This window comes from Mobula birostris, chromosome 5 (genome assembly GCF_030028105.1).
Source record: "Mobula birostris isolate sMobBir1 chromosome 5, sMobBir1.hap1, whole genome shotgun sequence".
Lineage (NCBI taxonomy): Eukaryota > Metazoa > Chordata > Chondrichthyes > Myliobatiformes > Myliobatidae > Mobula > Mobula birostris.
The window spans coordinates 186,941,690-187,230,047 of record NC_092374.1 but is presented as its reverse complement, the minus strand read 5'-3'; the positions used below and the strand labels follow the sequence as shown (position 1 = coordinate 187,230,047).

The following is a 288,358-nucleotide window of genomic DNA, read 5'->3' as shown; positions in this document are numbered from 1 at the left end:
TATTTCTTTAATTTCTTTTCACTAACTGCTTTCCACAAGCATCCCCCAGGATCCCTGACCCTCTTCCCCATCCATGTCTCAGAGTCGAGCAATTATCTTGATAAACGTTTGAGAAAATGATCCGAACCCCCTGAGTTCTTCTTGTCCTCTCTTTTTCCCATTTTATTGCCCTAACCTTGTGGGTGGTTCAGCTGGAAACTCAGGTGCCAGACCTCCATTGTTTTCGAGCACACCCCGAGATGCCAATATATGTTGACTGATCGTCAATGGAACTAGGTGAGGAAACTCACTACATGACTCGTCAGTGATGGAAGCTTCCACTTTAGGTCGTTTTGGGTTGACAAGCCATTATAAATTGTGTGCTTCATGAAAAATCCCTGCAACCTCAATTTTGTGTAACACTTTGTGATATCTTTTCCACCTTGTTGAGGAACCTGGTGAAAGCACCAAAGGTATGGTTGCTAAATGTGATGTAGACCAGAAGATATCGTAGCAGAATTAGGCCTTTCAGCGACCATTCTGCTCCACCATTCCATTATGGCTGATTTATGTTTCCTTTCAACCCCAGTCTCCTGCCTTCCATAACTGCTGACATCCTTACTAATCAAGAATCTGTCAACCTCTGTTTTAAATATACCCATTGACATAGCCTCGACAGCTGCCTGTAGCAATGAATTCTACAGATTCACTAATCTCTGTTTAAAAAAATTCTTCTCATCTCTGTTCTAAAGGGATGTTCCTCTACTCTGAGGCTGTGCCCTGTGGTTCTAGATTCCCCCACCACAGACAGCATCCTCTCCACATCCACTCTATGTAGAGGTAGATATTATTCTAACTTGAGGAGTACATGAGGATACAGAGGAAAAGAGAATGGACAAATATCTAGCAGATGGAGTATAAAGTAGGTGAATGTGTAATTTTCTTCTTTATCAGAGAGCAGAAAAATAGCATATTTTCTATTTTGTAGGAGATTGCACTGAACTAAGGGACAGTGTGCAAATAGTAAATTGGATGTTGAAGGATCGATCCTCAGGGAGTTTCAGTTCTCATTGGGAAGGAATGGGAGCAGAAGACACTGAAGATGATTTTCCATCAATTATATAAAAAATAGAATGGAACCCAGCAAGGGCAGACATATCCAGCTGGAGAACAAAGAAAATCCTAATTAAAGCATTCAATAAGGTTAAAGATACAAGTTTATCAATGAGGAAAGCACAATCGATGTAGCGTACGTGGATCTTAGTAAGGAATGAAATTTGAACTCCTGATGTGGTCTGATACTGTCGTGTGGCCGTGTTGGAATGTGACAGATTTGAAAATCAGATTGAGAGAAAACTGAAAAACAATAAGGATTTGGAATAGAAAGAGAATGATGATGGGAGCAGGAATTTGCAAAGACAGGGGTTATCTTAGGGCTTGATTTCATACAATGAGGTGACAATGGAGATTTAATAGCAGGTATGACAATAACTGAAGAAACTATTCAAAATGTCAGTAAACATTGAGACTGAAAGGGAAATAGGTAGAATCAAATGAGTAGAGAGGATAGCGGTAGGTGTGTTTTGTGTTTATAAATGATGCACAGAGGCTTTACTGATGTTGCGCTTGGAAAGGAGGTTAGACAGAACCCCCACTATTGAGCACATTGACACAGAGCGCTGTCACAGGAAAGCAGCACACATCATCTAGGACTTGCACCACCCAGGCCATGCTCTCCTCTCGCTGCTGTCATCAGGTACAAGGTACCGGAGCTTCAGGACCCAACCTACCAGGTTCAGGAACAGTTATTACCCTTCAACTATCGGACTCTTAAACCAGAGGGGACAACTCAACATGAAAAAAATCTGCAGATGCTGGAAATTCAAGGCAACACACAAAATGGTGGAGGAACTCAGCAGGTCAGTGCCTTTTGCACCCACGCTGAGCTCATCGACTTCATCAACTTTGCCTGCAACCTCCACTCTGTCCTATTTCCAACATCTCTCTCCCCTTTCTCAATCTCTCTGTCTCTATCCCTGGAGAGAGTCTATCCATCAAGGTCATTTGTAAGTGGTGGATACGTGGAATGCACTGCCAGTGACAGTGGTGGAGGTGAATACGATAGGGTCTTTTAAGAGACTCTTAGATAGGTACATGGAACTTAGAAAAGTAGAGGGCTATGCGGTAGGGTAATTCTAGGCAATTTCTAGAGTAGGTTACATGGTCAGCACAACATTGTGGGCCAAGCGGCCTGTAATGTGCTGTAAATTTTGTTCTATGATCTCACTGATACACACAGCTACCTGCACTATAGCGATTTCCACTCGGTCACATAAAAATTGCCATACACTTCTCTCAGTTCTTCCATCTCCACAGCGTCTGCTCTCAGGATGAAGCTTTTCATTTCAGAACTAATGAGATGTCCTCCTTCTTCAAAGAAAGGGGCTTTCCTTCCTCCACCATCAATGTTGCCCTGACCCACATCACTTTCATTTTGTGCATGTCTGCCCTCACCCCGTCCTCCCACTGCAATACCAGAGATAGGGTTCCTGTTGTCCTCTCCTACTCCCCATTAGCCTCTGCATCCAGCACATAATTGTCTGTAACTCCCATCATCTCCAATGGCACCCCACCCCCAGGCACATCTTCACCCCCCACCTCCACTTTCCGCTTTCTGCAAGGATAGCTTCCTGTGCGACTCCCTTGTCCACTCATCCTTTCTCACTGATCTCCCTCCTGGTAATAATCCTTGCAAGCAGAACAAGTGCCACACCTGCCCCTACACCTCCTCATTCCCTGTATTCCATCATCTTCTGCCCTGTCCCATCAAATTCCCCCTCCCCAGCCCTTTATCTCTTTCACGCATCAACTTCCCAGTTCGTAACTTCACTTCGTCCCTTTCTCACCTTGTCCCTCTTCCTCCTGTCCCCCCATCTCTTTCAAGTGTAAAGTCCTGGTTCACATCTTTACTGTTATGTTGTAGGTATTTCATTCAACAGCTCTGCTTTCAGCCTGGTTAGGTTATTGCTGAAGATAAGGGATGATGTGGAACGTGTGCCATCCAATTATCAGGAGGGTTTCTTGATGAGGGTCAATGAGGTTGCATTTGGGTTTTTTTTGTTTGAGAGGAGACTAAGAGAGAAGATTCTGGGAGAACCAGCATACGATCTGGAGGGAGACCGGTTTGTTCAAGATGAACTGTGAGCCAAGTTCAGAAGGTGTGTGTCCTTTCACGTTGACCGAGGGCCCAGCGCGGGAGTGACAGAGAAGTTCAATATGAGCTCCAACTTGTGCACATTTGACTGTTTAATTAGAATGGGCCCTTTTCTTTTTGTTATTCTTTACTAACACTTTAGTTAAGATTGATAAATGTTTTGTAGCCTGGGGAAAAGTACACACTCAGGACAACAAATACTTTTGCGGGTTTTAATTCCTTTATCGGCTTTCGATATTTAAGTGCCAGAAGAGGGTTGCAAAACAAAACGAATGAATTTACAACCAGTTCTCGCCATTACAATCTCAGCTTAACTTTCAATCCACACCCTTGTGTACGAACAGAATTGCGTAAACAGTATAAAAATACCAGAACTAATACAGTACTAATACGGTACAAATATGGTAGTGGCAATCCTGAAGGAACACAATACAAACAACATTAGAATCCCTCCCACCCTGCACCTTATACATAACAGCGAAAAATGTAAGCGAATATATCTCATCTAAGACGTACACACGTACTGAACTTCCGAACAGAGACTAAACTTTCACGTTAGGTGTTTGCATGCAGGACCAGTCCTGATTCAATAAAGTTAGACAAAAGGTTCACTTTGGCACAACTTTTACAAGCTATTGCCTGGTAGTTAAATTACAGGAAGACTGACCTACTTGGATGGTGAGGAACTTGGTACAAGCCACACTACCCAGCGCTGATTTCTTCACTAGTGGAAATCTAAAGCATCCACATGTAAAACATGTCAAATTACCGATACTCTCAATCCGCCAACAAGCATAAACAAATTCACATGGATATTGTCAATTAATGCTCACCTTTCCTCACCATGCCCAGCACCCTCTGGGAAGAACCCAATTCCAACGCCTTACCACGTCTTCAGCAGAAAGCAAAATGGTCTCCCCAATATCCCGCGCGTGTGTAATGACATCATCATCTCCCTTAAAGGCACAGACAGCTATTCTAGCATTACCTGGATGGATGCCTAAGTACACTTTTAACGATACTGAATTAGATCCGACGGTCACCCGGTTACATTCTCTCCTGCATTCAAGTAATCATCCTCGATTACTCGCTCACTACAAGGGTAGTTTTAACCTCCTTAACTGCTTCTCTAAAGAGAACTGAACTGAACAGAGACTAGCCAGTATCTCAGACACTGCTGCCGGACTTATGGAAACCTCATCAAAGCCTGACCTTGGTTCGCGATGTGGGTTGGGGTGCTGTCCAGCATTTACTCGTTTACTCCTGCGGGGTGCTGCTACAAGAGGGCTTTCAACCTCTGCCCCTGCATTAGCCATCATCGGCTCCCCCGTCTCAGTTCCAGAAGGTGTCATATTTTCAGAAGATATGCTGTTTAGGCTAGGGTCAAGAGTCTGTACCCCCTGTTCTGACATGTCTTCTGCCACTATCACACCATTCTCTGAATCCTCAGAATCCGATTCTTGCCCCAGAGGTGAGCCGGCCTGGATTACTGGAGTTTGCTGTCTCCTTCGGGTAGCTGGAGGGGGATGGTTCTCACAGGGCCTGATGTCTACGCTGTTCACCCTCTTGCTAGGCCCAGCCTCCCAAGGTTCCACCGTGTAGGTGTTGCCCAGTACCTCTACCAACCTGTAGACCATTGAGTTTCAAGCATCCTGGATCTTATTATGGCCTAATGGTCTGTTCCTCAAGTAAACCAGTGCATCCACATCAACTTTGTGACAGTACACTTTGTCCTCCTGCCAGGCAATGCGCTCTGCCGCCTTCTGTTCAGAGTATTCTTTTGCTCTGGCATGCGCATCCCTCAGTCAGCTCTGGTGTACAGCTAGCCAGTCATGTTTCCGGTCCACCGTCTGTTCTTGCCCCAGCAGAGCATCCACGGGCAAGTGGGGATCCATCCCAAACAACAGACAGTAAGGTGAATACCCGGTGGTGGCGTGAGGTGTCGCATTATATGCAAACACCAACTCGGGTAGATGTTCTGGCCACCTGCGTTTCTTTTCTGGAGACAGCGTACGTAACAAGTCATGCATCGCCCTGCTGAAACGCTCACGCTGCGCGTTTCCAGTGGGATGATGGGGTGTAGTACGGCTTTTCTTTACCCCGTACAGTTTGCAGAGCTCAGCTATGACCTCACTTTCGAAGTTACGGCCATGGTCAGAATGCAACCTCTCAGGGACACCGTACTTCATAAACCATCCCCTCAAGAGCACCCTTGCTGTGGGATCCGCTATTTGATCCTGAGTCGGAAATGCTTGGGTACATTCAGTGAAAACTTCCGTGACCACTAAGACATTCTCTCGCCCATCACTTGCCGGCTCCAACACAGTGAAATCTACCGCTACAACTTCAAGCGGCCTAGCCAGAAATGACTTCATGGGGGGTGGGAGGGGGGCGCAGATCGTAGGCTGCAGCATCTTAGAACACAACGTGGACAATTTTTGACCCACTGTGCCACATCCTCGTGTATGCCCACCCAAAAACATCAGCTTCTCAACAACTGCAGAGTACGTTCTATGCCTTGATGGCCCATAGAGTCATGCACATACTCCAACACTTTGCTCCTCAAGCTGTTAGATACCAGAAGCTGGTAACACTCCCCAAGCTTCTCATCCTCAACTGCCCTATACAGTAACCCTTTACGCTCCCTGATACTGTCCCAGTGCCTAAACAGAGACAAAACGGGTCTAGGCAGAGTTTTACGCTCCTGGCCACTCAGCTTTCTTTTCTGATCCCATAAGTCTCTTAGGACACCTAACACAGGGTCTTGCTGCTGAAAAGTATGCAAGTCCCCATTAGTGTAACCTGGGAGGGTTGGAGTGTTCCCTTGCGTCGGACCACTTACCTCACTAGTACCAGCTTCCCAGGCTCGAATTTGCTTAACCCTACAGCTGTTAAGACCAGCGGTAACCAGTGCCGGGTTACAGTGCAGTGCCATGATTGATCAAACTACAGATCGCCACAGCCCCATCAAACTCCGCATCCTCTGAGGCAGGCTCAGGCTCCCCTGCAAATGGCTACCTAGAGAGTGCGTCAGCCACGGTATCACTCTGACCCGGACGATACTGGACATCGAAGTCAAATACTGCATAGACAAGTTGCTAACACTGGCTGATAATGTTCATGCCTACAATACATGGGATAGGTGGTTCGGTGCTAAGAGGATCCCTGACTACTTGAAAGCCACAATTTGGTATCTTCATGCCCACTGCTTGAACCTCTAGCTCTAGATACCCAAGGTAAGGAATATCAAGATCATTTGTAGCTGCTAGCCTAAGCCAGCCAGCAGTGGACAACATACCCTCATCCTCTCCATTCAAGTGTTCGCGAAAGAACTGCTCAGTCAGGGTGCTTACCTGACTACCCGTATCCAACAGACAACAGACAGCGACACCTGATTCTTCAAGCCCCACAACTGGACATGTCCCTATAGCGCGTTGCAGCAACTGGTCGCAGGGTAGCTGTACATCATCTGTATCTATGAGGTTCTGCCGAATTGCCCAACTCCCAACCTCTTGAGGGCAGGAGGATACAGAATCCACTTCCCTTGCACCCTGCTTCTGTGAGCAATTCTTGGCCAAATGCCCTCCCACCTTACACTTGAAACATATTGATTACCCATCTTCTATGAACCTAGGCCGTAAATTACGTCTGCCACTAATAGGGCATGTAAAATCCCTCTGCGGTGAGATCTTTCACTGCTTGAGTCAATTCACAAAGGGCTTTGCCCTGCTCTGCGACCACTTTAAGGACGTAATCGAGTGTGACAGACTCAGATTCCCGAGCTGTAAGAATCGAGCACTGTGTCTGGCCACTGCTACATTTTGACTTTCCAGACCTCATATTTCCCAGGGGCTCTTCTACGAGCCACCTCCCTCACTTCTATCATTGAGGGCTCAGGGTGGCCCTGCACAAATCTGTGGAGCTCCCTTCTGAGGGAAGGATCCCGGATCCCCTCTATAAATTCATCTCTTAGCACCACCCTCTTATCAGTCACGACATCGGGGAAGCGCTTCAGTATCAAGAGCTTGGGCTAGGGGATGTGAAAATTCTCTTACTTCTTCACCCTCACGCTGTTTGCGACTGTAGAAGCTATGCCACAGCTGGTGTACACTGCGCTCATCTCTAAAAGCTTCCCTGAGATAGGAGAACAAGTCACCAGCGCGGTCTTCCTGAGTCTGGTTCTTATTTGTGGACACTGAACTGGGGAGGGGTTCAGCTCCTCGTGAAAATGAAAGCCAGATAGATTCATTTTGTTGAAGTGAACCGTGTATTTAGAAAGAAGGGTAGGTTACACCACTCGAACCTGCTCTGTCATTCCATGAGATTGATCACAACCAAGGACTCTGCCCCGGGGTCTGCACTCCCTCACAGGCAGTCTGGGGAACGGGTTCCACAATCACACTTGGTGCAGACAATTAGTGTTTCATGGCAGCAGTAGTTAACTCCCTTCCTCTTGTTTCAGTCTTGTTGAGACTTGATCAAAACCAGAGCAACATCAATGTTCCCAACTGGTTCTGGAAACGAAAACAACCATTTAGACTGACACTGTTAGAGGTGATACTTACTTAGCATTAAACTACTACTGCTGAGCCACTGTATCCATATTGACTTTAGTTTGGAAGTTCTAGTCAACGGCCCGGTTGGCCAAGCATTTATTTTATTTCCCTTAATTCTGCACATTTCCTGTTAAAAGTCAGTGAGCTGTTTAAGAAGATTCAAGTCCTAGGCCTCAATACCTCCTTGTGCAATTGGATCCACGATTTCCTCACTTGCAGACCCCAGTCAGTCCGAATTGGCAACAAAATCTCCTCCACAATCTCCACCAATCCAGGTGTACCAGCAGGCTGTGTGATTAGCCCCCTGGTCTACTTGCTTTACACTTGTATCCCTTGTGCAGAAAAGCCTAGAAAAAGTGGTGGATACAGTTTATCACCAGTATAGCGCTCCCCACCACTGAGCACATCGACATGGAGCACCGTCACAGGAAAGCAGCATCCATTATCAAGGATCCCCATCATCTCAGCCATGCTCTTTTCTCACTGCTGACATCTGGAAGAAGATTCAGGAGCCTCAAGACCCCCCCAAACATCAGGCTATTGAACCAGAGGGGATAACCTCACTTGCCCCAGCACTGAACTGTTCCCACTCAACTGGACTCTCTTTCAATGACTCTTCCATCTGATGTTCATGATATTTGTCGCTTATTTATTTGGTAGTATTATTATTGTTTCTTTTTGTATTTACACAGATCTGCCTTTGTTTTTTTGCAATTGGTCGATGTCCATCGTGTTAGGTTGTGGTCTTTCACTGATTTCCTGTATTTACTGTGAACACCTGCAAGAGGGCAAATATCAGGGTTGTATCTGGTGGCAAGTATTTACTTTGATAATAAACTTACTTTGAACTTTGATCAGCTTCAGCGTGTCTCTCGCTGTACTTGGGTCATAATTGCACATCACTGAAAAGACCATAGCTGATGTTCACAGCATCTCATGCAACAAATAACCAGGACAGAGCATTCCAATGTTCTTCCAGCAACAAAAATTTCCACTTTTGTATTAAGCGACCTTTTCCGTTTTAGTGGACTGAGAGGTACTTGACAAATTGTGAAACCCTTTTTACTGAGTGTCTCTGGAAATGCAGCTTGTTAACCCTTCGCTAACAGCCATGGGACTCCATGGTGAGAAAGCAGGTTTGTGTGAATTAATGTCCTCGACAAGAAATAATAAATCGTACACTGCATACAATTATAAAGAAGTACATTTAAGAATGTTAACTTAAGCAAACATTTATTGAGGGAAAGAAAGAAAAAAAACGAAAAGGGCCCATTATACTTAAACAGTCAAACATGCACACAAGTGGAGCTCATCTGTAACTCACGCACTGGACCCTTGGTCTGCACGAAAGCACACACCACCTTCCGAATGTCATTCAAAATCCATATTGAACAAATGGGTCTCCCACGAGAGTACTGGTCCCTGCTCCTTGAAGCCATTCATCCACACAAAGCACCTTGTGCCACAGGGACAGCATCCTCAGTCATCTTCCCTCCTGTCTTCTCCCAGTTCCCGATAAAAAACGACCTCGACCCACACTAGTGTCCCTCACAAAACTCTCTGCCCAGCGTTCTCCAGAACCTTCTCCCAGTTCCACTATCCCGATTGGCTAAAATAACATTCCTAAGTTGAACAACAAAGCCTCTTATATCAGCTCAAACCCAAACAGGCTGAAAGTAGAGCAGACTGCTCTTACAGAACTGCTAAAGTGAAATACCTACAGCATTGGAGTATAAATCTGAACGAGAGCATTACATTCTCCTCCCACCAAAAACAGTCATGTCCTCATGACTTGAAACTTATCAACCGATCATTAATAACACAGTTTTCAAAAGAATTTCGTGATGTCAGGACCTCCAATCCATTTAACATAGAAACATAGAAAATAGGTGCAGGAGTAGGCCATTCGGCCCTTCCAGCCTGCACCGCCATTTATTATGATCATGGCTGATCATAAAACTCAGAACCCGGCACCAGCCTTCCCTCCATACCCCCTGATCCCCATAGCCACAAGGGCCATATCTAACTCCCTCTTAAATATAGCCAATGAACTGGCCTCAACTGTTTCCTGTGGCAGAGAATTCCACAGATTCACCACTCTCTGTGTGAAGAAGTTTTTCCTAATCTCAGTCCTAAAAGGCTTCCCCTTTATCCTCAAACTGTGGCCCCTCGTTCTGGACTTCCCCAACATCGGGAACAATCTTCCTGCATCTAGCCTGTCCAATTCCTTTAGGATTTTATATGTTTCAATCAGATCCCCCCTCAATCTTCTAAATGCCAATGAGTACAAGCCTAGTTCATCCACTCTTTCTTCATATGAAAGTCCTGCCATCCCAGGAATCAATCTGGTGAACCTTCTTTGTACTCCCTCTATGGCAAGGATGTCTTTCCTCAGATTAGGGGACCAAAACTGCACACAATACTCCAGGTGTGGTCTCACCAAGGCCTTGTACAACTGCAGTAGTACCTACCTGCTCCTGTACTCAAATCCTCTTGTTATAAATGCCAGCATACCATTTGCCTTTTTCACCGTCTGCTGTACCTGCATGCCCACTTTCAATGACTGGTGTATAATGACACCCAGGTCTTGTTGCACCTCCCCTTTTCCTAATCGGCCACCATTCAGATAATAATCTGTTTTCCTATTTTTGCCACCAAAGTGGATAACTTCACATTTATCCACATTAAATTGCATCTGCCATGAATTTGCCCACTCACCTAACCTATCCAAGTCACCCTGCATCCTCTTTGCATCCTCCTCACAGCTAACACTGCCGCCCAGCTTCGTGTCATCCGCAGACTTGGAGATGCTGCATTTAATTCCCTCATCCAAGTCATTAATATATATTGTAAACAACTGGGGTCCCAGCACTGAGCCTTGCGGTACCCCACTAGTCACTGCCTGCCACTCTGAGAAGGTCCCGTTTATTCCCACTCTTTGCTTCCTGTCTGCCAACCAATTCTCTATCCACATCAATATCTTACCCCCAATACCGTGTGCTTTAAGTTTGCACACTAATCTCCTGGGTGGGACCTTGTCAAAAGCCTTTTGAAAATCCAAATATACCACATCCACTGGTTCTCCCCTATCCACTCTACTAGTTACATCCTCAAAAAATTCTGTGAGATTCGTCAGACATGATTTTCCTTTCACAAATCCATGCTGACTTTGATGATTTCACCACTTTCCAAATGTTCTGATATCACATCTTTGATAACTGACTCTAGCAGTTTCCCCACCACTGACGTTAGGCTAACCGGTCTATAATTCCTTGGTTTCTCTCTCCCTCCTTTTTTAAAAAGTGGGGTTACATTAGCCACCCTCCAATCCTCAGGAACTAGTCCAGAATCTAAAGAGTTTTGAAAAATTATCACTAATGCATCCACTATTTCTTGGGCTACTTCCTTAAACACTCTGGGATGCAGACCATCGGGCCCTGGGGATTTACCTGCCTTTAATCCCTTCAATTTACCACTTCCCTACCACTTCCCTACTAACATGTATTTCGCTCAGCTCCTCCATCTCACTGGACCCTCTGTCCCCTACTATTTCCGGAAGATTATTTATGTCCTCCTTAGTGAAGACAGAACCAAAGTAATTATTCAATTGGTCTGCCGTGTCCTTGCTCCCCATAATTAATTCACCTGTTTCTGTCTGTAGGGGACCTACATTTGTCTTAACCAGTCTTTTTCTTTTCACATATCTATAAAAGCTTTTACAGTCAGTTTTTATGTTCCCTGCCAGTTTTCTCTCATAATCTTTTTTCCCCTTCCTAATTAAGCCCTTTGTCCTCCTCTGCTGAACTCTGAATTTCTCCCATTTGTGAATGGTACTGAAATATTTCACCAAGAGGAGAGCCGCAAGCCTCTTTTCCCCTGGTGCATTATAGACCAGACTATCTGGAGGTTTCCCGACTCCGAGACTTCCTTATCACAACTTCAGCTCCTCCACCTTCAACCAGCCCTTGTGACACTTCCTGTCTGCTAGAGGCTGCCTCTCCCTGTCTATCACCCATGTCTTCAACCACCCCTTGTGACCCTTCCTGTTTGCTAGACGGTGCCTCTCCCTGTCTTCAACCACCCCTTGTGACCCTTCCTGTCTGCTAGAGGGTGCCTCTCCCTGTCTGTCACCTGTGTCTTCAACCACCCCTTGTGAAACTTCCTGTCTGCTAGAGGGTGCCTCTCCCTGTCTATCACCCGTGTCTTCTGGCGACACAGGTGCCCCTTCTCGATGACCGAATTTAGCTACCATCAGTATAAGCCAATGCAGTCAAACATCCTCACCCTCCGCTGGTGCTATCCAGTGAGACCCCTCTCGGAAAGAGGGATCCTCATTTACTCCAATAGTGTGGCAAGTACTCTTGGAGTAACCAACATCAGCCACGTCAGTAGAAAATGTATCTTCATGTCCCAACAGCTTCTCAGTTAATCTTCTTTTCCATTTTTTGGACATTCCGGCAAATTCTGGGGTTTCTTTCACTCTAGGTACTCTTCCAGGATGTAACATGACAGATTTAGACCGGGTGCATCGCACCGTCCCTTGTTTCAGCTCATCGCCCTGCTTAGCAGAAACCTGTACCTTCTCAAATGCAGCTCTGAACACAGGGTGAATGAACAAGGTTTTCAAAAAGTTCTCCCTATTTCTCTCCTTGCATGCTCCCAGGAGCCTTCTCACAATGGCAGTATTTGTCCCCACAAGAATGGAAGCAACACCCTTTTCGATTGGATCCCGGCAGACCAATACGGGTGTGTCAATCATCTCAGTTATTCCAACATCTGCTTCCGAAAACTTCAGTTTCAACAAGTAGTAGCCATCGTATGGGTATTCATCAGTACTAGGCCCCCGAATCTCTAGGGAACAGAGTGGTGTCAATGGTAAATGCATCAAATACCGGTTGTAAAAGGATCTATAAAGCAAAGTAACCCAAGAGCCTGTGTCAAGTATGGCTCTGGCATAAACACCTTCAATCAGTATGGATACATCAGAGCTTGGAGTTTCTAAACCTTCAGGAATAATGTTTGGTACTTTAGTATTTAACTTGATACACTGATAGTAACATATCGTCTCCAAAACATCAGTACGTTCCTTTACTGGGTCCCTCGGTAATTTTAATTCTTTTCTTCTCTTTCTGAATAACCACTAGTTTACTTTCTAAAGATCTTCCTGTCCTTCACACTCCCACTGGAAATGTCCATCTTCTCCACAGGTGCAACAGGACATTTCTCTTGTCAAGGCACCCCACTCAGTAGCCGCCCTCGCCTTGATAATCCCACCAGTGAGTCAAGCTTCCTATTGGCCGTGTCAGTACAGTATAAACATATAAGGACAGTATAAAAATAAAAGAGAAGAAGTATAACATAGCAAAGATGAGTGGGAAGCCAGAGGATTAGGAAACTTTTAAAGAGCAACAGAAGATAACTGAAAAGGTAATACGGGAAAAAAGATGAGATACCAAGGTAAGCTAGCCAAGAATATAAAGGAGGATAGTGAAAGCTTCTTTAGGTATGTGAAGAGGAAAAAATTAGTTAAGACCAAAGTTGGGCCCTTGAAGACAGAAATGGGTGAATTTATTATGGGGAACAAGGAAATGGCAGATGAGTTGAACAGGTACTTTGAGTTGAAGACAGGATCTGTCTTCATTAGGGAAGACACCAACAATCTCCCAGATGTAATAGTGGCCAGAAGACCTAGGATAACAAAGGAACTGAAAGAAATTCACATTAGGCAAAAAATGGAGTTGGGTAGACTGATGGAACTGAAGGCTGATAAATCCCCAGGGCCTGATGGTCTGCATCCCAGGGTACTCAAGGAGGTGGCTCTAGAAATCGTGGACTCATTGGTAATCATTTTCCAATGTTCTATAGATCAATGTTCCATAGGATCAGTTCCTGAGGACTGGAGGGTAGATAATGTTATCCCACTTTTTACGAAAGGAGGGAGAAAGAAAACGAAACTATAGACCAGTTAGCTTGACATCGGTGGTGGGGAAAATGCTGGAGTCAATTAAAAAGGATGAAATAGCGGCACATTTGGATAGCAGTAACAGGATCAGTCCGAGTCAACATGGATTTATGAAGGGGAAATCATGCTTGTCTAATCTTCTGGAATTTTTTGAGGATGTAACTATGAAAATGGACAAGGGAGAGCCAGTGGATGTAGTGTACCTGGACTTTCAGAAAGCCTTTGATAGGGTCCCACATAGGAGATTAGTGGGCAAAATTAGAGCAAATGGTATTGGGGGTAGGGTACTGACATGGATATAACATTGGTTGGCAGACAGGAAACAAAGAGTAGGGATTAACGTGTCCCTTTCAGAATGGCAGGCAGTGACTAATGGGGTACCACAAGGCTCGGTGCTGGGGCCACAGCTATTTACAATATAAGTTAATAATTTAGAAGAGATTAAAAGTAATATTAGCAAATTTACAGATGACGCAAAGCTGGGTGGCAGTGTGAAATGTAAGGAGGATGTAATGAGAATGCAGGGTGACTTGGACAGGTTGGGTGAGTGGGCAGATGCATGGCAGATGCAGTTTAATGTGGATGAATGTGAGGTTATCCACTTTGGTGGCAAGAACAGGAAGGCAGATTACTATCTGAATGGTGTCAAATTAGGAAAAGGGAAAGTACAACGAGATCTAGGTGTCCTTGTTCATCAGTCACTGAAAGTAAGCATGCAGGTACAGCAGGCAGTGAAGAAAGCTAATGGCATATTGGCCTTCATAACAAGGGGAGTTGAGTATAGGAGCAAAGAAGTCCTTCTGCAGTTGTACAGGGCCCTGGTGAGACCACGCCTGGAGTATTATGTGTAGTTTTGGTCTCCAAATTGGAGGAAGGACATTCTTGCTATTGAGGGATTGCAGCGTAGATTCACAAGGTTAATTCCCGGGATGGTGGGACTGTCATATGTTGAAAGATTGGAGCGACTGGGCTTGTATACACTGGAATTTAGAAGGATGAGAGGGGATCTGATTGAAACATATAAGATTATTAAGGGATTGGACACGCTAGAGGCAGGAAACATGTTCCCGATGTTGGGTGAGTCCAGAACCAGAGGCCACATTTTAAGAATAAGGGGTAGGCCATTTTGAATGGAGTTGAGGAAAAAGTTTTTCACCCAGAGAGTGGTGGATCTGTGGAATACTCTGTCTTAGAAGGCAGTGGAGGCCAATTCTCTGGATGTTTTCAAGAAAGAGTTAGATAGAGCTCTTAAAGATAGCGGAGTCAAGGAATATGGAGAGAAGGCAGGAACGGGGTACTGATTGTGGATGATCAGCCATGATCACAGTGAATGGTGGTGCTGGCTCGAAGGGCCAAATGGCCTACTCCTGCACCTATTGTCTATTGTCTATTGTCAAGCTTGGCGACAGCACCAACTGATATCATCCGAAATACTTCAGCCCTCAGATCTTTCCCAATTCCATGCAAAACCCCTGCTCCTGTGGTATCAGGTTTGCTTTTGCAACAGAGGCTACTACTGAGGTCTGTGCCCCACTGACGGAAGCCTCCAGCTCCTCCATTGCATTTTCCTCCTCTCTAACTTCTGTGAGCAACTCGGGAAAAGATGGCGGAGTCATTCGACTATGTAGAGCAATCACGTCATGTGACAACATGCCCTTCACAACCTGCTCCATCCTCAAACAATTTCTCCCGGACAAGTTGAATACCCTTTTGCGGCACAAACAGTGCAGCAACTTCTCCAACTTGAAAATGTAAACAGACGATTACCCTCCTTCCTCCTGAAATGTGCGCTTAAATTTCACCCAAAGGTCGGCTGCACTTCCAGCAGAGCCAAAAGCAACTTCTACAAAATGCTGGAGGAACTCAGCAGGTCAGTCAGCATCTATGGAAGATTACTGTTTGTGGCTGAAACTAAACCATTCACTGTGCTCTTTTCCATAGATGCTGCCTGGCCTGCTGAGTTCCTCCAGCATTTTCTGTGTGTTGCTCGGATTCCCAGCATCTGCAGATTTTCTTTTGTTTCCTAAAACATCCTCCAGAGCTTGTAGGTAATTGGCTGACGTGGCTAATGGATTTTCTTCCTTCAGGAACTTCACTATAAGAACATAAGAACATATGAAATAGGAGCAGGAGTAGGCCATCTGGCCCATCAAGCCTGTCCCGCCATTCGATAAGATCATGGCTGATCTGTCCGTAAACTCTGCTCCATCTACCTCCCTTTACCTCATAACACTTAATTCCCTTACGATGTAAAAACCTACCTAACTGTTTCTTAATGGAAACACGAGGAAACCTGTAGATGCTGGAATTTCAAGCAACACACATAAAAGTTGCTGGTGAATGCAGCAGGCCAGACAGCATCTCTAGGAAAAGATACAGTCGATGTTTCAGGCCGAGACGCTTCGTCAGGACTAACTGAAAAAAGAGCTAGTAAGAGATTTGAAAGTGGGAGGGGGAGGGGGAGATCCTCTACTGTCAAGGTGAAGCCACACTCAGGTTGGAGGAACAACACCTTATATTCCGTCTGGGTAGCCTCCAACCTGATGGCATGAACATTGACTTCTCTAACTTCTGCTAATGCCCCACCCACCCCCGTACCCCATCCGTTATTTATTTATTAATTATATATACACACACACATACACACACACACACACACACACACACACACACATATTCTTTTTCTCTCTCTCCCCTTTTTCTCCCGCTGTCCCTCTCACTATACCCCTACTCATACTCTGGGCTTCACCCCTCCCTTTCTTTCTCCCCAGACCTCCTGTCCCATGATCCTCTCATATCCCTTTTGCCAATCACCTGTCCAGCTCTTGGCTCCATCCCTCCCCCTCCTGTCTTCTCCTATCATTTTGGATCTCCCAACTCCCCCTCACACTTTCAAATCTCTGACTAGCTCTTCTTTCACTTAGTCCTGACGAAGGGTCTCAGCCCGAAACATCGACTGTACCTCTTCCTAGAGATGCTGCCTGGCCTGCTGCGTTCACCAGCAACTTTTATGTGTGTTACTTAACTGTTTTGTTAAATATATTTAGCGAGTAAGCATCAGCTGCTCCCCTGGGCAGAGAATTCCACAGATTCACCACTCTCTGGGAAAAACAGTTTCTCCTCATCTCCATCCTAAATCTTCTCCCCTGAATCTTGAGGCAATGTCCCCTAGTTCTTGTCCCACTTACCAATGGAAACAACTTTCCTACTTCTATCATGTCTATCCCTTTCAAAATTTTGTATGCTTCTATAAGATCCCCTCTCATTCTTCTGAACTCCAGAGAGTATTGTCCCAGGCAACTCAATCTCTCCTCATAGGTTCTCTCCTCTCTTCATCTCTGGAATCAACCTGGTGAACCTCCTCTGCACTGCCTCCAAAGCCAGTATATCCTTCCTCAAGTCATCATTCAGGTGCTTTACCGTTCGGCGTGGGCGATCATGTCTCTCCACCCATCACAGTCTCTGACCCTCCGGATTGTAGCTGTTGCCTCCCCTGTTTCTAACCATGATGTTATTCCATCTATCATTTTCATTCTCTGTCTGCCTCTGATTCTTTTCCCTTCCAGCTTTCCAGTTGTAACTAAATGTTCTAATGTCTCCCTTCGCATGATGTGTCCAAAGAATTCTGATTGCTGATCTCTGATATTTTAAAGTAATGTACGTTTTATTTTCGTTCTCTGTAGAACTTCTTTGTTGGTTATCCTGTCCGTATATGATATTGATAGCATTCTTCTGAGGAACCACATCTCTGGTGCATTGATTCTTTTTTCCGTTGCATTTGTGATGGTCCATGACTCGCAGCCATACATCAATATTGGAAGAATGTAACAGCTGAGGGTTCTAAGGCGGTTGTCAATTGCTAATATCTTGATCGTTAGGATGTTTCTCATTTCTGCAAATGCTGTTCTTGCCATTGTTATTCTTGCTTTTATGTCTGTTTCACATTTGCCATCAGATGTTACCCATGATCCAAGGTACTTGAAGTTGTGAACTTGTTTCAGGATTTTATTTCCCAATATGATCCTACAGTTTGGAATATAAGGTTTCTTTGATACTACTATTACTTCAGTTTTCTTTTTGTTTAAGGTTAGGCCAAGTCTTTCGCTCTCTATGTTGATGGAAGATACTAGTTTCTGTAAATTTACTTCACTGTTTCCTATCAGTACTGTTTCATCCGCATAGCGGAGGTTGTTGATATTGTATCCTCCTATACTTATTCACCAATCTCGTTGTCTACCCGTATGGCTGCATTTTATTGCCAGTAGAGATTCCTGGTTATTCTTAGATCTCTTCCATCGATATTAAAATCCTTAAGCATTTTCATGATGACTTGGTGTTTCACTGTGTCAATGGCTTTTGTGCAGTCCCTCTGCACAGAAGCAGGCTGCAATCTTTCACCATTTAAATAATAATCTGCTCTTCTATTATTCCTTCCAAAGTGGATGATCTCACATTTACCAACATTGTATTGCATCTGCCAGACCTTGGCCCACTCACTTAACCTATCTATATACCTCTGAAGAATCTCCACATCCTCCAGTGGCTAATGGATTTTCTTCTTTGAAGAACTTCACTATATCAGCCACTAGCCCCTTCAAGCACTCTACCAGTCACTGTTTTTTTCATATTATCTGAGCACTGCCGCTCATCCAGTAACTGGGATGTCTGCTCAGCCCAAGCCTCAAGTTTTTCTTCCCCATCGGATGTGGGCTTGGCTCCAGAGAACATTCCCAACCTACAATAACTTTGGCTCTCCACAGATATCCTTCTTCATTTATCAGCCAGTGATACAATAGCCAAAACGAGCTCAGGATTAAATCAACAGCTGAAGAAATCAGTAGACCTCTCACATCTCACATCAGACAACTCCTTCCCCTCACTCCACAGAAACAAGAACAACTTTTCTTTGAAGTCCTTGCTCTCAGCTATGAGAAACACAAATTCCAATTGGGCACCCTCACCTCCACTCCCCTCTTCTCTGAAAGTATGGACAGCCTCTCCCGGGACCCCAGTGGTAACAGGCAGATCCATTCCTGTTACGTCAGCGCTGGTCTGAACTAACACCACATCTTTCCCCTCTATTTGATCAAATTGCCACTCCATGATCGTAACTTTCCCTCATGCTCCAATAATACTTAAAACTCTAATCAACATTCATCTGGGCTGCCAAAGCACACACGACCTTTCTGAATGTCGCTCGAAATCCACCTCGAACAAACAGGTCTCCCACGAGAGTACCGGTCCTTCCTCCTTGAAGTCATTCATCTGCACAAAGCCCCTTGTGCAACAGGGATGGTATCCTCAGTCATCTTCACTCCTGTCTTCTCCCAGCTCCCACCAAAAAAGACATCGACCCTCACCAATGTTCTTCACAAAACTTCTCCACACAGCGTTCTCCAGAACCTTCTCCCAATTCCACCAAGCTGATTGGCTGACACCACATTCCTAAGTTGAACCACAAAGTCTCTTTACTCAGCTCAAAGCCAAACAGGCTGAAAGTAGAACAGACTGCTCTTACAGAGAAAATGAAATATTTACAGCATAGCAGCAAAAACCTTAACCAGCACATTACATTGAAAAGAAACAATATAATTTGTTAATTTTCTCTGATATAGCTTCCACTCAATTTCAAGTGTCACAATCTTGTTCACTCATCTATATGGGACTTTATAAACAACAGCACAATTTCCCGTTCACAAATCCCATATCAATTCTGCTTAATTTCTAAGCTTTTTAATATTGCATATTCCAATATTTTCCCCAAATACTGATTTCAGGTTAACAGGGTTAGTATTTTCTTACTACTTTCTTTCTTGCTCCTTTTGTAAATGGTTTGCTTCCATCCATCTGCAGGAGACATATTAGAATAAGTTAATTTTTAAATGATATGGAGAGGCTTCACTATCTTATTTCTCCAGCTCTTTCAAACACCTTGATTGTAGTTCATAGACTCATTGTGTTTTAATTTCAGACCCACTAACTTCTTCAGTATTTCTTTATTCACAGTTATCCCCCCGCCTCCCCGTGGATCCTATGCTTCCTACTTCTGGGACTTTGTTCAGGCGGGAGGAGAGAGAGCAGCACACCGCGCGTGCGCAGTCCTCTGGTGAAAAATGATATCATATCCGTTAAATAGGGGCCGTGGACAATTCTGATTTGATGGAGGTAGACGTGAAAGCACGGAGGAACATCTGGAGAAATTTCTGAAACACCAGTTCGCTGCTGTTGTTACTGCGCGGTTGGGAATCTTCCAGAGGGAAGACCTCAAAATCCTCGGCTTTGCCTGCTGCTGGTGACCGAGAAGGAGGTCGACTCGTTCGGACAGAGATGGCTCTCAGTACTCGGTGTTGGAGAGCTGATTGGATGCTCAAAGTTTTCGGATGACTCAGATTCGGACTGTGGTCAGGGATGGCAGGGAGAGTTTTTCTTCCTTCTCCTGCCTGCATGAGATGTGGGACATTTGAGAGACTTTGAACTTTTTACTGTGATCATGGACTTCTTCATCAATTTATGGTATTGTTGCACTGTTGTAACTATATGTTATAATTATGTGGTTTTGTTAGTTTTTCCAGTCTTGGTCTGTCCTGTGTTTTGTGATATCACACTGGAGGAAATATTGTATCATTTCTTAATGCATGCATTACTAAGTGACAATAAGAGAGGACTGCGTGTCCTTATAATCTAAATTATTCTATATTCACTTGCTGTGTTGCACCTGTGAACACATTTGCCCTCTAGTCTCTCCCCTCCAATCCCAACCTTACGATCAAACCTGCAGACAAAGGCAGTGCTGTTGTAGTGTGGTGCACTGACCTCTACTTTCCTGAGGCCAGGTGGCGGCTCTCAGACACTTCCTCATATCCACCCCTTGAAGAGGACCCCACACTGGACCATCAGAAAACTGTCTCCAACAACGTCACTGACCTCATCGACACTGGAGAATTCCCACCCACTGCCAGCATACCTCCCTCCCCATGGCTGGAGACAAAATGTCAACTGACATCTTTAATAAACCTACTGATTCCCACCGTTTTTAACTATACCTCTCCCCACCCTGTCTCCTGAGTGGGTGCGATGGTGGGCAAGAGACTTGTCTTGCTGTCGTCTTATTTTCTTCTGCTGTAGTTGCTGCTTGTGTTATTGTGTGTTGTGTTGTTGTGCTGAACATTGTAGACGTGCTCTGCTTGCGCTAGAATGTGTGGCAACACTTGCAGGCTGCCCTCAGCACATTCTTGGGTGTGCTGGGTGTTATTACATGTTTAACTATATCTTTTGATGTTTACGTGATAAATAAAATGAATCTGAATCTAATGTCACTATTGCAAGAGGCTGAAGTTATGTCACGAGAGATTACTGACACTAGAAATGTAGTGTAATGGCTATAGGCTTTACAGTATCAGCAACCCGGGTTCAATTCCCACCGCTGTATGTAAGGACTTAGCACGTTCTCTCCGTAACCACGTGGGTTTCCTCCAGGTGCTCTGGTTTCCTCCCAAAGTCCAAAGACGTACCGATTGGCAGGTTAGTTGGTCTTTGTAAATTGTCCAATGATTAGACTAGGGTTAAATTGGGGGTTGCAGGGCAGCACGTCTGGGCTAGAAAGGTCTGTTCCTTGCTCTATGCCAATAAATTTAAAAAATCTGGATCAACACACACAAAATGTTGGAGGAACTGAGCAGCCGGACAGCATCTGCGGAGAGAAATGCACAGTTGATGTGTTGGGCTAAGGCACTTCATCAGGACAGGAAAGGAAGGGGTAGCAGCCAGGATGAAAAGGGAGGGGGCTTGCAGGTGATGGGTGAATCAAGGTGAGAAGGGGAAGGCAGGACATCGGGACAATAAAGAGAGAGTAATGTGAGAAGCTGGGAGATGTCTACAAGACAATGAATCTCAGTGTAGTAAATAGTAACATAGAAAGCCATTGATAAATTTATATTGAATTTTGAACTTAGACAGGCAAAGGGCTGAACTAAAAGGAATCTGATAGGACAGTAGACCACGGAGGAATGGGAAGGGGAAGGAGGTGGGGAACCAAAGGGAGGAAGATGAAGTTAATAGACAGGTTGGGAGGGTGGGGAGAAGAAAGAGAGAGAGTAACGGGGCCACTGATAACCATGTTTTTGGATTTGTTTCTCCTTTTTCCGAATGTAAACATTTTATCACCTTTGTGTTTATTTGCATCCACTGCATCATCTTAAACAGCCTTCTCCTCAAACTCGTGTTATACCCATCTAATGTAATGCTGCAGCAAGAGGCTAAAGTTATGTGCTGATGATTTTGATTATGTTGTCTTCAGAAAACTGTTTTTCCGTTCTTTGTTAGCCTGAAGTTTTGTGCTAACTCTTTGGAACCATTAACTCAATCCACGCCCCCTCCCACTGTGATTTGGAATTATTTCTTTCCCTCACCTACTGCTGTCTCAATTGTCACCCATTCCCAATAGGCTCTGCTATCGGGGTGTGGGGCTGTCTAGAATAATCCCCATAGGGTGATTGCTCCATTCCTATTTCTGACACCGGAGACGATCCCACCAGGACGTCCACCAGCTGAGATACTCTCCCTGATTAGCAATGCCACTCCCCCATCTCTTTACCTCCTCCCTGTCTCCTTTTAAACATCTGACTCCTGGAATATCCAGTAGCCTTTCCTGCCCTTGTGACAGCCAAGTTGCACCATCATAGTTCCATGTACGAACCTATGATTTAAGTTCACCATCTTTGTTCCTAATACTTCTTGCATTAAAAAAGGTACACTTCATTTTTGCTCTGTCAACTGCCTGTCATTCCTCACCATTTCTCTATATCCTGTATCAACCTGTATACTAATTGCCCATCCTCTGACCCAGCCTTTCTCAACCTTTTTGCCCTGGAGGAACCCTTGAAATAATTTTCAGGTCTCAGGGAACCCCAGTATAAAAATCATTATATCTACAGCTCATGGTACGTTACCATGAACAGTAATTTGTAGATACTTATTTCCTTATTTATTGATTTGCTTATTTATTTATTATTATTATTTTACTTATTTTATTTATTTTTTCTTCTGTACAGTATTGTGTTTTGCATTGAACTGCTGCTGCTAAGTTAACAGATTTCACATCACATGCCTGTGATAATAAACCTGATTCTGATATAATAATCCAAAGATAATTGTCAATGCTCTTCTGAGTAGGGAATACATTTTTACTTTACATTTCTTGAAAGTAAACAAGAAAAAGCTTGCTCATACATGAATGGTAGGATACTCTTCTTTCTCAGAAATCCAGAACTTGTCCCGGGGCAGGTCAGTAAATCCCATCTTGAGTGCACAATCAGACTGCATCTCACAAAGTTCCTCCTCTTCTCTCAAAGTCAAGTTCTAAGAAGAGCAGAAGATTCAGAGAAAAGGTCCCTCACCCAGTCGTATACTTGTGTTGAAAGGGAGGAAAAATACTGTTCAATTTTGTTCTGCAGTTATTCCAGGTGATTTTCAGTAAGACTCGAGACTCTTTGGTGTCCATCCTCACTCTCAAGCCCAAGCAGCATTGGAAACATTTCAAGATTTCCTTTTGCAACATGATTTTTCCAAATACTCATAGAGCACTACAGCACAAAAACAGGCCCTTCAGCCCATCTAGTCTATGCTAAACTATTAATCTGCTAAGTCCATTGACCTGCACCAGACCATAGCCCTCCATACCCCTCTCATCCATGTACCTATCCAAATGTCTCACAGATGTTGAAATTGACGCTGCGTCCATCACTGGCAGCTCATTCCACACTCTCATCACCCTCTGAGTGAAGAAGCTTCCCATCATGAGCCTTTAAACATTTCACCTTTCACTCTTAACCCATGACCTCTAGTTGTTATCTCACTCAACCTCAGTGGAATAAGCAGCTTGCATTCACCCTATCTTGTACATTCTTCATAATTTTGTATATTGTTATCAAATCTCCCCTCAATCTTCTATGTTCTAGGGAATAAGTACCAACCTATTCAACCTTTCCCTATAACTCAGGTCCTCAAGATCCAGCAACATCCTTGTAAATCTCCTCGGCACGCTTTCAATCTTCTTTACATCTTTCCTGAAGGTAGGTGATGAAAACTGTACACAATCCTCCAAATTAGACCTCACCAACATCTTATACAATTTCAATATAATGTCCCAACTCCTCCATTCATTTATGAATGCCAATATGCCAAAGTGTTCTCTACAAACCTAAAACCCTGTCTACCTGTGATGTCACTTCCAAGGAACTATGGATCTGTAGACTGAGATCCCTCTGCTCTACCACACTGCCCTACTACTCACTGTGTAAGACCTAACCTGGTTGGTCCTTCCAAACTGCAACACCTTGTATTTGTCTGCATTAAATTCCATTTGCCATTTTCCAGATCCCACTGCAAACTTTGATAGTCTTCCTCGCAGTCCACTACAGCCCCAAATTCAGTAGGACCTGGAAAATGGCAAATACAGCAACTGAAACTTCTTGACCAACCTCCCATGCGGCACCTTGCCAAAGGCCTTGCTAACATCTATGAAAACGACATCCACTGCCTTGCTGTCATCAGCTTTCCTGGTAAATTACTCAAAAACTCTGTAGATCGGTTTGGCACAAGTTATACTTCATACAAATGTTTGTACTTTATTGTCGCCAAACAATTGATACTAGAACGTACAATCATCACAGCGATATTTGATTCTGCGCCTCCTGCTCCCTGGAGTACAAATCAGTAGTAAATATAAAAAACTTAAATTATAAATCATAAATAAGAAATAGAAAAGGGAAAGTAAGGTCATGCAAAAAAAAACTGAGAGGCAGGTCCGGATATTTGGAGAGTATGGCCCAGATCCGGGTCAGGATCCGTTCAGCAGTCTTATCACAGTTGGAAAGAAGCTGTTCCCAAATCTAGATGTATGAGTCCTCAAGATCCTGAGCCTTCTCCCGAGGGAAGAGGGACAAAAAGGGTGTTGGCTGGGTGGGTCATGTCCTTGATTATCCTGGCAACACTGCTGCGACAGCGTGCTGTGTAAAGTGAGTACAAGGACGGAAGATTAGTTTGTGTGATGTGCTGCGCTGTGTTCACGATCTTCTGCAGATTCTACTAGTCCTGGACAGGACAACTTCCATGCCAGGTTGTGATGCACCCAAGAAGAATGCTTTCTACAGTGCATCTATAAAAATTAGTGAGGGTTTTAGGGGACAGGCCAAATTTCTTTAGCTTTCTCAGGAAGTAAAGGCACTGGTGGGTCTTCTTGGCAGTGGGCTCTGCTTGGTTGGGCCAAGTCAGGTTATTTGTGATATTGACCCCAAGGAACTTAAAGCTTTTGACCTGTTCCACTTGTGCACCACTGATGTAAATGGGGTTGTGCAGTCCGCTACTCCTTCTGAAGTCAACAACCAATTCCTTCGTCTTGCCGACATTGAGGGATAGGTTATTGTCTTCGTACCATGCCACCAGGTTCTTAATTTCCTCTCGGTACGCAAACTCATCATTACCTGAGATACAGCCTACAATTGTTGTGTCATCAGCAAACTTGTATATTGAGTTGGATGGAAACTTGGCTACACACCAAGTTACCACACACAAGGTCATGTTGACTAGACCTAATCAGTCCCTGCGTGTCCAAATATATCTGGTCCCTTAGAATATCTTCCAATAATTTTCCCACTACTGATATCAGGCTCACCAACCTATAGTTTCCTGGCTTATTCGTAGAGCTTTTCTTAAAGAGCAGAACGACATTAGCTATTGTCCAATCCTCCAGCACCTAAGGATGTTCTAAATATCTCTGCTGAGGCCCTTGCAATTTCTGTACCAGCCTCTCACAGGGTCCGAGGAGTTTAACTCTGGGAGTTTATCCACCTTAGTTTACCTCAAGACAGCAAACACTTCCTCCTCTGTAATCTGTGTAGGGTCCATTAACTCACTGCTGCATTGTCTCACATGTATCGACTCTGTGTCTCTGTGTCCATCTCCGAATACAGATGGAAAAAAAATCCTTTTGAGATTTCCCCGATCTCTCTTGGCTCCTCAAACAGATGCCCACTCTGATATCTCAGAGGACCAACTTTGTGTCTTTCTATCCATTTGCTCTCAATATATCTGTAGAATCCCTTGGGATTCTCATTCATCATGTCTACTAGAGCAACCTCATGTCTTCTTTTAGCCCTGCTGATTATCTTCTTCAGTGTTCTCTTGCATTTCTTATACTGCTCAAGTACTTCATTTGTTCCTGGTCCTATACCTGCTATGCATCTCCTCCTTTTTCTTAACCAGGGGTTCAATATCTCTTGATATTACCAAGGTTCCTTTTCTTCTTACAGAAACATCTGCATGATGATAAGCTAGGGCACATCATCAGGGATGTTACCTGTGGTCGTCGGGTGTTTCAGGTCTTTATCATGCACCCTCGCCAAGGCGACCCGACCAGGGTTAATCAGACCCTGGCCTGTGATCTAGCAGCAACCCATGGATCTGCCCTTTTTATCCAGAGCCATCTCGATGCTTTCTCTGCTGCATCTATGGTGGTAGAAACGGCTCTCCTTCTTCTCTCTCCCGTGATTCCAAGTGCAGTGTATACTTTGGAGAGCGACTGGCCTGCAAAGCCACGGCAGCCGACCTCCACAGGCCAACATTTGCTCTCCAGCCTCTTCTTTGGCAGTCGTTCTTTAGAACTTCATACTTGGCTCTTTTCCGCTCGTAGGCCTCCTCCATGCATTCTTCCCACGGCACGGTAAGCTCAAGCATAAGAACGGGCTTCAATGAGTCAGAGCACAACACAATGTCAGGCTGCACTCCTAATCCTAAACCTGTTATCCTTGCCTTTTATTCTTATAGGAACATACAAATATTGTACTCTCAAAATTTCACTTTTGAAGGCCTCCTTCTTATCAAGTACACTTTTGCCAGAAAGCAACCTGTCCCAATTCACATTGGCCAGATCCTTTCTAACGCCATCAAAACTGGCCTTTCTCTAATTTAGAATCTCATCCCAAGGACCAGACCTATCCTTTTCGAAAGTTAGCTTGAACTAATGTCATTATGGTCACTAGATGTAATGTACTCCCCACACAAACTTCTGTCACCAGCCTTCTCTCAGTCCATAATAGTGCATCTAGTACCACATTCTCTCTAGCTGGGATTTCTATGTATTCATTAAGGAAACTTCCCTGAACATATTTGATAAACTCTTTCCCATCTAGTTCTTTCACAGTATGGGAATCCCAGTTAAAATGTGACAAGTTAAAATCACCTACTATCACAACCTTATGTTTCTCACAAAAGTCTGCGAATTCTCTACAAATCTGCTCCTGTAAACTGCTGGGTAGTCTGTAATATAATCCCATTATCGTGGTCATACATTTTTATTCCTCAATTCTACTCGCAGAGCCTCACTGGATGAGCTCTCCTGTCTAACCTGACTGAGCACTGTTGTGACATTTTCTCTCACGAGTAAAGCCACCCCTCCCACTTTAATCCCTCCTGCTCTATCACATCTAAAACAATGGAACCCCAGAACATTGAGCTTGTTCCTTCTGCAAACAAGTCTCACTAAAAGTTACAATGTCATAATCCCACATGCTGATCCGTGCCCTAAACTCATCTGCCTTTCTTACAATACTCCTGGTGTTGTAATATACACAGCTCAGAACATTAGTCACTCCATCATCAACATTTTGATTCCTGTAGGCTTAACAACATCTTTCTCCACAACCACTCCACTATCTGTTCTGGCGCTGCGGTTCCCATTCCCCCTGCACCTCCACTTTAACCCCTCCTGTGCAGCACTATCAACCTTCCTGTGAGAATATTAATCCCCCTCCAGTGCAGGGGAAAACCGTTCCTCTTGTACAGATCCAACCTTCCCCAGAAGAGAGCTCAATTTTCCAAAGGGGTCAACTCCTTAAAGGATCAGCAAACAATTGATAAAGAGAAAATAAAGTGTGTGTAAATCAGCATGAGGCAGAACGGCTGACTCAATATGTGAAAAGGAAACGAGTCGAAGGTAAAAATACATCCACCCCACACACACGCACACACCATCCCTTCACTCAATGGCCACTTTATTAAGTACAGCAGGGGAACCCGGTGGGGTATTCTGCTGCTGTCACCATCCACTTCAAGTTACGACGTGTTCTGCATTCAGAGAAGCTCTTCAGCTCAGTACTGTTGTAATGTGTGGTTATTCGAGTTACTGTCACCTTCCTGTCAGCTTGAACCAGTCTGGACATTCTCCTTTGACCTCTCTCATTACCAAGGCATTTCACCCAGAACCTCTGCTCACTGGATGTTTTATTTTTCCTGCCACCATTCTCAGTAAACACTAGAAACTTTGTAAGTGAAGATCCGAGGAGATCAACAGTTGCTGAGATACTCAAGCCAACCTATCTGGCACCATCAATCATTCCATGATGGAAGTCACTTTGATCATATTTTCTTCCCCTCTCTGATGTTTGAACTTTACGTGTTGACCATGTCTGCAAGCTTTTATGAATTGAGTTGCTGCCACAAGATTGGCTGATGATATATTCACATTAGTGAGCAGGTGTGCAGGTGTATCTAATGTTGCGGCCGCTGAGTGTATCATGAAGAAGCAGAAAAGGACACATGGATTCAAACAAAGGCTTGATGTCCATCTACATGAAAGAGAAAAGTCCCTGAAGTGGCAAACTGAGGATCGTCTGATGGAGAAATAGGTATCAATACACAAGAAGTTAATGAGACTGAAACTTGTCAAAGCCCATTGGGTACATGAACTACAATCAAAGGTTTGAAAGAGCTGGATAACTGAGATAGTGGATCCTCTGGGCATCATCCTAAAAAAAACATATTCTAATATGTCTTCTGTAGATGGATGCAGGCAAACGTGACCCATTTCAAAAAGGAGCAAGATAGAAAATATAGAAGTTCGAAATCTGTTAACCTGAAGTCAGTATTTGGGGAAAATCCTGGAATACTATACAATATTAGATTGCTTCGAAAACAGTCAGCATCGACATGGGATTCCTGAAAGGGAAACCATGCTGTGGTGTAAAATGTCCCACAATAGGTGAGGGAACAAGATTTAGCCACTTGTAATTGTGGGGTGGTCTATACCAGTGAAGGTTCAGAGATGAATGTCGTTACTTTTGTTTCTCAGAACCCTGTCAGTCCAGTAAAAATGAACAAACTATTTAACAGGTGAATGGAAATCTTCTTCACTCAGAGGACTGTAAACATTTGGAATTCTGTGTCTTGGTAATTTATTGCATTAGAAATTGTGAATACTGAAACATAAGATGTTTTATGAAAAGGTGGAATCTTGAACTCATAATCTACCTTGCTGTGACCTTTCACCTTACTCTCTATCTGCATTGCACTTTCTCTGTAACCCTTTATTCTGCAATGTTATTGTAACACCTCAGTGCACAATGTAATTAATTGATCTGTATGAACGGTATATGAGACAAATCCTTTACTTTATTTGTGACAGTAATAAACTCATTTACCAGTTTCATGTGAGGATGATCGGAACATCAGCTATGATCTTGTGGACTGACACAGCAGATTCCAATGACATAAACTCCCCTTATTTCTCAATACGTTGTTCAGTTCTGTAATCAGACTGAGTCTACCTTCCTTTCATTTTCACAGGTAGCTGAACCACTCCTTGGTTCAATGTTCAACGTTTATGACTGGAAGCTGTTGTTAATTTTACTCTCCACACATCCCCCAGTCTCAGTGCTCAGAGTCCAAAGTCCAGGAATCTGAGACGTTGGAAACTTCCCTGAATTGTCTGGAAACTTTGGCTCCCGCTCGGTGCTTGGATATGTTGTTGCTCGCTCTTCTGTTCACTCTGGGAGTTTTTCTCACGGAAGGTAAGGAGATGGTTTTACACTCAGTCAGGACACAGGAATGGTTTAGACAGACACCCAGATGGGACATCCCCACTCCGGCACTCAATACCACAGCACCACTCAGGTACAAAACGGCACCCGCCCGTCATCTCCTCAACAGGCTATCCAGGCAGCCTCCTCCTGTACTGCCATGTGGAGGCTAGACACAGATCAGAGGTACAGCACCTCTTATTATTAGAGCACCTCTCATTATTACAGCACCTCTCATTATGTTCTTATTATTAGAACATTTGGAAGTTTTTGGCAAGAATGGGTCAATCACCCCACTTACTTAATTCCTAGTTTATATTTGAAAGTCTCTGAGTCACTACTATCAACGACATAACTAGGCAGTTTGTTCAATGTGTCTGCAACTCGCTGTATAAAGAAATGCCTCCTGGTGTCAGTCTGAAATCTCCCTTTAACCAGTCTCCACCTAGTCCTCACTGAGGGATTAATTTTGAAGTAGCAGTTGGCATCCACCTTACTTACACCCTTAATGATCTTGAACACTTGTGTCATGTCTCCTCTCATTCTACATCTACTTAGGCTAAAAAGATTTAGCTCTTTCGTTCCTTCTTCATAGCTTATACCCTGCAGACCTGGAACGAGTCTCATTGCCCTTCTCTGAACTCTCTCCAATGCCTTCACATCCCTCACAAAATATGGAGACCAAAATTGCACACCACACCCAAGGTGTGGCCTCATAAGCACATTGCACAGCCAAAGGAGAACGTCTCTGGACTTGAACTCCACTGAGCGCATTATATAGGCCAACGTTCCAGAAGCCTTCCTAATCGCTTCTGTGCTTTGTCTGGACGTTGATAGTGATGAGTCTACCAGGATGCTCAAATCCTCTCATACAGTGCATGTTCTAACTCAAGACCACCATTGCACATTTATATCTAACATTTCCACTCCCTATATGTATTATTTTACATTTATTTACACTACATTTCATCTGCCATTTATCTGCCCACATCTGGATTTTGTTTAGATCCAACTGTATTGATTCTGCTGCCTGAATGTTATCATGTTGTTATGTTCTGAATGTTATTATGTCTTGGTAGTCTGCAGCCTGATAGCATGAATACTGATTTTTCTAACTTCAGGCCACTGACCCTCTACCTCACCTACCAGCCACCATCTGTCTATCACCCACACATTCCTCCCTCTGGTTTCCCTCTCCCCTCCTTCCATTGATTCTGTCCTGTCCAGTCAGGTTTTTCATCCCTTTGTCAGTTCCACTTATCACCTCCCTGCTTCTTACATCAGTGCCACTTTTCATAATTCCTCACCTGCCGATCACTCCCCTGGATCACATACCTGGATCTACCTCTCACCTACCAGATTTTGCTCCACCCCTCCCGCCCCACATTTTCTAGCTCACTCTCCCCACTTTCTTTCCACTCCTGAAGAAGGGTCTCAACCTGAAATGTCAACTGGCTGTTTCCCTCCAGAGATGTTGCCTGACTCCAGGTTATGGGTACATCACATCAAACCATGGGGACTTAGCAACCGTAATATTCTTCAAGAGATCCAGTACCATTTTTATCTTTATCTGAAAATGCCCTGGTATATTATCCCACTCCACACTGATCTTGCTGTCCTCCTCATCCTTCTCCTTGGTGCATGCTCCATCCTTCATCCTGACGGTGATGTTTTGCTGGCAGCTTACAAAACTAATAGATATTGCTTTTTATGAACTACCATTGCTGGTACTTACTACCTGTGATCTCTCTTTAAGAAATGTGCTTTTGAACTGTCTAAACAAACTAGCAATTTTATGATCTCCTGAAGGACTCTTAGTTGCTTAACTTAAGTCCATCACCCCTACTGGGGCATAGCTCACCAAAGTCCTCTGTCCTGGGTCAGGCATTTAAGTATTCCCCAGGTGTAGCCCATCATATGTCTCTGTGGCAAAGATGTTTCTCTCTCCCAGGGATAAGGTCTTTAGAGCTTTTGTTGCAGTTTCTGTAGCTCTGGGTTTTTTATGGGATTGGGCTGCTGGCCCCATGCCAAACTCCTCCTTTCTCAGCCCAAGCTTGGGACCATCCATGGAGATTGATTGATAGGTTGATTTATCTATTGGTCAATTCATCAATTGATTGATTGACTGATTGAATTTGCACCTTTTGTCTTCTTTTGCACATTGATTGTTTATCAGTGTTGGTATGTGTGTGGTTTTTCATTGATTCCATTGCTATTGCTTTGTTCTACTGTGAATGCCTGCAAGAAAATGAATCTAAGGGCACAAACCAGTTTCTGGGCTGACTTTGTTTTTTTCCCTATAATTTTCATGTTTGTTCTTGTAAAAACGATGTTTATGTTTAATATATTTTCTCCTTGTGAACACTGCTTATATCATGTATCAGTGCTGATGTTGCAAGTAAGTATTTCATTGCAGTCGTGCACAGAGGTACATGCACAGTTGACGGTCACATGGGTGGGAGCTCAGAGTGTGGGTGAAGATATGAAACAGCAAATGGCAGAAAGCATTGATAAGGACATGAGAAAACAGAAGCTGTTAAGGACAGGAAAAGAAAATAATAGGAACTGTAGTTGACCATCACCCTGTGAAACATACTGTCATTTAATCTGACTATGGCTGATAGGCCCCAGTCTTCATTTGATATTTAGCATATTCTTCAATTCCCTAATCATTCAGAAAATCATCTATTTCCTCTTTAAAAGGCAGGGTCTCCATTACCCTTTGGGGTTGAGTATTCCAGAGAGTCTCTGCCTTCTGTGAGAAGAAATTTCTGTGTACCTCAGTTTTAAATCAGTGGCCCCTAAACCGCCTGGCCTGCTGAGTTCCTCCAGCATTTTGTGTGTGTTGCTCGGATTTCTAGCACCGGCAGATTTTAAAAACGCAAACACAAGAAAATCTGCAGATGTTGGAAATTCAAGCAACACACACAAACTGCTGGTGGATCGCAGCAGGCCAGGCAGCATCTATAGGAAGAAGTACAATCGACTTATTGGGTCAAGACCCTTCATCAGGACTAACGGAAAAAAGAGATAGTAAGAGATTTGAATGTGGGAGGGGGAGTAATGAAGCCAAGAGCTGGGGAGTTGATTGGCAAAAGGGATATGAGGCTGGAGAAGGGAGGGTATCATGAGACGGAAGGCCTTGGAAGAAAGAAAGGTGCAGGGGAGCACCAGAGGAAGTTGGAGAACAGGCAAGGAGTTATTGTGAGAGGGAAAGAGAGAGAGAGAAAAAAAATTATATTTTTAAATTAGGGTTGGTGTAAGAAGGGGAGAAGGGGCATTAACGGAAGTTAGAGAATTCAATGTTCATACCATCAGGTTGGAGGCTACCCAGACGGAATATAAGGTGTTGTTCCTCCAACCTTAGTGTGGCTTCATCTCGACAGTAGAGGAGGCCATGGATTGACATATCAGAATGGGAATGGGATGGGGAATTAAAATGTGTGGCCACTGGGAGATCCTGCTTGCTCTGGTGGACAGAGTGTAGGTGTTCGCGAAGCGGTCTCCCAATCTGCAGATTTTCTCTTGTTTGTGATTTTAACAGTATCACTCTTTGAGATTCTGTCACTAGAGGAAATAACTGAACATTTTCATTGACATGCCCAATTCTTCTACCTCCAAAGAATACAAATGCTCTGTCCACAACTGGTACGATTTGGTGATAAGATAAGCATTTCCTATCAGGAATTAGCCTAGTGAATTCCTGTTGGAATACCTGCTATTCTGAAAATAGAGGCATAGTACATGTGAAGGTGTTATTACAGTGAAGTTGTGTCTTTTGATATAGAATGGGCAAATCAAATTAGTGATAATAATACGGATCAATTCTACCGAAGGCCATATACCTTGGGTCAGCACGGTAGTCTAGTGGTTTGCACAACGCTTTACAGTACAGACGACCCAGGTTCATTTCCTGCCACTGTCTGTAAGGAGTTTGTACATTCTACCCGTGACTACGTGGGTTTCTCTGGGTCCTCTGGTTTCCTCCCACAGTCCACAGATACACTGGTTGGTAGGTTAATTGGTCATTGTAAATTGTCCTGTGATTGGGTGAGGATTAAATCAGGGGATTGCTGGGATTGCTGGGCAGCGTATCTTGAAGGGCCAATTCCACACTGTATCTCAAGAAATAAATAAACCCTTTGGGTGTTGCAAGGACGTGGCTGCGGGGGGAATCCAAGTGCTGGACACAGGCACGGAGGCAGGATCGAGAGGTGTTAGCATAGTCGCGAGCGTGGAATAGGTATTCCATAGAGTCTTAACACGGAGACAATGTTCACGTAGAGAATCCAGGAAAATGATGCAGAACTTAGAAATGACAGTCCTAAAGAACCATGAAATGAGGTTACTCATACAAGAATCGACCAACGAACTGGCAGCTCCTTGTTGTGGTTGCAGGGTTGTTATCCTTTTTATCTGATGGAACTGTGATTAGTGGAACTGGGAATGATTGGGAGTAGATGAGGGGATTGAGGCCCAATTGCTGAGATAATAGCAAAGTGGGGGATTGCCAGACAGGACCATGACAGTTGGTATTGGTAACATGTATTAATTACATAGAATCCTGCAGGCCAGAAGCCTAGAGAGTTTTGTACTTCATCTTTGAGGAAGCCTGGATCACCTTTTTGGTTCAGAATGTTAGAAGTTTAAGGTTTATGGGCCAAACACAGGCAAATAGTATTAGCTTTAGATCAGCAACATCTGGAGATGGGCCAATCTGGAGGATGAATTTCTGGAATGTAGACAAAATTGTTTATGAGCATTTCTGTCAATCTTCACAGAGATTACAAGAAGCTAAGGGAGTGAATAATTGAAGGAAATTTGTATTAATAAATAAAAACAAACTGGACATGTACAAAATAGCAGTCACAGTGAAGAACTGGTGCTGGCAAAAGTAGTGGAATTGAAATGTGATAAATTCTAAGACTCGATGACCTAACTTCAATAGTTTGAGAAAGGTAATTATGAAAAAGGTGGATTGTGTTTCTGGTTTTCGAGACTTCCATGAATTCTGGATGGCTCCTGCAGAGTGGAGGGTGGGAAATGTGAACACTCAAAGAAAGAAGGGAGACATAAAGCAGGAAACGATGGAGGTGTTGACTACAGTAGAAGGAAAATGTTGGAATTTGTGACAAAGGATATGAACCATTTGGAAAGGAATAAAAACAGAGAATGTTGGTAACTTATGAGACTAAGTTTGTTAATGTGACAGTTCAAAGCAGATCATGCCTCTCTGTCTGTGTTATGTGTCACTAATCACAGGGCTAGTGCTTATCATGACCACCCGACCAAGCTGTCTTAATAGAGAGAAAAACAGAGCCAAATCATAGATGGATGACTGGTCGAAATGGCCAGTTCTGATACAGTCAGCAACAAGTTACCGAACGTTGGGGAATTCAATATTGAGTCCGGAAGGTTGCACTGTGTAACACTGTGCACTCATTGTAACAGGGCGGGAGGCTGTAGACATTGAGGTCAAAGTGGATGGAGTACTGAAGTAGTAGGCAATAGGGGGTCAGAATGGCTGCTCTCTGTGGATTGAAGACGGGTGATCCTAAAGGGATCACACAATGAGTTTTTGATTTTCCTAGTGTCCAGCACTGAATGCAGTCACTCAATTGGGGGAGGTACAAGTGAATCACTGATTCACCTGAAAGACTGCTTGTGCCTCTCAATGATGGGGATGGAAGTGGGGGAAATGTACACTGCATACCCTGAGGGTGCAGAAGAAAATGTCATAAGATAGCAAGTGGTTGGTGAGATAAAAAAGCAGAAAATGCTTGAAATACTTAGCAGGTCAGGCAGCATCTCCAAGAAGAGAACGTTTCAGTTTGAAGACTGACTATTTCAAGCATTTTTTAAAGATTTCCAGCTTCTGCGGCACTATAGTATTTAAATGGTTAGTGTGAACAGAGGTAAGACAAGGAGTCAGAAAGGGACCAATATTTCTGAACTGCTGAAAGGAGGAAGAGAGGATGTGCCTGATGGAATTTTGCTGGAGCTGGAGGGAATTGTGAAGGATGTGGAGACCAGTGGGGTGGAAGATGAGGAGCAGGATAGTTTCTGTAGTTCTGTCTTCATGGGTCAAGCAATATTGCACAGAGACCCAATTGTTTTCAGGCCAGAGGTGATTATAGGCAATTAGTTACTCCATTTTTGATGGCAGAGGGATTTTGTATAGGGAAATGCTTGCAGATTTTTCAAGGGTAGTGTAAGATCGTCCTTTACTGCTGCCAGTCCTGATAAAGGGGAGTAGTAATAGAAACACAGAAAACCTACAGGACAATACAGGCCCTTGGGCCCACAAAGTTGTGCCGAACATGTCCCTACCTTAGAAATAACTAGGCTTACCCATAGCCCTCTATTTTTCTAAGCTCCATGTACCTATCCAAAAGTCTCTTACTAGACCCTATCGTATCCACCTCCACCACCGTTGCCGGCAGCCCATTCCATGCACTCACCACTCTCTGCATAAAAAACTTACCCCTGACATCTCCTCTGTATCTACTCCCCAGCACCTTAAACCTGTGTCCTGTTGTGGCAACTATTTGAGCCCTGGGAAAAAGCCTCTGACTATCTGCACGATCAATGCCTCTCATCATCTTATACACCTCTATCAGGTCACCTTTCATCTCCGTCACTCCAAGGAGAAAAGGCCGAGTTCACTCAACCTGTTTTGATAAGGCACCTTCCCCAATCCAGGCAACATCCTTGTAAATCTCCTCTGTACCCTTTCTATGGCTTCCACATCCTTCCTGTAGTGAGGTGACCAGAACTGAGCACAGTACTCCAAATGGGGTCTGACCAGGGTCCTATATAGCTGCAACATTACCTCTGCTCCTAAATTCAATTCCACGATTAATGAAGGACAATACACCGTATGCCTTCTTAACCACAGAGTCAACCTGCACAGCTGCTTTGAGTGTCCTATGGACTCGGATCCCAAGATCCCGCTGATCCTCTACACTGCCAAGAGTCTTACCATTAATACTATATTCTGCCCCACTCCTCCCTGTCTGATAGTGATTGGAAGTTCAGGGTGGAGACAATGGTGCTGTTGGTAGCACAGGCTCTCCTTGGTGTTATGTCAGCGGGAAATCTTCGGAGGGAAGCTCCGCATCATAACCATATCCAGTCGACTTATCTGCTAAATCATTCCAATCCCTATCTCCATATCTATCCACCTCCCCTCCTTCAGATCCAAAAGCACATATTACTCCTCTCTGTGCAGCAAGTTGGTCCCGCAGATTTTGTATTTGCTTTAAACACTTTGCATGATCCCCGCTGTTGCTTTTCTTTTCATCTACTGATTTCTCTATCACATTTTTAGCTGCTTTTAAATCACTCCACTGTTTCTTTAATTCCTCCAGCTGGATGGCTTCCTCCTGTTTACTCTTTTCTTTACCCAGTTTCTCACACTTCACCTGAAACTGGTGCATACTCACCATCCATCCTTCTCTGCATCTCTACCTCAGCTTTTCTTTAACGTTTTCTACCTCCTCACAAAGCCTTTAGATTTCCTGTTCCAATATATCTCACGCGGCGTCAGATTTGTGTTGACTTTCTATCAAATCCTCAGTCAGACAGGCTACTGCTACTGGATTTTGTGATCGGTTAAATTCCTTGTTTGAAACTTTACCCTGAGCGACGCTGAAAAGTGCTTTGCCAGTGGTTTTCCCTTCAGCGCTGGTGTGACGAGCATTCTCCCTGGGTCTCTGGAGAGGGTTAGCACAGCCAGTGCACTTGAAGCGTCTGCTTTTCTATTCATTCCTTGACAACTCAAATGTTGCATTTCAGTGTTATTGGCTATGGGTCATCTGACTGACCTTCACCACCTTCTTACTGACTCTGGTCCAAGCTGGCATGCATTTGTTGCCCTTTTCTGTTTGGAAGAAAGGGTCCTGGCGAAGGGTTTCGGCCCAAAACGTCGACTGTACTCTTTTGCTAGATGCTGCCTGGCCTGCTGAGATGCTCCAGCATTTTGTGTGTGTTGCTGGGGTTTCCAGCATCTGCCAATGTTCTCTTGTTAGTGAAATGTGTTGGCTACGTTCACAACCAACACAACCTCAGGATGTTCTGGGGCCGCCCACAAGGGTCACCACACATTCCGGAGCCAACACAGCATGTCCACGATATCCAGCAGAACAACACAAACAACAACAACAGTAACAGCATCAAAACAAAACTACGACAACAAAACAAGCCCCTTTCCCCCTTCCCACCCACTCACACACACCGGACAGGCTGTGGCTGGGTCTCCAACCTCCAGTCCCTGTTCTGTACTTGCAGACACACAGACTATGAGTGTGTGAAAGAGAATAAACTGTGCAAATACAAAACAAAAGAAATAATAATAATAAATAAATAAAGTGTTGGCGCGTGGTGAAGTGGTTAAGGCGTTTGTCTAGTGATCTGAAGGTCGCTAGTTCGAGCTTTGGCTGAGGTAGCGTGTGTGTGCCTGAGCAAGGCACTTAACCACACATTGCTCTGCGACGACACCGGTGCCAAGCTGTATGGGTCCCAATGCCCTTCCCTTGGACAACATCGATGTCGTGGAGTTCTTAATTATTTATTATTATTATTATTTCTTTTGTTTTGTATTTGCACAGTTTATTCTTTTTCACACACTCATAGTCTGTGTGTCTGCGAGTACAGAACAGGGACTGGAGGTTGGAGACCCAGACCCAGCCACAGCCTGTCCGGTGTGTGTGAGTGGGTGGGAAGGGGGAAAGGGGCTTGTTTTGTTGTCGTAGTTTTGTTTTGATGCTGTTACTGTTGTTGTTGTTTGTGTTGTTCTGCTGGATATCGTGGACATGCTGTGTTGGCTCCGGAATGTGTGGTGACCCTTGTGGGCTCCCCCAGAACTTCCTGAGGTTGTGTTGGTTGTGAACACAGCCAACATATTTCACTAAGAAGAGAAAATTCAACAACACACACAAAATGCTGGACCAACTCAGCAGGCCAGGCAGCATCTAGGAAAAGAGTACAGTTGACGTTTCGGGCCAAAACCCTTCCGCAGGACCCTTTGGTCCGAACAGAGAAGGGCAATAAATGGATGCCAGCTTGGACCAGAGCCAATAAGAAGGTGGTGAAGGTCAGTCAGGTGACCCATAGCCAATAACACTGAAATGCAACATTTGAATTGTTAAGGAATGAATAGAAAAGCAGACACTTCAAGTGCACTGGCTGTGCTAACCCTCTCCAGAGACCCAGGGAGAATGCTCGTCACACCAGCGCTGAAGGGAAAACCACTGGCAAAGCACTTTTCAACATCGCTCAGGGTCAATTTTCAAACAAGGAATTTAGCCAAAAACAAAAGCCAGTAGCAGTAGCCTGTCTGACTGAGGATTTGATAGAAAGTCGACACAAATCTGACGCCGAGTGAGATATATTGGAACAGGAAATCTAAAGGCTTTGTGAGGAGGTAGAAAACGTTAAAGAAAAGCTGAGGTAGAGATGCAGAGAAGGATGGATGGTGAGTATGAACCAGTTTCTGATGAAGTGTGAGAAACTGGTTAAAGAAAAGAGTAAACAGGAGGAAGCCATCCAGGGAGCTACGAGCCAGGTGGAGGAATTAAGGAAACAGTGGAGTGATTCAAAAGCAGCTAAAAATGTGATAGAGAAATCAGTAGATGAAAAGAAAAGCAACAGCGGGGATCATGCAAAGTGTTTAAAGCAAATACAAAATCTGTGGGACCAACTTGCTGCACAGAGAGGAGTAATATGTGCTTTTGGATCTGAAAGAGGGGAGGTGGATGAATATGGAGATATGGATTAGAATGATTTAGCAGATAAGACGATTAGATATGGTTACGATGAGGAGCTTCCCTCTGAAGATTTCCCGCTGACATAACACCAAGAAGAGCCTGTGCTACCAATAGCACCATTGTCTCCACCCCACACTTCCAATCACTATCAGACAGGGAGGAGTGGGGCGGGAAATAAAAACAGGAATATAACATACACTACACCGCTTGGGGTTCAGCAGTTGAGGGATATTGCGAAAGATATCAGGACATATATCAGAATCAGAATCAGAATCAGGTTTATTATCATTGGCATGTGATGTGAAATTTGTAAACATGGCAGAAGCAGTTCAATGCAATACATAATCCAGCAGAGAGAGAAGAAATAAAACATAGTAATAAATAAATGAGTAAATTAATTATATATATTGAATAGATTATTTAAAAAATGTGCGAAATCAGAAATACTGTATATTAAAAAAGTGAGGTAGTGTCCAAAGCTTCAACGTCCATTTAGGAATCAGGTGGCAGAGGGGAAGAAGCTGTTCCTGAATCACTGAGTGTGTGCCTTCAGGTTTCTGTATCTCCTACCCGATGGTAACAGTCAGGAAAGGGCATGCCCTGGGTGCTGGAGGTCTTTAATAATGGACACTGCCTTTCTGAGACACTGCTCCTTGAAGATGTCCTGGGTAATTGGTAGGCTAGTGCCTAAGATAGAGCTGACTAGATTTACAACCTTCTGCAGCTTTTTCGGTCCTTACAGTAGCCCTTCCATACCAGACAGTGATGCAGCCTCACACATCAAAGTTACTGGTGAACGCAGCAGGCCAGGCAGCATCTCTAGGAAGAGGTACAGTCGACGTCTCAGGCCGAGACCCTTCGTCAGGACTAACTGAAGGAAGAGTTAGTAAGAGATTTGAAAGTGGGAGGGGGAGGGGGAGATCCAAAATGATAGGAGAAGACAGGAGTGGGAGGGATGGAGCCAAGAGCTGGACTGGTGATAGGCAAAAGGGATACGAGAGGATCATGGGACAGGAGGTCCGGGAAGAAAGACAAGGTGGAGGGGAACACAGAGGATGGGCAAGAGGTATATTCAGAGGGACAGAGGGAGAAAAAGGAGAGTGAGAGAAAGAATGTGTGTATAAAAGTAAATAACAGATGGGGTACGAGAGAGAGGTGGGGCATTAGTGGAAGTTAGAGAAGTCGATGTTCATGCCATCAGGTTGGAGGCTACCCAGACACAATATAAGGTGTTGTTCCTCCAACCTGAGTGTGGCTTCATCTTTACAGTAGAGGAGGCCGTGGATAGACATGTCAGAATGGGAATGGGATGTGGAATTAAAATGTGTGGCCACTGGGAGATCCTGCTTTCTCTGGCGGACAGAGCGTAGGTGTTCAGCAAAGCAGTCTCCCAGTCTGCGTCGGGTCTCGCCAATATATAAAAGGCCATATCGGGAGCACTGGACGCAGTATATCACCCCAGCCGACTCACAGGTGAAGTGTTGCCTCACCTGGAAGGACTGTTTGGGGCCCTGAATGGTGGTAAGGGCGGAAGTGTAAGGGCATGTGTAGCACTTGTTCCGCTTACACGGATAAGTGCCAGGAGGGAGATCAGTGGGGAGGGATGGGGGGGACGAATGGACAAGGGAGTCGCGTAGGGAGTGATCCCTGCAGAAAGCAGAGAGAGGGGGGAGGGAAAGATGTGCTTAGTGGTGGGATCCCATTGGAGGTGGCGGAAGTTACGGAGAATAATATGTTGGACCCGGAGGCTGGTGGGGTGGTAGGTGAGGACCAGGGGAACCCTATTCCTAGTGGGGTGGCAGGAGGATGGAGTGAGAGCAGATGTACGTGAAATGGGGGAGATGCGTTTAAGAGCAGAGTTGATAATGGAGGAGGGGAAGCCCCTTTCTTTAAAAAAGGAGGACATCTCTCTCGTCCTAGAATGAAAAGCCTCATCCTGAGAGCAGATGCGGTGGAGACGGAGGAACTGCGAGAAGAGGATGGCGTTTTTGCAAGAGACAGGGTGAGAAGAGGAATAGTCCAGATAGCTGTGAGAGTCAGTAGGCCTATAGTAGACATCAGTGGATAAGCTGTCTCCAGAGACAGAGACAGAAAGATCTAGAAAGGGGAGGGAGGTGTCGGAAATGGACCAGGTAAACTTGAGGGCAGGGTGAAAGTTGGAGGCAAAGTTAATAAAGTCAACGAGCTCTGCATGCGTGCAGGAAGCAGCGCCAATGCAGTCGTTGATGTAGCGAAGGAAAAGTGGGGGACAGGTACCAGAATAGGCACAGAACATAGATTGTTCCACAAAGCCAACAAAAAGGCAGGCATAGCTAGGACCCATACGGGTGCCCATAGCTACACCTTTAGTTTGGAGGAAGTGGGAGGAGCCAAAGGAGAAATTATTAAGAATAAGGACTAATTCCGCTAGACGGAGCAGAGTGGTGGTAGAGGGGAACTGATTAGGTCTGGAATCCAAAAAGAAGCGTAGAGCTTTGAGACCTTCCTGATGGGGGATGGAAGTATATAGGGACTGGACATCCATGGTGAAAATAAAGCGGTGGGGACAGGGAACTTAAGCCTGTCAGAATGCTCTCCGCGGTGCATCTATAGAAGTTTTTGAATGTATTTGTTAACATGCCAAATCTCTTCAAACTCCTAATAAAGTATAGCTGCTGTCTTGCCTTCTTTATAACTACATCAATATGTTGGGACCAGGTTAGATCCTCAGAGACCTTGACACCCAGGAACTTGAAGCTGCTCAATCTCTCGACTTCTGATCCCGCTATGATAATTGGTATGTGTTCCTTTGTCTTACCCTTACTGAAGTCCACAATCAGCTCTTTCGTCTTACTGATGTTGAATGCCAGGTTGTTGCTGTGGCACTATCCTACTAGCTGGCATATCTCACTCTTGTACGTCCTCTTGTCACCGTCTCAGATTCTACCAACAATGGTTGTATCATCCACAAATTTATAGATGGTATTTGAACTATGCCAAGCAAAACAGTCGTGTGTATACAGAGAGTAGAGCAGTGGGCTAAGCACACACCCCTGAGGTGCACCAGTGTTGATCGTCAGCGAAGAGGATATGCTATCACCAATCCCCACAGACTCTGGATCCCTGGGGATGATCTTAGGGAACTCTTCCATGAAGTTAGTTACCAGAAAGCAATACACGGTCTCAGTAATGCCAAGGAAAGGAGATTGATTACAATGTGCTTGTATCTGAACACTTTGTCAGAAAGACTGCGCCATGCTGGGGGAACAAATAAGGAGTTAAATAATGTGGTACTGACTGTTCTGGGTAATAACAACGGGGACCCAATATATGATTTGTGTAAATGTTACCAGAGGAAAGGTGAATTATGCATTTGCATCCTCTCTGTGGATGGTGTTTCAAGGGATGTATGGATCAACATTAGATCGAGATCATTTCGAACCAGAACCCTACAGACAGGTGGATAAGTACATTAGTGTCTCATATCACCAACAAATCTAGAAAGATGTTGGAACTGTTTGATCCCAGTGACCCTACACACACTGAGGCAAGGGTACTGAGGAAAATGAATGGAGCATGGCAGAAGGATGTACAGGAATAATTCAGAGGCAGCTAAAGTGTTTTCACTTCAAGAAAATACACAGGGTATCGTGTGGGGTAATGCAGTTCAGGGTAGAAGCCAGCAGAGAGATTGTAAAAGGGAAGCAACACAGTGCTGGATTTCCCCTGCACCCAACTGAGGAAGTTGCTGTTGGGGGCAGGGATATGCTGAAATCTGCTGTTTTAGATGTGGCAATGTGGGCCATTGTGCCCGGAACCCGACAGCGGACAGTTCATATGATCAGAATCCAAACAAAATCAGTCATTGGTGTTACTGATGGGTCAGAACATGTTGGAATTTTGGTTAATGTGGGGATTTCATGCTTTAAACTTGTTGAATGTTGTTTACTTGTGCATAATTTATAACTTCAACATTTCTTTGTTTACAGTCTTAGAGTAACACAGTTCCTCAATATTGTTGGATTATAACTGAATATATTTGGTAATGATTTAACCCTCAAGAAAATAAGATTTTCAGAAATGGTTTAAGCTGTCAATGGTTTGCATGTTTTAATTATGTGTAGTGTGGCCACATGTGAGTTCACTTGTGAGGGAGGGAGAGAGACTGAAAGAGAGTGAGTAAGTGTGTGTGTGTGTGTGTGTGTGTCTGTCTGTCTGTCTGTGAGAGAGAGAATGCAAAGGCTGTTTTGAAGAGGCTGTTCCTTTAAGAGGTTGCATCAATGTGTTATGTGACAGGGACACCCACCCAGCAGTTTTTCCCCCCTTTTCTCTTCGGTCCTTTGAAAAATGTGTGAAAACTTTTCATGGAGAGAATTAACTGCTTATTCTAAGATTTTCAATTTCTAGCAAAGATTCGGAGGGATGAACAGTTCAAACATGGATTCCGAATATGAGATGCCCATATTTCAGAGGGATATGGGCATTCAGGAAAACTGTTGACGAGCGGACAGTTAAATTTGGAATTAGAATTTAACACCTTGGAAAGATTGGAATACTTGAGGAGCAGCGATGTAAACAAGAGAGTATTTGCAAATGCCAGAAATCAAAGGAATACACACAAAATATTGGAAGAGCTTAGCAGGCCAGGCAGCATCTATGGAGAAGCGTACAGTCAATGTTTCAGGCAGAGACTCTAGTTCAGGACTGGAAAAAAGAGATGAGAAGTCAGGGTAAGAAGGTGAGGGAGGGGGATGAAGAAATACAAGGTACTGTAACAGGTGATGGGTGAAACAGGGAGAGGGGGAAGGGTGACGTAAAGAGCTGGAAAGTCGATTGGTGAAAGAGATAAAGGGCTGGAGAAGGGGGAATCTGGTGAGAGGATGGAAAACCAGGGAAGAAAGAAAAAGGGGGAGGAGCACCAGAGGAAGGTGATGGGGAGGTAAGGTGATAAGATGAGAGAGGAAAATGGGAATGGCAGACATGCCACTTCTCCCGGAAGTTCCAGGAGTCTCCCGCATATTGATGGCAGCTCCGTGACACCCGCAAATTATATACCATATCCTGGAAATTGATTTTTTTTGAGAGGGAGATCGAGAGCAAGAGCGAGAGCGAGCATCCTGATTGGTCTCTCTTTGTGCTAAGTAAACCTATCAGTTTTCTCTGTGGGCGGGCATTACAGTCGACCTCTGTCTCCCCATCAGTTCGGTTTCGTGTCCTGCACTGCCATGGCAGAGTGTTTCAAAAAAATATATAAAACACACTTCACCCCAGACTACACTAAAGTGTAGCCCTGCCTAATAGGGGTCAAAAATAATGACAGTGTTGCTCGCTGCACTGTTTGCAACAGTGACTTTTCTATTGCCCATGGTGGGTTAAAATGTAAAAGACATGTTGAGGTGAGTTTAACAGGTGTCATCCATTCACTAGCATGGCTAATGTTATTTAAACTAGCTGGCCAGCTGCTAAGGAGCTACTCTATTGATGTCCTACGTGATGACGCCAAACTCCCTGTAGACGTGCTTAAAGTTGTAACAGAATAAAAAAAACGACTCCATGATAAAGATAGCGGAGTCAAGGGATATGGGGAGAAGGCAGGAACAGGGCACTGATTGTGGATGATCAGGCATGATCACAGTGAATGGCAGTGCTGGCTCGAAGGGCCGAATGGCCTACTCCTGCACCTACTGTCTATTGATAATATAATATAATGTAAGTACAGAAATAGCAAAAAACTCTGCCTGCTCATCACCCAAGACAGCAGCTATCGTGAACACGGCACTGGAACCTGAATGTTCAGAGGATCTGTACAAGTTCGTCCGGACAGATAAAAGGCCAGACAGTATTTTGGTTGATGAAAGCAACGATATCATGTGTGAGAAGGAATGTGCCATTTTAGCCGGGTACTAGAATGAAACACAGGATTAGGTAACAGTTGGATTTGAAGACATGCAATGATACCAAAGCTGGAAACATATTCAACCTCATTGCATCATCCATGCATGACAAAGGCCTTGAATTGTCTACTTGTGTAGGATTTAGCAGTGACAACTGCAATGTGACGACTGGCAAAAACAACTCTGTCTTATCAAGAGTGAAAGCACAGGCCCCTCATATTTACAGAGTTGGCTGTCCAAGTCACCTGGTCAACAGCTGTGCCAAAACTGCTGCGAAGGAGTTCTCAATGCCACCTGAAGAACTGCTCGTTGACATCTACTACTACTTTGAGAAAGGTTCCAAACGAAGAGAAGACCTAAAACAGTTTCAAGAGTTCTGCAATGTTGCCCAGCAGAGAGTACAAAAGCATTGTCCTACACACTGGCTTTCTTTAGGAAAAGGTTTGGACCATCTGCTCCACCAATGGCCAGCCTTTCTTTCACATTTTGAGTCAAAGAGTGAGAATCAGAAGTCATCTCATATTCAGAAGAGGCTGAAAGACCCCCAAATGAAAATATACACATGCTTTCTCCATAATGTCACACAACGTTTTGACAAATTCAATTTGAGTTTTCAGAACAAGGCACCTATCCTCTTCAAGTTGGATCAGAGTGTGGAAGAGCTCCTGCAGGACATAGCAAGCAGATTTATTGAGCCAAAGGTATTGAGAGAACAGAACATTCAGGGGATAGATGTGAGCAACCCTGAAATTCACCGCCCAGATAAAGAGCTTTTTACTGGGTACCTGGCAAGGAGGCAGTTGCTAAGCGAGGAAGCACAAGAGATCCCCCCTTACAAGACAAAGCAGTTCTTCAAAGATGCCAGAGCATTCTATGTCAGGTGCTTTCAAAAAATCTTGGAGAAGTTCCCAATGAGAGACCAAATCTTGTGAAAAATCTGTCAGTGGTCAATACAGAGAGCCAAGATGAGGTGAAACCAGACCAAATTTTGACTTTGGCAGACAGATTTCCAAATGTGATCAAGGCAGATGCTAGAGAACAGCTCCACTTGGAAGTCCTGGATTATGGCTCAACTAACCTTGAAGGACTGGTGCCAAACTACAAAAGTTTGCCAGTTGATGAGTTCTGGGGGAAGCTGTCCAAAGTAAAACCTGTGAGCACAGGGCAGCTGAGATTCAAAGAGCTCTGCTAGTTGATGAAGCTGCTTTTGGTGCTGCCAAATTCTAACTGTGATGTGGAAAGGGCATTCAGCATGGTGCGTCACATTAAGACAGAATTCAGAAGTCAGCTGCCTCATAAAACACTTGCGAATCTGATGTCTTGCAAAATTAACAAATTAATTGACACAGACTGCTCTGAGGTTGAGACTTCTGGCAAAATGCTCAAATCTGCCAAGCAAGCCACATCACAGTACAAGGAAAGTTTCCAAAAGAAATAGAAAAGCTATTTGCATTAGCGTTTAGCTATTAGCATTGAGACTGCCAACAAAATACTCAACAAGGAATATATATATATGTGTGTGTGTGTGTGTGTGTGTGTGTGTGTGTGTGTGTGTGTGTGTGTGTGTGTTTGTGTGTGTGTGTAAATAGATTCAATATGTGATCAAATAAATTGTTGTGTTCTTTCATAATCAAATATCCTGTATACATGCACCCTTGGAGGTCGACCCAGGGGGGGTGCATATGGGGTTGTAGGGGGCGCGGTGCTACCTCCCTGAAATGGTGGTGATACCTCCCTGAAATGAGTTTTTGCAGGGTGGGATGTCTGGAATGGGGAATGGCGAATGGCGAAGGGGGGCAGCAGTTACCGTAAGCTCGGGAAATTGATGTTCATGCCATAAGGTGGGTGGCTACCCAGATGGAATATAAGTTGCTTCTCCAACCTGCGTGTCACCTCATCGCAGCAGTAGAGGAGGCCATGGATTGACATGTCAAAATGGGAATGGACAGTTGAACTGAAATGGGTGGCCACCGGGAGAAACCACTTTTTCTTGCATAGATGCTCAGCGAAGCAATCTCCCAATCTACGTCAGGTCTCACCGATATATAGGAGGCCATGCTGGGAGCACCAAATACAGTGGATGACCCCAGCAGACTCACGGGTGAAGTGTTGCCTCACCTGGAAGGACTGTTTGGGGCTCTGAATGGTTGTGATGGAGGAGGTGTAGGGGTAGCTGTAGCAATTGTTCCGCTTGCAAGGATAAGTGCCAGGAGGGAGTTCACTGGGGAGGGATGAATGGATGGAAAGCCCCTACCCATTCTGTGCTCTGTTACGGTATATACTTGCAGAAGAAAAGAGAAAAGAATATGGAGTTATAAAGGTGAAATCGAATAAATATAGAAATAATCATAAGATATTGATTACCGGTTATATTTTGGTCCATTTTGCTGAAAAGGAGGTGTTTAGTTGCTATTCTTAGACCAGGAAAAGAATAAAATAATTAAAATTCTTGTTTAGACCTTAAGAGCATAACACATAGGAGCAGAATTAGGCCATTTGGTCATCAAGTCTGCTCTGCCATTTCATCATGGCTGATCCATTTTGCTCTCAACCCCATTCTCCTGCCTTCTCCCCATAATCTTTTATGCCCTGAGAAATCAAGACCCGATCCATATCTGCTTTAAATACACCCAATGACCTAGCCTCCACAGCTCCCTATGGCAACAAGCTCCACAGATTCACCACCCTCGGGCTAAAGGAATTCCTCATCTCCATTCTAAATGTCTGTCTTTTTATTCTGAGTCTGTGCCCTCTGACTCCTAGATAGGAAACATCCTCTCCTCATCCACTCTATCTTTGCTTTATTAACCAAAGGGGAGTCATTTTTATTTATGGTTTTAACAACTGTATCTATGAAAGTTGCAGCAAGGCAAGGGTTAAAATGAGGTGCTGACAGAACAGTGTGCAGACATTGTAGAGTTACTGAGCTGAACGTGGTTCCCCAAGCAAAACTCAATCCTTGACAGCCCAGCTCCTCTTTGCTCAGTGTCTTTGCCACACTGGGAACCAAGGCCACCAGGTATACCAAGACAAGATACAGATAAAAACAAAGGCACACCAGCAATTGGACAGTGATTTTACTAATTCTAATGTATTATTGGCCTTTAACATGTACATTTTACTGGTTATTAGTACCTGAAATATGTATTATGATTGGAATTTAAATATGCAAATAACAGGATTCAGAAGAGTATTAGGTTATTATTGGATCAATATCTGTATAAAAATCATCAATTTTGAGCTGAGACTTCAGAACAGTTTAAAGACCCTGACTGAGCTCTTCTCCTTGTGCACAAGTAAATAAAGTGTGATTGTCAAACGAGTGCAATTGTAAAATACCTGTCCAACAGCCCATGTGTGGATGTCTGAATGAATTTGACATGGGATGTGTAATCATACAATTGTTCACTATTGTCTACTCCTCAATGTGAATATTACATGCTATTTGTAAATCAATGAGATATTTTGTCATTGTGTTTATTTCCCGTTTCACTGTCAGATATGAACATTTCATTGGAACTGATTTTTCTTTTTACCAAAATAAATGCAATGTTTCACACAGATCCAATCAAAACATTGCACAGTTGTAGCGAGACCACCTTACTTTTGTACTCCTTTTTTCTTACGTTAAAGGTCAAAATCATTTTGCTTTTTTTATTGTTGTATTTCAAAATTCACTTTGTGTTTTGTTTCTGAGGGTGTCTGATCTCCTTCATCCTGAATATTCATTAGCCTCACTCCATTTGAAATTCCAATGTGGCTATTCTTTTATCATATTCCAAACTCAAGCCAACTGTCGTAGTTTCACAACTGATTTTTAAAACTTAAAAATAAATATTCATAATACAACATAGATACAAAAAGATTTGTTGCACAAAGAGTACTGTAATTTATTTTTAAATTCTTAGTATCATCTATTCAATGTATTCAGTAGTTTTAACTTCTCTTAAACAATAGCACCACCACGACTGATGTGGCCCTCGGTGATATTCAATGTTCGAGGGGCTTCCTCACCCAACTCTGCCCCTCCACATGTGGTGGCAGAAGGAGTTTAGACTGTGATCTTTCCCCACAGAGCCTTTGCATTGTCTGCACTGATCCTCAGCACATACTCCCACAGCCTGGAATATATCAGTCAGAAGCATTCCCTTATGGAAGCATTGTTGAGGATCCTGACCACCCATCCCACAATCTCTTCGACCCACTACTGTCAGGAAGGAGGTACAGAAGCCTCGGGACTAGGACTGCCCGACTGGGTAACAGTTTTGTGGAGGACAATTAAGCTTGAGAACTAAGGGTTAACAGAATCATGAGGATGGCATAATAAGAAACAGAATGGGTTGAACTTCCTTGTACTAATTTACAATAGATCATTTCATCAATGAGACATCGATTGTATAGGTGCTAATCATCTGAGAGGCAACGTGATTACTGGTTCTTTTGGTACTCTGGTCAATGAGAAACCGATTGGATAGGTGCTAACTTTGTGTAATTTTGCTGTGCTGGACACCAACATATTTCTTGCAGACCAAAGACAAGGATCCTTGCATCTGACTCTATCTCGCAATCGTTAAAGAGGTGGAAGACCATCTCTTCCCACCACAGATGTCCTGAGGGCAGTGTACCATGGGGATTAGATACCATGTACCAGCCAAGCGGTGTCTCAGTACGTGGTGAGTTCTGGTGATGAGGCATTCTGTGAGATGGTGCATACAGTTTGCTTGGGAAACTGACCCACAAGTCTCTGCCCAGTAGTGTCTGTAGGACATTCCATACTGACCACCGCCTGATGGACTTGTGCTCAGAAGCGTTTCCTTGGAAGAACTCTTTCACAAAGGACAGGTCATGCGGCAACGTCCAGCTGACTGTGACATTGTACGTCAACAGGACCAGACCAGTTCTCTGCAGCATTATGGACAAATAAAACCTCAGCACAGGGTGACACTTGGTGTCCATATACTTTGCTTCTACACACACCCTGATGCAGCCACAGAAGGGAACAGGTTACACCTGTGCCAAGTACCACAGCACTGACAGAACATCAGACCCTGACGGCTAATTTCTTTCAAGTTACTGACAGAGAACGCCATTTCCACAAAGCCAGTTTTTCAAGTCAAGTCGCTTTTTATTGTCATTTCGACCATAAACTGCTGGTACAGTACACAGTAAAAACAAAACAACGTTCCTCCAGGACCATGGTGCTACATGAAACAATACAAAACTACACTAGACTACAGACCTGCACAGGACTACCTAAAGTGCACAAAACAGTGCAGGGCAGTACAATGAATTATAAACAAGACAATAGGCACAGTAAAGGACAAATTACGATATAATAATAAATGATGTAGATGTCAGTCTAGACTCTGGGTATTAAGGAATCTGATGGCTTGGAGGAAGAAACTGTTGCCCAGTCTGTTTGTGAGAGCCCGAATGCTTTGGTACCTTTTGCCAGATGGCAGGAGGGAGATGAGTTTGTATGAGGGGTGCGTGGGGTCCTTCATAATGCTGTTGGCTTTATGGGTGCAGCATGCGGTGTAAATGTCTGTAATGGCGGGAACAGAGACTCCGATGATCTTCTCAGCTGACCCCACCATCTGCTGCAGGGTCCTGCGATCCGAGATGGTGCAATTCCCAAACCAGGCAGTGATGCAGCTGCTCAGGATGCTCTCGATACATCCTCTGTAGAATGTGGTGAGGATGGGGGGGGTTGGAGATGGACTTTTTTCAGCCTTCGCAGAAAGTAGAGACACTGCTTGGCTTTCTTTGCTATGGAGCTGGTGTTGAGGGACCAGGTGAGATTCTCCGCCAGGTGAACACCAAGAAATTTGGTTCTTCTAATGATCTCTAAGGAGGAGCCGTCAATGTTCAGTGGAGAGTGGCCGCTCCGTGCTCTCCTGAAGTCAACAACCATCTCTTTTGTTTTGTTCACATTCAGAGACAGGTTGTTGGCTCTGCACCAGTCCGTTAGTCGCTGCACCTCCTCTCTATACTGACTCATCGTTCTTGCTGATGAGACCCACCATGGTTGTGTTATCGGCGAACTTGATGATGTGGTTCGAGCTGTGTATTGCTGCACAGTCGTGGGTCAGCACAGTGAACAGCAGTGGACTGAGCACACAGCCCTGGGGGGCTCCCGTGCTCAGTGTGATGGTGTTGGAGATGCTGCTTCCAATCCGGACTGACTGAGGTCTCCCAGTCAGGAAGTCTAGGATCCAGTTGCAGGGGGAGGTGTTCAGGCCCAGCAGTTTCAGCTTTCCGATCAGGTGCTGAGGAATGATTGTGTTGAACGCTGAACTGAAGTCTTTAAACAGCATTCGAACGTATGTGTCTTTTTTGTCCAGGTGGAGGGTGGTGGCGATGGCGTTGTCTATTGAGTGGTTGGGAAGATACACGAACTGCAGGGGATCCAGTGAGGGGGGCAGCAGGGTCTTGATGTGCCTCACAACAAGCCTCTTGAAACACTTCATGATGATGGATGTGAAAGCAATGGGACAGTAGTCATTGTGACAGGACACTGAAGACTTCTTCGGTACGGGGACGATGGTGACCTTGAAACACGTTGGAACGACGGCGCTTCTCAGGGAGATGTTGAAGATGTCAGTGAGAACATCTGCCAGCTGGTCTGCACAACCTCTGAGCACTCTGCCAGGAATATTGTCTGGTCCAGCAGCCTTCCATGGGTTGACCCTGCATAGAGTGTTCCTCACATCGGTCACGGTAAGACACAGCACCTGGTCATTGCAAGGAGAAGTGGTCTTCCTCGCCACCACGTTATTTTCCGCCTCGATCCGAGCATAGAAGTTGTTCAACGCATCTAGGAGGGAGGCATCACCAGCACAGGCAGGTGGTGTTGTCTTGTCCTTGGTGATGTCCTGAATGCCCTCCCACATGCGCTGCATATTGCCGCTGTCCTGGAAGTGGCTGTGGGTTCGCTAGGCGTCTGCACGCTTTGCCTCTCTGATGGCCCGAGACAGATTGGCCCTCACTGTTGTTAGGGCTGCCTTTTCGCCTGCTGTGAAGGTGGAGTCACGGGTCCTCAGCAGAGCACGCATCTCCGCGGTCATCCATGGCTTCCGGTTAGTGCGTGTAGTGATGGTCTCGGACACCATGACGTCATCAATGCACTTGCTGATGTAGCTAGTCACTGATGCCGTGTACTCCTCTAAGTTGGTGGAGTCGCCATCAGTTTCAGCCTCCCTGAACATGTGCTAGTCAGTGTGCTCAAAGCAGTCTTGAAGAGCAGAGATGGCTCCTGCTGGCCTGGTTTTCACCTGCTTCTGAATTGGTCTGGAGCGTCTGACGAGCGGTCTGTATGCTGGGATTAGCATAACTGAGTAACTGAGGTGGGGGCAGGGCTCTGCCTGGTACGCATTGGGAATGTTTGTGTAAACAAGGTCCAATGCGTTTGCCCCTCTCGTTGCAAAGTCCACATGCTGATGGAATTTGGGGAGCACTGACTTGAGATTCCCGTGGTTAAAATCTCCGGTGACAATAAACAGACCGTCAGGGTGTGCGTTCTGCAGTTCACTAATAGCTCCATACAGTTCACAGTTCGCCTCCTTAGCATTAGCGCTGGGGGGAATGTACACACCGACTATAAGGACAGTGGTGAATTCCCATGGTAAATAAAATGGTCTGCATCTAACACTAGCGACGAGCAGCAACTAAAACCAGCACAGAGTTCTTGCACCATTCCCTGTTGATGTAAACACACAAGCCACCACCGCGAGCCTTACCGCACAGAGCTGCATCTCTGTCGGCCTGAAACAAGGCGAGCCCGTCTAGCTGAATGGCAGCGTCTGGAACTCTGATGCTAAGCCATGTTTCCGTGAAATCAAAAGCACAGCAGACTCTGAACTCCCGCCGAGTAGTCCACTGGAGTCGGATGTAGTCCAATTTATTGTCCGGGCAGCAGACATTGGAGAGCAGAATGGACGGGAGAGCCGGCCGGCTAGGGTTTTTTTTTAGTCTAGCTCGGACCCCTGCCCACTTGCCACGCTTCTGCTTCCTCGCACACCGCTTACGACGTCTCCACTCCCAGCCACCGGCATCAGGCGACTCCGAGGACCGTAGGCCTGGTCCCTGAAGCAAGCCAAGGTCGCGTAGCTTCTCCAGCAGGTAACCATACCTCATGAAGGTTTGTTGTTGGGCAATTTCTGTACTGTAGCAGTGTCCGGCAATGGTAGATATGAACATCGGTTGCTCTGCTGTCCATGTGCAATTAAAAAATTATGCCCTAGTTTTAAACAAAAATTAAATTAAAGTGACCCCAGGTCCGGAGAGGCCGCTGCTGCCTCCCGCAACATCGCCTTTTGTTTTACCGTCCCAATCTGCTCCAGCCATGTTTCAGCAACTCCAAACAAGATGCCCGGCTCCTTCAGGCCGTCAGACCTGATGGTGATTGTGACATTCGATCGGTCCAGTGACCTCGCTCTGACCAATGATGGCGATTCAAATGGTCATAGATGCCGGTGAGTTTGTGAACTGACCATGGATCTGAGCACAATACAGTGACATCATGCATGTTGAATGAGGTTTAGACCGGGGTACCTCCATCGCCTGACAACAACACCTCTCTTCTCCCTTTGTTGTTCCTGATGGTTTGCCAAGGTTTCTATACAGCTCACAAACAGGGGAGAGTGAGCACCCATGCCTGACACCTGAATTGATGGGGAAGCTCTCTGTTTCCCACCGATTGATTTGGACGCACTACATATGTTTGTGTGGAGCAGTCTGATGCAAATCCCAACTACCCAACCCATTTTGGGGAGCCTTTCTATTATGATCCACCCCGCGTCAGCAGATGAAATCCTGAGTGATCGGCAACAGAGATCTCTGAGTTTTTGATCACGGTTTCTCCCCTTCCATTGTAAACACCTGGGCTATTCTCCAGTTCATCTGGATATGCAAGATGGAGTGAGTTTGACAGGTTGCATTGCATAATTCCCCAGAGAAAGTTGCACCAAACGTTGCCTTCATCCTGATGACCACCTTTGTGTGTGGCTGCATCAAGTTGTGGACACCGAGTGTCAATGTGCTGAGGTTCCAGCCGTCACTGGTGTTGTGGCGGATGGGTGTGCCCTGTTCTCCGGACACATACACACGCGAGCAGACATTCCACCCTGCAAAAACTCATTTCAGGGAGTTATCACCACCATTTCATGGAGGTAGCACCCCCCCCCCCGCGCAACACCATATCCCCCCCCACCCCCGTCAACCTCCAAGGGTGTATGTAATACTTTGTTTAGTGATTTTGTCTAATCTGTAAACCAAGTTGGGTATATGCAGCAAATGTGACATTAAAATATGTACTTATATTATATTGTCATGTTTACTCTATTACAACTTTAAGCAAGTCTACAGGGAGTTTGGCCTCATCACGTAGGACATCAATAGCGTAGCTCCTTAGCAGCTAGCCAGCTAGTTTAAATAACGTTAGCTATGCTGTAATGACACCTGTTAAGCTCACCTCAAAATGTCTTTTACATTTCAACCCACCATTGGCAATAGAAACGTCACTGTTGCAAACAGTGCAGCGAGCAACACTGTCATTATTTTTGAGGTCGACTGTAAAGCCCGCCCACAGAGAAAACTGATAGGTCTACTTAGCAGGGGTCCCCAACCTTTTTTGCTCCGCAGACCAGTTTAATATTGACGATATTCTTGCGGATCAGCCGACCCCGGGGGGAGGGGCGGTGGGGTTTAATCATGACCGGAATATAGATGATAAGTCAATAGCAACATATCATTTTAAGTAACGTTTGGATATTAGACATACAGTGCATATTTTCCCCGTATGAACATATAAAATCATTGCAACACACCAATCTCACTGAATCAGTGCGAGCTCTGGGCTTGTTTTCCTGCAACAAGACGGTCCCATCGAGGGGTGACGAGAGACAGCGATACTCGAACGGGGTTCCTTATGTCCAGTCTATTCCGCAATTTAGTTTTCGTTGCATTCATTGCAGAAAACTCCGCTTCGCAGAGATATGTTGGAAATGGAAGCAATGTTTTCAGTGCTTTCGTGGCTATCTCAGGGTACTTAGCCTTGACTTTGATCCAGAATGCTGGCAGAGATGTTATGTCAAACATACTTTTCAGCTTGCCGTCATTTGAAAGCTCCAGGAGTTGATCTTTATCCCGCGCTGACGTGGATGATGTGTGAGTAATGACCTCGTGTGCGTTCAAATTCAACAGTGCGTGATAGGGAACGAGGAAAGGTGCAAATGACTCATATCGTTTCATATCGCCAAATCATATTGTTTCCTCGCGGCCCGGTGGTTGGGGACCACTCTTAGCACGAAGAGAGACCAATCAGGATGCTCGCTCTCCCTCTCCCTCTCAAAAAAATCTATTTTCCAGGATATTGTATATAATTTCCGGGCGTCAGGGAGCCACTTTCGATATGCGGGAGACTCCCGGAACTTCCGGGAGAGGTGGGATGTCTGCGTGAGACAGATATCCGGTACTGCTCGATCAATTCGGTGAAAGACTCCCTTAGATGTGTCTGAGACCTGTTGCTCTTCCAGCACAGTGAGGCGCCTGTAAGGAACGCTGCCGGCACTCTCAGGCTGTGTGAGGATGTGCTGGGGACACACTGAAGCTCAGTGCAGCCAATGCAAAGGCTCGGTAGGGAACGACCACAGTCTGGGATCTTTCTGCTCCTGGACAGGCAGGGCCCGAATCGGCTCGGGTAGCCCCTCAAACAATGTCATAGTGTGTCATCTGAGAGAAACACATGGACGGCAATTGTTTTTTAACAGAGTTAACACTGCTGAGTATATTGACCATATGATGAATAGGATGTAAATATTTTCTTTTCTCTTTTTGTGTCTATTTTATTATGAACAAAGATCATTTATGAAATTAAAAAAGGAACTCCTAAAACAAACAAGGTTTACTTGTTCGTACAAACTCTTGCTCCTCCTCCTCGTCGATCACAAAGCCGGAAATTGAAACTGAAACGAGCGAAACAGAAACTTAAAATCATTAACAGACATTTTGACCGTTGCCGTGTTCAGCTTTACTGTTCACCATCGTTATGAGTTCACTCCACATCAGTCTCCTCCACTCCCCGCTGGGAAGCTCCGTGACCCGGTGTGCGGACCCTCCTCTGCTCTCTGTCCGCCAGCGAACGGGGTCAGTATCCCAGAGCAGGTCCGGCACCGATCGGTCGGGAAGAGGCGTGGATCGGTTGAGCGTCGGACCCAAGAATCGTCAACCCCGGGCGATGTCCCTTCTCAGTCTCCGGATATTTTCACTCGTTCACCTTTTCTCGCTTCTGCTCCAGCTTGGTGTGATCGGTGCCGAAGGTAAGGGAATGACTTCATGTGTGAATCCGAGAGCCACAGTCTCCATTTCCGTGCTCGGAGACTGTGGTGTCACAACAGATTGCTGACTGAACCAGCTTTTTCTCTTCGGGAACTGCAGCTTTGCAAGCTGAAGTCTGAAGTCTGTTGTCCGAGGCAAATGACACGGCCATTAGCTTTTGTAACAGCACAGTACATTACAAACATGACAAAGATCATTTGTTCACGTGACTGGAATTATATACAATTTACAGGAACAAATAAATACAACACATTGGTGCCAGCTGAGACAGAGAAAGAGGTAGTGTTCGGGGTTTTCAGTTCAACTCCAGAACCTGACTGTAATGGTAAATTGGAGGGACATGTAAAACTTCTTTTGCATGTCAGACAGAACTCCCGCGACATCAGTACATTGAGGTGGTACAAAGGTATATGTACAACAACAGAATGAGGTATGAAGTGTTACAGTACCCCCGAAAGCTCAGTGCAAGCAGACTGTGAGGTGAAAGGGCATGATGAGGTCAAGTCTCCATCTTATCCTACTAGGGGACCATTCGAGGATCTCGGAGGAAATCTAATCGCCATAAATATTGACCTGTGTTAGGAATTTGCTGTGAACACAAACGCGTCCTAATGAAGGGTGTCAGCCCGAAACGTTGACTGTTTATTCATTTCCACAGAGACTGCCTGACCTGCTGAGTTCCTCCATTGTTTTGTGTGTATTGCTAGGAACTTGCTGTTGGTGTGCTGGCGTGATATGCAATGAAATATTTAATAACTATAAAGAATTATATAAAATAGATTTAGAAGTTAAGGTACGGATACGGAAGAAAATGTGTATAAATACACAAATATCAGCATCTATTCACAATGTAAACAGCATTCAAAAACGTGGTTCAAAGTCTTTACAGTGCAGTATTGAGGTAATAGATGGAGGTGGGGCTAACTCATAATTAATCAGATAACTACCTGAGGAATAAACTTAAAATGGTGTGAAGTTTTTGTTTCAATCATCTCAAACCAGTAGGGAAATTGAATTGACTTTATTACTTACATCCTTCATATATATGAGGAGTAAAAATCTTTATGTTGCGTCTCCGTCTAAGTGTGCAATTTATAGTAACTTATAATAAACGGTATGTACAACAGGATAGTCAATATAACATAGAAATACAACTGTATCAGCATGAATTAATCAGACTGATAGCCTGGTGGAAGAAGCTGTCCCGGAGCCTGTTCTATAGATTCAGGATCAGTTCCTGAGGATTGGAGGGTAGCTAATGTTATCCCACTTTTTAAGAAAGGAGGGAGAGAGGAAACAGGGAATTATAGACCAGTTAGCCTGACATCAGTGGTGGGGAAGATGCTGGAGTCCATTATAAAAGATGAAATAGCGGCACATTTGGATAGCAGTAATTAGATGAGATTAGATTAGATTCAACTTTATTATCATTGTGCCGAGTACAGATACAAAGCCAATGAAATGCAGTTAGCATCTGACCAGAAATGCAAAGAATAGTGTTATTTACAAAATAACTGCGAATAAAAAGTAAGTGCTACAGCACACAAATATAAAAGTACTAAGACAGTACAATATGGGTGCAATACTGCTTAGCGCTGTGATGAGAGGTTCAGCAGTGTCACAGCCTCAGGGAAGAAGCTCTTCCTGTGCCTGCTGGTGCGGGAGCGGAGGCTCCTGTAGCACTTACCGGATGGGAGGAGAGTAAAAAGTCCATGGTTAGGGTGAAAAGCATCCTTGATAATGCTTTTCGCCCTGCCCAGACAGCGTTTATGGTAGATTCAAGATTCAAAAAACTTTATTGTCATTCTAACTGTACATCAGCTCTGCAGGGCAGAATGAGACAGCTTTTCCCAGGAGCAGTGCAATCATAACATAACAAACGCAACACTAAATAATAAACATAACAATAAATAGTAAAACACAATGGCCACATGTCAGTTAAAATCAAGTTATAAGTGTCCGGTACAAGTTAAAAGTGTCCAAAGCAGAGTCAGGTAGAGCAGCTATTTAGCAGTCTGATTACCTGTGGGAGGAAGCTGTTTAGTAGCCTTGTGGTTTTAGTTTTGATGCTCCTGTAACATTTGCTTGATGGCAGAAGAAGAAACAGTGCTCAGTGTGATGGAGTCAGAGATGTTCCTACCAGCACTGACTGACTGTGGTCTCTCTGTCGAGAAATCCAGAATCCAGCGACACATGGCAGTGTTAAGGCCAAGCAGCGACAGTTTCTCCACTAGTCTCTGCGGGATGATGGTATTGAACGCTGAACTGAAATCAATGTCCAGGATTCTGGCATAAGTGTCTTTGTTGTCCAAGTGAGAGAGAACTGTGTGCAGTGTGGTGGATATTGCATCCTCTGTAGAGCGATTTGGACGATAAGCAAACTGTAGAGGATGCAGCGATGAGGGGAGGCTGGCTGTGATACGAGGCTTGACAAGCCGTTCAAAACATTTCATCATTATGGGGGCCAGGGCAACGGGACAGTAATCATTCAGACAGGCTACAACTGATTTCTTTGCTACAGGGATGATTGTGGAGGTTTTGAAGCATCTGGGGACAATGGCTTGACTAAGGAAGATGTTGAAAATGTCTGTCAGGACATCTGCTAGTACATCAGCACATTCCTTGAGCACACGTCCAGGGATGTTGACGGGACCTCCCGCTTTTCGTGGGTTAACCCTGGCAAGGGTCCTCCGTGTTTGCGCTGGATCAATGATTGGAGCCGGCTGGTCAGATGGTAAAAAGGGACTGGCTCTCCCCCTTGCTGTAGCGTTTGATGCTTCGAAGCGGGCAAAGAAATTGTTAAGCCTGTCTGGTAGAGAGGCGTCGCTGTTATCAGTTTTCTGCCTGATCTTGTAGGCTGTCAGAGCTTTAATTCCCTGCCACATCCGTCTGGTGTCCCCTGTGTCACAGAAGTGTCCGTGTATTTTGCCCGCGTAGGCCCTTTTCGTTTTCCTGATCCCTAGTGAAAGCGCAGACCTGGTTGAGCGAAGCACACTCCTGTCCCCGATCTGTAGGCTGTGTCACGGGCCTTCAGTAGTGACTGCACCTCTGTTGTCATCCATGGCTTTTTATAACCATGTGCAGTGAAGGTTTTCATCACAGTGACATCCTCCGTGCATTTGGCTATGTAGCTGATTACTGCCTCCGCATACTCCTCAATGTCTGTATGGTCATCATAGGAGGCTGCTGTTCTGAATATGTCCCAGTCTGTGTGCAAAAAACAGTCTTGTAGTGCTGAGATGTTCTCAATAGTGGGCAATTGGGTGCTGATAATCCGCTGGGCCGTTTTCACCACACTCTAGAGTGCATTGCGGTCCAATATGGTACAATTGCCATACCGCACTGAGTTGCAATTGGTGAGTAAGTTCTCCATGGTACAGCGGTAAAAGTCCATCAGTATCCTGGGGTAGAGGTGAGCTTTCTTGATGCTCCGCAGGAAATAAAGGTGCTGTTGCGCCTTTTTGATCAGGATGGAGGAGTTTAGGGACCAGGTGAGATCCTCGGAAATGTGGACACCAAGGAATTTGAAGCTTGATACACGCTCTACTACAGCTTCGTTGATGTAGATGGGGACCAACAGGATAAGTCCGAGTCAGCATAGATTTACAAAGGGGAAATCATGCTTGACTAATCTTCTGGAATTTTTTGAGGAAGCAACTATGAAATTGGACAAGGGAGAGCCGGTGGATGTAGTGTACTTGGACTTTCAGAAAGCTTTTGATAACGTCCCACATAGGAGATGAGTGGGCAAAGTTAGAGCACATGGTATTGGGGGTAGGGTACTGACATGGATTGTAAATTGGTTGGCAGACAGAAAACAAAGAGTAGGGATTAACGGGTCCCTTTCAGAATGGCAGGCAGTGACTAGTGGGGTACTGCAAGGCTCGGTGCTGGGACCGCAGCTATTTACAATATACATTAATGATTTAGATGAAGGGATTAAAAATAACATCATCAAATTTGCAGATGACACAAAGCTGGGTGGCAGTGTGAAATGTGAGGAGGATGTTATGAGAATGCAAGGTGACTTGGACAGGTTGGGTGAGTGGGCAGATGCATGGCGGATGCAGTTTAATGTGGATAAATGTGATGTTATCCACTTTGGTGGCAAGAACAGGAAGGCAGATTACTATATGAATGGTGTCAAGTTAGGAAAAGGGGAAGTACAACAAGATCTTGGTGGCCTTGTTCATCAGTCACTGAAAGTAAGCATGCAGGTACAGCAGGCAGTGAAGAAAGCTAATGGCATGTTAGCCTTCATAACAAAGGGAGTTGAGTATAGGAGCAAAGAGGTCCTTCTGCAGTTGTACAAGGCCCTGGTGAGACCACACTTGGAATATTGTGTGCAGTTTTGGTCTCCAAATTTGAGGAAGGACATTCTTGCTATTGAGGGAGTACAGCGTAGGTTCACGAGGGTAATTCCCGGGATGGCGGAACTATGTTGAAAGATTGGAGTGACTGGGCTTGTGTACACTGGAATTTAGAAGGATGAGAGGGGATCTGATTGAAACATATAAGATTATTAAGGGATTGGACACACTAGAGGCAGGAAACATGTTTCCAATGTTGGGGGAGTCCAGAACCAGAGGCCACAGTTTAAAAATAAGGAGTAGGCCATTTAGAACGGAGTTGAGGAAAAACTTTTTCACCCAGCGAGTTGTAGATCTGTGGAATGCTCTGCCTCAGAAAGCAGTGGAGGCCAATTCTCTGGATGCTTTCAAGAAAGAGTTAGATAAAGCTCTTAAAGATAGCAGAGTCAAGGGATAGGGGAAGAAGGCAGGAACAGGGTACTGATTGTGGATGATCAGCCGAGATCACAGTGAATGGTGGTGCTGGCTCAAAGGGCCGAATGGCCTACTCCTGCACCCATTGTCTGTTGTCTTTTCGTCCTGGCTTTAATGCTGCGGTACCGTTTCCCGGGTGGTAGTAGCTGGAAAAGTTTGTGGTTGGGGTGACTTGGTCTCCAATGATCCCTCGGGCCCTTTTTACACACCTGTCTTTATAAATGTCCTGAATACTGGGATGTTCACATCTACAGATGCACTGGGCTGTCCACACCACTCTCTGCAGAGTCCTGCAACTGAGGGAAGTACAGTTCCCACACCAGGCAGTGATGCAGCCAGTCAGGATGCTCTCAATTGTGCCCCTATAGAAATTTCTTAGGATTTGGGGGACCATACCAAATTTCCTCAACCGTCTGAGGTGAAAGAGGCACTGTTGTCCTGACAAAGTGTCTCGGCCTGAAACGTTGACTGTTTGTTTCCACGGGTGCTGCCCGACCGGCTGAGTTCCTCCAGCGTGTTGTGCGTCTTGCTTTGACCCCAGCATCTGCAGAATATCTTGTGTTTGCTGTTGTGCTTTTTTTTACCACACAACCTGTATGTGTAGACCACGTGAGATCCTCAGTGATGTGGATGCCAAGAAACTTAAAGCTGTTCACCCTCTCAACCCCAGATCCATTGATGTCAATATGGGTTAGCCTATCTCCATTCCTACTGCCGTCCATAACCAGCTCCTTTGTTTTTGTGACATGGAGGGAGAGGTTTTTTTCTTGACAGCACTGTGTCAGGGTGATGACTTCCTCTCTGTCGGCTGCCTCATCATTACTTGAGATTAGGCCATTCAGTGTGGTATCGTCAGCAAATTTAGTTAGCAGATTGGAGCTGTGGGTGGTGGCATAGTCATGGGTATCCAGAGAGTAAAGAAGGGGGCTTAGTACACAGCCCTGAGGGCTCCTATGTTGAGTGTCAGAAGGGCACAGATGAGGGAGCCCACTCTGACCACCTGCTGGCCATCTGACAGGAAATCCAGGATCCAGCTACACAAGGCAGGGTGAAGGTAGAGGTCTGTGAGCTTCTTGTTGAGCCTGGAGGGAATCATGGTGTTGAATGCTGAACTGTAGTCCAAGAACAGCATACTCACATAAGCATCCTTCTTCTCCAGATGTGTGAGGACGGTGTGTAGAGCTGTGGCTATTGCGTTGTCTGTCGATTGGTTGTGTCGGTGGGTGAATTGTAGGGGATCCAGTGTGGGTGGTAGCATCCTGCAGATGTAGTCCTTGACCAGCCCCTCAAAGTATTTGCTTATTAATGAGGTTAGAGGTTTTTCTTGAGCCCAGTGGGATTGGCTTTCAGGCTTTTGTATCTACTGCCCAATGGGAGAGGAGAGAGTATCTGGGGTAGATGAGTCTTTGATTTTGCTGGCTGCTTTCCAGAGGCAGTGAGGAGGGTAAACAATGTTCAGAAACTGTTGTCGAACATCGAGGTGTAAGTCTCTGGGCTCCTGTACCTCCTCCCTGATGAGGGCTTGGCTGGGACTGTCGGTGTGCTTGATGATGGAATTGCCAGAAGTTTCATTTTGATTTTTATGTACAGTACTGTGCAAAAGCCTCAGGCATATTTATATCACGAGAATGCCTTTGACTTTTGCACAGTCCTGGAGTAATATGTATTGTTGTACTACTGCAGAAAACAAAAACTAATTTTGTGGCATTTGTGAGTGATGATAAACCTGATTCTGATATGGGTCTCTTTTGTTGACTGAGAGTGGGGTGGGGGCAGGGAGAGGGAAGAGAGTGGAAACCCCTGAGAGATATTCCGTAATGATCAGTGAACCAATTGTTTGGAATGAAATGCTCTTGACTGGTGTCTGAGGGCTGGGTACCTATGTAACTGTGCCATCCCTGCCCCTGGCAGGCCTTCTCTGCCACCTGTCCCATACCCTTCCTGTGGTGCTCTACCCTCGCCAGTCCCAACATCCTTTAATCCCACCAGATTTAAACACTCACTCTCTGCTCCTCGTTGACATTACAGTGCTGGGCAAAAGTCTGAGTCACCCTAGAATAGGTATGTGTCTGAGACTGTGGAACCGACATATTACAAGCAAATCTCATGGAAACTACAGAATGTAGTCCTAATTCATATATTTGTAGATCAATATATATTTAGTCTAAGAAAAAGACTCAACCCCTCCCCTATTGAATGGATCTGGGATTGAGGGGGTGAACAGCTACACGTCACCAAGGATCTCACGTGGTCTGTACATTCTGGCTGTGTGGTTAAAAAAGCACCTCAGACTGTCGAGGAAGTTTGGTATGGTCCCCAAATCCTAAAATCTTTCGACAGGGTCACAATTGAGAGCGTTCTGACTGGCTATATTACTGCCTGGTATGGGAACTGCACTTCCCTCAATCTCAGGTCTCTGCAGAGAGCGGTGCGGACAGCCCAGCGCATCTGTAGATGTAAACTTCCCAGTATTCAGGACATTTACAGAGACAGGTGTGTAAAAATGGCCCGAAGGATCTTTGGGGACCCGAGTCATCACAACCACAAACTGTTCCAGCTGCAACCATCCAGGAAACAGTACCACAGCATAAAAGCCAGGACCAACAGGCTCCAGGACAGCTTCTTCTAGCAGGCCATCAGACTGATTAATTCATGCTGATACAATTGTATTTCTATGTTATATTGACTGTTCTGTTGTACATACAATTTATTATTAATTGCACATTGCACATTTGGATGGAGACGTAACATAAAGATTTTTACTCCTGATGTAGGTGAAGGATGTAAGTAATAAAGTCAACTCAGTTCAATTCTATTCTATTCAGTTTTGTACGAGAGATGTCCAGTCAAACTCTGACAATCAGGCACACTCGGGACATTGGTGCTGGACTGTCAGAATCAGAATCAGGTTTAATATCACCGACATATGTGGTGCAATTTGTTGTTATGTGGCAGCAGTTCTTTGCAGAACATAGTGATAAATCTGATGGTGGAGTGAAGACTACCAGACCTTCAGGACTATTGGGTGTTATTCAGTGTTAATGCCCCAACAGACTTTTTGGTTGAGATGTTTCACGGTATTATACATTCTCCACAGAATCTGGTAAGTGTCAGGGGAGAGTGAAACCTGGAGAGCCTCGGGGATAGTGTGGGAATTGTTACCGGGTGAACCAGATCCCAAACCACTGGAATATCTGAATGGTTGATTGTGAATGATTGGATTTTTATTTTACCTTTAGTGACCATTAGGATGGAGACTGCACAACAGTGTGTGTGTCCTCTCCTGATTGGTCCTGACACGCAGTGGGGAATGGGTTCACTTTCCAGGTTTTGGTCCTTGGAACCTCCAGACCCTGGAATCTTTGCTCTTGGATCAGTAGGAGGCTTCACCTCCTGTTCAGTAACTGGATGTTGTCTGTCACTGGCCTTTTCCAGCTGCCATTCCCACCTCTGTGTTCAGTGCACAAGGTAAAGAATTGAGACAAAGAATTAATGGATTTCAAAAGAATTTAGAGAATAAAGTTAAATGCTCGAAGTACATTTATTATCAAAGTATTTATGCAGTATACAACCCTGAGATTCATCTTCCCACAGCCAACCAGGAAACAAAGAAACACCATGGAACCCATTCAAAGAAAACATCAAGCACCCAAACGGCAAAAAATGAGGGAACAACACACAGAACATTAAACATCAAACTACAGAGCTTTGAAACAGTCCAGGAATGTTCCGTTTGGTTCAGTTCAGTTCAGTTCAGTTCAGTGCAGTGTTGATCGTTGACTGCAGGCAGCAGAGCTGCTCCGATCAAGATGACAAAAATAGCAATAAAATGAGAGCAACCAGAAACCAGAAAGCTACATGACATGAACTGCAGATTGTAAACAAGTCCAGCCCACAAATTGTGCAGATCAAACCTTGCCCAAGGTCAAAGACTCCGGCACCTTCCTCCTGCAGCAAGGAAGGAGAGGAAGACCGGTCAAGCACGATCAGATGGATCTGAACACCTGCTCGCCTTTTGCTCTCATCTTCGTTGATTTCAATCTTATCAGATGCTTTCATCTTGGCCTCCAGGCTACACACTCCACTCCAAACCTCACCAACCTCCCTCAGAGACGGCAAAGTGCCAGATCACACAATTGGCCCAAAAACACACCATCAAAATGTAAATTACAGGTTCCAATCCCATGCAGTTTACTAGAATCATATTTGAAAGAAGGAGGTGTAAAAGAATTAGTTTTGTGAACCATCTGAAGGACGTTGCCGTTGGTCATGTTGTTTGCTAAAGCCATCTTATATGGTCAATCCAATGGCGAGAAACATAAAAAGGCAGAAAAAATAGCAAACCTGAGGATTGGGAGTGGTTTCAGCAACTGGGGGAAAAAATACAATGGGAAGGGAGAAATAGTACGAGATGGAGTTTGCAGTTTACATAAACTGAGTGTGAAAGCTCCAATAAACGTGAAGAGAAAAGGATGAGAGAAGGTAAATGTGCATCCCTTGTGGTCAGAAGCAGGGAAATGAAAAGTGAAGAACAAAGAAATGGTTGAATGAAATTTATTTTCAGTTCTGCCATTACAATGAAAGATACAGGTACTCACATCTCCCTGGTGATGATGGTGAACGAATGGAATGGTGAGAGGGATGATACGAGTACACTTGACTCCTGTGAATTGCCCCCAGTGTGTAGCTGAGTGCTGGAATTTGGGAGAGTTGATGGGAAATTGAGATGAATAATCAATGAGATGAATATACAATTGGTGTAAATGGGTGGTGGGTTGTTGGTGGAGATTTGCTGGGCTGAAGGTCAATGTTGTGTCTCTCTATGATGATGACAAACTGTAATCACATTGTGAACTCCGAATGCAGGACATGAATTTGCAGGAAGTGCAAGTTAGTCACTGCTTCATCTGGAAAGACAGTTTGGTTACGTGGGTGGTGGGAAGGCGAGAGGTTGAAGGACGGATGTTGCATTTGAAAACTGCAGATGCTGAAAATCTGAAAGATAAACAGGAAATTCCAGAAAAGCTGCAACAGTTCAGGCAGTATCTGAGGAAAGAGAAACAGTGACTGTTTTCTGTCGGCAAACCATCATCTGTAACTGTTCAGTGTTTCGGCATTTTCTGTGTTCCATTCTGGGCATTGCATCTCCTGTGGTTGTATGGGGAAGCACCTCATGATACGGAAGTGTTGATTGGAGTGGAAGAGTGGACTAGGGAATCACAAAGGGAGTGATCCCTTTGAAAAGCTGAAAGGAGATGGGATGGGAGTGTGGGTCTGCTGAAATCCTGGCATCAATTGTGAGGGATAAACTCATAAAGGCTGATGGAGGAGAAGGTGAGGACCGGGGACCTTTGTTCATGCTCTGTCCAGGAGGAGAACAGGGTGAAAACAGATGTCTGTGATTCAGTCAGGGGCCTTGCCTGCTGAGGGGAAGCCACTGTTTGGGAAGAAGGAAGACCTTTCTAAGGCAACTGCAGAATGGTCATCACTACAGCAAATGTAGCGACGTGGAGGAACTGGGAGAATGGAATGAAGTCACTCACAACAAGAAGCGGGGAGGGAAGTACAGACAAGATAGGTGTTAAAATCTTGGCTTTTAATGGTTAGCGGTGGTCAGCATATCCCCTGAACTATGATGGAGAGATCCAGGAAGGGAAGAGAATAGGCAGATGGACCAAGGGAAGATGAAGGGAAGGTGGAAATTGGCAACAAAATTGATGGAACTTCTGAGTTGACTTAGTGCAGGAAGCAGCACCAACAGATTTGTCAATGTACCAGAGGAGGTGTTGTAGGAGTGAGATACTGATGTTCCAAGCATCACACAAGAGGATGAGCAAAGTTTTGGCCCAAGTGAGTGTCCATAATGAGGCCTTTGATATGGAGAATGCAGCTGAAGGAGAAAGTGTTCAAAGTTAGGATGAATCTAATCTTCAGACCCTCCTGATATGAGACCAGTGCAGATGGATTGCATATCCATGGTGAAGATAAACTGACTGGGAACATGGAATTGTCAATATTCTTATAAAATCAAAAAGATCATTTTTACTTTGCTGATGCTCAGTTTATATTAACTTTCAAGCCGATTTATTTATTTCGTGATACAGTGCGGAGTAGGCCCTTCTGGCCCTTTGAGGTGCATCACCCCAGCAACCCCCAAAAACCCGATTAGTCCTAACTTAATCACAGGACAATTTACAATGACCAATTAAACTACTCAGTAGGTCTTTGGACTGTGGGAGGAAACTGGAGAACCTGGAGGAAATTCACGCATTCCACCGGGAGGACGTACAGAGACTCCTTACAGAACGGCGCAGGAATTGAACTCCAAATGCCGGAATGCCTCGAGCTGTAATGGCGTCATGCTGACCGCTACACCACTGTAGCGCTTACTGCATGCAACACCACAGGTAAAGTGGCTGCAGGGAAGATGTGTGAGAATTGTGTGCAAGATGTTATGTGAAAAGTTTGGAAAATTTCTGTTATTCCAGCAAGGGCTGAATTGTCATTGTCTTTGCATTGGCTTTCAGGAAGGCAGAGATTGGGGGTGTGAGACAGGGAGAGCAGGCAAAATTGAATGATGGGACAGGTGGTAAGACCAGTTTGTAACCAATGGCTTTTGGAAGTTGTATTTGCAAATGATGGGGAAATGCTCACTTTCTCCTTCATGAGACCATGGATTTTGAGTCCACATCACGGACAAACACCCAGTGATGGGGGTGGGGTGCAATGAGTGAAGTTGCACAAAGCAGCTTGCAAAAGAAAACCAGAAGTAAAGTATGATTAAGTCAGTGGACTAATGAGAGAGCGCGAGAGAGAGGAACGACCCATGATCAAACCAGTGGGCAGACAGATACAGACTTTTGGTGCTGATAGATAATCAAAGCAATACTGAAACTAGTTTTCAAACAAAAACTGACCAAACAAGATTCAAACTCATCAAGTGAGCAAATAACTCTCTGTGGTGGATGTGAGAAGGGGTAGAAAATCCACACTGGTACAGCAGTTCGTGGGGACAAAGCTATTGTAAAGAGAAAGACCTCCACATCTGCAGAGTGAGAGGGAACAGCCGTGAAGGGTTGGTAGAAAGCCCCTGTGTCAGGGATGAGGAGATCAGATCTGGATAGTTAATCATTATGTATCTAACCTGTCATCGTGTCCCAACGAAAGTAAGGTCGTAACTGATTTGATTTGGTCGTCTTCAGCATTATTACCGAGAATACATGTGAATTAAGAGATGAAAAAAGAAAGTTTTGAATATAAAATGAGTATTCCACTTCTGACTCTATCTGCCCAGAGTCTTCCTGCGGAACACAGGTGTCCATGGGTGGGTTTGTAAAAATTAAAAGTAATTGGGTGATTAAAAATGAGCGAACATACCAATAAGGGAACTCGACTGATACGTACACTCAATGGCTACTTCTGGAGGAACCTCATAAAGTGGGCATTGAGTGTATGTTTGTGGTCTGCTGCAGATACAGCCAATCCACCGCTAGGTTTGATGTGTTGTGCTTTCTGAGATGCTCTTCTGCTTACTGCTGTTGTAACAAGCGGTTATTTGAGTTACTGTCGCATTCTTGTCAGCTTGAACCAGTCTGGCCATTCTCCTCTGACCTGTCTCATTAACCCACAGAAATGCAACTCACTGGATATTTTTGTTTTTCACACCATTCTCTGTAAACTCCAGAGACTGTCATGCATGGAAAAAATAGTACATCAGAGTTTCTGAGATAGTCAAACCATCCTATCTGGTACCAACAATCATTCCACAGTCAAAGTCCCAGAAATCACATTTCTTCCCCATTCTGGTGTTAGGTTTGAACAAGCATGAATGTCTGCATGCTTTTATGCATTGAGTTGCTGCCACGAGATTGTCTAATCAGATATTTGTGTTAATGATCAGGTGTAGGGGTCTGTCTAATAAATGGCCACTGAGTGTATTAGGCAAGATGGCAGTCAGTGATCAGTGAAATATCGGAAAGATATTCTTGACAATTCAATCTTCAGAAGTATCCTCATTATTGTACTTGGTCAGGGACGATAGATAATAAGGATGAAAAGTTGGAGTAAAAACAAAATGATAAAAGAAAGATAGAAATAAAATATTTAAAAATATCAGCTGAGGTTTTGAAGAAATATGCTTGAACAGTAGAAAGCAGAAAACCGTGAAGGGAGGCAGAGATAGAGAAACAGCAGCTGAAAGTACACGCTACCAAAACTTTGTGAAACTAGATGCATGCTGAAGAAATGTTTACAAAATCAGGAGCTTGTCTAACCAGCCCTGCCTCTAGGAAAGGAAAACCTGTTGATCCACTACTTTTCACCAGAATGGAAAGGGAATGAATCATCTCCCTTGTCTGGTTTCACATTCTCCAGAACATTCCTACCTGGGGCGAGGTGGGGGGGATGAGGGGAATTTCCCTGAGTTTAGTGCAGGATACTGGTTGGTAAACAAGTGTAGAAATGCACAAATGCCATAGTGTGAGTAACAAATGTTTCTGAGGTATCATTTGCAACAAAACTATACGGGAGGTGTTCAGAGTCAGGAAAACAGACCCCTTTTCAAAGTTCCACAGATGGATGATCTGTGAAGTGGATAAGAGACCGGGATGAAAGTGTCGATGGGTGAGTTAATAAGTTTGCTGATGATATGCAGACCAGTACTGCTGTGAGTAGCGTAGAAGACTGTCAGAAATTACAATGGGTCAGAGATCAGTTGCAGATATGGGGAGAGAAATGGCAGATGAAGATTAACCCAGCCAAACGTGAGGTGTTGTACCTTGGTAGATCAAATGTAAAGAGACAGTATACTGTTAAGGACAAGATCCTTGACATTTTTGGTGAGCAGAGGGATCTTGGAGTCCAAGTTCATAGCTCATTGGAAGTGGCTCGACTGGTTGATGGGGTGGTTCAGAAGGTGTATGGCATGCTTGCCTATATTAGTCGAGGCACTGAGTTCAAAAGTCAGGAAGTTATGTTGCAGCTTTATAAAACTCTAGTTAGGCCGCATCTGGAGTAATGCAAATAGTTCTTATCGGAAGGAAGTCCAGGCTTTGGAGACGGTACAGAAGAGGTTTACTGGGACGCTCTCTGGATTAGAGGGAACATGCTGTAACAAGCGGCTGGTTAAACTTGGGTTGTTTTCTCTGGAGCAATGGAGGCTGAGGGGAAATCTGTTAGAGTTTTATAAGAATATCAGAGGCATAGATAGAGTAAACAGGGGATTTTTCCCAGGGTAGGAATGTGTAATACCAGAGGGTATGTATTTAAGGTGCAAGGGGATCATTTCAAAGGAGATGAAAGGGCAAGTTTTTACACAGAATGGTGGCTGCCTGGGGTGGTGGTGGAGGCAGAAACATTATAAACTTTTAAGGGACATTTCAATAGGCTCATGAATGTGAGGAAAATGGAAGGATATGGACAGTGAATGGACATTAGTTTAGTTAGCCATTTGATTACAATTTAATTGGTTCAGCACAACATTGTGGGCCGAAGGGCCTGTTCCTGTACTATACTGTTCTATGTTCTATGGATCACCCGTGGAGGAAGTTGAGAGGAAAACAGGGTTCAGTGTTTCTGTTGAGGATGACAGCAGACAAGAAATTATGACAGCAGCTCGTAAACTATCAGAAAACACGAGTGCACAACACACTGAATTAGTGACTATGACATGGGCAGTTAGTGATTCAGAATAATTGGAGAGTCATAGAATCATTGAGCACTACACCACAGAAACAGGATCTCCAGCACATCTAGTCTGTGCTGAACTGATATTCTGTCCAGTCCCATTGGCCTGCACCTAGAACACAGCCCTCTTACCCCTCCAATCCATGTACGTATCCAAACCTGTCTTAAACGTCTCAGTCAAACCCTCATCCACCACTTCTGCTGGCAGCTCGTCCCATGTTCACACCACCCACTGAGTGAAGAAGTTTCCTTTCAGGTTCCACTTAAATATTTCACCTTTCACCCTTAACCTATGGCCTTTCTCCTTACTGTCTGTGTCACCCAGGACATGTCCTCTTCTCATTGCTACCATCAAGGAGGAGGTACAGGAAACTGAAGGTTCACACTGAACAATTTAGGAACAGCTTCTTCCCCTCTGTCATCAGATTTCTGAATGGACATTGATCCCATGAATACAACCTCACTACTTTTTTTGCTCTTTTCGCACTATTTATTTAAATTAGCTATATATACTGTAATTACTATATATAGTTACTGGCATTTTGTTATTTAATTATATATTGCAATGTACTGCTGTCGCATAACTAAAATTTCATGACAAATACCAGTGATATTAAACCTGATTCTAATTCTGCTCTTCATTTTGTTTGTCACTGTGACACTTTATTCTGCATTGTTATTGTTTTCCTTTGTACTACCCTGACGTACTGATGTGATGAATTGATCTAGTGTTAAATTGCTCTTCACTTTGTTTGTCACGTAACAAGTTATTCTGCATTGTTATTGTGATGAATTGCTCTAGTGTTAAATCTTCTCTTCAATGGGAGCTCAGTGAAACCTTCTCTCACTGCCTCTCCTCTGTGATGTCTGCTGCCCTCCGACTCTTCCACCTTGTGCTCACCAAGACCCTCTACCACAACCACGTAACCTTCCTGGGAGCTTGTCTGTGCCACTAGCTTGTGCCACATGGCCTCCAGTACCGTTTTCAGGTCTCTAGGTCTGGACCCACTGAGGATTCCAGGTACTCGTGTTTAATTGACTGCTTCTCCCTCCACATTCCACACGTCACTCTTTCTGCCATGCAGAGATACCTGGAGACTCTGTCTCAGTATCTGCCACAGCTCTCTTCAGCCTTTCATGGACCTCTCTGAAATTTTATCCTCCACTAGATCCATGTCTTCACCTTCCGCACGTCCAGCAAAGGTTGAAAGATTGACCACTCCACAGCCCCGTGTCTCTCACCTCTCCAGCTTCGCTGAACACCCCAAACCTCGTCTCTCCTGTGACAACACCAGTCCTCTTCCCCCTCCAATGTCAGCTCTGATCCTTGCCATGTCTTCTGAATTTCCTCCGACATTCCCCTCTTTGAGGCTGAATGTTTTTTCCTCAGTGAAGGCCTCACCTTTGTACCCCTTCACGTGCACCTCTGTGAGTTCCATGCCCACCACAGCAGTGAGCTCTTCTTCCATCACCGCTATCCCCAAGCCCACTTCTTTGCCAAGGATTTCACACCCTGTGCTGATAATACCTTCCCTCATCTCCTATCTCTCATCAGTGAGGCCTCAGAGTTCTCCGCTTCTTTCTTGACGGAGAACCAACCAATCCTCCTCCACCACCATCCTCCTTTGTCTGGCAGATCTAGTCTTCACCTTCAAAATTTTACAAAATTGGGCTCCTCCCTCTTTCTCCAAACTCGAGGTGTAGCCATAAGAACTCACATGGGCCCGAGCTCTGCCTGCCTCTTTGTTGGCTATGTCGAACAGTCCATGTTCGGCCTTCCCCAGTTATACTCCCCATCTCTTCCTCTGCTACATTGACAACTGCATTGGTGCTACCTCATGCACCCATGCTGAGCTCAACAATTTTATCAACTTTGCCTCTGACTTCCACCCTTCTCTTAAATTCAGTTGTTCCAACTCTGACATCTCCCTCCCTTTTCTCGATCTCCCTGCCTCCATCTCTGGAGAAAAACTATCAACCAGCATCTTCTATAAACCTCTGATTTCTATGATTATGTCGACTAACCTCTTCCCTATTTCTTATAAAAATGCTTTTCCCTTTTCTCTGTTTCTTCATCTGCACTGCATCTGTTTGTGATGCAGCACAAAGTTTCTAAAGAGCTCAGGAGAGTCAGTTTTCTTTCTGCTGGCTGAAATCAGCTCTGGATCAATAAAAAGCACAGCGGATATTGTAGGAGTGGCCATTGTTGGAGTGGTCGTTGTTGGAGTGGGCCAGCGTTAGTGGTCCAGATTTGGCTCAGTGGTCTTGGGCAAACATATCTGGAGGTTCTAAGTAAGTAAGCAAGAAAGTTTCTGGGAATATTTTTTCAGTTAGTACATAGAGTTGAAGTCAGAAGTTTACATACACCTTAGCCAAATACATTTAAACTCAGTTTTTCACAATTTCTGACATTTAATCCTAGAAAACATTCCCAGTCTTAGGTCAGTTAGGATCACTAATTTATTTTAAGAATGTGAAATGTCAGAATAATAATAGAGAGAATGATTTATTTCAGCTTTTATTTCTTTCATCACTTTCCTAGTGGGTCAGAAGTTTACATACACTTTGTTAGTATTTGGTAGCATTGCCTTTAAATTGTTTAACTTGGGTCAAATATTTTGGGTAGCCTTCCACAAGCTTTTCACAATAAGTTGCTGAAATTTTGTTCCATTCCTCCAGACAGAACTGGTGTAACTGAGTCAGGTTTGTAGGCCTCCTTGCTTGCACACGATTTTTCAGTTCTGCCCACAAATTTTCTTCTGTATTGAGGTCAGGGCTTTGTGATGGCCACTCCAATACCTTGACTTTGTCGTCCTTAAGCAATTTTGCCACAACTTTGGAGGTATGCTTGGGGTCATTGTCCATTTGGAAGACCCATTTGCGACCGAGCTTTAACTTCCTGGCTGATGTCTTGAGATTTTGCTTCAATATATCCACATAATTTTCTTTCCTCGTGATGCCATCTATTTTGTGAAGTGCACCAGTCCCTCCTGCAGCAAAGCACCCCCACAACATGATGCTGCCACCCCCATGCTTCACGGTTGGGATGCTGTTCTTCGGCTTGCAAGCCTCACCCTTTTTCCTCCAGACATAACGATGGTCATTATGGCCAAACAGTTCAAGTTCTGTTTCATCAGACCAGAGGACATTTCTCCAGAAAGTAAGATCTTTGTCCCCATGTGCACTTGCAAACTGTAGTCTGGCTATTTTATGGCGGTTTTGGAGCAGTGGCATCTTCCTTGCTGAGCAGCCTTTCAAGTTACGTCGATATACCATCCTAACCGTGAAGCATGGGGGTGGCAGCATCATGTTGTGGGGGTGCTTTGCTGCAGGAGGGACTGGTGCACTTCACTAAATAGATGGCATCATGAGGAAGGAAAATTATGTGGATATATTGAAGCAACATCTCAAGACATCAGCCAGGAAGTTAAAGCTCGGTCGCAAATGGGTCTTCCAAATGGACAATGACCCCAAGCATACCTCCAAAGTTGTGGCAAAATTGCTTAAGGACAACAAAGTCAATGTATTGGAGTGGCCATCTCAAAGCCCTGACCTCAATCCGGTAGAAAGTTTGTGGGCAGAACTGAAAAAGCGTGTGCGAGCAAGGAGACCTACAAACCTGACTTAGTTACACCAGTTCTGTCTGGAGGAATGGAACAAAATTCCAGCAACTTATTGTGAGAAGCTTGTGGAAGGCTACCCAAAACATTTGACCCAAGTTAAACAATTTAAAGGTAATGCTATCAAATGCTAACAAAGTGTATGTAAACTTCTGACCCACTGGGAAAGTGATGAAAGAAATAAAAGCTGAAATAAATCATTCTCTTTACTATTATTCTGATGTTTCACATTCTTAATATAAAGTAGTGATCCTAACTGACCTAAGACAGGAAATGTTTTCTAGGATTAAATGTCAGGAATTGTGAAAAACTGAGTTTAAATGTATTTGACTAAGGTGTATGTAAACTTCTGTCATCAACTGTAGCTAGTGTGTGTTACTTGTAGAGATGTGGGAACTCTGGGAGACCTGCAGCCTCACTGATAACTACATATGCATGAAGAGCACCAAGTTACATCTCCTCAGAGACTGTGTTAAAGAACTGGAGCTGCAGCTGGATGACCTTCAGCTCATACGGAAAAATGAGGAGGTGACAGATAGGAGATACAGGGAGTCAGTCACCCTGAAGTTGCAGGATGCAGGTACCTGGCTGACTGTCAGGAGAGGAAAAGGGAATAGGCAGTCACTGCACAGTATCCCTGTGGCCGTTCCCCTCAATAATAAGTATAACACTTTGGATACTTCTGAGCAGCGGCTGGGTCTCTGACACTGAGCCTGGCTCTGCAGCTTCGAAGGGAATGAGGAGAAGAGGAGTGCAGTAATGACAGGGGATTCCATGATTAGAGGATCAGAAAGCGGGTTCTGTGGATGTGAAAGAGAAACCCGGATGGTCTGTTGCCTCCCAGATCCCAGGGTTAGAGTTGTCTTGGATCGAGTCCACAGCATTCTAAAGGGGAGGGTGAACAGCTGTAAGATTTGGCACATATTGGTACCAACGACATAGGTAGGAAAAGGGAGAAGCTTCTGAAGAGAGAATCTAGGGAGTTAGGCAGTAAGCTGAAAAGCTGGACCATTGGGGTAGTAATCACTGGATTATTACCTGTACCTCGTGCCAGTGAGGGTAAGAATAGGATGAATGTGTAGCTGAGGAAATGGTGCAGGGGGCAGGGTTTCAGATTTCTGGATCATTGGGATCTCTTCTGGGGAAGGAACCACCTGTACAAAAGGACAGGTTACACCTGAACCTGAGGGGTCAATATTCTTGCAGGCATGTTTTCTAGAGTTGTTGTGGAGGGTTTAAAGTAATTCGGCAGCGGGATGGCAACTGCAGTGATGGGGCTGAGGATGGGCAGTTGGTACACAACTAGTTGCAGTGTGCAGTGAGGCTGTGAGGACAGACAGGCAAACAATAGGGCAAGATTGCAATCAGTGGTATGAGTTAAATTGTAACATTGGGCCAAAAACAAAAAAGGTGATGAAGGTGTTATATTTCAATGTACACAGTAGATGGAATAAGGTAGTTGATCCTGTGGCGCAGTTAGAGATGGCAGGTATGATGTTGTGGGCATTTGAGTTGTGGCTGAAAGAAGATTAGAGTGGGAGCTTAATATCCAAATCCACACATTGTATCGAAAAGATAAGCAGGTAGACAGAGAGGTTGGGGTGGCTCGATTGGTAAAAATTAAGCTAAATCCATGGAAAGAGATCGACATGAGAAGATGTAGAAACCTTGTGGGTAGAGTTAAGAAACTGCAAGGGTAAAAAGATCTTGATGGGAATTATATGCAGGCCTCCAAACAGTAGCCAGAATGTGATCTACAAATTACAAAGGGAAATAGAAAGGGCATGTAAAAAGGGCAATGTTGTGATAATCATGGGAGGATTTAGATATGCAGGTAAGTTGGGAAAATCTGACTGGAAGTTAGGTTTCAGCAAAGTGGCCATTGTGTGAGTGGGCCAGTGTTAGAGTGGGATTTGAGGCTTTGGCTCATCAAGGCTTAGGGGAGGATTAGTCCATAGGTAGATTTTTCTTTGCCATTTATTCTTTCATTCTTTCTTTTAGAACAGTGTGGTTGCCAGACAGGGCAGTGGAAGGCTCTTCTTGCAGGATATGGGAAGGGAGGGAGTTCTTCAGTGTTCCTGATGACAAAACCTACTAGAAGTGTATCCAGCTGCAGCTTCTAATAGACTGTGTGAAGGAGCTGGAGCTGAAACTGGATGAACTCTGGATCATTCAGGAGGCTGAGATCATTTACAGACAGCACACACAGTCAGGTAGTTACACACACTGTGCAGGACACGGGTAAATGGGTGACTGTCAGGTGGAGAAGGTGATAGGCAGCCAGTGCAGAGTACCCCTGTGGCCTTTCTCCTCAACAGCAGGTAGGATGTGTTCGATACTGTTGAGGCGGGGTATCACCTAGCAGAGGAAAGCCAAAGCAGTCAGGTACCTGGTACTGAGTCAGGCTCTGTGCCTCAGAGGGGAAGAGGGAGAAAAGTCAAGCGGCGGCGATAGAGGATTCGAATTGATTAGGGTAACAGAAAGGAGCTTCTGTGGCTGAGAGTGAGATTCCCAGATGATATGTTGCCTCCTGGATGCCAGGATCAGGGACATCTCTGATGATCCACAGTATTGTTAAGTGGGTGGGTGAGCAGCCAGAGGTCGAGGCCTACGTCGGTACCAATGACATGGGGAGGAGGGTGACGAGATCCAGCAAAGTGAGTCCAGGGAATTAGGTGCTCAGTTAAAGGACAGGATCTCCAGGTCTGTGATCTCAGGATTGCTACCCATACCATGTGCTTGTGAGGCCAGAAATAGGAGGATCATACAGTTTAATGTATGGCTGAGGAGATGGTGCAGGATGGAGGGTTACAGATTTTTTGATCATTGCGCTTTCTTTCTGGAAAGTGAGGTTTGTTCAAAAGGTATGGTTTGCACCCAAACTGGGGGACTAATATCCTAGTGGGAAGGGTTACTAGTGGTGGAGTTTAAACTCGAGTTGCAGGGGGATGTGAACCAGAGTGTCCAAACAGATCATGGAGTGGTTGTAGAGAAAAGTGTTGTTACGCCCATGTACAAAGTCAGGTAGTTGAAAGATTGAGCATAGTGGGGCAAATGTCCTGAGCTGTGTATGTTTCAATGTAAGGAGTATTGTGGGAAAGGTGGGTGAGTTTAGGGCATGGATCAGCCTGTGGAAATATGACATTGTAGCCATTACTGAGATTTGTTTTCAGGAGGGAGGACTGGCAGCTCAATGTTCTGGGGTTCAGTTGTTTTAGACATGATGGAGCAGGAGGGGTGACATTACCAGTAAGGGAAAACGTCATGGCCGTGCTCAGTCAGGACAGATGGGAGAGCTCATCTTGTGAGGGTTTTTGGGTAGAACTGACGAATAAGAAACGTATGGCTAAGTTAATGGGATAGTTTCACAGACCATCAGCAGTCCACAGGATTTAGAGGAGCAAATTTGCAGAGAGGTTGCAGACTGTAGCAAAAAGTCAAGGTTGTGATAATAGTCGAATTTATCTTTCCACATATTGACAGGGACACCCATACCATAAAAGAGCTGGATGGGAAAGAGTTTGTCAAATGTGTTCAGTAAAGTTTCCTTAATCAGTGCATAGAAATCTCAACTAGAGAGAATGTGATACTACATCTCCTATTAGGGAATGAGACAGGGCAGGTGACAAAAGTATGTGATCATAATGCCTTTAGTTTTATGGTAATTATGGAAAAGGATAGACATGGTCGGATTAAGATGCTAATTTGCAGACAGGCTGAATTTGATGGTATAAGAAAGGATATGGCAAATGTGGATTGGGACAGATTGTTTTCTGGGAAAGGTATACTTAGGAAGTGGGAGAGCTTCAAAAGCGAACTTCTGAGAATACAGAATTTATATATTCCTGTCAGAATTTAAGACAAGGATAATAGATTTTTGTAATCTTGATTTTTTTGAAAGACATTAATGCTCTGGTTAAGTAAAAGGATATGCATAATAGTATAGGCAGGTAGGAACAAATGAGATACTTGATCAGTATAAGAAATGGAAGAGAACAATGAAGAAGGAAATCAGGTGGGCTAAAAGAAGACATAGCTTTGTGCGTGGTAAGTCAAGTCTAACCATTTTTACTGTATTTTTGAAGGAAATTACCAGTGTAATGCCCTGGTTAAGATTTCCAGTGCTATATTGTAGGTATTTCATTTTAGCAAAAGCATTATGTCCTGCTGGTAGAACGTTTTGGTTTTGGCTCAGACAAGAAGCCCTGCTGTTCTACTTAGGAATGTTGTATCAGCCAGTCAGGATGGTGGGGTCTGGAGAAAGTTTTTGAGAGGGTGCAGTGGATGGAGCTTTGTGATGGACAGTAGTCTGGTTTGGAGTCTGTTTAGCAGGAGCTGCGGAGCGGGACAGAAGGGAAGATACCACAGAATGCCGTGGTAAGGAGAGTCCCCATTGCAAGAAGTGCTTTGTGCAGATGAGTATCTCCAAGGATGAGTGCCAATACTTGTCAGAAAAAGCCGGTTTGTTGAAGATGGCCTTCAAGGGAAGTTCGGACTGTGGTGGGTGCTTTCAGGCAGAGCGTGGGTTCAGCATCACGAGTAACTGTTTACCCAGCTTTGGAAAAGATGAGCTCCAATATTTTGACAGGATTAACTGTAATAGGCCCTTTTAATTTTTTTTTCTTCAATCTTTTCTTTCTTTTGATAACTGTTCGATAAAGCTGAAATTAGTAAATATACTTTCTTTATAATTTTATGTGGTGTACAATCTGTTATTTCTTCCCAATTGATAATTGGGTTTGGGCAGTATTTACAAATCATTCCCTGAAATTGAGGTTTCTTTAATCAGAACATCATGACCTTCCTGTTTGGTTTGAATCCGAAGTCATACCGACCCGAGATGTATATTGTTTATGAAAGGTGCCTTCTCACCGTTGAGTCACGTGGCTGTTGTTGCACCAGGAGCACTGAAGGCAAGGCATGGATGTGGTTTACATAGACTTTAGCAAGGCCTTTGAAATGGTCCCACACGGGAGGCTGCTCAAGAAGGTTCAGTTGCTTGGCATTCAAAATGAGGTAGTAATTTGGATCGGACATTGTCTTCACAGGAGAAGAGAGAAGCCAAAGAGTGGAAGTAGATAGTTACCTCTCTGACTGGAGAGCCATGACTAATGGTGTGCCACAGGGATCACTGCTGGGTCCATTAGTTATTTGTCATCTAGATCAATGAGCAGAATGATAATGTGGTAATCTGGATCAGCAAATTTGTGGATGATACCAAGACTAGGGGTCTGGTAGATAGCGAGGAAGACTTTCAAAGCTTGCAGCAGGATCTGGAGCAGCTGGAAAAATGGGCTCAAAAATGGGAGATGGAATTTATTGTAGACAAGAGTGAGGTGTTGCACTTGGCAAGATGAGGGGTAAGGCACAGAGGAGTGTTTGTAGAACAGAGAGATCTGGGAATACAGATGCATAAATCTATGAATGTGGCATGACATGTAGATATGGTTGTAAAGAAGGCTTTTGGCACATTTTTGCACAGGAGTTGAGGTGCTATATTGAAATTGCACAACCATTGGTGGGGATAATTTGGAGTATTTTGTCCAGTTGTGGTCATTCTAGTAAGACTATTAGACCATAAGATGTAGGAGCAGAATTTGACCCATCAAGTCTGCTCTTCCATTTCATCATGGTTGATCCAATTTTCCTCTCAACCCCAATCTCTGCCTTCTCCCCATATCCCTACATGCCCTGACCAATCAAGAATCTATCAACCTCTTAAGTATACTGTACATAAATACTTGGCCTTCAGATCTTCATAGAAAACTTACAGCACCATACAGGCTCTTCGGCCCACAATGCTATGCCTAACATGTCCTCACTTTAGAAATTACCCAGAATAACCCATAGCCCTCTATTTTTCTAAGCCCCATGCACCTACACAGGAATCTCTTAAAAGACCCTATCATATCCGCCTCCACCACCATCGCCGGCAGCCCATTCCATGCACTCACTATTCTCTGTGTGTAAAAAAGCACAACTTACCCCTGGCATCTCCTCTGTACCTACTTCCAAACACCTTAAATCTGTGCCCTCTCGTGTTAGCCATTTCAGCCCTGGAAAAAGCCTCTGACTATCCACATGATCAATGCCTCTCATCATCTTATACACCTCTATCAGGTCACCTCTCATCCTCTGTCACTCCAAGAAGAAAAGGTCAAGCTCACTCAACCTATTCTCATAAGGCATATTCCACAATCCACGCAACATCCTTGTAAATCTATTCTGTACCCTTTCTATAGTTTCCACATCCTTCCTGTAGTGAGCTGACCAGAACTGAGCACAGTACTCCAAGTGGGGTCTGACCAGGGTCCTATGTAGCTGTAACATTACCTCTCAGCTCTTGAACTCAATCCCACGGATGATGAGGGCCAATGTACCGTATGCCCTCTTAACCACACAGTTAACCTGCGCAGCAGCTTTAAGTGTCCGATGGATTTGGACCCGAATATCCCTCTGATCCTCCACATTGCCAACAGTCTCATCATTAATACTATATTCTGCCATCATATTTGACCTACCAAAATGAACCACTTCACACTTTTCTGGGTTGACTCCATCTGCCATTTCTTAGCCCAGTTTTACATCTTATCGATGTCCCACTATAACCTCTGACAGCCCTCCACACTAACCACAACACCCCGAACCTTTGTGTCATCAGCAAATTTACTCACCAATCCCTCCACTTCCTCATCCAGGTCATTTATAAAAATCACAAAGAGAAGAGGTCCTCTTGGATCCCATGCCTCCTTACTTTCTCAATTAGCCTTGCATGGGGTGACTTATCAAATGCTTTGCTGAAATCCATATACACTACATCTACTGCTCTACCTTCATCAATGTGTTCAGTCACATCTTCAAACAATTCAATCAGGCTCGTAAGGCACGACCTGCCTTGGACAAAGCAATGCTGACTTTTCTTAACATTGTAAGGGGTTTCTTCATTTATGTTACTGCGTAGGCTAATTAAAATGGCTTCTTTGTTATGTTATAATTAAATAGCTTCTCTGTGATGTTAACTGCTGAGACAGTGGTTCTCTTTTTAGCAACTTGTTTGAGTTATGTTACTGATAAGGAGGATCGTATCCATTTGTTAACCAATTGGGATAGGTGTTATTCTTTCTTGTGTGTCTGTAAGCTATTGTGATGCACAGGTTTTTGGGGAGAAAGTGCGATGGGGAGAGAGAGTGAACGCGATGCTATGAGCTGGCGACGGGTCAGAGTCCGAGCCGGAGTCTGAGGTCCAGGGTCTTCGGCGAGGAGAAGAGATGGAGACAGACTCGTGTGGAGCGTCTGGTCGACCACTGTGGTTGGTCCCAGGCGGCAGGTCGAGGTGGTCAGAGGGGATCGAATAGTGAAGAGAGGATCGTTACTAGAGCTCCAACTGTTTGTGCACAAAGAGTTTGAACTTTGATAAGTTGAGCGCCTTTTACTTTCCTTTTATGTTTTATCTCTATTAATTACATAGTTCCAGTAATATCTATAAATTGTAATTCGTTTAATCGTATATGGTGTATTGTCTGTTATTTGGTGGGGCGGGGTACATCACACAGCGTCCACATAAACTAAATGAACCAGTTTGGTGGGGCCGAAGGCTGTTTTCCCTAGACGACAGTGAGTTGAGCGAACCTGAGGCTTACCGGGGGGCTACATTTGGGGGCTTGTCCGGGATTGGATTCAGTGGTGTTCTGTGTGATTGCCCTGTTTAAATCGGCGCTGTTGTGTCTCTGTGGGATTGCGGCTAGTAATGTGAGTCTCTGGAGGTTATTTGCTGGTTATTGCAGCATGTGTGTTGGGTGAGGTCTTTGCTCGAGTTCAGACTAGCGCTGACGAGTTGGTGGTGGGACTAGGAGTTGTCCATACTGTTAGGAGAAAGAGGAAAGAGTGGTCTGATTCGGAGCTAGTGTCTGCGAATAAATGTTCCAGCTATGGCAGGCTCCACCTGGCTTTTGGGATATTGTCCACCCCTAAAGGGGCGGAGGTGTACGAGACGTGGGCGGAGCGGATCTCTCAGTTGTTAGATGAGTGGCAGTGCTCGGTTGAGGGAGAGCGACAGGGATTGGTTGAAAGTTTGAGTAGGCGGGCTGATGACGGTGTTAGAACTGTGAGGTTCAATTACCTCGTAGTGACAGCCGCCAGTTATCTGAAAGAGGGGAAAAAGTTTTCAGTGTATCTTCTCTGGCTAGGAGGGCAGCTAGATTGCTTGCATTGCCAGTGGGATCATTTCAGGGGATCAGCCCCTCCCTCAGTTGTTCGGCTGATCAGAGAGGTGTCAGGAAACTTAGTGGAGGCCCAGTAGGGGAACGGCTTGGGGTTTCTGGGGAAGCACGTTCCCAGCACCGTACCAAGGAACTTCCAAAAGGAAAAGACCCTATTCCTGAAGGCTTAGACGGTTCACGCCCCAGGGTGTTGTTAAGAATAGAGGGAGGTGATGCTAAAGCCATCCTTGATACTGGGGTGCAGGTCAAGTTGTTGTACAGTTCGTTTTACAACCGGTGTCTGAAACGTTTACCCTTGACAACATTAAGGGCACTGGAGATTTGCGGTACCAGTGCCAGTGATTATCCAGAAGACGATGATTGGTTAGTGAACCTGGAGTTCATGGGGGCATTGTCTGGGCACCCAGCGTTTCGAGCTGCGTCTGAGGACATGTGTAGCAGCCTTGGGTGGGTACCGAATTTAACCGAGAGCCGATTGTGGTACGACCTGGGGGATGTGTCTGAGTGTGAGACCCTCTTAGTAGACGTTCCGAAATACCATGAGGGAGGGGAGTTGTCCACTGAAGACACCTCGGTGAGAGAGAGGTCGCGGCGGCTGGACCCTGTAGCCGTGGAAGACGTAGGCAGCGTGTGTGTGGATTATAGGACTCTGAACAGGCACAGTCATTGACCAGAATATGGGCCTGAGGGCCGAAGACTCTATGGTCTGTTTTTTTTATTTTTATTTTTTTAATATAATTTTAATTGAGTTTTCAAAGTGATTACATAGAAAGATAATGTCTACCCTCCCCCCCTTAACCCTCCCCCCCCCCCCGATATATACCCCTACCTGAAAAAAAAGAAAAAAAAAGAACTGCCTGGATATTGGAAGGTTTCCACATGCTCCATTTATTTATTACTTTCCCCAAGGGACCAAGATCTTTATCATTGGAGCAACTAAATATGCCATCCTATCTTTTGTGAATAAGGGCACCAAATATTCAAAAATGTTTCATATTTATCTCTTAAATTGTAAGTATTTTTTTCGAGTGAAATCAGCTGGACATTTCATTGTTCCAACGATTCATACTTAAATACGAATCCGATTTCCAAGTAACTGCTATAGCCTTCTTGGCTACTGCCAATGCAATTTTTATGAATTCTTTCTGATATTTATTCAATTTAAGTTTTGGTTTTATCCCTTCAATGTCACCTAATAGAAATAATACAGGGTTATGTGGAAGTTGAGTTCCAGTAATTTGTTCCAATAAGACTCTTAAATTTATCCAAAAAGGTTGAATTTTAGAACAAGACCAAGTAGAATATAAGAAAGTACCAACTTCTTGATTACACCAAAAGCATTGATCAGATAAATTTGAATTTAATCTATTTTTTGCGGTGTAATATATAATTGGTGTAAAAAATTATATTGTACTAATCTAAGTCGAATGTTTATTGTATTTGTCATACTGTCAAGACACAGTCTTGACCAATTTGTTTTATCGATATTAATATTCAGATCCGTTTCCCATTTTCGTTTTGACTTGTGGATTCCTTGTTTAATTGTCTGTTTTTGAATCAAATTATACATACAAGAAATAAATTTTTTAATTTTTCCTTTTTGAATTAAAATTTCAATTTCATTGGGTTTTGGCAAAAACATTGTTTGACCCAGTTTGCCTTTTAAGTAAGCCCTTAATTGAAGGAAACAGAAGAAAGTGTTATTTGATATTTTATATTTATTCTTTACTTGTTCAAATGACATCAATCTACCTCATTCATAACAGTCTCATATAGATCTAATCCCTTTTTGGTACCAATTATATAAAAGTTGATTATCCATTGTAAAAGGAATAAGTCTGTTTTGGAACAAAGGTCTCCTTGCTAATAAAGATTTCTTTATTTCATTATCAACATTTATCTTATTCCATAGATCAATCAAATGTTTTAATATAGGAGATTCTTTTCCTGTATCCATTTAGATTCCCATTTATATATAAAATCTTCAGGTCTATTTTCTCCTATCTTATCTAATTCTATTCTAATCCAAGCCGGTTTTCGTTCATCAAAGAAAGATGCAATAAATCTAAGTTGATTTGCTTTATAATAATTCTTAAAGTTTGGAAGTTGTAACCCTCCTAACTCAAATTTCCATGTCAATTTTTCCAATGATATTCTTGACGTCTTACCTTTCCAAAGAAATTTTCTCACATATTTCTTTAACTCTTGAAAACATTTCTGTGGCAATTGTATTGGTAATGTTTGAAACAAATACTGTAATCTAGGAAATATATTCATTTTTACAACATTGACTCTACCCACTAATGTTATTGGTAGTATCATCCATTTGTCAAGATCTTCTTGAGATTTTTTCGATAGTGGTAAATAATTAAATTTATATAAATTCTTTACATCATTATCAAGTCTTATACCTAAATACTTTATACCATTTACTGGCCATCTAAATTGGGTTGCTGATCGACATTGGCTATAGTTTCCTTTAGTAAGAGGTAAAATTTCACTTTTATCCCAATTTATTTTATACCCTGATACTTTCCCATATTCATCCAATCTAGAAGATAATTTATGTAATGAATGCTGTGGGTTTGTTAAGTAAATCAAAACATCATCAGCAAATAGATTAATTTTATATTCCTCCTGATTAACTCTAAAACCCTTAATATCTGGATCAATTCTAATTAGTTCTGCTAATGGCTCTATCACCAATACAAATAAAGCAGGTGATAATGGACAACCTTGTCTAGTTGACCTTTTTAACTGGAATGGTGTTGAAATTTGACTACTTGTCACTACTTTAGCATTAGGGTTAGTATTTAAAGTTTTAATCCAGTTTATAAAAGGTGTTCCTAACCAATATTTTTCTAATACTTTAAATGAAAAATCCCATTCCAATCTATCAAATGCTTTTTCTGCATCCAAGGCTACTACTATACTCATCTCCTCCCTTTTTTGTGCCAAATGAATTATACTGAGTAGCCGAGTTACATTATCTGCCAATTGTCTGGTTTTAATAAATCCTGTTTGATCCATATGTATTAATTTTGGTAAATATTTAGATAATTTATTCGATAAAATTCTTGCTATTATTTTATAATCCGTGTTCAACAGAGAAATAGGCCTATATGATGCTGTTTTTAAAGGATCTCTATCTTTTTTTGGCAATACTATTACAATAGCTGTTGAAAAAGATTCTGGGAGTTTATGTATTTTTTCTGCTTGACGTATTAACTCCATAAAGGGAGGAAATAATAAATCTTTAAACTTTTTATAAAATTCAGGTGGAAAACCATCCTCTCCTGGAGATTTATCACTTTGGAGTGATCCTAAAGCTTCTTCAACCTCTTTTAATGTAAAAGGCATATCTAATCCCTTCTGTTCTTCTGAATTCAATATTGGAAGAGTTACTTGTGATAAAAACCTTTCTAGCTCATTAACATCATTTTGTGATTCTGATTGATATAACTCAGAATAGAAACTTTTGAAGGTTTCATTAATTTCTAAAGGTGTATAAGTAATTTTATTTGTACTTGTTCTAATTGCATTTATCGTTTTGGAAGCTTGTTCTGTTTTCAACTGCCAAGCAAGAATTTTGTGTGCTCTCTCCCCTAACTCATAATACATTTGCTTAGTTCTTATGATTGCTTTTTCCATTCTATATGTCTGAAGCGTATTATATTGTAACTTCTTATTGACAAGTTGCCTTCATTTTTCTTCTGTCATATGTCTTTGAGATTCTTTTTTTAATTTTGTAGTCTCTTTTTCCAATTGATCCAGTTCTGCCATATATTCTTTCTCAATTTTAGACTTATAACTTATTATCTGACCCCTCAAATATGCTTTCATCGCATCCCACCATATAAATTTATCATCCACTGAATGAGAGTTTGTATCCAAAAAAAATTGGATCTGTTTTTTCATAAAATCACAACGTTAAAATCTTGACGTTTGAATAATGTTGAATTAAATCTCCATCTATAAGTCTCTTCTTCCTTATCAGTCATTATTGTTATCATTAATAAAGGAGAATGATCTGACAATATTCTTGCTTTATATTCCATATTTTTTACTCTGTGTTGAATATTCATTGATAATAGGAAAAAATCTATCCTTGAGTAAGTTTTGTGTCTATTGGAATAGAACGAATAGTCTCTTTCTCTGGGATTAATTCTTCTCCATATATCAATCAAATTTAAATCTTTCATCAATGATAACGTTAGTTTTACTACCTTCGATTTTGTGACAGCCTTAGTTGATCTATCTAAGACTGGGTCCAGGCAAAAATTAAAATCTCCTCCTATTAATATTTTTTCATGTGCATCAGCCAAACTCAAAAAAGCTTCTTGTATGAATTTTGCATCATTTTCATTTGGTGCATAAATATTCCTGAGGGTCCATAATTCAGAAAAAAGTTGACAGTGTATAATCACATAGCTCCCCGCCGAATCGGTTATTACATTTTGTATTCTAATTGATAATGTTTTATTGACCAAAATTGCTACTCCCCTCGCTTTTGAATTAAATGAAGCTGCAACAACACTACCCACTCAATCTCTCTTTAATTTCTGATGTTCTGTTTCTGTTAAATGTGTTTCCTGTAAGAAGGCTAAATCTCCCTTCATCTTCTTAACATGTGTTAAGATTCTTTTTCTTTTCACCGGTCCATTAAGCCCATTAACATTAAAACTCAAAAAAAATCAATAAATTAGTCATTGTTCTTAACAAAGTTACTCCAATCTAAAACATTACTTAACACCTCAACTCTCATAGTTCCTTGGGGAATCTCTTTAAACTTCACCATGTTGCTATGTGTTTCTCTCCCATTCATCCAGGCAAAAAGAAAGAAATAAAAGATAGATATGATACAAAAAGAAAAATAACAAAATACCCCCCTACTAATGTTGTGAATGAAAAAATACACAACACTACCCCCCTCCATTTTGCGGGTCATCGCTATTGCCACGCTTGCACACATGAATACCATAGCGATTGGTCAGTATTTTTTCCAGCTGCCCCGTAACAAAAAAATTGTATATATATAAAAAAAATTAATGTCACTATTCCCAACTAATATTCCTCAAATTTTAACCTTTCTTCCCCTCTATCATATAAATAATAATATGTTTATATATTCTTCTGCCTTCAAAAATCCAGCAAGTCTATTCCTTGACCCAGTCTTCATCTTTAATCCATCTCGCTCCCCTAGGTTTGTTCTTGTATCTTCAAAGAAACTCACACAAACTCCTCCGCTTTCCGGTAACCGTCAAAAAATCTTTTTTCTCCGTTATTCAAAAAAATCTTCAAAGTTGCAGGATAACGCAATATAAATTGATAACCGTGGTCCCATAGGACTTTTTTCACTGGATTAAATTTCTTCCTTCTCTTCAAGAGTTCATAAATTACGTCAGGGTAGAAAAAAATTTTGTTCCCTTCTATCATCAATGGCCCTTTTCTATTCTTGGCAGCTTGGGCAGCCGCCTGTCAAATCCTTTCTTTGTCTTGAAATCTGAAACATTTTATTAAAATTGATCGTGGATATTGGTCATCTTGTGGTTTTGGTCTTAGAGCTCTATGTGCCCGCTCAATTTCAATTAATTGGTCTCCCTCTTTCATTTGCAAAGTTTCCAGGATCCATCTTTGAAAAAATGTTATTGGATTGTCTCCCTGTGTACCTTCTTTAAGACCAACAATCTTGGTATTATTACGTCTACTAAAATTTTCCAGCACGTCCACTTTTCCCAACAGTCGATTTCTTTCTGTTTTCCAGGCAAGCATATCATTTTCTGTTTTTTCCACTCTGTCATTAATATGTTCCATTGTTCTTTCCAACTTTTGAAGTTTCTTATCCATTTTCTCCTGTCTTTTCATAGGTTTATCATAGCACATCTTCATGTCTCTAAGCTCTGTTTTTAATCCTTTTAATTCAGTCAATACTTGCAATAAAGCCTTCCCTATGTCTCCATCGCATCCTATATTTTCAGTCTCTTCTAGTTCTTCCTCCTCCTCTTCATCTGTATTCTCTGCGGAATCCAATTCTGACTCTGAGTCACTTTCCCTTGCAGTGGCTGTCAGTTCTTGTAGTTTGAGTTGTATCGATTTGCGCATGCCTACTTCTTTGCGCATGCGCAATTCCGGCATCTTCTTCCCAGGGACCGCTACCGCCGCCGTTGCTCCCTGTTCTTCTGCGCCAGAGATGAAATGTGTCTCCTCTGAAGGAGATCTAACCTGAGTCCGAGGTTCCATTACTGCAGTAGGCCCTTTTTCCTTCCCATCTTGCGGCAACTTCACAACAACAGGCTTCTTCTGTTGCGGTTTGCAAGGCATATCGTAAAATGGTCTTGAGAAGTTTATAAGTAGTTTTCGGAAAGTATTTGTTAACTTTGCTTTGTTTAAACAGTACTTTGCTGATTTTTTACGGGAGAGCTGGATTTACACATCTCAATCCCACGTCATTACGTGATGTCCCCCAGGCTATGGTCTGTTTGTATGGTGCAATGTGGCTTAATGTGCTGGATCTGAGGAGTGGATATGGCCAGATCCCGATGAGTGAAGCCGATGAGGAGAGGACAACCGTTATAGGTTCCCTAGGATTCTTTCAATCCGAAAAGATGCCCCAGGGCATATCCGGAGCCCCTGCAACCTGCCCACAGGGCCTGAGGAAGACTGGGGGGGATGTGGAGGTGTTCAGAGTTTTGGCGTATGTGGATGACCGCCTGGAGTTTGGATTTGCCTTGGGGGATGATGATGCGAGGCGAGTGGCGAAGCCCGGGCGACAAAGAGTTAAAGAATTAAAACTTTCTTTGGACGAGTGCCAGGTCTGGAGAAAGAGGCAGTTCAGGGAAAAGCGACTGAAGCGAAGTGTGAAATGTGGAGGAGTTTTTGGCCGGAGGAGTTTGGTGCAATCTGAGAAAAATGACCCGACATACCAGTTGAACTTCCTGGTGTTGGTACAGACGGTGGTGGACCTGGGGTTGGAAACCCAGGTCGTCAATCAGAATGAGACACTGGGGAGAGAGGGGATTTGCACCGCTGAACTGAGCGCTTAGAAATGCAGGCTTGGAGACTAAGTGCCGCACTTTTGGAACAAACTTTGAAGACTTAGAGTCCACGCTCGTCAACGTGGAGACGGAGAACTGGAATTTCAAGCAGAAACTGCAGCCACTTACTGATGAATTAATCCAGAAAAGATTGGAAGAATTACAAGTTGGGGAAGATCAAGGGAGTGTTCTGCCTAAGGCCAACAGAAGACTGAGAGCCCGGAGAGGGGAGTTTGACTACACTTCCGAGGAGGTGAAGCAATTGAGGACAGATCTCGGAAAAGGGAAGCGGACGCTTGAAGGGAACCTGAAGATGACCATCGACAGTTTAAATGAAATGGAAAAACTGCAAGTTGACCTGGAAGAAGTCATCGGGAAGAAAAAGCTGGGGATAAGTTCAGTGAACACTAAACTGAAGGCTGAATATCCTTTAACTGCTGCTTTTCAGGTCGGGGTGGAAGAAGCAGGTGGGGTAACTGCGTCCAGATTGAGATGGCCAAGAAGCGTGAGTCAGAACTGCTGAGACTGTGGCAAGAGTTGGAGGGGTCCAAGAAGAAGCTGTCGTCTCGATTACAGGAGGCTGAAGAGGCTGCAGAGCCAGCCCAGGCCAAGTGCTTCAGTTTGGAGAAAATCAAACAGCAGCTACCGATCGGGGAAATGATGAAGAATACAGATTCGAAGGATGATGTGCCGGGCATGTGGTAGATGCTGCCTTTTGCTAACTTCCCGTTGATTGAGGAAGAGACCTTTGGCCCTTCTCCCACTCTGTCAGGTGTAGTGGGAAGGGCTAGCTGTGGGCATCCTGGGCTACAACAGGACCCGGAAGGAAAAGAGGCGGGGCCCCAGACACGGGACGGGGGCTCCAAGTTGCAGTGGAGGCATGAGTGAGGGATTGAGAGGGGAGTTGGCAAGCAGACCCGAGGTATCCCTGTAGTGTTCGAGCCTTAAGTGTTTAGGTGAGGGGGTACGGAGGTCTTGGAGGATTAGGAAACTCCCAGATAGGTTGGCCTATGTAGCACCCATGGGACCAGGCGTGAGGTCCACTGTTTGGGAAGCAATGTCACTGTGTGCACCTGGATTGGATTTTTGTGTCTGCAGGAATGGTTGGCGAGTTATTTAGAAGTCATGAGGTCATGACTTTATTTGGTGGGGGGAGGGTGTACAGGGTTTCTTCTTTTATGCTACTGGCTAGGTGTTGGTACAGCAACTGACCCAGTGGGAAGTGTCCAGGCCGGTGCCGGGCGGGATTTCCCCTCGACATATATGAGCCAATAAAGCAGAGCTTTACATTTGGGAAATTAAAATCTCCCGTCACGACAACCCTGTTAGACCATAAGATATAGGAGCAGGAGGAGGCCATTTGGCCCTTTGAGTCTGCTTCGCCATTCATTCATGAGCTGAACCAATTCTTCCAGTCATCCCTACTTCCCCTCCTTCTCCCCATAGCCCTTGATGCCCTGGCTAATCAAGAACCTATCTATCTATGCCTTAAATGCATCCAATGACTTGGCCTCCACAGCCGCTCGTGGCAACAAATTCTGCAGATTTACCACCCTCTGACTAAAGTAATCTCTCCGCATCTCTGTTCAATCCTGAAGTCGTGTCTTGGACTCCTCTACCATGGGAAATCACTTTGCCACGTCTAATCTGTTCAGGCCTTTTAACATCCGAAACTGTTATTACTGGATCGTTCCAGAATCTATCTCCCTATCAGCTCTTCGATGTCCCTGTTACTATTGGATGGTCGATTAAAAAAAGACCCAGTAGATTATTGACCCATTCCTGTTTATAAATTCCACTCATGACTTGCTCCTTTTCTGCAGCTGTGACACTATCTCTGATCAGCAGTGCAAGGCCCCATCTCTTTTGTCTCCCTCCCTGTCCTTTCTGAAACAACTGAAGCCTGGCAGTCTAAGTAGCCATTCCTGACCCTGAAACATCCCAGTCTCTGCGATGGCCACGACGTTATAGCTCCAAGTACTGATCCACACTGCAAGCTCATCTGCTTTGTTCATGATGCTTCTTGTATTAAAATAGACACATCTCAAACCATCTGAACACATCCTTTCTCTATCACCTGCCTATCCTCTGTCTCACACTGCCTACAAGCTTTCTCTATTTCTGAGCCACCGCCACTTCCTCTGTCTCTTCAGTTCAGTTCCCACTCCCCAGCAATTCCAGTTTAAACTCTCCCCAATAGCCTTCGCAAACCTCGCAGCCAGGATATTAGTCCCCCGGGATTCAAATGCAACCCATCCTTTTCGTACAGGTCACACCTGCCCCAAAAGAGGTCCCAATGATCCAGAAATCGAAATCCCTATGGTCTGCTCCAGTCCCTCAGCCACGCATTTATCTTCCACCTCATTCTATTCCTATACTCAGTGTCACGTGGCACAGGCAGTAATCCCGAGATTACTACCTTTGTGGTCCCACTTCTCAGCTTTTTTCTTAACTCCCTGTAGTCTGTTTCCAGGACCTCCTCCCTTTTCCTACCTATGTCGTTGGTACCAATATGTACCACAACCTCTGGCTGTTCACCTTCCTGCTTCAGGATATCGTGGATAGATAGATAGATAGATATACTTTATTAATCCGGAGGGAAATTTGGTTTTGTTACAGCCGCACCAACCAAGAATAGAGTGTAGATATAGCAATACAAAAACCCCAAGAGTCAAACACCAAAATGCAAAACTATGCCAGATGGAAAATAAGTCCAGGACCAGTCTATTGGCTCAGGGTGTCTGACCCTCCACGGGAGGACCTCCACGGGAGGAGCTGCACGTTCCATGACCACAGGCAGGAACGACCTCCCGTGCCGCCAAGTATCGTATCACGGTGGAATGTGGCCGAAGTCCAACAGTCAAAAATTCAATATCCAGTCTGCAAACACGTTCCTCGATCATAATATACCCCGGATTGCACCATCCTTTGTTGTTGCGATCAGAAACATCCTGGATCCTGGCTCCTGGGAGGCAAACTAACATCTGTGTTTTTTTTTTTCCTACGTCCTGTGGCAAAGAATTCCATGGATTCACCACTCTCTGGGTAAAGAAATTCCTCCTCATCTTCCTTCAATCCATGGTTGAAGAAGTTTGGTATGGATCTCCAAAACCTAAGGACTTTCTGCAGGGGCACAATTGATAGCATCCTGACTGGCTGCATCACTGCCTAGTATGGAAACTGTACTTCCCTCAATCGCCAGAGTGAGTGGTGCGGACAGCCCGGCGCATCTGTAGATGTGGAGGGCACGTAGTTTTGAGGAAATAGGGAGGCTACAGAAGGACTTAGACAGGTTTGGAAAATGGGCAAAGAAATGGCAGATGGAATGTGGTGTCGGGAAGTGTATGGTCATGCACTTCAGTAGATGAAATAAAAAGGTTGATAATTTTCTAAATGGCGAGAAAATGCAAAAATCTGAGGCACCACAGGGATTTGAGAGACCTTGTGCAGGATTCCCTGAAGTTTAATTTGCAGGTTGAGTCTGTAGTGAGGAAGGCAAATGTGATGTTAGCATTCATTTTGAGAGGACTAGAATATAAAAGCAAGGTTGTAATGTTTGCAATCAGAACTGTGGGAATGATTGTACTAAACGCTGAGCTGAGGCCAATAAACAACATCCTGACAGAAATATTAGTATTGTCCAGGTGACCAAGGCTACAGATCAAGTTGCCCTACACAGCTTGGTCCTGAAACTGCAGTAAATGTCCAATAACATCTGTTCATGTAATATGACTCCTCTGCTGTAATTGTCTCACTTTCACCTGCTCTACAGTTTAAATGACTATATTTTCTTTTTATTCTAATCAGCTGAAAGGGAAGAAGTGGTTGGTGTCCTTGGTTCATCAGTTTTACTGGATCCTGAAATCACCGTTGATTCCAGCAAGAATGATATCCTTTGGACTTTCAAAGCCAGCAACAAAAGCCATGATGTTATTTTGATGCACATCCCAGGTCACGCCACATGGGAACCAAGTGAACAGTTCAAGGACCGTTTACAATTCAACGCTTTGAGTGGTGCTCTGACGATAAGCAGATTAAATGCCAGTGACCAAGGAGATTACACCTTCACTGTTGATGAGAAAGAGTTGAAAATAATGGACTTGCTTGTCATTGGTAAGAAGTTTCAGATATTTGTGATTTAGTGTGTGATTTATTAACGGCAGAATCTGCCACAGAAACTATGATTTGTGATTTTTATTTCCATCACAGTCTAAGTAGGATAACCTCTGCTGTGACTCATCAACTGAGTCATCGAGAGACATTGAAGCTGGTGATATAAAAACAGCAGAATTTCTGCAGAGAATCTGATTCTCCTCTCATCACACAGTCTTACATTTTTTTAAACACAAGTGATAAATGAATAAACACAATTTCAATCGCTATAATTACCTACCAACCTCTAACATTTTGAATATTTTTAGAATTATATATTTACAATAGTCATACATCCCACCTAGTAGAATCCTTTTGAAAGCTTCAGAGCACAAACTCCAAACACCCAAAATACATCTCTTTTGTTAAAGTGCTGAAGGATGGCTCTCTGAATACAGAACTGGCCAGTATATTAACTATTGCATTGAACTGCTGCTGCTAAATTAACAAATTTCACGTCACATGCCGGTGATAATAAACCTGATTCAGATTCTGACGAAACAGACCTGTTCTGAATGATGCATTGAGACAGGGATACACTTTGACATTGTGCTAAAGCAGACAATGGCCACTTAACAACGTCCCTGATCACACCCTGAGGATTTAAATGACCACCAATCAACATGAACATTCATGTATTGTCTTCCCCTGGGGCAGAATCAGATTGTCCCAAAAGCTTCAAAACCTGGGCCTCTATACCTCCCTTCTTGACTTCCTCACTGGGAGACCAGTCAGAGTGGATCAGAAATAACTTCTTCATCCTGCTGACAATCAACACTGGAACACGTCTGGGATGAATGCTTAGCCCACTGTTGGTGACAAGGAGGCGTACAAGAGTGAGGTAGATCAGCTGGTTGAGTGGGTGACAACAACAACCTTACACTCAACGTAAGTAAGGCCAAGGAATTGATTGTGGACTTCAGGAAGGCAAAGTCGAGGGAACACTCCCCAGTCCTCATCAATGGATCAACCGTGGAGAGGGTGATCAGTTTCAAGTTCCTGTGTGTCAACACCACTGAAGATCTGTCCTGGGCCGTACATAGTGATGCAATTACAAAGGAGGCACAATAGAGGTTATATTTCGTTATGAGTTTGTGGAGTCTTGGTATGTCATCAAAGGCTCGTGCAAATTGCTACAAATGTATGTGGAGAGGATTCGATCTGGTTACATCACCGTCTGGTATAGAGGGGCCACTGTTCAGGACTGAAAAAGCAGCAGAAGGTTGAAAACTCATAATGGGCACTAACCTCCCCGATCGAGGACACCTTCAAAAGGCGATGCCTCAAAAAGACGGTACCAATAATTAAGAAGCTCTCTTAACCCAGGACATGGCCTATTCTCATTGTTACCACCGAGGATGAGATACAGGGGGCTGAAGACACACAGTCATATTTTTTTTTAAAACAGAGAGTAGTGAATCATTATGAGTTTGTGGAGTCTTGGTATGTCATCAAAGACTCACGCAAATTTCTACAAATGTACGTGGAGAGCATTCAAACTGGTTGCATCACTGTCTGGTATGGAGGGGCCACTGCTCAGGATCAGAAAAAGCAGCAGAAAGTTGGAAACTCAGCCAGCTCCATCATGGGCACTAACCTAGTATCAAGGATCCTTCTAAAGGTGATGCTTCAAAAAAATGGTATCCATCATTAAGGAGCCCCATCACCCAGGACATGCCCTCTTCTCAATGTTACCATCAAGGAGGAGGTACAGGAGCCTGAAGATACACACTCAGCATTTCAGGAACTGTTTCTTCCCCTCTGCCATTAGCTTTCTCAATGGACAATGAATTCATGAACACTCCATTACCTTTTTTTTGCTCTCTTTTTGCACTATTTATTTAATTTATTTTTTAATATACACTTTAATTTATTGCTTTTTATTATTATGTATTATAATGTACTCCTGTAAAAGCACAAATTTCATGACCTATGTCAGTGATATTAAACATGATTCTGATTTGATTCAATGATTATTTTCAGTCGCCTTAACCTGTCAGTTGAAGGTGGAGGGGCAGGTAGTGTTGAGGAAGCAGTGAGGCTGCGGGAGGACTTTGACAGATTTGGAGAGGTGTCAGATGGAATACAGTGTCAGGAATTGTACGGTCATGCACTTTGGTAGGAGAATTAAAAACATAGATTATGTTCTAAACGGGGGGAAAAAATCAAAAATCTGAAGTGCAAAGGGATTCGGGAGTCCTCGAGGACTCCTGAAAGTTTAATTTATAGGTTGAATTGGTGGAGGGGATGTTTGCATTCATTTGAAGAGGACTAGAATATAAAAGTAAGGATGTAATGCTGGTGCTGTATAAATTACTGCTGAGGCCTCACTCTGAGTATTGTGATTACCTTTGGGCCCCACACTTAAGAAAGGATGTGCTGACGTTGGAGAGGGATCAGAGGAGTTTCACAAGAATGATTGCTGGAATGAAAGAGTTATCATATGAGTAGTGATTGAAGTTTCTGGGCCTATACTCAGAGGAATTTAGAAGAATGGCGGGGCAGGGGGGGATCTCATTGAAACCTATTGAAAGTTGAAAGGCCAAGATGGAGTGAATGTGAAGAGGATGTTTGCTTTCGTGGGCGAATCGAGGACCAGAGGATACAGCCTCAAAAGAGAGGGATGTCCTTGACGGCTCAGGCTGAGTGACCTGGACAAGAAATGTAACTCAAGAAATAATCATAGACACAAAATTGGCATCTTTGAATGTGATCAGCATGAAGAGAACAGTGTGATGTGTCAATGCCTTACAGTAACTGGCCAATGTGAGTTTTTTACAGGAAGGTGGGCAAACACACTCTGCATCTACCAGAGTTGGTTGTGATGGTGGCCCCATGGTCTGTCTGTGTGTTTGGGGGCAACGATTGACATCCTTTTGGCTGGGAATTCTGTTACAGGGTGACACCTTCTCAATTACACCCAAGTCAGAGAGGTGGTTGGGGGGGGTGGCTCCTTGTGGCATACATAATGTACTGAAACACTCTGCTCTGGTTAATTAACACGTACACCTCACCCGTGCGGAGCGAGAGACTGGCCATCCTCGAGCCGCTCCCACCGCTGCCGGTGACGTCACAGCTGGTCATTCTGGTTGGTGACTTCAACTGCATCATCGATGCAGCTGGTAGTGCCGACAGCAGGCTGGACAGCACCTCCAGATCCCTGATGAAAACAGTTAAAATAGACAAGCTGCACAATGCCTTCAGCACCCCTTCAGAAGGATGGTGATGGTTTACCGACTGAGTTGTACTCGGCTACGTGGGACTGATGGGCCCTGAACCTGCTGGAAGTGTACAATGCAATACTTCCAGCTGGCAGCACGTCAGACTCCATGAGGAAGGGCAGCATTCCCCTCACACGAGCAAAACAGGGAAAGGGGTGACATCAGAAACTGGAGACCCATTTTACTGTTGAATGTCAACTACAAGATCCTGTCCAAGGTCATCACCAATTGCGACAAGTTTGTTCTGATTCACCTGACCAAACCTGTGCTGTACCTGGTAGGAAGATCTCCCCCACAATCTCCATCAGCACAGGAGCACCACAGGATCTGTGTGCTTCACCCCTGCTCTACTCACTTTACACTGACGACTGTGTGTCTAAGTACAGCTCCAACGCCACTTTCAAGTTCGCTGACGTAGACTGAGACAAATGTGATAAATCAGCCTCTACTTCCTCAGGGGTTGGCAAAGATTCAGCATGACATCTCAAACTCTGACAAACCTCTATATGTGTGTGGTGGAGAGTATATTGACTGGTTGTGTCACAGCCTGGTCTAGAAACACCAATGCCTTTGAATGGAAAATCCTCCGAAAAGTATCAGATATGGTCCAGTCCATCATCAAGGAAATCCCTCCCAACCACTGAGCGCATCTACACAGAGTGCTGTTACAGGAAAGCAGCATTCATCATCAGGAACTCCCACCATCCAGGTTGTGGCCTCTTCTCACTGCGGCCATCAGGAAGAATTACAGGAGCCTCAGGACTCACACCACCAGGTTCAGGAACAGTTACTACCCCTCAACCATCATCAGGCTCTTGAAACAAAGAGGATGACTTCACTCAACTTCACTTGCCCCATCATTGAAATGTTCCCACAACCAATGGACTTGCTTTCAAAGTCTGTTCATCTCATGTTCTTGATATTTATTGCTTATTTATTGCTATTATTTTTTTTTATATTTACACAGTTTTTGTCTTTTGCACATTGAATGGGGGTGGTCATTCTTTGATTCATTCGTGTTTATTGTAGTTACTGTGAATGACCACAAGAGAATAAATCTTATTGTTCTATATGGTTACATATATGTACTTTGCTAATAAATTTACTTTGTATTTTGAACTTTGAATGATTGCCTGGACTGGACTGGGAAGATAAAACTGAAATTGGGACTGTGGGGAGGGCTCTCTCTATCAATATCTGGGAAGAACCTGGTCATCAGGTGTGAGGGGCTCTCAGGCTGCTGTACTTGGTGCAAGTGTTGCCCATATCCCGCTCCTCCAGCTTGAGAATCCATCGAGTTGTTTTCAGGTTCATCTGGGGGTCTGAGATGGAGTGGGTGAGGCGCAGATCATAATACGCAAATCCCTGTATAGTGGGAGCAAAAATTTACCCGATGTCACCCTCACCCTGATGACCATCTTCATGTGTGGCTGCACCAGGCTGTGTGTGGAACCTAAATACACGGGCACCAGGTACCACAATGTGCTGAGGTTCTGCCTGTCCCCTGTGTTGCCAAGGTGATGAAACTGAGGGATGTTCCTGAAAAGGGGATGAATGAACTTCAGAGAAATCTGAAGGTGAGGCAATTCAGCTTCCTGAGAGATGGAGAATAGAGAAATTTGAAGCCAGTGAATTGACAGTTTTGGAGCCAGTGTAGATCAGAAGCACTGGGATCAGGCTTGAACAGGTATAGTGTGAGAGTGATGGATCAGCCAGAGTTGATGAGGGGTTTGAGGTGGGAGGCTGGGCCGGAAAGAATTTTCACAACAGTCTAGTCCAAAAGTCAAGTTCCTGTAACCCCAGTAAAGAGTGGCACAATATCCATTCAGTATTATGTTCTCATTTGCTGTAGTTTCACAAAGTTCACTATTTAGGTGTTTCACAGCCACCACATTTTAAATGAGTACAATTGATTTTATTAACAGATAAAGTTAAAGAAGAGGTTGGTCTCCTTGGCTCATCAGTTTTGCTGGATCCTGAACTCAAAGTTGATCCGAGCAAGAGTGAAATAGTTTGGACATTCATCAGCAGGAACATTTTGCATCATGTCCCAGGTCACGGCTCAGTGGAACTGAGTGGCCAGTTCAAGTTTCGTCTGCACTTTGATACTTCTAATGGTGCTCTGACTGTGAATGGAGCAGAAGATGGTGATCAAGGAGATTACACCTTCATTGTGGATGGACAAGAGCTGAGAATAATACAACTGCGCCTCTTCGGTAGGTAGCTTTATGTTTCATAGAATGTACAACATCGTTCAGGCCATTTGGCCCACAATGTTATGCTAACCTTTTAACCTATTCCAAGAAACATAGAAAATAGGTGCAGGAGTAGGCCATTTGGACCTTCGAGCCTGCACCGCCATTCAATTGTCATCATGGCTGATCATCCAACTCAGAACCCTGTACCGGCCTTCCCTCCATACCCCCTGATCTCTTTAGCCACAAGAGCCATATCTAACTCCCTCTTAAATATAGCCAATGAACTGGCCTCAACTGTTTCCTGTGGCAGAGAATTCCACAGGTTCACCATACTCTGTGTGAAGAAGCTTTTCCTAATCTCGGTCCTAAAAGGCTTCCCCTTTATCCTCAAACTGTGACCCCTCGTTCTGGACTTCCCCAACATCGGGAATAATCTTCCTGCATCTAGCCTGTCCAATCCCTTTAGGATTTTATATGTTTCAATAAGATCCCCCCTCAGTCTTCTAAATTCCAGAGAGTGTAAGCCTAGTTGATCCAGTCTTTCATCATATGAAAGTCCTGCCATCCCAGGAATCAATCTAGTGAACCTTCTTTGTACTCTCTGTCTGGCAAGAATGTCTTTCCTCAGATTAGGGGACCAAAACTGCACACAATACTCCAAGTATGGTCTTACCAAGGCCTTGTACAACTGCAGTAGTACTTCCCTGCTCCTGTACTCGAATCCTCTTGCTATGAATGCCAGCGTACCATTCGCCTTTTTCACCACCAGCTGTACCTGCATGCTCACTTTCAATGACTGGTGTACAATGACACCCAGGTCTCATTGAACCTCCCCTTTTCCTAATCGGCCACCATTCAGATAATAATCTGTCTTTCTGTTTTTGCCACCAAAGTGGATAACCTCACATTTATCCACAGTAAATTGCATCTGCCATGACTTTGCCCACTCACCTATCCTCTTAGCATCCTCCTCACAGCTAACACTGCCGCCCAGCTTCGTGTCATCCGCAAACTTGGAGATGCTGCATTTAATTACCTCATCTAAGTCATTAATATATATTGTAAACAACTGGGGTCCCAGCACTGAGCCTTGCGGTACTCCACTAGTCACTGCCTGCCATTCTGAAAAGGTCCCGTTTATTCCCACTCTTTGCTTCCTGTCTGCCAACCAATTCTCTATCCACATCAATACCTTACCCCCAATACCATGTGCTTTAAGTTTGCACACTAATCTCCTGTGTGGGAGCTTGTCAAAAGCCTTTTGAAAATCCAAATATACCACATCCACTGGTTCTCCCCTATCCACTCTACTAGCTGCATCCTCAAAAAATTCTGTGAGATTCGTCAGACATGGTTTTCCTTTCACAAATCCATGCTGACCTTGTCCGATGATTTCATCGCTTTCCAAATGTGCTGCTATCACATCTTTGATAACTGACTCTAGCATTTTCTCCACCACCGATGTTAGGCTAACCGGTCTATAATTCCCCGGTTTCTCTCTCCCTCCTTTTTTAAAAAGTGGGGTTACATTAGCCACCCTCCAATCCTCAGTAACTAGTACAGAATCTAAAGAGTTTTGAAAAATTATCACAAATGCATCCACTATTTCTTGGGCTACTTCCTTAAGCACTCTGGGATGCAGAACATCTGGCCCTGGGGATTTATCTGCCTTTAATCCCTTCAATTTACCTAACACCACTTCCCTACTAACATGTATTTCCCTCAGTTCCTCCATCTCACTAGACCGTCGGTCCCCTACTATTTCTGGAAGATTATTTATGTCCTCCTTAGTGAAGACAGAACCAAAGTAGTTATTCAGTTGGTCTGCCATGTCCTTGTTCCACATAATCAATTCACTTTTTTCTGTCTGTAGGGGACCTACATTTGTCTTAACCAATCTTTTTCTTTTCACATATCAACAAAAGCTTTTACAGTCAGTTTTTATGTTCCCTGCCAGTTTTCTCTCATAATCTTTTTTCCCTTTCCTAATTAAGCCCTTTGTCCTCCTCTGCTAGATTCTGAATTTCTACCTGTCCTCAGGTGAGCCGCTTTTTCTGGCTAATTTGTATGCTTGTTCTTTGGAATTGATACTATCCCTAATTTCCCTTGTCAGTCACGGGTGTAATACATTCCCTGATTTATTCTTTTGCCAAACTGGGATGAACAATTGTTGTAGTTTATCCATACGATCTTTAAATGCTTGCCATTGCATATCCACCGTCAACCCTTTAAGTATCATTAGCCAGTCTATCTTAGCGAATTCACATCTCATACCTTCAAAGTTGCCCTTCTTTAAGTTCAGAACCTTTGTTTCTGAATGAACTATGTCACTCTCCATCTTAATGAAGAATTCCACCATATTATGGTCACTCTTACCCAAGGGGCCTCTCACGACAAGATTGCTAATTAACCCTTCCTCATTGCTCAATATCCAGTCTAGAATGGCCAGCTCTCTAGTTGGTTCCTCGACATGTTGGTTCCAAAAACTGTCCCGCATACATTCCAAGAAATCCTCTTCCTCAGCACCCTTACCAAATTGGTTCACCCAATCTATATGTGGATTGAAGTCACCCATTATAACTGCTGTTCCTTTATTGCACACATTTCTAATTTCCTGTTTAATGCCATCCCCAACCTCACTACTACTGTTAGGTGGCCTGTACACAACTCCCACCAGCGTTTTCTGCCCCTTAGTGTTATGCAGCTCTACCCATACTGATTCCACATCCTCCCGGCTAATGTCCTTCCTTTCTATTGCATTAATCTCCTCTCTAACCAGCAATGTTACCCCACCTCCTTTTCTTTCATGTCTATCCCTCCTGAATATTGAATATCCCTGAATGCTGAGCTCCCATCCTTGGTCACCCTGGAGCCATGTCTATGTGATCCCAACTATATCATATTCATTAATAACAATCTGCACTTTTAATTCATCCACCTTTTTACGAATGCTCCTTGCATTGACACACAAAGCCTTCAGGCTAACTCTTACAACACTCTTAGCCCTTATACAATTATGTTGAAAAGTGGGCCTTTTTGATTTTTGCCCTGGATTTGCCGGCCTGCCACTTTTACTTTTCACCTTACTACTTTTTGCTTCTACCCTCATTTTACACCCCTCTGTCTCTCTGCACTTGTTCCCATCCCCCTGTTGTGAACTAACCTCCTCTCTCCTAGTCTCTTTAATTTGATTCCCACCCCACAACCATTCTAGTTTAAAGTCACCTCAGTAGCCCTCGCAAATCTTCCCACCAGGATATTGGTCCCCCTAGGATTCAAGTGTAATCCGTCCTTTTTGTACAGGTCACACCTGCGCCAAAAGAGGTCCCAATGATCCAAAAACTTGAATCCCTGCCCCCTGCTCCAATCCCTCAGCCACGCATTTATCCTCCACCTCATTGCATTCCTACTCTCACTGTCGCATAGCACAGGCAGTAATCCCGAGATTATTACCTTTGCAGTCCTTTTTCTCAACTCCCTTCCTAATTCCCTATATTCTCCTTTCAGGACCTCTTCCCTTTTCCTACCTATGTCATTGGTACCTATATGTACCACGACCTCTGGCTCCTCACCCTCCCACTTCAGGATATCTTGGACGCGATCAGAAATATCCTGGACCCTGGCACCGGGGAGGCAAACGACCATCCGGGTCTCTGGACTGCGTCCGCAGAATTGGCTATCTGACCCCTTACTATCGAGTCCCCTATTACTACTGCCCTCCTCTTCCTTTCCCTACCCTTCTAAGCTACAGGGCCGGACTCTGTGCCGGAGGCATGGCCACTGTCGCTTCCCCCAGGTAAGCTGTCCCCCCCAACAGTACTCAAACAGGAGTACCTGTTGTTAAGGGGCACAGCCACTGGTGTACTCTCTAGTACCTGACCCTTCCCCTTCCCCCTCCGAACTGTGACCCACTTGTCTACCTCCCGTGTCCCCGGTGTGATCACCTGCCTGTAACTCCTCTCTATCACCTCCTCACTCTCCCTGACCAGACAAAGGCCTTTGAGCTGCAGCTCAAGTTCCCTAACGCGGTCCCTTAGGAGCTGCATCTTGGCGCACCAGCGCAGATGTGGAAGTCCGGGCAGCTTGGAGACACCAGGACCTCCCACATCTGGCACCGAGAACAGCAAACTGCCCTCACACTCATACTGCCCCTCTCCTCAAACAACAACAAAAAAATGAATACCAATCCCTCTTCTCCTTGCCCGTTTCCGCCTAAGCCTGTTGAGCCGAAGCCGTTAAGCCTTCACTCTGCTCCCGGCTCAGTCCGCAGCCCGCAAACTCCACTGCCTGCTATATAAGGCTCTGTTCCTTTTAAATCCTCCGCGCTTCACTGTCCGATGTCACACGCCTGCGCAGTCCCGCCTCTCTGAACGCCGATGGAAAACAAAACGAAAAATTCAAAAATAGCTTCCTCCGCTGTCCCGCTCCAACTCTCAGACTTCCTGCTTTGAAGCCAGTGAATTGCAAGTTCTGGAGCCAGTGTAGATCAGAAGCACTGGGAACCGGCTTCAACAGGTATAGCGTGAGAGTCTTGGATCAGCCAAAGTTGATGAGGGGTCTGAGGTGGGAGGCTGGACCAGAAAGAATTTTCACAACAGTCTAGTCCAAAAGTCAAGTACCTGTAACCCCAGTAAAGAGTGGCCCAATATCTATTCAGTCGTATGTTCTCATTTGCCATAGTTTCACAAAGTTCTCTATTTAGCTGTTTCACAGCCACCACATTTTAAATGAGTTCAATTATTTTTATTAACAGGTAAAGATAAAGAAGAGATTGGTCTCCTTGGCTCATCAGTTTTACTGGATCCTGAACTCAAAGTTGATCCCAGCAAGAGTGAAATAGTTTGGACCTTCATCAGCAGGAACATTTTGCATCATGTCCCAGGTCACAGCTTAGTGGAAATGAGTGACCAGTTCAAGTTTCGTCTGCACTTTGATACTTCTAATGGTGCTCTGACTGTGGATGGAGCAGAAGATGGTGACCAAGGAGATTACACCTTCATTGTGGATGGACAAGAGCTGAGAATAATACAACTAAACCTCTTTGGTAGGTAGCTTTATGTTTCATAGAATGTACAACGTCATTCAGGCCATTTGGCCCACAATGTTATGCTAACTTTTTAACCTATTCCAAGAAAAATCTAACCCTTCCCTCCCTCATAGACATCCATTTTATTTCCATCCGTGTGTTTATTCAGGAGGTGATTGGGTACAGAATTCGCCATAGTTGTATTTTCCAGTAGAGGCTAAGTTGGGTGACTCACCTGATAGAATAAACACGGAGGTGTCAGATATTGAATGCAGCCGCCATTCAACCCCCATCACTGTGATGTACCTGTCATCCCAAGGAGGAGCCCGTTCGGGATTTGATCCAACATTCATTTCTGCACTGGTGGGATGAGAGAAGAAGAGCTGTTTGTCAAACCTGAGCTTGGGTTTTCTGATGGGGAGAACAGAAGGAAATGGTTGTGAAGTGAGAGTGTGGATGGATAGAAAAGGTGGAGAAATGGAAAAATTAGCAAGAGAAGGGATTGGAGAGAGGTACAAAATGCTTTAGATTAGTGTGGGATTAGGCATGACATGATGAAAGAAACTTCAATAACAATGATAATAAATAAAAGATAAAATTTATTTATCGAGCACTTTTCACACAGATGATGCAGTTCAAAGTTGCTGGCAATGGGCTAAAAGTTCAAATATGAAAAATAAAATAAAAATAAATATAAATAAAAGACAAAAAGATGTTTGTTGAAAGTAAGGTTAAATAAATAGATTTTAAGCTTTCATTTAAAGGTGTCAACTGAGTCTGCATCCCCTATAGGTTTAAGTATTGAATTCCACAGTTTAGGAGTGTAGTTCAAAAAAGATGACCTGCCTATTTTCTTCTGAGGGAGATTTTTTTTTAAATTGAAGAGACCGGTGGCAGACAACCTGAGAGCCTGAGCAGGATTATGAAAGGAAAGTGATTCTGTGATGTACTCTGGTCACAAACCGTTAAGTGTTTTAAAAACAGGGAAGACAAGATTAATATTAATTTTAAAAGATACAGAAAGCTCCTGGAGCTTCCAAATTCCACCCCACCAAATTTTTATTGGCATGTTTATGTGGGATGAAGCCATTCTCCGCACAGTGAAGTCAGCGATGTATTGTAATAAACTTTCCCATTGTGTTTATGTGATAAAGCCATTGTCTGCACTGTGATGTCGGCAATGTATTGTCATAAACTTTTCCGTTCTGTTTGGTAAATCCAGGTACTGAGATAAGGACTAGAATTTTGGGAAACTGACCAGGGAGGAAGATGGAGGATATAAAAAGAATTAAGATTGGTGTCTCTGTTTATGTTTTTGAAATCCATACAATGCTCACAATGATCACATTAACCTTATTGTTTAAACTCTGATTCTGACATAAACATTCAGCCCCAGGTGAAGGTGATCAATGAGAAATATTTTGATCCTGGCTGACAAAAAGGCAACAAACCTGAGGATGTTCTCTGAAGTAACAAGAGCAGAATCTTACTGAAAATACTGAGATGTCAGGGTATCGATGTTCCCTGTGTAGATGGGTCACTGGTGGGTCAAAATGCACTAGTGGAATGAGAGGGAGGGGGTAATTCCACAGCCTATTAAATGTACACCTTCCCCTTCCTCCTGAGGTGCCGTGTCTGATGGTTTCCATGGCAGTGCCTGTTTCATTGATTTCTATGTCTGTTCCTCATGACAAAAGTCAGTAAGGTATTTCCATGTGTGGGGCTGCTCTGTCCCACTGGGAAAACAGCAAGAGTTCTTGGAGCTGGTGGTAATTCTGGGATGAAAGGTGGTGATGAATGAACATATAGGAGGGAGACTGAATATCTGTCTGAGTGGTGCCACAGCAATAACCTCTTCCTCAATGTCAGCAAGACCAAGGACCTGATTACTGACTTCAGGAGGAAACCAGAGGTCCATGAGCCATTCGCATCAGAGGATCAGAGTCGGAGAGGGTCAGCAGCTTTAAATTCCTTGGTGTTATCATTACAGAGGACTTGTGCTGGGTGCAGCAGTTAAGTGTAAAACGCAGAAGGCACAACAGAGCCTCTACTTCCTTAGGAATTTGCGGAGATTCATGTGACACCTGAAAATCTGACAGACCTCTGTAGATGTGTGGTGGAGAGTATATTGACTGGCTGCATCATAGCCTATGGAACCACCAATGCACTTCAACAGAAAATCCTACAAGAAGTACTGGATACAGCCCAGTCCATCATGGGTAAAACTCTCCCCACCATTGAGCACATCTACATGGAGAGTTGTTGCAGGAAAGCAGCCTCCATCATCAGGGACCCCCACCACACATTCAGAAACAAGTTTTGACCCTCAACCATCAGACACTTGAACCAAAGATGAAGTTATGAGGGCAGACTAGCCAAAAATATAAAGCAGAATACCAAAAGCTTTCTCAGTTATATAAAGAGTAAAAGGGAGGTGAGAGTTGATGTTGGTCCACTGGAAAGTGATGCCGGTGACATAGTAAAGGGAGACAAAGAAATGGCAGATGAACTTAATTGGTACTTTGTATCTGTCTTCACTGTGGAAGACACTAGCAGTGTGCCAGAGGTCCGTGAGTGTCACTGCTATTACAAAGGAAAAAGTGCGCGGCAAAGTGAAAGGTCTTAAGGTGGATAAATCACCTGGACCAGCCGGACTATATCCCAGAGGCCTGAGAGAGGTTGCTGAAGAGATAACAGATGCATTGGTCGTGATCTTTCAAGAATCACTTGATCCTGGCATGGTCCCAGAGGACCAGAAGATTGCAAATGTCACTCCACTCTCTAAGACCATAAGATATAGGAGCAGAAGTAGGCCATTTGGCCCCTCGAGTCTGCTCTGCCATTCAATCATGTGCTGATACAATTCATCGAGTCATCCCCACTGCCCCTGTCTTCTCCCCATACCCTTTGATGCCCTGACTAATAACGAACCTATCTATCTCTGCCTAAAATACACCCAGTGCCTTGGCCTCCACAGTTGCTCATGGCACAAAATTCCAGATTTACCAGCCTCTGACTAAAGTAATTTCTCCGCATCTCTGTTCTAAATGGATGTCCTTCAAACCTGAAGACCTGCCCTTTGTCCTAGACTCCCCTACCATGGGAAATATTTGCTATATCTAATCTGTTCAGGCCTTTTAACATTCAGAATGTTTCTATAAGATAATCCCTCATTCTCCTGAACTCCAGGGAATACACCTCAAGAGCTGCCAGGTGTTTCTCATACGGTAACCCTTTCATTCCTGGAATCATTTTCGTGAATCTTCTCTGAACCCTCTCCAATGCCAGTATATCCTTTTTAAAATAAGGAGCCCAAAACTGCACACAATACTCCCAAGTGTGAGGGGATCCTGAAGTACCCCTATTAACTGTGCTTTTGAAAAGAGAGAGAGAGAGTTATTTAACACCGAATTGTTTGTGTGTGAGAGAGAGAGAGAGAGAGAGAGAGACACACACAAAGACTAACTGGTTGGACTGTTACTTCAAAGCACGAGAAAGAACTGGTTAACTTTTGAATTTCTGCTGGAGTTGGAGACAGCACCGAGCAGCTCGTAAGTTGCTATGGTGACCGAAGGCAGTGCAATTTAATGGACACTCGATGTTATGATTTTTGGCAGGTTGTTGATACTTCAAGGATTTTTGCCTGCTTGCATTTCTTCACAAAGGAAGGAGGGATTACTTGAATGACAGGTGGTACCCAGTACGGTGAGATAAAATGGGAGGTCAGATGATACAGACCTCAGACACATGTTCTGGACACTGAATGAGCACTGTTGAGCCCGCAGAAAAAGTGGGCTTTGGAGGATCGATCATTTGGATCGATCCATCGCTCTTGCAGTGAAAAGAGGAAAGGGGTTGACTGGTGGGGAGTTGTCCATGTGTCCACACTCACCTGGGAGATAGCTCCACCACAGAAAACCATTCCCCTTTGTTAAAGTCACAGTCGGTGACTTTGAAAGGATTTTGAAAGACAGCGAGAAGATCGATGGCATCAGCTCACCTGAAGATTCAAATCTCTCCCTCTCTCTCTCCCTCACTACTCAACTCAATACCATGAACTGAACTGAACTGAACTTTACTCATCATCATAAGACTGTATCTTTTTACCCCTAGAAATAAAGAAGCTTGGTTTTTCATACATATATTTCCCCACTTACTGATATACTTATATATATATATAATTATTGCTAACCTGTTTGATTTATCTACATTTATATTACTGTATTGTGCAGTTACTAATAAATATTATTAGTTTATAGCAATACTGGACTCCAAAGTGTTTTCCATCTCTGCTGGATCTTTATTCCCGTCATGGGGTTCGTGACATAAATTGTGGGCTCATCCGGGATATGAATAAATTGGTCGGGAGGCTGGTTTGAATTGATTGGGAAAAATCCCTTTTGATTTGGTTGTGTGGAAAAACAGCAGAAATGGATGTTAGGGACTTTCTGAAATCACCAGACCTGGTGACTTTGAAGTTAACTAAAAAGGATGATGTGCGGGACATTGCTAAAGAATTGAGAATTGAGGTAGAGAAGGGTATGACTAAGGTAGAAATTCAAAGAAAAATAGTTGAATATTATATTTCGACGAAGCAGTTTACTGAGGATGTGTTGAAAATGTTCGTGGAAGGCAAACCTATTGAGGATGAGCTTCAGCTTCTGTTGGAAAAATTAAAGATGGAGCAATTGAAAGTAAAACAGTTCAAGAGAGAGGCTAGAGAGGCAGCAAAACAGAGAGAAGAGGCAGAAAGCCAGAGACAGCTCGAGAGGGAGAAATGGCAACGTGAAGTTCACGTGGCAGAAAGACAGAGACAGTTGAAAAGGGAGAAGATGCAGCAAAGAGGTTAGTGTCAGACCCTGATGATCTTTGCAGCTCGGAAGGGCTAGTTTTGTGTGATGAATTTAAAAGGTGTGTTCCTGATGATGTAAGAGCAGACCCAGATGCAGAGGATGCCGCTTCCCTGCAGGGGTCTGATAAGAAAGCAGATGAAGAAGTTTTAACCCACAAGGTTGAGCTTACTCCAGAAAGAATTTGCCAGAGAATAGCTGTGAGGTTCGGGGTGACTTTTAATTTGAAACTGGGACAAGTGATGACAGCCCAGAAGAGGCAGCTGTTCCGATTGATTGTGTTCAGGTTGTGGAAGTACCCGTGAGTTCACAGGATTCTGAACCTTATGGTAAAGCTCAGTTAAAGTTGGAGGTGTCTGACTTAGTTGAAAAGGAATGCAGTTTTTGTGTGTCAGATGATCTTGATTCAGTGAATAAGGGGTTAACCTTGGTACCAGTGGAATGTGGGGATTCTCAGTTACTTGTATTAGACCGTGTTTTAAATGCTGGTGAGGTCAGTGTTGCTGAAAATAATGGGAAAAGTGGTGTTCCTGGACTTTTGGATAAAGTGCTGGAAAAGGTTGAATTGGTTGCGTGACCTTTGACCCTGCTTGCTGGACAAAGGCCTGCTGAGGAAAGATGTACTGCTCTGTTGAATTTTGTTTGGACATTTGAGCATCTGCAAGGTCATAATGTTATTCAGTGTAATGTTGTGGAGAAGAAGGACGAAGTTTGTTATGGTTTTGGAGTGGATGTTGCTATGGAAGCAAGTCATCGTGAAAGTCGGAGAAAGGTGATAAAGAGATTGTTTGGCCTCTTTCATAATGTATACATGATTCTCATCAGCCTGATGATGGTGCAGAGTTTGGTAAACGATGGAGGCACGTTGACACCTCTCCAAGATAAAAGTGTTTCAGTAATTCAGGTGATGAGTAAGCAGCCAGTTGAGGCCCATGATAGCAAAACCAGAGGTTTAGATTATAATGATGTGTCACAGACTTTTCTACCTTCCAGATTTCAGCTGTACTTAGAGGGTAGTACAACTGATAACAGTAAGGTGTATGAGAAATGTTTGTCTTTATTGAGGAAGGAATTTATAGAGGAACAGAAGCGAGATTCTAAAATGGTGGCTTTAAAGGAGATATCTCTCACAGGAGTGGAGGTTCAGAGAGAGTCAGTGGGATATTACCTTAAAGATGAGGTGTTGATGAGGAAGTGGAGACCAGCCACAGTGCCTGCAAGTCATGTGGTGGTTCTGAAAGTTTACAGAGCTGAGATTTTAAACATGGCTTACAGAATGCCTTTAGGTGGGCCTCATGGAGTGAGAGAGATGGTGAATAGGATTATGAAGGAATTTTACTGGCCTAGTTCAAGGAAGGATGTTGTGAATTGTAACAGGATTTGCCATACCTGTCAAGTTGAGGGGAAATCTAATATGGTTATTCAGGTAACACTACTTAAACCGATATCTGCTTTTAGTGAATCTTTTCCTAGGGTCATAGTGGATTGTGTAGGCCCATTGCAAAAGACTGCAACTGGTTATCAGTATGTGTTAACAATTGTGTGTGCTGTGTCTAGGTCCCCTGAAGCAGTGTCTTTTCAAAACACCGAGGCCAAGACTGTGGTAACAGCATTCAGTAAGTTTTTCACACTGGTTGGTCTGCCCAGAGAAATTCAATTTGACCAGGGCAGTAACTTTACTTCGGGAACATTCCAGCGGATAGTTATTGAAGTGGAAGCTAAGCACATGGTGTCATCTACATATCACACAGAGTCCAAGGGAGCCTTGGAACGGCTCAACTCAACTGTTAAGACCATGATTAAAGCACATTGTGTGAGAAGAGGAAAAATTGGGATGAATATTTCCTGTTGGAGATTCGATTCAGAAGGTATTGGAAGGTAGTTTGTTGGAACCTGTGTTCAATTACAGGCCAGAAGGACCTTTGACTCTACTCAGAGAACTATGGTCTGATTTAGAAATATGTGTCAGTGTGTTTAGTTATGTTTTCAAACTCTGGAAGAGATTTAGTAAGCTTTGCGTCCTTGCAAAGGAAAGTTTACAAGATGGTCGAGTCAAAATAAGACACTTATTTGCTAGAATTGCAGCTGGGAGAATTGCTATGGAACAAAATGGAGTCATGGAATCTGATAATGGAGTGGAAAAGCATGTTTACCCACTGAATCTAATCTCACTGAAATGTCAGAATTCCATTGTTTTGAAAAATATTACTGATAAGGTCCATCAGTTGGATCCTACACAGCGAAAACAAATGAAAGGACTAATTGGCATTCTGAAATGGTGCACAGGTGCAGTGCATCACGTCATTATGAATCCAGCCCAGCCTGTGAAACAGCATCTCCACAGAGTGAACTTTGAGGAAAGTAAAGTTGAACAAGGAATTAGAAACAAGAAAGAACAAAGAAAGAGAATAGATTACTGTATTGAAAGAGTGGGGAAGGCTAAATACCTTACTAAGATTGGCTTTGACTCGAGAGATTCTGGCAGTTTTGGCAATTGGTCTGTACAATCAAGTCAATCAAGATTTGAATAGATCAGCAGTAAGCTGTTAATTAAACAATCAAGATTTGAATAGCTCGGACTCAGCAGAAAGCAGCTGAGTGGGCCAGTGAAGGAGTGGAGCTTTGAGGCTTTGACTCGAGAGGCTTCGACAAGAAGAGGCGGAGGGCAAGCTAGCTCACAGTTAGTTTTTACAATGTCTCCTGAGACGGTGATGTGCCTCTCATGTGAGATGTGGCAGTCTTGGGGGAACGCCCCTCTCCCGCAGAGTCACATCTGCCAAAATTGCATACGGCTGGGCGATCTGGAAGACCGTGCAAAGAATCTGGAGCAGCAGCTGGATGACCTTCGACTCATAAGGGAGAATGAGGCAGTCATAGATGAGAGCTACAGGGAGGTAGTCACACCTAGGCTGCCGGAAGCAGGTCGTTGGGTGACAGTCAGAGGGGGGGAAAGCGAAGGTGAGCAGACAGGTAGTGCTGAGCACCCCTGTAGCCATTCCCCTGAATAATAAGTTTACCGTCCTGGATACTGTCAGCGGGGACGACCGACCAGGCAGGGCCTCCGGCACTAAATCTGACCCAGTGGTGCAGAAGGGTGGGACGGAGAAGAGGAGAGCCGTTGTCGTTGGAGACTCTATAGTCAGGGGAGCAGACAGGAGATTTTGTGGACGTGAGAAGGGTGCCAGGGTCCGGGATGTCTCTGACCGGGTGCACGACATTCTGGTACGAGAGGGAAAGCAACCAGAAGTCGTGATACATGTTGGGACCAACGACATAGGCAGGAAGAGGGATGAGGTCCTGAAGTGTGAGTTTCGGGAACTAGGCAGAAGGCTGAAGAACAGGACCTCAAGGGTGACGTTCTCAGGATTGCTGCCTGTGCTACGTGACAGAGATGGTAAGAATTGGAGGAGATGGCAGTTGAATGCATGGCTGAGGAGTTGGTGCAGGGAGCAGGGTTTTAGATTTTTCGATCATTGGAATCTCTTCTGGGGAAGGTGGGACCTGTACACATTGGATGGGTTGCACCTGAACTCGAGGGGGAGCAATATCCTTGCAGGTAGGTTTGCTAGCATGGTTCGGGAGGGTTTAAACGAATTTGCGAGGGGGATGGGACCCAGAGCGATAGAGCAGTGAAAGAAGTGCATGGAGTAAAGCCAGATCTAACATACAGAGAGGCTTTGAGGAAAGAGAAGCAGAATAAATGGTGTAAAGACAGTAAGGTAGAAGGGCTGAAATGTGTGTACCTCAATGCAAGAAGCATCAGGAACATAGAACATAGAATAGTACAGCACAGTACAGGTTCTTCGGCCCACAATGTTGTGCCGACCCTCAAACCCTGCTTCCCACATAAGCCCCCACCTTGGATTCCTCCATTTACCTGTCTAGTAATCTCTTAAACTTCACTAGTGTATCTGCCTCCACCACTGACTCAGGCAGTGCATTCCACGCACCAACCACTCTCTGAGTAAAAACCCTTCCTCTAATATCCCCCTTCAACTTCCCACCCCTTACCTTAAAGCCATGTCCTCTTGTATTGAGCAGTGGTGCCCTGGGGAAGAGGCGCTGGCTATCCACTCTATCTATTCCTCTTATTATCTTGTACACCTCTATCATGTCTCCTCTCATTCTCCTTCTCTCCAAAGAGTAAAGCCCTAGCTCCCTTAATCTCTGAAGATAATGCATACTTTCTAAACCAGGCAGCATCCTGGTAAATCTCCTCTGTACCTTTTCCAATGCTTCCACATCCTTCCTATAGTGAGGTGACCAGAACCGGACACAATACTCCAAGTGTGACCTAACCAGAGTTAGGAACAAAGGTGATGAACTGAGAGCTTGGATACATACATGGAATTATGATGTAGTGGCCATTACAGAGACTTGGCTGGCACCAGGGCAGGAATGGATTCTCAATATTCCTGGATTTCAGTGCTTTAAAAGGGATAGAGAGAGCGGAAAAAGGGGAGGAGGGGTGGCATTACTGGTCAGGGATACTATTACAGCTACTGAAAGGGTGGGTAATGTAGCAGGATCCTCTTTTGAGTCAATATGGGTGGAAGTCAGGAACTGGAAGGGAGCAGTTACTCTACTGGGGGTATTCTATAGGCCCCCTGGTAGCAGCAGAGATACAGAGGAGCAGATTGGGAGGCAGATTTTGGAAAGGTGCAAAAATAACAGGGTTGTTATCATGGGTGACTTTAACTTCTTTAATATTGGTTGGCACCTGATTAGTTCCAAGGGTTTAGATGGGGCAGAATTTGTTAAGTGTGTCCAGGATGCATTCCTGTCACAGTATGTGGACAGGCCGACCGGGGGAATGCCATACTAGATCTAGTACTAGGTAATGAACCGGGTAAGGTCACAGATCTCTCAGTGGGTGAGCATCTGGGGGACAGTGACCACCACTCCCTGGCCTTTATAATTATCATGGAAAAGGATAGAACCAAAGAGGACAGGGAAATTTTTAATTGGGGCAGGTGAATCATGAGGGTATAAGGCTAGAACTTGCAGGTGTGAATTGGGATGATGTTTTTGCAGGGAAATGTACTATGGACATGTGGTCAATGTTTAGAGATCTTTTGCGGGATGTAAGGGATAAATTTGTCCCGGTGAGGAAGATAAAGAATGGTAGGGTGAAGGAACCATGGGTGACAAGTGAGGTGGAAAATCTAGTCAGGAGGAAGAAGGCAGCATACATGAGGTTTAGGAAGCAGGGATCAGATAGGTCTATTGAGGAATATAGGGAAGCAAGAAAGGAGCTTAAGAAGGGGCTGAGAAGAGCAAGAAGGGGGCATGAGAAGGCCTTGGCGAGTAGGGTAAAGGAAACCCCAAGGCATTTTTCAATTATGTGAAGAAAAAAAGGATGACAGGAGTGAAGGTAGGACCAATTAGAGATAAAGGTGGGAAGATGTGCCTGGAGGCTGTGGAAGTGACCGAGGTCCTCAATGAATACTTCTCTTCGGTATTCACCAATGAGAGGGAACTTGATGACGGTGAGGACAATATGAGTGAGGTTGATGTTCTGGAGCATGCTGATATTAAGGGAGAGGAGGTGTTGGAGTTGTTAAAATATATTAGGACAGATAAGTCCCCGGGGCCTGACGGAGTATTCCCCAGGCTGCTCCACGAGGCGAGAAGAGATTGCTGAGCCTCTGGCTAGGATCTTTATGTCCTCGTTGTCCACGGGAATGGTACCGGAGGATTGGAGGGAGGCGAATGTTGTTCCCTTGTTCAAAAAAGGTAGTAGGGATAGTCCGGGTAATTATAGACCAGTGAACCTTACGTCTGTGGTGGGAAAGCTGTTGGAAAAGATTCTTAGAGATAGGATCTATAGGCGTTTAGAGAATCATGGTCTGATCAGGGACAGTCAGCATGGCTTTGTGAAGGGCAGATCATGTCTAACAAGCCTGATAGAGTTCTTTGAGGAGGTGACCAGGCATTTTGATGAGGGTAGTGCAGTGGATGTGATCTATATGGACTTTAGTAAGGCATTTGACAAGGTTCCACACGGTAGGCTTATTCAGAAAGTTAGAAGGCATGGGATCCAGGGAAGTTTGGCCAGGTGGATTCAGAATTGGCTTGCCTGCAGAAGGCAGAGGGTGGTGGTGGAGGGAGTACATTCAGATTGGAGGATTGTGACTAGTGGTGTCCCACAAGGATCTGTTCTGGGACCTCTACTTTTCGTGATTTTTATTAACGACCTGGATGTGGGGGTAGAAGGGTGGGTTGGCAAGTTTGCAGAGGACGCCAAGGTTGGTGGTGTTATAAGTAGTGTAGAGGATTGTCAAAGATTGCAGAGAGACATTGATAGGATGCAGAAGTGGGCTGAGAAGTGGCAGATGGAGTTCAACCCGGAGAAGTGTGAGGTGGTACACTTTGGAAGGACAAACTCCAAGGCAGAGTACAAAGTAAATGGCAGGATACTTGGTAGTGTGGAGGAGCAGAGGGATCTGGGGGTACATGTCCACAGATCCCTGAAAGTTGCCTCATAGGTAGAGAGGGTAGTCAAGAAAGCTTATGGGGTGTTAGCTTTCATAAGTCGAGGGATAGTGTTTAAGAGTCGCGAGGTAATGATGCAGCTCTATAAAACTCTGGTTAGGCCACACCTGGAATATTGTGTCCAGTTCTGGTCACCTCACTATAGGAAGGATGTGGAAGCATTGGAAAGGGTACAGAGGAGATTTACCAGGATGCTGCCTGGTTTAGAAAGTATGCATTATGACTAGAGATTAAGGGAACTAGGGCTTTATTCTTTGGAGAGAAGGAGGATGAGAGGAGGCATGATAGAGGTGTACAAGATAATAAGAGGAATAGATAGAGTGGATAGCCAGCGCCTCTTCCCCAGGGCACCACTGCTCAATACAAGAGGACATGGCTTTAAGGTAAGGGGTGGGAATTTGAAGGGGGATATTAGAGGAAGGTTTTTTACTCAGAGGGTGGTTGGTGTGTGGAATGCACTGCCTGAGTCAGTGGTGGAGGCAGATAAACTAGTGAAGTTTAAGAGACTACTAGACAGGTATATGGAGGAATTTAAGGTGGGGCTTATATGGGAGGCAGGGTTTGAGGGTCGGCACAACATTGTGGGCCGAAGGGCCTGTACTGTGCTGTACTATTCTATGTTAAAAAAGGATACTGGAGTGTTCCTTTAACAGGCAGGGCTAAAGAGATATCAGCATTTGTGACACTGTCTCGACTGTATGAATACAATGTTTTACACTTCGGGATGAAAAATGCTCCAGGGACATTTCAAATAATGGTCAATTCTGTGATTGGAGGGTTAGAAAGCACAGTTCATAACAATGATTTAGTGGTCTGGACAGACATGTGGGAAGAGCATATTGCAGTGATAGAAAAACTGTTTGACAGAACTTTGCTGACATCGCTCTCCCCCTAATAAAACTCCTAGGGAAGACTGAAAGATTTGTATGCAGTGAGTTTTGCCAGGAGGCATTTGAACGTCTGAAAACCATCCTGTGTTATCATCCTGTGCTCAAAGCACCTGATTTTTCAAAACCATTCTCGATAGCAACAGACACTAGTGACGAAGCTGCTGGGCAGTACTGTTACAGGAGGGTGTGGGTGATATTGAACACCCAGTAGCTTATTTCTCAAAGAAATTTAATGTGCACCAGAAAAATTATTCAACTGTTGAAAAGGAGTTATTGGCACTTATTCTGGCCTTACAACATTTTGAGGTTTATACTTGTCCTGCTCAAAGGCGCCTTGTGATTTACATGGATCATAATCCATTGGTGTTTTTAACTAAAATGAAGGATAAGAATAGAAGGTTGTTAAATTGGAGTCTGATGATTTTTTACCTGTATTATTTCAAACTCTATAATTTACAGTTAGTCAATTTTTTTTTGTGTGTGACGGGATTCTGAAGTATCCCTATGAACTGTGATTTTGAAAAGAGAGAGAGAGAGTTTTCTGCTGATCAGCCAATGCTTCACCCATGTTAGTAACTTCCCTATAATTCCATGGGCTCTTATCTTGCTTAGCAGCCTCACGTGCAGCACCTTGTCATAGGTCTTCTGAAAATCCAAGTACACCACATCCACTTCATCTCCTTTGTCTACCCTGCTTGCAGTTTCCTCAAAGAATTGCAGTAGGTTAGTCAGGCAGGATTTCCCTTTCTGAAAACCATGCTGACTTTTGCCTATCTTGTCATGTGCCCCCAGATACTCTGTAATCTCATCCCTAACAATCAATTCCAACAAACTCCCAACCACTGATGTCAGACTAACAGGTCTATAGTTTCCATTCTGCTGCCTGCCACCCTTCCTAAATAGCAGAGTAACATTTGCAATTTTTTAGTCATCCAGAACAATGCCAGAGTCGTATCAATTCCATCGGGTGCAGGAGTTCTATCCACCCTCAGACCATTAAGCTTCCTGAGCACCTTCTCAGTTGTAATTTTCACTGCACATACTTCACTTCCCCGACACTCTTGAATGTGCGGTACACTGCAGATTTCTTCCACTGTGAAGACCGATGCAAAATGCACATTCAGTTCCTCTGCCATCTCAGTATCTCTCACTGCAATAGCTTCAGTGCGTCATTTTCAATTGGTCCTATATCTCCCCTCAACTCCCTTTACCATTCTATGTACTGAAAAAAGCTTTTAGTATCTTCTTCGATGTTAGTTGCCAGCTGCCTTTCATAATTCATCTTTTCCTTCCTAATGACCTTCTTAGTTTCCTTCTCCAAGTTTTTTAAGAGCTTCCCAATCTTCTATCTTCCCACTAGCTTTGGCTTCCCTGTATGCCCTCTCTTTTGCTTTTAATAGACAGTAGACAATAGGTGCAGGAGTAGGCCATTCAGCCCTTCGAGCCAGCAGCACCATTCACTGTGATCATGGCTGAATCTAAATTGTCTACCCCATATTCTTAAACTGTGACCTCTGGTTCTGGACTCGCTCAACATCGGGAAAATGTTTCCTGCCTTTAGCATGTCCAATCCCTTAATAATCTTATATGTTTCAATAAGATCCCCTCTCATCCTTCTAAATTCCACAGTATACAACCCTAGTCGCTCCATCTTTCAACATATGACTGTCCCGCCATCCCGGGAATTAACCTCGTGAACCTACGCTGCACTCCCTCAATAGCTAGAATGTCCTTCCTCAAATTTGGAGACCAAAACTATACACAATACTCCAGGTGTGGTCTCACCAGGGCCCTGTACAACTGCAGAAGGACCTCTTTGCTCCTATACTCAACTCCCCTTGTTATGAAGGCCAACATGCCACTAGCTTTCTTCACTGCCTGCTGTACCTGCATGCTTACTTTCAGTGACTGATGTACAAGGACACCTAGATCTCGTTGTACTTCCCCTTTTCCTAACTTGACACCATTCAGTTAGTAATCTGCCTTCCTTTTCTTGGCATCAAAGTGGATAACCTCACATTTATTCACATTAAGCTGCATCTGCCATGCATCTGCCCACTCACCCAACATGTCCAAGTCACCCTGCATTCTCATAACATCCTCCTCACATTTTACACTGCCACCCAGCTTTGTGTCATCTGCAAATTTGCTAATGTTCCGTTTAATCCCTTCATCTAAATGATTAATGTATATTGTAAATATACATTAACGCGTGGGCATGTGGCCAAGTGGTTAAGCCATTGGACTAGCAACCTGAAGGTCGTGAGTTTGAGCCCCAACCGAGGCAACGTGTTGTGTCTTTGAACAAGGTACTTAATCACACATTGCTCTGCGACAACACTGGTGCTAAGGAGTTTGGACCCTAATGCCCTTCACTTGGATAACATTGGTGTCGTAAAGAGGGGAGACTTGCAGCATGGGCAACTGCTGGTCTTCCATACAACCTTGCCCAGGCCTGCACCCTGGAGAGTGAAGACTTTCCAGGTGCAGGTCCATGGTCTCGCAAGACTAACGGATGCCTTTAATTGTAAATAGCTGCCGTCCCAGCACCGAGCCTTGCGGTACCCCACTAGTCACTGCCTGCCATTCTGAAAAGGACCCAATAATCCCTACTCTTTGTTTCTTGTCTGCGACCAATTTTCTATCCATGTCAGTACCCTATCCCCAATACCATTTGCTCTAATTTTGCACACTAACCTCCTATGTGGGACCTTATCAAAGGCTTTCTGAAAGTCCAGGTACACTACATCCACTGGCTCTCCCTTGTCCATTTTCATAGTTACATTCTCAAAAAATTCCAGAAGATTAGTCAAGCATGACTTCCCCTTCGTAAATCCATGCTGACTCGGACCGATCCTGCCACTGCTATCTAAATATGTCGCCATTTCATCTTTTATAATTGATTCCAGCATCTTCCCCACCACTGATGTCAGACTAACTGGTCTATAATTGCCTGTTTTCTCTCTCCATCCTTTCTTAAAAAGTGGGATAACATTAGCTACCCTCCAATCCGCCGGAACTGATACTGAATGTATAGAATATTGGAAAATGATTACCAATGCGTCCACGATTTCTGGAGCCACCTCCTTAGGTACCCTGGGTTGCAGACCATCAGGCCCTGGGGAATTATCAGCCTTCAGTCTCATCATTTTACCCAACACCATTTTCTGCCTGATGCGAGTTTCCTTCAGAATAGGAATAAGGAACCTTGGTTCTCAAGGGATATTGCAACTCTGGTAAAGAAGAAGAGAGAGTTGTATGACATGTATAGGAAACAGGGAGTAAATAAAGTGTTTGAGGAATATAAAAAGTACAAGAAAATACTTAAGAAGGAAGCGGTGACAAGTGGGGTACCGCAAGGCTCAGTGCTGGGACCCCAGTTGTTTACAATATATATTAATGACTTGGATGAGGGAATTAAATGCAGCATCTCCAAGTTTGCGGATGACACGAAGCTGGGTGGCAGTGTTAGCTGTGAGGAGGATGCTAAGAGGATGCAGAGTGACTTGGATAGGTTGGATGAGTGGGCAAATTCATGGCAGATGCAATTTAATGTGGATAAATGTAAAGTTATCCACTTTGGTGGCAAAAATAGGAAAACAGATTATTATCTAAATGGTGGCCGATTAGGAAAAGGGGAGGTGCAACGAGACCTGGGTGTCATTGTGCACCAGTCATTGAAAGTGGGCATGCAGGTACAGCAGGCGGTGAAAAAGGCGAATGGTATGCTGGCATTTATAGCGAGAGGATTTGAGTACAGGAGCAGGGAGGTACTACTGCAGTTGTACAAGGCCTTGGTGAGACTACACCTGGAGTATTGTGTGCAGTTTTGGTCCCCTAATCTGAGGAAGGACATCCTTGCCATAGAGGGAGTACAAAGAAGGTTCACCAGATTGATTCCTGGGATGGCAGGACTTTCATATGAAGAAAGACTGGGTGAACTGGGCTTGTACTCATTGGAATTTAGAAGATTGAGGGGGGATCTGATTGAAACGTATAAAATCCTAAAGGGATTGGACAGGCTAGATGCAGGAAGATTGTTCCCGATGTTGGGGAAGTCCAGAATGAGGGGTCACGGTTTGAGGATAAAGGGGAAGCCTTTTAGGACTGAGATTAGGAAAAACTTCTTCACACAGAGAGTGGTGAATCTGTGGAATTCTCTGCCACAGGAAACAGTTGAGGCCAGTTCATTGGCTATATTTAAGAGGGAGTTAGATATGGCCCTTATGGCTACGGGGATCAGGGGGTATGGAGGGAAGGCTGGGGCGGGATTCTGAGTTGGATGATCAGCCACGATCATAATAAATGGCGGTGCAGGCTCGAAGGGCCGAATGGCCTACTCCTGCACCTATTTCTATGTTTCTATGTTTCTATGAAATAAGGAGGGCTAACAGAAGACACGAGGTTGCTTGGCAGTCAAAGTGAAGGATAATCCAAAGAGCTTTTACAGGTATATTAAGAGTAAAAGGATTGTAAAGGATAAAATTGGTCCTCTTGAAGATCAGAGTGGCCGGCTATGTGCAGAAACGGAAGAAATGGATGAGATCTTAAATGGGTTTTTTGCGTCTGTATTTACTAAGGAAACTGGCATGTAGTCTATGGACTTAAGGGGAACAAGTAGTGAGATCATGGAAACTGTACAGATTGAAAAGGAGGAGGTGCTTGCTGTCTTGAGGAAAATTAAAGTGGATAAGTCCCCAGGACCTGACAGAGTGTCCCCTCAGACCTTGAAGGAGACTAGTGTTGAAATTGCAAGGGCCCTGGCAGATATATTTAAAATGTCGGTATCTACGCGTGAGGCGCCGGAGGATTGGAGAGTGGCTCATATTGTTCCCTTGTTTAAAAAAGGATCAAAATGTAATCCGGGAAATTATAGGCCATTAATTTGACGTTGGTGGTGGGTAAGTTGTTGGAGGGAGTACTAAGAGACAGAATCTACAAGCATTTGGATGGACAGGGACTTATTAGGGAGAGTCAACATGGCTTTGTGTGTGGTAGGTCATGTTTGACCAATCTATTGGAGTTTTTCGAGGAGGTTACCAGGAAAGTGGATGAAGGGAAGGCAGTGGATGTTGTCTACATGGACTTCAGTAAGGCCTTTGACAAGGTCCTGCATGGGAGGTTAGTTAGGAAAATTCAGTCGCTAGTTATACATGGAGAGGTGGTAAATTGTGTTACGCATTGGCTCAATGGAAGAAGCCAAAGAGTGGTAGTAGAGAATTGCTTCTCAGAGTGGAGGACTGTGACTAGTGGTGTGCCACAGGGATCAGTGCTGGGTCCATTGTTATTTGTCATCTATATCAATGATCTGGATGATAATGTGGCAAATTAGATCAGCAAATTTGCTGATGATACAAAGATTGGAGGTGTAGTAGACAGTGAGGAAGGTTTTCAGAGCCTGCAGAGGGACTTGGACCAGCTGGAAAAATGGGCTGAAAAGTGGCAGATGGAGTTTAATACAGACAAGTGTGAGGTATTGCACTTTGGAAGGACAAACCAAGGTAGAACATACATGGTAAATGGTAAGGCACTGAGGAGTGCAGTAGAACAGAAGGATCTGGGAATAGAGATACAAAATTCCCTAAAAGTGGCGTCACAGGTAGATAGGGTGGTAAAGAGAGCTTTTGGTACATTGGTCTTTATGAATGAAAGTATTGAGTATAAGAGCTGGAATGTTATGATGAGGTTGTATAAGGCATTGCTGAGGCCGAATCTGGAGTATTGTGTTCAGTTTTGGTCACCGAATTACAGGAAGGATATTAATAAGGTTGAAAGAGTGCAGGGAAGGTTTACAAGGATGTTGCCGGGACTTGAGAAACTCAGTTACAGAGAAGGGTTGAATAGGTTAGGACTTTATCAAATCCCCTCTCATTCTTCTATGGTCCAGGGAATAGAGGTATATAAAATTATGATAGGTATAGATAGAGTGAATGCAAGCAGGCTTTTTCCACTGAGGCAAGGGGAGAAAAAAACCAGAGGACATGGGTTAAGGGTGAGGGGGCAAAAGTTTAAAGGGAACATTGGGGGGAGGCTTCTTCACACAGAGAGTGGTGGGAGTATGGAATGAGCTACCAGATGAGGTGGTAAATGCAGGTTCTTTTTTAACACTTAAGAATAAATTGGGCAGATACATGAGTGGGAGGTGTATGGAGGGATATAGTCCATGTGCAGGTCAGTGGGACTAGGCAGAAAATAGTTCGGCACAGCCAAGAAGGGCCAAAAGGCCTTTTTCTGTGCTGTAGTTTTTCTGTGGTTTCTATGGAAGATTTCCCTTCACAGCTCCTTCAATTGTCACACCTCGGCTGACCTCGAACGTTAACTTGGGCTCTGACTTCACTTGTCAGCTATGGTAGTGTCCCTCATCCATTCTGATTTCGAATATATCTGCCTTGCACTTCCCTCATTTTCACAGATACTCTAGCCATTACTGCTCTGCTGTCCTTTGTACTAGTGTCCCTTCCAGTCAATTTTGGCCAGTTCCCCTTAAGGGAGGAAGAGGCAAAAGAAAGGATGCTGTAGTCCAGTTTGGCTAACCTCAGTGGTTGGGAACGTGTTGAAGTCTATTATTAAGGATGAGGTTTCGAGGTATTTGGAGACTAATGGTAAAATAGGTCAAAGTCAGCATGGATTCTGTGAAGGGAAATCTTCCCTGATAATTTTGTTCAAGCTCCTCGAGGAAGTAACAAGCAATGTGGATAAAGGAGAGGCAGTGGATGTCATTTGCTTGGATTTTCAGAAGGCATTTGATAAGCAACCACAAATGAGGCTGTTTAACATGATAAAATCCTATCGTGTTACAGGAAGGATTCAGCAATGGATAGCAGAATGGCTGGGAGGCAGGGGGCAGCGAGTGGGGAAAAAGGGGACTTTTCTGGTTGGCTGCCAGTGATGAGTGGTGTTCCTGGGGGTGGCGGGGGAGGGTCGGTATTGGGACTGCTACTTTTCACATTGTTTGTCAGTGATTTAGATAATGGATTGATGGCTTTGTGACAAAGTATGCAGATAATACGAAGATCGTTGGAGGGTTAGGTAGTGCTGAAAAAGCAATGTGCAGCAGGACTTTGACAATTGGAAGAATGCGTAAAAAAGTGGCAGATGGAATACAGTGTTTGGAAATGTATGATAATGCATGTTGGTAAAAGGAACAATAGTGCAGACTATTATCTAAACAGGGAGAAGTTTCAAACATCACTTCCTGAGCCTCTCATTCATCTGTACCATTATCCTATTCCTGCTCTGACTGGCACGTCTATGAACTTGCAAATGAACATTTAAAACAGAGATGAAACAGTTTTGAGTTTTTGCTTCCACAGCTTTGAAGAAGATCATTTGGAATCTTTGAATATTTTTGAGGCAGAGGTAGATGGATCCTGGATAAACAGAAAGGTGAACTGTTATCGTGGGAGATGGGAATATCTACCATCAGGTTCGCTGTGATCTTGTACAATGACAGAGCAGGGTCGAGGTTTAAATGGCTTTTATTTCCATTGTTGTGCATATATTTGATGTGTTGAACCGACTGTACTTTCGTACCTTTGTTCATATCGGGTGCAATGTCACATGGTAAGATTGCATTCTACATCAAGATAGGAATATCATGGTTTCGTATTCTCTCCTTTAGATGAGCTGTCAGAAGGTTCCATATTTACCAACGTTGAATCACTGGGTTTGACGGTCAAGCTCACCTGTGATGTCATTGGAGATTCGAATGTGTATCGGTGGCAAAAGAATGGAGGGGAAATCTCCCAGCGTCACCAACTAACAGATGAAAACAGTACACTTGTTATCCCAAGCGCTTCATTTGAAGACTGTGGAGTGTACGCCTGTATCACAACCAATCCTGTCAGCTCCATCCAGACAAACTACACCTTAATGTTGGGAGGTGAGCTTCATTCATGAATGACATTTTGCAGTTAGCATTTAGACCATATGGATGGCCTATTGAATACAGCCGATGCAAATCAGTGCAGTAGCAGAGAGAGGCAAAAGCTGAATTAATTGGGTTCACGGAATCACAGAATAGCTATCGCAGAGAAGAAAGTCATTCAGCCATTTAAGAATAGATTGGTTTGATCACCCAGCAAACAACTGAATCCTGTTGCTCTGTCCTCTCCCCATAGCTCTGTAAATTCTTTCTTTCAGTTACTTATCCAGACCTCATATGAAATTACAGTTGAATATCCCTTCACTATTCCTGACAATGAACTCTAGACCCTGTCCACTACGGTGCATAAAAAAAATCCCCAAGATATTATTTGTTCTTCTCCCGAAGGGCCTGTATTGTGCTGTAGGTTTTCACTTGGACTTTCTTCCTCTTTATGCCTTTTTTATCATGAAGGCAAAGATCCTATCTTTGTCAAACTACTTTTGTAACCCTTTCTACAAATCTCTTGTTGGTGTAACCCTTTTAGAATTGGCTCCTTTGTATGCTCTTCTCATTCTTCCGACTCTTGGGATGGGATAAATAGGCAGATAATGCACTTCACCGATCAATTAGAACAAACTGCCCACATGTGCATTTGTGTAGCAGCCCCTAACATCAGCTGGAAAGTAGCACCAGAGTGTGTGGTGACACTTGCAGTCTGCCCTGCCCTCAGCACATCCTCAGGTTGTGTTGGTTGTTAACACAAACAATACATTTCATTGTATGTTGTGATATAGATCTGACAAATAAATGAATCTGAATAATCCATTCTTGACTGGTATAACGATGCATTGTGATTAATGATTCTCAGAGTAGAGTCATTTGGTGTCAGCCTGGGTCACAGATCAGTGAGATTAGACCGGGGTTGGAACATTCCCTTCTCAGCAGGAAATTATGGAACATTATGGTTTTTGCATCGTTTGTCATTCACTGCCCAATAGATGTTTAATGATTTGAATTTAATTTGAATTTTAGGGCTTTCCCTCAAGGACATTATAATGATTGCTGTATTGACAGCAGGACAGGTGATTTCTGCACCATCTCTTCATTCAGCCATATTGCCGGACCAGTGGAGGTGGAAAACCCTCAGAGGTATCTGTCATTGATTAATTTGCTCTTCAATGAACTTTCAGGCACCACCCAGTAAACCTGAATGAACTTTAAAATAAACAAGGGAAAATGTGGGAAATCAATTCACCACTAACAACTTTGCCCCCACTTCCCCTCTGTCACTGTGACCTGTGGGGTGAAATTGCCCATTTTGTCCCAGTTTTGAAGTGCTTTGCAGTGACACGGAATACCTGAAACAGTCCTGGAGTCACTTCTGACCAAACTGCACAAGATATTTGGGAGAAGTGGCCATGAAAAGTGTTGTCTTCATTCACTCATGTTTTCACCAAGTCTGTTTAGGGGTGGGACTGAGGGAAAGATGCCCTTTCATCCTGATGGTGGCTGTGCCTTTGGAAACAAGGACCTCTTTCACATATGCGGCAGAGTTGTGAAAGGAGTTCTCCTCTCCATCTAGTGTCAGGGGGTTTGAGCAGTTGTATCTCAGACCTGCTGGTGAGTGTACAGTACATGTGGCTCTTTCTTTCAGATTCAGTGGCAATTTCTCTTGGGTGTTTGTAAAAGTTTATTTTCAAAGAACCTCTCTTTCCAATGTAGTTTTCCACATGGAACACCTCTGTCTCCCAGAACCAAAGAAGATGCAACACTTGCTTTATTACCTCTTCCCTTTCCCCATTCCTGGCACACATATAACCCCTCCAGGTAAAGCAGTGAGTGACTTGTACTGAAAATTCTGTGTCGTCACAGCAGTTTCCTGCACATTGGAGAAACCATTGCAGGTTGTATGACCACTTTGCAGAACACCAAGGATAACAGTGAGCTTCCAGTTGCCCATCACTTTAGTTTTCTCTCTGATTTCCCGTCTTTAATCTCTTCTCCAGTTCCAGCAAAGCCCATTGAGGAGCAGCATCCCTTATTCCACACTGAGTCCCAAGAGCTGCAATAATGAATTCATCAATTTCAGATAACCAGCCATTACAGTTTATGTTAGAACTGACCACTTCTGACACAAGATCAGAGTGTCTAACCATAACTCTGTTTTCCACTCTCCACAAATACAGAAATGGAAATCTAGGATTCTTTTTTCTTCCAGATTTCCAGCAACTACAGTGTATTGTACACCATTGTTTTTCTTTCTCTCTTGTATTTCTCAGGATTTCTCTCACTCCTCTCTGTGACTAGAAACATCAAGTCTCTACACAAATGCTGTTTGTACTGCTGAGTACCTACAGCATTTTCTATGATACACTCAGTTATTCCTTGTACCTAATAAAGTGGCCACTGAGTGTGTGTTCATGGTCTTCTGCTGCTGTAGCCCATCCACTTCAAGGTTCAATATGTTGTCTGTCAGAGATGTTCTCTTGCACACCGCTGTTATAACACGTGGTTAGTTGAATTACTGTCACCTTCCTGTCAGCTTGATACAGTCTGGCCATTCTCTGACAAAACATTTTCAGCCTCAGAACTGTCACTCACTGGATGTTTTATTTTGCATTTTGGACCATTCTCTGTAAACTCTAGAGACTGTTGTGCATGACAATCTCAAGAGATCAGCAGTTTCTGAGATACTCAATCCACCACATCTGGCACCAACAATCATTCCACAGTCAAAGTCACTTGGATCACATTTCTGTCCTATTCTAGTGTTTGGTCTGAACAACAGTTGAACCTCATGACAATGTTTGCATGTTATTATGCATTGAGTTACTGCCACATGATTGGCTGATTAGATATTCACATTAATGAGCAGGTATACAGGTGTACCTAATAAAGTGGCCACTGATTGTATTTCAGATTCTCAACACGTGGGGGTTTCCAGTCACTATATTGTCTCGGACATACTCAAGGCATTGTGTTCAGCTCCAGTCACCAGGCAACCGGATGGATTTGAATTACCAGACAGTGACGTTGCCATGGCTGAGCTGCAGGATTTTGCTTTTATTTAAATGCAGAGAGGTGACAATGGGAGATTCCAAAGTCGGAGGATCAATATCTGAGGAGAAGGAACCATTAACAATGTCAGTTAACATTTGCCCTGGAAGAGGAGTTGGAGTGAATAAGATTAATTGAACAAGAAGGGGCAGGATTAGAATGGGGATGGTACATCAAAGTTGAAAGTACATTTATTATCAAAGTATGTATATGATATACAACATTGAGATCTGTCTCCTTACAGGCAGCCACAAAACAAAGGAACACAACAGAACCCATTAAAAAGAAGACTGTCAAACACCCTATGTGTAGAAAAAAATGCAAACAATAAAATTAAACAAATAATATTCAGAACTGAAGTTGATGAAAGTGAGTCCACAGACACGAAGGCTGACACAGACACATAGTGGCTTTGTAGATAAACTGAAATTAGAACTGAGATGGGACAGAATCCAGTGAGAGAGAGATGCAATTTCAACACCAGGGCAACAGGAACATTTGGCAACATCGATCCAGTGGGCAAAGGGATGGGTGGGAACCACAGAGGCAGGTGGACAGTCTCAGTCACACCCATCGATGGGCATCTATCATGTTGTTGGAAGCAAAATTTCAGAGACAGGAGTAAATCAGGGATTATTCTTGCAATTTTGGTTAAACTTTGAACAAATAATTTAATGATTGGGAGGAAGATCGATGATGCTGAATCAGGTGCAGCTGGGTCTGATGGTTTAAAACAGTTCTCACGCAGCTACTGTGCTATACAAAATGCAAACCAGCCACAGCCCTGCAGACCTGTGCACCATGCTGCCTTCATCTTATGAGAGACAGCGCACCACAAGAACAAGTTTATCTATGCCTGCTCATGCTGTTTCTATTCCTGATGCGAGAACCTGCACACTGAATAGAAGCTAGCTTCACTGTGCTATCAGAATTTGGAACAGCCTTCCAGATGCTGTGGTTGGAAACATCTGCAACGATGGGGTCCAAGCCTTCAAGAGTTGAGTGCACAAACACCTATCATCTCTGGGAGGGAAGTCACAGGCTTCTTCATAAGCTATCATGAAAGGGACCAGGATGGCAATGCTTGGTTGTTGGTAGGTAGGGTTAATACCTGACTTTCAAGAGCACTTGTGAGTTATGTTCTGGCTGGACTTAGTCTTTAGGCTGCTGGAGAACAGTGCAGAAAGAACAGGTGCTGTTTTCTCCCGGTAGGGATTAGTTTTTAGTTCCAAGTGCTCCTGCCACGTTTTGTCACCCTGCAACCTTATCCTTCAATCTCTTTGAATTATGGAGGACAGTATGTGTATAATTGTCTCTCTCTAGCAGACCTCATCATCATCATTCCTACTATTGTTCAACGTTTCTTAATTGTACACATGATTTTTTTTTGTTCTATCGCTGAGCAGTAGTGAACCATTTTATTGGCCTATCAGAGTTCTCTTTGAGAACTAGTTGACTTGATCAGCATTTATGATCTGGCTATTGGTCATGATTGCACTTAATTTTTTTTAAAAAAGGACATTTACTGTTAAGTCTTTTACATTTGGGGAGATAATAGACAATAGGTACAGGAGTAGGCCATTCAGCCCTTTGAGCCAGCACCACCATTCACTGTGATCATGGCTGATAATCCACTATCAGTATCCAGTTCCTGCCTTATCCCCATAACCTTTGATTCCACTATCTTTAAGAGCTCTATCCATCTCTTTTTTGAAAGCATCCAGAGACTTGGCCTCCTCAGCCTTTAGGGACAGAGCATTCCATATATCCACCACTCTCTGGCTGAAAAAGTTTTTCCTCAACTCCGTTCTAAATGGCCTACCCCTAATTCTTAAACTGTGGCCTCTGGTTCTGGACTCACCCATCAACAGGAACATGCTTCCTGCCTGCAGCGTGTCCAATCCCTAATAATCTTATATGTTTCAGTAAGATCCCCTCTCAGCCTTCTAAATTCCAGAGTACACAAGCCCAGTCGCTCCAATCTTCGACATATGACAGTCCTTGTGAACCTATGCTGCACTCCCTCAAAAGCAAGAATATCCTTCCTCAAATTTGGAGACCAAAACTGCACACAGTACTCCAGGTGTGGTCTCACCAGGGCCCTGTACAGCTGCAGAAGGACCTCTTTGCTCTTATACTCAATTCCCCTTGTTATTAAGGCCAGCATGCCATTAGCTTTTTTCACTGCCTGCTGTACTTGCATACTTGCTTTCAGTGACTGATGTACAAGAACGTGTAGATCTCGTTGTGCTTCCCCTTTTCCTAACTTGACTCCATTTAGATAATAATCTGCCTTCCTGTTCTTACCACCAAAGTCGATAACCTCACATTTATCCACATTCAACTGCACCCGCCATGCATCTGCCCACTCACCCAGCCTGTCCAAGGCACCCTGCATTCTCATAACATCCTCCTCACATTTCACACTGCCCCCCAGCTTTTTGTCATCGGCAAATCTGCTAATGTTACTTTTAATTCCCTCATCTAAATCATTAATATATATTGTAAACAGCTGCGGTCCCAGCACTGAACCCTACAGTACCCCACTGGTCACGGCCTGCCATTCCGAAAGGGACCCGTTAATCGCTACTCTTTGTTTTCTGTCAGCCAGCCAATTTTCAATCCATGTCAGTACTCTGTCCCCAATACCATGTGCCTTAATTTTGCCCACTAATCTCCTCTGTGGGACTTTTTCAAAGGCTTTCTGAAAGTCCAGGTACACTACATCAACTGGCTCTCCCTTGTCCATTTTCATAGTTACATCCTCAAAAAATTCCAGAAGATTAGTCAAGCACGATTTCCCCTTCATAAATCCATGCTGACTCGGACCAATCCTGTTACTACTATCCAGATGTGCCGTAATTTCATCTTTTATAATTGACTCCAGCATCTTTCCCACCACCGACATCAGGCTAACCGGTCTATAATTCCCTGTTTTCTCTCTTCCTCCCTTCTTGAAGAGAGGGACAACATTAGCCACTCTCCAATCCACAGAAACTGATCCTGAATCTATAGAACATTGGAAAATGATTACCAATGCGTCCACAATTTCTAAAGCTACCTCCTTAAGTACCCTGGGATGCAGACAATCAGGTTCCAGGGATTTATCAGCCTTCAGACCCAACAGCCTATCCGACACCATTTCCTGCCTAATATAAATTTCCTTCAATTCATCCATTTCCCTAGGTCTTTTGGCCACTATTACATCTGGGAGATTGTTTGTGTCTTCCCTAGTGAAGACAGATCCAAAGTACCTGTTCAACTCGTCTGCTATTTCCTTGTTCCCCATAATAAATTCACCCGCTTCTGTCTTCAAGGGCCCAATTTTGGTCTTAACTGTTTTTTTCCTTTTCACATACCTAAAGAAGCCTTTACTATCCTCCTTTACATTCTTGGCTACTTTACCTTTGTACCTCATTTTTTCTCCACGTATTGCCTTTTTAGTTACCTTCTGTTGCTCTTTAAAAGTTTCCCAATCCTCCGGCTTCCCACTTGTCTTTGCTATGTTATACTTCTTCTCTTTTATTTTTATACTCTCCATTACTTCCCTTGTCAGCCACGGCCTCCCCTTACTACCCTTAGGATCTTTCTTCCTCTTTGGAACGAACTGATCCTGCACCTTCCGCATTATTCCCAGAAACACTTGCCATTGCTGTTCCACTGTCATCCCTGCTAGGGTATTGTTCCATTGAACTTTGGCCAGCTCCTTCCTCATAGCACCATAGTTTCCTTTGTTCAACTGTAATACTGGCACTTCCGAATTTCCCTTCTCCCTCTCAAATTGTAGATTAAAACAATCATATTATGGTCACTACCTCCAAATGGCTCCTTTACCTCGAGGTCCCTGATCAAATCCGGTTCATTGCACAACACTAAATCTAGAATTGAGATGAGATGGAGTGTTTGCCATTGGTAACAACTGGGGTGAGAGAGTAACAGTTAAAGTGGGTCAATGGTGGGATTGTGATTGCTCCCTGGGGAGCTAGCATTGATTGATGTCCAGAATGGCCTCCAATGTCATAATCACTGTGCATTGTTAATGGCTTTCATATTTTTTTTTATTTCTCCACAGGACGTCTGGGATACAGATTTTATTTTCTAAGCCTGTGGATCTGTAATACTTTGTCACTTATCGCCATGTACATTGTGATAATGTATTGGTTTGTGGTTGCAGGTACGTGACCAATACTCTTATGATTCACAATTGTTTAATTCAAAGTTGCTTAATATATTTTCCTTGTACACAAATGTTAAGGAGAACAGAGTAATTATTATTCTGGAATGATGCAGCTAAATAATATTTTAATAATAATAATGATGATATTCTCTTCAGAACTCGTGGTACTGAGGTGAAGACAGATCAACCCTAATCCCGAGGGGCTGCTGATGTGCTGGATTTGATTGAGGTTTAAATGATATCACAGTGTCAGCACACAGAGACCAGTAGTTTATTGTCTCTGGGTTAGTTTCCTGGAGTCTCTGCCCAGTTACCATCATAAGAAATTCCAGTGGGACGCTCAATATCACCCTCTCAGGACAAGCTGAGGGGAGTAACTACAGGACCCACGTAGCGTAAACCAGTGCGACGGAAGTGTTGCATTTTCAGAAGTCTGGTCTTGGCCATTTAAACAAGTGACGGGGATTTCAGACGGTGTTACTGAGGCTACATTTACTCACTGAGAGGAGACCATGGCGGGTAGTCAGGAGCATCTCCAAGTTCCAGTCTAATGACACTGCAGTTTCCCGACAGGAGGATGTTGCACAGGGAATGACATCACCAGTGTTGGGGATGTGGAAACCCCATTAGGGTGTGAGGATGACCACTGTACACAGCACACTATTGAATTTCTGTGGAGGGCATTTCCACTCTGGAAAAAGTAAAACACTGAATCAGAACGGTGCTTTGTAAGGGAATTTCTGTGGTAACGTTTCTCAGTCCCAACGTGTGGAAGTAGCTTCTATGTACCATTAATACCTTGAAAACTCCAATTACACCTGAGTAAACTGCAGGGAATGCAGTTCTAATCTGTGTAATCTCTCATAATTTAACACTCCAGTACACCTCTGCCTTTGGATGAGACATGAAACCAAGCAACCATTTATGTTCCCTGGGAGAACATAATGGATCACCTGGTGCTATTTCCTAAAGAGCAACAAAGTTCTCACCAGTATCGAAGAAAACAATTCTCACAACCAGCATCACTAAAGCAGATTTAGCTTGGTTGTCAGAGGCAGAGGTGGCAATGGCTGACAAATAGTGTACTGCAGTGATTGGTGCTCGGTCCCCTGTTGTTTGTCATTCACGTTAATGATTTGGACAAAAATGTAAGTGACACGATCAGTAAATCCATGGACAACAGCAAAATTGGTGCGATAGTGGACAGTGAAGAAAGTTATTGTCTAAGTATAGAACAAGACCAAGATCATCTGTGTCAGTGGGCATAGGAATGGCAGATGGTAATTAACTTAGGATGCTTGCCTTCATCGGTAGGGCATTGAGTACAAGGTTGGGACGTCACGTTACAACTGTACTATCTTTAGTCAGGCCACACCTGGAGTATTCTGTTCCAATCTTGCAGACATAAATAAATATTACATAAATGAATATTACATAATCAGAATCAGGTTTATTATCACCAGCATGTCGTGAAATTTGTTAACTTAGCAGCGGTAGTTAAATGCAATATATAATATAGAAGAAAATTATAATTGTAATAAATAAATAACTAAATCAATTACAGTATATGTATATTGAATAGATTAAAAATCATGTAAAAAATGAAATATTATATGGTAAAAAAGTGAGTTCGTGTTCAAGGACTCAATGTCCGTTTAGGAATCGGATGACAGAGGGGAAGAAGCTGTTCCTGAATCACTGAGTGTGTGCCTTCAGGCTTCTGTACCTCCTACCTGATGGTAACAATGAGAAAAGGGCATGGCCTGGGAGCTGGAGGTCCTTAATAATGGCGCTGCCTTTCTGAGATACTGCTCCTTGAAGATGTTCTGGGTACTTTGTAGGCTAATACCCAGGATGGATCCGACTAAACTTACAACCCTCTGCGGCTTCTTTCGGTCCTGTGCAGTAGCCTATCCCCACCCCTCATACCAGACAGTGATGTAGCCTGTCAGAATGTGATTAGACTAGAAAGAGTGCAGAAAAGATTCACCAAGATGGTGGGCAGAGTTAAAGTTGATTTTCACAGTGGCTCCCATTCACAGAATTTGTCTGAATTGTTCAGTCTATGTACATCAGTGAATAGATGTGCAGAGTCAAAGCAGCTGTCAGAAACACTCCTGTTTCCTTCCTCTGTTCACCATCTGATGTTCCAACACAAACATCTGGAGTGATGGAGCTGGTGACAGTGACTGACATGTCTGAGTGTTCGATGAATGCCATGTACAGCTTTTTCTTCTCTGATGGACTGTTGACCACATCATGAAATGAGGGAAATTAGGTTGTATTCACACTGACAGCAGCCAGTGAGGTATTTCCACCAGTGAAGAATTGGTATCGAGCTCCAGTTATGAACAGCAGACTGTACGGAAACTGGTCAGAATTGGAATGAAAATTTCAGCAACTTTCTGTGAAATTTATGGGCTTCTCCATAATCAACTGTTGTGGATGTTTTGACAAAGAAACTATGGACCATAATGAGCTCTAAGGTCTGACCATTGGAACCAGAGGGAGCAGCCAGTGCAGAAATTGGCAGCAGGTGACGTGTAAAAACTGGACTGGAGACCCACGTGGAAAATAGATTGGGCACCGTGAATGATTCATTCTTGCCTGACATTGCAGTTCAGTGTCTTGTTAATCTATACAGGGTTTGCTGGTGCAGGTCTGGGTCACAGGTCGGCACACTGGGTGGGAATTGGCAAGTTCCCTTCACTGGGACATCAGTGTAAGAGTTTGGTTGTTGCAACCACTGGAAGTGTTCATTGACATTTCTCTGGAGTTTTGTTACATGTTTGCTTATTTGATTTATTTTTAATTGCAGGCCTTTCACCGCTGGACTTTGTAGTGATTGCTGTGATGATAGTAGGATTGCAGCTTTCTTCAATTTATATCAATTTTCTTCCATCTGTGACCGAGATTTGGGAATTACTGGAAGGTATCTGTCATTGTTTAATACACACTTGGTATGAATTTTCAAGCAAGTGAAATGTGACATATTTTCAAAAGAAAAAGATATCAAATTAAATCTCGTCTGAATTATCAACACCCTGTCCCAACTCTTCCAATCCTATACATTTGGGTGAAGTTGTCCTGTTCATTCCAGTTATGAGCTGATGTTTTGCGGTGACACAGAATGCCTGGAGATATTTGGGAATTGTCTCTGAACTGACTCCGGAGGGTCTTTAATAGAAGGGACCCTGAGAGGGGCTGACTCAATCCATTTGTGTTTCACATTGTGTTCAACTTCAATGTCACACAAAATCAGTTTGGAGCTGAGGACCGAGGGAAAGTTTCCCCCATGATCCTGATAGTGACAAGGTTGGGAAGGGGTAGGACTCGTCTCCCTTGTGTCTCTGTTGGATACTTACAACAACATTTTCATTCAACAGCAGCTTTCAGCTCTGTGGCTTTTACCCCCAAGTTCCTTTCCAGCTTATAAAACATCAAAATATTGTTATTCCTTCCTCATGTCCTCATTCAGGAACTTCCTGGAATTCCACTTCACAATTAAACTTTCAACACAGATTATAGTTCAAGAATAGTTGCAAATCTACATCTCCTGGCATTAATATAATGAAAAGTACTGTGAAGCTTCAGAGGCAAATTGCAAAATAATATGTCAGCAAGTCACAGGGAACAATGATGATGCAGGTGACCCTGGACTGAACATAGAGTTCGGTTTGAAAAGAGGAGCACAAGTGGAGAGTTTCAGACAGAGAGACTCAGAGTTTGGTCTTTGTGGTAAATCAAAGCAAACACACCAGTGGTGGAGTGATGAAGATCAGGAGTTCACACGAAAAGAGTCAGAGAAGTGAAGAAATTTCAAATGCATCTGGACTAAACTGTTGTAGAACTGGGTCAGGGAATGTGAGGTATAAAGATTTAGCAGGTCATGAGAGCACAAATGAGATTTTAATTATTAGGCTTAATAACAGGACACCTAAAACAGTAAACGTCAATATGGTTTAGTGAGAGGGAGATCATGTTTGATCTATTTATTTGCCTCTTTTTGCAGTAATAACGTGCTGTGGGTAAAGGTGGATCTGGTGTGTTTAGATTTCCAGTGAACTTTTACTATGGTGTCATCTCAGAGGTTATCGTGGAGAATGTAAAACAGGAAGAAGACAGTTGGCATAAACCATAGAAACCATAGAAACTACAGCACAGAAACAGGCCTTTTGGCCCTTCTTGGCTGTGCTGAACCATTTTCTGCCTAGTCCCACTGACCTGCAAACAGACCCTATCCCTCCATACACCTCCCATCCATGTATCTGCCCAATTTATTCTTAAGTGTTAAAAAAGAACCCGCATTTACCACCTCGTCTGGCAACTCATTCCATACTCCCACCACTCTCTGTGTGAAGAAGCCCCCCCTAATGTTCCCTTTAAACTTTCCTCCCCCTCACCCTTAACCCATGTCCTCTGGTTTTTTTCTCCCCTTTCCTCAGTGGAAAATGCCTGCTTGCATTCACTCTATCTATACCCATCATAATTTTATATACCTCTATCAAATCACCCCTCATTCTTCTACACTCCAGGGAATAAAGTCCTAACCTATTCAACCTTCCTCTGTAACTGAGTTTCTCAAGTCCCGGCAACATCCTTGTAAACCTTCTCTGCACTCTTTTAACCTTATTTATATCCTTCCTGTAATTTGGTGACCAAGACTGAACACAATACTCCAGATTCGGCCTCACCAATGCCTTATACAACCTCATCATTATATTCCAGCTTTTATACTCAATACTTTGATTAATAAAGGCCAATATACCAAAAGCTCTCTTTACAACCCTATCTACTTGTGACGCCATTTTTAGGGAATATTGTATCTGTATTCCCAGATCCCTCTGTTCTATTGCACTCCTCAGTGCCTTACCATTAACCCTGTATGTTCTACCTTGGTTTGTCCTTCCAACGTGCAATACCTCACACTTGTCTGTATTAAACTCCATTTGCCATTTTTCAGCCCATTTTTCCAGCTGGTCCAAGTCCCTCTGCAGGCTCTGAACACCTTCCTCACTGTCTACTACACCTCCAATCTTTATATCATCAGCAAATTTGCTGATCCAATTTACCACATTATCATCCAGATCATTGATATAGATGACAAATAACAATGGACCCAGCACTGATCCCTGTGGCACACCACTAGTCACAGACCTCCACTCAGAGAAGCAATTCTCTACCAACCACTCTTTGGCTTCTTCCATTGAGCCAATATGTAATCCAATTTACCACCTCTCCATATATACCTAGCGACTGAATTTTCCTAACTAATCTCCCATGTGGGACCTTGTCAAAGGCCTTACTGAAATCCATGTAGACAATATCCACTGCCTTCCCTTCATCCACTTTCCTGGTAACCTCCTCGAAAAACTCCAATAGATTGGTCAAACATGACCTACCACGCACAAAGCCATGTTGACTCTCCCTAATAAGTCCCTGTCTATCCAAATGTTTGTAGATTCTGTCTCTTAGTACTCCCTCCAATAACTTACCTACTACCAACGTTAAACTCACCGGCCTATAATTTCCCGGATTACTTTTCGATCCTTTTTTAAACAACGGAACAACATGAGCCACTCTCCAATCCTCCGGCACTTCACCCATAGACAGCAACATTTTAAATATTTCTGCCAGGGACCCCGCAATTTCAACTCTAGTCTCCTTCAAGGTCCGAGGGAACACTCTGTCAGGTCCCGGGGATTTATCCACTTTAATTTTCCTCAAGACAGCAAGCACCTCCTCCTTTTCAATCTGTACAGTTTCCATGATCTCACTACTTGATTCCCTCAATTCCATAGACTTCATGCCAGTTTCCCTAGTAAATACAAACGCAAAAAACCTATTTATGATCTCCCCCATTTCCTTTGGTTCCGCACATAGCCGACCACTCTGATCTTCAAGAGGACCAATTTTATCCCTTACAATCCTTTTGCTCTTAATATACCTGTAAAAGCTCTTTGGATTATCCTTCACTTTGACTGCCAAGGCAACCTCATGTCTTCTTTTAGCCCTCCTGATTACTTTCTGAAGTATTTTCTTGCACTTCTTATACTCCTCAAGCACCTGATTTACTCCCTGTTTCCTATACATTTCATACAACTCCCTCTTCTTCTTTATCAGAGTTGCAATATCCCTTGAGAACCAAGGTTCCTTATTCCTATTCAATTTGCCTTTAATCCTGACAGGAACATACAAACTCTGCACTCTCAAAATTTCCCCTTTGAAGGCTTCCCACCTACCAATCACATCTTTGCCAGAGAACAACCTGTCCCAATCCACGCTTTTTAGATCCTTTCTCATTTCTTCAAATTTGGCCTTCTTCCAGTTCAGAACCTCAACCCTAGGACCAGATCTATCCTTGTCCATGATCAAATTGAAACTAATGGTGTTATGATCACTGGAACCAAAGTGCTCCCCTACACAGACTTCCATCACTTGCCCTAACTCATTTCCTAACAGGAGATCCAATATTGCATCCCCTCTAGTTGGTCCCTCTATATATTGATTTAGAAAACTTTCCTGAACACATTTTACAAACTCTAAACCATCTAGAATCCTAACAGTATGGGAGTCCCAATTAATGTATGGAAAATTAAAATCCCCTACCACCACAACTTTATGTTTCCTGCAGTTGCCTGCTATCTCTCTGCAGATTTGCTCTTCCAAGTCTCGTTGACTATTGGGTGGTCTGTAATACAATCCCACTAATGTGGCCATACCTTTCCTGTTTCTCAGCTCCACCCACAAGGACTCAGTAGACAAGCCCTCTAATCTGTCCTGCCTGAGCACTGCTGTAATATTTTCCCTAACCATCAATGCTACTGTCCCACCTTTCATTCCTCTGCCTCGATCACATCTGAAACATCGGAACCCTGGAATATTAAGCTGCCAGTCCTGCCCTTCCTGTAGCCAAGTTTCACTAATAGCTACAACATCATAATTCCATGTGTCAATCCACGCCCTCAACTCATCCGCCTTCCCCGCAATACTCCTAGCATTGAAATATATACACCTCAGAAGATTTCTACCACCACTCGCAACCTTTCTATCAGTCTTTTCTGGGTGTCAGGATGTAAAAGTGGGCTGCCACTGTGTTTGGTTCAGGGAACAGAGATTTTCATAATTTTCTGTAATGTTCCTGCTGTGGGAGATGAAGGTACCAATGATATGGTGGTTAAATTTGGCGCAAGCATAAGTAGGAAAGTAAATTGTGATAAGGACATATGGAGGGTCAAAAGTGATGAGAATGGGCAAATCATTGACAAATGGAGTTGTAAGGTGGCAGAATGTGGAATTGTTCATTTTGTCAGGGAAAACGAAGGAGCGTATTATTGAAATAGGGAGAGGCTGCAGATGCAGAGGGAGCTGGGTTTACTGGATATCATTCGCAACTGGCTCAATTTCAGGTTCAGCAAGTAATCAGAAAAGGTAACAGAATGTCACATGTATTGTAGAGTGAACTGACTCTACAAGAGTTAAAATTGTCTTCAGTTAAATAGGACACGTTCAAGTTTATTGTCATCTGACTGTACATAATACAAGCAAATGAAACAAATATTCCTCCAGACCACGGTGCACCCACAAAACACATATCACTCACAGCACAGGAAACAAAATATTACCACAAATACATTAATAAAACACAATTCAGAGTGCATGTAGTGTGCAGCACAGGTAAACAGTAAACAGCTTGCTGAGGGTGAGCAGTTTCAAGTTGCTGGGTGTCAGCATCTCTGAGGATCTATCCTGGACCAACATCTTGATACAATTACAAAGAAGGCACGACAGCTGCTATATTTCTTGAGGAATTTGAGGACAGCTGGTATGTCACCAAAGACACTCACAACTTTCTACCGATGCACTGTGAAGAGCTTTCTAACTGGGTGCTTCACCGTCTGGTGTGAGGGGTCACTGCACAGGGTCGGAATAAGCTGCAGAAAGTTGCAAACTCAGTCAGCTCCATCATGGGCACCAGCCTCCCTGGCATGCAGGACATCTTTTAAAGGCAATGCCTCAAAAAGACAGCATTGACCATTAAGGCCCCCCATCACCCAGAGTATGCCCTCCTCTCGTTAAGATCAAGGAGGAGGTAGAAGATCTGGAGACACTGACGTGAAGTTTCAAACCAAACTTGAATCAACGATGGGATCCTCGAGAGCTGTGGCAGGGTTTGAATGCTATCAGCTCTCATAAAGTTAAATCAAGCGACATGGGAGACAGCAGAGCTTCACTTCCAGATGAGCTCAGTGTTTTCTCTGCTCACGTTGATGATCAGAACATGCAGGAACCATTGCAAACTCCCACATCCCCCGATGATCCGATGATCTGAAGTGTGGGTTGCCATCAGAAGGGTGAATCCCAGGAAACTGTCTGGACTGGACTGGGTAACTGGCCATGTACTAAAATGCTGATCAACTGGCTGGTGTGTTCACTGAGTTCTTTAACCTCTTGCTTTGGCAGTGTGTGGTACCACCTGCATCAAGCAGGCTTCATTTATATTGGTGTTTAAGAAGATCATGGTAACCTGCTTCAATGTCTATCGCTCAGTTGCACTGAGATACGTCGACAGTGATGACGTGTTTTGAGAGGTTGGTGATGAAACATATCAGCTCCTGCCTGAGAGGTGACTTGGATCCACTCCAATTTGCCTTCCGGAGCAACAGGTCTACAGCAGATGCCATCTCATTGACGCTTCACTTAATCCTGGAACATCAGGACAGCAAAGATGCAGACATCAGGATGTTCATTATTATCTACAGCTCAGCATTCAATACCATCGTCCCCTCAAATCTAATCAATAAGCTACAAGACCTTGGCCTCAATACCTCCCTGTGCAATTGGACCCTTAATTTCCTCACTTGTAAACCTCAGTCAGTTCGGATTGGCAACAACATCTCCTCCAAGATCTCCATCAGCACAGGTGTACCACAGGGCTGTGAGCTTAGACCCTGCTCTACCTGCTTTACACTGATGACTGTGTGGCTGAGCACAGTTCCAATGCCACATTCAGGTTTGCTGACAACACCACTGTCACAGGCCAAATCAAAGTGTTGATGAATCAGCATACAGGAGGGAGACTGAAAATCTGGCTGAGTGGTGTCATGACAACAACCTCTCACTCAATGTCAGAAAGACCAAGGAATTGATGACAGACTTCAGGAGAGGGAAACCAGAGGTCCATGAGCCAGTCCTCATCAGAGGATCAGAGGTGGAGAGGGTCAGCAGTTTTAAATTCCTGGGTGCTACTATTTCAGAGGATCTGTCCTGGGTCCAGCATGTAAATGCAATTCTGAAGAAAGCCTGGCAGCGCCTGTACCATTTTCTCAGCAGTTGGCAGAGATTCAGAATGACATCTGAAACTTTGACAAACTTCTATTTCTAACATTTACACTCCTACAGATGTGTAGAGGAGAGTATATTGATTGGCTGCATCATAGCCTGGTATGGAAATACTAATGACTTTGAACGGAAAACTGGACAAAAAGTAACGAATTCATCCCCGTACATCATGGGAAAAGCCCTCTGAACCATTGAGCACATCTACATGAAACACTGTCGTAGGAAAGCAGCATCCATCATCAGGGATTCCCACCAACCAGGTCATGCTCCCTTCTCACTGTGGCCATCAGGTAGAAGGTACAAGAGCCTCAGGACTCGCACCACCAGGTTCAAGAACAGTTACTACCCCTCAACCATCAGGCTCTTGAACAACAGAGGATAACTACACTCAACTTCACTTGTCCCATCTTGAAATGTTCGCACAACCAATGATCTCTCTTTCAATAACTTTGTCTCATTATCTCATGTACTTGTTATTTATTTGCATTTGCACAGTTGTTGTCTTCTGCACTCTGGTTGATCTTTCATTGATCCTGTTATAGTTACTATTCTAGAGAATTGCAGGGCAGCACACAAGACAATGAATCTCAGGGTTGTATATGGTGATATTTATGTACATTGATAATAAAATTGACTTTGAACTTTGAACAATTGACACTCTGTCAAGACCCACGGGATTTTCACGTAGAACAGTACAGCACAGGAACCGGCCCTGAGGCAGAGTGTCTGTGCTGAACATGATACCAAATCAAACTCATCCCTTCTGCCTGAACATGATCCATATTCCTTCATTCCCTGCAGATTCTTCTGCCTGCCTGAATGCCTTTTAAATGCCTCCCCCACCCCTGGCAGCCCAGACACTTGGCACTCTGTAAAATAATTTGCCCTGCACATCTCCTTTAAACTTTTACCCATTGACCTTCAAGCTACAGCCTCTAGTTTTTGACACTTCCACCCTGGGAAAAAGACTGACTGTCTACCCCATCTACTCTTCTCATAATTTTATAAACTTCTGTCAGGTACCCCCCCCCCCCCCACAACCCCCCAGCCTCTGACACTCCAGAAGAGACAATCCGAGTTTGCCCAACCTCTCTTTGTAGTTCATACAAAGATTCAAAGATTCAAAAAGACTTTATTGTCATTCTAACCGTACATCAGCTCTGCAGGGCAAAATGAGGCAACGTTTCCCAGGAGCAGTGCAATCATAACATAACAAATGCAACACTAAATAATAAACATAACAATAAATAGTAAAACACAACAGTCACATGTCAGTTAAAATCAAGTTATAAGTGTCCAGTGCAAGTTAAAAGTGTCCAAAAGCAGAGTCAGGTGGAGCAGCTATTTAGCAGTCTGACTGCCTATGGGAGGAAGCTGTTTAGTAGCCTTGTGGTTTTAGTTTTGATGCTCCTGTAATGTTTGCCTGATGGCAGAAGAACAAACAGTTCATGGAGAGGGTGTGAGGGGTCTTTAATGATGTACCGTGTCTTCTGGAGGCATTGACTCTGAAAGAGGTCTTGGACAGAAGGTAGGGAGACCCCAATAACCTTCTCTGCTCCCCTAACCACCCTCTGCAAGGCTTTTTTGTCGACAGCACTGCAGCTGGAGTACCAGGTTGTGATGCAAAAGGTCAACACACTCTCAACCACGCCTCTGTAGAATGTAGTTAAGATGTTAGTGGGGAGTGATGCTTGTTTAAGCTTCCTCAGAAAGTGCAATCTCTGCTGGGCCCGTTTCACAATCCCAGTGGTGTTCCTGGACCAGGTGAGATTGTCCGAGATCTGCAGGAAAGCTGATGAAGGCAAGGCAGTGGATGTGGATGTTATCTACATGGACCTTAGCAAGGCATTTGACATGGTCCCACATTGGAGGTTGGTCAGAAAGGTTCAGACACTTGGCTTTCAGGATGAGATAGTATATTGATTGGACATTGGCTTTGTGGGAGAAGCCAGACAGTGGTTACCTCTCTGACTGGAGGACTGTGACTAGTGGAGTGTCACAGGATCAACACTGGGTCCGTTGTTTGTCATCAATATCACTGATCAGGATGATAATGTGGTTAACTGGATCAGTAAATATGCAGATGACACCAGGATTAGGAGTGCATGGTAGGGCACTGAGAACAAAGGGATCTGGGAATACAGGTCCATAATTCATTGGAAGTGCTGTCATGGGTAGATAGGATCATAAAGAAAGCTTTTGGCACATTGGCCTTCATAAATCAATGTATTGAGTACAGGAGATGCTTAGGTTGAAGTTGTCTAAAACTTTGGTAAGGTCTAATTTGGAGTACTGTGTGCAGTTTTGGTCACCTACCTGCAAGAAAGATGTAAGTAATTTCGAAAGAGGACTTTTCATTATATTAATGCCAGGAGCTGGATGCTTTGCTACTATTTTTGAACTATAATTTGTGTTGAAAATTTATTTCCGCAGGGATTGATCGGTGCTGGGTCTGTTGTTGTTTGTCATCTATGTCAACAATCTGGTTGATGATATGATTCACTGGATCTGTAAATTTGCGGCTGACACCAAGCGTGGGGGTGTCGTGGACAGTGAGGAAGGCTATCATTGCTTGCAGGGGGATCTGGACCAGCTGGAAAAATGGGCTGAAAAATGGCGGATGGAATTTAATGCAGACAAGTGCTGGGTGATGCACTTTGGGAGGACCAACCAGGGCAGGTCTTACACAGAGAATGGTAGGGCACTGAGGAGTGTGGAAAAACAAAGGGATCTGGGAATACAGGTCCAAAATTCATTGAAAGAGGTGTCACAGTAAGGGAGGGTCATATAGAAACCTTTTGGCACATTGGTCGTCTTAAGTCAATATATTGAGTACAGGAGTGGGATGTTAGGTTGAAGTTTTATACGAAATTGGTGAGGCCCAATTTGGAGTACTGTGTGCAGTTTTGGTCATCTACCAACAGAAAAGATGTAAATAAGGTTGAAAGAGTGCAGAGAAAATTTGCAAGGATATTGGAGGATCTGAGTTATAAGGAAAGATTGAATAAGTTAGGACTTTATTCCTTGGAACGTAGAAGTTTGGGGGGGAGATTTGACAGGTATACAAAATAATGGTGGGTATAGATAGGGTAAATACAAACAGGTTTTTTCCACTGAGGCTGGGTGGATTGACAAATAGAGATCATGGGTTAAGTTTCAAATATCAAAGTTTCAAAATGCATTTATAATCAAAGAATGTATCAATTATACAACGTTGAGATTTGTTTGCTTACAGGCAGTCACAAAGAACCCAATTGAAGAAAATGAGACCAACTCCCCAGTGCCCACAGAGAAAGAGAAAAAGAAACACCAAAACAAATCATATAAACAAGAGAAGCAAGCAACAACAACAGCATTCCCAACCAAATTGAGTCTTTAGATCCAAATCCCTGGAACAGCCCAGAGTAGACCCAAAGCCTCAGTATTCACTTCATCATTTTAACAGGGTAAATAGCTGTAAAGTTCACAGACACAAAGCACAGCAACCAGGAGCAGTCTCACAGCCTTAGCATCGCGGAGAGAGAAACCCCCAGACTATCTAAGCCGGTGTTTCAATTCAAAGTACATTTTGTTATCAAAGTATGCATATATCATACAACCTTGAAATTTGTCTCCTAACAGGCAGCCATGAAACAAAGAAACACAAACACTAACCCCATACATTTGAAAAAAGTCTAACACCCAATGTGCAGAGAATAAAAAAACACGTTCATAAGAATGTAAAAGAATATATTAACCCACAAAAAAGTCCTTTGAACCTCTGAACCTCAGTGGTTGAAGTTGTTGGAATTAGAACCTGGGCCCTCCTACTGGTGAATCACTACGGACCTAGATTTAGTTGCCGAAGAAGCCATTCTCGACCGCTGCAATTTGGCTCAGTGCTTAGAGCGATCCATCCTCATACCCGGGTTAGTTAGATGGACATTGGAACTCCTCTGACCCGTCTTCTCCCCTCCGAATCATTCACTCCAACCAACACAGCTCCAACTCCAAGTGCGTTGATTTTACAGCGCACATCCCGTGAATTTGCTTTGCCTTCACTCACTTCCTCATTGCTTGCGGTGGTAGTTTACCACAATTTATTTAAAATAGGGTGTTATTAACAATGGTTTTAATTGAATTCCTTTGCTTTCGAACTGCTAGTGAGCTGTTTCGTGCCTTTGGTAGCACCATCTTAAACTGGAAAGGTGAAAGGTGGAAAGTTGAAGGTGAAAGTTTAAGAGGAAACTTGTTCATTCAGGGAGTCGTGAGAGTCTGCATCGAAGTGCCAGCACAAGTGGTGCATGCGAGCCCGATTTCAATGTTTAAGGGAAGTTTGGATAGATACATGGATGGTAGGGGAATGAGGGCTATGGTCCAGGTGCAGGTCAGTGGGAGTAGGCAGTTTAAATGGTTCAGCATAGACTAGATGGGCCAAAGGGCCTGTTTCTGTGCTGTACTTTTCTATGACTCTATAGGTCCTGGCAACATCCTCAATTCTCCTGTGCACACTTTCCAGTTGATGGCATCTCTCCTGTAGGAGGGTGACCAAAACTGCTTCACTACTGTAACAGGACTAGGAACCTAGACATTCAAACATCAAATTTGCCACTGACTTAGGAGATGCTAACAAGGATTTGTGAATGGGAAAGGTAGGCTGGTGATGGAGAAACTCAATTACAATGATCGTGGGAATCTTGAAGTTGGGTGTGGGCTGTGGGGGGAGTGGTTAGTGGTTGGTCTATGAGAGGGGTAATGTTAGAGGTTTAATAGGTGGAAGATCACTCCTGTCAAATTTGCTAACATTCAGTGCTGGAAGAGAAATTGGTAATGAATGGAAGGTATGCTTCAAGGGTAAGTTTAATGTGGGGAGGTAGTGGGATAAAATCGAGACTGAGATAAAATTCCATGATGGGCAGCAAGGACAATCTGGATATCTGGATAGCAGTAACAAGATCGGTCCGAGTCAGCATGGATTTACGAAGGGGAAATCGTGCTTGACTAATCTTCTGGAATTTTTTGAGGATGTAACTATGAAAATGGACAAGGGAGAGCCAGTGGATGTAGTGTACCTGGACTTTCAGAAAGCCTTTGATAAAGTCTCACATAGGAGATTAGTGGGCAAAATTAGAGCACATGGTATTGGGGACAGAGTACTGACATGGATTGAAAATTGACTGGCTGACAGAAAACAAAGAGTAGCGATTAACGGGTCCCTTTCGGAATGGCAGACCGTGACCAGTGGGGTACCGCAGGGTTCAGTGCTGGGACCGCAGCTGTTTACAATATATATTAATGATTTAGATGAGGGAATTAAAAGTAACATTAGCAAATTTGCCCATGACACAAAGCTGGGTGGCAGTGTGAAATGTGAGGAGGATGTTATGAGAATGCAGGGTGACTTGGACAGGCTGGGTGAGTGGGCAGATGCAGTTTAATGTGGATAAATGTGAGGTTATCCACTTTGGTGGTAAGAATGGGAAGGCTGATTGTTATCTAAATGGAGTCAAGTTAGGAAAAGGGGAAGTACAACGAGATGTAGGTGTTCTTGTACATCAGTCACTGAAAGCAAGCAAGTACAGCAGGCATTGAAGAAAGCTAATGGCATGTTGGCCTTCATAACAAGGGGAATTAAGTATAAGAGCAAAGAGGTCCTTCTGCAGTTGCACAGGGCCCTGTTGAGACCATACCTGGAGTACCGTGTGCAGTTTTGGTCTCCAAATTTGAGGAAGGACATTTTTGCTATTGAGGGAGTGCAGCATAGGTTCACAAGGTTAATTCCCGGGATGGTGGGACTGACATATGTTGAAAGATTGGAGTGACTGGGCTTGTGTACTCTGGAATTTAGAAGGCTGAGAGGGGATCTTATTGAAACATGTAAGATTATTAAGGGATTGGACATGCTGGAGGCAGGAAGCATGTTCCTGCTGATGGATGAGTCCAGAACCAGAGGCCACAGTTTAAGAATAAGGGGTAGGCCATTTAGAACGGAGCTGAGGAAAAACTTTTTCACCCAGAGAGTGGTGGATATATGGAATGCTCTGCCCCAGAAGGCTGTGGAAGCCAAATCTCTGGATGCTTTCAAGAAAGAGATGGATAGAGCTCCTAAAGATAGCGGAATCAAAGGTTATGGGGATAAGGCAGGAACTGGATACTGATTGTGGATGATCAGCCATGATCACAGTGAATGGCGGTGCTGGCTCGAAGGGCCGAATGGCCTACTCCTGCACCTATTGTCTATTGTTTATTGACAAAGAGGAAGGAGAGAGACTGATGAATAGTCTGAAGCACAAGTCTCCATAGAGACAGGAGACTGATGAATAGTCTGACCCACAAGTCCCCACGAAGCCAGGAGACTGATGTCACTGGGATCAGAACGAAAAACAAGTTGCTGGAGGAACTCAGTGGTTTGGCAGCATCTGTGAAGGTAAAGGGGTTACACACACAAAATGGTCCTGCCGAAGGGTTTCGGCCTGAAACATTGACTCTACTTTTTTCTGCCTGGCCTGCCGAGTTCCTCCATTATTTTGTGTTTATTCCTCAGATTTCCAGCATCTGCAGATTTTCTTGTCATGGTCCCCCTGGCAATTCCCCACCTTACTATTTACCTCAGGAATTGGGCCTCAATCCCCTCGTTTAATTTCCAATCATTCCCAGGTTCCACAAACTACACACCCTGCTTTCCATCAGAAAATGCAGGATAAAGGCCCTGTGATCACAACAAGGAGCTGCCAGTTTGTTGGTTGACTCTGGTGTGAGTAACTTTGTTTCATTGTTCTTAGGACGGTCAGTTCTAAGTCTACCATTGCTCCTGGATTCTCTCCAAACGCAAGAGTTTGGGTATAGACTCTCCTGGAAACAGATTCTACATTCACTACAGCAATAACACTGGGATCAGCAACACAGTCCCCTCGAGAGCCATATGTACCCAAGCCCGAACCCTAGGCTGGGGACCCAGGGAGGTGCCGGGCCTTCCTGTTACAATGCTCTCTGGTCTTTGAACTGCAGCCATGTACCTACACTTCCGATAAATCCAAGGTTGCGTACATCACGGGGCTGTTACGAGGGGGTGCCATGGCTTGGGAACCACAATATGGGATAACCGACCAGAGGTTTGTTCCTCCTTCCCCTCCTTTGTTGCTGAAATGAGGAAGGTCTTCGAACAACCCATTCGCGATAAGGAAGCTGCTAAACGCTTGCTGACTCTTTGTCAGAGTTTGCGAAGCGTAGCAAGGTATCCCATCGAGTTCCGGACCTTAGTCGCAGACTCAGGGTGGAATGACGAGGCCCTACAGGAGGTGTCTTGACAGGGTCTCTCGGACAAGGTCAAGGATGAACTGGCAGCGAGGGACGACCCGGACTGTCTGGACTCTCTGATCCAGGATACAGCAGCCAAAAGGGAGGGCTCAGCAGTGAAAAGGGGGCCTTGGTGAGCCAGACGATACTCCCTTCAACCCCCCCAGACTCGGATGCAGATCCCGGCTACCATGAATTACTAACGACTGTCCCTGTCCCTATCGAATTCGGTGGATTCCGGTGCCGAGGGCAACCTGCTGGACGAAGAGATAGCCAACCAGGCTGGAATTCCTTGCGAGCCGCTAACCATCCACCTGGAGGCCTGGGCCCTGGACGGAAAACTGCTGGCTCAGGTGACCCACTGTAAGCCCTGACATTGATCCTATCCGGCAACCATCGGGAGGAGGTACGATTCAGTCTCATTCATTCCCCTCAAGTCCCGGTAGTTCTAGGGTATCCATGGCTGACCTAACACAATCCCCACATCGACTGGTCTACTGGGAGGATAGCCAAATGGAGCCAGTCTTGCCATGCCAACCGTCTGAGGTCAGCCCCATCTCCCAGGGAAGCTACCACGACCCTTCCTGTCCCGGAGCCCTTCGATTTGTCCCGAGTCTTCACAGAATAGTGGGAAAAATGAGGACCGGAAGACCTTTAAAAACTTACAGAAAGAAACTAAGAAAGTCATTAGGAAAGAAAAGATGAATTATGAAAGGAAGTTGTTGATTAACATAAAAAAGGATACTAAGAGTTTTTAAATATATGAAGAGTAAAAGAGTGACAAGGGTAGATATGGGACCGATTGAAAATGATGCTGGAGTAATTATAATGGATAACAAAGAGATGGCGGAGGAATTGAATGAGTATTTTGCATCAGTCTTCACAGTAGAAGACATGAGCAATATACCTGATAGCCAGAGGTATCAGGGAATAGAATTAGGTACAGTCAAGATAACTAGAGAGAAAGTGCTTGGGAAGCTAAGTGGACTAAGAATAGATAAGTCTCCCGGCCCGGATGAAGTGCACCCAAGGGTTCTGAAGGAGGTGGCTTTGGAGATTTTGGAAGCATTGGAAATGATCTTCCAGGAATCAATAGACTCTGGCATGGTTCCGGAGGACTGGAAGGTCGCAAATGTAGTTCCGCTATTTAAGAAAGGAAGGAGGCAGCAAAAAGAAAATTATAGACCTATTAGTCTGACATCGGTGGTTGGAAAGATATTGGAGTCAATCCTCAAGGACGAGGTTATGAAATACCTCGAGGTGCATGACAAGATAGGCCGAAGCCAGCATTGTTTCATGAAGGGAAGATCCTGCCTTACCAACTTATTGGAATTTTTTGAGGTAATCTCAAATAAGATTGACAAGGGAGAGGCTGAGAATGTTGTGTATTTGGATTTTCAAAAGGCCTTCGATAACGTGCCACATATGAGGCTGCTTAATAAGATGAGAGCCCATGGAATTACAGGAAAGATATTGGAATGGGTGGAGCATTGGCTGATAGGCAGAAAGCAAAGGGTGGGAATAAAGGGATCCTATTCTGATTGGTTGCTGGTTACTAGTGGTGTTCCGCAGGGGTCGGTGTTAGGGCCGCTTCTTTTTACGATGTATATCGATGATTTGGATTATGGATTAAATGGTTTTGTGGCCAAGTTTGCGGATGACACCAAGATAGGTGGAGGAGCAGGAAATGTTGAAGAAACGGAAAGGTTGCAGAAAGACTTAGTCAGTTTAGGAGAGTGGGCAAAGAAATGGCAGATGAGATACAATGTTGACAAATGTACGGTTGTACATTTCGGAAGAAGAAATAATCGGGCAGATTATTATTTAGAAGGGGATAAAATTCAAAAATCGGAAGTGCAAAGGGACTTGGGGGTCCTCGTGCAGGATACCCTAAAGGTTAACCACCAAGTTGGATTGGCGGTAAGGAAAGCGAATGCTATGTTGGCATTCATTTCAAGAGGAATAGTGTATAAGAGTAAGGAGGTGTTGATGAGGCTCTATGGGGCACTGGTGAGACCTCATTTGGAATACTGTGTGCAGTTTTGGGCCCCCTATCTTAGAAAGGATATACTGATGTTGGAGAGAGTTCAGAGGAGATTTACGAGGATGATTCCTGGAATGCAGGGGCTAACATATGAGGAGCGTCTGTCGGCCCTTGGATTGTATTCATTAGAGTATAGAAGAATGAGAGGGGATCTCATAAAAACGTTTCGAATGTTGAAAGGGTTGGACAGAGTAGATGTGGAAAGGTTGTTTCCCTTGGTGGGTGAGTCCAGGACAAGAGGCCATAGTCTTAGAATTAGAGGGTACCCAGTTAAAACAGAGATGAGGAGAAATTTTTTTAGCCAGAGGGTCGTGGATTTGTGGAATTCGATGCCACATGTGGCTGTGGAGGCCCGATCATTGAGGGTGTTTAAGGAGGAAATTGACAGATATCTAATTAGTCAGGGTATCAAGGGATATGGGGAAAAAGCCGGAAATTGGAACTAGATGGGTGAATAGTTTAGCTCATGGGGGAGCTGCAGAGCAGACTCGATGGGCCGAATGGCCTACTTCTGCTCCTTTGTCTTGTGATCTTGTGAATACCATGACCTGGGACATGCATTCAGTAAACAATCGGCCCTTTCCCTACCTCCGCACCACCCATATGATTGTGCCATCGACCTTATCCCCGGGGCCTCACTAGCCCTCAGTCGCCTTTTTTTAAAATACTTTATTTTCAAAATTTTCAAAGAACAAAACAATGAAATCAATGAAAACATACCAGCTCAGACATGTATAAAAAAGAAATAAGCAAAAAAAAAAAGACATGACATCAGAGGGATGCCTATTATACAAAGTGCTCAAAAATACTAAACATTAAATCTCAGATGAGGGCCGTGAGAAATCAGCTGGGGCGAATTTGCTCATCCGCCCCCGGTCTCATCTAGGTAGGCAAGAAATGGATCCCAGATAGCCGGAAAGTTTTTAATTGAATTGGTTCTCGAGAACCTAAGTTTCTCTATCTGCATGACTGAGATCATATCAGCCATCCATCTCCGAAAGGAAGGGGGAGAAGGTGATTTCCTTTCCCTCAAGATAAGTCTTTTGGCAACAATCATCCCCAGCATCAGAGACTGTTGTATGGCTGCAGGGAAACAAATAGTAGATTGCGAGCAGCCAAATATGGCGAGACCAGCTTCCAAGGGGAAGGATCTTTTATAGGCCTTTGAGTACCAGTCGAATATTTTGGACCAAAATCCAGTCAGTAATGGGCAGAACCAAAAAGTGTGTGACAACATGGCCTCCGTCCCTTGGCATCTATCACACATTGGCGAGACAGAAGGGTAAATCCTGTTCAATCTAAGTTTAGAGTAATGGAGATGGTGGACAACTTTAAACTGGATCAGTTGGTGCCTGCTGTTAACAGAGCAAGCCTGTATCATAGACAAACACTTATCCCAGCCAGCTTCAGATAATTCAATGCCCAACTCCTTTCTCCAGGCATCTCTAATCTTCACAGTAGACGCTACAGTGCAATTATCAAACAAACATACAAACTTAGAAATGAGATGCCTGGAGTCAGGAGGGTTCTTTAAAATATCAAAAAACATATGTTTCCCTGGAAGGATTTCAAAATTACAAATCTTAGATTGAATGTAGTGTCTAATTTGCAAATAACGAAAAAAGTACAAATGAGGCAGCTCAAATTTCTCTTTCAGCAGACTAAATGTTGCAAACCGTCCCTTTATGTACAGGTCTTCAATAGAAACTTGACTCTTCTCCCTCCAAGCATGGTAGGTTTTATTTGACCATCAGGGTAGAAAGGAGTGATTCAAACAGATTGGTGTTTGTACAGAGGTCTCTTGTAAATTCAGAACGCTCCTAATCTGATTTGGAATTCCGATGGAATTTTTCAAAACAATATTCAAACTTTTTGAAGTTCCAGGCCTCTCTAACTTGGAGAACAGCATGGCTGGCAAGGAGGAATTGACAACAGAGTTAGAGTTCATACATAGCCACAAGGGAGCCCCAGGGGCTAGGTTATCCGGAGCCCCCCGTTGCCAAAACATTAAAGCCCTAGCATTGACAGCCCAATAATAGTGTCTAAATACAGGTAATCCCAGTCCTGTTTCAGACTTGGGCTTTTGTAAATGAATTTTTGAAATCCTGTGATTCTTATAATTCCAGATATAAGACAATATTATGGAGTCCAATTCTTTAAAGAAAGCTGATGTAAGAAAAATGTGGAGATTTTGACAAAGATTTAGAAATCTGGAAAGGGAAACCATTTTAATTGAATTTATATGACCATTGAGACGCTCTATTTGGGGCATGTATTGTTTCTTGACCAGAAGGAAGATATAAAGTTGCTGCAGGCTCTTTTCGCGGCAAGTAAGAAATCAATCACTAGAAAGTGGCTAAATCCAATACCACCTACAATAGAAGATTAGCACAAAATTATCTTGGAAATATTTGAAATGGAAAAGTTGACTTACTCACTGAGAATTCAAAAAGAAAAATTTTATCAAATCTGGAATAAATGGATTGAATATATAACCCCAATGTGAGCAGACTTTAGATGACTCTCCTAATGATTTATACTGTTCTTCTCATCAACACAGTAATATTGCTAACGTAAGCACCCCTGGTCTAAATGTTTACTGTTTTTGTTTTCTTTTGGAAAATAGAGAATTAATACAAGTAAAGGAAGAGATTTGGGTAAGGGATAAAAAATGATAAAATTATGTAAGTAAGTACATAGGGATTGGATAATTATGTTTTGGGGCAGGAGCAAGTATGAACAAGTTAGGATATAAACACCTACAAATGGTTGTTACATAGGCTTACATACAACATTTTGGACCAGAAGAAATGATCCAGAAGAGATATATGGAAACTATTACTAATCCACTATTATTACTATTTTTCTTAACAATTAATACCATTACTTAGCCTAATAGATTAGAATTTCCATTGTACATAATTATCTATTTAAGTGTCTAATTTCTTTTTATATCATCTCAATGTGTACTTAAGAATGTATAAATAATTATAGTTTTATACATAGAAAAAAATGGAAAAGGTTACACATGTGAAAAAAGTACATGATACTTGTGAATTCCTTATCCAAATAAAAATAAAATTGGAAAAAAAAGGGAAAAAAAAGAATTTATATGACCAATCATGGACAGAGGTAGGGTTTTCCAACTTTCTATATTCTGTTTAAGTTTTGAAATAAACTGCGCCAAGTTTAATTTGAATATTGATTTAGGATCTTTGGGGATTGTCAAGCTGAGATAAGTAAAGTGATCTTTAACTACTTTGAACGGGACACTTTCCAAAAAACCCCGCGTGTAGTCATTAGAGAGGGGCGCAAAGTCACTTTTTGTCCAATTGATTGAGTATCCCGATAGTCTGCCAAAAGAGGTGATTAAATCTAGAAGAAGAGGGACTGACTTTTGTGAGTTTTGTAAGAAGAGTATCACATCGTCAGCATATAAACTAATAAGTGTTTCAATACCTCCCACTTTCAAACCCAGAATGTTTGGGTGACTTCTTATCTTTAAGGCAAGGGGCTGTGCCGCGACGGCACAAAGGGCCGGCGAGAGAGCGCCCCCTGCTGGACTGAACCGTGTAGGGGAAACAGAGCTGAATTGTCACCATTAGTTATGATAGAGCACATGGGGCTGGCAGATATCAGTTTTACCCAAGATACAAATGACTCGCCGAACACAAATCTGTACAGTGACTCAAACATGTAAGGCCACTCAATCTGGTCAAAAGCCTTTTGTGCATCAAGGGATAACATTGCTGCTCCACTAGCTTTCCCATGATCAGCATATATAGTATTAAGGAGGCATCTGACATTGGAAAAGGAGAACCTACCCAGGACAAATCCTGTCTGATCAGGATGAATGATAGATGACAAATGCTTATTTAGTTGGTTAACCAGCATTTTAGTAATTATCTTTCTATCGAAATTCTGGAGTGCAGTGGGCCTATATCTGGCCGGGTCTGTTTCTTCTTTACCTTTCTTTAAAATGAGGGAAATGTTAGCCTCGTACAATGTCCTAGGCAAGGCTTTATCTCTCTTAAAGCAAGATATCATTCTGAGGAGAAGTGGGGCAAGGATATCACAGAATTTCTTATAAAATTCACAGCCAAATCCATCTGGCCCAGCAGCTTGCCGGACAGAACAATTGATACTAGAACATACAATCATCACAGCGATATTTGATTCTATGCTTCCTGCTTGCTGGATTATAAATCGATAGTAAATATTAAAAATTTAAATTATAAATCATAAATAGAAAATAGAAAAATGGAAAGTAAGGTAGTGCGAAAAAGCCGAGAGGCCGGTCTGGATATTTGGAGGATACGGCCCAAATCCGGGTCAGGATCCGTTCAGCAGTCTTATCACAGTTGGAAAGAAGCTGTTCCCAAATCTGGCCGTATGAGTCTTCAAGTTCCTGAGCCTTCTCCCGGAGGGAAGGGGGACGAAAAGTGTATTGGCTGGGTGGGTCATGTTCTTGATTATCCTGGCAGCACTGCTCCAACAGCGTGCGGTGTAAAGTGAGTCCAAGGACGGAAGATTGGTTTGTGTGATGTGCTGTGCCGTGTTCACGATCTTCTGCAGCTTCTTTCAGTCTTGGACAGGACAACTTCCATACCAGGTTGTGATGCACCGGAGAAGAATGCTTTCTACGGCGCATCTATAAAAATTAGTGAGGATTTTAGGGGACAGGCCAAATTTCTTTAGTTTTCTCAGGAAGTAAAGGCACTGGTGGGCCTTCTTGGCAGTGAACTCTGCTTGGTTGGACCAAGTCAGGTCATTTGTGATATTGACCCCGAGGAACTTAAAGCTTTTGACCTGTTCCACTTATGCACCACCGAGGTAAATTGGGTCGTGCGGTCCGCTACTCCTTCTGAAGTCAACAGCCAATTCCTTCGTCTTGCTGATGTTGAGGGATAGGTTATTGTCTTCGCACCATGCCACCAAGTTCTTAATTTCCTCTCTGTACTCAAACTCATTATTACCCCAGATACGGCCGACAATTGTTGTGTCATCAGCAAACTTATATATTGAGTTTGATGGAAACTTGGCTACACAATCATGGGTGTACAGTGAGTACAGCAGGGGGCTGAGTACCCAGCCTTATGGGGCACCGGTGCTCAGAGTGATTGTAGAGGAGAGATTGTCCCCTATTTTTACAGCCTGGGTCCTGTCTGTGAGGAAGTTGAAGTTCCAGCTGCAGATCTGAGTGCTAAGGCCCAAGTTCCGGAGCTTAGGAATCAGTTTATTTGGAATGATGGTATTAAAGGCAGAGCTGTAGTCAATGAAAAGGAGCCTTATCTATGTGTCTTTTTTCTCCAGGTGTTCTAAGGAGAAATGTAGGGCCAGAGATGTGGCATCTGCCGTTGCCCTGTTGATCCAGTAGGCGAATTGCAAAGCGTCAAGGTTGACCGTTAGGCTGTGGTTGATGTGTGCCATAACCAATCGCTCGAAGCACTTCATACCAATTGATGTCAGAGCCACAGGTCGATGGTCATTCAGGCATGCCACCTTGCTCTTCTTCGGCACTGGGATTATCGTTGCCTTCTTAAAACACGAGGGAATCTTAGACTGAAGCAAGGAGCAGTTGAAGATGTCAGCAAACACTCCAGCTAGCTCGCTTGGACAGTCCCGGAGAACCCATCCCGGGACGTCATCTGGGCCTGTCGCCTTCCCTGGATTTATCTTCAGGAAGGCCCTTCTAACGTCCTCCTCGGTGACGATGAATCTCGATGTCACCAGGTCCGGTTCATCCGGAGGGAGCGGGACGATCCTCTTCTGTTCGAATCTTGCGTAGAATACGTTAAGTTCGTCAGGAAGAGAAGTGCCACAGTTCTTGATATTCCCAGCCTTTTCTTTGTGCCCAGTGATCTCACTTAGACCCTGCCATAGTCTATTGGCATGTCTCTGGTTAGCCTGGGCTTGGCGCCCTTAATGGCTTTCCGGAGTTCATTCCTGGATTCTGTGTAGCGACTGGTATCCCCAGACCTAAAAGCCGCAGCTCTAGCCTTTAAAAGGGCCTTGACCTCATAATTCATCAAGGGTTTCCGGCTAGGGAATACCCGGATCGTCTTGCGAGACACACATTCCTTCCGTGCATTTCCAAATAAAGTCCGTGACAGCTGAGGCATACTCATCGAGGTTAGCTGCCGAGTCCTTGAATACTAACCAGTCCACCGATTCAAAGCAGTCACGGAGGACCTCATCCGTTTCCTCCGTTCAACGGGACACCACTTTTGACACCGTGACCTCCTGCTTCAGTTTCTTCTTGTAAGAGGGGAGGAGGAGTACGGCCTGATGGTCCGATTTTCGAAGTGAGGTCGTGGGACGGAATGGTAGGCATCCTCGACTGCTGTATAGCAGTGGTCAAGTATATTCTGGCCTCTAGTGGGGCAGGAGACATGTTGTTATCACTTTGGCAGTTCCTTTCTGAGGTTGGCCTGGTTAAAGTCCTCGGCTGTAATGAGCAAAGCCTCCGGATACCTGGTCTCAAGTTCACTGATGTTCGCATGCAGTATGTTCAGAGCACACTCCACGTCCGCCTGCGGAGGAAATGTAGACCGCTGTCAGTATGACCGAGGTGAATTCCTGTGGCAGATAGTAGGGACGACACTTCACCGACAGGTGTTCCAGGTCCGGGCTGCAGGAGCTTGTCAGTGCCACTGTGTCTGAGCACCACGCAGTGTTGATCAGCAGGCAGACACCACCTCCCCTCGCCTTGCCCGAAGACGCCGCGCGGTCCATCTGATGGATCGAGAATCTCTCCGGTCGGATGGCACAGTCGGGGGTGGCAGGGGAGAGCTGGGTCTCGGTGAAACAGAATACACAGCAGTTCTTCATCTTCTGCAGTAGGTAAGTCTCCCTTTAAGATCGTCCACCTTGTTCTCTATGGCTTGCACATTTGCTAGTAGGATGGTGGGCATAGGGACCCTGAAGCCCCTCAGCTTCAATCTGGCCAGCAGCCCAGCTCTTTTCCCACGCTTCCTCGGTAAATAGTGCATCTTTCCAGGTTTCCATCGATGCAGTATGTTGTTGTCAGCTCTTTGAGGTTGGTGGACGCATCCCGCGGGGATCGATCGGCAGAACTTAATGGCAGAAGTTATTTCTTCCAATGTGAAGTCAGAATCTAAGTCCTCCCTAGCAGCGTCACTAAATTTCGGCATTACAGAGAATCAAAAACGTCATTGAGTAGCATTGCATTTAGAGGTGTAGAGTTCACTGTAAAATTCTTTAAAACAGTCATTTATCTCCCTGGGGTTAGTTAACAGGGTATCCGCCCTCGATCTAATGCAAAGAATTGACCTTAGGGCCTGGGGTCCCCCGAGCTGCCACACCAGGAGCCCCTCAGGCTTGTCACCCATTTCGAAATGCTTTTGTCTTAATTTTAAGAGGAGGTTATTTATTTGACTACCCAAGATACAATTGTACTCATATTTAAGCTTCATGATTTTATTATAATCTTCAGAGGATTTCGAAGCCTGGTATGTCGCTTCGAGGGTTGGGAGAGTATTCTCAATCTCTAATAATCGCCCTTCTCTCTCCCTCTTAGTAGCGGATTCATATGAAATTATATACCCATGAATTACAACTTCTAATGTCTCGCAGAGTGTGGAATCTGACACCTTGCTGTTATCGTTAATTTCTGTAAAATCTTTTAATCTGGTGGTGATATATTCTATAAATTTCTTATCTGCGAGTAGGGAGCAGTTAAAACGCCAGGAGTAGATTCGTTTGGAAAAGGAGAGATTTCGGGACATTGTGAAGGGGCTATGGTCAGAAATTAATCTATTATGATATTTTGTATTGGTAACATGAGATATTAAATGAGCATCAACCAAAAAATAGTCTATTCTACTATAAGATTTGTGAACATGAGAATAATAAGAATAATCCTTGTCGCTGGGATGTTGAACTCGCTAAATATCTACTAAATTCCTAGATCTAATCAAATTATTTCGGACCTGCACTGACATGATATTTGAGGGCAGGCGGGAGGACAATCTATCTAAATATGGATTCAGGTAGCAATTCAAGTCACCGCCGATTATTATATTTGAATTACTGGCATCTGGAAGTAAATCAAAAACTTTCCTAAAAAAATTTGGCTCGTCTGTGTTTGGACCATAAATATTAAGGAAGGTTAGTGGAAACGAATTAATGGTGCCAGAGATCATAATAAACCTGCCGAGAGGATCTGTGGTCATGGAAGTGAGTTGAAATGGAATATTTTTCCTAAAGAGGATAGCCACACCACAGGCATGAGAAGTAAATGGTGACTGGTAAACCTGTGATATCCAGCTAGACCTCAATCTGCGCTGCTCAGTTACTTTGATGCGGGTTTCCTGTAGAAGAATCACATCTGCAGATAGAGATTTGAGTTGTCTAAGAACTTTATCCCTCTTAACAACATGACCAAGGCCCTTAACATTCCACGAGACTATTGTAATATCTTTACCCCCCCAGCTGCGTCCTACCGCAGGGCCTCTGCATATGAGAATAAAAAAGAGATTAATAGAATTGAGCACTAACACAGTAAACAATGCAAAATAACTGGCAGCCTCATAAGAACACAACATACACAAAAAAACATGTCTGAGCCATAAACAAAAACAACACACACCCTAACCCACCCCGCCCCCCCCTTCGTGCCTCCCTGAACCAGACACATAGTTCCCATTTCCATCCCAAAAGGAGCTGCTGGGCAGGTAACTAGCATTACACGATTATCACAAACCCCCTCTCCCAGAAAATTTATAACACAAACTATATAATACCATTAAATAAATGCTATTAGGGCTGGGAAGAGTTATCCAATGTCCACACCTGAAACTGAACATTCATGACACCGACTCAAAACCCTTATAATAACAAAAATATTTAGAACATTCTCTGCAATTAAATCCCAGTGCGGCATATAGCATTGCAAAGCTCCATATAACAAGCAAGTCCCTCCCCTTATCCCAACATGGAAACCGGCACAAATATAAGCTGAATAAACAGTGTCCATATATCTACTCCCTTTTTCATGCATTATTCCTTTCCAAGAATTGTGCTGCTTCTATCGGGTCATCATATACTTTATACGCTCTTCCATCTTGATGATAAATATACAGCCTAGCCGGATACCGCAGGGTGTGCTTGATTCCTCCATCACGCAGAGTTTGCAGTGCATCAGGAAAGGCACAACGTTGAGTCATCACCTCTTTAGTATAGTCCGGGAAGATCAAGACCTTATTTCCCTTGTACTCCACGGGTTGTAGTCTGCTGCGGTGCAGGATCAGCTCTTTCACTTGAAAGTGATGGATACGTGCCAAGATGATGCGCGGTTTAGCGCCGGCAGCCGGCTTCGGATGGAGAGAGCAATGCACGCGATCAACTTTAACCAGATACGGTAAATGCTGTTCCCCGAGCAACTTGGGAATCTGTCTGGAAACAAATTCATCCTCCTTGCCCTCTTGTATCCCTACAATCTTAATATTATGTCTCTGGGGACGAGCATCTAGGTTATGCACTTTAGCTTCAAGCTGACTATTTTGTCTCATTAGCTCTGAAAACTGAGCTTCAAGCTCTTGCATGCGTGCTTCAAGGTCACTGGTGGTTAGTTCTTGCTCAGCCACATGGGCTTGTAAGTCAGCCTGGGAGGCCACAAGAGCCTCAAACTTGGTCTCAAAAACATCAAAGCGGTCATTAATGCCGCACAGAACTGACTCAGAAATCTCCTGACCCAATTCCTTGCACGTGGCGTAAGTTTTATCCGGCAGTATCTCAGACGCGGAGACGTTCTTTACAGACCCATTGTTAGCACTAACTTCAGTAGCCCCTACCAGTTGCCTTTTTAGCCTATCCCAACCAGCGAGAGAGGCCATGAAGAAGTATATTAGCAAGTCCCTCGTGTGCGCATTATCAGACCTTCATCTTCCCTGGTAGGCGATGGTTTCTTCTTTGTAGAAAAAGGGATGGGTTGCTTCATTCTTGTATTGATTACAGAAGCCTAAACAGTATAACAATTAAGAATAAGTACCGTCTACCCTTCATTAGTTTGGCTTTTGAACCAATGCTTGGAGCCACCACCTTCTCAAAGCTGGACCTTCGTAACACCTACCACCTAGTCAGGATGAGGGAGGGGGACGAGTGGAAGACTGCCTTTAATACACCTCTGGGCCACTTCGAATATTTGGTCATGCCGTTTGGCCTCACCAATGATTCCACCATTTTTCAAGCCCTAATCAATCACATACTGAGGGATTTTATTAATCGGTTCATATTCGTTTACCTCGATGATACCCTGATATTTTCTAGCACCCCCGAAGAACATGTTCACCATGTCTGTCAAGTCCTCCAGAGACTGTGGGAAAACCAGTTATTTGTGAAGGTGGAGAAATGTGAGTTCCATGTTCCTTCAGTCAGCTTCCTGGGTTATATCATTAAGAGCGGGCGGGTGAGAGCAGACCCCGAGAAGATCCGGGCAGTGGAAGAATGGCCTAGGCCCACGACCCACAAACAACTTCAACAATTCCTGGTGTTTGTAAACTTCTACCGCCGATTTATCAGCGACTACAGTCGAGTGGCGGACCCCCTTACCCGGCTTACCTCACCTACTACCCCCTTCTGCTGGGACTCCGAAGCTGACTCGGTGTTCACCGACCTGAAGAGGCGTTTCACCACCGCTCCCATCCTGGTCCATCCGGACCCAGCCCGTCAATTCATTGTTGAGGTGGATGCCTCTGACTCCGGGATAGGAGTGGTCCTGTCCCAACGATCAAGTTCAGATGAAAAGCTTCACCCCTGCGCCTTCTATTCTCGCCGACAGTCCCCCGCCGAGCGGAATTACGACGTGGGGAATCGGGAACTCCTGGTGGTCAAACCAGCATCGGAAGAATGGAGGCACTGGCAGGAAGGGGCAGAACAACTGTTTGTGGTGTGGACTGATCATAAAAACCTGGGGGATATTCAGACCGCCGAACGTTTGAACTCCTGCCAGGCCCGTTGGGCATTATTTTTTGGATGGTTCAAGTTTCCCCTCACATACCGTCCAGGGTCCAAGAACGGGAAGCTGGACGCGCTCTCCCACCAATACGACTCCAAGGCGGACACTTCCAGCCCAGGGACTATCCTCCCATCATCATGCGTGGTTGCAACCCTCACTTGGGAGATCGAGTCCAAGGTAAAAGAAGCCCGATTGGACGACCCCGACCCAGGCAATGGACCTGGTGATCGCCTATATGTGCCTGTTTCTGTCAGGTCTCAGGTTCTCCAGTGGGGGCACACATCTCGGTTCACCTGCCACCCCGGGAGTGATCAGACCCCAGCGCTCCTGAAAAAACACTTGGTGGCCGTCCATGGAGGCGGATACCTGTTCCTATGTCTCGGCGTGTTCCATCTGTGCCCGGGGAAAAGCCTCTCATCGGCCACCTGCGGGTTTACTTCATCCTCTACCTGTCCCTGGTCGCACATCACCCTAGACTTCGTCACCGGTCTATCCCCTTCACATGGAAACACCACCGTACTCACCGTGTTAGACCAGTTCTCCAAGGCGGTGCACTTCGTAGCCCTTCCTAAACTCCCTTCCTCTCAAGAAACCGCAGATCTTCTCGTCCGCCACGTCTGCCGCCTCCGCGGAATCCCCGCAGATATCGTCTCCGATCGAGGTCCTCAGTTCGTCTCGCAGGTATGGAAGGCCTTATGTCAAGCCTTAGGTGCATTGGTCAGCCTGTCATCCGGCTTCCACCCCCAGACGAACGGGCAGACGGAACGGGTCAAATAAGACCTGGAGGCGACGCTACTTTGTGTAACAGCAAACAACCCGTCGACCTGGAGCGACCACCTCCCGTGGGTTGAGTACACCCACAACTCTCTGGTGAGCTCTGCCATTGGGAGGTCTCCCTTCGAGTGCTCCATGGGCTCCCAACCCCCGCTGTTCCCCGCGCAAGAAGAGGAGATTGCGATACCGTCGGTTCAGGACCATATCGATCGGTGCCTTAAGATTTAGGAGGAGACAGGCACGGCCCTACTCAGATCAGCAAATTGCAATAAAAAGACCGCCGACCGACACTGGACTCCAGCGCCTGAGTACCAACCGGGGCAGATGGTGTGGCTTTCATGCAAGGACATCCCGCTCGAGAACGAGCAGAGGAAACTTGCACCTCGCTTCCTGGGACCATTCAAGGTCGAAAGTGTTATCAACCCCGCAGTAGTCAGTGTAAAACTGCCAAGATCTATGTGCATCCACCCGACTTTTCATGTTCCCAGTTAAAGTCAGTTTCCGTCAGTCCCTTGTGTCCCCCGGCTGAGACTCCCCCACCTGCCCGTATCATCGACAACCATCTGGCATACACCATCCGAAGATTACTGGATATGCGCCGTCAGGGCAGGGGTTTCCAACACCTGTTAGACTGGGAAGGGTACGGACCAGAAGAGCGTTCCTGGATCCCCCGCTTCTTCATCCGAGACCCTTCCCTCATCCAAGACTTTCATCGGGACCATCCAGACAGGCCTGGAGGATCGCCTGGAGGCTCCCGTTGAGGGAGGGGTACTGTCATGGTCCTTCTGGCAATCCCCCACCGAGCTATTTACTTCAGGAATTGGGCCTCCCCTCGTTTAATTTCCAATCATTCCCAGGTTCCACTAACTACACACACCTGCTTTCCATCAGGAAATGCAGGATAAAGACCCTGTGATCACAACAAGGAGCTGCCAGTCTGTTGGTTGACTCTGGTGTGAGTAACCTTGTTTCATGGTTCTTAGCACCATCTGTTCTAAGTCCAGTATCACTCCTGGATTCTCTCCAAATCCAACACTTTGGGAAAAGACTGTCCTGGAAACTCGCTATGGCAGTAATACCTTCCATGTTCTGCACTTGGGCTCATGTAACATTTCTCTTGTCTGAGGTAAAGGGGTTGTCAATATTTCAGGTTGAGACCTGATACAGCTTATTTTATTTTTACACAAGCATTCACAGTTTGGTTCATATTATTGAAAAACATTAAAGTGATGACCTGGGGGACAACTTTGGATTCTAGTTCATCTTCAAACAGTTCAGTGGGCAAGAGCTTAATCTTTTGGTGATTAGTTAAACCAGTTTATCAGACAGGATGTTCAGGTCTGTTAATCCTGAGTGTATAGTAATGGAAGTTGTGCCAATGGGCAGAGTCTCAGGTGAATGAGTTATAGTTACAATGGGGAAAAGGGATTTGGTGATATGAAGAGGGTTTGATTCAACACCTCAGTAACTCCTGAGATGTGGGTGATAAGCTTGGGAATGTGAAAGAGCATTGGTGAGGAAATTGAGAGAAATTCTTTTTCAGTAATGTGGGTCTGCAGAGGGTGGGAATTCAGGTGGTGGGAGCAAAATAAGAAATCAGCTCCCCACCTCTTTCTGGAGAGCAAATGGAAATGAACAAAAACCACTACAAGAGAGGTGTCCTTGGATCTTGTGCACTGCTCACCACTGGATGTCCTGGACAACCTCTCCCCTTATCTGTATTAAATATCCCAGCATTTGGACAGTTCAGCCTGTACCCTTGAGCTGTTTAGTTTGAATGTTGGAATAAGCCACTGCCTGATGCTGTGAGCAGCTGTTCCAGTCCTCTGCATCAGAACAGGATTCACAGTCAAACAGTGTAACCTCAGTGTTACAGCTAGGGTTGGTTTTTGTTAACACTGGCAACTTGATGTCAGTCTCAGCCCTTGAGATCATGAGGGAATACAGCAGAGAATATCGACAGTGGGCTGTTGCCTTATCTGCTGGACATGTCCAGAGGGAAGCTGCAGTGTATCTGTCTCCACATGCACAGTCAGTGGCTGAGGGTTTATTTAAGTTATCAAATGTAAAACAAATCCTGGTAGCAGCCACAAACCGTGTTTTGTGTCTCTCTGAGCTCCCCATTTGCTGCAGTTGTGTGAACTCCTGAACCTCCTTCAATCCAAAGCTCTGACATCTGATCCATTTCAGAGTCGTTTGGATTGCTTGATGTTTAGGACATGCAATATCATCACCAATCGAAACAACCCTGAGTCAAGCTCTGTTACCTGGGACCTTTGTCCATTGATGCAAGTGTTAAATCATTTATATTGTTTGGATATCAAATGTTGTAAATTTCTTTTTATTTTTGAAAAGGTTCTCAGATTATCACAATTTGGGAGAGGGTCAAAGCTGTCTGTGATATTGCCCTCATCAATTGTTTCATCATTGCCTGGATCGTCAGCGCTACAATTTTTGGTATGTGGTCAAATAAACTTGTATAAAAATGATGAACTCAGTTCTCTGCAGGGTGGTTGGAATGCATTGAGTATCTCAGTCAGTACATTGTAAGATGCTTTATCAGGACCACCAGCATCTGCAGTCCTCAGCCCCACAACTGGGTGCAGGGAAACCTGCTGGAGGTTCAGACAGTAATGGCCAAACATCAACAGTTCAGAACCACCAGAAACACAGCACAGGTCAGTTGAACACATACAGGTCAGATAAATCACTGGGGGACACATAGGTAAACCGCACTGAGTGATGGAACTTGGGTGATTCAGTGACTTTCCAGCCGCATAACCAATTGTTGTGGATGTCAGGAGAGTCAAACCATGGACCATGTGGGATGGCTGGCTGCAGTGTAGTGCACTCCTCAAGGTGTGGCCATTGGAACTCCAGAAGATGCAGCCAGTGCAGAATATTGACAGCAAGAGACCAGGATAGATTAGACTGCAGGGAATAATTCTGGTCTGGAATAACAGGTCAGCATGTTGTTATCCCACATCGGAGGCCATGCAGAGTCAGTTGGTTCAGTCACGTAGACAAAGTTAGCAAGCCTGGGCAAAGGTTGTTACATTTCCTGCCCTGTGGAGATAAGTGGAATAGTTTGGTTCTTTGCATCAATAGGCAGCTGTTATGGTCATTTACCTGATGAATTGTTACAGGTTTACTCACTTGAATTTGTTTTTAATTGCAGGCCTTTCCACCGCTGGAATTGTCAGTATCGTCTTGTCAATCGTACTGCCAATTGTGATCTTTTCAATTCTGATGTGTCGGTACTTGGGCGCAGGTATCCGTCATTGTATTTTCACACTTGTGTATCAACTCCAGTCACATCTCCAAGTAATTTTAGACTCATTTTAATAAAAAGATAGAAAAGAAAAAAGGCTGAATAATTCTCATCTCCACCAACCCCTCTGGATTCCTGTGACCTGTGGGATGAAATTGTCTGACATTTTTCCCAGTTATGAAATTCTGATTTACAGTGTCACCACAGCTGGAATGATTCTAGAATCACCTCTGATCTGACCCCAGAGGGTCTTTAGAAAAAGTAGTCTCGAGAGGAACGTGTCTTGGCTCACTGGTGTTTGATGCATGGTGTTGTTCAATTTCAGCATCATATCAGGCTGGTGTAAACGATCCCAATGATGGTGAGGTAAGTGAGTGAGTGTTTGGGGCCTTTCTCAACCTTGATACAGTTGGGTGTGGGAAGGCCTGTCCTTCAGGCTGTTAATAATCTTGCTTAGATATTTGATTAAATATCCTTGTTTCAGACTGATACAGCTGAAAAGCACAACTACTTCCAAGGTCAGTACAGTCAACAAAGATGTCTCAATGCATTTAAACTAACTATCGCTGCTTAAAATTGACAGAGACAACTCAGATTGTGATGGAAGCACCCACGGAGGAAGCGTGGCTGTAGATCGGGGTTACAAGTGCACTTAAGGAAACAGGGTTTTAAACTCTCGATACCGACTATCTTCCTGGCGAACGTGCAGTCACTGGTGAACAAAATCAATGAACTCAGAGCCAGGGAGCTGAATCAGAGGGACATTAGGACCACGTGTGTCCTTTGTTTCACGGAATCCTGGTTAACCCCTTCCATACTGGATGCAGCAATTCAGATCGACGAGTTTACTATACACCATCAGGATAGATCTATAGTGTCTCTCAAAAGGAGAGATGGAGGAGTATGCCTCATGATCAACTCCTCTTGGTGCACAAATATATCAGTGCTGTCCCAATACTGCTCATCAGACCTGGAATATCTAGCAGTTAAGTGTCATCCTTTTTACCTACCACAGGAGATCTCCAGGGTCATTTTGGTAGCAGTATACATTCCACCTCAGGCCAATGTCAAGCAGGCTTTAGATGATCTGAGCAATGGGATCAACATGCACGAAACAGCACATCCTAATGCCTTTACCGTAGTTTTGGAGATTTTAACAAGGCCAGTCTGAAAAAATCACTAAGCAATTACCATCAACAGATCACCTGCAATACCAGAGGAAACAACACACTGGACCATTGTTACACCACCATCAAGAATGCCTACCATGCTATTCCACGCCCTCACTTCGGGAAGTCTGATCACCTGGCTGTACTTCCATTCCCTGAGTACAGGCAGAGACTGAAGACTGCAGCACCAGCAGTGAGGACCAAGAAGGTTTGGACAAGGGAAGCACAGGAGTGCCTACAGGACTGCTTTGAATGGGTGGACTGGACTATAGTCAGGGATTCATCTTTGAACCTGGTTGAGTATGCTGCAGTTGTTACCGACTACATTAAAACCTGTGTGGGTGAGTGTGTTCCTACAGAGACATACTGCACATTCTCAAACCAAAAGCCGTGGGTGAACAGGAGGTACGTCATCTGCTGAAGACTAGATCTGTGGCATTCAAGACTGGCGATCCAGACCTGTACCAGAAAACCAGGTATGATTTGCGGAGGGTTATTTCAAGGGTAAACAGACAATTTGGAATGAGATTGGAGGGGACATCGGATGCGTGACGACTCTGGCAGGGTTTGCAAGATATTACTTCCTACAAAGTGAAACCCAATAGTATGAATGGCAGCAATGCTTCACTACCAGATGAATTCAATACCTTCTATGCCTGCTTTGAAAGGGAGAACACAACTACAGCTGTGCAAATCACTGCTGCACCTCGTAACCCTGTGACCTCTGTCTCAGAGGCTGATGTTAGGCTGTCTTTAAAGAGAGTGAACTCTGCCAAGTTGGAAGTTCCCGATGGAGTACCTGGTAAGGCTCTGTAAACCTGTGCCAACCAATTGCTGGCAGTATTCAAGGACATTTTCAATCTCTCACTGCTAGGGCAGAAGTTCCCATTTGCTCCAAAAAGGCAACAATTATACCAGTGCCTCAGAAGAATAACGTGAACTGCCTTAATGACGGTCGCCCAGTAGCACTCACATCTACAGTGATAAAATGCTTTGAGAGGTTGGTCATGACTCGACTGAACTCCCACCTCAGCAAGAACCTGGACCCATTGCAATTTTCCTTTTGCCACAATAGGTCAATGACAGATACAATCTCAATAGCTCTCCACACGGCTTTAGACCACCTGGACAACACAAACACCTATGTCAGGATGTTGTTCATCGACTGTAGCTCAGCATCTAACACCATCATTCCCACAATCCTGATTGAGAAGTTGCAGAACCTGGGCTTCTGTACCTTTGTCTGCAATTGGATCCTCAACTTCCTAACCGGAAGATCACAATCTGTGCGGTTTGGTGATAACGTATCCTCCTCGCTGACGATCAACACTGGCGCACCTCAGGGGTGTGTGCTTAGCCCACTGCTCTACTCTCTATATACCCATGACTGTGTGGCTAGGCATAGCTCAAATACCATCTACAAATTTGCTGACAATACAACCATTGTTGGTAGAATCTCAGGTGGTGATGAGTGGGTGTACAGGAGTGAGATATGCCAACCAGTGGAGTGGTGCCGCAGCAACAGCCTGGCACTCAACGTCAGTAAGACGAAAGAGCTGATTGTGGACTTCAGGAAGGGTAAGACGAAGGAACATATACTAATCCTCATAGATGGATCAGAAGTGGAGAGAGTGAGCAGCGTCAAGTTCCTGGGTGTCAAGATCTCTGAGGATCTAACCTGGTCCCAACATATCGATGCAGTTATAAAGAAGGCAAGACAGTGGCAATACTTTATTAGGAGCTTGAAGAGATTTGGTATGTCAACAAATAGACTCAAAAACTTCTATAGATATACCGTGGAGAACATTCTGACAGGCTGCATCACCGTCTGGTATGGAGGGGCTACTGCACAGTACTGAAAGAAGCTGCAGAGATTTGTAAATTTATTACTAAATTTACATCTTGGTTACTAGCCTACAATGTACCCAGGACATCTTCAGGGAGCGGTGTCTCAGAAAGGCCACGTCCATTATTAAGGACCCCAGCACCCAGGCCATGCCCTTTTCTCACTGTTACCATCAGGTAGGAGGTACAGAAGCCTGAAGGCACACACTCAGCAATTCAGGAACAGCTTCTTCCCCTCTGCCATCCGATTCCTAAAACGACATTGAACCCTTGGACACTACCTCACTTTATTTTTAATATACAGTCGGCCTTCCTTATCCACGGGGTCTGCATGCATGGATTCAACCAACCACGGATTGGGAAAACCCGGAAGTTCTCTCTCCAGCACTCGATGTTTGAGCATTGTTCACCTCACGTCTCGTTCGGTCGCGACTTTGTTTCTGTGAAAAAATGGCTCCTAAAAAGCAATTAAGTGGTCAAAGCAATTCCTCAAAGGCTAAGAGGATAAAGTGCTATCTCTCGCCGAGAAAATAGAAATCTTAGATCTTTTGAAAAGTGGCTTGTCACTTGCCGAAGTGGGCCGTAAGGTCAGTAAGAATGAATTGAGCTTTCGCACCATAAAGCAGAAAGAAGCTGAACTTCGTGGCAGTGTTAGTGCTACCCCTACAATGGCAAAAATGGCCTCTCTGGTTTGTGATAAAGTGGTTAGAAAGTCTTAGAAAGCAGTAAGTGTGTGGCTAGAGGACGTGTCACAGAAGCATATCCCTGTTGATGGCAAAATTATACGTGAAAAAGCACTTAGTCTCTATGAGCTCTACTCTGACAGGGTTGAGGAGAGCAGGAGTAAGGGATGGCTGGCCAGCTATGTAAAGCACTACAGCCTCAAGAACTTACAGATCACGGGAGGATCGGGATCGGCTGATGCCGAGGCAGCATCAGCGTTCCCAGAAGAGCTCAAAAAACAAATTATTCCCCGAACAATCCAGTATAACAGCTATGTACATAGCAATTACATTGTATCAGGTATTATAAGTAATCTAGAGATGAGTTAAAGTGTACGGGAAGATGTGCGTAGGTTATATGCAAATACTACGCCATTTTATATAAGGGACTTGAGCATCCGCGTTTTTTGGTATCCGCGGGGGGTCCCGGAACCAAACCCCCGCAGACAAGGAGGGCCAACTGTACAGTGTTTCTGTTTTTTTTGCACAAATTTAATCCATTCAATATACGTATACTGTATAAAGTATACTGAATATGATTGATTTATTTATTATTTATTTTCTTCTATTTCATATATTGCATTGAACTGCTGCTGCTAAGTTAACAAATTTCACATCACATGTCGGTGATAATAAACCTGATTCTGATTTTTTATTTCAACAACACCTTCCAATCAATTAATGCAAGGAAGCACCACCTTCTCCCTCTTCCTCCTCAAGTTATAAACAATTCAAAGTTCAAAATATTGACATTCCTTCCTCATGGCCTAACTTTTGCAAGTCTTGGCTAAGTTCACTTTGAGAATAACTTAATCACACAGACTACAGTTATCCAAGAATAGTACCAGTAGCTACTGGTGTTTGTAGTGTAAATGTTCTCTGCTGATTCACAGACTAATTACCAAATGAAGTCTGTTACCGAGAGACAGGAATCAGGAAAAGGGCAGATGACCCCAGGTTTGGTCAGGGATTTGTGTATTAAAGAAGAGCTTAATGGATCAGGGAGGGAAAAAGAGCTTTAGTGGGGCAAATGCAAGATGAGGAACAAGACAGCTCAAAGCAGAAAGTGATGAAGATCAGGTTGTCTCAGGTAGAATGGTAGAACATTACAGCACAGAAACAGGCCTTTCGGCCCTTGGCTGTGCCGAACCATTTTTCTGCCTCGTCCCACTGTCTTGCACCTGGGCCATATCCCTCCATACACCACTCATCCATGTACCTGTCCAAGTTTTTCTTAAATGTTAAAAGTGAGCCCGCATTTACCATTTCATCTGGCAGCTCATTCCACACTCCCACCAGTCTCTGTGTGAAGAAGCCCCCCCCCATGTTCCCTTTAAACTTTTCCCCCTTCACCCTTAACCCATGTCCTCTGATTTTTTTTCTCCCTTAGCCTCAGTGGAAAAAGCCTGCTTGCATTCACTCTATCTTTACCCATCATAATTTTATATACCTCTATCTAATCTCCCCTCATTCTTCTATGCTGCAGGGAATAAAGTCCTAACCTATTCAACCTTTCCCTGTAACTGAGTTTCTCAAGTCCCGGCAACATCCTTGTAAACCTTCTCTGCACTCTTTCAACCTTATTTATATCCTTCCTGTAATTTGGTGACCAAAACTGAACACAATACTCCAAATTCGGCCTCACCAATGCCTTATACAACTTCACCATTACATTCCGACTCTTATACTCAATACTTTGATTCATAAAGGCCAATGTACCAAAAGCTCTCTTCACGACCCTATTTACCTGTGACGCCACTTTTAGGGAATTTTTTATCTGTATTCCCAGATCCCTCTGTTCTACTGCACTCCTCAGTGCCTTACCATTAACCTTGGATGTTCTACCTTGGTTTGTCCTTCCAAAGTGCAATACTTCACAATTGTCTGTATTAAACTCCATCTGCCATTTTTCAGCCCATTTTTCCAGCTGGTCCAAATGCCTCTGTAAGCTTTGAAAACCTTCCTCACTGTCCACTACACCTCCAAACTTTGTATCATCAGCAAATTTGCTGATCCAATATACCATATTATCATCCAGAACATTGATATAGATGACAAATAACAATGGACCCAGCACTGATCCCTGTGGTACACCACTAGTCACAGGCCTCCACTCAGAGAAGCAATCCTCCACTACCACTCTTTGGCTTCTTCCATTGAGCCAACGTCTAATCCAATTTACTGCCTCGTCGTGTATACCTAGCGACTGAATCTTCCTAACTAACCTCCCATGCGGGACCTTGTCAAAGGCCTTACTGAAGTCCATGTAGACAATCCACTGCCTTCTCTTCATCCACTTTCCTGGTAACCGCCTCGAAAAACTCCAATAGATTGGTCAAACATGACCCACCACGCGCAAGGCCATGTTGACTCTCCCTAATAAGTCCCTGTCTATCCAAATACTTGTAGATCCTATCTCTTAGTATTCCTTCCAATAATTTACCTTCTACCAACGTCAAACTTACCGGCCTATAATTACCCGGATTACTTTTAGAGCCTTTTTTAAACAAGGGAACAACATGAGCTATCCTCCAATCCTCCAGCACCTCACCCATCGATACCGACATTTTAAATATATCTGCCAGGGCCCTTGCAATTTCAACACTAGTCTCCTTCAAGGTCCGAGGGAATACCCTGTCAGGTCCTGGGGATTTATCTACTCTGATTTGCCTCAAGATAGCAAGCACCTCCTCCTCTTCAATCTGTATAGGTTCCATGACCTTACTGCTTGTTTGCCTTTATACGTTAAAGATGGTGCTGGTAACTGGCGACTTTGCACGCGCTCTCCCAAGCAAACTGCCCTCTCCACTATCCTATACCCGAGAAACCCTCCTAAACCTTCAATTTAGCAAGATAAAGATCAACAACACCCTGGTGAAGCTACTGACCCAGCTGGAGACCACCGCAACAGAACTGCTTCTTAAACTCCAGACCGCACCTGGACCCAACCAACGAGGCCCACCACATTCCCGGAGACCTGCGGTCTGCTACCGTGCCGGAGCGCTGGCAGACATGGCCCATTCCGACCAGCACCTCTCCGGAGCAGACGACCACACAGAAGTGATGGCAGAGACCTCAAGGTGCCCCAGACGCTCCCCCCAGAGCAACCACCGTAAAGCCTCGTTGGTGGCCATCCACAGTTGCCGGAAGTGAGGCCTCCGCCACCAACCTTGGAAATCGAGCCTGAGGCTTGGCTGGAGTGGAGGCCTCCGCAACCGTGACTCGGTCTATGGACCTGTTTCAGCAAGGAGCCCGGCCATCCAGGGTTAAGTCTCGGCTTCAGGGCCTGACCCAATCGACAGCCTGGGCCTCCAGCAGCTGGAAGTGGCAGCGGAGCCTCCCCGGTTACTCGGCCCGACCCGGAGCGTCTGACGACGTGACCCACCGATCGATTCCCGCGGACGCCTCCACCAACCTCAAAGAGCTGACAACAACACACTGCATCGATGGAAACCTGGAAAGATGCACTACTTACCGAGGAAGCGTGGGAAAAGAGCTGGGCTGCTGGTCAGATTGAAGCTGAGGGGCTTCAGGGTCCCTATGCCCACCATCCTACTAGCTAATGTGCAAGCCATAGAGAACAAGGTGGATGATCTTAAAGGGAGACTCACCTACTGCAGGGAGATGCAGAACTGCTGTGTGTTCTGTTTCACCGAGACCCAGCTCTCCCCTGCCACCCCTGACTGTGCCATCCGACCGGAGGGATTTTTGATCCATCAGATGGACCACACAGTGTCTTCAGGCAAGACGAGGGGAGGTGGTGTCTGCCTACTGATCAACTCTGAGTGGTGCTCAGACACAGTGGCACTGATAAGCCCCTGCAGCCCGGACCTGGAACACCTGTCGGTGAAGTGTCGTCCCTACTATCTGCCACGGGAATTCACCTCAGTCACACTGACAGCGGTCTACATTCCCCCCCAGGCGGACGTGGAGTGCGCTCTGAACATACTGTATGCAAACATCAATGAACTTGAGACCAGGTATCCGGAGGCTTTGCTCATTACAGCCGGGGACTTTAACCAGTCCAAACTCAGAAAGGTGCTGCCAAAGTTATACCAACATGTCTCCTGCCCCTCTAGAGGCCCGAATGTACTTGACCACTGCTACACAGTAGTCAAGGATGCCTACCGTTCTGTCCCACGATCTCACTTTGGAAAATGGGACCATCAGGCCGTACTCTTCCTCCCCTCTTACAAACAGAAACTGAAGCGGGAGGTCACGGTGTCAAAAGTGGTGTCCCGTTGAACGGAGGAAACGGATGAGGTCCTCCGTGACTGCTTTGAATCGGTGGACTGGTTAGTATTCAAGGACTCGGCAGCTAACCTCGATGAGTATGCCTCAGCTGTCACGGACTTTATTTGGAAATGCACGGAGGTCTGTGTGTCTCGCAAGACGATCCGGGTATTCCCTAACCGGAAACCTTGGGTGAATTATGAGGTCAAGTCCCTTTTAAAGGCTAGAGCTGCGGCTTTTAGGTCCGGGGATACCAGTCGCTACACGGAATCCAGACGTGAACTCCGGAAAGCCATTAAGTGCGCCAAGAGGCAATACTGAGCCAAGTTGGAAGCCCAGGCTAACCAGAGGAATGCCAGTGGACTATGGCAGGGTCTAAATGAGATCACTGGATGCAAAGAAAAGGCTGGGAATATCAATAACTGTGGCACTTCTCTTCCTGATGAACTTAACGTATTCTACGCAAGATTAGAACAGAAGAGGATCGTCCCGCTCCCTCCGGATGAACCGGACCTGGTAGTATCGAGATTTATTCTCACCGAGGAGGACGTTAGAAGGGTCTTCCTGAAGATAAATCCAAGGAAGGCGACAGGCCCAGATGGCGTCCCAAGACGGGTTCCCCGGCCTGTGCAAGCGAGCTAGCTGGAATGTTTGCTCACATCTTCAACTGCTCCTTGCTTCAGTCTAAGATCCCCTCGTGTTTTAAGAAGGCAATGATAATCCCAGTGCCGAAGAAGAGCAAGGTGGCATGCCTGAATGACTATCGACCGGTGGCTCTGACATCAATTGCTATGAAGTGATTTGAGAGATTGGTTATGGCACATATCAACCACAGCCTACCCGTCAACCTCGACGCTTTGCAATTCGCCTACTGGAGCAACAGGTCAATGGCAGATGCCATATCTCTGGCCCTACATTCCTCCTTAGAACACCTGGAGAATAAAGACGCATACATAAGGCTCCTTTTCATTGACTACAGCTCTGCCTTTAATACCATCATTCCAAATAAACTGATTCCTAAGCTCCAGAACCTGGGCCCTAGCACTCAGATCTGCAGCTGGATCTTCAACTTCCTCACAGACAGAATCCAGGCTGTAAAAATAGGGGACAAGCTCTCCTCTACAATCACTCTGAGCACCGGTGCCCCACAAGGCTGTGTACTCAGCCCCCTGCTGTACTCACTGTACACCCATGATTGTGTAGCCAAGCTTCCATCAGACTCAATATATATGTTTGCTGATGACACAACAATTGTAGGCCGTATCTCGGATAATGATGAGTTTGAGTAGAGAGAGGAAATTAAGAACCTGGTGGCATGGTGCGAAGACAATAACCTATCTCTCAATGTCAGCAAGACGAAGGAATTGGTTGTTGACTTCAGAAGGAGTAGCGGACCGCATGACCCAATTTACATCAGTGGTGCACAAGTGGAACAGGTCAAAAGCTTTAAGTTCCTCAGGGTCAATATCACAAATGACCTGACTTGGTCCAACCAAGCAGAGTTCACTGCCAAGAAGGCCCACCAGTGCCTTTACTTCCTGAGAAAACTAAAGAAATTTGGCCTGTCCCCTAAAACCCTCACTAATTTTTATAGATGCACCGTAGAAAGCATTCTTCTGGGGTGCATCACAACCTGGTATGGAAGTTGTCCTCTCCAAGACTGAAAGAAGGGGCAGAAGATCGTGAATACGGTGCAGCACATCACACAAACCAATCTTCAGTCTGTAGACTCACTTTACACCGCACGCTGTCAGAGCAGTGCTGCCAGGATAATCAAGGACACGACCCACCCAGCCAACACACTTTTCATCCCTCTTCCCTCCGGGAGAAGGTTCAGGAGCTTGAAGACTCGTACAGCCGGATTTGGGAACAGCTTCTTTCCAACTGTGGTAAGACTGCTGAACGGATCCTGACCCGGATCTGGGCCGTACCCTCCAAATATCCGGACCTGACTCCTGGTTTTTTTGCACTACTTTACTTCCCATTTTTCTATTTTCTATTTATGATTTATAATTTAATTTTTTAATATTTACTAATTTTAATTATTTTAAATATATTTAATATTTAATATTTGTAATCCAGGGACTGTGAAGCGCAGAATCAAATATCACTGTGATGATTGTACATTCTAGTACCAATTGTTTGGCGACAATCAAGTATAAAGTATTTCTATTGACTCCATGCCAGTTTTCTTAGTAAATACAGATGCAAAAAAAAACATTTAAGATCTCACCCATTTCTTTTGGTTCCATACATAGCCAACTACTCTGATCTTCAAGAGGACCAATTTTATCCCTTACTATCCTTTTGCTCTTAATATACCTGTAGAAGCTGTTTGGATTATCCTTCACCTTGACTGACTAAGCAACCTCATGTCTTTTTTTAGCCCTCTTGATTTCTTCCTTAAGTATTTTTTTGCACTTTTTATATTCCTCAAGCACCTTATTTGCTCCCTGTTTCCTATAGATACCATACATCTCTCTCTTCTTCTTAATCAGAGTTCCAATATCTCTTGAGAACCAAGGTTCCTTATTCTTATTCACTTTGCCTTTAATTCTGACAGGAACATACAAACTCTGCACTCTCAAAATTTCTCCTTTGAAGGCCTCCCACTTAGCGATCACATCCTTGCCAGAGAACAACCTGTCCCAATCCATGCTTTTTAGATCCTTTCCCGTTTCTTCAAATTTAGCCTTTTTCCAGTTAGAATCTCAACCCGAGGACCCGATCTATCTTTATCCATAATCAAGTTGAAACTAATGTTGTTATGATCACTGGAACCAAAGTGCTCCCCTACATACACTTCTGTCACTTGTCCTAACTCGTTTCCTAATAGGAGATCTAATATTGCATCCTCTGTAGTTGGTACCTCTATATATTGATTTAGAAAACATTCCTGAACACATTTTACAAACTCTAACCTGTCTAGACCTTTACCAGTATGAGAGTCCCAATCAATATGTGGAAAATTAAAATCCCCTACTATCACAACTTTGTGTTTCCTGTAGTTGCCTGCTATCTCTGTGCAGATTTGCTCCTCCAATTCTTGCTGACTATTGGGTGGTCTGTAATACAACCCCATTAATGTGGTCATACCTTTCCTGTTTCTCAGCTCCACCCATATGGCCTTGGTGGACAAGCCCTCTAATCTGTCCTGCCTGAGCATTGCTGTAACATTTTCCCTGACTAGCAATGCCACCTCCCCACCCTTCATTCCTCTGTCTGTCTCACTTCTGAAACATCGGAACCCTGGAACATTAAGCTGCCAGTCCTGCCCCTCCTGTAGCCAAGTTTCACTAATGGCTATAATGTTGTAATTCCATGTGTCAATCCACGCCCTCAGCTCGTCAGCCTTCCCCACAATACTCCTTGCATTGAAATAGACACACCTCAGAAGATTATTACCACCATACACAGCCCTTCTCTTTGTGACTTTGCATGAACTTTTAACATAATTTATTTTCACCCCAACTCCACTACCTGCTCTGGCAGTCTGGTTCCCATACCCATGCAATCTAGTTTAAACCCTCCCCAATAGCACTAACAAACCTCCCTGCAAAGATATTGGTCCCCTTGTAGTTCAAGTGTAACCCGTCTCTCTTGTACAGGTCCCACCTGCCCCAGAAGAAGTCCCAATAATCCTGAAATCTGAAACCCTGTCCCCTACACCAGGTGGACAGGAGGAAAGGGATGCAGAAATAGAGCAAACTTGTAGACTGAGAGAGACGGGGAGGTGAAATGTAAAGTCAGAGGATTCTGAAAGAACAGAGAGCATTTTAATATTAAGCCATTGTCTGAGGGAGAACCATGTGGGGCAGTAAACTGGGTGCATTACGATCATCAGGGAAGAGGTACTGAGCATATTGTCAGAGCTTCCATTTGCCAAGTCCCAGGTCAAGATGGACTTCATCCTGCGGTCTAAAAGAAAAAACTAGAGTTATAATTTATGATCAGTATTAATTTTCTGAAGTTTTCTTGATTGGGAGAAGGTTCCATTAGATTTGAAATCCATCTGACACTCCTCAGCTCTCTTTTCTAAATGGTCAAAAATCCCCCTCAACCCACAATAGCCGCCCTCACTATCAACGACAACACCAAATTTTGTGTAAAATGCAAACTTATTGATCAAGCCTTGCATTTTTGCTTCCAAATCATTGATAAAAATATCAAATAACAAGAGTCCCTACACTGATACCTGTTTCACACCACGAGTCACCAGCTTCTATAATGGAAAACAGTTTTCTACCTTGGAGCCAATTTTGAAACCCCCTGGAATCCCCTGGATTCATGTCAGGATCATGAGAAAATAGATAACATTCATTGTCCTAGCTACCTTTTGGATAGTTCTTCAAAAAAAAACTCCCAAACGATTCATCAAACGTGACTTCCTGTACATGAAACTATGATGTCTCCTTCTAATCAGATTTTGTCTAATGAAATCCTGGTCGATCTTATTGCTCAGAATTCCCTCCAGTAACTTCCCCACCACTGATGTCAGGCTGATCAGGCTGTAGTTCCCTGGCTTGTCCTCACTGCCCCTCTTAAACAATAGACCAACAACTAGCATCATCATGAGAACAACAAAGGTTCCAGTGGGAGTCTCACCATCCCTCTGTCAGGGTAAACGGACAGGGAATCTCTGTGGCTTTACCAGCATCACCCACATTCTCAGAACCTGTGTTGAGGAAGTGTTGCACGTTGAGAGATCTCCACTTTTGCATGAAACATTAAGCCAGTGTCCCATCTGCCTTCTTCGGGAAGGTGTAAATGGTGCTTCGGTGTTATTAACAAAAGAGCAAGGGATTTCTCCCCAGTATAAGAAAAATAATTCTGTTGACCAACATGATAAATCCAGCTTGTCTAGTCTCTTTTAGATGACTTACTCAGTACAAACTGAGTCTCATTCCCTCCAACAGTGACTGCACTTAAAGTACTTCATTGTCTGGGCCAGAGACTGGTAAAAGATGCTGTGAGATTACAGGTTCTGTTTCTCACGTGGAGAAGTTCACTCTGCCCCTGCTCACAGGAGTTGGCTGAATTTTTCAGTTCCTGTGTGATGTCATTGAAACGATATGAAGAATGTAAAGAGCTGTCAGACACTCTCCTGTTCCTGGCACGATGCAACATCAGACCCTGATATCTGAAATAAAGTCGCTGGTGACAATCAGTCTGATGTGCAGGTGTCAGTCAGCTGTCTGGACATCAACCTGCCCTTCACAAGGAGACTTTCTCTCCTCAAATGTGCCCCTGACCAGATTGTGGATATCAGCCAGAGCTCCTCTGGCTAAATGAGTGGGAGAACTTTTGTGACAAAATGTGGAATCGAGCCAGAGGTTAAGAGTTTCAGTGACTTCCAGTGAAATTGTGGGGTAACTCCATAACCAATTGTTGTGGAAGTTGGGAAAATCAAATCCTGGATCATGTGGATCAGTGTAGTGCACTCCCAAAGGAGTGACCATTGCAACACCAGAAGGAGCAGCTGGTGCAGAATATTGGTAGGAGGTGACCTGGAAAGATTGGACTGGAGACCTCTGAGGACAACTGATCAGGGCTCGTGAATTGTCTGTTCTAGGTTTCCCACCTTACAGGACATGCATTCAATAAGACGGGGCAGAGGTTGGCACATGCCCATCCCTGCAGAATGAAAGTGGAACAGTTTAATTGTTTGCAACGTTGTGAAGCTGTTATGGTCATTTCTCTGGTGAATTGTTACATGTTTTCTTATTTGAATTTATTTTCACTTGCAGGTTATTCCATCAAGGATGCTTTAATTGATGCCTTGCTGATGTTGCCATTGGTGAATGTTCTGCTTCTGGTTTACTTGCTCTACACAAAGAAGTTTGATGAAGGTATGTGACTTTGTGTAATTTACCTTTGTGTATAAGCTCCAGTCATCCCTCCAAGTAATTTGTGACTAATTTTAATAAAGACATTAATGAAATGAAAAACTTGAAAAATCACCCCCCTTCCCCCACAGAACCCACCCACCCCGACACACTGTGACCTGTGGAATGAAACTGCATCATCTTTCACCCATTTGTGAAGTGTTGCCTCACAGTGATCCCATCTCTTACCTGACTCCAGAGGGATCTTTAGGAGAAGTCGGGTTGAGAGGAAGCTATCTCTGCTGTCTGGTGTTTGACAGGTGGTGCTGTTCAACTTCAAAATGAAATCAGCTGAGGAATGAGAGACAGAATCCCCTTTATCCCAGTGATGGTGAGGTGTTTGCATGATAGGTATCCCTCTGATCCTCAATAGAATTCAGTGTTGGGAGGCCTCTCACCGATCTTTCCTGGATATTTCCAAAAGTTTTGTTTTCAATGGCACCTTCCAGATAGTCAGCACAAGGGAACACGTTCCCCCTCTTCCTCTCCAAGTTGTAAACTGTCCAGGGTTCAAAATATTGACATTCCTTCCTCATGGCCTAATTCAAGCAAGGCCTGGCTAAGTTCACTTTGAGATCCACTTCAACATACAGACTAAAGTTGTCCAAGAGTAGAGTCAATGTTTATACAGTAAGTGCCCCCTGTTCTTTCACAGGCAAATGACCAAATGAAGTCTGTCAGCAAGCCAATTAAAGCAAGATAAGGGCAGTTGACCACAGGCTTGGTCAAACAGTGGGGTATCAAAGAAAAGCTTGAAGGATTAAGGAAAGGTGGTGAACTTTAGTGGGGTAAATTCAGAGGTAAAGAGCAATTTTCTGAAAGCAGAAAGATCAAGCTTGCTGAGAAGAAGAAGATTAGAACAGAAATAAAAAAGGTTTATAGACTGCAGAGAGGAAGGTGGGGAAGTGAGTTGTAAAGTCAAAGAGGTTTCTGAAAGTATTGATGAGCATTGAGCTGTAATCTGAGTGAGAACCAGTGTGGGGCAACAAATCTGAGAAAATTACAAACGCCAGGGAAGAAACACTGAGTCAATTGTTGGAGCTGCCATCTAACAAGTTGGACATCCAGATAGACTTCATCCTGGGGTCTAAAACAGTCAGCTAATGACATACTTCATGCAGCAATTTAAATGTTTTCCCTATTCTGAAAAGTTTCCATTAAATTGTACAATAGCAAATGTGATTGCTTTATACAAAGATTCCAAGAAATGACAGGAGAGTATGGGTGAGGATGATGTGTGGATGTGAAACTTGGCAAGAAGATGGGGTAGAATATAGAGACAGATGAATCTGGAGACAAAAACAATTTTCAGTACTGGAGTGATAGGTAACATTTCGAAGCGTTGATCCTGTGGGCAGATTGAAGGAGCAGAGACAGATGTATGATCTCAATCACAACCATCATGGCATCCTAATAAGTTGCTGCAAAAGTTAAAGGATGGAACTAAGGCATTATTTTTACATTCAGGATAATCTTTCAGCACGTCTATATAAAATGTTCCAGCATGTGGACTGTTCAGTTGGCACCCTCGTGGAGATCAGTTTTCAATTTGAACCAGAACACTGTCCGATGCCATTGAACAGCTGAAACAGTGATGTTCTGATTCTATGCATCAGAACAGGCTGTACTGTCAGACATGGAACTCAGTCACTGGCAAAATGTTGTTAATTGCAGTCCTCCAGGTCACTGGGATAATTCAGCAGAACTGATTTACAGTGGCCTGATATCCCATCCACTGGATGTATACATGGACAAGCTATAAAGTAGCTGTCATTTCCACATGTGATGCCTGTGGGTCAGTAAGTTATCAAATGTAGTGTTTCCAGAGGGAACCAGAAGATGCTTTTGGTCCCTCCCTGGTCTCTCCACTTGTTGCCAGTGTGTGAGAGCTCTCTGAACCTCCTTCAGTCCAATGCTTGAATGTCTGGTCCAGTTCTGAGCTGGTTGATTGCCTCAGGTTAGGACACTGAATATCACAATGAACCTGACCAAGCCCGGGTTCATCTCTGTTCACTGCAGCACTTAGTGTAATTTATAGTCTATTTTATTTATTGCTCTTGTACTGTTGCCACAAAACAACAAATTTCATGACATATGACAGTGATGATTAGCCTGAGTCCGAATTCTGATTCTGAGAATTTCAAATGCTTTTAATTTCTTTTTTTAGTTTGGCTGTCCTTCCAAACTGATTTCTTTAACCTGGTGTTCTTACTTGGCATTTCTGTCAGCACTTCGATTGAAGGTAAGTGCTCGAACATTATCCTGTATTTACATGAAATGATGAACTTGGTACTGAGCAGAGGGATAGAATGAAGTGTCTCTGTCAGAACATTGTGAGCTGCTTCATCTGGACCACAAACACATACAGTCCTTGGCCCCACAGCTGAGACTGGGAAACCTGCTGGAGGTTTAAAATATCTGAATGTCCATTTTAGTTTAAATCTCTGTTCAGAACAACTGGCCACACAAAATTTCAGACAATTATAGACAAATAATGCAAAGTCAGATTGTATTTCTGAACATAATTTCAGGGCACTTCATTCCTTTCTGGACTTCGTATTGAATTCACTAACTTTAGGTAACTTGCTTTCTCTGTTTATCCTTGTCAGAACCAGCCATTTCTGCCAGTCATCCATCTGACATTGCCTCATGTTTTTTCTCTCTCTATTGACAAGTCATGTCCTACAGCCCTGTTATCTGTGATGTGTGACACTGACAAAGAAGCTTTATCTGCTTCCAATTGCATCAATAACGCAGTGTATCAGAGATATTCCCTTTGATCCCCCCATCCCTGCCCCATCTTCTCTGTTATAGTCATAGAGCACAGAAACAGGCTCTTTGCCCCATCTAGTTCATGCTGAGCAATTTAAGCTACCTACTTCCATCGACCTGCACTGGGTCCATAGACCTCAGTACCCCGACCATCCATGTACCTCTCCAAACTTCTCTTACAGGCCAAAATCAAGCTTGCATGCACCACCTGTGCTGGCAGCTCGTTCTACACTCTCGCGACCCTTTGAGTGAGACATTTCCCCTCATGTTCCCCTTACTCCTTTCACTATTAACCCATGACCTCTAGTTGAAATTCCATCCAACCTCAATGAAAAAAGCCTGTAATTTATCTGAAATAATTTGTTCATAACTTTGCATACATATATCAAATCTTCTGTCTTCTAGGCTCCAAGGAATAAAGTCCAAACTTCTTCAATCTTTCCATTTAACCCAGGTCCTCCAGACCCAGCAACATCCTTATAAAATTTCTCTGTACTCTCTCAACCTTATTTACAACTTTCCTGTATGTAGGAGAGCAAAACTGCACACTGTACTCCAAATTATGCCTCACCAATGTCTTGTGTAACTTCAACATAACATCCCATCTCCTGCACTCAATACTTTGACTTATGAAGGCCAATGTGCCAAAAGCCTTCTTGATGACCCCATCAATCTGTGATACCACTTTCAATGAATTATGGACTTGTATTCCCAGATCCCTTTCATCTACCAAACTCCTCAGTGTCCAACTATTCACTGTGTTGGTCCTACCAAAGTGCCGTACCTCATACCTGTCTGCATTAAATTCCATCTGCCATTTTTCAGCCCATTTTTCCAGCTGGTCCTGATCCCGCTCCAAGCCATGTCAGTCTTCCTCACTGTTCACTACACCCCCAATATTGCTGTCATCCACAAAGTTGCTGATCCAGTTAACCACGTTATCATCCAGACAGATGATAAAGATGACAAACAACAGACCCATCACCAATCCCTCGGCACTCCACTGGTCATAGGCCTCCAGTCAGACAGACAACCATCTACTACCTGTAGTCTGTATAGAGTCCATGAAGTTGATGCCATTTTGCCTTGTTTCTATAGCCTCTGTGTCTGTCTGCTGAGTAAATACAGATGTAAAATATGCATTTAAGATCTCCTCTTCACTTTTGGCTCCACATATGTATTAACATTCTGATCTTCCAGAGGACCAATTTTGTCACTTGAAGTCCTTTTGCTCTGAACATATCAGTAGAATCCCTTAGAATTCTCCTTTACCTCGTCTGCTAAAGCAACCTCAGGCCTTCTTTTAGCCCTCCTGATTTCTTTCTTAACTGTTCTCTCCTTTCTCATATAATATAAGCATCTCATTTGTTCTTACCTGCCTGTACCTGCAATGTACCTCTTTCTTTTTCTTAAACAAGGCCTCAATATCTCTGGAAAACCAAGGTTCCCCACACCTGTTATCTTTACCTTCTATTCAGACAGGCATATACAAGCTCTGTATTCTCAAAATTTCATTTTTGAAGGCCTCCCACCTACCAAGTGCACATTTGCCAGAAAACATCCTGTCCGAATCCACACTTACTAGATCTTCTCCTATACAATCAAAATTGGCCTTTCTCCAATTTAGAATCTTAACCTGCAGACCAGACCTATCTTTCTTCATATTTTCTTCAAAACTAGTGACATTGTGATCACGAGATGCAAAGTGTTTTCCTACACACACTTCTGTCACCTTTCCTGTCTCATTCCCTAACAGCAGAGCAAGTATCACACACTTTCCTTGGGAGTTCTAATACTGATTAAGAAAATTTCCTGAACACATTTGACAAACTCTATCCAGTATGGTCCTTTGACACTATGGGAGTCCAAGTCAATATATTGAAAGTTAAAATCAGCAACTATAACAACCTTATATTTCTTGCAACAGTCTGCGATCTCTCCATAAATTTGTTCCTCTAAATCTCACGGACATTCGTATGTGTGACGTGTTCACACATTTCTTAATCCTTAGTTCCACCATAATGCCTCACTGGATGAGTTCTCCAGTCTGGCCTGGCTGAACACTGCCAGGATATTATCTTTGAATAGTAAAATATCCCCTCCTCCTTTAATCCCTCCTGCTCTGTTGTGTCTAAAACAATGGAACCCAAGAATATTGAGCTGCCAATCCACCCCCTCCTACAACCAAGTCTCCCTAATGGCTACAATACCATATTCCCAGGTGTTGATCCATGTTGTGAGTTCATCTGCCTTTCATATGATACTTCTTGCATTGAAATATACACAGTTCAGGACATTAGTCGCACCATGCTCAACCTTTTCATTCCTGCCTGTTCCCACAACCTCTCCACTATTTGTTCTGATACTTTGGTTCCCATCCAGATGTAACTCCAGTTTAACAGCACCCCCCCCCCCCACCACCCCTTGCAGCACTCACAAACCTTCCCACTCGGATATTAGACTGTCTTCAGTTCAGGTGCAAACTCTGACTTCTGTACAGGTCCCATTTTCCCCGGAAGAGAGCCCAGTGTTCCAAGAATCTAACGCCCTCCCCTCTACACCAACTCCTTAGCCATGTGCTAAACTGTATAATCTTCCTGCGTACCCTGATGCCACTTCTTGGTGAGGCTGAGGCCGGGGCCTGGCTCCGGGCTGCCCGCCACCACCGCACCATCGGCGGCCTGCAGCCAGTGCAAGGCGGCGGCGGGTGGAGGGGGCGAGGCCCGAGGCCTGGAGCTGGCCTGCTGCTCGTTGCGATCGCCGCCGCCCGCCCCCGCTGCCTGGTACGGCCAGCGCGGCGGCGAGCTGCGAGCCCACTTCCATAGGCCAGTAACCAAGGTGATCATCCCAACAGCAGAGCAGGCGGAAGAGGAGACATCTCCCAACTGCTGTAAAGGCGGATGAGGATACCCAACAATGGGTAGGGAGGCTTGCGAGCACGCCGCAAGAACCGCCGTAGACCTACAACACTCAGGGCTTGTCTACCTAGCGTGTGAAGCCTGGGTTCGGCGGACTGTGCGGAAGAAACCATCACTGGTTCAACGGGCAGAAAGGCGATTCTCAGCAATGCGTCGTGGAGCGCTAAGAGGGCACAGTGAGACACACAGAACCCTACTGGCCATCCACTGCATCCTGACCTATCTCCAGCCGTCTCGACTATGTCTTGCCACTGGGTCCAGATAGGCCGGGACGAGAGAGTGAGGCTGACGAGCTGCGCAACTCTCCCTCACTTTAATCCAAGTCAAGCGCAAGTCATGACTTCAAACCCAAGGCGCAACCTAAAGTCCCTTTCTTTGAAGGAGGAGGACACCTCTTTAGTTCTGGAATGAAAAGCCTCATCCTGAGAGAAAATACAGCGGAGACAGAGGAATTGAGAGAAAAGGATGGCACTTATACAATTAACAAGGTGAGAAGAGGTAGCTCTGAGAGTCCATGGGTTTATAATAGACACCAGCCTGCCCCAGGAAAGCCATACCAGGAGCCGCGCATCACGGTGAAGGGCCAGAACCTCCAGGCAGTCGACAACTTCACCTACCTGGGCAGCATACTCTCTCGCGCAATGAACATAGATGCTGAGGTCAACAACAGGATTGCCAAAGCCAGCGCCGCCTTTGGGAGACTCCGTGAGAACGTCTGGGAGTGGAGAGGACTCAGCCTTACCACCAAGCTGAAGGTCTACTGTGCAGTGGTCCTTACCACCCTCCTTTACGCCAGCGAGACCTGGACTGTCTACAGCAGACACGCCAAACAGCTCAACCACTTTCACCTGAGCTGTCTCCGCAGACTCCTCCACATCAGGTGGCAGGACAAAGTCCCCGACACGGAAATCCTGGAACGAGCTGGGCTCTGCAGCGTCTACACCCTCCTGCTGAAAGCCCAAGCCAGGTGGGCTGGACATGTGGTCAGAATGCCAGACAGCCGATTGCCTAAGCAGCTGCTGTACGGAGAACTGTGTCAGGGCAAGCGCTCAGTCGGGGGGCAGAAGAAACGTTACAAAGACTGCCTCAAAGCGTCCCTCAAAGGCCTGGGTGTCGACATCAACACGTGGGAGACGCTTGCCCTCGACCGTCCAGTTTGGTGCAGCAAGATCACCACAGGAGCCCGTGCAGCTGAAGTCAGGCGCATCATCGAGGCGCAACGAAAGCGTGCTCTGCGCAAGGCCCGAGCAGCATCCACTGCCACGACAGCACCCACCCACTTGTGTCCCACATGTGGGCGAGCCTTCAGGGCCCAGATTGGCCTCATCAGTCACCTCCGGACCCACAGTCACCAATCTCCCATTTGACTTTGAAGCCATGGTCATCTTCGACTACGAAGGACAAACAACAACAACAACAATAATCTTCCTATTTTGGCCTCACTTGCACGTGGCCTGAATAGCAATCCTGAGATCACAACCCTGGAAATTCTGCTCCTCAACTTAGCACTGAACTCCTGAACTCACTTTGCAAAACCTCCTCATTCTTCCTACCTACATGGACCACGACTTCTGGCTGTTCACCCTTCCACTTCAGAATGCTGAGGACTTAGTCCAAGATGTCCTGGACCCAGGCACCCAGGAGGCAGCATAACATCTGGGAATCTCATTCTTGTCCACAGAACCTCCTTTCTGTTCCCTAACGAGTGAATCCCCTCTCACCACAGCTCACCCCTTCTTCCCCCTTCCCTGCTGAGCTACAGAGCCAGACTCAGTGCCAGAGACCCGACCGCTGTGACTTCCCTCTGTTAGGTCATCCCTCCAACTGTATCCAAGTGGTGTACCTGTTGTTGATGGGGATGGCCACAGGGGTACTCTGCACTGGCTGTTTAATCCATTTCCCCATCCTGACTGTCACCCAATTTCCCGTGTTCTCCACCTTGGGTGTAACTACTTCTCAATATGTCCTATCTATCAACCCCTCAGCCCCCTGAATGATCCAGAGTTCTTCCAGTTCCAGCTCCAAATCCTTAACACAGAGTGTGAGAAGCTGTAGCTGGAAACATTTCTCACAGGTGTCGTTGTCAGAGACACTGGAGGTCTCCCTGCCTTCCCATATCCCACAAGAGGAGCATTCCACTATCCTGCCTGGTATCTCTGCTGTTCCTAACTGAGCAACCATAAAGAAGGAAAAACGATAAAATGTGGGGGAAAGAAAACTCTACCTACAGATTTTGTTCTTGCCTTCTTTGACTGAAACCTCTCCTCACTGAAGTCTTGAAGAGCTAAAGCCTCAAAATCTCCACTCTAACTCTGACCACTCCAATGATGGCCGCTCCACTAGCCACTGTCTTACTCTAATTTGTTCTTGCCAATCAATCCTGAATGCTGATTGAGTGCTGCCCACAGTACCAAACTGCCATATGTCACTGCATTTTCTGCACAATGGGTGAAGGGGACTGAACTCTGTTTTCTCAGGCATCCAATCTCTCTGATAGGCCGCTGCTCAAACGAACATTTAAAAGTCATGCTCCCTATTCTGAGAGTGTCTAGGACCTGCAATATTAACTCTGTTTCACCTTCCACAGATGCTACGCAAACTGCTGTGTGCCTCCAACATTGTTATTTTTTATTAAACACAGAGCTGATAGATATCAAATAGTAAATATCTAAAAGCACCAGTGATCCATATCCTCATGGGAGAGCAGAGTTTCTAATTACTGATTAATATATTGTCATGAATGGATATTGAAATTCATCAAAACTGGAGGAAAAGCAAGTTCCAATGAGGAAATTCAGACTATACAGTAGGATATCGACAGATTCAATGAGTGGGTGAAAACTCAGCACATGGAGTTTAATACGGGAAAGTGTGAGGTGAAGCCCTTGAGTAAGAGGAATCAGACTGTTATGTCAATAGAGAGGAATTGTAAAGAAATCACAAAAGATCTGGTGCAGCAAGTAACTAGGAACAGGAGTGACATATACTGTCAGCCTTAACTGCAAGGGATTTGTAGTTTAGAGATGGGGAAGTATTGTTACAGTTGTGCAGAGTGTTGGAGAGTCCACTTGGTACTGTGCACAGTTCTGGTCCCCTTGTTTCAGAACAATTGCACTGACACTGCCGGCAGTCCAAAAGTGATCCAGAAGGGTCATTCCTGGGATGAGAGGCTTTTCCCACCACAAGCAGCTGAGAGGTATTCAAAGAAGAGATGGATAAGTATTTGAAAGATTAGGGAATTCAGGATTGTGTGGGACTGGGACAGAAGAGGAGATGAGATCATCTCCAATTGTATTGAATGGTGGGGCAGGTTTAAGGAGCTGAGTGGCTTACACCCCTCTTATTTTCCTGTGTTTTTATCTTCTGGCAAAAGAACAATGGATTGTGTCCTCAACACGAGATTCTGCAAATACTGGAAATCCAGATAAGTACACACAAAGTGCTGGAGGAACTCAACATATCTGGCAGCATCTATGGAAATGAATAAAGAGTTGATGTTTTGGGCTACACTTCATCAGAACCAGAAAGAAAGGGGAAAGAGCCAGAACAAGAAGCCAGTGCAGAATATTGGCAGCAGGTAACAGGGAAACACTGACTGAGGAAGAGCGAGTAAGTCAGTCTGTTTATGGCCACATAACAATTCAGTGGTTTGTTAACCCAGCACAGCAGGTAGAGTCAGTTGGTGCAGACCAGAAGTCACAGGTTGACAAGACTGGGCAGAGATTAGCACATCTCTTCCCTGCAGGAGATAAGGGGAACAAATTGGTTGTGGCAACAATTGGCAGCTCTCCTGCTCATTTTTCTGGTGTATTCTTGCATGTTTGCTTATTTGAATGTATTTGTAATTGTAGGTTTTTACAGCAAGGACACTGTAACGATTGCTGCAACAATCACAATGGTGGTGTTGCTCCTAGTGGCTTTTATTTCATTTGTGATTCTTTGGTGGAAAGCACTTTGGTACGAAGGTAAGTGTTATTGTCTACACTTGGGTTTAAACTTCAGTCATCTCTCCAAGGAAATTGCAGTTAATTTTAAAAGAAAAATCACCCTCACTGAGACACGAGGGATGAAATTCCCCTGTATTTTTGCCCAGTTGTGGAGTGGTGTTTCACAGTGACACCACTGTTGGAACGATTCCAGACTCACCTCTGACCTGGTGTCTGAGATGGTACTTGAGGGTAAAATGTCTCAACTCAATTGTGTTACACACATTATGTTGTCAAAGGTGCTGTGACTGGTGATGTAGAGGTGAGGAGTGAGGGACCACTCCTCACTGCACACACGGGGCTCCTCCATGGAGAGAGTTAAGAGCACCAGGTTTCTGAGAGTGCACAAAATTGATGATCTTACCTGGTCCCCCAACACCAGCTGTTTGGTCAAGAAAGCACAGCAGCATCTCCATTCCTTGAGGAGATCGTGGCTAACCCCCACCCCCATCCCCATGATAACCAGTTTTTACAGGACCCCAATCGAGAGTGTCCTGACCGGCTGCATCTCTGTCTGGTATGGGAACTGCAAGGTATCTGACCACAAGTCCCAACAAAAGATCACAAGTGTTGCTGAGAGGATCACTGGGGTCTCTCTCTCACCCATTAGATATATTTATCAGGAGTGTTACATACACAGGGCACTTAGCATTGTCAATGATCCCTCCCATCCGTCCAACAGTCCTTTTGATCCCCTATCGTCAGACAGGAAGTACCATAGCATTAGGACAAGAACTGTTAGGATGAGAAACAGTTTTATCCCCCAGACTACTGAACTTCGTGCCACCACCCAGGTCTCATCATGTATAGAGCACCAGTAGTGTGAGGCTGTTTAGTTTTCAGTTGTATTATATTTGCATCTTATTACTGCTTAATTTATTTGTGGTGATATTACTTTGTGTTATGCACATGAGTTACATGTACTGTGTTGTGCACATTAATCCAGAGGAAAGTGGTCTCATTTGATGGTATACATGTATACAGTCGAATAACAACTTGACCTTGAAATTGAAAGTTGCTCATTAATCCTGATGAAGGTGAGGTGAGAGAATTGTAAAGTCCCTCCTCATGACATGGATTTTAGCAAAGTTTTGTTAAAGTTCCTCATGGCGTACTCAAGAAACTTAATGTCCAGGAAAAATGGTGTTGGATTAAAAATTGGTTCAGAGGGAGGAAGCAAACAGTGGGATCAATGGGAGTTTCAGTGTCTGGAGGGACATGTGCGGTGAGTTAAGCAGGGCTCAGTAATAGGTCCCTTGCTGTTTAAGGTACTCGTCAATGATTTGAACTTGAATGGAGGAAAACGATCAGGAAGTTTCCTGCTGATCGCAATATTAGCAGTTTGGTTGACAGTGAAAAAGAAAGGTCTGGGTCACAGGAAGATATCACTGGTCTCCTTGGATACACAAAAGAGGAAATGGAATTCATGCTGGAAATGTTTACAGCAGTGCTTTTGGAGAGGGCAAACTAGGCAAAGGAACAAACAGTAAACAGAAGACTAAGACATGGAGAGGAACTGACAACTCTCGATGTTCATAGGACCAGATCCCAGAAATATGGGTTGCTAGCTTACCTGGTTTCTGTCAATTGCAGTAGCATAAGTGTGGTAGACTTGATGTGGATGTGGAGAGAAATGATTTCAAGGAGAAGTAATCAGGAATGGACAGCTGAGTGAACTGGCATAGATGGGCTGAATGGCCTCCTTCCATGTGGTAAGGGAAGTGGGGTCTTGCCTTTTGCTTCGTGCACAGAGCTGGTGATGGGAGATGTGAAAGGGTGAGGAACAATACCTGAGGAGAGGGAACTATTCGCAATGGCATTAACATTGGAACCAGGAGAGGAGGTTGGTGATGAACAGGATCTAACAGAAGGAGGGTTGAGCATGAAAAAGAAATGGATAGAATCCAGACTCGATGCAATTTCAACACCAGGGCATCGAGGGACATTTGGGAGGGTTGGTCCAGTGGGCAAAGGGAAGTAGGGAAACTACAGGGGCAGATGCACAGTCTGAATCCCAGCCATTCATGAGTTCAGTGCACATTATTAGAATATTTCAGCACGGTGAATTGTGGAAACAGTGGTGAATTAGGGGTTCTCTTTGCATTTCTGCATAGTCTTTGAATGAACAATTGGTGAAGGAGAGCAGGACCTGATGATGCTGAATAGGGTGCAGCCAGATTCTGAGTATTCTTTCACTCTGGCATGAGCATCACTCAGTTGTTTCTGGTTTATGGCTAACCAGCCATATTTCCTGTTTACAGACTGTTCTCACCCCAGCAGAGCATCCACTGGCAAGTGGGGATCAACACCAAACAGTCGGTAATAAGGGGGATATCCGGTGGTGGTGTGAGGCGTCACATTATACACATACACTAACTCGGGTAGATGCTCTGGCCACCTGCGTTTCTTTTCTGGAGACAGCGTACGTAACAAATCATGCATCGCCCTGTTGAAACACTCACACTGAGTGTTGCCAGTGGGATGATGAGGTGTAGTACGGCTTTTCTTTACCACGTACAGTTTGCAGAGCTCAGCTATGACCTCACTTTCAAAGTTACGGCCCTGGTCAGAATGCAACCTCTCAGGAACACCGTACTTCATAAACCATTCCCTCAAGAGCACCTTTGCTGTGGTATCGGCCTTTTGATCCTGAGCTGGGAATGCTTGGGTGAACTCTGTAAAAATGTCTGTGACTACTTAGACAGTCTCACACCCATCAGCTGTAGGTTCAAGCACAGTGAAATCTACAGCAACAACTTTGAGCTGCTGAGAAGCAAGGAATGATTTCATGGGGAGACGGATCTTAAGGTGAGGCATCTTAGTGAGCACACAATGCAGACAATTTTTGATCCACCATGTCACATCCTCATGCATGCCCACCCAAACACATCTGCTTCTCAACAAGTGCCAGTACGCTCTATGCCTTGATGGCCCATAGAGTCATGTACAGACCCAAACACTTTACTCCTCAAGCTGGTAGGCAGCAGAAGCTGATAACACTCCCCGTGCTTCTCATACTCAAATACATGATACTGTAACCCTGATCAATGTGTGTTGTATGTTCCTCCATCGTCGTCGTCGATGAAGACCTCAACACCAATGGTGTCGAAACTAGCGCATGGTTTGGATTTAAGTGAGGGAGAGTTGCGCAGCGTCAGCCTCACTCTCTCTTCCCAATTCCCATCTGGATCCAGTGGCAAGACAGAGTCTAGACGGCTGGAGATGGGACTAGGCGCAGTGGATGACCAGGACGTCTTCTGTGTCTTGTCCCGCTCTACGAGTTCCATGACGCTTGCCTTCTTGACCGTTGGACCTTCCATTGGTCTCATCCGCTCAGTCCGCCGGAGTCTGTCTTCACATGCTGGGATAGACAACTCCCTATCTCACCGAGGGTTTCAGACCCGTCGGCTACCCTCACCTGGTTTAGCCGGCTTGTCGAAGCCGTTGCCCGAGGTGTGGCCGCTGTCGCATGCAAACAGCTACGGGGAGCCACAGGTGAGAGCTGAGTGCCAGCTGGGGATCAAAGGTGGGCTAACTGCCTGAAAAGGACACGACATGTTCCCCCACCAGAGGTGCTACCCCTCCCTGACACCCCATACACCCCGCCCTGATCAATACGTGGGAGTGGGAACGCATCATTATTGGTCTTAAGATTCAGTCTCCAATAATCTACGCAGTCCAATGCTGCCATCAGTCTCCACTATGAAAGGGTGTGTGAAATCGGCAAAGCTGAGGATGGGTGAAATGGCTAGCTTTTCTTTGAGCAAGTCAATGGCAGTTTGACATTCTTCTGTCCAAGACTGTTTTAACAGCTGGTTTGTTTTACTAGGACTCCCTGCATTAAAACACAAATTCACTACATCATGCAGCAGACCTGCAATCTTTGAGAATCCCTGAATGAGCCGTCTATAAGAACTGCAAAAGCTGATAAATGATCTTAAGTCTTTGAGTGTAGATGGTCCTGGCCATTGCTGAACAGCCGAGACCTTCTCGGGATCTGTGCCTGTCCCCTTGGTTGATATCTAGTGTCCTAAGATCTTAACCTCTGACTGCAGAAAATGACATTTTTCCAATTTCACCTTCGGACCAGTTTCCTTGAGGTGCTGAAGTGCAGTGTCAAGCCTCTCCAAGTGTCCCTGGAAAGTCTGTGAATACATCAGAATATCATCCAGGTACACAAACATAATTTGGAAGACTAAGTTATTCATGGTTGCCTGCATGAGTCTTTGGAAAGTCATTGGCCCATTGCTGACCCAAATGTCGTGTGAAGATATTCATATATGATTCTGAGATCCACCCTGCGGATGTGCTGGGACACATCATCAGTGATGTAACCTGGGGTCGTCGGGTGTTTCGGGTCTTTCAACATCATACACCCTCGCCCAGGCGACCCAGCCGGGGTTGATCAGACCCCAGCTTGTGTCCCAGCAGTATTGCCCCACGGATCATCCCTCCTGATCCATAGCCATCAGGAGGCTCTCTCGGAAACCTCTGTGATGGTCCTGATTGCTTTCCTCTTGCGAGCCCCAGTGATGTCAAGTAGGGTGTAGACTCTGCAGAGTGAGCTGCCGGCAAAACCCCTGTACCCGACTTCGATGGGCTCACAGCGAGCCCTCCAGCCTTGCCTCCAGCTCTGCTCCACCAGCTCCTGGTACTTGGCCCGCTTCCGCTCATTTGCCTCCTCAATGTGGTCCTCCCAGGGAACTGTCAACTCGATGAGGACAACCTGCTTTGAGGACACTGAAGAAAGGACCACATCCGGCCTCAGTGAAGTTGTTGCTGTTTGGTCAGGAAACTTCAGCTGCCTCCCCAGGTCAACTTGAAGCAGCCAATTTGCTGCGGTGCTAAGCAGGCCCAAAGATGATGCTGGTCTGCGCTGACGTGGGGGCTGTACTCCGGCTCTGACAAAGGAGATGTTCTTCCTCTGACCACTCTGTTTGCTGGTGGTCATGGCCATCGCAATGCTCTCTGCCACTGGCTTCAGCACCTGGTCATGATGAAACCGGTAGCGACCTTCCCCCAAGGCTTTAGGGCAGCCGCTAAGGATGTGCTCCAGTGATCCTCTTCCTGGACAGAGAGGACATGCTGGTGTATCACTCTTGCCCAGACATTGAGGTTTGCAGGGCCTGGCAAGACATCATAGACAGCCTGGATCATAAATTTAATGTGCTGGGGTTCTGCCTGTCAGATGTCAGACCAGGAGATTTCCCGCTCCAGCGCACCTTCCCACCTTGTCCGTGCTCCCTGCTGCCACATGTCCACCGTTCTGCTACTCCTCTCCTCTTCAACGCCAGCCCGCACTTCCTCCAGGACTAGTTGGCGTCTGTCCTTGCCTTTGGCCTTGTCATAGCGAGGTTGTGAAACGGAGCCCAGCCCCGCTCGCCCAGTTGACACTGTCCCCACCAGAGCCCTGTGTCTCAGCCGGGACTCTGCTACCACCAGCCCTTCCTGTGCCTTCCACTTCCTGCCCGTCCGTACCTGGATGCCAGCTGCTGCCACTATAGGGCCCTTGGTATCCCTGTACTGCAGCACCTCTCTTGTGCGGGAAGCTCCGAACTCCTCGTCCAGGCTGCTGAAGGGAAGTCACAGCTTATTGCACCTTCCGTACAGTGCTGCACCACTCAGACTACAAGGTAGGCCCAGCCACCTCGAAGGTAGTTACTGACCTTACTCTCCAGCAACTCCACAGTTGTCACAGGCACCTCGTATACCAGCAGCGGCCATAGGGTTCAGGGTAGGATGCCATGCTGGTGAATCCAGGCTTTGAACCTTCCAGGTAGGCCTGACTTGTCCACCGTGGTGAACCAGCTCTCAAGCTCCTTGGAAGCAGATCGGACGGCAGCTGCATCTGAGGCTACAGTCGAAGACCTTCCCCAAGCTCTTGACTGGCTTCTCAGTGATAGATGGGATTGTAGTGCCATCCAAGGTAAAACGGAACCCATCCACCACTTTGCCCTTCTTCAACACCATGGACCTGGATTTAGCTGGTTTGGAGCTCATCCGTGCCCATGCGATGAGCTTTTCCAGGCCCTGGAGGATCCACCTGCTGCCAGGAACTGATGTTGTCGTGACAATGAGGTCATCCATAAAGGCTCTGATCGGGGGCTGCCGAACACCAGACTTGGTCAGCGGGCCTCTACACTCTGCCTCAGCTGCCTTGAATATCATATTCATGGCAAGGGCAAAGAGAATAATGGAGATTGTGCACCCAGTTATAATCCCCTTCTCCAGCCTATGCCAGCCTGGTGTCACAGCTCCAGCAGTGACTCTCAGTCTGAACTTCCCGTAGTAGTTCATGATGAGGGCCTTGACCTTTCTGGGAACATGGTGTTGGTCCAGTGTAAACTCCACCAGTTTGTGGGGTATTGGCCCATACGCATTGGCGAGATCTAGCCAAAGCACAACCAGGCCTCCTTTCCCCATGTGCTCCTCCCTGATCAGCTGGGTGACGACTCCAGTGTGTTCCAGGCACCCAGGCACTCCGGGAATTCCACCCTTCTGCCCTGAAGTGTCGATGTAAGCGTTCTTGAGGAGAAAGTCCGTCATCCAGCGGGACAAGACACTAAAGAAGATTTTCCCTTCCACACTAAGCAGCGAGATGGATCTGAACTGCTCCAGGTTTAATGAATTTTCCTCCTTGTGGATCCAGACCCCTCTGCGTACCTCCACTGGTCTGCCATTGTCCCCCTGCACCAGATCACTCGCAGGATCTTCCAAAGAATCCTGAGAAGCTCCGGGCAGTGCTTGTACACCTTGTAGGGTCCTCCACTGGGTCCTGGTGCAGAACTGGCTCTGGTTGAAGATACAACCTCCTGGCAACACTCACAACACGCTGGAGGAACTCAGTTGGTCGGGCAGCATCCGTGGTAAAGATCGGTTGGCATTTCGGGCCGGAACCCTTCGTCAGGACTGTAGGGGGAAGGGGCAGAGTCCCTATAAAGAAGGTGGGGGAGGGTGGGAAGGAGAAGTCTGGTAGGTTCCAGGTGAAAAACCAGTAAGGGGAAAGATAAAGGGGTGGGGGAGGGGAGGCAGGGAGGTGATAGGCAGGAAAGGTGAAGAAAGAATAGGGGAAAACACAATGGGTAGTAGAAGGAGGCGGAACCATGAGGGAGGTGATAGGCAGCTGGGGGAGGGGGGCAGAGTGACATAGGGATAGGGGAAGGGAGGGGGAGGGAATTACCGGAAGTTGGAGAATTCTATGTTCATACCAAGGGGCTGGAGACTACCTAGACGGTATATGAGGTGTTGCTCCTCCAACCTGGGTTTAGCCTCATCATGGCAGTAGAGGAGGCCATGTACGGACATATCTGAATGGGGATGGGAAGCAGAGTTGAAGTGGGTGGCCACTGGGAGATCCTGTCTGTCTTGGCAGAAGGAGCGGAGGTGCTCGACAAAGTGGTCCCCCAATCTGTGTCGGGTTCCACCGATGTAGAGGAGGCCGCACCAGGAACACTAGACTTCCCTCTAGGTGGGCTGTTACGTAACCGTCAACAATTGAATATCAAGCGAGTCAGGTTATATAAAAACAACCAAACATTTATTAAACATGGATAAACAATAAAAACAAACAAAAATCTTAAGCGGAAGTTAACCGCTATGCAGCCGTTCAACAAATCGTCACTTGGTACTGATTCTTAAAGCGATAAATTCGGAAACAGTTCTTAAAGCAGTAAAGTCAAATGCATTTCTTAAAATGGTAAATTTGAAAGTCGAACAGATTTATACATTCAATTGGGAGAGACTTCTATGGAGAAGGATTTCTTCATAGATGCGACTTTCCTGCTGGTTCTGTCCAAAGGATTCACGGGGAAGGAAATAAACGGCTTAAAACAACTGACCTTAATTTCTAGAGAGCACCTTGCATGAACTTCCTTGCTCTTTTGGTAAGAGTTATCGCCGATGCAGGTCGCTGCTTCTTCAACGAAGACTCAATAAGGTCGATCCTTTATTACACTGCCAAACATTCCTGACTTCTCTTAATCCCTCATGTCCTGTACTTCGATGAAGTCTTCACTCTCCAATACTACTGAAAAGATACACTAACAAACCTGGCAGCGATGATCAAACTGCTGGCTCAGACTTCTGTATCTTACATTAGACCATAAAACTCCGTTTAAAATCAAAACTGCGTCATACTGCAAATACACAGCGGAGCGGAGTATCTCACTGACGTTCTAACTGGAAAACCCTAAAAAAAGCTAACTGCGTCACCTGAGGTCTTCCCTTTTATACCCGTGGTGAACATGTCATCACAAGACTCACATCGGCAGGAAAAATTACATCAGGTGACCTCCAAAAGACCATTACATCATTCTCACAGGAAAGTCACAGGATCTCCTTGAGGTATGTAACAGGGCTCCCTCACATTGAACTCTACTATGGGGAGTGGTTGGCTTGTAAGGGCTCTGTGGAGGCCCAGCTCTTGCTCCCTTGCAGGGTCGCTCAGGATGTTAAGAAGGAAATGGTCGAACTCTTCTTTAGAGCACAGAAGGCGGCCGCTGCGTTTCTGCCCTAGGAGCTGTTTTGTAAAGCAACACTCACAACATGCTGGAGGAACTCAGCAGGTCGGGCAGCACCCGTGGAAAAGATCGGTCGACGTTTTGGGCTGGAACCCTTCATCAGGACTGAAGGCAGTTTGCTTCCTGGCTCTTTCTCTCCCTTGCCTTCTGTGCCACTCTGCTCTGCGCAGGGTCATTAGCTTCTTCCTGCAGATGTTCCAGAGCTCAATCGGGAGGTTTCTCCTACTCCGTTGCTAACGTGAACTGCCGTGCCAGGGACTGGAGCTCTTGGCGCAGTTGGTGGATCTGGGCTGCCCTGCGGTTCATTGTGTACTGGGATCTGGTGGTCTTTCCCTCCTCTATTCCAAACCTCTCCATGGCAAAGCTGACAATAATGGTGGTCATTGTCTGAAGCCGCTGTCAACATCTCCCTTGTCTGTATGATCCTTGCTACATCCCCATCGAACTGGAGCCACTCCTTCTCATTGTTGGCTGGGGGCCACTTAATCCAGCGCTGTTGAACTACGTTGCTTGGCACAGAAGCTTCTGGTGCTTGGAGGTTCTGGGCTCTGTGGGGTGACTCCAGGCCGGGCTCCTCCTGCATCTCACCGGACGTAAATCCTGTGCGCTGCGCAGCATTCTCCACTCCCAGCACTTCATTCTGGCCTGATGGATCTTTAGGCCGTGCTTTTTCTTACAAACCTTGTTGCAAATGCATCTCTCTCTCGTCGTCAATTATCCATTTGCCTTGGTCGTTGTTATTAGGTCCGTCCTATTGTGGTGCTCATTCTCCCCCCCCACCCCCGGGCTCCCCTGGGGGTGTCCTTCATTTGTTTATCTGTAGCTTTCTTAGGTTCTTCTTCACAGAAGCTGCAGGTTGGGCTGCTACCCCTCCCTGCCCCGCTTGCCGTCTTTCCGAGCTGTCAACTGTCTCTCCAGTCATCACCAATCTGTTCTTGGTGGTCGCCCAGCCTGTTCCTGAGAGTCACTGGCTCAGTCAGCTTGTGTGATTCTGAGGTACATCCTGCGGATGCGCTGGGACACATCATCAGTGATGTAACCTGGGGTCGTCGGGTGTTTCGGGTCTTTCAACATCATACACCCTCGCCCGGGTGACCCAGCCGGGGTTGATCAGACTAAACGGGGTTGAAAAGTAGTCTGATACCTATCACACTCCTCTACTACCACTTGGTGGTAACCAGTCGTGAGGTCTGTTGTTGAGAAAAATTGCACTACCCACAGGGCATCAAGACCCTCATCAATACGGGGGACGGGGAATGTGTCCTATTTGGTCTTGAGATTCAGTCTCCGATAATCTACACACAGTCTTATGCTACCAACAGCCTTCTGTAGCAACACTACAGGGGAGACACACGCACGATCGCTCTCCTAAATCACACCCTTCTTTCAGCTGTGCACTTTCACTTCACTGTAATGACTGGGCGGAACGTGACGGTGTGGCTGTGAAACGGGCTCGTCATCAATTAACTGAATTTCATGCTTCACCTTGTCAGTGTCCCCAAGGTCTTCATCTTCAACAGCGAAGATATCCAGGTACTTAACCAGTAATGCTCTTAGCTGAGCTTGTTGTCTAGAATTGACTTTAACTTGTGGCTACTACCCTCCTCCTTTACACCAACAGTCACTTGTTCAATGCCAGCTGAGATCTGCTGAAATCTTACAGCACATTGCTGATCACTATCTACACACTCTAACTTTGACAGTATACCCAGCCGGGTCCTGGGTGAGAGCCATACATCCTCTTGAGAGAGGTTTAAAACCTGTACTGGTACTGTACGACTACGAGAGTCAGCGAGCATGGTGATAACTACTAGACCACCTGATAGAGGGGTGATAAGTGGCTGAGGTAACATCTTATCGTCACAGCCAACATCTCCAGTAGCCTTCCTAGCCACAATGGTAACTACAGATTCAGCAGGTATGTGCTCAGTATCTTTTCCTGATACTCGGACTATGGCTTTATTTTCAGTAGTTCACATCTGCACTTTCTGGAAATCATCTCTCCAGCCAGAATCCACCTTTCCTTCAAGAGTCGTGTCAAATCCTGCGTAGACAAGTTGACAAGTAGACAAATTGTCTACATTGGCTTATAATGTTCATGCCTACAATGCACTGGATGAGTTGTTCAGTGCTAACAGAATCCCTAACAAGTAGAAACAAGTAAAAATTCCAATGTGAGGAATATCAAGACTGTCAGTGGCTGTTAACCTAATCCAGCCAGCAGTGGACAAGCCTCTCCATTCAAGTGTTCTCGAAAGAACTGCTCAGTCAGGGTCCTCACTTGACTACCTGTGTGTTACAGACAATGGACAGTGACACCTGATATCTGAAGCTCAACGACAGTACATGGTCCTCTGGCACGTTGCAGCGACTGGTCACAGGACATCTGTACATTATCTGTGAGGTTGTCCCGAATTGCCCGACTCACAACAGCCTGAGGGCTGGAAGATGCCGGCTCTACGTCCCTCGCACTTCACTTCTGTGGGCAATTCTTGACCACGTCCCCCCCCCACCTGACACGTGAAACATATTGGTTTCCCATCCTCTGTGAATCTCGGCTGCAACTTGGGTCGACTGCTAATAGCATATGCCACACCTCTCTGACAGTAAGATCTTTCACTGCTTGAGTCAACTCACCAGTGGCTTTGCCCTGCTCTGCGACTACTTTAAGGACATCGTCTACAGTGACAGACTTGGATTCCTGAGCTTCAGGAGGTGAGCACTGTGCCTGGCTACTGCCACACTTGGACTTTACAGTCTTTGCATTTCCTGAGGACTCTAAAAAACCACAGATGAGCCTTCTCTTGCACTTCGAAGTTCGAGGACCCAGGGTATTCCGTACAATGCAAAAATAGCCTCCTCACTATCCTGCGCGTGTGTAATGACATCACCATCTCCCTTAAAGGCACAGACAACTATTCTAGCATTACCCAAATGGATGCCTAAGTACACTTTTAACGATACTGAATAAGATCTGACGGTCACCAGGTTACATACTGCATACAAAAGTCAAAACTGGCTTGGAATTACCACATTGCTGCTGCCAAATTTTGTAGCCTGGGAAGAATACACACTCAGAACAACAAATACTTTTTCAAGTCTCTAATTCCTTTATCTGTTTGAGATATTTTAGTGCAGAAAGCAACTATCAAAAGCTTAACTTTGGTCCACACACTTGTGTACCAACTAGTTACATATGCAGTATGAAAATAAATTAAACAAAATATACAAAGCCAATATGGTAGCGGCAATTCAAAAAAAAACAATACAAACATCATTAAAATCCCACCAACCTGTAGCTTGTACACAACATCAAAAATCTGAATAAATAAGAGCTATATTCACGTTGGCACAACTTCCAAACACATACAAGCTAGTCAAGCCTTTCTCAAACTTTTTGCTCTGGAGGAATCCTTGAATTAATTTTCAGATCTCAGGGATCTCCTGATTAAAAAATTACTATATCTACAGCGCAGTACGTTATTGTGGTTAGTAAATTCTAGATATAATAATCCAAAAATAATCGTCATTGCTCTTTTGAGTACAGAATGAATTTTTAGCCAACCTTTCTTGAAAAAACAGGCAGTTAAGTTTAACTAAACATTCTTGAAATTAATCTTTCTTTCCCTTTCTTATGAATTTAAAAAATTCATAGGGCAAAGCATAACAAATTTCTGTTAAATAACTGACTTAAGTTAGTAATCTGAATTAAGGCTCGGTAAATTTAATTGAAATAAAGGTTGTAAATCGACTTTAATTAATGCTATTTGCAACATGAAAATTTATTGACTACGTTGAATAGTAAAGTTACTAAAAACCATAAGCCAATGCAATATGAATAAAAATATAGCCTAAGACACAATTTTATACAAGACTTTGAAAACACATTTTCGTACTAAGTGACATGATCAGGCACAAATATAGGCCTAGCATGTGAAACCTGTGTTTGTTTTTTGCTGCACAAATACCCAATTCTGGGTCAAACTTGAGATAAGCACACACAGATTTCACCTTCAACTGAAATGAGCAAGCAACTCTTCATGCTCATGTTGCTTGTCAAACAATAAAAAGCTTGCTGGCACATGTACAAAGTTGAAAACTGCAGCAAAATGTTTATTGCTTTCCTATGAATGGCAGGATACTCTTCTTTCACAGAAATCCAGAACTTGTCCAGCGGCAGGTCAGTAAATCCCATCTTGAGTGCATGTTCCTCCTTTTCTCTCAAACGTCTGTTATCTGTCAAGTAGGGTGCAGTGCACAATCCCGATTTGATGGAGACAGACATGAGAGCACAGAGGAACACTGGTGAAACTTCTGAAATGCCTGCTTCGCTGCCGCTGCTACTGTGTGATCCAGGATCTATGGAGGGGAAGGGCCCGAGTCCTTGGCCTTGCTTGTTGTTCGGTGGCCGGGGTGGGGTCAAAGCATTTGGCAGAGGACAGTGCTTGGTGCTCGGTGTCAGAGGGCTGGTCGGAGGCTCGAAGTTTTCGGATGGACTCGAGTCCACTACAGTTGGGTGCTTCCAATGGTGCTGCATCGGCAAGTTTGTGGCGCTTGGAGGTTCATGGCAGGGAGAGTTTCTCCCTTCCTCCGTCTGCATGAGATGGTGGGGCTATCGGGACTTTGAGACTTTTTTTTACTGTGCCCATGGTCTGCTCTTTATCACATTATGGTATTGCTTTGCACTGTTGGTAACTATATGTTATAATTATGTGGTTTTGTCAGTTTCAGTCTTGGTCTGTCCTGTGTTTCTGTGATATCATTCTGGAGGAACATTGTATCATTTTTTAATGCATGCATTTATAAATGTCAATATACGAGGACTGAGTGTCCTTATAATCTAATCTAAAAAAAAAGTCAAGTTCTCAGGCTAAGCAGAAAATTCAGCGAAAGGGTCCCTCACCTAGTCATACGCTTGTGTTGAAAGGGAAGAAATATACTATTCAATTTTATTCTGCAGTTATTCCAGGGGGTTTTCACACTTTTTTAAACATTCTCAAGTGAACTGGTCTTTGTTTAATAAAGTCAACCATTTTTGAACCATCATCCAGAACTTTTTCATTTCATCTCCAAGAGTTGTTGACGTCAGCACCTCCCTGTGAAGAAAGCAGTGTGCTGTGACACCATCAGGATTGTCTTTGTTACAAGAGAAATGAAACCCCTCCTGGAGCCATCGAGGGCACCATCAGTACAGACGCCAACACGGTTCCTCCAAGACAGACCTTTCGTTTCCAGATACGAAGACAAAACATTAAATATACCTTAGCCTTTGCTTGTTTTGGGCAGCTCTTTGCAACAGAAAAAGTTTTCTTGAATTTCAACAACATTTGCAAATTTTACAAGTGCTACAACATGACATTTATTGATCAAATTTGTTGACTCATCACCCTAGATAGAGAAGCTGTCACACAAAACCTGTTCAGCATCAAGTCACATGTCATGAACACGTTGACTTATCGAACTGTTTGAGGGTGGTCACCTTCTCGCCCGAACAAAATCCATGCTAGAGCCCATTCTCGAGCTACTATTTATGGACAACGGTGCTCGTCTCACTCACACAGAGGACATGCTACAGGCTGCAGTCACCCAGTTCACCAAGGCTGCAAGGGCTTTGGGGTTAATGGTCAGTCTGAAGAAAACAATGATCCTCCATCAGAAGTCCCCTCGTAGGGTTTACAACCCATCTCAGATCACCACTGACGACCCCCCTCTCACCACGTTTGAGCAGTTCACCTACCTGGGCAGTGTCATATCCAGTGACGCTACGGTAGTGAGGGACGTTGACAATCGACTTGCCAGAGGTAGCAGTGTCTTCAGTTGCCTCGAGAAACATGTGGAAGAACACCAGCTGTGTCTGTCCACAAAAATCCAGGTGTACAGGGCTGCCGTCATCACAACACTGCTATACGGCTCCGAAGCCTGGGTCTTGTACCGCAGGCAAATCCAGTTGCTCAGGTACTTCCATCAGTGCTGCCTTTGCTCCATCGTGGGTATCAGCTGACCGGATCGTGTCTCCAACAATGGGGTCCTGGTGAAGGCTCAACTTCCAAGCATTGAAGCCACTTTGCTGCTCAGGCAGCTCTGCTGGCCAGGCCACACGTCTCACATGGACAACTCCAGGTTACCGAAAGCTGTACTCTACAGAGAACTCCCTCAGGGAAAGAGAGATCACAGTGTCCTGCACAAGAGGTACAAAGACCAACTTAAGCAGCAGCTCTCTCAGCCAAATATCGAGGTCAATGAGTGGCGGCAGCTGGCTTGTGCCAGAGACCGCTGGGGAACGCTGATCCACGGTGTAGCCAAGAGTCTTCAGGAATCTAGAAGATCAACTGCTGAAGAGAAGAGGAGACGCAGGAAGGAAACAGTAAGTTGTTTGTCACAGACTGGGCTCAATGGAACAGGACAACGTGGATCACCAGTCCATGTAAAACCCATTGATAAATAGCTTTCATTGTAGAGACAGACTTTTATTGTCCGTTGTTGCACTAGTGCAGTGAAATGACTCAGATTGTAATTCAAAAATCACCACACTGGAACATCAGACAAGTCTGTAAAACACAGCGGTTAGTAAAATATAAAAACAGGTGAGCCCATTCAATGTTCTGAAAACAAACTTCATGCTCCTCATCAACCTACCGTCCTCCCCTCCATACAGTACAGGACTCAGCATTTATCAGTCTTCCGTCCTCCCCTCCATGCAATACAGTTCTCAACAACTGTCAATGGCCAAATAAACACGGCCCTACTCTGCACTGCCATACTGGGCTGAGAGACCTGGAATGAGATTGCTAACGTGTCTGCTCGGTCACTGCCCACCACTGTGAGTGCTAGCGTCACACGTTGCATGGAGTTCAAATAAACAAAGTTTATTTTTTCAATCACAAACTCTCACGGAGCCCCGGTTGAGAAAGCCTGGAATAGATGGCTTTGCTGCCAAGTTTGCAGACGATACAAAGATTGGTGGAGGAGCTGGTAGTGTTGAGGAAAAAGGAAGGGTGCAGAAGGACTTAGACAGATGAGGAGATGGACAAGAGAGCGGCAAATGAAATGCAATGTTGGAAAATGCATTGTCATACACCTTGGTAGTAGAAATAAATGTGCAGACTACTTTCGAAGCGGAGAAAATCCAAAAGTCTGAGATGCAAAGGCCCTTAGGAATCCCTGTGCAGAACACTCTAAAGTTTATCTTGCAGGTTGAGTCAGTGGTGAGGAAGGCAAATGCAATGTTAACATTCATTTCAGGAGGACTAGAATATAAGAGCAGGGATGTGATGGCTGAGGTTTTATAAGGCACTGGTGAGGCCTCACCTTGAATATTGTAAACAGTTTTGGGCTCCTGATCTTGGAAAAGATGTGCTGGCATTTGAGAAGGTTCAGAGGAGGTTCACAAGGTTGATTCTGGGAATGAAAGGGTTATCATATGAGGAACGTTTGATGGCTCTGGGTCTGTACTCGCTGAACTTTGAATTTTGAAAGGCCTTGACTGTCACGGTCCCGACCGTTAATTCCTCATATTCTCCTAATTCCCTTTGATTGTGGCACACCTGATTCTCATCTCGACCCTCAGCATAAATACCCTGGCTTTGCATCCACTCATCGCCAGATCATTGTATCAGTCAGTGTGGTAATTTACGTTCCTGGCCACTTAGGATTTTGTATTCTAAGTTTTACTTCAGTACCGAGGTTTACCTGTGTAACTCTGTCTTTCTGCGCTAAGATAGGTATTGCCTGCTGCCTGTCTCCTGTTTACCGTTCAGCTCCAGCAACACCCAGTGTCAAGAGATGTTTTGCCTGCCTCCTGCTTTTCCGCTCACCCTCCTGTTTGCCGTTCAGCTCCCGCCACGCTCACGCCCTCGTCTGTATCCTAACTCTATCTCCGTGCCAGTGTCCTGCATTTGGGCTCACCTGTTCTTTGCAACATAGACAGAGTAGATGTGGAAAGGATGTTTCCCATGGTGGGGAAGTCTAGAACAAGAGGGCACCCCAGGATAGAGGGGCATCCATTTGAAACAGAGATCCGGAGAAATTTCTTTGGCCAGAAGATGGTAAATTTGTGCAATTTGTTAACACAAGCAGCTGTGGAGGCCAGGTCGTTGGTTGTATTTGAAGCAGAAATTGATAAGTTGTTGATTGGCCACAGCATTAAAGGTTACGGGGAGAAGGCCAGGGAGTGGGACTGAGGAGGTTTAAAAAATACTGTGTGTCCGACAAGGTGATTAGCAGCACTGGGGCTCCACAGGGGACTGTCTTGTCTCCCTTTCTCTTCATCATTTACACCTCGGACTTCAACTACTGCACAGAGTCTTGTCATCTTCAGAAGTTTTCTGATGACTCTTCCATAGTTGGATGCATCAGCAAGGGAGATGAGGCTGAGTACAGGGCTACGATAGGAAACTTTGTCACAGGGTGTGAGCAGAATAATCTGCAGCTTAATTGTGAAAAAGACTAAGGAGCTGGTGGTAGACCTGAGGAGAGCTAAGGCACCGGTGACCCCTGTTTCCATCCAAGGGGTCAGTGTGGACATGGTGGAGGATTACAAATACCTGGGGATACAAATTGACAATAAACTGGACTGGTCAAAGAACACTGAGGCTGTCTACAAGAAGGATCAGAGCCGTCTCTATTTCCTGAGGAGACTGAGGTCCTTTGACATCTGTCGGACGATGCTGAGGATGTTCTACGAGTCTGTGGTGGCTGGTGCGATCATGTTTGCTGTTGTGTGCTGGGGCAGCAGGCTGAGGGTAGCAGACACCAACAGAATCAATAAACTCATTCGTAAGGCCAGTGATGTTGTGGGGATGGAACTGGACTCTCTGACGGTGGAGTCTGAAAAGAGGATGCTGTCCAAGTTGCATGCCATCTTGGTCAATGTCTCCCACCCACTACATAATGTACTGGGTGGGCACAGGAGTGTATTCAGCCAGAGACTCATTCCACCGAGATGCAACACAAAGCGTCATAGGAAGTCATTCCTGCCTGTGACCATCAAACTTTACAACTCCTCCCTTGGAGGGTCAGACACCCTGAGCCAGTAGGCTGGTCCTGGACTTATTTCATAATTTACTGGCATAATTTACATATTACTATTTAATTATTTATGGTTTTATTACTATTTAATTATTTATGGTGCAACTGTAACGAAAACCAATTTCCCCCGGGATCAATAAAGTATGACTATGACTATGACTAAAAGAATTAGCCATGATCGATTGGCAGAGCAGATTCAATGGGCCAAATAGCCTAATTCTGCTGCTATGCCTTGTGGTCTTGTAGCCTTCTAAACAATAATTACTGAACCCATCAGTCTAAATGAATTAAAAAATCTGGGTGAAGAAAAAGTGTCCCTTGGATCTTATGGTGGACAATGCCTCAGACATGTATCACTGGTTCCCAATGGACTTCCTGGACAACCACTACCCTTATCCATGTTAAATGTCCCAGCATTTGGACAGTTTAGTCTGCACTCACATTGAGTTCAGTTTTTTCTTGGGCCAGAACACTGTTTGAAGCCTTGAGCATCTGGGTGTGGTGATGGTTCAGTCCTCAACAACAGAACAGGCTTCACAGTGGAACCTCAGTGCTGTAGCTGGGGCTGGGTATTGTCACCACAGGCAGGACCACATCAACTGAAACCTTCACCACCTCTAGAATAATACAAAGCTGATTTGTAGTGGATTGTTACCTCATCTGCTGGATATGTACACAGGGAGACTGCAGTGTATCTGCCAATTCTGCATGTGCAGACACTTGATAAGGGATTACGGAAGTTATCAAATATGTGTTTGTTTGTGTATATCTGTTGTTTCCTGGATTCTCTGCTTGCTGCCAGTGTGAGAGAGATCCCTGGACTTTCTTCAGTCCGGTGTTCTGATTTCTGCTCCATTTCTGAACTGGTTGGGTTTCCCTGTCTTTAAGAAGCCTGACTGACTCGGGGACCATCTTCATTACCAAGAACACATTGTAAATTGATGCTTATGTGAAATAATTTGTGTAGATCAGTTACTATGGCTTTCAAACTGATTAATTTTCATTTATCCAAAGATGAAGATAAATTTCAAAGATGGATGTCTGTCAGTAATGTTGGTTTTCTCATTATCATCGTCATTGCTACAATTTTCTGGATGGCGTTTAAAGGTATGTGCTGAAATATTATTCTCTATTTTCATATAAATGATGAACTCGGTTCTCTGGAGTTTGGTTGGAATGGAGAGAGTATCTCAGTCAGGATGTTGTGAACTGCTTTACCAGGACCACCCGCACCTGAAGTCCTCAGTCCCACAGCTGAAGTCCTTTCCCACAGGGAGATCTGCTGGAGGTTTAGACTTTAATGGCATTTCACTGATGCTCGTGGAACTGAAGACAAAATGTTGACCTGAGCAGACAGTTGCCTCAATGGGACAAGGCAGTCTGGGGATAATTTGCAGTAGATTACGTGGCTCATGTTGGGATAATATGACTAATGGTGTCCTGCAAGGATTTGTGTTTGGATTACAACTTGTCTCAGATTGACGGAGGAGTAACAGATTGCATGACGACATTTCCCAATGGAGCAAGGAGAAGTGGTAGCAGCTCTGTGGCCAACAGGGATTAATAGATGGGAATGAGCAAAACCAGGGATACATGCCACTCTACAGCAAGACAAATTCACGTTGGCATCAGGATTCTGACAAGTCCTGAACAGGTCTTGGAGACACAGAGGAATTTTGTGTCCCAAATCACAGGAAGGAGAAATTGGTGTTTAAGGATTCTGGTTTATGCTTATTGAGCAGAATCTGCAGAAACTAGGGCTGTGCTGAATGGATCTGAGACAGTTAAAGGGTGAAGTAGTTAAATTTTACAAGAAGTCAAATTTTACAAGAAAAAGAGCTTTGACCAGCAGCCAATCCAGACATCAGAAGTTTGGAGAAGAGGGGACATCAACCTAGTTCACTTCTTGAGGATAAAAGGCAGCAGTGGGTCATGGTTTGGTGACCAGCCACCAATCGGCATTTAGGATTGATTAGTAAGAGCAAGTTAAAGAAAGGCAGGGGCAAGTACAGTGTTCATCGTCTCAGTGGACTTATTCAGAGTGGTGATCTTCGAGGCTTTTGCTCTTCGAGATTTTTGCTCTTCAAAGGGAGGCTTCACTCAGGGAAGACAATGAAATCAACCTTGAATTTTTTTCCCTTCTCTTCTTTATATCTGCCCAGTTAGGACTGTAGAGATACCAGGCAGGATGGTGAAATGCTCCTCTTACATGCTGTGGGAAAGCAGGGAGACCTCCAGTGTCTCTGGTGACTACAACAGGGAGAAGTGCATCCAGCTGCAGCTTCTAACAAACAGTGTTAAGGAACTGGAGCTGAAACTGGATGAATTCCAGATCATTGATGATGCTGAAGGGCTGATAGATAAGACATATCAAGTGGTAGTTACACCCAAGATGCAGGACACAGGAAACTGGATGACAGTCAGGAAGGGGAAAGAGGTTAAGGACCCAGTGTAAAGTACCCCTGTGGCCATCCCCTTCAACAACAGATATATCACTTTGGTGAGACAAATACAGAAGGGACGGTTTGTACCTGAACTGGAGAGGGAAGATTTGTTAATGCTTCATGGTGGGATTTAAATGAGAGTTGCAGGGAGATGGGAACCAGAGTGTCAGGACAGTTGGTGGAGAGGTTGTGGAGACAGATGTTGGCAAGACCACAGATAAAGATCTGTGTTTCAAGAAAGTTCAAGAAAAAAATATATATCAAATACGTTATACTGAATCATACATAAAAACTCCTTACCCTATATTAGAACATAGAACATAGAAAAGTACAACACAGTACAGGCCCTTCAGCCCACATTGTTGTGCCGACCCTCAACCCCTGCCTCCCATATAACCCCCCACATCAAATTCGTCCATATACCTGTCTAGTAGTCTCTTAAATTTCACTATTATGTGTGCCTCCACATATTCATACAGATTAATTAATCACAAAATTGAAATATAGTAATTAGTATAGAAAAGATATCTAGCCCACTACCAAAACCGAAGCTGATTAGTGAAGAAGAAGAAGGAAGAGAAAAAAGTATATTATTAGCCATCAGCTGTGCTTCAACAGCAAATCAAAGGTTTTGAAAATAATTCAAAAAAGGGTTCCCACATTGTTTGAAAGTCTTGTTTTGGTTCAGAAGTTGAACACCGAATCTTCTCTAAATTTAAACATGACATTACATCACGTAGCCATTGAGCGTGAGTAGGCGAGACTACTTCTTTCCATTTAAGCAAAAGCGCTGTCCTAGCCATAAGAGAGATAAAAGCTGGAAGGTGCAAATCAGCTGACTCCAAAATAATATCCTTCCCTACAACAATATCAAATAGAGCAGTCAAAGGATTAGGCTTAAAGTTTACTTTGAAAAGTACTGAGAAGGTTTGAAATACTTCCTTCCAATATTTTTCAAGACTAGGGCATGTCCAAAACATATGAATGAGCAAAGCTTCTCCATTATTACATTTATCACAATAAGGAGATATATCGAAATAAAAGCGAGACAACTTATCTTTGGTCATATGGGCCCTATGGACCACTTTAAATTATAGAAGAGAGTGGCGGGCATGTAACAATGAAGTGTTAATCAATTTGAAAATTCCTTCCATGTTTCCTCCAAAATTGAAGTCTGTAAGTCTTGTTCCCAAAGAGTTTTAGTTTTATCTAAAGGGACACTTCTCATTCCCAGCAACCAATGGATCTATATCTGTAAATATTAGATATAGATCCATTATAAAAAGATTTCAAATTAAAAGTTACATCTAATAGGTTCTTATCAGGACTTTTAGGAAATGTACAGATTTGAGACCGTAAAAAATCTCTAATTTGTAGGTATCGAAAAAAGTGAGTTTTAGGTAAGCTATATTTAGTTGACAATTGCTCAAACAAAAGGCCACATCGATCATGGAAGGTTTAAAAAAAAATTAGGAAAAAGAGGACTTAAAGAGAAAATCTCAATGAGCCAAAGTATTTTCGGAATTGTACCCATATCCTCAAAGTATGTTTAACTACCAAATTGTCAGTTAACTTACTCAAAGACAAAGGAAGTGATGATCCAAGAATATAACTAATCGAAAATTTATCAACAGAGTTAGCTTCTAAAGAAACCCACATCGGATAATCCTCATGATTAATGTAATATAACCAAAATGTAGTATTACATATATTAACTGCCCTATAATAAAACCGTAAAATTCGATAAAGCTAGCCCTCCATTCTTTTTAGCTTTCTGAAGATGAATTTTGTTTAGTCTAGAACACTTATTTTTCCATATATAAGAAGATAAAATAGAATCCAGAGAATCAAAAAATGGACAGAAAGTACAAAACAATGAGGTGTAATGGGATTTGAGAGTCCTTGTGCAGGATTCCCTGAAGGTTAATTTGCAGGTGGAGTCTGTGATGAGGAAGGCAACTACAATATTAGCACTTATTTCAGGTGGACTAGAATAGAAAAACAAGGAGGTAATGTTGAAACTTTATGAAGCACTGATGAGTATTGTGAGCAGGTTTGGGCACCCTAGAAAGGATGTGCTGAAACTGGAGAGGATTCAAAGAAGATTCACGAAAGTGATTCCAAGATTGAATAGCTTGTCATATGAAGAACGTTTGATGGCTCCAGGCCTGTGTTCACTGGAATTCAGAAGGATGAGGGGTGACCTCATTGAAACCTTTCGAATGGTGAAAGGCCTTGATGTAGTGGATAGGGAGAGGATCTTTCCTACGGTGGGAGAGTTGAAGACCAGAGGATACAGCTTCAGAATAGAGTGGAGTCCTTTTAGAACGGAGATGAGGAGGAATTTCTTCAGACAGAATCTGTGGAATTCTTTGCCACATGCAGCTGTAGAGGCCAAATCTTTATGTATGGCATATTTAAGGAAAAGGTTGATAGATTCTTGATTGGTCAGGGCATGAAAGGATACAGGGAGAAGGCAGAGATTGGGGCTGAGAGGAAAATTGGGTCAGCCGTGATGAAATGGCAGAGCAGACTGGATGGGCCAAATGCCTAATTCTGCTCCTATATCTTATGGTCTTATGGTCTGAATTAAAGATCACGGGGAGATAGAGAGTCCTGCTGCTGCTTGAGAGCATCTGGGACTGGGATACTTGGGGCAGGAAATTTAATTGCAGAAAATTAGTTTGTTCCAGTGTTTTCCAACTGGGAATCCCTTTTCCTGGGGTGAAAAAGGAGTAACACCCGCTGTACAAATGTAACTGGGCACTGTGGGTGCTGGTCACCCTCATGCCCCATTATTTCCATGTCAGGGACACGTGATGTCATTCCCTGTGCAACACTCCCCTCTAGAGGAACTGCATGGTAACTGCATCATGTGTTTTTGGCCACCCCTGTAACAATTGGTTTCACTATCGCAGCTCTGAACTGGGACATCTCCAGCTATTAATTACTGACCTTCATCCCTCAGGGCTCCCGAACACCCCGACAACAACCATTTATTCTGCCGGTGCTGATTTTCTTTCCTCCTCCCTCCATTCCTTCCTGTGGCTTTGCTGATTCTCTCTGTTTTAGTTTTGCTATTTGAGTGAGTGTGGTGTAGATTTCCCAGATCTGTATCTGGATCCCAGGGGTTCTGGTCTCAATCCCCGTCCCCACAAAGCCTCTGTAACACTGGCCATGTGGAGCTAGGTCATTTGTCAGCCATGAACAGTTTGAGGGACTAAATCACCTGCTCCTGGAATTAAAAACTGAATCTACTGGGAATCCTCAGCAAGTAGCAGGTGAAGCACGGACAAGAAATAGGTTGCAGGGAAATAGGGGGGGTGGTTGGGAATGGGGTTGATGAGATTTGCTCTGAGAACTGACAAAGTGTCAGTGACGTCCCTCTGTATCGTGGGGAAATATGAAATCAGCATCACTCATCAGCTTGTCGGTTTCTGTCACACTGCTTTTTGTTCAGCCTTGCTCAGTATAAACCACGTTCCACATTCCCTCCAACACTGACTGCACGAGATCATTGGCAGAGATCTGCTCTTGAACAGAGTGTGATGAAAGGTGCTGTGAACTTGGAGAAGTTCACTGCTGTCCCTCTTCACAGGAAATTAGCTGAGTTTTTCAGTTCATGTGGGCATCAGCCTTCTGTTCAAGAGGCAGCATTCTCTCCTCTTATGACCTTGATCTGGTTACAGATACAGTTATTCAATGTTTTTAATTGCAGGCCTCGGACGAGAGGATGTAGGAGCTGCCGTTACATCGATGGTGGGACTGGTGTTTTCTACAGCATATGCTATTATATTCATGTGCTGGATAAGGAAAGGATCTCCAGGTACCTGTTACTGTCTAACTTGCATTTCAGCAGAAATACCAAGTGACTCACGTTGACAAAATGAACTCCTCCCCACACACTCCACGCCCATCCCCACAGAGTCTCTGGATTCCTGTGGCATCCGGAATGCAATTCTCCTACATGATTGACAGGTTGAGATTTGAAGTGGTGACACAGAATGTCTGGAGTTGTTCTGGAGTCAACTCTGATCTGACTGCAGAGGGGGTTTTGGGAGAAGTCAAGTCAAGTCGCTTTTATTCTCATTTCAACCATAACTGCTGGTACAGTACATAGTAAACCGAAACAACGTTCCTCCAGGACCATGGTGCTACCTGAAACAACACAAAACTACACTAGAATACGTGAAACAACACAAAACTACATTAGACTTCAGACCGACACAGGACTACATAAAGTGCACAAAACAGTGCAAGACAGTACAATAATTAATAAACAAGACAATAGGCACAGTAGAGAATAATTTACAATCTAATAGTAAATGATGTAAATGTAAACAATGTTATAGCTGGAATTGAGAAAGAAATGAGCAAAGATTGCAAAGGGGGTGGAGTGGTTTTCAGTTGAGAGAGTGAGTGTGTGTGTGTGTGTGTGTGTGTGTTGATGTCAGACTAGATTCAGGAATTGAGGAATCTTATGGCTTGGGGGAAGGAAACTGTTACACAGTCTGGTTGTGAGAACCTGAATGCTTTTGCCAGATGGCAGGAGGGAGAAGAGTTTGTATGAGGGGTGCATGGGGTCCTTCATAATGCTGTTAGCTTTGCAGTTACAGCGTGTGGTGTAAATGCCTGTAATGGCGGGAAGAAAGACCCCGATGATCCCTTCAGCTGCCTCACGATCCGCTGCAGGGTCTTGCGATCCGAGACCATGCAATTTCCGAACCAGGCAGTAATGCAGCTGCTCAGGATACTCTCAATACAACCTCTTTAGAATGTGGTGAGGATGGGGGGTGGGAGATGGACTTTTCTTAGCCTTTGCAGAAAGTAGAGACGCTGCTGGGCTTCCTTGTCTATGGAGCTGGTGTTGAGGGATCAGATAAGATTCTCCGCCAGGTGAACACCAAGAAATTTGGTGCTCTTAACGACCTCTACGGAGGTGACGTCAATATTCAGCGGAGAGTGGTCGCTCCGTGCTCTCCTGAAGTCAACAACCATCTCTTTTGTTTTGTTCACATTCAGAGACAGGTTGTTGCCCCTGAGGAGGGAGGGTCATAGAAAAATACAACACAGAATCAGGCCTGTTGGCCCATCTAGTCCATGCCAAACCATTTAAACTCCCATTGACCTGCACCAGGACCCTAGCCCTCCATACCCCTACCGTCCATGTACCAATCCAAACTTCTCTTCAACGTTGAAATCAAGCTTGCATGCTCCACTTGTGCTGGCAGTTGTGCTCACGACTTTCATGTTCCCCTTAAGCTTCACCTTTCACTCTTAACCTGTGAACTCTTGATTGTAGTCCCACCCAACATCAGTGGAAGAGGCCTGCTAGCTCTGTCTATATCCCTGATAATTGCGTGTGCCTCTGTCAAAGCTCCATTCAATATTCTATATTCCAGGGAATATAATCCTAACCTGTTCAATCTTTCCATGTCACTCAGGTCTCTCAGAGTGTAAATTTCCTCTGCACTCTTTCAACCTTGTTTACATCTTTCCTGTAGGCAGGTGACCAAAACTGCACGCAATACTCCAAATTAGTCCTCACCAATGTCTTATACAACTTCAATATAGCATCCCATCTCCAGTACGCAGCACTTTGATTTATGAAGGGCAAAATGCCAAAAACTTCTTTATCATCCTAACTACCTGTGACTCCACTTTCAAAGAATTATGGACCTGTATTCCCAGATCCCTTTGTTCTACCACACTCCTCAGTGCCCGACCGTTCACTGTGTAAGACCTAGCCTGGATGGTCCAACTGAAGTGCGATACCTCACACTTGTCTGCATCAAATTCCATCGGCCATTTTTCAGCCTATCTTACCCCTTCCTCACGCCACCCTACCAGGGATAGGGTCCCTCTTGTCCTCACCTACCACCTTGCCAGCCTCCATGTCCAGCACATAACTCTCTGGAACTTCCGCCATCTCCAACGGGATCCCACCACCAAGCACATCTTTCCCTCCACCCCACCCTGTCATTTTCTGCTTTCCGCAGGGATCGGTCCCTATGCAACACCCTTGTCCATTCATCTCCCGCTTGGCACTTATCCTTGCAAGTGGAACAAATGCTTCACCTGCCCCTACCCCTCCTCCCTCACTACTATTCAGGGCCCCATACAGTCTTTTCAGGTGAGGCGACACTTCGCCTGTGAGTCTGTTGGGGTCATATGCTGTATCCGGTGCTCCCGGTGTGGCCTCCTTTATATCGGGGAGACCTGACGTAGATTGGGAGCCCATTTCACTGGGCATCTACGCTCCATCTGCCAGAAGAAATGGGATCTCCCAGTGGCCACCCATTTAATTCCACTTCCCATTCCAATTCCGATATGCCAATCCATGGCCTCCTCCAGTCCATTTAATTCCACTTCCCATTCCCATTCCGATATGTCAATCCATGGACTCCTCCATTCCATTTAATTCCACTTCCCATTCCCATTCCGATATGTCAATCCATGGCCTCCTCCAGTCTATTTAATTCCACTTCCCATTCCCATTCCGATATGTCAATCCATGGCCACCTCTAGTCCATTTAATTCCACTTCCCATTCCCATTCCGATATGCCAATCCATGGCCTCCTCCTCCAGTCCATTTAATTCCACTTCCCATTCCCATTCTGATATGTCAATCCATGGACTCCTCCATTCCATTTAATTCCACTTCCCATTCCCATTCCGATATGTCAATCCATGGCCTCCTCCAGTCCATTTAATTCCACTTCCCATTCCCATTCCGATATGCCAATCCATGGCCTCCTCTAGTCGTGCTGAGGCCACACTCAGGTTGGAGGAACAACACCTTATATTCCGTCTGGTTAGCCTCCAACCTGATGTCATGAACATCGATTTCTCAAACTTACAGTAATGTCCTCCACTCTCCTTTACCATTCCCCATCCCCTTTTCCCTCTCTCACCTTATCTCCTTGCCTGCCCATCGCCTCCCTCTGGTTCTCCATTTCCCTTTTCTTTCTTCCCTGGCCTTCTGTTCTCTCCTATCGGACTCCCCCTTCTCCAGCCCTGTATCTCTTTCACCACTCAATTTCCCAGCTCTTTACTTCATCCCTCCTCCTCCCAGTTTCCCTATCACCTTGTGTTTCTATCTCCTCTTCCCCCGACCTTTTAAATCTACTCCTCATCTTTTTTCTCCAGTCCTGCCGAAGGGTCTCGGCATGAAACGTCGACTGTACTTTTTTTCCATAAATGCTACCTGTCCTGCTGAGTTCCTCCAGCATTTTGTGTGTGTTGCTTGGACTTCCAGCATCTGCAGCTTCTCTCTTGTTTGCACCTGCAATAACCTCCTTTCTTCTCATACCAGGACTCAGTATCTCTGGAAAAGCAAGGTTCCCTACACCTGTTAACTTTACCTTTTATTCTGACAGTCACATACATGGTTAGCACTTTCAAAATTTCATTTTTGAAGATCTCCCACTTACCAAGTATGCTTTTGCCACAAAACAGCCTGTTCCAGTACATACTTGCCAGATCCTTTCTGATACCCTCAAAGTTGGCCTTTCTAAAATTTAGAATCACAACTCGTGAACCAGTCCCATCTTTTTGCAAATTTGCTTTGAATCTAATGGCATTGTGATCACTAGATGCAAAATGCTCACCTACACAAACTTCTATCACCTACCCTGTCTCATTCCAGAAGAACAAATTAAGTATCGCACATTCCCAAGGAATTCTACAAGTATGTGAAGAGCAAGAGGATAAGATATGGGAGAATAGGACCAATCAAGTGTGACAGTGGAAAACTGGGATAACAGAGGTTCTTAATGAATACCTTGCTTCAGTATTCACTTCGCAAGATGATCTTGGCGATTGTACGGATGACTTGCAGCAGACTGAAAAGCTTGAGCATTTAGATATTAAGGAAGAGGATGCACTGGAGCTTTGGGAAAGCATCAAGTTGCATAAGTCACCGGGACTAGACAGGATGTACCCCAGGCTACTGTGGGAGGTGAGGGAGGAGATTGCTGAGCCTCTGGCAATGATCTTTGCATCATCAATGAGGACGGGAGAGGTTCCAAAGGATTGGAGGTTTGCGGATGTTGTTCCCTTACTCAAGAAAGGGAGTAGGGATAGCCCGGGAAATTAAGGACCAGTAAGTCTCACCTCAGTGGTTGGTAAGTTGATGGAGAAGATCCTGAGAGGCAGGATTTATGAACATTTGGAGAGGCATAATATGATTATGAATAGTCAGCATGGCTTTGTCAAAGGCAGGTCATGCCTTACAAGCCTGATTGAATTTTTTGAGGATGTGACTAAACTCATTGAGGAAGGTAGAGCCTTAGATGCAGTGTATATGGATTTCAGCAAGACATTTGATACGGTACCCCATGCAAGGTTTATTGAGAAAGTAAGGAGGCATGGGATCCAAGGGGACATTGCTTTGTGGATCCAGAACTGGCTTGCCCACAGAAGGCAAAGTGTGGTTGTAGCAAGGTCATATTCTGCATGGAGGTCGGTCACCAGTGGAGTGCCTCAGGGATCTGTTCTGGGACCCTTACTCTTCGTGATTTTCATAAATGACCTGGATGAGGAAGTGGAGGGATTGGGTCATAAATTTGCTGATGACACAAAGGTTGGGGGTATTGAGGATAGTGTGGAGTGCTGTCAGAGGTAACAGCGGGACATGGATAGGATGCAAAACTGGGCTGAGAAGTGGCAGATGGAGTTCAACCCAGATAAGAGTGAGGTGGTTCATTTTGGTAGGTCAAGTATGATGGCAGAATATAGCATTAATGGCAAGACACTTGGCAGTGTGGAGGATCAGAGGGATCTTGGGGTCCAAGTCTATAGGACACTCAAAGCTGCTACGCAGGTTGACTCTGTGGTTAAGAAGGCATACGGTGCATTGGCCTTCATCAATTGTGGGATTGAGTTTAAGAGCCAAGAGGTAATGTTGCTGCTATATAGGACCCTGGTCAAACCCCACTTGGAGTACTGTGCTCAATTCTGGTCACCTCACTACAGGAAGGACATGGAAACCATAGAAAGGGTGCAGAGATTTACAAGAATGTTGCCTGGACTGGGGAGCATGCCTTATGAGAATAGGTTGAGTGAACTTGGCCTTTTCTCCTTGGAGCGATGGAGGATGAGAGGTGAGCTGATAGAGGTGTACAAGATAATGAGATGCATTGATCATGTGGATAGTCAGAGGCTTTTTCCCCAGGGCTAAAATGGCTAGCAGGAGAGGGCATAGTTTTGAAGGTGCTTGGAAGTAGGTACAGAGGAGATGTCAGGGTTAAGTTTTTTTTACACAGAGAGTGGTGAGTGCGTGGAATGGGCTGCCGGCAATGGTGGTGGAGGTGGAAACGATAGGGTCTTTTAGGAGACTCCTGGATGGATACATGAGCTTAGACAAATAGAGGGCTATGGGTAAAGCCTCGGTAGTTCTAAGGTAGGGACATATTCGGCACAGCTTTGTGGGCTGAAGGGCCTGTACTGTGCTGTAGGTTTTCTATGTTTCTATGTGTGCACCCCCGCTAAGTATTCCTGACTCTCCTGAACAGTCAAAGAATAGCAAAGGTATTACCTGGCAAAGGTGTTTACGCTGGCCAGGCGTTCCTCATAGTCCTGATTCACTCACCACGTGTTTCACACAGGGTTGCTCACACTTGTCTCTGCGGTGGTTATTCTTCAAAATTGCTGCTACCAGCATACAGTAAGCATCCAGTTGTATTTCAATTCCTTATCAATTCAATTATCGCATTCCAGTGTCATTGGCCACAGGTCATGTGTCTGTTCTTTAACACCTTGTTATTGGCTCTGCTCCAAGCCAGCATCAATTTATTGCCCTCTTCCCATCAAATGACAGTCGATAATTTATAGCTCTTTGCTCTCAATCAACAATGAGATCAAATCACTTCAGGCAGGCGCTAAACCCAACATTCACAAATTTACATATTACATCCAACCAAAGGACATCTCACAAATAACTTCGTATTTGGAAATGATCTCCAGTCCAGAAGATTACCTGAAGTATCATTGTGTCTTCTTTAAAACATTGATCAAGCTCAGCACGACAAGCTCACAAAATGGAGAATAGAGTGTCTTCACAAAATGGCAGCCTCCATCCCAAACATGCAGCAAGAACAAAGACAATTAGTCTCTCTGCTTCCTCTGTCCTTGATTCCTTTGACTTGACTGATTTGTAGGTTGTCATTATTTCTGGTCAACAGTCCAGTCTTGTCAAACCTCAAATAAACAGAATCGTCATGAAGTGACTTTAACATAATCCTCAAACACGAGGAAATCTGCAGATGCTGCAAGTTCAAGCAACACACACAAAAATTGCTGGTGAATGCAGCAGGCCAGGCAGAATCTATAGGAAGAGGTACAGTCGACGTTTCTGGCCGAAACCCTTTGTCAGGACTAACTGAAAGAAGAGATAAACACAAAATAATGGAGGACCGCCCCGTCTGCCAATGGAGTAGCAGTATTTTTCTGCTGCTCTTAGTGTTCTTTCTTTCCCCCTAGTTTAAGCTTTGAATTTAAAATTTTTACTTGTTGATTCTTGAGGGTGATCAATATGTCTGTCTACAAGAAGTGGGAAGAATTTTCCTGAACCTGGTGATAAAGGTAATGGGAAAGGAAAGGTACAAAAGGAAAGATCTGATGAAATGCCACCATGGGCTGCAGATATCGTTCAGACACTGAATTCAATTAAGGATCAGAATGGATCAATTAAAGACCAAGTGGAAAAGAATAGTAACGAAATGAAGTCATTTCTGGGAAAACTTAAAGACCTGGAAACTCAAGTTATTTCACACGAAGAGGAATTGAAGATAACTAAGCAAAAGCTGTCTGAAGCTACAACTTGTTTGGAAAGATATCAAAATAAGATTATAGACCTGGACACTAGGTCTCGATGAAGGAATATAAGAATTGTTGGGCTGCAGGAAGGAGCTGAAGATGGAGATCTAACGGCTTACTTTGGTAAGCTTTTCCACACTTTATTTCCTACCATTCTATCAAAGCCGCCTGCTATAGAAAGGGCACACAGGGCATTTATCTCGAAATCGAAGGACTCTAGTAAACCAAGATCTGTTCTGGTTTGCTTTCATCACTTTAAAATTAAAGACCAAATAATACAACAGGCAAGAAAACAGAGAGTTTTTAGATTTATGGAATCTGAGCTCCGCTTCTACGAAGATTATCCAAGAGAGATAATGGAACAAAGATCAAAATTTGCCCTGGCAATGAAACAAGCATATGATAAGAATCCTTTCCCGTCTCTGAGGTATCCGACAAGACTTAAAATTTTCCCTCCTAATTCTCCTCCTCGTACTTTTTTTGATCCAAAAGCTGTACTGGATTTTGTTCAGGCTTTGCCTGCCGCTGTCACCGACACCGCTGTTGAATGATCCATCTGAAAGGCTGTTTGGCTATTTGTAAACAACAGGAATTCTGCAGATGGTGGAAATTCAAGCAACACACATCAAAGTTGCTGGTGAACGCAGCAGGCCAGGCAGCATCTCTAGGAAGAGGTGCAGTCGACGTTTCAGGCCGAGACCCTTCGTTAGTCCTGAATAATAAACTGCTTTCATCTCAATTAAAAATGGCTGCAGCCAAAAGGCAAATCATGAAAATTCGTAGGAAAGATGGTACCTTAGCTCAGGAATATGAGGAAATTGATAAGATTTTTCAAGACTTTTATGCTGAGCTATATAAATCTCAATGTCCATTAGATTCCTCTAAAATGAATGCTTTTTTATGAAAGATTGTTTTTCCTAAAATCTCAGCTGAGGATCAAAAGATTCTCGATGCTCAAATTACTGAAGCCGAAATTCATAAAGCTATTTTCTCAGTGCAGTCTGGTAAGTCCCCAGGACTTGATGGCTATCCTGTAGAATTTTATAAAAAATTTGGAAAGTTGCTCTCTCCGTGTATGTTGGAAATGTTTAAGGATTCTTTTGTGAAAGGTGACTTACCCTCTACTTTTTATGAGGCCTCTATTTCTTTAATTCTTAAAAAAGATAAAGATCCTACTGACTGTGCTTCATATAGACCTATTTCTTTACTGAATGTTGACGTTAAGGTTTGTCAAAGATAATGGCCAATCGATTAGAGAATATTTTGGGTAAAATTAATTGTAAAGATCAAACAGGCTTTATAAAGGGTCGCTATTCCTTTTCAAATGTTTGGAGACTACTTAACATTATATATTCATCCTCTTCTAAAATTCCACAATGTGTTGTATCTTTGGATGCTGAAAAAGCGTTCGACCGAGTCGAATGGAAATATTTATTCAATGTTTCAGAGAAATTTGGCTTTGGTGTTAATTTTAATAATTGGATTAAAATGATATATAAAGCCCCTATTGCTACTGTTGTTACCAACAATTGTAAGTCTCCTTTTTTTCAGCTTTCACGGGGGACAAGGCAAGGCTGTCCATTAAGTCCTTTGTTGTTTAATTTAATATTAGAACCCCTTGCTATTGCTCTTCGTGAGGCTAAAAATATCCATGGGATCTTTGTGAATGAGACCATGCATAAGGTCCCTCTTTATGCTGATGATTTATTGGTTTATATATCTAACCCTGACAGATCCATTCCTGCCCTGCTAAAATTATTTAATGAATTCAGAGGTTTTTCAGGATATAAAATTAATTTTAGTAAAAGTGAATTGTTTCCTTTAAATGATTCTGTTTCTATATATGATAATACTCCTTTTAAAGTTTCAGACTCTTTTAGATATTTAGGTATTATAATTACTAAAAAATATAAGGATCTTTATAAAGCTAATTTTGTTCCCTTAGTAGACTCTATGAAGTATTTATTTAGTAGATGGAGTTCACTTACATTTTCATTTGTTGGTCATATTCATATAGTTAAAATGATGATTCTACTGAAATTTTTATATTTATTTCAGAATATTCCTGTTTTTTTTGACTAGGAAGTTTTTTGATCGGATTGATCCTATTATTTTGTAAGTGTTGTTACTTCGATGTACTCGTTATTTTTCCTATATATACAATAAAAAGATTTGAAAAGAAAGAAAGAAAAATAATCTGCAGATGCTGGGGTCAAAGCAACACTCACAACACACTGGAGGAACTCAGCAGGTCGGACAGCATCCGTGGAAAAGATCAGTCAATGTTTCGGGCCGGAACCCTTCGTCAGGACTCACGAAGTGTTCCGGCCCGAAACGTCGACCGATCTTTTCCACGGATGCTGCCCACCCTGCTGAGTTCCTCCAGTGGGTTGTGAGTGTTGAAAGAAGAGATGCTATGAGATTTGAAATGATAGGATATCCCATCCTATGATCCTCTCATATCCCTTTTGCCAATCAACTTTCCAGCTCTTATCCCTCCCTCTCCTGTCTTCTCCTATCATTTTGGATCTCCCCCTCCCCCTCTCACTTTCAAATCTCTTACTATCTCTTCTTTCAGTTAGTCCTGACGAAGGGTCTCGGCCCGAAACGTCGACTGTACCTCTTCCTAGAGATGCTGCCTGGCCCGCTGCATTCCACCAGCATTTTGTGTGTGTTGCTTGAAATTCCAGCATCTGCAGATTCCCTCGTGCTCACCTGGTTTAGACGGAAGCCGTTGCCCAGGGTGTAGCCGCTATCACATGCAAACAGCTACGGGGAGCCACAGGTGAGAGCTGAGTGCCAGGTAGCTAATCGCCTTGAAAAGGACGTGACCTGCTCCCCCACCAGAGGTGCTACCCCTCCCTGACACCCCATAGACATATAACTGGAATATACTTCTTTTGAGCACTGTGCAAAATCTCTTTGAAAGTTTTCCACTGTTCCTCAACCGTCCCACCATATAGACTGTGTTCCTAGTCTACACTAGCCAAATCCTCCTTCATCCCATTGTAGTCATCATTGTTTAGGCATCATACACTGGTTTAGCTAGAACTATTGCACCCTGCATTTGTATGAGAAACTCAATCATACTGTGATCACTCTTTCCAAGAGGATCCATAACTACAAGATCACTAATTTTACCTGTCTCGTTGCACAGGAACAGATCCAAGATAGCATGTTCCCTTGTAGGTTCAGTATCATGCTTTTCAATAAAGCCATCACAGATGTATTCTATGAAGTCCTCCTCAAGACAGCCTCAACCAACTTGATTCACCCAATCTATGTGCAAGTTAACATCCCCCGTGATAACATACTGTTCCATTCTTACATACCTCAGATATTTCTCTGTTTATTGCCTGTGCCACTGTAATGTTATTATTCAGTGGCCAATAGTCAACTCCTACCAGTGATTTTTTTCCCTTTACTATTCCTAATCTCTACCCAGATGGATTCAACATTCTGCTCCTTAGATCTTATATCATCTCACTATTGTCCTGATCTCATCTTTAATTAAGAGCGCTAACCTCCCTTACCTTCTTGCCTATCCTTCCATATTACCAGATATCCTTGAATATTTAATTCCCTGTCCTGTCTACCCTGAAACTGTGTTTCTGTAGTGGCCAGTAAGCGATTCCCACTCGTACTGATCTGTGCCACAAGTTCACTGATCTTGTTCCGAATGCTTGCTACGCGGGCATTCAAATAAAGGGCCCGTACACTCATTGTGCTTTTAAATTCTTGTAATCTTCAGCACTTGACTTTTCTTCACTCCACTCTTACTTTTCTCTTTTCTTTCTTTTGCGTTTTCTTTATCTTTAGCCACACTTTTCATTTTTACTTTACTTCTCCAGTCTGTTGAAACCACCTTCCTACTATTTCATTTAAAGCCTTATCCACAGCCCTAGTTATGTGATTCACTGGGATCCAGGTCCCATCACAGTTCAGGTGGAGCCCGTCCCATTGGTACATCTCCCTCCTTCCCCAATACTGGTTGCAATTCCCCATGAATTCAAACCCACTTCTCCCACACCTATCCTTGACGCATGCATTAACTCTCTAATCTTCTTGACCCTGTGCCAGTTTGCATGTGGCTCAGGTCGTAATCCAAAGATTATTACCTTTTTGGTTCTGCTTTTTAATTTAGTCCCTAGCTGCTCAAATTCCCTCAGCATAACTTGTTTCCTTGTTCTACCTATGTCGTTGGTACCCACATGGACACAACGACTGGATCTTTCTCCTCCCACTGCAAATTCCTCTGCAGGTCAGATTAGATGTCCCGAACCTGGGCACCAGGCAGGTATCACAGCCTTCGGGATGCCCTATCCTTGCGACAGAGAACTCTGTTCTTCTGACAGTACTGTCCACAATCACTACTACATTTCTCTTCTTTCCTCTCTCTTGAAGAGCTCCCTGAACTATGGTGCAACACAGGGAGCGAGAATCTCAGACCTGTTGGACAAGCTCAAGGGCTGAGACTCCTCCAGCACTGTCTCTTGGATCCCACCACCTGCCTCACTCGCAGTCACACCCTCTTGTCCCTGACCATAGATTGAATTCGAGGCAGCTGATCTCTAATGAGTGACTACATCTTGAAACAGAGAATCCAGGTAGCTCTTCCCCTCCCTAATATGCCGCAGCTCATGTTCCTGGTCATCAGTTTTGAGCCCAAGTTCCTCCAGCAGCCGGCACTTGCTGCAGATGCGGTTACCAGGAACCACAGTGGGGTCCACCAGCTCCCATATCATGCAGCTACAGCACATCAGCTGATCCTGCAGCATCCCTTTATTGAATTAACTGTAATTTAGTGACTTTTTATTCAACCACTACATCTCGCATGGAAGACTGCCAGCGGACCTGTTGGATGATTCTGGGCCATCAGGTGTTGGCCGTAGGAGAATATCCTGCCAGGGCTGCACAGACAGGCACCTCCCTGTTTCAATCCAGTTAACAGGAGTCACCTGCCACTCGTTTCCACTTCATCACCTGCAGCCTATTTAAACCCAGCTCCCATCCCCAATCCTTGTTGTCTCATATCAACCACCAGTTTACTCCTAGCTTTCTGTTGCCTTGTTGTACAGTTGTCTTGTCAAATTGAGTTTCAGTTGTTTCTTGTTTTGTGGCCCCTTGTGTCTTGTTATTTTGCAGTTTATGATTAAAGTGATCACTCCCCAGTAAATCCTCTCAGCTAATCTGCATTTGGGTTAAGCCTCCTCTACAGTACCTGACAATTTGATGGCTTTCTGGTGATATCCTTGGGATGTTGCATGATTAAATCTTGAGTGTGTGTCTGCAGAGAGGGAAAGTAAAGGTAAAGTTTATTTCATATGTACAAAAATGGATTAGCACAGATGCAATGAAAAACTTGCATTGCAGGCAAGTGACATAAGCACCATTCACAATGAAAGCATAAATGTAGCACCATAGTCCTGCAAAAACGTTGTCTCATTTTTACTGTGTACTGTACCAGCAATTATGGTCGAAATGACAATAAAAAGTGACTTGACTTGACTTGACTTGAAGCATCTTTTTTACAAGGAAGAACATAATTAGAACAAAAGAAAAGAACATTACAAGAGAATTAATTTAGTGGAAATTGGAAGGTGACATTGTTAAAAGATTAAGGGCCACTCATTTAGACTGCGGTACACAGGAATTTCTCCTCACTGAAGGTGGTTAATCTCTGGAATACATTACCCTATAGAATGGTGAAGACTGTATCATTTATGGGATTTAGAAGAGGAAATAGGTAATTTTCTGGATGATTGGGGAAATTGAGGAATATAAGAAAATGGAGGCGTGGCCTGGGGCATATCAGCCGTGGTTTAATTGAATGATAGGGCTTGTTTGAAGGGCTGTCTTTGCTTTTTTTTGTCCTGTAATTTTTGAGTTTGTTTTTGTTCTAATGGTGTTCTTTGGTAAAAATAGTTTAGTTTAGTTTCTGTATTTCTTGTGATTGCTGCTGAGATGCTTCTGCAATTCCGTTTCTCATTGTACATGTCCATACTCATTCTGCTCCTGAGTTATTCCAGGAAGTTCTCAGGGAACCAGCACATGCACAAAAACCACTTGTGTCCGTTGCCCGTTGCCACAGAGACATTCAAACACAATCTCTACCTTCCAGTGTGATCAGTGTATGAAAAGGATTCTGAGCTGACTTGGCTGAAATGAGGAGGAGCTTTGAGAGGAATTTAGCCTGGATAAGTTGGTTAAATACAGGTGAAGAAGAGATGTTGGGAAGTCAGTTTGCAGACTGTAGGTGGGTTGGGAAGTCAGTGTTCAGTTGGGGAGCAGAGGGCCATTCTCCAAGATCTCAAATATGGTGACTATAAAATATCACTCTTTCTATTGCACCATTCCTTACCCAAATCTGTATATTCTCTATCAAATTTCTTATTCTACAACTATTATTCATCAGATGAAACACTCATAGCAAGGCTTTGGAGACAGTGCACAGGAGATTTATCAGAATGGTTCTATGGAGCAGACGAGTAAACCTGAGATTGGTAACATGGTGTAGAGAAGATTTGGCAAAGTGGTTTAAATTCAGTGTGTGTTGGTTCAGATAAGTTGGATCTGAAACTCTTGAAGAATAAAGAGAGCATGAACATGTAGTTCTTGGTGTTGTATAGTTCTTGAGACATTGATCGTGTGGATCATCAGAGGCTTTTTCCCAGGGCTGAAATGGTTGCCACAAGAGGACACAGGTTTAAGGTGCTGGGGAGCAGGTACAGAGGAGATGCCGGGATAAGTTTTTTACGCAGAGAGTGGTGAGAACGTGGAATGGGCTGCCAGCAACGGTGTTGGAGGTGGATGCAATAGGGTCTTTTAGGAGACTTTTGGATAGGTACATGGAGCTTAGAAAAATATAGGTAAGCCTAGTAATTTCTAAGGTAGGGACATGTTTGGCACAACTTTGTGGGGCAAAGGGCTTGTATTGTGCTGTAGGTTTTCTATGTTTCTATGTGTTATAAAATCCGTGTCCTTTCCATCTCACTCAGATGACAGGTTGATAGTTGATCTTACACAGAATCATAATGAGGTTTAATATCACCGTTATTTGTCATGAAATTTGTTGTTTTTGCAGTTGCATGACAATGCAATACATAATAAAATACTGCATTACAGTAAATATGTATAATAGTTAACTTAAATATGTAGAGGTATTGTTAATGGGTTCAATGCCCATTTAATATTTCGATGGCAGAGAGGAAGAAGTTGCTCCTGAATCGTTGAGTGTCTGCCTCCTTCTTGACGGTAGCAATTGAAAGAGAGCATGTCCTGGGGGACAGTTGTCCTTAATGACTGAGTTGAGCAGTGGGCTGAGCTCCCATCCTTGACATGCACCAGTGAGGACTACATAGATAGTGGAATTCCAGTGAGGAAGTCAATGATCCAGTTGCAGAGGGAGATACAATGGCCCAGGTTTTGGAGCTTTTCAATCAGAGCTGTGGGAATGACTGTGTTAAACTCTGAGCTGTAGTAAATAAACAGCATCCTGTCATAAGTATTAGTATTGTCCTGGTGATCAAGGCTACAAATCAAGTTGCCCTACACAGCTTGGTCCTGAAACTGCAGTAAAATGTCCAATAACATCTGTTCAAGTAATATTACTCCTGTGCTGTAGTTGTCTCACTTTCACCTGCTCTACAGTTTAAATGATTATATTTTCTTTTTATTCTAAACAGCTGAAAGGGAAGAAGTGGTTGGTGTCCTTGGTTCATCAGTTTTACTGGATCCTGAAATCACTGTTGATTCCAGCGAGAATGAAATTCTTTGGACTTTCAAAGCCAGCAACAAAAGCCATGATGTTATTTTGGATCACATCCCAGGTCACGCCACATGGGAACCAAGTGAACAGTTCAAGGACCGTTTACAATTCGATGCTTTGAGTGGTGCACTGACGATAAGCAGATTAAATGCCAGTGACCAAGGAGATTACACCTTCTCTGTTGATGGGAAAGAGTTGAAAATAATGGAGTTGCTTGTCTTTGGTAAGAAGTTTCAAATATTTGTGATGTCGTGTGTGATTTATTAATGGCAGAATCTGCCATAGAAACTATGATCTGTGATTTTTATTTCCATCAAAGTCTAAGTAGGATAACCTCTGCTGTGACTCATCAACTGAGTCATCGGAGAGACATTGAAGCTGGTGATATAGAAACAGCAGAATTTCTGCAGAGAACTGATTCTCCTCTCATCACACACAGTCTTACATTTTTTTAAATCAAATAAAGTCATAAATGAATAACCACAATTTCAATTGCTATAATTATCTACTAACCGCTAACATTTTGAATATACACAGGTAATATTTGTAGAATTACGTATTTACAATACTAGTACATCCCAGCTAGTAGAATCCTTTTAAATCACAAAGAAGAGAAAATCTACAAATTCTGGAAATCCGAGCACACACACGAAATGCTGGAGGAACTCAGCAAGCCAGGCAGCATCTATGGAAAAAGCACAGTTGACATTTCGGGCTGAGACCCTTCAGCAGGACTGTTGAAATAAAAGCTGAGGAGTAGATTTAAAAGGTGGGGGGAAGGGAGAGAACCACCAGGTGACAGGTGAAACCTGTAGAGGTAGGGATAAAGTAAAGTACCAGGAAGTTGATTAGTGAAAGCGATAGAAGGCCATGGAAGAAAGAAAAAAAGGGCGGGGGGCGGGGGGGAGACAGAAGGGAGGCGATGGGTGGTCAAGGAGATGAAGTGGGAGAGGGAAAAGGGGATGGGAAATGGAGAATGGGCGGGGGGTGTTGGGGGGCACTACCAGAAGTTTGAGAAATCAATCTTCATGCCATCAGGTTGGAGGCTACCTAAACGGAATATAAGATGTTGTTCCTCCAACCCAAGTGTGGCCTCATCACGACAATGGCAGAGGCCAAGGATGGACATATTAGAATGGGAAGCGGAATTAAAATGGGTGGCCACTGGGAGATCCAGCTTGTTCTGGCGGACGGACTGTAGGTGCTCAGTGAAGCGGTCTCACAATCTACGTTGGGTCTCACCAATGTATAAGAGGCCACACCAGAAGCACCAAACACAGTAAATGACCCCAACAGACTCACAGGTGAAGTGTCACCTCACCTGGAAGGACTGTTTAGGGCCTTGGATGATAGTGAAGGAGGAGGTGTAGGGGCAGGTGTAGCACTTGTTTCTAATGGCCACTTAACAACTTCCCTGATCACACTTTGAGGATTTAAGTGACCATCAATCAACATGAACATTCATGTATTGTCTTCCCCTGGTGCAGAAACAGAATGTCCCAAAAGCTCCAAAACCTGGGTCTCTGTACCTCCCTCTCCAACTGGATTTTTGACTTCCTCACTGGAAGACCACAGTCCGCGCGTGTCGGAAACAAAATCTCCTGACTGACAATCAACATGGTCACACCTCGAGGATTGTGTGCTTAGCCCACTGCTCTACTCACTCTTCACCCTCCACTGTGTGGCTAAGCACAGAATAAGCACCACCCATAAATTTGCAGATGACATAACTAGTGTTGGGAAAATTTCGGATGGTGATGAAGATGCGTAGAAAAGAAAGATAGATCTATGTTTCTATGTAACATAGATGGTAGTTTGCCTCCCAGGTGCCAGGGTCCAGGATGTTTCAAATCACGTTCAAGATATCCTGCAGTGGAAGGGAGCATATCCAGAGGTCGTGGTACATATTGGTACCAATGACATAGGAAGGAAAAGAGTACTGGGAATTAGGAAGGAAGTTGAGAAGCAGGACCGCAAAGGTAGTAATCTCGGGATTACTGCCTGTGCCACGCAACTGTGAGTATAGGAATAGAATGAGGTGGAGGATAATTGTGTGGCTGAGGGATTGGAGCAGGGGGCAGGGATTCAGATTTCTGGATCATTGGGACCTCTTTTGGGGCAGGAGTGACCAGTACAAAAAGGACGGGTTGCACTTGAATCCCAGGGGGACCAATATCCTGGCGGGGAGGTTTGCTGTGGCTACTGGAGAGAGTTTAAACTAGAATTGTTGGGGTATGGGAACCGAACTGCGGAGACTGGGGAAGAGGAGGTTGGCTCAAAGGTAGAGAAAGCTTGTAGACAGTGCGAGATGGAGGATAGGCAGATGATAAAGAAGGGATGTGCTCAGACCGAAGGTTTGAGATGTGTCTATTTTAATGCAAGGAGTGTTGTAAACAAAGTGGATGAGCATAGAGCGTGGATCAGTACTTGGAGATATGATGTGGTGGCCATCACAGAGACTTGGATGGCTCAGGGACAGGAATGGTTACTTCAAGTGCCGGGTTTTAGATGTTTCAGAAAGGATAGGGAGGGAGGCAAAAGAGGTGGGGGCATGGCACTATTGATCAGAGATAGTGTCACAGCTGCAGAAAAGGTGGACGCCATGGAGGGATTGTCTACGGAGCCTCTGTGGGTGGAGGTTCGGAACAGGAAGGGGTCAATAACTTTACTAGGTGTTTTTTATAGACCGCCCAATAGTAACAGGGATATTGAGGAGCAGATAGGGAAACAGATCCTGGAAAGGTATAATAATAACAAGGTTGTCGTGATGGGAGATTTTAATTTTCCAAATATCGATTGGCATCTCCCTACAGCAAGGGGTTTAGATGGGGTGGAGTTTGTTAGGTGTGTTCAGGAAGGTTTCTTGACACAATATGTAGATAAGCCTACAAGAGAGACTGTACTTGATTTGGTGTTGGGAAATGAACCTGGTCAGGTGTCAGTACTCTCAGTGGGAAAGTGTTTTGGAGATAGTGATCATAATTCTATCTCCTTTACAATAGGATTGGAGAGAGATAGGAACAGACAAGTTAGAAAAGCATTTAATTGGAGTAAGGGGAATTATGAGGCTGTCAGGCAGGAAATTGGAAGCTTAAATTGGAAGCAGATGTTCTCAGGGAAAAGTACGGAAGAAATGTGGCAAATGTCCAGGGGATATTTGTGTGGAGTTCCAGTGAGACAGGAAGTTATGGTAGGGTACAGGAACCATGGTGTTCAAAGGCTGAAATAAATCCAGTCAAGAAGAAAAGAAAAGCTTACAAAAGGTTCAGAGAGCTAGGTGATGTTAGAGGCTTAAGAAGGAAATTAGGAGAGCCAGGAGGGGCCATGAGAAGGCCTTGGCGGGCAGGATTAAAGAAAACCCCAAGGCTTTCTACAAGTATGTGAAGAGCAAGAGGATAAGATGTGAAAGAACAGGACGTATCAAGTGTGACAGTGGGAAAGTGCGTATGGAACCGAAGGAAACAGCAGGGCTACTTAATGAATACTTTACTTCAGTATTCTCTATGGAAAAGGATCTTGGTGATTGTAGTGATGATTTGCAGCAGACTGAAAAGCTTGAGCATGTGGATAAGAAAGAGGATGTGCGGGGGCTTTTGGAAAACATCAGGTTGGATAAGTCGCCGGGACTGGATGAGATGTACCCCAGGCTACTGTGGGACGTGAGGGAGCAGATTGCTGAGCCTCTGGCAATGATCTTTGCATCATCAATGGGGATTGGAGGGTTGCGGATATTGTTCCTTTATTCAAGGAAGGGAGTAGAGATAGCCCAGGAAATAATAGACCAGTGAGTCTTACCTCAGTGCTTGATAAGTTGATGGAGAAGATTCTGAGAGGCAGGACTTATGAATTTTTGGAGAGGCATAATATGATTAGGAAGAGTCAGCATGGCTTTGTCAAGGGCAGGTTGTGCCTTACAAGCCTGATTGAATTTTTTGAGGATGTGTCTAAACACATTGATGAAGATAGAGCAGTAGATGTAGTGTATATGGATTTCAGCAATGCAGTTGATAAGATACCCCATGCAAGGCTTATTGAGAAAGTAAGGAAGCATAGGATCTAAGGGAACATTGCTTTGTGGATCCAGAACTGGCTTGCCCACAGAAGGCAAAGTGTGGTTGTAGCAAGGTCATATTCTGCATGGAGGTCGGTCACCAGTGGAGTGCCTCAGGGATCTCTTCTGGGACCCTTACTCTTCGTGATTTTCATAAATGACCTGGATGAGGAAGTGGAGGGATGGGTTAGTAAGTTTGCTGATGACACAAAGGTTGGAGGTGTTGTGGATAGTGTGGAGGGCTGTCAGAAGTTACAGCGCGACATTGATGGGATGCAAAACTGGGCTGAGAAGTGGCAGACAGATTTCAACCCAGAAAAGTGTGAAGTGGTTCACTTTGGTAGGTCAAATATGATGGCAAAATATAGTATTAATGGTAAGACTCTTGGCAGTGTGGAGGATCAGAGGGATCTTGGGGTCTGAGTCCATAGGACGCTCCAAGCAGCTGCGCAGGTTGACTCTGTGGTTAAGAAGGCGTACGATGTATTGGCCTTCATCAACCATGGAATTGAATTTAGGAGCCAAGAGGTAATGTTGAAGCTATATAGGACCCTGGTCAGACTCCACTTGGAGTACTGTGCTCAGTTCTGGTCACCTCACTACAGGAAGGATGTGAAAGCCATAGAAAGGGTACAAAGGAGATTTACAAGGATGTAGCCTGGACTGGGGAGCATGCCTTATGAGAATAGGTTGAGTGAACTGGGCCTTTTCTCCTTGGAGCAACGGAGGATGAGAGGTGACCTGATAGAGGTGTATAAGATAATGAGAGGCATTGATCGTGTGGATAGTCAGAGGCTTTTTCCCAGGGCTGAAATGGTTGCCAAAAGAGGACTCAGATTGAAGGTGCTGGGGAGTAGGTACAGAGGAGATGTCAGGGGTAAGTTTTTTACTCAGAGAGTGGTGAGTGCGTGGAATGGGCTGCCGGCAACGGTGTTAGAGGCGGATACAATCGGGTCTTTTAAGAGACTTTTAGATAGGTACATGGAGCTTAGAAAGGTAGAGAGCTATAGGTAAGCCTCGTAATTTTCTAAGGTAGGGACATGTTCAGCACTACTTTGTGAGCCGAAGGGCTTGTATTGTGCTGTAGGTTTTCTATGTTTAGATCAGCTGTTCAGTGGTGTCAGAACAACAACCTTACACCCCAGCTCCATCCCTCCCCCACCTGTCTTCTCCTATCATTTCGGATCTCCCCCTCCCCCTCCCACTTTCAAATCTCTTACTAGCTCTACTTTCAGTTAGTCCTGACGAAGGGTCTCGGCCTGAAACGTTGACTATACCTCTTCCTAGAGATGCTGCCTGGCCTGCTGCGTTCACCAGCATTTTGTGTGTGTTGCTTTAACATAATCCTCTGATGCTTCTCAGGCGAAACCAACTAAGAATGCTGAGTCCTGTCTGGAGGAGACATGATCCTATATAAAACCTGGTTTCTCCACTCCAGTTTGTTCCACTCCTTCATCAGTAGGGGTATGGTAGAGTGATTCATCTTTTCAACTTGGGCCATATCCCCTTCAGCAACAGATGACCAAATGGCACCTATACAAGGGTTGTCTCACTGGGTTACTGCCAATTCCACAGGACTCAAGGCAGGCAACTGCTTTGTATCCAGAGCTGTCAAGTGGCAATAAACTTGTGGAATGGCACAACCCGAAGCTCCCAAATGATCCACAGCTCTATCCTGCCACAGCCTTGCTGCTCATTTCCCTGTGGTGGAAAGCTGGCACATTGCTTTAACACCAGAGGTAGCAGCATTCTCACATTCCTGTCCATTTCCAGCACCTTATGTGACCGTCAGGACAATGAATCCACATCAATATTCTAACTCCCCAGCCAATATTTCAGGCTGAAATCATAAACAGATAATGCTGCTGACCAATGGTGACCTGTGGCATCCAGGTTCACCAAGGTCAGGATTGTTGTCCTCACCTCTAACTTGGCACCATAGGTAGTGACCTAACTTACCCACCACAACCCATTTCAATGCCAGAAACACCAATTTGTGCATAAGGTAGTTTCGTTCAGAAGTTGACAGACTCCAGCTGAGGAAAGCATCAGGTCTCAACCCTTTGCCCTGAACCTGATATAGAACACCCCCTAAATTCTCAGGGCTGGTGTTGGTGTGCAGGACATACGGCAACTGGGGGCTTGCAAAGGCCAGCACAGGTGTTTTAGTCAGCAGCTCTTTCATCAACTGAAAGATTCTTCACATTTGGCATCCCATCTTTCTCTGAAAGGCTCCAAAGGACAAAGAAAAACATTACTTTCTTCTCCTTTCCTTCTCATCCCTTTATTCCCCAAGGGGTGGCGGGGGGGAGTAACCACACAGAAGCTGATTCAAAGGCTGGCTTACTTTGGAGTAATCCTTCACAAATCTCTGGTAGTACCCACAGAATCCATGGAATGCATGTAGAGTTCTCAAATTCTTGGGCCTTCGCCATGTGGTCTCTGCCTCGACCTTGGACAGATACATAGCTATTCCATCCTGAGACACTATGTGCCCAACGTAATTGACTGACATCTTGCAGAACTGGCAATTGTCCAGTGACAGTTTTAACCCTTCAGTTTTCAGGCAGTCTAGCACCTTCAGTAGTCTCATCTTGTGCTCCTCCAGTGTGGACTCGAACACTATGAGATCATTCATGTACACCAGAACCTCAAGCAAGTTCATGTCCCTACGGTCTTCTCCATGAAATGCGCACAGTGTTGGAGATCATATTTTCCAAAGTCTGGGTGTGTCCCTTACCCACGGCACCAACTCCTCATCACTGATCACCAGTAGAACTTCCCATCTTGGACTCCTTTGAATCACGCCTTCCCGTCAGATCAAATCCTGCAACTGCCTCTCCCAATCCTCTCCTCTCTCCATCTCCCGCCAAAAGACCAAGAACGCCACCAGTGTCCGTCACAAATCTCTCTCTGCCCAGCTTTCTCCAGAACCATCTCCCAATTCCACCATCCTGATTGGCTGACTGGCATGACCATGTCAATTGCACACTTGATCACTGGGATAATACGACTGAGCTTATTTACAGTGGGGTCTTGTCTCATTGGCTCAGTGTGTACTCAGAGAGACTGCAGTCTTCCTGCCATTTCCATCTTCACGGCCTGAGGATAATGGATACCCAGGCTTTACAGTATATTTCTAGAACTAACCACAAGGCCTTTAGTCTGTCCAGGGATCTCCACACACTGACAGTGGAGTGAACTCTCTGAACCTCCCTCACTGCATTGCTCTGACACCTGGTCCTTTTCCAACCTGGTGGGATTGTCTCATGTTCAGGACATTCATTATCACAGCCAACCTGACCAATCCCAATCCATGTCTGTTATCTGGAACACTTGTCCACTGAAACATATGTAGAACTGTTTGTGTTGATCCGTTACTTCAGTTTTGAAACAGTTCTAATGTTGTTGTTCATTTCTCCCTGTGGACTCTAGATGACAAGCAGTGGTGGTGGCGACTGAATATTTGTAACATTGTGGCTCTTGTCTTCATCCTCATTGCCCTCATTTGCTGGATTGTGTCTAAAGGTATGTGCACAAATATTCTTAAATTACATTAAAATGGTCGCTATGGTGCTCAGTGCAGGAATGGAATGAGTATCCCAGTCAGTACATTGTGAACTGCTTTATATGGAACACCAGCACCTGCAGTCCTCAGCCCCACAGTCTACAGCTGGGGCCTGGGAGACCTGCTGGAGGTTTGGCCCAATATAGACTCCGTAGGTTATACAGGGAGTGTCCGGACTTCCAGAAGCTGCTTGATAAACTCCTAAAGGTGAACCTGATGGAACTGAAAGCATACTACTGACCAGAGTGGAGAATTGATTGTGGAAGATCTGTTGTGACTGCAACTTTTCATCAGGTTGAGTCCGGTGATGGGATTTTAAACAGTCACAAACAAGTTTCCAATGATATTGTAACAGGGCAGCAATAAATCACAGAAAGAGGGTAGAGACGGGGAAAGGGTTATCTGATTGACGGAGAATGAGGAGCGAGGGAAGGACTATCAGGGTTAGAGGAGGTGAGAGAAGGTGAGTTAGTGTGTTAAAGAACCAGCAGAAATAGAAAACACTTAACACTTTGGAGTCTGGTATTGCTATTAACTAATGCTATTTATTAGTAACTACGCAATACAGTAATATAAGTTCAGATATATTAAACAGGTTAGCAAAGATTATATGTATATTAGTGTGGAAATATAAAGACCAAGCTTTTTCAAGCCTAGGGATAAATGGATACAGTCTTATAGTGATGAGTAAAGTTCAGTTCAGTTCGTGGTATTGAGTTGAGTAGTGATGCAGAGAGAGAGGTTTTGTGGTTGTCCGAGTAAGCTGATGCCATCGATTCTTCCTGTTGTCCTCTGAAATCCTTTAGAAGTCACCGAATGTGACCACAACAAGGGGACCGTTCTTCTGTGGTAGAAGTATCGACCAAGGTGAGGATTGGACACACGAATAACTCCCCACCGGTCACACCTTTTCCACACTGTGAGAGCCACTGCTTGATTCTCCTGATTGATCCTCCAAAACCCACCTTTCTGTGGGCAGAACAAAGCTCATCCAGTGTCCAAAACTGTGTGTCTCCAACAGAATCCACGTATGGATTATCACCAACAGTAGTCTATCACTGACGTACCGTCTTCAAGTGGTAAAACTACCCACCCAGGCAAGGATTATCAGACACAGGTAGTTTCCACACAAGGTTACCCCAAACACACAACTGTGATAGTCGCTTATCCAGTTCCATGACATATGAAATAACTCCAACAGTGATTTGCCACAGGGGTGCCTTTCTTCAGTGAACTACCACACCCAAACAAGGGTCACACACAAGTGGTATTCACAAAGGTACTCCCCTCACCAGCGAACCCACTGCTGTGGATTAACTATGTGACAATCACACTTTTGTAGTCGAGTGGAATCAAACTCACCCTTACAGGCTACTTAGAGAGAGAGTCCAAACAGTGATCTCTTTGTCACTCGGTTTCTTCTGTTTCAAACCTATCTCTCCTCTCTTCTCTGCCTGCAAACGTGCTCTAGTTGCAGAAAACTTGTGAGAGTCATTTATCAATACTCAGGATCGATCTCAACTCACCCCTTTTGGGTTACTGAAAGGTTAAACCAGCGACTGACTCACTGGTGTCTTTCATTGACCAAATCCATCTTGACTCTGAGCATGTGTTTCTGTGTCTGTAACTGTCCTTGTAAAAAGTAAACATACTGCAGAGACACCATAACATCGATTGTCCATCAAATAACTCCACCTCTCTCTCTCTCCATGGCAACCCAGAAGCTGACAGCAGTAGTCACTGTCCTTGTAAAAGTGCAAACATGAGCTGAAAGGCAGACTCTGCTCCTCTCTCTCTCAGCAGAAATCCAAAAGTTAGTCTCATTTCTTTCTTGTGCCTTAAAGTAACAGTCCACAGCAAAAAGGAATCCCAGGGGTACATTACAAGTGAAGGAGAGAGAAGGTATTGTTAGCATTTGCCTTTCGCAGTGTAATTATTGCTGACTGTGTAGCTGTTATGGACAACGTAACCTTGGATCTTGGGTGTGTGGAGAATATTACAGGTTTCACATGTTTCCCTCTTTCTTGGATTTAGTTTTGTGTTTGCATTTAATAAATCAAATACATTTAAATTAACAAGAGAAAGTCTGCAGATGCTGGGAATCCAAGCAAGACACACAAAATGCTGGAGGAACTCAGCAGGCTAGGCAGCATCTATGGAATAGAATACAGTCGATATTTCTGGTCGAGTCTGTTCAGCAGTCCTTTCAATTTGTTTGTCTGTTTTTGTTTGTGTTTAGTTATTCATTGTTTCTATTGTATTTCGCTGTTCTATTATGAATTCCTGCAAGAAAGTGAATCTTAAGTTAGTAAATGGTGACTTATACAGTATATATTTTGGTAATAAATTTACATTGTTTTGATTAACTTGTTGCTTTGTCTTATAAATGCCGTTGGGCATATGACTGTGTTAAATGTATTTTAAACTGGGAGTGCGTGTGGAGAAGCAGTGTGAATTTACTCAGTGGGTTCACTTCTGTACATTTCAGATCAAAGCTGCAAGATCAACGTTCCACTCTGGATCATATTGACTGTATCAGGGATCACATTTGTGGTAGCATTATCCAGATTCTTTCCAGTTTGCAGTAAGTATCAAAAACAAAATATTTTCTAAAGAACTCAATCACTGTGAAGACTTTCCCTGATCTCACCACCACTTAAGCTTCTAAAGGGAGCAGTTGAGCGGAATTCTCCAGCACGTTATCAAATCTGTCCTGGCTGGCTGCTGTCAGTCGGGAACAGTTCTGGCTCAGATTTTGCTGGATTCTGTTGGAGGTTCTGCACAGAGGTGCTGGGATCTCTTAGCAGGTGAGCTGATGGGGTTTGGGACTCCTGCTGGATTGTGGAAGTCCAGAACTCTGAATTGAATTTCAGTGATTTCCATCTGTGCCTGCGTCGAAATTATTGGAGAGAATTTAAGTCATGGGAGTTGTGTATAATTGGAGAGATCAGGATCTGATTAGGGATTGTCAGTAAGGCCCAGAATCAGGGAAACTGTCTCTCTAATCTGAGGAGATGGCAAAGAAGATTGCTGGAGGCAATGTGAAAGATGTTCTCCATGCAGACTTTCGTAAAGCATTTGACATGGTCACACATGAGAGGCTGATCCAGAAGGCTGAAACACCTGGGATTCAAGGTAATCCAACTAAATGGATCCAAAATCAGCTTGATGACAGAAGGCAGAGGTTGTGTTGGAAGAATGTTTTTTTTCTGATTTGAAGTCTGCACCTACTCATGTACAGTAGTGAATGGTTGTAGTACTTCTGCACTTTGTGATATATATTAACGACTTAGTTGTGAGTTTAGGAGGTATGATTAGTAAGTTTACAGACGAATGAGAATTGGTGGTGTTGTGGATGGTGAGGAAAGTTGTCCAAGTCTGCAATAGGATATGGGTCAGATGGAAAGCTGGGTAGAGCATTAGCAAATGGAACTTAATTCTGACAAGTACAAGGTCATCCATTTTGTCGAGTTGAAATAGGACTTGGATATCTGCAGTACATGGTAGAAATGTTCAACAGAGAGACTGAGGATTCCAAGTGCATAGCAAAGCACACAACATGCTGGAGGAACTCAGCAGGTCAGGCAGCAACTATGAAACTTAATAAACAGTCGATGTCTCGGGCTGAGACCTTTAATCAGGACTGGAAAGAAGGGGGAAGAACCAGAAAAAGGAAGGGGTAAGGGGAAGGAGAACAAGCTCGAAGCTAATACGTGAAGCCAGGTGGGTGCAGGAGGGGGATGAAGGGCGATGCTGGGAGGTGCTGGGTAGGAAAGGCAAAGGGCTGGAGAAGAAATAGGAGAAGAGAGTGGAATATGGAAGAAACATAGAAACATAGAAAACCTACAGTACAATACAGACCCTTCGGCCCACAAAGCTGTGCTGAACATGCACTTACCTAGGCTTCCCATAGCCCTCTATTTTTCTAATCTCCATGTATCCATCCAGGATTTTCTTAAAAGACCCTATCGTTTCCACTTCCACCACCACCACTGGCAGCCCATTCCACACACTCACCATTCACTGTGTAAAAAAAACGTACCCCTGACATCTCCTCTGTACCTACTTCCAAGAACCTTAAAACTATGCCCTCTCGTGCTAGCCATTTCAGCCCCGGGGAAAAGCCTCTGACTATCCACACAATCAATGCCTCTCATTATCTTGTACACCTCTATCAGGTCACCTCTCATCCTCCATCGCTCCAAGGAGAAAAGGCCGAGTTCACTCAACCTATTCTCATAAGGCATGCTCCCCAATCCAGGCAACATCTTTGTAAATCTCTTCTGCACCCTTCCTATGGTTTCCACGTCCTTCCTGTAGTGAGGCAACCAGAATTGAGCGCAGTACTCCAAGTGAGGTCTGACCAGGGTCCTATATAGCTGCAAGATTCCCTCTCAGCTCTTAAACTCAATCCCACGATTGATGAAGGCCGATGCACCGTATGCCTTCACAGAGTCTTAACCACAGAGTCAACCTGCGTAGCAGCTTTGAGTGTCCTATGGACTCGGACCCCAAGATCCCTCTGATCCTCCACACTGCCAAGTGCCTTTCTGTCTTTTTTTATTAATCTTTTTAGTGATTTTTTAAAAAAAGCTTAAATACAATCCAGAGGAGAATTAGATCAAATATATATGTATCAGTAACAATACAAACCATTGTCAAAATCATAGATATCGTTCAACTAGCATAAAATATATAATTAAAAAAATGAAAATAACAATTCTGCCCTTACCAGTTTATGAAGAGAAAGGAAAAATCATTGGGTTTTAAATGAAAAGAAAAAAACCCACTGCACTAAAAAAACAAAAAAAAAAGGACTGGGCGGCCCATTTTGAGGATACGATCAAAAAAGAAAGACTTTCTGATCAAATCTAAAACTTTGAAAAAAAGATTGAAAGAATAATAAATCAAATTAAATGAAAATATTGGATAAAAGGTCGCCATATTTGCTCAAATTTAAAGGATGTATCAAATGTCCGACTTCTTATTTTCTCTAAACTTAAACAGGACATAATGGAGGAGAGCCAATAAAAGACCGTAGGTGGATCAGAATCCTTCCACTTCAATAAAATGGCTCTCCTAGCCAGCAAGGTCGAAAAGGCTATCATATGTTGCACGGAAAGAGGAATATTTCCTGCTTCCGATGGGATAATCCCAAAAATTGCCGTAAGCAAATTAGGTTGTAGATCCAGATCCAAAACTTTTGATAGTGTTTTAAAAACATTTCTCCAAAAGTTATCTAGCTTTATACAAGACCAATACATATGAATTAAAGTGGCCAGCTCAGTATTACATCTGTCACAAGTAGGATTCATATTGGAGAAAATACGCACTAGTTTATCATTTGACATATGAGTCCGCTGCACTACCTTGAAATGTATCAAGGAATGACGGGCACAAATAGATGAGTTGTTAACCGAATGAAACATCTTACTCCATTGATTATCTGAAAATGACTCTTGAAGTTCCGATTCCCAAGCGCGTTTAATTTTATAATTAGATATCATTGGTGAACACAATAACCGTTTATAGATTATAGCTATCAACCCTTTTTGAAATGGTTTAAACTGAAAGAGAACATCTGTCATAATAGGTGGATAAGCAGAAGGGTAATTTGGTAACAAACTACGTAAAAAATTCCTAATTTGTAAATATCTAAAAAAGTGTACATTTGATAAATCATATTTATCCACTAACTGAGAAAAAGACATTAAACAGTCCCCTAAAAAAACAAATCTGAAAACGTTATTATTCCCTTGGTTTTCCAAATTGAAAAGGCCTTATCCAAAATTGATGGTTTAAAAAAATAATTGAGATAGATACTACTAGAAAGAACAAAATTATTTAACTCAAAAAATCTACAAAACTGAAACCAAATTCTCAATGTATGTTTAATAATGGGATTAAATTCTTGTCTGCTAATCTTAGAAAACAAAAAAGGAAGAGAAACTCCCAGTAAAGAGGCCAAAGAGAATCCTTTCACCGAGTTTACCTCTAGATCCAACCACGAAGGACAATATTTGAATAGTGAATCCAAAAAGTAATATATCGAATATTATTGCCCTATAGTGCATTCCAAAGTTAGGCAAAGCCATACCACCATCCTTTTTTTAATTTCTGCAATAAGGGTTTACTCAATCTAGGATTTTTATTGTTCTAAATATAAGATAAAGTTATAGAATCTATTCTGTCAAAGAACTTTTTAGGAACAAAAGGAACTGCCTGATATAGATATATAGAAAAATTTCAGTAAAACTATCATTTTAATATCATTAATTCGACCTACTAATGATAATGTCATAGGAGACCATTTAAAAAGCATTTGTTTGGTGTAGCCAATTAATGGAAAAAAAATTATATGTATAGAGATCCTTAAAATTTTTAGTAATTTTAATACCAAGATAGGTAAAGAAAATTTTAGCAATACTAAACGATATTTGATGATTTGGATCCGAGTAATTATTAATAGGAAATAACTCACTTTTGTGTAAATTTAATTTATACCCAGAAAAACTACTGAATTTAGAAAATACAGATAACATAGAAGGAATAGATTTCCTAGGATCTGAAATATTAACTAACAGATCATCTGCATATAATGAAACCTTATGTATTTTGTCCCCTCTCTTAATACCTTGAACAGTGTTAGAATCTCTAAGGACAATAGCAAGGGGTTCTAAAGCCAAGTTAAATTATAAAGGGCTGAAAGGGCATCCCTGTCCAGTACCCCTATATTATCTAAAATAGGGAGATTTTTGATTATTAGTTATAACAGCAGCCATAGGAACATGATATATCAATTTAATCCAGAAATAAATCCCCGGCCAAGATTAAATCTTTCCAAAACCTCAGATAAGTAAGACCACTCCACCTTATCAAAAGCTTTCTCTGCATCAAGAGAAACAACACATTCAGATTCGTTAGATGGAGAAGAGTGAATAATATTTAATAATCTTCAAATATTAATATGTGAATATCTGTTTTTAATAAATCCAGTTTGGTCATTGGAAATAACAGTAGGTAAAATATTCTCAAGTCTATTAGCCAAAATCTTAGAGAGAATTTTAAAATTCACGTTCAATAGAGAAATTGGTCTATAAGAGGCGCATTCAGATAAATCTTTACCTTTTTTAGGAATTAAAGAGATTGAAGATTCATAGAAAGTGTTTGGGAGAGTCCCACAGGATACAGAGTCAGTGAATCTTTGATATAAATGAGGTATAAGTATATCAGTAAAAGTCTTATAAAATTCCATTGTGTATCCATCCGGTCCCAGAGCCTTAGCTGATTGGAGAGAGGATATAGCCCTTGCTATTTCCTCTTGTTTAATAGGTGCATCTCATGTATTCATATCTTGTGTAGAGATTTTAGGTATATTCACTTTTTGCAAAAAACTATTCGTAAAAGTAATATTATCTGAAAATTCAGATTCATAAAGGTTAGAGTAGAAATCCATAAATATCTTATTAATTTCATAAGGATCTACCGTTACAGTTCTATCATGTCTTCTTATTTTCAGGATCTGTCTTCTAGCCATACTTGCTTTTAACTGTCCAGCTAATAATTTGCCTGATTTGTTTCCATGTATATAAAATTGGCTTTTGGATTTAAAAAGTTGCTGTTCAATGGGAAAAGTCAAAAGCAAGTCATGTTGTGCTTGGAGTTCCACCCTTTCATTAAAGAGATCTTCACTAGGCGTTACTGAATAGAGTTTATCTATTTCTTTAATCCTATTAGTGACCAGCAAAAGTTCTGCCTTAGTTTTCCTTCTTGAACCTACTGAATATGATATTATCTGTCCCCGAAGAAAAGATTTCATCGTAACCCAAATAACCAAATTTGACATTTCCTCAGTTGTATTCAATTCAAAAATAGAGAAATTTGTTCTTTAATAAAATTTACAAAAGTTGAATCTTGCAACAATGGAATATTAAATCTCCACTGAGGTATGTGAATATTATCAGAGAGTTCCAAAGTTAGTTTCATGGGTGCATGATCTGACAACGCAATCACATCGTCGGCACACTCAACAACAGAGGACACCAATCGTGTATCCAAGAAAAAATAATCAATTCTAGAATATTTATAGTATACATGTGAAATAAAAGAAAAATCTTTTTCTTTAGGAAATTCAAATCTCCAAATATCGACCAGACCATATTCTAATAAAAAAGAATAATACAAGTCGCAGCTTTATTAGGAAGTGACGGATTGGTGGACGATCTGTCAATCAACGGGTTAAGACAGCAGTTAAAGTCACCGCCCATAATCAACTTATATTCATTTAAATTCGGCAATACAGAAAATAGCTTCTTAAAAAATTCAGGGTTGTCTGTACTAGGTGCGTATACACATACCAAAGCCACCTTTTGACCACACAACAAACCAGTAAGAATTAAATATCTTCCAATTAAATCAGTAACAGTATTAAAATGAACAAAAGGGATTTTAGAATTAATAAAAATAGGTACCCCTCTTATTTTGTTTACTGATAAAGAATGAAATAAGGGTCCCTTCCAAAATTTAAAAAAGCGATTTTCATCTTGTCTACAGATGTGTGTCTCCTCCACAGAAATAATATCTGCATGAAGTGTTTTTAATTTCTTAAAAATCTTTCTGCACTTAATAGGTTGCTTCATACCATTTAAATTCCAAGATATTATATTGATTTTATTAAGATCCATACTTAAAACTTAATTTAAAAATTTTATAAAGTAATCTAACGCTCAGGCGCAGCATAAATCGGAAGAAAGGGCGAAACTTGACTCGATCAGAAAGAGAAGCAAGATGATTGACAGAGAAAAACCCCTCAGGACTGCCCAGTCAAGAAAAAAACTAACCTAATAGACCCACCCACCTCCCCCAAAAGCCCAGAAATCGTCCAATAGGCGAACAACATGCTAATCTATTGACCCTTAACCCCTGTCTCCAGTTGGCAGCTCCGTTTACAAAGTAAAATTCATCACCACAAAAAAGACATAACAAAGAATACATAAAGAAGTAAACAAATTCCAGATATTTTCATATTATGACTAACAGTAGTTAAGACCGAATTAACGACGGCCATCTTAAATCTGCTTAATATACGCAGCCATGTTTTCAAAAAAAAGATGAATCCTATCAACTAATATATACTACAACTAATATTGAAGACTTACAAATCAAAGAAAACTAAGTAAATATATATGTGTTAAATTCAGAACTACATTAACTGTTAAAGCAAACAGCAACAGATCTAAGTAAGTTAACCAAGTCTGTATCTAAACATTGATAAGACGAAAAGCGGACTTTCATCAACGGCGTAACAAACCACTCCCAGCTAAGGATCAACTGTTCAAATTGCTTCCGAAGTGGACTTAAACTCTTTTATAAATTTCCAACCATCTTCTGGAGAGTCAATTTGTTTTGGACGAGCATTGGGTGGAGTACTCATCAGACGGGCAACAGCTCATTTAAAAATTCCGCCATCACTTCCCAATATTTAATTCTTTCGGCATAAATCTCTGGGGCAAAACCTTCCACTATAGGAATCTGAACTTCATTATTGATTAGTTTATCCCTTTTCCTTGTATTCTGAAGAATAGCTTCTTTGGTTGTAAAATAATGCAAACAAAGAATTACAGGACGTGGTTTAATTTTGGCTGATGATTTAAAACGCCGAATTCAGTAGGCTGTGTCCAATATCGGACAGGCTTCGAGAATGTCACAAGAAAGTGAATATAACATGTTCAAAAAAATCTTTAGTAGCTCACCGGTTTCTGTATTTTCAGGCAAACCCAGTATATGTAGATTCATCCTGCGATTTCTGCTTTCCAATTCAATTGTTTTCTTCTTAATTCCTTATAATTCTGAAGTGTTCTCATTAATTTTCTTTTCCATAAGAGACATCATCAAATCTTGTTCCTTAATAGATTGATCCATTAACTCAAATTCCCTTTCAATTCTGTGAGTACTCTGCTTAAGCGGCTGATATCGATCTTCCAAATTCTTCAAAGACTCCTGAATAGTGATGTTGGTTTTTTCAAGCAATTCATTAGCTTTCGTCAATTTATCCATTTTGGTATCCAGCGTACCGATCTTCACATTAATAGCTTCCATTGAAGAAAACATTCTTTCTGAAGTAGAAACTTCCTCTGATTTCTCTGTTTGTTGCGGCTCAGAAAGGGTTTTGCCACTACGTAATTCGGTTCCAGCCATCTTAATTAATCATAAAATCCTTCAGCAAATATAATAAATCTTCAAACTTCAAATGGATCTAGCAGTGGAAAGTAAGTTATGAAAGATGGAGCTGAGACAAAAGAAGTCTTACTCCGTACGCTGCCAAATGGAGACCCAGAGTCTTGCCATTAATGCTATATTCTGCCATCATATTTGACCTACAAAAATGAACCACCTCACACTTATCTGGGTTGAACTCCATCTCCAGAAAGGGAAATAAGAGGGGTAATAGGCAGGTGAGGAGAGGGGAACACAGTGGCAAATAGAAGAAGAAGGGACAGGAGGGAGAAAAATTACTGGAAGTTGGAAAAATCAATATTCACGCCATCAAGGAGGCTACCAGATGGAATATGAGGTGTTGCTCCTCCAACCTGAGAGTTGCTTCATCATGGCAATAGAGGAGACCATGGACTGACAAGTCAGAAGGGAGACTGGAACTAAAATGGTTGGCCACCGGGATGGTGGATGGTACAGAGAATGATGTGCTGGATGCAGAGTCCCGTGGGTGGTAGGTGAAGACAAGAGGAACTCGGTCAATGTTAGGGATGCAGAGTCCCGTGGGTGGTAGGTGAAGACAAGAGAAATTCAGTCAGTGATAAGGATGTGGGCTGAGAAGTGGCAGATGGAGTTCAACCCGGAGAAGTGTGAGGTGGTACACTTTGGAAGGACAAACTCCAAGGCAGAGTACAAAGTAAATGGCAGGACTACTTGATAGTGTGGAGGAGCAGAGGGATCTGGGGGTACATGTCCACAGATCCCTGAAAGTTGCCTCACAGGTAGATAGGGTAGTTAAGAAAGCTTATAGGGTGTTAGCTTTCATAAGTCGAGGGATAGAGTTTAAGAGTCGCGATGTAATGATGCAGCTCTATAAAACTCTGGTTAGCCACACTTGGAGTACTGTGTCCAGTTCTGGTTGCCTCACTATAGGAAGGATGTGGAAGCATTGCAAAGGATACAGAGGAGATTTACCAGGATGGTGCCTGGTTTAGAGAGTATGTATTATGATCAGAGATTAAGATAGCTAGGGCTTTACTCTTTGGAGAAGGAGGATAAGAGGAGACGTGATAGAGGTATTCAAGATATTAAGAGGAATAGATAGAGTGGACAGCCAGTGCCTCTTCCCCAGGGCACCACTGCTCAATACAAGAGGACATGGCTTTAAGTTAAGGAGTGGGAAGTTCAACGGAGATATCAGAGGAAGGTTTTTTACTCAGAGAGTGGTTGGTGCGTGGAATACACTGCCTGAGTCAGTGGTGGAGGCAGATACACTAGTGAAGTTTAAAAGACTACTAGACAGGTAAATGGAGGAATTTAAGGTGGGGGCTTATATGGGAGGCAGGGTTTGAGGGTCGGCACAACCTGGGCCTGTAATGTGCTGTACTATTCCATGTTCTGTGTTCTATGATGCAGAGTCCCATGGGTGGTAGCTGAAGAAAAGAGGAACTCGGTCAGTGTTAAGGATACAGAGTCCCGTGGGTGGTAGGTGAAGACGAGAGGAACTCGGTCAGTGTTAAGGATACAGAGTCCTGTGGGTGGTAGGTGAAGACAAGAGGAACTCAGTCGGTGTTAAGTATACAGAGTCCCGTGGGTGGTAGGTGAAGTCAAGAGGAACTCGGTCAGTGTTAAGGCACCGGAATGATGTGTGGAGGGCAGATGCCTGTGAATGGAGGAGATGCAATTGAGGGAAGCGTCAATAGTGGAGGAAGGGAAACGCTGTTCCTTGAAGAAGTAGGACATTTCTGATTTCCCAGAAAAGAAAGCCTCACCACACAGACACAAAGGAACTGATGGAAGGGAATGGCATTTTTACAGGAGAGAGGTTGGGAGGAGGTACAGTCAAGATAGCTGTGGGATTCAGTAGGTTTACAAAAGATAACAATAGACAGCTTATCCCCAGACATGGAGACAAAGATCAAGAAAGGAGAGAGAGAGAGAGATGTGTCAGAAATGGACAAAGTGAATTTAAGGGCAGGGTGGAAGTTAACCATAGCTCCAAGTTCATAGATCTCTAAGAAGGAACATCGGTTGATATTGTGGAGAAGAACATACATGGCATGCTGATATTTATAATTTGGGACAACAAGCAAGGTCAGAAATAGAAAGATAGGCCGGATGAATTCGTGGCTGAGGTGCTGGAGCAAGGGGAGAGGTTCAGGTTCTTGGGATCTCTTCTGGGGACGGAATCAACCTGTACAAGAGGGACAGGTTACACTTGAACCAGAGAGGGGCCAATATCCTTGCAAGAACATTTGGGGGTGGGATGGAACTCTGAGCAGGAACAACACACGGGATAAAGCAGTAATCTGCAAGAGCAAGTTTTGTATTCAGGATATCAGGATGAAGGGAAAGAAAAGAATACTCAGTCAAACTGCATTTAATTCACAGCATGAGGATTAAGAGGTAACGTGAGTGAGCTCAGAATGTGGATTGGCTCTGTGGACTGGGATGTTATGGCCATAACAGAAACATGGCTGAGAGAAGGGCAGGACTGGCAGCTCAATGCTCCAGAATACAGACGTGATAGTAGATAGATGATTGGGAAGCTTTTAAAAACCTAGAGAGAGCAACTAAAAAAATTAATTAGAAGGGAAAAGATGAAATATGAATGCAAGCTAGCAAATAATATCAAAGTGGATAGTAGAGGTTTTTTCAAGTATGTTAAAAATAAAAGAGAGATGAGATTGGATATAGGACCGCTAGAAGATGAGGCAGGAGAAATAATAATGGGGGACAAGGAGATGGCTGATGAACTAAATGAGTATTTTGCATCAGTCTTCACTGTGGAAGACACTAGCAGTATGCCTGATGTTGTAGTGTGTGAAGGAAGAGAAGTGGGTGCAGTTACTATTACAAGAGAGAAGGTGCTCAAAAAGCTGAGAGACCTAAAGCTACATAAGTCACCCAGACCAGATGAACTGCACCCAAGAGTTCTGAAAGATAGCATTAGAGATTGTGATGGCATTAGAAGTGATCTTTCAAAAATGATTGGACTCTGGCATGGTGCCAGAGGACTGGAAAATTGCAAATGTCACTCCACTCTTTAAGAAAGGAAGAAGGCAGCAGAAAGGAAATTATAGACCAGTTAGCCTGGTTGGGAAGATGTTAGAGTCAATTGTTAAGGATGTGGTGATGGAGTACTTGGTGACACATGACAAGACAGTACAAAGTCAGCATGGTTTCCTTCAGGGAAAATCCTGCCTGGCGAGCCAGTTCGAATTCTTTGAGGAAGTTTCAAGTAGGATGGATGTTTCAAGTAGGATAAAGTGAATGCTGTGGAAGTTGTTATTTGGACTGTCAGAAGGACTTTGACAAGGTGCCACACATGAGGCTGCTTACCAATTTAAGAGCCCATGGTATTACAGGAAAGATACTAACATGGTTAGAGCATTGGCTGATTGGTAGGAGGTAGTGAGTGGGAATAAAAAATCCTTTTCTGGTTGGCTGCCAGTGACTAGCGGTGTTGGGACCACTTCTTTTTATGCTGTATATAAATTATTCAGATGATGGAATAGATAGCTTTGTTGCCATGTTTGCAGATGATACGAAGATTGATGGAGAGGCAAGCAGTTTTGAGGAAATGGGTAGAATGCAGAAAGACTTAGACAAATTTGGAGAATGGTCAAGAAAGTGGCAAATGAAATACAATGTTGGAAAATGCATGGTTATGCACTTTGCCAGTAGAAATAAATGTGCAGACTATTTTTTAAATGGGGAGAAAATCCCAAAATCTGAGATGCAAAGGGACTTGGGAGTCCTTGTGCAGAACATCCTAAAGGTTAACTTGCAGTTAGAGTCAGTGGTGAGGAAGGCAAATGCCATTTTAGCATTCATTTCAAGAGGTCTAGAATACAAGAGCAAGGACTTGATGCTGAGGCTTTATAAGGCACTGCTGAGGCCTCAGCTTGAGTATTGTGAACAGTTTTGGGCCCCTCATCTTAGAAAAGATGTGCTGGCATTGGAGAGGGTCCAGAGGAGGTTCATGAGGATGATTCCAGGAGTGAAAGGGTTATCACACAAGGAATATTTGATATCTCCAGGTCTGTACTCACTGGAATTCAGAAGGAAGAGGGGAATCACATTGAAACCTTTCAAATGTTAGAAGGCCTAGATGGAGTAGACGTGGAAAGGATGTTTCCCATGAGTCTAGGATGAGGGCACAGCCTCAGAATAGAGAGGCGCCCTTTCAAAATAGAGATGCGGAGAAACTTCTTCAGCAAAGGGTGGTAAATTTGTGAAATTTGATGCCACATACAGCTGTGAGGCCTGGTTGTTGGGTGTATTTAAGGGAGAGATTAATAAGTTCTTGATAAGACATGACATCAAATGTTGTGGGGAGAAGGCCGGGAACTGGGGTTAAGAAGGAGGAAAATAAAGGATTAGCCATGATTGAATGGCGGAGTAGACTCGATGGGCCAGATGGCCTAATTCTGTTCCTATGTTTTATGGTCTTATGGTCTTATGGACAGAGGTACAGATAAATGAGGAGGGGATGTTGCCTTTTGATCACGGAGGACACAGCATCAGTGATTAGAGATGACATCTTTGGAGGTTCATTCTGTGAAGCTGTATGGACTGAACATCATTTCAAACTCCTGGGAGTGAACATCACACACAACTCTCATGGTCCCAGAACACATCCTACACGGCAGGAAAGCTCACCACTGCCTCATTTTTCTGAGGAGTCTGAGAGAGCGAGACTTTGCACATCCACACTCATGTCATTCCACAGATGCACAGTAGAGGGCAGCCTAACAAGCTGCATCACTGCTTGGTACGGAAACTGCACTGTGGCGAACAGGAAGGCTCCACAATGGGTAGTTAAAACTGACCAACCCATCACTGGCACCAAACTACCTGCAATTAATGACATATTGTATATAGAGTACGGTGTGGTCCATTCTCATCTCCTATCAGATTACTTCTTCTCCAGCCCTTTACCTTTCCTGCCCACCTGGCTTCACCTGTCAACTTACAGCTTGCCTCCTTCCCCTCCCCCCACCTTTTTATTCTGACATCTTCCCCCTTCTTTCTCAGTCCTGAAGGAGGCTCTCAGCCTGAAACGTCAACCGTTTATTCATTTCCAAAGATGCTGCCTGACCTGCTGAGTTCCTCCAGCATTGTGTGTGTGTCGTTTTGGACTTTCAGCATCTGCAGACTTTCTCATGTTTACGTAGCATCCACGCCAGGACCACCAGACTCAAAAACAGTTCCTTTCCCCAAGCGGTGAGGCTGATCAACACCTCCACCCGCTAACTCCACCACTACATTATAATTTCCCATCACTGACATTATGTACAAGCCAGTGTCACTTTATGGATAGACAATCAATCTATGCATGTAAGCTGTCGTGTGTATTTATAGTTATTTTGTGATTTTTATTATTGATAATGTGTTCTTCATAGTTTGTATTTTTTGTGCTGCATTGCATCCAGAGTAATAATTATCTTGTTCTCCTTAAACTTGTGTACAGGAAATGACACTGAACGATATTTAAACTTTGAAAAGTTTCCTGAGTAGAGAGACCTAGACAGAGGGTGCAATACTGGACCTCCTCTTGGAGAATGAGGCAGGGCAAGTAACTGAGGGAGCAGTCAGGGAGAACTTTGGCTCTGGTGACCACAGTTCTTGTAGTTTTAAGATGGTGATGGAAAAGCAAGCATGGGACCCCAAGTTAGGGTTGAAAACTGGGGCTGGGCTAATTTTGTGGGAATTAGGCAGGATCAAACAGGGGATTAAATTAGATAATGTGCATTTTTATGTGGATGAATTCTCAGGGCTTGACTGAGTATATCATCAGAATACATTGGAAGCTAAAGAAGAAATTGTGGAGGCTGTTGAAGAGATATTTGCTTCATTTTTAGCCACTGGTGAAATTCCCAAAGACTGGGATGTAGCTACTGTCATTCCGTTGTTTAAGTAGAGTAACAAGGAGAAGCCAGAGAATTACTTGAAGAAGTAACTAAAACTGTTGGTGAGAGTAGGTCAGTGGATGTTGTCTTCTTTGACCTTTCCAAAGCGTTCTAGGTCCCACATGGCAGTTTAGCTCCCATGGAATCCAGGGAGAGCAATTTGGGTGAATTCAAAATGAGTTTTTTGGTAGGAATCAGAAGGTTTTTAAGGGTTATTTCTGGGAATGGAGGTCAGTGATTAGTGCTGTGCTCTATGGGTCAGTATGGGGACCCTTGTTATTTGTTAATTATAGAATGATTTAAATGTGAATACACAAGGCTTGGTCAACAAATATGCAGATGACACAAAATGAGGAGATGTTGGTGATAGTGAAAATGGTTATCGTAGATTGAACAGTGATCCTGATCATTGAGGGAAGAGGGTTGAGAAGTGGCAAATAGATTTCGATACAGATAAGTACAAGGTATTAGATGCATTTTGGAAAATGGAACTAGTTTGCAACTGGTACTCTGAATGTTCGGGCACCAGGGAGTGCAATGAAACAGAGAGACCTCGGAGTACAAGTACATCGTTCATTGAAAGTGGTGTCACAGGTAGACAGGGTGGTGAAAAGGGCATTTAGCATGCTGACCATCTTCAGTCAGGACATTGAGCAAAGGAGTTGGGGCATTATGCTGCAGTTGTATTAGTCACTGGTAAGGCTACATTTGGACTGTGTACAGTTTTGTTCAGCCTGATATAGGAAACATGTAATGAAACTAAACCAAGTGTAGAAAAGATTTACGAGGATTTTGCCAAGACTAGAATTATAGGGAGAGGTTGGCCAGGCTATGTCTTTATGGATTGGAACATGGGGGAATTTTGCCAAGACTAGAGTTATAGGGAGAGGTTGGCCAGGCTAAGTCTTTATGGATTGGAACATGGGGGAAGGAGACCTTACAGAAATGTTTAAAATAATGAGAAACATAGATAAGGTGGATGGAATCAGCCTTCCCCAGGGAGGGGATCCCAAATCTAGGGGTGGGCAGAGATTTCAGGTGAAAGTGGAAAGATTTAACAGAGATCTGAGGAGCAACTTTTTCACACAGAGGTTGGTGAGTAGATGGAACGAACTGTCAGAGGAAGTGGTTGTGGGAAGTACAATCTTTTCATGTAAGGAATACTTAAATCGATACATTCAGGGACAGTACTTGGAGGGATATGGGACAGATACAGTAAATTGGTACGAGCTCAGAGAACAATGTGGTCAGCATGGACTCGTTGGGCTGAAGGGCCTGTACCTGTGCTGTATTCTCTATGATTCTACATTGCAACTTTACAAAACACTGGATAGGCCACACTGGGAGTACTGTGTGTAGTTCTGGTCACAACACTATAGGAAGGATATAGTTGCACTGGAGAGAGTGCAGAGGAGATGCGACGGGAAGTTGCTGGATTGGAGGAGTTTGGTTATGAGGAGAGATTGCATCGGCTGGGCTTGGTTTCCCTGGAGTGAAGGTAGCTAAGGAGTGACCCTTATAAGTATACAAGGTTGTGAAAGGCATAGATGGGGTAGAGAGTGAAAATCATTTCCCATGGTATGACAGGGGTATCAAAAACAACTTTTGGGTTTAAGCTGAGAGGAGGGAGTTTTGAAGGAGATGTGTGGGATGACCTCGGGGTTGAGGACCCCCCTGCTCGACCAAACCTTGGAATTCTCATTTGGGTGGATGCTGCACAACGTGTCCCCTGTTTCAAATCAGTACCCCGGAATAACAAACGGTACGCAATATGCAGTTAAACGACTAAGATTTTATATTTGACTGTGGGGTTAGTAGATAAACAAAATATAAAATAAAATGTACCAAGAGACTTATTAATCAGTTTGTCAGTTCGTGCACAAATCGTTGGAGCTCACGGATTCCCCTGCGCTGATCCTCCGATCGTTGTCGACCTCCGAGCTTCCGCCCAGAGCCCGGAGAGTCGGGTAGCCCACCGACTCCTCGAGCCCATCTCCTCTCTTCATTCCCCTCACGCCTTCTGCCCAAAGCCCGCAAAAAACCGATAGATTTTAGACAGACAAGAAAGAATAACCTCTCTCCCATTGGTTAACACTGAATTCCAAAGCCCCGTTATCTCTGCTTATAACCCAGACATGCTGCTACAGAGAACCCACTACCTCAGCAGTTAACATTACAGAGAAGCCATTTTATTAGCCTTAGCAGTTAGCATAGAAGTGAACCCCTCAGAGATAGATGGGGTAGAGAGTGAAAATCATTTCCCATGGTACGATAGGGGTATCAAAAAGAACTCTCGGGTTTAAACTGAGAGGAAGGAGTTTTGAAGGAGATGTGTGGGATTAGTTTTTAAAACAGAGAATGGTTGACATCTGGAACACACTGACAGAGGATGACATGTTTAGTATTACAACAACGATTTAGAACCTCATTTAAATAGACATGGTTTAGAAGGGTATGGACCTCATGTGGACAAAATAGATTGGTGTCCATGGCCGGTTAAAATAGCAACAAGTAATCTTCACCAATGTGCATCATTCATCTAGAATTTATAAGGGATTATTTCATTCATTACAGGCAGGAACGAAAGAACTAATGAGAACAACCGTGGTGAAACAGAGCAGGTATTTTGTTCATATAAATTCCTGCAGTTTTATTGTGTTTAAATAGTTTGTAAATTCACTGTTATTTCTCCCTCTCTCAGTTCACACATGAATAAAGTTATTGGAATCTTCCTGCTCTATTTATAGACATAGAAATATAGAAAAACTATGAAGTTGTGCCGAACATGTCCCTCCGTTAGAAATTACTACGCTTACCTATAGCCCTCTATTTTTCTAAGCTCCATGTATCTATCTAAAAGTCTCTTAAAAGACCCTATTGTATCCGCCTCCACCACCATTGCTGACAGCCCATTCCATACACTCACCACTCTCTGAGTAAAAAACTTACCCCTGACATCTCTTCCGTACCTACTCCCCAGCACCTTAAACCTGTGTCCTCTTGTGGGAACCATTTCAGCCCTGGGAAAAAACCTCTGACCATCCACACGATCAATGCCTCTAATCATCTTATACACCTCTCTCAGGTCACCTCTCATCCTCCGTCGCTCCAAGGAGAAAAGGCCGAGTTCACTCAACCTATTCTCATAAGGCATGCTCCCCAATCCAGGCAACATCTTTGTAAATCTCCTCTGCACCCTTTCTATGGATTCCACGTCCTTCATGTAGTGAGGCGACCAGAAATGAGCACAGTACTCCAAGTGAGGTCTGACCAGGGTCCTATATAGCTGCAACATTACCTCTCAGCTCTTAAACTCAATCCCACGATTGATGAAGGCAATGCATCATATGCCTTCTTAATTACAGAGTCAACCTGCGTCGCAGCTTTGAGTGTCCTATGGACTTGGACCCCAAGATCCCTCTGATCCTCCACACTGCCAAGAGTCTTACTGTTAATACTATATTCTGCTGTCATATTCTACCAAAATGAAGCACTTCACACTTATCTGGGTTGAACTCCATCTGCCACTTCTCAGGCCAGATTTGCATCCCATCGATGCCCCGCTGTAACCTCTGACAGCCCTCCACACTATCCACAACACCCCAACCTTTGTGCCATCAGCAAATTTCTAACCCATCCCTCCACTTCCTCATCCAGGTCATTTATAAAAATCACGAAGAGTAAGGGTCCCAGAACAGATCCCTGAGGCACTCCAAAGGTCACCAATCTCCATGCAGAATATGACCTGTCCACAAACACTCTTTGCCTTCTGTGGGCAAGCTGTTCTGGATCCGCAAAGCAATGTCCCCTTGGATCCCATGCCTCCTTACTTTCTCAATAAGCCTTGCATAGGGTACCTTATCAAATGCCTTGCTGAAATCCATATACACTACATCTACAGCTCTTCCTTCATCAATGTGTTTAGTCATATCCTCAAAAAATTCAGTCAGGCTCGTAAGACACAACCTGCCCTTGACAAAGCCATGCTGACTATTCCTAATCATATTATACCTCTCCAAATGTTCATAAATCCTGCCTCTCAGGATCTTCTCCATCAACTTACCAACCACTGAGGTGAGACTCACTGGTCTATAATTTCCTGGGCTATCTCTACTCCCTTTCTTGAAAAAAGGAACAACATCCACAAACCTCCAATGCTCTGGAACCTCTCCCGTCCCCATTGATGATGAAAATATCATTGCCAGAGGCTCAGCAATCTCCTCCCTCGCCTCCCAGAGCAGCATTGGGTACATCTCATCCATTCCCAGCGACTTATCCAATTTGATGCTTTCCAAAAGCTCCAGCACATCCTCTTTCTTAAAATCTATGTGCTCAAGCTTTTCATTCTGCTGCAAGTCATCACTACAATCACCAAGATCCTTTTCCATAGTGAATACCGAAGTAAAGTATTCATTAAGTACCTCTGCTTTTTCCTTTGGTTCCATACACACTTTCCCACTGTCACACTTGATACGTCCTGTTCTTTCACGTCTTATCCTCTTGCTCTTCACATACTTGTAGAATGCCTTTGGGTTTTCTTTAATCCTGCATACCAAGGCCTTCTCATGGCCCCTTCTGGCTCTCCTAATTTCCTTCTTAAGCTCCTTCCTGTTAGCCTTATAATCTTCTAGATCTCTAACATTACCTAGCTCTCTGAACCTTTTGTAATCTTTTCTTCTTGTCTAGATTTATTACAGTCTTTGTACACCACGGTTCCTGTACTCTACCATAACTTCCCTGTCTCATTGGAATGTACCTATGCAGAATTCTACACAAATATCCCCTGAACATTTGCCACATTTCTTCCATACTTTTCCCTGAGAACGTCTGCTTCCGATTTAAGGTTACAATTTCCTGCCTGATAGCCTCATAATTTCCCTTACACCAATTCAACGCTTTTCTAACTTGTCTGGTCCTATCTCTCTCCAATGCTATTGTAAAGGAGACAGAATTATGATCACTATCTCCAAAATGCTATCCCACTGAGAGATCTGACACCTGACCAGGTTCATTTCCCAATACCAAATCAATTACAGCCTCCTCTCTTGTCGGTTTTTCTACATATTGTGTCAAGAAACCATCCTGAACACACCTAACAAACTCCTCCCCATCAATATCCATTGCTCTAGGGAGATGCCAATCGATATTTGGGAAATTAAAATCTCCCATCATGACAACTCTGCTATTATTACACTTTTCCAGGATCTGTTTCCCTATCTATTCCTAGATATCCCTGTTACTATTGGGCGGCCTGTAAAAATCACGCAGTAAAGATATTGACCCCTTCCTGTTCCCGACCTCCACCCACAGAGACTCCATAGACAATTCTTCCATGGCATCCACCTTTTCTGCAGCAATGACACTATCTCTGATCCACAGTGCCACACCCCCACCTCTTTTGCCTCCCTCCTTATCCTTTCTGAAACATCTAAAACTCGGCACTTGAAGTAAGCATTCCTGTCCCTGAGTCATCCAAGTCTCTGTAATGGCCACCACATCATATCTCCAAGCTCTATGCTTCACGCTCTAAACTCATCCGCTTTGTTCACAACACTCCTTGTATTAAAATAAACACATCTCAATTCTTCGAACAGAGCGCGTCCCTTCTCTATCACCTGCCTGTCCTCCCTCTTGCACTGTCTACTAGTTTTCTCTATTTGTGAGCCAACCTCTTCTTCCCCAGTCTCTTCGGATCAGTTGCCACCCCCCAGCAATTCTAGTTTAAACTCTCCCAGCTAGCCTTAGCAAACCTCCCCACCAGGATATTGGTCACCTTGGGATTCAAGTGCAACCTGTTCTTTTTGTACAGGTCACACCTGCCACAAAAGAGGTCCCAATGATCCAGAAATCTGAATCCCTGCCCCCTGCTCCAATCCCTCAGCCACGCATTTACCCTCCACCTCATTCTATTCCTATTCTCACTGTCGCATGGCACAGGCAGTAATCCTGAGGATACTATCTTTATGGTCCTGCTTCTCAACTCCCTTCCTAACTCCCTATATTCTCCTTTCAGGACCTCTTCCCTTTTCCTACCTATGTCATTGGTACCAATATGTACCACGACCTCTGGCTGTTCTCCCTCCCAACGCGGTATATTTTGGATGCGAGCTGAAACATCCCAGACCCTGGCACCTGGGAGGCAAACTACCATCCGAGTTTTCTTCCTGCATCCGCAAAATGGCCTGTCTGACCCCCCAACTATAGAGTCCCCTATCACTACTGCCTTCCTCTTCCTTTCACTACCCTTCTGAGCTACAGGGCCAGACTCTGTGCCAGAGGCACGGCCACTGTTGCTTCCCCCAGGTAGGCCGTCTCTCCCAACAGTATTCAAACAGGAGTACTTAATGTCAAGGGGCACAGCCACAGGGGCGCTCTCTAGTACCTGACTCTTCCCCTTCCCCCTCCTGACTGTGACCCACTTGTCTGTCTCCCGTGGCCCCAGTGTGACCACCTGCCAATAACTCCTCTCTATCACCTCCTCGCTCTCCCTGACCAGGAGAAGGTCATTGAGCTGCATCTCCAGTTCCTTTAAGAGCTTCAGCTCGACACACCTAGTGCAGAGAAGGCCATCCGGGAGGCTGGGAGACTCCGGGACCTTCCACATCTGACACCAAGCACAGAAAACTGGCCTCTGACACATACTTCCTCCTTTCCGCAACCAACACAAGTAAACCTACTTCACCTCGTCCCGTTACCGCATAAGCCCGTTGAGCCAAAGCCCGATCACACTGCTTCCTCTCACTCCTCTGCCCACTGTATATGGTGGTCATCTTTTTAAATCTGTCTCGCTCTACTGGCTGACGTCAGGCACCTGCACAGTCTCTCCTCTCTTTTACCCCGAGTAGTAAAATCTGCCTCAGCTCCAGAAATCAGCCGGTCACCCACAGCCTTCTTGCTCCAAGTTAAAACCTGGTTTTGATTTATAATGCCACTCTCTCTCATTTATTGACACATGGGTTAGCAGGAATCATGACCTCTGTTACTGTCGATAATATCTGGTTAATTTTAATTTAATTGACAGTATCCCTTAGAGTTTGATTACATTCTTGTTTGGACACCATTATGGTTATTTACCATTTCTATCAGTCTGTGTCTGGTTCTGCAGAAAGTGGTTGTCTCTGTCTGAACCCTTTGTAACATCAGTTATGTCCAATTAGTCACCTCTGCCTCTCCCTCATCCCACTGCCCTCCCCTGCCCCATCCCATACCCCTCCCCCCACTGCCTGTCAGTCTGTCCCATCTTTATCTCAGTGAACAAAGTGAAGATTTGTCATCATGTATAACAAACACATTCTGTCCATTTTAGGATCCTGGAGAAATGCCGGAATTACAACCTCTCGGCCCAGGTCATGAAGCTGAACCTGAAAATCATCCGGTCAGTTAGAAGGGACACGGCAGTCTTCAGTTCCAGAGGTGACTGTGAGGGCAGGTTCTGTGTCCCTGCTGTAGACTGGAGCCTGGAAAATCCTTCCCTCCAACAGTGGGACCATGGTGCTCTGTAGCTGTAACTTGTATTACCCTGAGTGAGAACAACACTGCACTCATTTCAGCTCTCAGCTTCCGGTGAGAAATTCAATCCTGATAATCTGGCAAAATTCTCATTGGTACCGGAATCATTTTAAGGAACCATGAAAGAGGAGCCCAGAGGGGCTCGGTCCACAAGACCTTGTGAATTTATCTCTGATTTAGATCTCTTGAAGGTGCAATAACTACATAATATGTGCTTCAGAAGACAGTCCTGACTGCAATCTGGGACATCAAATGCAGGCTCCCACACACAGTTCAACTGCTTTGCCTGATGAAGACAACCACAATCAGGTTTATTGTCACTGTGTTATGAGATGAAATTTGTTGTTTTGTGACCAGATCACTGCCTCTCAGATTCTTCGCCTTGGGATCATTCATTGCTGATTTCTACCACATCTCACACTTTACTCCTTGCTGCTGCCTGGCTGTAGACCTGGAGGGTCACCAAGGCCCCCTTGTACAACAAGCACCTCTTGTGGTTAATGTTCCCCACCAGAATGACAAGGTCTCTCTGAGTCCCTCTCCTTTCCCATCATTTCCAATCTGTTTGTGAAGCAACAACACTTCCTATTGCTTGTATTTGTTTGTGCCATCAAGGCTGACTTCCCCTGTCGTAGCAGAGAGGTGAAGAGCTGGCAGCTGAGAGAGATCAAACAGAACGTCCCGATGTCACCATTTTCACCCTCGGCCACGGCATTGCTCTTCCATCACGTCGGTGTTACAGGAGTTACCCTTTGTACCCTCGCAGTAGTCAGTTGGAACTGGAGTTCCTTTGTTCACCTGTTTACTGGAATCTGCAATGAAATCAGCCGGTTACAGTTTCAGGACAATAAATCCCATTCATACACGGATCGTTAACCCTGAGCATAATAATGAGGCCGGCATCATCCAACTCGGAGTGACACATCAGTGATGAGCATTTTCTTCATCAATCTACAAACATCGAGCTATTGCTCCTGGGCCATCCTGAGAAGGGTCACAGAGTCACACAGCATAGAAACAGGCCCTTCGGCCCACCAAATCCATGCTGACCTTGTTGTCCATCTACACTGATCTCAGTTGCAATCATTGTGGGATCCATGTCAAATCTGTCATTTTCCTGTCCAAATTGTCTGCTGTTAGTCAAACTGAGGACAGTGTGTAGACTCCACCCCACCTTTGTGTTGTTGTATCAGACTAAACCAGTGAATCCAAGCCCAGAAATCCTTTCCATTTTGTACAAGTATTAAAACTGCTCTGGCTGTTGCACTAATGCTGTCCTTAGAAATCCCATAAAGATTGTGATTTCCCCAGTGCCAATACCAGGTACAGCATTTCCTCACAAACTCCCTCCCATTTCTGTACAATGAGCAGTGAAACTGCAATAAAACTCTATGAGTTTGAATGTTGTACTGGAGGGTGATTTGGGGATATTTTAATCCTATACTGTATGTATATGTGTACATTTGTATTTTAAACATGTTGCCTGGTGCCTTTTTATGACCATTGCTGATTAAATAAGCCACTTCTGTTTTGCTGTTGGTTACTATTCATGAATGGGATCAGCCTAATTATAGGATAATTTACACTGTGGGAGGACAGCGGAGCATCCGAGGAAACCCACACAGTCACAGGGAGTGTGTATGAACTCCTTACAGACAGTGGTGGGAATTGAACCCGGGTCACTGGTACCATAAAGTGTTGTGCTGACCAATACAGTACCATGGTCCAGAAAATGCTGGAAACTCTCAGCAGTTCAGGCAGCATCTGTGGAAAGAGAAACAGAATTAATGTTTCAGATTGAGGACGTCAGAAGTGGGAAAGATTGAAAACAGGTTGGTTTTAAATTACAAGGAGGATGGAGCGGATCTGTAAAACAAAAGGGTCAGAGTTTCCGTGGGGTACGTTGTAGACGAGATCACTGGGTTTGTAATGAATGAAGTTATTAGGGAGGTGGAACATGAACAAAGGAACATAAAACTCTGGAGTGAGGGAGACGGAGCACACACAAAGGGATGTAAAAGTTGTGAAATGTAGAGCTGTAGGAAATGCCCAGCAGGTCTGTTAATGGAGAGAGAAAAACTGAGTCAATGTTACAGATGGGTGAGCTGCAGCAGATCTGACGGTTCTGAGAGAATTAGAGACAACAGGCTGTCTGATGTTGAATATCGAGTCTGGGAGGCTGCAGTGTGGTCAGGAGGAAGATTTTCATTTACAGTTGAGACAAAGTGAATTGAACCCACTGGCTGGAACCGCACTTTACACGAAGGAAGGTGGGTGTGGTTGTTGGAGTTTAATTATCCCAGTCCCAGGATATCGCTCTCATTTGTCGGGACCAATAAACACATCATATTACAAATATCCTGGAAAATATTAGCATGTTTCTCATGGGCCTGAACTGAGCCCACTTTGAACAGAAATCTGCATACTTGCCTGGTGGAACACAGGAAAATAAAACAACAAGCCTAACAGCTCAAACTATAACTACAGCTCCTTGTATTCCTGCCCATGTCCGTGTAACAAGGAAGCATGTAGCCATTTTCCTGGAATGGAAGGGACACTCAACATTTTCGAATCGTTCCCGTCCATCCGCCCACTGCTCCAGCTCACCCCAGTTTACTGCCATTCGCCTGACTGTCGGCTGTTTCCAACTGTGCAGTCTGCAGCTTCACTATCTTTTAAATTTAGTTGTTAAAAGCCAAATTTAAAAAGAGAGCACCAAATAGATTCTTATTCCTGTCACTCAGAGTGTAAAGGCAAAGTTTATATTCAGAGTTTTATCACTAGGTCTGTATTTCATTGAACATTTATAATGACCCACAAGTTACAAACGGCATCCTCTTAGTATTGAAGGCGCTATATAAGTGCAATCCATTTTGTTGGACCCTGAGGAGTGTTGAGGGTCAAGTCACTGGGAAATTCCCACCTCTTCCTTTTCTCATAGATCTTTGCCAGTCTCACGTGTGAGGGAGAGGCAAGCAGCTCGTTAGTACAACATTCTTCTCCGAGGATCGTCACCTTGTCGCGGAGAGGCTGGTGATGGAGATCCCAAGAGCGATGCCTTCTGGAATTTATCTCCTGGTGTGGTCACCACAGTGATGCTGTCAAGGGGAAGGTTTCAGACAAAGAACGATCCAACTAAGACCTCAATGGTGGAGCTGGCAGAAGGTGATCAAACTGCACAAAGACAGTGAAAGCTGCAGCAGTGAAGGGTCCCAGTCACTGGGCCCCGACCCTGATCTGTCAAGGAACCTGTGGTAGCTGCCCGTGCATCTGAACACAAAGGGTCCAATATCCTGGCAGGCAGGTTTAATAGAGCTGTAAGGGAGGGTTTAAACTAATTTGGTAGGGGGATGGGAACCAGAGTGATAGGGCTGAGGAAGGGAAAAACAGAAATAAGTCAAAGAAAGCGTGCAACAGAGATGATAAAAAGGACAGGCAGGAGATGAGGCATAATCACAGCTAGTGGGATGAGTTACAGGGCAATAGAGGTGTGGTGCAGTTAAAATGGAAAGCAACAAATACTGGACTGAAAGTGTTGTATTTGAATGCAAGCAGTATAAGAAATAAAATGGATGATCTTGGAAGTCAGCTACAGATTGGGAAGTATGATGTTGTTGCCATCTCTGAAACTTGGCTGAAGGATGGCTGCCATTGGGAGTTGAATGTCCAAGTATATACGGAGTATCAGAAAGATAGGTTAGTAGGCAGAGGGGCTGGTGTGTCCCTGTGTATAAGAAATAATATTAAATCATTAGAAAGAGGTGACATAGGATCGGAAGGTATAGAGTCTGTATATGTTGTGTTAAGTAATGGCAGGGTAAAAGGGGTCCAATATAGAACGTAGAACATAGCGCAGTACAGGCTCTTCGGCCCAGAATGTTGTGCCAACCCTCAATCCCTGCCTCCCATATAACCCTCCACCTTAAATTTCTCCATATACCTGTCTAGTAGTCTCATAAATTTCACTAGTGTATCTGCTTCGACCACTGACTCAGGCAGTGCATTCCACACACCAACCACTCTCTGGGTAAAAAACCTTCCTCTAATATCCCCCTTCAGATTCCCACCCCTTACCTTAAAGCCATGTCCTCTTGTATTGAGCAGTGGTGCCCTGGGGAAGAGGTGCTGGCTGTCCACTCTATCTATTCCTCTTAATATCTTGTATACCTCTATCATGTCTCCTCTCATCCTCCTTCTCTCCAAAGGGTAAAGCTTTAGCTCCCTTAATCTCTGATCATAATGCATACTCTTTAAACCAGGCAGCAATCTGGTAAATCTCTTCTGTACCCTTTCCAATGCTCCCACGTCTTTCCTATAGTGAGGTGACCAGAACTGGACACAGTACTCCAAGTGTGGCCGAACCAGAGATTTATAGAGCTGCATCATTACCACGTGACTTTTAAACTCTATCTCTCAACTTATGAAAGCTAACCCTATCTACCTGTGAGACAACTTTCAGGGTTTTGTAGACATGTACCCCTAGATCCCTCTGCTCCTCCACACTGCCATGTATCCTGCCATTTACTTTGTACTCTGCCTTGGAGTTTCTCCTTCCAAAGTGTACCACCTCACACTTCTCTGGGTTGAACTCCAACTGCCACTTCTCAGCCCACTTCTGCATCCTATCAATGTCTCTCTGCAATCTTCGACAATTCTCTACACTATCCAGAACACCACCAACCTTTGTGTTGTCTGCAAACTTGCCAACACATGCTTCTACCCCCACATACAGGTCGTTAGTAAAAATCACGAAAATTGAATGTTCCAGAACTGATCCTTGTAGGACACCACTAGGCACAACCCTCCAATCCGAATGTACTCCCTCCACCATGACCCTCTGCCTTCTGCAGGCAAGCCAATTCTGAAGCCAACTGGCCAAACTTCCCTGGATCCCATGCCTTCTGACTTTCTGAATAAGCCTACCGTGTGGAACTTTGTCAAACGCCTTACTAAAATCCATGTAGATCACATCCACTGCACTACCCTCATCTATATGCCTGGTCACCTCCTCAAAGAACTCTTTCAGGATTGTTAGACATTTTCTGCCCTTCACAAAGACATGCTGGCTGTCCCTGATCAGACCATGATTCTCTAAATGCCTATACATCCTATCTCTAAGCATCTTTCCCAACAGCTTTCGCACCACAGACATAAGCCTCACTGGTCTATAACTACCCGGACTATCCCTACTACCTATTTTGAACAAGGGGACAACATTCGCTTCCCTCCAATCCTCCGGTACCATTCCCGTGGACAACGAGGACATAAACATCCTAGTCAGGGGCGCAGCAATCTCTTCTCTCGCCTCGTGGAGCAGCCTGGGGAATATTCCGTCAGGCCCCCGGGACTTATCTGTCCTAATGTATTTTAATAATTCCAACACCTCCTCTCCCTTAATATCAACATGCTCCAGAACATCAACCTCACTCATATTGTCCTCACTGTCCTCAAGTTCCCTCTCATTGGTGAATACCGAAGAGAAGTATTCATTGAGGACTTCGCTCACTTCCACAGCCTCCAGGCATACCTTCCCACCTTTATCTCTAATCAGTCCTATCTTCACTCCTGTCATCCTTCTGTTCTTCACATAACTGAAGACTGCCTTGGGGTTTTCCTTTACCCTACTCGACAAGGCCTTCTCATGCCCCCTTCTTCCTCTTCTCAGCCCCTTCGTAATCTCTTTTCTTGCTGCCCTATATTCCTCAATAGACCCATCTGATCCTTGCTTCCTAAACGTCATGTATGCTGCCTTCTTCCACCTGACTAGATTCTCCACCTCACTTGTCACCCATGGTTCCTTCACCCTACCATTCTTTATCTTCCTCACTGGGACAAATTTATCCCTAACATCCTGCAAGAGATCCTTAAACATTGACCAGATGTCCATTGTATATTTCCCTGCAAAAACATTATCCCAATTAACACCCACAAGTTCTAGCCTTATAGCCTCATAATTTGCCCTTCCCCGATTAAAAATTTTCCTGTCCTCTCTGATTCTATCCTTTTCCATGATAATGCTAAAGGCCAGGGAGCGGTGGTCACTGTCCCCCAGATGCTCACCCACTGAGAGATCTGTGACCTGACCTGGTTCATTACCTAGTACTAGATCTAGTATGGCATTCCCCCGCTCGGCCTGTTCACATACTGTGACAGGAATCTGTCCTGGACACACTTAACAATCTCTGCCCCATCTAAACCCATGGAACTAATCAGGTGCCAATCAATATTAGGGAAGTTAAAGTCACCCATGATAACAACACTGTTATTTTTGCACCTTTCTCAAAATCTGCCTCCCAATCTGCTCCTCGGTATCTCCGCTGCTACCAAAGGGTCTACAGAATACCCCCAATAGAGTAACTGCTCCCTTCCTGTTCCTGACCTCTAGCCATACTGACTCAAAAGAGGATCCTGCTACATTACCCACCCTTTCTGTAGGTGTAATAGTATCCCTGACCAGTAATGCCACCCCTCCTCCCCTCGCCCCCCTATCCCTTTTAAAGCACTGAGATCCAGGAATATTGAAAATCCATTCCTGCCCTGGTGCCAGCCAAGTCTCTGTAATGGCCACTACATCATATTTTCATGTATGTATCCAAGCTCTCAGTTCACCACCTTTGTTCCTGATGCTTCTTGCATTGAGTACACACATTTCAGCCCTTCTACCTTACTGTCTTTACACCCTTTATTCTGCTTCTCTTTCCTCAAAGCCTCTCTGTATGTTAGATTTGGCTTTACTCCATGCACTATACTTGCAGTTCTCGCATGACCTTTATCTTCCTCCACCTCACTATCTGCACTAGCACTCTGGTTCCCCTCCCCCTGCAAATCTAGTTTAAACCCCCCCCTCCCCCGAGGAGCAGCACTAACAAACCTTCCCGCAAGGATGTTAGTCCTCCTCCAGTTCAGGTGTAACCTGTCGCGTTGGAACAGGTCCCACCTTCCCTGGAACAAGGCCCAATTGTCCAGAAACATGAAGCCCTCCCTCCTTTCTTTTTTTTTAAATCTTTTTATTAATTTTCAAATTCATAAACATAGCAATAATACTAATACAAAGAGATTGGGATTGCATTATTGGTAATTGACATATGCAAGTAAAAACTACTGATAATACAAGTATATTAGGCCTCCCAAACTCTTAATATAATTAAACATGATAAAAAGAAAAATGAAAAAATATCAAGAAATAAAACCCCAAAATAAAAAAAAACTAAACTAAACTGAACTAAACAAAGCTGGGCTATTATATTACATTGAATACAATCATTAATGTCATTAACTCCGCTCCTCTGTCCGTGTATTTTAGGTCAATAAAAAGGATTCAGAAAAGGTCGAGCTATATCATGTGAAAGTGTTGAATAAATGGTCTCCAGGTCTCTTCAAATTTAACCAAAGGATCAAAAGTGACACTTCTGGATTTTTCTGAATTTAAACAAGATACAGTCTGGGAAAACCATTGCAATGTAGTAGGGGGATTAATCTCTTTCCAAATCAATAAAATGGATCTTCTTGCCATTAATTTAACAAATGCAATCATCTGACAAGCTGAAGAGGAGAAGTAAGTATGTTCCAACATTGGTAAACCAAAAATTGCGGTAATAGGATGAGGTTGTAAATCAACACGCAAAACTGTTGAAATAATATCAAAGATGTCCTTCCAAAATTTTTTCAGAAGAGGGCAAGACCAGAACATATGAGTCAAAGCCACCTCAGAATGACAACTGTCACAAACAGGACTTATTTGAGAGTAAAAACGAGCTAGTTTATCTTTAGACATGTTGGCCGTATGCACCACCTTAAATTGTATCAATGTATGCTTAGCACATGACGAACGTCAAGCGCTATAACAACCTACTGATGCTCACCACTAAAATCGAGGCGAGAAGACTGCAACTAGCGGGCACTGTCTACACCACCCCGAGCTACCTGCCAGCCTGGTCATCATATGGGAGCCGAAGCATGGAAGGATGAACCCTGGATGCCCTCCCAAGACTATGGTCAACAGGCTCCTAGAAGACAGCGGCGCGGCTAATGTAGATGAACTGAACACACTGATGAGGGAGAGGGAGAAGTGGAGAGTCCATCATCGTGCCCGACACTGGCCCCCCCCAGGCCTGAGTTGACGTAGTAGTAGTAGTAACTAATTGAAAAATTTTCTCCCATTTTTCTATAGGTAAGTGAAGTCGAAGTTCCCTTTCCCATTCATTCTTAATTTTATCAGATATACCTGGCTGTATTTTCATAATCATATCATAAATAATTGCTGTTAAACTTTTCTGATAAGGATTTAAACCTAAAATATTTTCCGTGATATCAGTTGGATATGAAGTCGGAAAGGTAGGTAGCATAGTATTTTAAAAGTTTCTAATTTGTAAATATCTAAAAAAAATGGGATTTATTATATTTATTAGACAACTGTTCAAAAGACATGAAATAATTCCAAGAATAAACCACGAAAACATATTATACCCTTCATTTTCCATATCAAAAAGGCCAGATCCATAACAGAGGGTTGGAAAAAATTTAGATATAATAGGGCTTGATAAAATAAATTTGTTCAAACAATAAATTTACAAAATTGAAACCATATTCGTAATGTGTATTTAATTATTGGATTAACCATTTGTTTATTCAATTTAGAGAGAACAAAGGGAAGCAAAGTCCCTAAAATGGAAACCAATGAGAACCCTTGTACAGAATTACATTCAAGGTTTACCCATTGTGGACTCAGAATCATATCCAAATCTTGTGTCCTCCCTCCTGCACCAACTCCTTAGCCACGTATTTAGCTGCATTATCTTCCTATTTCTAGCCTCACTAGCACGTGGCATGGGTAGCAATCCTGATAGTGCGACCCTGGAGGTCCTGTCCTTCAACTTTCCACCTAACTCCCTCAATTCTGTTTGCAGGACCTCCTCCTTCTTCCTATCCACGTCATTGGTCCCTACATGGTCCACGACATCTGGCTGCTCACCCTCCCTCTTGAGAATACTGAGAACTCGATCCGAGATATCGCGGACCCTGGCACCAGGGAGGCAGCAGACCATCCGGGATTCTCGATCTCTCCCACAGAACCTCTAATCTGTCCCACTAACTATCGAATTCCCTATCACTACTGCTCTCCTCTTTTCCCTCCTTCCCTTCTGTGGGGATGGAACTGGACTCTCTCACGGTGGTGTCTGAAAAGAGGATGCTGTCTAAGTTGCATGCCATCTTGGTCAATGTCTCCCATCCACCACATAATGTACTGGGTGGGCAGAGGAGTACATTCAGCCAGAGACTCATTCCTCCAAGATGCAGCACAGAGCGTCATAGGAAGTCATTTCTGCCTGTGGCCATCAAACTTTACAACTCCTCCCTTGGAGGGTCAGAAACCCTGTGCCGATAGGCTGGTCCTGGACTTATTTTATAATTTACTGGCATAATTTACATATTACTATTTTATTATTTGTGCAACTGTAACGAAAACCAATTTCCCCCTGGGATCAATAAAGTATGACTATGACTATGACTATGACTTCTGAGCTAAGGGTCCAGTCTTGGTGCCAGAACGCAAACACTGCAACTTGTCCCTGGTAGGTTGTCCCCACTAACAGTATCCAAAACGGTATACTTATTATTGATGGGAACGGCCACAGGGGTGTTCTGCTCATTCTGTCTATTCCCATTCCCTCTCCTGACAGTCACCCAGCTACCTGTCTCCTGACTTTTTGGGGTGACTATCTCCCTGAAACTATTGTCTGTTTCTGCCCCTGCCTCACGTAAACCTGGCAGGCAGGTTTAATAGAGCTGTTGGAGCCCAATCAGGGCTCCAAACAGTCCTTCCAAGTGAGGCAACACTTCACTTGTGAGTCTGTTTGGGTCATCTATTGCATCCGGTGCTCCCGGTGCGGCCTCCTCTACATCGGTGAAACCCGACACAGATTGGGGGACCGCTTCGTCGAGCACCTCCACTCCGTCCGCCACAACAGACAGGATCTCCCAGTCACCACCCACTTCAACTCTGCTTCCCACTCCCATTCAGGTATGTCCATACATGGCCTCCTCTACTGCCATGATGAGGCTAAACTCAGGTTAGAGGAGCAACACCTCATATACTGTCTAGCCGCTAGGTAGTCTCCAGCCCCTTGGTATGAACATAGAATTCTCCAACTTCCGGTAATTCCCTCCCCCTCCCTTCCACTATCCCTATGTCACTCTGCCCCCCTCCCCCAGCTGCCTATCACCTCCCTTATGGTTCCGCCTCCTTCTACTATCCATGTGTTTTCCCCTATTCTTTCTTCACCTTTCCTGCCTATCCCCTCCCTGCCTCCCTTCCCCCACCCCTTTATCTTTCCCCTTACTGGTTTTTCACCTGGAACTTCCCAGCCTTCTCCTTCCCACCCTCCCCCCACCTTCTTTATAGGGCCTCTGCCGCTTCCCTCTACAGTCCTGACAAAGGTTTCCGGCCCGAAACGTCGACTGATCTTTCCCACGGATGCTGCCCGACCTGCTGAGTTCCTCCAGCGTGTTGTGAGTGTTGCTTTGATCTCAGCATCTGCAGATTATTTTGTGTTTTCGACTTCAAAGGAGTAATAAACGGTAGAAAAAGTTTCGCTGCTACCGATTACCACAAGGACTTAGGGTAGACAGTGACCCATGTGGCCCTGTGTTGCTTAGCCATTTTAGCTAACATTGTCATTAAAGTTCTGTTTATCCGTTCAACAACTCCACTGATTGGGGTCGATAAGGGATAAGAAACCTATGTTTTATCCCAAACAGTCTCATCATATTTTGCATCACTTTTACAGCGAAGTGAGGCCCTTGATCTGATTCTAAACTCCTTAGCAATCCCCAATGAGTAAAGGCTCTCTTGAACAAAATCCTAGCCGTAACCTTCGTCATGTTATTTCGAGTCGGCAAAGCCTCTATCCAATTGGTGGAAGTATCTACTATCACTCAGATATATTTAGGTGCTTCAGGGGATGGAGGTAAAGGTCCTACAAGACCATTTTGCAAGTTAACCCATGTCCTTCTCTGGGCCGTGTGTCTTGAAACTGCTTTTCTAGCCAATTTATCTGGGTTATACTGGACAAAATTCAAACAATTCTCACTGTAACGTTCACCATCTCCTCACATCTTCAGCCACCAACACAGATTCTCCAACTGTCCCACAGTTCTGTCTGCTCCTTGATGCCCAGAAATGTCATGGTACCAATACATCATCTAGTTACTTTCACTTTCTGGCACCACAAATCTACCATTATCAAGTGCAATCTCATCCTTTACCTGTGTTCCTGGGTATTTCCCATCCTCTTCAGAATTTTCCCCTCCCTGCACCTTTGCCAACTCCTGATCCTGTTGCTGTACCTTTACCAGGTAATCTGTCTGTTTCTGTATCATTGTTCCTCCTAGATCCGGATTCCATTTCACCCCACATCTTGCTCCTCATTTGGCTACCTCAACCCTCCTGTACCCTTCCGGGGATGTTTTTACATGAGCCCTCACCTTCTTTACTCCGTGTGTTTCCTGTTGCCTTCTCAAATATATACTTCAGCAAGGGTGCTGATAAACGTTTACCATCTGCTGAGACATAACCTCTCGCTTCCCATAACAGTAAATATTCAGGACAACTATTACAAATATATATACTGTCTGAGTGTGTGATTGCTCCTGAAGGATATCTGGATGGCTGACAACAAAAGCTATAGTAGCCAGCTCTGCCGCTTGTACACACATTGTTGTGGGCAACTCGATTGCAACCCTTTTGATTTCTACTCCTTCCTCGTCTTCTACATATTTCCCACATCCTGTAAGTCTCTCTCCATCCTGAACTGATGATGATCTAAATAATTATCTAAGTAATCTAAATCATTCCAAATAAACTGATTCCTAAGCTCCGGAACCTGGGCCTTAGCACTCAGATCTGCAGCTGGATCTTCAACTTCCTCACAGACAGGACCCAGGCTGTAAAAATAGGGGTCAAGCTCTCCTCTACAATCACTCTGAGCACCGGGGCCCCACAAGGCTGTGTACTCAGCCCCCTGCTGTACTCACTGTACACCCATGATTGTGTAGCCAAGTTTCCATCGAACTCAATATATAAGTTTGCTGATGACACAACAATTGTAGGCCGTATCTCAGGTAATGATGAGTTTGAGTACAGAGAGGAAATTAAGAACCTGGTGGCATGGTGCAAAGACAATAACTTATCCCTCAACGTCAGCAAGACAAAGGAATTGGTTGTTGACTTCAGAAGGAGTAGCGGACCGCATGGCCCAATTTAGAACGGTGGTGCGCAAGTGGAACAGGTCAAAAGCTTTAAGTTCCTCGGGGTCAATATCACAAATGACCTGACTTGGTCCAACCAAGCAGAGTTCACTGCCAAGAAGGCCCACCAGTGCCTTTACTTCCTGAGAAAACTAAAGAAATGTGGCCTGTCCCCTAAAACCCTCACTAATTTTTATAGATGCACCGTAGAAAGCATTCTTCTAGGGTGCATCACAACCTGGTATGGAAGTTGTCCTGTCCAAGACTGAAAGAAGTTGCAGAAGATCGTGAACACGGCGCAGCACATCACACAAACCAATCTTCCATCCATGGACTCACTATACACTGCATGCTGTCAGAGCAGTGCTGCCAGAATAATCAAGGACACGACCCACCCAGCCAACACACTTTTCTTCCCTCTTCCCTCCGGGAGAAGGCTCAGGAGCTTGAAGACTCGTACGGCCAGATTTGGGAACAGCTTCTTTCCAACTGTGATAAGACTGCTGAACGGATCCTGACCCGGATCTGGGCCGTACCCTCCAAATATCCGGACCTGCCTCTCGGTTTTTTTGCACTACCTTACTTTCCATTTTCTATTTATGATTTATGATTTAAATTTTTAATATTTACTAATTTTTACAATTTTTAATATTTTTAATATTTAATATTTGTAATCCAAGGAGCGGGAAGTGCAGAATCCAATATTGCTGTGATGATTGTACGTTCTAGTACCAATTGTTTGGCAACAATAAAGTATAAGTATAATTATCCATCAACAATGATCCTTAAAGAGGGACTTTCCGGACAGATTGCTTTAATTTCCTCTCCTGATTAAAAGATAGGAATGATGGTCCATTCTGTACTTGTACTACTGTCACCTGGCACTCGTGAGGTCCACCCCGATAAGTTAGATTGTCAGCAAGTGTGGTTGTACTGTTAACTCTTTTAACTGCAACATTACGACCCCGTAATAACAATGTCCATCGGACTAGCCAAGTTTGACTGACTGTTCCATCCTTGATGCGACCATCATGTAAAAGCTGAATTGCAGTGTGTTCTGTTAAAATGGCTAATGGATAAGCTCCATAATATAAGCAAAATGTTGAAATGCCCAAAATACTGCTAATAGATAATGCTTAATGAAGTTTAACACGGTTAGCTTCCGTTCCTCTGCTTCATCTAAAGTCCAAGAATTATCCTGCGCTGCTGAAAGTTCCCGAGGATCGTCTGCCAGCCCACACTTTGGTATATGCAGCTATAACACTCAATTGGGTCACATTGAGATGGATAGACTGCCGCGTCACAACCGGTCCTCCGGCTGTGGTATTTCCTGCGCTCTCCATTACTACAGGTATCACTGGGGTGGTGGGTGCTGCAGTTTTCATGCTCTCCTGGAAAAATCCACAGGGATGTGGGCCACTTCCCCAATAATCCTCACTATTGTAGAGTTCCGCCTCGGATGCCAAATTGCCCCTATCGACAACGCCATCACCGTCAGCCCTCACACCAAAAGCACATATCATTGCTCTCTGAGCTGAGAGTTGACTGCAGCTTTTCGAATTGTTTTAAACACTTGGTGTGGTCGACGCTGCCTTTGTTCTCAGCTGCCGATTTCTGCACGACGTTCATAGCCGTCCGTAAATCCTGACACCGACTTTTCCTTTTCTCCAATTCTGTACTAGCTTTTTAACATTCCTCTCCCATTTCACCTGTGTCTCGTTACACGTTTACACTGTCTGAACCTGAGTCACGTGGATCAAATTCGCCTGACCCTGTTCCCCAGAATTTCATTTTCTTTCCCTTCGCTTTCCAACTCCTCCCTACTCTTACTCTGCCAGTTTACTTAACTCCTCTGCAAGTTTGTTTTTCTCTCTTCACTCCAATTACAGACATCCCACCTCTCCCAGAAGTTCTGGGAGTCTCCAGCATATTGATAGGGCCTCCTTGACGCCCGCAAATTATATACAATATCCCAGAAATCGATTTTTTTGAGAGCGATGGAGAGATGGAGAGGGAGAGAGTGTGAGCGATGGACATAGAGAGAGAGAGTGACAGAGAGAGCATCCTGATTGGTCTCTCTTTGTGCGAAGTAGACCTATCAGTTTTCTCTGTGGGCGGATTTTACAGTCGACCTCTCTCTCTTTCATTGTCCATCAGTTTAGTGTCCTGCAGCGCCATGGCAAGTGTTCCAAAACAAGAAAATATAAAACGTACGTCACCCCAGACTACACTAATGTGTACCCCTGCCTAATAGGGGTCAAAAATAATGACAGTGTTTCCCGCTGCAACAGTGACATTTCTATTGCCCATGGTGGGTTAAAGACTGTAAAAGATGTGTTGAGGTGAGTTTAACAGGCGTCATTCGTTCATTAGCATAGCTAACGTTATTTAAACTAGCTGGGTAGCTGCTAAGGAGCTACTCTATTGATGTCCTACGTGATGAGGCCAAACTCCCTGTAGACTTGCTTAAAGTTGTAATGGAATAAAAAAACGACTGCATGATAATATAATACAATATAACAAATTAACAAAACCACTGACACAGAATGCTTTGAGGTTGAGACCTCCCTGAAATGAGTTTTTGCAGGGTGGGATGTCTGCAATTAGACCTTCCCATATACATCGCATTAAAACAGCTTTTTAGCCGATAGTTATTTCTTTAATTTCTTTTCACTAACTGCTTTCCACAAGCATCCCCCAGGATCCCTGACCCTCTTCCCCATCCATGTCTCAGAGTCGAGCAATTATCTTGATAAACGTTTGAGAAAATGATCCGAACCCCCTGAGTTCTTCTTGTCCTCTCTTTTTCCCATTTTATTGCCCTAACCTTGTGGGTGGTTCAGCTGGAAACTCAGGTGCCAGACCTCCATTGTTTTCGAGCGCACCCCGAGATGCCAAAATATGTTGACTGATCGTCAATGGAACTAGGTGAGGAAACTCACTACACGACTCGTCAGTGATGGAAGCTTCCACTTTAGGTCGTTTTGGGTTGACAAGCCATTATAAATTGTGTGCTTCATGAAAAATCCCTGCAACCTCAATTTTGTGTAACACTTTGTGATATCTTTTCCACCTTGTTGAGGAACCTGGTGAAAGCACCAAAGGTATGGTTGCTAAATGTGATGTAGACCAGAAGATATCGTAGCAGAATTAGGCCTTTCAGCGACCATTCTGCTCCACCATTCCATTATGGCTGATTTATGTTTCCTTTCAAACCCAGTCTCCTGCCTTCCATAACCGCTGACATCCTTACTAATCAAGAATCTGTCAACCTCTGTTTTAAATATACCCATTGACATAGCCTCGACAGCTGCCTGTAGCAATGAATTCTACAGATTCACCAATCTCTGTTTAAAAAAATTCTTCTCATCTCCGTTCTAAAGGGATGTCCCTCTACTCTGAGGCTGTGCCCTGTGGTTCTAGATTCCCCCACCACAGACAGCATCCTCTCCACATCCACTCTATGTAGAGGTAGATATTATTCTAACTTGAGGAGTACATGAGGATACAGAGGAAAAGAGAATGGACAAATATCTAGCAGATGGAGTATAAAGTAGGTGAATGTGTTATTTTCTTCTTTATCAGAGAGCAGAAAAATAGTATATTGTCTATTTTGTAGGAGATTGCACTGAACTAAGGGACAGTGTGCAAATGGTAAATTGGATGTTGAAGGATCGATCCTCAGGGAGTTTCAGTTCTCATTGGGCAGGAATGGGAGCAGAAGACACTGAAGATGATTTTCCATCAATTATACAAAAAATAGAATGGAACCCAGCAAGGGCAGACATATCCAGCTGGAGAACAAAGAAAATCCTAATTAAAGCATTCAATAAGGTTAAAGATACAAGTTTATCAATGAGGAAAGCACAATCGATGTAGCGTACGTGGATCTTAGTAAGGAATGAAATTTGAACTCCTGATTTGGTCTGATACTGTCGTGTGGCCGGGTTGGAATGTGACAGATTTGAAAATCAGATTGAGAGAAAACTGAAAAACAATAAGGATTTGGAATAGAAAGAGAATGATGATGGGAGCAGGAATTTGCAAAGACAGGGGTTATCTTAGGGCTTGATTTCATACAATGAGATGACAATGGAGATTTAATAGCAGGTATGACAATACCTGAAGAAACTATTCAAAATGTCAGTAAACATTGAGACTGAAAGGGAAATAGGTAGAATCAAATGAGTAGAGAGGATAGCGGTAGGTGTGTTTTGTGTTTATAAATGATGCACAGAGGCTTTACTGATGTTGCGCTTGGAAAGGAGGTTAGACAGAATCCCCACTATTGAGCACATCGACACAGAGCGCTGTCACAGGAAAGCAGCACACATCATCTAGGACTTCCACCACCCAGGCCATGCTCTCCTCTCGCTGCTGTCATCAGGTACAAGGTACCGGAGCTTCAGGACCCAACCTACCAGGTTCAGGAACAGTTATTACCCTTCAACTATCAGACTCTTAAACCAGAGGGGACAACTCAACATGAAAAAAATCTGCAGATGCTGGAAATTCAAGGCAACACACAAAATGGTGGAGGAACTCAGCAGGTCAGTGCCTTTTGCACCCACGCTGAGCTCATCGACTTCATCAACTTTGCCTCCAACCTCCACTCTGTCCTATTTCCAACATCTCTCTCCCCTTTCTCAATCTCTCTGTCTCTATCCCTGGAGACAGTCTATCCATCAAGATCGTTCGTAAGTGGTGGATACGTGGAATGCACTGCCAGTGACAGTGGTGGAGGTGAATACGATAGGGTCTTTTAAGAGACTCTTAGATAGGTACATGGAACTTAGAAAAGTAGAGGGCTATGCGGTAGGGTAATTCTACGCAATTTCTAGAGTAGGTTACATGGTCAGCACAACATTGTGGGCCGAATGGCCTGTAATGTGCTGTAAATTTTGTTCTATGATCTCACTGATACACACAGCTACCTGCACTATAGCGATTTCCACTCGGTCACATCAAAATTGCCATACACTTCTCTCAGTTCTTCCATCTCCACAGTGTCTGCTCTCAGGATGAGGTTTTTCATTTCAGAACTAATGAGATGTCCTCCTTCTTCAAAGAAAGGGGCTTTCCTTCCTCAACCATCAATGTTGCCCTGACCTACATCACTTTCATTTTGTGCATGTCTGCCCTCACCCCATCCTCCCACTGCAATACCAGAGATAGGGTTCCTGTTGTCCTCTCCTACTCCCCATTAGCCTCTGCATCCAGCACATAATTGTCTGTAACTCCCACCATCTCCAATGGCACCCCACCCCCAGGCACATCTTCACCCCCCACCTCCACTTTCCACTTTCTGCAAGGATAGCTTCCTGTGCGACTCCCTTGTCCACTCGTCCTTTCTCACTGATCTCCCTCCTGGTAATAATCCTTGCAAGCAGAACAAGTGCCACACCTGCCCCTACACCTCCTCATTCCCTGTATTCCATCATCTTCTGCCCTGTCCCATCAAATTCCCCCTCCCCAGCCCTTTATCTCTTTCACTCATCAACTTCCCAGTTCGTAACTTCACTTCGTCCCTTTCTCACCTTGTCCCTCTTCCTCCTGTCCCCCCACCTCTTTCAAGTGTAAAGTCCTGGTTCACATCTTTACTGTTATGTTGTAGGTATTTCATTCAGCAGCTCTGCTTTCAGCCTGGTTAGGTTATTGCTGAAGATAAGGGATGATGTGGAACGTGTGCCATCAATTATCAGGAGGGTTTCTTGATGAGGGTCAATGAGGTTGCATTTGGGTTTTTTTTGTTTGAGAGGAGACGAAGAGAGAAGATTCTGGGGAGAACCAGACATAGCATACGATCTGGAGGGAGACCGGTTTGTTCAAGATGAACTGTGAGCGAAGTTCAGAAGGTGTGTGTCCTTTCACGTTGACCGAGGGCCCAGCGTGGGAGTGACAGAGAAGTTCAATATGAGCTCCAACTTGTGCACATTTGACTGTTTAATTAGAATGGGCCCTTTTCTTTTTGTTATTCTTTACTAACCCTTTAGTTAAGATTGATAAATGTTTTGTAGCCTGGGGAAAAGTACGCACTCAGGACAACAAATACTTTTGCGGGTTTTAATTCCTTTATCGGCTTTCGATATTTAAGTGCCAGAAGGTTGCAAAACAAAACGAATGAATTTACAACCAGTTCTCGCCATTACAATCTCAGCTTAACTTTCAATCCACACCCTTGTGTACGAACAGAATTGCGTAAACAGTATAAAAATACCAGAACTAATACAGTACTAATACGTTACAAATACGGTAGTGGCAATCCTGAAGGAACACAATACAGACAACATTAGAATCCCTCCCACCCTGCACCTTATACATAACAGCGAAAAATGTAAGCGAATATATCTCATCTAAGACGTACACACGTACTGAACTTCCGAACAGAGAGTAAACATTCACGTTAGGTGTTTGCATGCAGGACCAATCCTGATACAATAAAGTTAGACAAAAGGTTCACTTTGGCACAACTTTTACAAGGTATTGCCTGGTAGTTAAATTACAGGAAGACTGACCTACCTGGATGGTGAGGAACTTGGTACAAGCCACGCTACCCAGCGCTGATTTCTTCACTAGTGGAAATCTAAAGCATCCACATGTAAAACATGTCAAATTACCGATACTCTCGATCCGCCAACAAGCATAAACAAATTCACATGGATATTGTCAATTAATGCTCACCTTTCCTCACCATGCCCAGCACCCTCTGGGAAGAACCCAATTCCAACGCCTTACCACGTCTTCAGCAGAAAGCAAAATGGTCTCCCCACTATCCCGCGCGTGTGTAATGACATCATCATCTCCCTTAAAGGCACAGACAGCTATTCTAGCATTACCTGGATGGATGCCTAAGTACACTTTTAACGATACTGAATTAGATCCGACGGTCACCCGGTTACATTCTCACCTGCATTCAAGTAATCGTCCTCGATTACTCGCTCACTACAAGGGTAGTTTTAACCTCCTTAACTGCTTCTCTAAAGAGAACTGAACTGAACAGAGACTAGCCAGTATCTCAGACACTGCTGCCGGACTTATGGAAACCTCATCAAAGCCTGACCTTGGTTCGCGATGTGGGTTGGGGTGCTGTCCAGCATTTACTCGTTTACTCCTGCGGGGTGCTGCTACAAGAGGGCTTTCAACCCCTGCCCCTGCATTAGCCATCATCGGCTCCCCCGTCTCAGTTCCAGAAGGTGTCATATTTTCAGAAGATATACTGTTTAGGCTAGGGTCAAGAGTCTGTACCCCCTGTTCTGACATGTCTTCTGCCACTATCACACCATTCTCTGAATCCTCAGAATCCGATTCTTGCCCCAGAGGTGAGCCGGCCTGGATTACTAGAGTTTGCTGTCTCCTTCGGGTAGCTGGAGGGGGATGGTTCTCACAGGGCCTGATGTCTACGCTGTTCACCCTCTTGCTAGGCCCAGCCTCCCAAGGTTCCACCGTGTAGGTGTTGCCCAGTACCTCTACCAACCTGTAGACCATTGAGTTTCAAGCATCCTGGATCTTATTATGTCCTAATGGTCTGTTCCTCAAGTAAACCAGTGCATCCACATCAACTTTGTGACAGTACACTTTGTCCTCCTGCCAGGCAATGCGTTCTGCCGCTTTCTGTTCAGAGTATTCTTTTGCTCTGGCATGCGCATCCCTCAGTCAGCTCTGGTGTACAGCTAGCCAGTCATGTTTCTGGTCCACCGTCTGTTCTTGCCCCAGCAGAGCATCCACGGGCAAGTGGGGATCCACCCCAAACAACAGACAGTAAGGTGAATACCCGGTGGTGGCGTGAGGTGTCACATTATATGCAAACACCAACTCGGGTAGATGTTCTGGCCACCTGCGTTTCTTTTCTGGAGGCAGCGTACGCAACAGATCATGCATCGCCCTGCTGAAACGCTCACGCTGCGCGTTTCCAGTGGGATGATGGGGTGTAGTACGGCTTTTCTTTACCCCGTACAGTTTGCAAGGCTCTGCTATGACCTCACTTTCGAAGTTACGGCCATGGTCAGAATGCAACCTCTCAGGGACACCATACTTCATGAACCATCCCTCAAGAGCACCCTTGCTGTGGGATCCGCTATTTGATCCCGAGTCGGAAATGCTTGGGTACATTCAGTGAAAACTTCCGTGACCACTAAGACATTCTCTCGCCCATCACTTGCCGGCTCCAACACAGTGAAATCTACCGCAGCAACTTCAAGCGGCCTAGCCAGAAATGACTTCATGGGAGGTGGGGGGGGGGGGGGCGCAGATCGTAGGCTGCAGCATCTTAGTACACAACGTGGACAATTTTTGACCCACTGTGCCACATCCTCGTGTATGCCCACCCAAAAACATCAGCTTCTCAACAACTGCAGAGTACGTTCTATGCCTTGATGGCCCATAGAGTCATGCACATACTCCAACACTTTGCTCCTCAAGCTGTTAGATACCAGAAGCTGGTAACACTCCCCAAGCTTCTCATCCTCAACTGCCCTATACAGTAACCCTTTACGCTCCCTGATACTGTCCCAGTGCCTAAACAGAGACAAAACGGGTCTAGGCAGAGTTTTACGCTCCTGGCCACTCAGCTTTCTTTTCTGATCCCATAAGTCTCTTAGGACACCTAACACAGTGTCTTGCTGCTGAAAAGTATGCAAGTCCCCATTAGTGTAACCTGGGAGGGTTGGAGTGTTCCCTTGCGTCGGACCACTTACCTCACTAGTACCAGCTTCCCAGGCTCGAATTTGCTTAACCCTACAGCTGTTAAGACCAGCGGTAACCAGTGCCGGGTTACAGTGCAGTGCCATGATTGATCAAACTACAGATCGCCACAGCCCCATCAAACTCCGCATCCTCTGAGGCAGGCTCAGTCTCCCCTGCAAATGGCTACCTAGAGAGTGCGTCAGCCATGGTATCACTCTGACCCGGACGATACTGGACATCGAAGTCAAATACTGCATAGACAAGTTGCTAACACTGGCTGATAATGTTCATGCCTACAATACATGGGATAGGTGGTTCGGTGCTAACAGGATCCCTGACTACTTGAAAGCCACAATTTGGTATCTTCATGCCCACTGCTTGAACCTCTAGCTCTAGATACCCAAGGTAAGGAATATCAAGATCATTTGTAGCTGCTAGCCTAAGCCAGCCAGCAGTGGACAACATACCCTCATCCTCTCCATTCAAGTGTTCGCGAAAGAACTGCTCAGTCAGGGTGCTTACCTGACTACCTGTATCCAACAGACAACAGACAGCGACACCTGATTCTTCAAGCCCCACAATTGGACATGTCCCTGTAGCGCATCACAGCAACTGGTCGCAGGGTAGCTGTACATCATCTGTATCTATGAGGTTCCACCGAATTGCCCAACTCCCAACCTCTTGAGGGCAGGAGGATACAGAATCCACTTCCCTTGCACCCTGCTTCTGTGAGCAATTCTTGGCCAAATGCCCTCCCACCTTACACTTGAAACATATTGATTACCCATCTTCTATGAACCTAGGCCGTAAATTACGTCTGCCACTAATAGGGCATGTAAAATCCCTCTGCGGTGAGATCTTTCACTGCTTGAGTCAATTCACAAAGGGCTTTGCCCTGCTCTGCGACCACTTTAAGGACGTAATCGAGTGTGACAGACTCAGATTCCCGAGCTGTAAGAATCGAGCACTGTGTCTGGCCACTGCTACATTTTGACTTTCCAGACCTCATATTTCCCAGGGGCTCTTCTACGAGCCACCTCCCTCACTTCTATCATTGAGGACTCAGGGTGGCCCTGCACAAATCTGTGGAGCTCCCTTCTGAGGGAAGGATCCCGGATCCCCTCTATAAATTCATCTCTTAGCACCACCCTCTTATCAGTCACGACATCGGGGAAGTGCTTCAGTATCAAGAGCTTGGGCTAGGGGATGTGAAAATTCTCTTACATCTTCACCCTCACGCTGTTTGCGACTGTAGAAGCTATGCCACAGCTGGTGTACACTACGCTCATCTCTAAAAGCTTCCCTGAGATAGGAGAACAAGTCACCAGCGCGGTCTTCCTGAGTCTGGTTCTTATTTGTGGACACTGAACTGGAGAGCTCCTTGTGAAAATGAAAGCCAGATAGATTCATTTTGTTGAAGTGAACCGTGTATTCAGAAAGAAGGGTAGGTTACACCACTCGAACCTGCTCTGTCATTCCATGAGATTGATCACAACCAAGGACTCTGCCCCGGGGTCTGCACTCCCTCACAGGCAGTCTGGGGAACGGGTTCCACAATCACACTTGGTGCAGACAATTAGTGTTTCATGGCAGCAGTAGTTAACTCCCTTCCTCTTGTTTCAGTCTTGTTGAGACTTGATCAAAACCAGAGCAACATCAATGTTCCCAACTGGTTCTGGAAACGAAAACAACCATTTAGACTGACACTGTTAGAAGTGATACTTACTTAGTATTAAACTACTACTGCTGAGCCACTGTATCCATATTGACTTTAGTTGTTTGGAAGTTCTAGTCAACGGCCCGGTTGGCCAAGCATTTATTTTATTTCCCTTAATTCTGCACATTTCCTGTTAAAAGTCAGTGAGCTGTTTAAGAAGATTCAAGTCCTAGGCCTCAATACCTCCTTGTGCAATTGGATCCACGATTTCCTCACTTGCAGACCCCAGTCAGTCCGAATTGGCAACAAAATCTCCTCCACAATCTCCACCAATCCAGGTGTACCAGCAGGCTGTGTGATTAGCCCCCTGGTCTACTTGCTTTACACTTGTATCCCTTGTGCAGAAAAGCCTAGAAAAAGTGGTGGATACAGTTTATCACCAGTATAGCGCTCCCCACCACTGAGCACATCGACATGGAGCACCGTCACAGGAAAGCAGCATCCATTATCAAGGATCCCCATCATCTCAGCCATGCTCTTTTCTCACTGCTGACATCTGGAAGAAGATTCAGGAGCCTCAAGACCCCCCAAACATCAGGCTATTGAACCAGAGGGGATAACCTCACTTGCCCCAGCACTGAACTGTTCCCACTCAACTGGACTCTCTTTCAATGACTCTTCCATCTGATGTTCATGATATTTGTCGCTTATTTATTTGGTAGTATTATTATTGTTTCTTTTTGTATTTACACAGATCTGCCTTTGTTTTTTTGCAATTGGTCGATGTCCATCGTGTTAGGTTGTGGTCTTTCACTGATTTCCTGTATTTACTGTGAACACCTGCAAGAGGGCAAATATCAGGGTTGTATCTGGTGGCAAGTATTTACTTTGATAATAAACTTACTTTGAACTTTGATCAGCTTCAGCGTGTCTCTCGCTGTACTTGGGTCATAATTGCACATCACTGAAAAGACCATAGCTGATGTTCACAGCATCTCATGCAACAAATAACCAGGACAGAGCATTCCAATGTTCTTCCAGCAACAAAAATTTCCACTTTTGTATTAAACGACCTTTTCCGTTTTAGTGGACTGAGAGGTACTTGACAAATTGTGAAACCCTTTTTACTGAGTGTCTCTGGAAATGCAGCTTGTTAACCCCTCGCTAACAGCCATGGGACTCCATGGTGAGAAAGCAGGTTTGTGTGAATTAATGTCCTCGACAAGAAATAATAAATCGTACACTGCATACAATTATAAAGAAGTACATTTAAGAATGTTAACTTAAGCAAACATTTATTGAGGGAAAGAAAGAAAAAAAACGAAAAGGGCCCATTATACTTAAACAGTCAAACATGCACACAAGTGGAGCTCATCTGTAACTCACGCACTGGACCCTTGGTCTGCACGAAAGCACACACCACCTTCCGAATGTCATTCAAAATCCATATTGAACAAATGGGTCTCCCACGAGAGTACTGGTCCCTGCTCCTTGAAGCCATTCATCCACACAAAGCACCTTGTGCCACAGGGACAGCATCCTCAGTCATCTTCCCTCCTGTCTTCTCCCAGTTCCCGATAAAAAACGACCTCGACCCACACTAGTGTCCCTCACAAAACTCTCTGCCCAGCGTTCTCCAGAACCTTCTCCCAATTCCACTATCCCGATTGGCTAAAATAACATTCCTAAGTTGAACAACAAAGCCTCTTATATCAGCTCAAACCCAAACAGGCTGAAAGTAGAGCAGACTGCTCTTACAGAACTGCTAAAGTGAAATACCTACAGCATTGGAGTATAAATCTGAACGAGAGCATTACATTCTCCTCCCACCAAAAACAGTCATGTCCTCATGACTTGAAACTTATCAACCGATCATTAATAACACAGTTTTCAAAAGAATTTCGTGATGTCAGGACCTCCAATCCATTTAACATAGAAACATAGAAAATAGGTGCAGGAGTAGGCCATTCGGCCCTTCCAGCCTGCACCGCCATTTATTATGATCATGGCTGATCATAAAACTCAGAACCCGGCACCAGCCTTCCCTCCATACCCCCTGATCCCCATAGCCACAAGGGCCATATCTAACTCCCTCTTAAATATAGCCAATGAACTGGCCTCAACTGTTTCCTGTGGCAGAGAATTCCACAGATTCACCACTCTCTGTGTGAAGAAGTTTTTCCTAATCTCAGTCCTAAAAGGCTTCCCCTTTATCCTCAAACTGTGGCCCCTCGTTCTGGACTTCCCCAACATCGGGAACAATCTTCCTGCATCTAGCCTGTCCAATTCCTTTAGGATTTTATATGTTCCAATCAGATCCCCCCTCAATCTTCTAAATGCCAATGAGTACAAGCCTAGTTCATCCACTCTTTCTTCATATGAAAGTCCTGCCATCCCAGGAATCAATCTGGTGAACCTTCTTTGTACTCCCTCTATGGCAAGGATGTCTTTCCTCAGATTAGGGGACCAAAACTGCACACAATACTCCAGGTGTGGTCTCACCAAGGCCTTGTACAACTGCAGTAGTACCTACCTGCTCCTGTACTCAAATCCTCTTGTTATAAATGCCAGCATACCATTCGCCTTTTTCACCGTCTGCTGTACCTGCATGCCCACTTTCAATGACTGGTGTATAATGACACCCAGGTCTTGTTGCACCTCCCCTTTTCCTAATCGGCCACCATTCAGATAATAATCTGTTTTCCTATTTTTGCCACCAAAGTGGATAACTTCACATTTATCCACATTAAATTGCATCTGCCATGAATTTGCCCACTCACCTAACCTATCCAAGTCACCCTGCATCCTCTTTGCATCCTCCTCACAGCTAACACTGCCGCCCAGCTTCGTGTCATCCGCAGACTTGGAGATGCTGCATTTAATTCCCTCATCCAAGTCATTAATATATATTGTAAACAACTGGGGTCCCAGCACTGAGCCTTGCGGTACCCCACTAGTCACTGCCTGCCACTCTGAGAAGGTCCCGTTTATTCCCACTCTTTGCTTCCTGTCTGCCAACCAATTCTCTATCCACATCAATATCTTACCCCCAATACCGTGTGCTTTAAGTTTGCACACTAATCTCCTGGGTGGGACCTTGTCAAAAGCCTTTTGAAAATCCAAATATACCACATCCACTGGTTCTCCCCTATCCACTCTACTAGTTACATCCTCAAAAAATTCTGTGAGATTCGTCAGACATGATTTTCCTTTCACAAATCCATGCTGACTTTGATGATTTCACCACTTTCCAAATGTTCTGATATCACATCTTTGATAACTGACTCTAGCAGTTTCCCCACCACTGACGTTAGGCTAACCGGTCTATAATTCCTTGGTTTCTCTCTCCCTCCTTTTTTAAAAAGTGGGGTTACATTAGCCACCCTCCAATCCTCAGGAACTAGTCCAGAATCTAAAGAGTTTTGAAAAATTATCACTAATGCATCCACTATTTCTTGGGCTACTTCCTTAAACACTCTGGGATGCAGACCATCGGGCCCTGGGGATTTACCTGCCTTTAATCCCTTCAATTTACCACTTCCCTACCACTTCCCTACTAACATGTATTTCGCTCAGCTCCTCCATCTCACTGGACCCTCTGTCCCCTACTATTTCCGGAAGATTATTTATGTCCTCCTTAGTGAAGACAGAACCAAAGTAATTATTCAATTGGTCTGCCATGTCCTTGCTCCCCATAATTAATTCACCTGTTTCTGTCTGTAGGGGACCTACATTTGTCTTAACCAGTCTTTTTCTTTTCACATATCTATAAAAGCTTTTACAGTCAGTTTTTATGTTCCCTGCCAGTTTTCTCTCATAATCTTTTTTCCCCTTCCTAATTAAGCCCTTTGTCCTCCTCTGCTGAACTCTGAATTTCTCCCATTTGTGAATGGTACTGAAATATTTCACCAAGAGGAGAGCCGCAAGCCTCTTTTCCCCTGGTGCATTATAGACCAGACTATCTGGAGGTTTCCCGACTCCGAGACTTCCTTATCACAACTTCAGCTCCTCCACCTTCAACCAGCCCTTGTGACACTTCCTGTCTGCTAGAGGCTGCCTCTCCCTGTCTATCACCCATGTCTTCAACCACCCCTTGTGACCCTTCCTGTTTGCTAGACGGTGCCTCTCCCTGTCTTCAACCACCCCTTGTGACCCTTCCTGTTTGCTAGACGGTGCCTCTCCCTGTCTTCAACCACCCCTTGTGACCCTTCCTGTCTGCTAGAGGGTGCCTCTCCCTGTCTGTCACCTGTGTCTTCAACCACCCCTTGTGAAACTTCCTGTCTGCTAGAGGGTGCCTCTCCCTGTCTATCACCCGTGTCTTCTGGCGACACAGGTGCCCCTTCTCGATGACCGAATTTAGCTACCATCAGTATAAGCCAATGCAGTCAAACATCCTCACCCTCCGCTGGTGCTATCCAGTGAGACCCCTCTCGGAAAGAGGGATCCTCATTTACTCCAATAGTGTGGCAAGTACTCTTGGAGTAACCAACATCAGCCACGTCAGTAGAAAATGTATCTTCATGTCCCAACAGCTTCTCAGTTAATCTTCTTTTCCATTTTTTGGACATTCCGGCAAATTCTGGGGTTTCTTTCACTCTAGGTACTCTTCCAGGATGTAACATGACAGATTTAGACCGGGTGCATCGCACCGTCCCTTGTTTCAGCTCATCGCCCTGCTTAGCAGAAACCTGTACCTTCTCAAATGCAGCTCTGAACACAGGGTGAATGAACAAGGTTTTCAAAAAGTTCTCCCTATTTCTCTCCTTGCATGCTCCCAGGAGCCTTCTCACAATGGCAGTATTTGTCCCCACAAGAATGGAAGCAACACCCTTTTCGATTGGATCCCGGCAGACCAATACGGGTGTGTCAATCATCTCAGTTATTCCAACATCTGCTTCCGAAAACTTCAGTTTCAACAAGTAGTAGCCATCGTATGGGTATTCATCAGTACTAGGCCCCCGAATCTCTAGGGAACAGAGTGGTGTCAATGGTAAATGCATCAAATACCGGTTGTAAAAGGATCTATAAAGCAAAGTAACCCAAGAGCCTGTGTCAAGTATGGCTCTGGCATAAACACCTTCAATCAGTATGGATACATCAGAGCTTGGAGTTTCTAAACCTTCAGGAATAATGTTTGGTACTTTAGTATTTAACTTGATACACTGATAGTAACATATCGTCTCCAAAACATCAGTACGTTCCTTTACTGGGTCCCTCGGTAATTTTAATTCTTTTCTTCTCTTTCTGAATAACCACTAGTTTACTTTCTAAAGATCTTCCTGTCCTTCACACTCCCACTGGAAATGTCCATCTTCTCCACAGGTGCAACAGGACATTTCTCTTGTCAAGGCACCCCACTCAGTAGCCGCCCTCGCCTTGATAATCCCACCAGTGAGTCAAGCTTCCTATTGGCCGTGTCAGTACAATATAAACATATAAGGACAGTATAAAAATAAAAGAGAAGAAGTATAACATAGCAAAGATGAGTGGGAAGCCAGAGGATTAGGAAACTTTTAAAGAGCAACAGAAGATAACTGAAAAGGTAATACGGGAAAAAAGATGAGATACCAAGGTAAGCTAGCCAAGAATATAAAGGAGGATAGTGAAAGCTTCTTTAGGTATGTGAAGAGGAAAAAATTAGTTAAGACCAAAGTTGGGCCCTTGAAGACAGAAATGGGTGAATTTATTATGGGGAACAAGGAAATGGCAGATGAGTTGAACAGGTACTTTGAGTTGAAGACAGGATCTGTCTTCATTAGGGAAGACACCAACAATCTCCCAGATGTAATAGTGGCCAGAAGACCTAGGATAACAAAGGAACTGAAAGAAATTCACATTAGGCAAAAAATGGAGTTGGGTAGACTGATGGAACTGAAGGCTGATAAATCCCCAGGGCCTGATGGTCTGCATCCCAGGGTACTCAAGGAGGTGGCTCTAGAAATCGTGGACTCATTGGTAATCATTTTCCAATGTTCTATAGATCAATGTTCCATAGGATCAGTTCCTGAGGACTGGAGGGTAGATAATGTTATCCCACTTTTTACGAAAGGAGGGAGAAAGAAAACGAAACTATAGACCAGTTAGCTTGACATCGGTGGTGGGGAAAATGCTGGAGTCAATTATAAAGGATGAAATAGCGGCACATTTGGATAGCAGTAACAGGATCAGTCCGAGTCAACATGGATTTATGAAGGGGAAATCATGCTTGTCTAATCTTCTGGAATTTTTTGAGGATGTAACTATGAAAATGGACAAGGGAGAGCCAGTGGATGTAGTGTACCTGGACTTTCAGAAAGCCTTTGATAGGGTCCCACATAGGAGATTAGTGGGCAAAATTAGAGCAAATGGTATTGGGGGTAGGGTACTGACATGGATATAACATTGGTTGGCAGACAGGAAACAAAGAGTAGGGATTAACGTGTCCCTTTCAGAATGGCAGGCAGTGACTAATGGGGTACCACAAGGCTCGGTGCTGGGGCCACAGCTATTTACAATATAAGTTAATAATTTAGAAGAGATTAAAAGTAATATTAGCAAGTTTACAGATGACGCAAAGCTGGGTGGCAGTGTGAAATGTAAGGAGGATGTAATGAGAATGCAGGGTGACTTGGACAGGTTGGGTGAGTGGGCAGATGCATGGCAGATGCAGTTTAATGTGGATGAATGTGAGGTTATCCACTTTGGTGGCAAGAACAGGAAGGCAGATTACTATCTGAATGGTGTCAAATTAGGAAAAGGGAAAGTACAACGAGATCTAGGTGTCCTTGTTCATCAGTCACTGAAAGTAAGCATGCAGGTACAGCAGGCAGTGAAGAAAGCTAATGGCATATTGGCCTTCATAACAAGGGGAGTTGAGTATAGGAGCAAAGAAGTCCTTCTGCAGTTGTACAGGGCCCTGGTGAGACCACGCCTGG

At 44.2% G+C, this 288,358-nt stretch overlaps 1 protein-coding gene across 2 annotated transcripts; it reads left to right on the top strand.

The window, feature by feature from the left end:
• The first annotated feature begins 56,164 nt into the window (after positions 1-56,164).
• On the top strand, positions 56,165-260,390 carry LOC140198137 (uncharacterized). 2 transcript variants are annotated; one of them, XM_072259095.1, is made up of 20 exons: positions 56,165-56,520; positions 93,688-93,993; positions 99,179-99,469; positions 104,205-104,495; positions 124,334-124,594; positions 125,612-125,728; positions 131,709-131,810; positions 134,632-134,745; positions 164,582-164,683; positions 165,405-165,497; positions 179,214-179,315; positions 181,519-181,593; positions 188,893-189,006; positions 207,588-207,680; positions 212,736-212,843; positions 227,522-227,827; positions 235,091-235,183; positions 237,712-237,807; positions 253,925-253,971; positions 258,657-260,390. In XM_072259095.1, the coding sequence occupies exons 1-20, from the start codon at positions 56,250-56,252 to the stop codon at positions 258,732-258,734; spliced, it is 3,060 nt and encodes a 1,019-aa protein (XP_072115196.1). In that variant the 5' UTR covers positions 56,165-56,249; the 3' UTR covers positions 258,735-260,390. The 2 variants fall into 2 exon arrangements, with proteins under 2 accessions (XP_072115196.1, XP_072115197.1); XM_072259096.1 differs by lacking the exon at positions 56,165-56,520 and adding an exon at positions 88,940-89,093.
• The last annotated feature ends 27,968 nt before the right edge of the window (positions 260,391-288,358 follow it).

Bases quoted from the DNA above. Each gene is read 5' to 3' on its own strand.
- LOC140198137 (XM_072259095.1), top strand. From the start codon at position 56,250: ATGAGTTCACTCCACATCAGTCTCCTCCACTCCCCGCTGGGAAGCTCC. The intron at 56,521-93,687 runs GTAAGGGAATGA...TATTCTAATCAG, and splicing joins TGGTGTGATCGGTGCCGAAG to CTGAAAGGGAAGAAGTGGTT. The intron at 207,681-212,735 runs GTATGTGCTGAA...TTTTAATTGCAG, and splicing joins TTTCTGGATGGCGTTTAAAG to GCCTCGGACGAGAGGATGTA.